Here is a 274838-nt window from a genome sequence, read left to right on the forward strand (position 1 = left end):
TCAAGTCTGGTGGCATAAGGTATTCTGCAATGAGTAGAGGAGCGGAGAACTCTTCTTGTGAAATATTTCTGGACTTTTTCAATTGTGTTAATATCAGATACATGATATGGGTTCCAGACTGATGAGCTGTATTCAAGTATAGGTCTAGCAAATGTTTTGTATGCTCTAGTTAGTAGTGTGATATTACCAGAGAAGAAGCTACCTGGGATTAGATTAACAACTCTTAATGCCTTTTTGGCTATGTAATTACAGTGGGCTCTAGCATTTAGATCATTTGAGATGAGTACTCCAAGGTCCTTGACAAAGTACGGATCCTCAACAAGGTCTTGACTATTTAGCTTGTATTTTATTTTCTGATTTTTTCTGCCAATATGTAAGACAGAGCATTTATTTGTTGAGATTTGAAGTTGCCATTTGATTGACCATTCTGATACATAGTCAAGGTCTTTTTAAAGGGTAGCAATATTGTCTGTGGTATTGAACAGCTTTACATCATCAGTGAAGAGAACACATTTGGTCTTAAAATGATCACAGAGGTCATTTATGTAGAGTATGAAGAGAGTTTACAAAATTGTAGAAAGCACAGGTGGAATTTGTGCGTAGAAGGTTTTCTTCGTGTTTAATGTGATAATTAATGCATTCAGTTTTTATCTGGTGGCATAGATTTTTGTATTGGCTTTTGAAGTTGGCAACGTAACCAGATTTGCTTTTTCACCAAAGTGATCTCTTTTTGGATTGAAGCTTTCTTATTGTTATGGGTAATCTGTTTTTCCTGGTTTGGGGAGTTGTTATTGGTACATATAGTTTGATGGCTCTTTTGATTTCTAGTAAGAATATGTTGTAATGGTCTTCAACAGTATTGCATCCAGTGAATAGAGATTGCCAATCAAGGGAAGAGAGATCGTTGTCTATAAAATCATAGTTGCCTTTTTTGAAGTTAGAATTGGCGATTTTGTCATTGTGATTATTTTTGTGTGGACTTATGTTGAGACAAAAGTCAATCATGTTGTGGTCACTGTTGGAAAGAGGTTCTTTAATTTGTATTCCATAAATTGAATTCAAACTACTGCAGATGATGAGATCGAGGCAGTTGTTAAGCCTGGTATTGTTGGTTACTAGTTGTTCCTGTCCCAGATTTGTTACAGCATTGTAGAAGGTTGCATGTGTGGGTTCAGTTGTACATTCGTTTAGGGTCCAGTTAATATGAGGTAGATTGAAGTCACCAAGAAAGATAAAAGTGTGGACAGGATTCTGCCCATGTTAGTAGTGTATTTAGGTTGTTTACATGTTCGATGTCGTAACCAGGTGCTCTGTAACATAGTAAGAACCTAAATGTGATATTTAAGGTCAGTTCACAGATAATGGTCTCAGGAAGAGCGAGCTCTTGGGTAACTTGGATGTTTTTTGTAAGGACTTTTTATAGAAGATAGCAACACCACCTCCTCTACGGATTACACGATCGGATCAGTAAACATGATAGTCTCTTTCTGGAGTCAGGGAGAGATGCGTTGAGCCATGTTTCACAGACAAATATGATGTTGAATTTAGCCGTATTTGTAAGAGAGAAATTCAGGTATTTTATTTACAAGGCTTCTTGCATTGAGTAGCTTGCATTTAAGGCCAGTTGTAGTTTGAATTGAGGTAGTTGGGGGCCTGTATGCCTAGTCTTGGGTGATGGTGGATTGGTTGAAGAAGATTTGGATGCTGAGTTGTGGGTTGTGTGACTTTCTTTTGATACAGTCTGCATGGTAATCAATGTACAGATCCTTCTCTCCATTGTCTAGATGATTTTTGACTTCTGTGCGTAGTATATGGGAGGGGGCACATTGCTGTCAGGATGAGATCGGAGGTTTTTATGGTTGGTGTTGTTTTTGGCGAGTGACCACATGACCACAGAAATGTCTTTGGACAGTGCTGGCTCTATGGCCTTGAAATGGAGATGAGCACCACCCCCTAAAGTTGGCAATGACTAGCAGAATAAAATCCATAGGGACTCCTTTATCTTTTTCCTCTTATAGAAAAAAAATGGACATAGAATTAATGCTATTTCATAGTTTGTAATTTCTCAGATGTTCTCTTCCACCTGAGAGAGAGACTTTTATTTATCTTGCCTTATTCTTAGGAAATTCTGACTCAAATTCAAGGTTAACTCTTTCTCTTGCTTTTTCTTTGTGAATCAGATTTATGTGTCGGATTGATTGTGTAGCTCCTGTGTCAACTATATTGCTTTACCTGCATTCGTAATGTTTTATTCTAAAATATATAATGGAGAAGAACCTCTCCAGATGTACTGGCAAGAAGTCAATCACTTTCAGTTGATTATCCTAATATGGCATCTGCTGCAATGTTAGAGGAAACGTCCATCATTCACCAATAAGACTTTCCAGCAAATGCTGTCAACTTTTATTATATGTCAGCAAGCTGTGAGAACTTTTGCCAGTTTTGGTTAGGATTTAGTTTCCTTGGAAGAAAAACACTAGAGGCATATGATGTTCCTGCGGTACATGATTTATTGAAACACAAGCTACAACCTAAACATAATGCCCAAACCAAATTTTATTCTGTGACAGGTTCCCGAAGCAAAATTCACAACTTTCATAAGATTTTTTTTATTGAATGCCAAATAGGCTGGAAATGAAATGAAGTATCTGAGATGCATTTGAAAATCTGCTCCCATCAAGCTGATGTGGAAACAAACTGAGCACAGCAATAAATAAAATGAATGTAAGCTGTTTGATCTGTGGTTCTCTTCAGGGAAACAAGATATTCAGAGAATGAACGTGTAGAAAAACTGGAAGAATACAGGCTAGCCCAGGGTGAAACTCTACCTGTAGAATTGCATACAAATAGTCCCACATTTAAGTCCAAAGTTTTCGCTGGCAAGCGATACAGTTATTAAGAGACTTAAGTTCCATTTGATCAGGGGTGTCAAACTCCATTGAGGGCTGCATCAGGGTTGTGTTTGATCTTGGAGGGCGAGGGGTATAGCCATGGTGGGTGTGACAAAGGTCTCGTGTTGGGGGCACCTGTGGTGGCCAAGTGCAAAGGCAGGACTTCCCTGAGATCCCATCTCACTCTCATAATCTGCCTGCCTGCCTGCCTGAATGAATGCCTGACTGCCTTTCTTCCTTCCTTCCTTCCCTCTTCGTTCTCCTTTCTTCTTCCTTGCCCTCTTTCCTTCTTTTTCTTTGTCTTTCCTTTTCTCCTTTCCTGTCCCTTCTTGGAGGCTCAAATGCAAAAGGGGAAAAATTTCTCCTTTTGTTTTGTTTTTAGTTTGTTTTGGTAGCCCTCTGCCAGGGAAAACAGAGCTTGGGGGGCTGTGTATGCATCCCCACACCCCATTTTTGGCCTCCTGCAGCCCTCTGCCACAGTGGTTGGATTAAAAAAAAATACTACCAGTTCTGTGGGTGTGGCTTGGTGGGCGTGGCTTGGTGGGCGTGGCTTGGTGGGCATGGCAGGGGAAGGATGCTGCAAAATCCCCATGCCCTCCCCACCCCGCTAACCTGATTTCCAGCTCCCTTCTCCTGTGCAGGGCAACCAAAGAAGACCCAGCACATCAGCTGGGACTCAGGAGGCAGAGAATAATGGGGACAGGACCAGTCAGAGGTGGGATTTGCTGGTTCTCCCAACTACTCAAAATTTTCGTTACCAGTTCTCCAGAACTGGTCAGAATCTGCTGAATATACCACCTCTGTTCTGCCAGCAAAAACAGCTCAGGGAGGGCTTTACGTGGTCCTCCCGGGCTCCATTTTCACTGACAGAGGCACCGTGAGCTGGTCCTTTGCTGTTTCCAGGCTGGCCCTGCAAGCCAGATCTTAGCACCCCACAGCAGGATGCGGCTCAGAGTCCTTGAGTTTGACATCCCTGCATTTGATAATCTTCCTTGGCACCTTTGCTAAGTGAACCATTGCAATTGTAAAGCTAGTAAGATGGTTGTTAAGTGGATCTGGCTTTCTCATTGACTTTGCTTTTCAGAAGGTCACCAAAGGTGATTGCATGACCCCAGAACACTGCCACCATCATCAATGCAGGCCAGTTGCCAAGGGTTTGAATTTTGCAACACGGGGATGTTGCAACACATGCGTGAAAAACAGTCCTAAGTCACTTTGTTCAGTGCTATTGTAACTTTGAATGAATGGCTGAAAGTTGAGGGCTACCTTTATAGCAGTGGATGTAAAATCTGTCTCTCCCAAGTTCAGTAAAACCCACATGAGTGCAGAGCAAAGCTGGGTGTCACCTTTCCATTAATGTTTGGTATTTGCCTCCAATAAGTGGAAGCACTTGTGAAGCTCGGCTGCTCTCAGAAAGTATCTGATCTGGTTAGTGTCTACCATGCAAAGAGATCACTCAGATTCTAGGCTGGGCTGGAAATGTTTTTTTTTTTAAATAGAAATAAGATTAAAGCATCCTTATTTACATGCTGGAGGTTCTGTTATTGTTGATTTGTAATGCACATTTTTGAGTGGATGAATGTTTTAAATTTCCTTGGTTGCTCCAAGGTCCTCCCTGTGTGTTGCAATTTGAAAATGTGGTTACAAAGCTGGAAAAATGTCACCATCCAAAGGTAACCACTGTAATCAATAAATCAATGCAAGGAATAACATAAGGAAGGGGTGGAGAAGACCATTCTGGCTCATTTAATCTTAAATGTACCAGGCTTAGTTCTTGTTCTTCTTCTCCTTTGCCCCCATCCACATCTTGATACACATGTTGTTAAGTTGTGGGAAAGACAACTCGAGACAAGTTAGACTTCAGCTCTTTTTATTAGTCTCTCAGTACTGAACTGCCGCGGAGCTGCGGCAGCCTCTTTTATAGCGGCTGCTGGCAGCTTGCGGCCAATGACGGCTCTTTGAATTTCCCACCGTCGGACAGACCAATCAAAATGGATTGTTCAAATATTCAAATATATAACACCCCTCCCCAAGTGGTCCAGTCCAACCAATCAGGCTTCCCTGGGTTACGTAGTCACGTAAGTAAGCGGGGCTCTTATGGTTTCTACTGGACCTGCGCAATTCAGTTGCGGTGCTGTCTTCGGGCTGCTCGCACGGGTTCGCTGTTTCTCCCGTCCTTCTCCGTGGAACCTCCTGGAGGGTAGAGTCAGCCCTGCTGCTCCTGTCTGGTCTATCCAGGCTGGTAGAGCCGGCTCGGCTGCTCCCGCCAGGCTTTGTGATGACTTTCCGCTGCCTGCTCCATTGTTCTGAAGTCATTTTCAGGTATGTAATTGCGATTTCTTAGCAGCGCTACTGGTGGTGTTGGTTGGTGGGTTGTTGTTAGTGTTTGTTTCATTATTTCTCGTGTTTGTGGAGGGTCTCCCCCTCCCCTCTCATTTGTGTTTGAGGGGTCTCCCCCCTCTCTGGTTTGGTTATTCTTCTGGTTTAATGTTTGAGGTGGTTCATGTGTGTGTGTTCTTCTCCTTCGTCCCTTGGATTGTTTGTATTTCTCAATAGTGTTCTTGATCTAAGTTGGTCTATGTGTCTCCTCCAGTTTTTCCCACCCTCTGTCTCTACCCTGTGTCACCGGGGTCCTGTTATCTGGGTTATTTTAGCTAGTATCCATAGTGGGTCCCCCATGAGGTTTTTTGCATAGACCAGGTCCCCTGTTCCAAATGTACGGTACTTACTGGAGGAGTCTATTGGCTTTTCAGGGCTGTATGTGGGGTGTAGTCTAAGTGAGACCTTAATTTTCTGCCCATTAATAGTTCTGCTGGGCTTTTATTAGTTGTGGTGTTTGGTGTGATGTGCTGTATAGTTAGTAGTTTATAGATTTTTTCTTGGATGTCTCCCGTTCCTAATTTTTGTAGCATTTCCTTCGTATACTGAACTATGCGTTCCGCCCATCTGTTTGTAGCCAGCCAACCCGGTGCTGTTAGGGCATGCCTTATTCCTTGTTCGACAAGGAACCTCTCAAATGTCAGTGCCATGAATTGTGGCCCATTGTCCGATACTAGTAGATCCAGTAACCCATGTGTTGTGAAAAGTTTCCTTAGTTGTTTGATTACGGCTTCTGTTGTTGTTGAGTGCATGACGCTTACCTCCAGCCAATTGGAGTAAGCGTCTACCACTATCAAAAATGTGTGTCCTTTTGTTGGCCCTGCAAAATCAATGTGTATCCTCGACCATGGGCCCCTAGGTTTTTCCCAGTCGAGTACAGGTGCAGAAGGGGATGTAAGTCTAGACTCTAGGCACTGTTTGCATGTTGCCACCCATTTCCCAATATCCTTATTCATCCCTGGCCATCATACGTATCTCTTGGCCAGAGACTTCATCCTTACAATACCTGGATGTCCTTCATGCAATAAGTCAAGTATTTGTTCCCTCAGTATGTCCGGTATGATTACCCTATCCCCCCATAGTATACACCCTTTTAGGATCGAGAGTTCTGTTTGTCTGTTCCGAAATGGTTTGATAGTCCTGTCACTTTCGATCTCTGGCCACCCTTTACCTACCCAATTTAAAATCTGTGCCAGGTTTCTGTCTCTCGTGGTTTACTTCGCAATGTCTGTTGCTGTTATGGGTAGGTTTGCCAACGTCTTGATTTGCAGGGTTGATGTTGTTGGTGCAGGATCATCTTCTAACTCAGGTAGGGGGGAATGGCTCAGGGCATCAGTGTGTGATATGTTCTTCCCTGGCTGGTGGATTAAGTTGTAGCTGTATGCAGCGAGGAACTCAGACCATCTCGTCATTCACTGTGACAGTATGTTGGGTGTAGCTTTGTTTCCTGTGAGTTTTCCTAAGAGAGGTTTATGGTCTGTAATCAGTGAAAAAGTTCTGCCATAGATGTATTTGTGAAACTGTTTGACTCCTGTTACTGCGGCTAGCACTTCTCTGTCCAATTGGCTGTAGTTTCTCTCTGCTTTTGATAGGGTTTTTGAGTAGAACGCAATCAATGCTTCTCTTCCATTGGGTAGTATGTGGCTGAGTATGGCCCCGATGCTGAACGGTGATCCATTGCAAGTTAATGTTAGTGGCAGGGTTTCGCTGTATTGGATTAGCATAGAGTCTGATGTGAGTAAGTCTTTGATTCCATGGAACGTGGTTTCTTCTCATCACCCCCAGGTCCAGGTAGCTTTCTTATCCAGCAGCCTGTGTAACGGTTCCGCTGTCGTTGCCTTCTGTGGCAAAAAAACATTGTAAAAGTTAATAAGTCCCAAAAAGGCTTGTAACTCTGTTTTATTTTGGGGTCTGGGAGCTTCTTTGATTGCTCTGATTTTCTTTTCAGTGGGGTGGATCCCTTCTTTATCTATGAGGTATCCCAGGAATTCAACCTTATCGGTGGCTAATTGGCACTTTTCTTTTTTCAATTTGAGTCCCACCTCTTTAAATTTTTGTAAGACTTCCCTCAGGCAGCCTTCCAGTTGTTTTTTGTCCCTGGCTGATACCAATACATTGTCAAAATATGGTACCACTCCCTTGATTCCTTGCAGTAGGTGCTCCATCAAGCTTTGGAATATCCCTGGGGCCACAGTAACTCCAAATTGTAGTCTTTTGCATTTGAATGGCCCCCCAGTGAGTCACAATTTTTTGTGCTTCTGCTGTTTCTGGGTCGACTGGCAATTGTTGGTACGCTTGCGCAAGGTCGAGTTTCGCGAAAGTTTTCCTCCCCCCAACAAGTGTAATAGGTGTTGTACCACCGGAACAGGGTATGCCATTTGTTGTAGCGCATGGTTGAGGGTGGCCTTATAGTCTCCGCAGATTTGTACAGACCCATCTGGTTTAATAGGGGTCACAATTGGGGTTTTCCACCTGGTGTGGTCAATTGATTCTAATACCCCCTGTGCGATGAGTTTATCTAATTGTTCATTGATTTTTGGTTTTAATGCGAAAGGGACTCATCTCGCCTTTAGCCTAATTGGGGCTATCTTAGGATTCAAATTAAATGAGATAGGGGACCCTCAGTACTTGCCCAGTTCTCCATTGAAGACGTCCTGGAATTCTCTCATCAGGTTCTCTTCCCAGTCCGTTTCAGTGACGTGTATCCCGGTTACTCCGATTCCTAGAGGGGCAAACCATTTGAGTCCCAGTAGGCTGGGGCGATCCTGGTTGACTATAGTCAATGGAAGGACTTTTGTGTATTTTTTAAATTTGATCTGGAAATGTCCGGTTCCGACTACGGGAATTCTGTTTTCCTGGTAGTCTTTAAGTGTGAGTTTTTGTTTTTCTAGTTCCTTTCTTTTCATGTCAGGTATCAGGCTCTTTAGGGTGTTCCACGATATCATGGATAGATACAACCCAGAATCCACCTCCATCTCACATGGCTGACCCTCTATTGTGACTTGTACCTTCACCTTTCTCGTATTGGTTGTGCTCGAGTGTCTAATAATTATTGTCTGGTGTGTTTCTTCCTTTCTATTAGCTTTGTTGAACCACTTGTTTCTGCTTTCTCGGCTCCAATGGCTCCCTGTCTGCCTCTCTCTCGCTCTGGGTGTATGTGTGTGTGTGCTTCCTCTCCGTCTAGGGCTATGGTTATTTCTGTTCTGGCAGACCCTAGCTATGTGTCCCCGCCTTTCACAATACCTGCAAATGGCATTGAGGAAATGGCACTCGGAACGTGGGTGGTCCCCTCTGCACCCAGCACAACAGAATCCTGACTTCCTTTCTCTTCGCTCTCATCTACTTTTTTCCGACTGAAGTCTATTTATCTCTTCTTCTTCCTCATCGGTCTTGGACAAGGATTCAATGTCCTCATGGTGTGTTGTGGCGGTGGGCTTTTGAGTTCCCTCTAGCTTCTTGTCTGGAGCTTGGCTAGGGTCTCTCGTAGTTTCCTGTGTTACCTTATTCATTTGTCGCATGGTGGCTGCTGATTTCTGTGTTGCTTCAGCTGCGGTTGCTTCTGCGATAGCCTCGGTTACAGTTATGTTGGGTCTGGTCAGTAGTCAGCTCTATAGAGTGAGGTCTCTCAGTCCGAGGACCACGCGGTCCCTCATGGCCTCGTCCATGTTTAGGAATTTGCACACTCCACCAATGTCTCTTAGAGCTGCAACGAAATCCCCTATGCTCTCACCTTCCTTTTGGTCTCGCTTGTAAAACTCGTGTCTCTTGATGAGGCTTGAGACAGCTGGCGCATAATGGGCTCGCAGTAATTTGTCTAAATCTGACCATGCCATTTGCTTCACATCTTGGGGTTTTGCCAATGCCTTTGCCATCTTGAACACTGTGGGCCCACAGTGGGTTAGGAAAATGGCTCTCTCCCTGTGTTCGGAGATTCCTTGTAGTTCGTTCCCTTCTAGGAACATGAGGAACCAGTCAATGTAAGAATCCTAGTCTTCCGTTGCTGGGTTGAATGGTGCGGGTGGTGAGTTGCTTCCAGCCATTTTGTCTAGCTTGATTCTCTTGCCATGTGCTCAACTGGTCTCCTTTGTCTCAGAATCCCACCTTTGTCTCCAGTGTTAAGTTGTGGGAAAGACGACTCGAGACCAGTTAGACTTCAGCTCTTTTTATTAGTCTCTCAGTACTGAACTGTTGCGGAGCCGCGGCAGCCTCTTTTATAGCAGCTGCTCATGGCTTGCAGCCAATGACGGCTCTTTGAATTTCCCACCGTCGGACGGACCAATCAAAATGGATTGTTCAAATATTCAAATATACAACACATGTAAACAAGATGATAAAAGTATGCTGTGGTCTAATGCTGTTAGGACCAAGGTGTTCCTTTTCCCTTTCCCTTCCCCTTTCCCTCTTTCTTTCTTTCTTTCTTTCTTTCTTTCTTTCTTTCTTTCTTTCTTTCTTTCTTTCTCTTTCTTTCTCTCTCTCTTTCTTCCTTTCCTTTCCTTCCTTTCCTTTCCTTTAGTTCCCTCTTTCATCTGCCTGTCTATATCTAGCTAGCTAGCCACACACACACACACACACACACACACACACATTTCCAAAATTTCTTTTGAATAAGGTAGAATTAGCATTCCTGTAGGCTGAAAAAAATCTGACATTATGTGGTCTGTGAATCTCTTCCCCTATTTTTGACAGTATTGGCAATTGTAGTGGATATTTGGGTTGTTTTGAATTCAGAGCACCACTTCTCCTTCCACAGATCCTCCTGTTTTCTTCTCTCTATTTTCATATACAGGTGAAACTCAAAAAATTAGAATATCGTGCAAAAATTCATTTATTTCAGTAATGCAACTTAAAAGGTGAAAGTAATATATGAGATTGATCATTACATGCAAAGCAAGATAGTTCAAGCCATGATTTGCCATAATTGAGATAATTATGGCTTACAGCTCATGAAAACCCCAAATCCACAATCTCAGAAAATTAGAATATTGTGAAAAGGTTCAATATTCTAGGCTCAAAGTGTCCCACTCTAATTAGCTAATTAAGCCATAACACCTGCAAAGGGTTCCTGAGCCTTTAAATGGTCTCTCAGTCTGGTTCAGTAGCACAATCATGGGAAAGAATGCTGACCTGACAGTTGTGCAGAAAACCATCATTGACACCTCCATAAGGAGGGAAAGCCTCAAAAGGTAATTGCAAAAGAAGTTGGATGTTCCCAAAGTGCTGTATCAAATCACATTAATAGTTATGTGGAAGGGAAAAGTGTGGAAGAAAAAGATGCACAAGCATCAGGGATGACTGCAGCCTGGAGAGGATTGTCAGGAAAAGGCCATTCAAAAGTGTTGGGGACTTTCACAAGGAGTGGACTGTGGCTGGAGTCAGTGCATCAAGAGCCACCACACACAGATGGATCCTGGACATGGGCTTCAAATGTCATATTCCTCTTGTCAAGCCACTCCTGAACAGCAAACATGTCAGAAGCGTCTTACCTGGGCTAAAGAAAAACAGAACTGGTCTGTTGCTCATGGTCCAAAGTCCTCTTTTCTGATGAGAGCAACTTTTGCATCTCATTTGGAAACCAAGGACCCAGAGTCTGGAGGAAGAATGGAGAGGCACACACTGCAAGATGCTTGAGGTCCAATGTAAATGAACTTTTGCACAATATTCTAATTTTTTGACTTTTACCTGTAGTCATGTAGAAATCCAAAAGTTGATTAATTAATACATTCATTCAGGAACTGAACTGATAAAGGGTACTGCGCAGGTAAGATTTCTATGACCATAACAGGACAAATGTCTGCATTATGGGACACTTAGCAACTTCTGTTCTTTTAACATGGCCCTTTAGGGGGCTGGCAGTGAAAACATACAAACAATTGGGTATGTCTATTCTAGTGAAAAATAGGACTGGGGTGATATAATGGTGTTCCAATATTTGAGGGGCTGCCAGAAAGGAGGAGGAGGCTCAACCTATTTTCCAAAGCATGTGAAGGTAGGACAAGAAGCAATGGATGAAAACTAATCAGGGAGAGAACCAACCCAGAACTAAGGAACAATTAATCAGTGGAATGGCTTGTCTCCAGAATTACTGGAGGCTTTTAAAGAGAGATTGGACAACCATTTGTCTGAAATGTACAGATTAACAGAGTTGGAAGGGACCTTGTAGGTCATCTAGTCCAACCCCCCCCCCCAAGCAGAGATCCTACACTATTTCTGACAAATGGCAGTCCAATCTCTTCTTGAAAGTCTCAAGGAAGGAAGCTCTCACAACTTCTGAGGCAACTTCTGTTCCATTGGTTGATTGTTCTCACTGTCAGAAAGTTTCTCCAAGTTAAATCTCTCCTTGTTCAGTTTCCATCCATTATTCCTTGTCTGGCCTACAGGTGCTTTAGAAAATAGCTTGACCCCCTCTTCTCTGTGGCAGCCCCTCAAATATTGGAAGACTGTTATCATGTCTCCCCTGGTCCTTCTCTTCACTAGACTAGCCAAACCCAGTTCCTGCAACCGTTCTTCGTATGTTTTAGCCTCCAGTCCTCTAATCATCCTGATTGCTCTTCTCTACTTTTTCTAGATCTCAACATCTTTTTTATAGTGTGGTGACCAAAACTGGATGCAATACTCTAATTGTGGTCTTACTAAGGCTTTACAGAATGGTATTAGTACTTTACTTGATTTGATTGTATCCTTCTGTTAATGCAATTTAGGATTGTGTTGGCTTTTTTTTGCTGCCGCTGCACACTACTAGTTCATATTTAGCTGGTTGTCCATAAAGACTCCAAGATCCCTCTCACAGTTACTGCTATTAAGCCTAGTTTCAACCAGTCTTTATGTCTTTTGGGTTTTCTTGCCAAAGTGTAGGACTTTTCTCTACATTTTGTTAGATAGGGCCCAGTGTTCAAATCTGTCAAGATCCATCTGGATCTTGAGCCTAACTTCTAGGGTTTTAGCTATTCCTGCCAGCTTAGTATCATCTGAAAATTTGGTAAGTTCCCCTTCTATTCTCTCATCTAAGTTGTTTAATGACATAGTGTCTCCTGGGAGTTGGAGTAGAAGACCTTCAAGGTCCATTCCAACTCTTATTGAATACTGAATAAGATGAATATTGCATTCAGTTTTGGTTGCCACAATGTAAAAAAGATGTTGAGACTCTAGAAAGAGTGCAGAGAAGACCAACGAAGATGATTTGGGGAGTGGAGGCTAAAATATATGAACAACAGTTGCAGGAACTGGCTATGTCTAGACTATTGAAAAGAAGGACTAGGGGAGACATAGCAGTGTTCCAATATCTCAGGGGCAGCCACAAAGAAGAGGGAGTCAAGCTATTCTCCAAGCACCTGAGGGTAAGACAAGAAACAATGGGTGGAATAATCAAGGAGAGAAGCAACTTAGAACTAAGGAGAAATTTCCTGACAGTTAGAACAATTAATCAGTGGAAAAACTTGCCTCCAGAAGTTGTAAATGCTCCAACACTGGAAGCTTTTAAAAAGATGTTGGATAACTATTTGTCTGAAGTGTTTTAGGGTTTCCTGCCAAGGCAGGGGGTTGGATTAAAAGACCTCCAAGATCCCTTCCAACTCTGTTATTCTATTTTATTATTCTGTTATTCATCCTATCTAGAAAATAAATGTCCAAGTAGCTTTACTCTGTAAGTTTAAGCACAATTTATTTCTAATAGAGAGATTGTTTTTATGTTCCTAAACATACGTAACCATGTTTATTTACTCTCTCTTCCAGATGAGACCAACACAGAGACTGATGGATTTGGCTCCCTCCACAGATTGATTTCTCAGCAGAATGCGTTCTGACGGATCATAGGATTTCAAGGTACCAAGTTTATTTTGCTTCTTTCATGACTGGCTATTTGTTTGTAGATTAGATGTTTCTTCTATGTTTTGATTGAAACCTTGAAAATGGTTTATGTGATTAATGAAATGCAATATGTGTATTAAGAACTGTATGCTGGTCATAAAACAAAACAAATCTAGCAGGAGCAGAGACTGATTTTAGAGATTACTGTTTTTTCTCTGCCAATTTTCTTTTCTTTATCCTGGATTCTTTGTCATTGGGAAAATGGAATTAGATAGTCATGTATTGAAAGAAGGAAGACAGCTGCACCAATCATCTGTGTGTACATTGTGGTTGGGTAAATTATTTTAGATTTTGTATTGTGGTGCTCTCTGAGCTTGCTTGTTTTCTTGCAGACATTTCATTAACAAACTAGGTAATATCATCAGTGTCAGTAGGTAGTAGGATTTGTTCTTATACTAGTTTTCAGTGGTTCCGTCAATGTTGGTGGGAGTGTTATGGTGGTTCCTTGATTAGGCTGTAGTTTATGGTTTGATTGTTTGTCTGATTTTATAGCTCCTGGATTGGGGTTATTGTTTACTTCTTGATAGTTGGTCTAGTTTTAATTAATCTCAATTTATCTGGGTGTCGATGTCTGGTGAGGAAACAGCTGATTGGTTTTGTTTCTTTTTTTTTGTTTTTGGCTTTTTAATTGTCTCTTTTGAATGGTATGTATATGTTGTTTTGCACTGTAAATGTCAGCCTCTGAGTTGGGGTGGCAAGGTGCCTTAGATTTATTCCAAGGGATTAAAATTTAGCCTAAGCATCAGTGAGGAAGATTAAGCAATAGTGTGCCATAGGCAGAATTTCAAGGCCCCCAATGTTTGTTTTGTTGTGGTTGAACTATAATTAAGTATGAACTTAACTATAATTACATATAAGCTCTTATTTAAATTGAGCATTTGTATTTTCCTCCATGCTTTTTGGCTCAATAATGATTTTTGTGGCCCACATCTGTTGCTATCTGAATGTGAACTGGGTCTTTATTTCCCCAATCTGCAAAACATATGTTTACACTTGGAACTCTCTGCTGGTTCAGGGAAAAAAAAGGAGTTGGCTATTTTTCCAGGCCTAATTTAACATCAGAGAGTGTGTGTTTAATGCTCCAAATTTAACAACTGGAAAATGAGGGAAGAAGATAAATAAAAACACCAGTGACAGTTGTGAGGTTCATGTATGCTATTTCTGGAAAAGACATGCTAATTATGGACTGATAAGATGTCCTGGTTAAAATGCTTTTTTATAAGAGCCAGGACTTTATAGGGCACAGCATTTAGAAAGATCGATTTTTAAAATCTTATTTAAAGGTCTGTTTAGAGGATGTGTTGCTCTGGAGAAAGCAGGCACAGAGCATGTTTCTAGACTTTGCTGTCAAAGATGATGTTCTAGTTTGGGTTTTACTATTTTACTATTTCTTTGAGACTGTTCATCCCCAGTCAGCAAAGCAAAGTTCTCAAAATGGGTCACAACTGATCTCAAATAGTGTAAGGTAGGCCAAGCATAAAAAAGAGGATCAAATACACTGCTCAAAAAAAATAAAGGGAACACTTAAACAACACAATGTAACTCTAAGTCAATCACACTTATGTGAAATCAAACTGTCCACTTAGGTAGCAATACTGATTGACAATCAATTTCACATGCTGTTGTGCAAATGGAATAGACAACAGGTGGAAAGCATAGGCAGTTAGCAAGACATCCCCAATAAAGGAGTGGTTCTGCAGGTGGTGACCACAGACCACTTCTCAGTTCCTATGCTTTCTGGCTGATGGTTTGGTCACTTTTGAATGCTGGCGGTGCTTTCACTCTAGTGGTAGCATGAGACGGAGTCTACAACCCACACAAGTGGCTCAGGTAGTGCAGCTCACCCAGGATGGCACATCAATGTGAGCTGTGGCAAGAAGTTTTGCTGTGTCTGTCAGCGTAGTGTCCAGAGCATGGAGGCGCTACCAGGAGACAGGCTAGTACATCAGGAGATGTGGAGGAGGCCGTAGGAGGGCAACAACCCAGCATCAGGACCGCTATCTCCACCTTTGTGCAAGGAGGGACAGAAGGAACATGCAAGAGCCCTGCAAAATGATGTCCAGTGGGCCACAAATGTACATGTGGCTGCTCAAACGGTCAAAAACAGACTCCATGAGGGTGGTATGAGGGACCGACGTCCACAGATGGGGGTTGTGCTTACAGCCCAACACCATGCAGGATGTTTGGCATTTGCCAAAGAACACCAAGATTGGCAAATTCTCCACTGGCGCCCTGTGCTCTTCACAGATGAAAGCAGGTTCACACTGAGCACATGTGACAGATGTGACAGGGTCTGGAGATGCCATGGAGAACATTCTGCTGCCTGCAACATCCTCCAGCATGACCGGTTTGGCAGTGGGTCAGTAATGGTATGGGGTAGCATTTCTTTAGGGGGCCGCACAGCCTTCCATGTGCTCGCCAGAGGTAGCCTGACTGCCATTAGGTACTGACATGAGATCCTCAGACCTCTTGTGAGACCATATGCTGGTGCAGTTGGTCCTGGGTTCCTCCTAATGCAAGACAATGCTAGACCTCATATGGCTGGAGTGTGTCAGCAGTTCCTGCAAGATGAAGGCATTGATGCTATGGACTGGCCCACCCATTCCCCAGACCTGAATCCAATTGAGCACATCTGGGACATCATGTCTCACTCCATCCACCAACGCCAGGTTGTACCACAGACTGTCCAGAAGTTGGGGGATGCTTTAGTCCAGGTGTGGGAGGAGATCCCTCAGGAGACCATCGGCCACCTCATTAGGAGCATGTCCAGGCATTGTAGGCAGGTCATACAGGCACGTGGAGGCCACACACACTACTGAGCCTCATTTTGACTTGTTTTAAGGACATTACATCAAAGTTGGATCAGCCTGTAGTGTTTGTTTTTTTCACTTTAATTTTGAGTGTAACTCCAAATCCAGACCTCCATGGGTTGCTAAATTTGATTTCCATTGATAATTTTTGTGTGATTTTGTTGTCAGCACATTCAGCTATGTAATGAATAAAGTATCTTATAAGAATATTTCATTCATTCAGATCTAGGATGTCTTATTTTGTGTTCCCTTTATTTTTCTTGAGCAGTGTATATATATCCCAGCCTTTTTTCTTCCTTCTGGGTAATGAACCTTGGTCTCACCATACAGCACCCTTCACAGAAAATATCCCATGAACTAGATATGGCCACCAAAGGTCTGGTCAGCTGTGGATGAATCATTCAGGATTGCTTTAATCCAAATCTGAATGTCAGAAATATCAAGTTATTTTATTTTTATTTATAAGAAAATCTGGGAATATAATTTGTGCAAAATAAAACAAATAAAAGCATTGTCATGGTGAATAGTGTTGATCATTCCTGCTATCCAGGATGCTTCTGCCTGGTGTAACTATTTTTGCACTTCTTAAATACCTTATGCTACTCTCAACAGACTCCAGGAGTGTACATTAATTGCACATTATTGTGAAAGGAAACCTAAAGTCATCCAGTGAGAGTTGTGGCTAAATTGAAATTCAAGCTTCCTGGTGCAAATCTAGCATAAACCCCAAATTGTGTATCATAAATTGATTGATTTGATTTGATCTGAGGCTCTCTTGCTTCCAGAAAGACTCTGAGTCACTTGCAGTAGGTATACTGCATATAAGTTAAAATGTTAAGCCATGAGTTTGTTGTACATGTGTTATATTTGATCTTGGCTCCACAAAATGAGTTTACACGGACATTGTGATTTATACCTCTTGGGTTATGGCTCAATATGCAAATTGTATAAATTTACCTAATTGTGGTACCAGTCAAGGCACCATGGTCATTGAATAAATCAAGATTTAATGTGATGGGTGAATAGTCATTGGTTTGAAACTCTGGCATATGGCTTGGTTGGAATATCTAAATGAAGCCAGTTGCAGCTTTAGAGCAAACATTTTGGTTAAATTATCCATAGCTTAACACAAAAAAATACACCAGGGCAGCATCTGTTAATATTTAAGCTACTATAGAAAATTCCATCTCCCATTATATTAATCACAAATCTTCCTGGATTTTAAACCAGATATAAATGTCAGTATAACCATAGATATCTCCTAGCTTGCCAATTTGAATTTTTTTAAAAAAATATTTTCACTGTTTTAACAATGGGAAACCAACTTGCTGCTAAGAACACTAAACCCACATACAAAAGAAGTCTGGACATTGATATACAGTGCAATTCAGTGGTGGGATTCAAATTTTTTTACTACCGGTTCTGTGGGCATGGCTTATTTGGTGGGCGTGGCTCACATGACTGGGTGGGCATGGCTTGGTGGCCATGTGACTGGGTGGGTGTGGCCAACTCAATGTCACTCACGTCAAGGGGTGCCTCGCCTGGCCCCTCCCCTCCCAGCCATTCCTTGTCACACCCAGCCTCAACATATCTATAGTTCTGTAAAAATGTTGTTCACCTTTTTTTGACATTATTATCTACGTACTATAGATGTACTTTCATGGACCACTGGAAGGAGGAAATGGCTCACATGCTTTGCCCAAGAGGGTGATAGGCAACAGGCTTTTACGGAGCTGCCAGAAAGAAAGGGGGGCAATATATTTTCCAAAGCACCAGAAGGCAAACAATGTATTTTCCAAAACACCAGAAGGATGGAAACTGAACAGAAAGAGAAGCAATCTAAAAGTAAGGAGAAACTTCCTGACAATGAGAACAATTAACCAGTGGAATTGCTTGCCACCAGAAGTTCTGGGTGCTCCAACACAGGAAGTTTTTAACAAAAGACTGGACAGCCATTTCTCTGAAATGGTATAGAGTTGCCCCAGGGGTCCCTTCTATGTGTTATTCTGTTATTCTGACACCTTTCCAAGGACCTCTTGTCAGAATTCCTCCTCCAGTCATATTAGCTCAGGAATTCTGGGAGTTGAAGGCCACAAGTCTTAAACTTGCCAAGTTTGACTAGAACATTACCTCCGAGATCCCTTCCAGCCTTAGATTGCTGTGCTGTTTCAAAGAGTCTTCTGAAGCCAGGGTTTGGGTCCTTCGTTCCTCTCCTTTTTCTCTCTCTCCCTCCCTCCCTCCCTCCCTCCATGTATCTATCCATCCACTCATCCATATATCTTTCATTTTCTCCTCCCTCCCTCTTTCTCTCCCTTCCTTCCATCCCATTTTTCTTTGTCTATCCCTTTTCTTCCTTTCTCTCTCTTTTTCTTTCTTTTCTTTCTTTCTTTCTTTCTTTCTTTCTTTCTTTCTTTCTTTCTTTCTTTCTTTCTTTCTTTCTTTCTTTCTTTCTTTCTTTCTTTTTCTTTCTTTCTTTCTTTCCCTTTCTCTTTCTTTTCTTTCTTCTCTCTTCTCTCTTTCTCTTTCTCCCTCCCTCTTTCTCTCTTTTCCGTCCCTCTCTCTTTCCCTCTGTCTTTCTCTTTCCCTATCTCTTTCTCTCTTTCTCTCTCCTTTCCCTCTAGGAAAGGAGACCCATCTGGAACACACACAGCAGAATCTCTCATTACAACGGTTCATCCCAGCCAGTCTCCTGTCCTGCATTGCCCGAAAAAGCCTTCCTCCCCTCCCGCTTTTGGGGCTGGGAAATTCAAGTGAGACATGTGCTGCAGCCTCGCCTGCCCCTCCCCCACCAGCAGCTCTGGGTTAGGCAGCTTTCTTGACTGCCTGAAACCTTACTTTCCTTCCTTCCACACTGAAAAAAACACGCAGTGGCTATAGGCTTCTTCAAGAGGCTTTGCTGCGCTTCTCCAACCCACCGCTGCCGCCGCTGCATCCTAGCCATCGGCCACGCAGGTCTACCCCATTGAGCCTGCTGGTGCAGCACTCCAAAAGAGGTGGCTGGAAATAACTTTTTACAGACCCAGCCACCCCTTTTTCAGTGCAACCAGATGGACGGATGCTCCCTTCCTTCTCTGACCATTTGTTCTATATGGCTGAGGAGGAAGAGAGTAGTTGGCTGGTTGGGAGAGGCTTCTGGTGCTGCAAAAGGGATGGCTGGACATGTGGCCACCTACTGGCTAGCTGGGCCAGGCCAGGCCGGGCTGGAGGAGGCGCGTCCACCAGGAGAAGCGTGCTCTGGGCAGATAGGCAGGTGGACAGATGTCCCAGGGCCGCTGCATATGCGCACTGCATATGTAGTGGCTGCACTCACAGTGCGCATGTGCAGCAGCTGCGGGACATCTGCCCAAGCTGCGCCTAGCCACCCTGTGGTAGGGAAAGCTAGGAGAGCAACCGGGGCAATTGAGTGACCAGGCAACTGGGTTGGGGGTGTGGCCAGCCAGGGGTCGCCACCGGTTCAGAGACCCACACCAAATCACTGCTACTGGTTCCCCCAAGCCGGTGCAAACCAGTTGAATACCACCTCTGGTACAATTCCAGAAGAGGACCAGTTCAAAGAGAGCAGCATACTATTCATATTGTACAAATGTACATGTTCAATAGGAATTGATGTTCCAGAAAAGGTCTAAGCCAGTGCACCAAACTTTAAAAGCAGTCTAAAGAAGAGTAGAGACGTGAGGATGGATGCACCATGAAGCAAGAGAGAGACCTATCTCTGATAGTTCATCACATAGCTCGACTTCCATTGTGGTTGCCAGGCAGAAGTAATCCAGCTAAATTTAGATTTAGATCCTTTCTAGATCACCACTAAGTTTAGAGATTTGGTAGATATGGATGGAAAACAAATATTGAAGAAACAATGGACTCTTGCTGTTTCAGTGCCATTATCATTGCTGGATTGATGGCAGACTCCACCCCCACCTTGCATTCTGCTCTCCACCAGTCCATCTTTTTGTCTTCATATCGATGTATTCTCATTGTTTTCTTTTTCATTGTTTGTTTTATTGTTCTGTTCTCTTACTTCAGTTTTCACTTTTTTCATTTCTTCCTTTTTATCGTAAACCACCTAGAGTGGTCCCATGATGAGATAGGTGGAAAATAAATTTAACAAACCAATAAATCAATAAAATTTGGTCATTGTCCAGGAACCAGTGAAGAAGAGATCTGTCTCTTCCGACTTCAAGGAGTTTTGTGAATTCAACCCCCAATGCAATGTTGCTGAGATACACTGTATCCACAGCAGAGGTGGTATTTAGCAGGTTCTGACCAGTTCTAGAGAACCAGTAGAGGAAATTTTGAGTAGTTCGGAGAACCAGCAAATACCAACTCTGACTGGAGATTTTACACTATCCTTCCCCTGCCACACCTACCAAGCCACACCCACAGAACCGATAGTAAAAAACAAAGTGAATCCCACCACTGATCCACAGCATAATTCTGTTAAGCTAAGGGTTAAATACAATTTTAAAATAAGAACCAACAGCTAAAGTGACACTGGCACAGGACGAATCAGAAGAAAGCAACAGAATTACTTTTGGAAGTGATATGAGGAAGTGATTTAAGAAATAAAGAAAGCAATGGACTCTAAGTTTGTGGTGGAAATCCTTCTTGGCAGGTGAAAGAGGAATAGATAAGACTAATGATCTTCTTGCAGAAGAGATTTGTTTAAATAACGGACAACAACTGAAGGTTGTGTCCTACAAGCTTAGATTTTTTCAGTTCCTTCTTTTGCCCATAGAGAAGCATCCTAGAAAAAAAAAAGAGCAAGTTATGGGCACATATTTGTGAAAGGCATCATAGTGTACCATAGCCAAGGTCATGGTTTATTTGGAGTCGGGTAATCTCAGTGGTAAAAAAGAAAATCTCAGAAAAACATATATAGAGCAAAACCCAAGGCAATTTTATCCTTAATCATGAGCAAATCCTGCTATGAGGAAAATAATGAAACGGATCTGGAATTTTAGGACTTGTTCTTTATTTCTTTAAGTCTTTTCCCAGCTTTCTCTAAAAGTCCCTGTTTGAAAATACATTTTAAAAAAACAAATGCTGGGATTTGATTTTTAAAGCCTCTCGCGTTCATTCTTCAGTGAATGTAATGCAACTGAAGATGAAGAAAGCATAATGTTACATCAAATATTCTGGGGGTGGGTGGGTGGGTGGTAGGAGCGAGAAGATTTTTGGGAACAGAATTTGCTTTTAAAGGGAAAGGCACCTTTTCAGATGCAGATTCTTTCTTGTCTCTCTTATAATCTTTCTAATGTTGATCATTTCTTCTGGTTGATTCTCCCAAAGGGAATTCTTTTTGTGAGCAATTGTTTTTGAATTGGTTGATTGAGAAACTCAACAGTCTTACAGTATGAGGCTGTGATTGTCTTGACCCACTCAAGGTTGACTCATCCTTCCAAGATCAATAAAATGAGGACCCAGATTGTTGGGGGCAAGATGCTTACTCTGTAAACTGCTTAGAGAGGATGGGGTGGCTTTTTTTAGATAGATAGATAGATAGATAGATAGATAGATATAGATAGATAGATAGATAGATAGATAGATAGATAGATAGATGATAGATAGATAGATAGATAGATAGATAGATAGATAGATAGATAGATAGATAGATAGATAGATAGATGATAGATAGACAGATAGACAGACAAACAGATATTGAGAGAGAGAGAGAGAAATTCATAGGGAGAGTAAAGGAGGGAGAGAGCTAGGTAGATAGCAGGCATGGGCTTCAGAAATTTTAGCAACGGGTTCTCTGCCCAGCTGCTGGGTGGGCATTGCCATGATAGCGTGGCCTAATCGGCCACCTGCACCATGGTGAGGGGGGCATTTTTGCCCTCCCCAGGCTCTGGAGGCTTTCTTCGAGCCTCCGGGAAGGCAAAAACAGCCTTCTTGGGCTCTGGAGGCTCTCTAGAAGCCAGAAATGGGCCCATTTCCAGCCTTCCCGAACTTCCAGGAGGCCCATTTTTTGTTCTTCCTGAGCCTCCACATGTGCCCTGCACTTACCTGCATCCAAAATGGGCCATCCAAAGCGGGGCCAGCCAGGAGTGGGATTTGGGGGTTCTCCTAACTGTGCAGAATCTTAGCTAGGGCCTCTCCCAAGCCCCTGCAAACCCCCAGCAGCCCACCCCTGGTAGATAGATAGATGATAGGTAGCCAGGTGGATAGATAGAACTCAATAGATAGATAGATAGATAGATAGATAGATAGATAGATAGATAGATAGATAGATAGATAGATAGATAGATAGATACTAAGATAGATAGATGCCAGATCCCTGCTGTAAAATATAGTAAGTTGGTGAATTGGAAAAGAACTACACACAATATCCTCTCAGTCAATGAAAAGACTGAAATTCATGCAAATGCAGTCAGGCTCTTCTGCTTCCTCCTTAGGAAAGTGACAGGGTGACACCATCAGCAGCAAGCCCCTGCATGAAGCCAGGGAGATTTTGCACACGCCTGTGAGTCAGTCAGTGCCTTTCTTGGCACTCCTGTTGCTTCCCTCTCCTCCAATGGCTCTGTTTATATATTTATTGGTCACTGATCTTGTTATGTCCTGAGGACTCAAGGAGTTCTCACTCAGGTCCACTCACTTTACGTGGGCGTTATTCCCCCATTCCCATTGGTTGGCTCTTCCCAGCAGCCAGCTATAAAAGCAGGCTGCGGGGTCCAACCGGCTGCTGATTGCTGCGAGCCAGTTCCAGGCTTGGCAAGCACGGTCAGCCCTTTATTGTAAAATAAAGTATTGTTGCACTCATGCTCTGGTTCAGCCTCTCATTGCTCAAACAAAACACTGGCGACGAGGATGGGATGGCTACCAGAAGCACCTTGCAACCGCTGAGTCACTAGCACCCGATCCGCAGCCCAGAGAGAGCGATCGGCTGGCGACAAGGGAAACGCTGATCCGCAGCCAGAGAGAGCGATCAGCCAACAATACGAGCGATCAAAAAAGAGCAAACGCTGATCCGCAGCCAGAGAAAGCGGTCTGATTCAAAGTTAGAAGCGCCTGTAGCCGCTTGTTAGCCCCGCTGCAGGGAAAGTGAAGCGCTGCAGCCGCAGCCGCTCTGTATTTGGCGCGAAATTCAAACGGTGTCATTTGAATTTCGAGCCAGTAGGAGACACAGCACAGCGCTGTAGGAAGTCACTAGCGCCCACTTTTGCGAATCAAGACACCTCCAATGGCTAGCAGCCAACGTGGTAACCCAGAGAGAGAAAGAGAGGGTAGCAAAAACCTCTCCAGAGCTGATATCACTCACGAGCGCCCGTAGTCCCAGAGAGATTTTTTCCGCAGGTAGCCCAGCCGTTCCAGCACCATGAGTTCCAACCCAGTATTCCCGGCGTTTAAACCAGACGAAGAGAAGTGGGAGTCGTATAAGAACCGCTTCAATCATTACATCGATGCGGTCGGCTTGGCGGATGCGGGAGAGCATCGAAAAATCCTATTTCCTAATCTACTGCGGAGCCACCGTTTACGATACCGCCGCAGCACTCGTAGCGCCGAGAGAATTGAAAACGCCCGTGGTCCGAGTTGCTTGAGATCCTCACTAACCACTACGCCCCCAGGCCTTCACAAATCGCCAGGAGGTTCACGTTCCGTATGAGGAAGCAATCAAGTAAGGAGACCATCAATCAATATATGGCCGCCTCAGAACAGCAGCCCTGCACTGCGGGTTTGGAACATACTTGGAAGACATGCTCCTCGATCAATTAGTTTGTGGGGTCAAGGATCTCAACCTACAGAGGCGCCTGCTAGCAAAAAAGACCTCAACCTCGCACAAGCGGTCGAGGAGGCCCTAGCAGCCGAGCTAGCAACGAACTCAGCCACCGAAATTCAGGGCCCAAGTGCCAAGCTAGCATCGTTCCCAGTCCATTCCGAAGAGGTGGAAGCGGAGGAAACCCACAACGATGAAAACGACGCCCACCGCCGCCAACGACAGACGGTCGCAGGTAGGGGCCAAACAAGAATACACCGGTCCTCCCAAGCACATCACATTGTGCCTAGCCTGTGGGGATCTCATCAAAGGGCCACCTGCAAGTTTAAAGGAGCCACTTGCAACAACTGCCATAAGAGGGGGCACATTGCGAGAGTCTGCCAAGCCCCCAAAGCGCTGCACACAGACCCCCATCCTCGCACGCGGACCACAGAGGCAAGTATTAAACTGTCGCACGCACCGCCTTGCCAGGCGTACTTGCCACGCTGTTAGTAAAATTTCTCTCTCCGTTTCCCTAGAAGGTAAACCGTGCCACATGGAGGTTGACACAGGGTCAGCGCTCTCAATAATCTCGTGGAACACCCTCAAGAGACTCCACCCCAGCCTATCTACTACCCGGCTTCAGAGATGCCAGTTCGGTCTGAAGGACTACCAGGGGAAGGCCATTCCCGTGATCGGCAGAGGCAAGTTCTTTGTCAGTTTTAGAGCTTTTAAAGGCCACCTACCTCTAGTGGTAGTTAACGGCAATCTACCCACCTTATTGGGGCTCGATTGGTTTCCCCACCTCGGCCTAGGGTTAACAGGAGTCCATGCTGTCTCAACCTCAGACACTGACTCCTTATTCGCTGACTACGCAGATGTGTTCAGCGAGGAGCTGGGGTGTTATAATGGAACCCCCATCTCGCTCACCGTTGACCCCCAGGCAGTCCCAATCAGATTAAAACCACGTAGAGTTCCATTTGCTATTCGACCAAAACTAGACGCTGAATTGGATAAACTACTAAAACAAGGGGTCATTGAGCCAACAGATTTCGCCAAGTGGGAGACGCCCATCGTCACACCCCTTAAAAAGATGGTAGCCTGAGAATTTGCTCGGACTACAAGACAACAATCAATAAATATTTACAAGTTAGCGCCTACCCTGTGCCCGTCATTCAGCACTTATTGCACACATTCGAGCCGGGCAGTATTTTTGCTAAATTGGACATGTCTCAAGCATATCAGCAGTTCCCTGTTGATAACCAAACAGCGGAACTTCAGACCATCGTCACTCACAGGGGTGCCTTCCGATGCAAGCGCCTCCAATTTGCGTAAGTGTTGCCCGGGTATTTTTCAATCCCTCATGGAGCGGATTTTACAGGGCCTCCTGGTGTAGTACCCTACTGACGACATCTTGGTCTCGGCCAGGACAGACCCCAACTCTTCCAGAGAGTGCGAGCAGTGTTAGAGAGGTTCAGACAGCATGGCCTCAAGTTAAAAAAGAAAAATGCGCCATTGCCACTAGACAGGTGGACTTTCTGGGTTATAAAATTGACGCCTCTGGCATTCACCCCCTGGAGTCCAAGGTTAGAGCAATCCACGAAGCTCCCACACCAACCTCCAAAACGGAGCTACAAGCTTTCTTAGGGCTGCTGAACTTTTATGCATCCTTCTTGCCCCATAAAGCCTCAGTAGCCGAACCCCTACACAGATTACTAGACAAAAAGTCACCGTGGCACTGGGGGCACAAAGAAGACCAGGCGTTTAACGCCGTCAAATCACTACTTACGTCAGAGGCAGTGCTCATCCACCGACCCCAACCTTCCTTTAGTACTGGCAGCAGACGCATCCCCTTTTGGAATTGGGGCGGTCCTTAGTCACAGACTCCCCAATGGCGCCGAGGCCCCCATCGCCTTCTTCTCTCCAGGACGCTCTCGGCCACGGAGCGAAATTACAGCCAAATAGACAAGGAAGCCCTAGCAGTTGTTGCGTGCGAAAAAGTTTCACGAATTCCTTTGGCCATTTCTTCGAACTGGTCACCTACCATAAGCCCCTCCTGGGCCTGCTGGCCGGCGACAAACAGACACCTCAAGTCCTTTCCCCTAGAATGACAAGGTGGACACTTTTCCTAGCGGCCTACTCATACAAACTTATTCACCGCCCGGGCAAAACTCTATCCCACGCCGACGCCCTCAGTCGCTGCCCTTACCCGCTCCGGCTGAAGACCCAGCTCCTGTCAACGCCATTTTTGAAATCACCCAGTTGGACCTGCCCATCACCGCCTTGACATCGCCGCTAAAACCAAGGCAGACCAAACGCCGCCCAGGTGCTCGACTGGGTGAGGAGGGGTGGCCGGGAGGCAACGTTGATAACAAATTCGCACCCTTTAAGACTCGCATGCAGGAGCTGTCCAGTTTGCAGGGTTGTCTACTGTGGGGCACTCGAGTGGTCATTCCGACCTCTGCACACCGACTCCTGGAGGCGCGCACGAGGGACACCCGGCATTGTGAGAATGAAGGCATTAGCACGCAGCTACGTGTGGTGGCCGGGTCTAGACGAGGACATTGTCAATTGGGTAAGTTCCTGCAGCATTTGCCAGGAATCCCGTCCCTGCTCCCCCATCGCCACCCCTACCAGATGGGAGAGCGCCAACGCCCCTGGTCTAGAATCCATATCGATCTGGCAGGCCCCGTGCATGGAAAGATGTTCCTAGTGGTTGTGGACGCTTATTCCAAATGGATAGACGTGGCACAGCTATCCACGACCACCACACTAGCAATCACCAACGTTTTAACGCGCCTGTTCGTTACACATGGACTACCCGACTCCATTGTCTCCGATAATGGCCCACAGTTCGCATCAGTAGAATTCAGCTGTTTTGTTGCCAACCTGGGCATTCGCCACATTTTCACAGCCCCATTTCACCCTGCCAGTAATGGGTTGGCTGAAAGGGCCGCCAGGACCACCAAAGAGGCCCTCGCTAGGTTTGGCAGGGATGACTGGCACCACAAACTCGCACGGTTCCTGATGAGCCAGCACTCAACCCCCTGTGCAGTCACCAATAAGTCCCCAGCGGAACTTCTGATGGGCCGGCGCCTGAGGACTGTATTGGACAGATTGCACCCACAATACTGCCCTGACTCTCCCCTCGCTTCTACGTCAGGGGTTAGACATTTTTGTTACAGGAACCGATATTCGCAAGGAATTTCGCCGGGACCCACTTTGGATTCCAGGCGAGGTCATTGCCATCACCGGGCCGAGATCGTATAGAGTCAGGCTGGAGGATGGTCGCGCCTGGAGGAGACATATAGACCAGCTTAGAAGGCGCCTCAGCACCCTTGCCAACAAGAATCCAGAGTCTCCAGTCGAAGGGGAACCGCCTCATCCGCCGCCCAGCCACATCGCACCCAGCGACCAGTCTGCACCAGCGGTCGCTTACGGTCAGCCCAAACTCGGACAACAGCGCCCAGAGAGTTGACCAGCCTGACCCAACCCATGAGAGCTTGACCCCAGTAACCAACCCGGTGGTTCCCGAGGATGCCCAGTCCAGAGAGAGTGTTAGCGACACTATGCCGGCTCAACCATCACAGACTGGTACCGAACTGACAGACAATGTTCCCGAGTTGCGCCTGCTCCGGGCGCCAACACAAACCCCCCGTCTACCTCAAGGACTATGCATGTTCGCATCTGGGGGAAGGGTGTTATGTCCTGAGGACTCAAGGAGTTCTCACTCAGGTCCACTCACTTTACGTGGGCGTTATTCCCCATTCCCATTGGTTGGCTTTTCCCAGCAGCCAGCTATAAAAGCAGGCTGCGGGTCCAACCGGCTGCTGATTGCTGCGAGCCAGTTCCAGGCTTGGCAAGCACGGTCAGCCCTTTATTGTAAAATAAAGTATTGTTGCACTCATGCTCTGGTTCAGCCTCTCATTGCTCAAACAAAACAGATCTAAACTGTTTTTGCTGCAGGTGGTGGCAGGGGGAAGCGACTGGGAGGTGGGGAGACAACAAACAGTCTTGATCCAATTCCATAAAATAGTTGTTGCCAAACTCTGGGAGAGTAACTTGTTCAGCTGAATGGAACCATCTCTTTGATATCAGCTGAACTTTACTCAACAATTCATCAATCCAAAAGCCGAAAAAGAAATTAACCCTCAACTGGCTTTATTTAAAGAAAGATCCGGGTGTCTGAAAAAGGAGCAAAAAAGACAAAGCAACATTTTCTTCCTGGACGTGCTCTCTTCTTAAATGGGGTTGTCTCAGTAATTGCTTAGGAAGCTAATTGGAGTTTTAAGTGCTAGCTTAAATGCACTTCTCAGTTCCTTCTCTGGAGGGCATTAATTTTGAGTTTCTCATCCTTGCCTGGTCCTTTTAGGGGGTGTCAAAGGTATTGGTTGTTCTCAAAAAAAAAAGGTGCAGAGCAAAGAGAAGTGAGAGGGAAAGAGCAGGTTATCCTTTTACAACATTATTATTTTTTAAATAAAGTTTTATTGAATTTTAATAAAACAAATAAAACATCTTATTTGAGTACAGCATGGTTCCGGGTTATCACATTTCCATACAGACACAATTTCATATGCATATTCATCTTATATATTCAACTTCATATCTTATTACTCTTTTTCCAACTTCTCACTATTTGTCCCTTCTCTTAATTTTCTTTTATGGTTATCTCATTTTCTTCTTATTCAATTGTATTTCTTTTACCTAAATTTCTATATCTTTTTATTCATTGTACTTATATTTTTGCCTGTCTTGTTTACAATTTCATATGTTCTCTTCCAACATTCTTAAAAAGCAAAATTCCCCCTATGATTGCCAATCGAAGTGCAACACCTTTAAATCTTATTGTTATAATCATATGAAATCTCATTAAACACTGAATTTGTGCATTCTAAAATTATAACATTCAAATTTCTAATATCTATTTTATATCATGTAAATCTTATCATTCAGACTCTGCTTGGTACTTCCCCTTGAAAATGTAAAAAGAAAAATTCGAAAAACATAGCAAAAACACTATATATATATATATATATATATATATATATATATATATATATATATATATATATATATATATATATATATATATATATATTCTGAGGTTCTCACGGGTATTTGTATGTGGATCTTTGGTTATTCGGGTTTTCTCCCACGTAAGATTGGTAGTATCTAGGCGACGTTTCGATGAAGTCTCATTCATCATCTTCAGGCTTCTGTCTTCAGCTCTGTGCTTCTCAGAGTGATGTGAGCTTGCAGCTGCTTCTTCCTTTTAACTGCTAGTGGGGGTGTGACTTGCTTGGGTGGGGGCTTGGCTGTGTCCTGATTGGGTGGGGGGTGTTCTCATTGGTAGGGGGTTTGGCTGTGTTCTGATTGACTGGAGGCGTGTTCTGTTCAGGTGGGGGCTTGGTTGTGCTCAGGTTAGTCTTAGTTGCTGGGGGATTTGAGTTGGTGAGCTGTGATCTTGCTGTTTGGCTTCGAGTTCGTGGTCATGCTGCATCTTCATAGTGGGTGTCGGTTTGCTTCATGTATGGATCGGAGGGGTTTGAAGTGGGTAGTGGTGCAGCTGCAGTGCAGCTTCTGGTCCGTGGTCATGTCTCATCTTCTGAGTGGGTGTGAGTCTGTTTTCTACATGGAAGTGTGGTGGTGGCATCTTGTGTGGCTCTCATGGGTGTGGGTCTGGTGTCATTCTTCATGTTAGGTACTCGTCTGTTCATGAGGGCGGATTTCCAAATGGCTGGTAGGCGGGAGGTGTCATCTCGTTTATTCATGCTGTGTGGGCGTTTTTCTATCTCTATGGCTTCTCTGATTATTCTGCTGTTGAAGTGTTCGGTTTTGGCGATAGTTTTTTTTAAAGTCAATCTCATGTCTTGTGGCTTTGAGGTGTTGGAACAGGGAAGAGGTCAGTTTTTCTTTTTTGATTGAGTTCTTGTGTTCTTCAATGCGTGCACTTATTCTTCTGTTGGTTTGTTCGATGTATGTGGTGGGGCAGGCTGTTTATGGGATTTCATATACTCCTTGGTTTTCTAACTTGATTCTGTCTTTAGGGTTTCTTACGATGGTGGATATTTTTCTGTTTGTGCAGAATACTGTCTTAATGTTGTGTTTTTGGAGGATCTTGCTGATTTTGTCTGTTGTGCCTTTTATATATGGGAGGAGGGCTTTGCCATTCTCTTGTTCTGTCTTGGATTTTGGTTGGGGTTTTTTTTTTTGGATTAGGTGGGTAATTTTCTTTCTTTGGAATCCATTGGCTGTTAGTACGTTAGTGAGAGTGTGTAGTTCAGTTTTTAGGTGTTGTTCGTCAGCTAAGTATTTTATTCTGTCTCAGCTACGGAATTGATCTATGCTGGGTGGTGGTGTGAGAATGCATGTAGATAGCGGTTTGTATGTGTTTTCTTCTGGTAGATGGTATGTCCTAGGGAGCCATTGGATTTTTTGTATACTAAGACATCTAGGAAGGGAAGTTGATTGTTAGCTTCTGTTTCCATGGTGAATTGTATTTTGGGGTGTAGGCTGTTGAGATGTGTGAGGAAATGGTTCAGTTTTTCTTTCCCGTGTGGCCAGATTATGAAGGTGTCATCTACGTATCTGAGCCAGAGTTTGGGTTTGTGATCGTGTTTTTCTAGAGCTTGTGTTTCAAAGTGTTCCGTGTAGAGGTTTGCAATGACAGGTGAGAGGGGTGATCCCATGGGTGCTCCTTCTATTTGTTTGTATTTTTGTCCGTTGTAGGTGAAGTATATATTGGATAGGCAGTGGTTGGCCAGATCTAGGATGTGCTGGGGGGGGGGAGTTGTATTTGTTTTGGATGGCTGTCAAGGCTTCTTTTATTGGCACTTGGGTGAAGAGGGATATGACATCGAAGCTCACTAGTAGGTCGCTGGGCTGTAAGTTTTGTTTCTTTATGATCTCAATGAACTGGAATGAGTTTCTTACGTGTGAGTTGATGGATTCTGCATAGGGCTGTAGTTGTTTGGCAAGAAATTTGGCTAGGTTTTGTAGAGGTGAGCCTATGGAGCTGACTATTGGTCTAAGTGGGGTTAGGGTTAGGGTTAGGGTTTTTATTTATCTTATAAATTATTTACTATTAAGAAGCAAAATATTTATTCAGAATCATTCTAGTAACTGGTATAAATTTCCTTATAAATCTTTCAGATTTCTTTTCAATATTTTATCAATCTTTAGAAACAATTGCAATGTTTCCCTCTCTTCTTTATTATTGCATAAATTATAAATAAACATACTATTACATAACAATACAGTTTTATCTCATAGATTATTTACTTATTTCATTTCTAACTCATTACAGTATTCTACTGTCACAACATTATCTTTTGTACCTTTGCAGAATCCTCACTTTTAACTTAATTTAACCATTGTCTCTGTGTTTTCTGGCTGAGCAAATACCTTTAATCCTGGTACGTTTCCCCTTTTTCTTTATTTCCTGCTTTTCTCCCTGATAAGTTCTTTCCCTTTCTATCTTTCCCCCCCTTTTCTCATCCCCTTTTTCATACCCTTCTCTCTCTAATTTTCCCTTCTGTAGTTTTCTTTTCTCCTTCTCCTTGCTGTTATACTTCTTTTTCAGACTATTTTTGTTATGTCTTTGGAACTGGTTGGAGTCCCCAACCAGGTCCGCTGTTTGAGCGGGAGCACCAGCCGCTCCCATTGGCTGGCACCGTTTGACAGCCGGCTATAAAAGGTGGCTGTCGAGCAGTGCCAGCTCCGTTGCCGCCTGCTAGCCTGCCTAGTGAGAAGGCAGATGCGGCAACCCTTTATTCATTGTAATAAAGCCTTTTTTACGTTGCACTCTGGTTCAGCCTCATTCCTCCACCGCTCTATAACATTGGTGACGAAGGTGGGATGAGAGGCTACCAGTAGTGCGATTCTGAATAGCTGAAGCCACTGATGCTCACAAAGAGCGCGTAATTCAAAAGCCTCGGGTTTTGAGCTGTAGTCACTAGAGCGAAGTCACGGGCGCTGAAGCCGCAGCCGCCGACGCTCACAAAGGGCGCAAAATTCAAAAGAGCCTCCGTAGCCGGAGAGACAGACACCGCCAGATAAGCGCAGCCGCAAGCGCTCTTCTAAGAGCGCGAACTTTGAATCAAGACTGAAGGGACGAGCCTGCCGTTTCCAAAATGAATGCCAATCCAGCATTCCCGCCATTCAAGCCAGTCGAGGAAACGTGGGACTCATATAAAAATCGTTTCAGCTACTTCCTCGATGCCATCGGTTTAGCAGATGCTGCTGAGCACAAGAAAAAATCCTACTTCCTCAGCTACTGTGGGGCTGCGGTTTTTGACACCGCTACAGCACTAGTCGCCCCTCGCGCTATCAGGAGCGTCCCGTGGGATGAACTCCAAGAGATCCTCTCCAACCACTACTCACCTAAGCCATCCCAGATAGCCAGGAGATATGTTTTCCGAACCAGAAAACAGGCTGAGGGAGAGTCAATTAATGAGTATGTGGCAGCTCTGAGGACAGCTGCCTTACAGTGTGGTTTCAGAGACTACCCAGAAGACATGTTACTAGACCAGATCGTCTGTGGGGTTAGAGACCTTAGGCTTCAAAGACGTTTGCTAGCAAAAAAGGACTTAAACCTAGCCTTAGCCGTGGAGGAAGCCCAAGCTGCTGAGCTCTCTGCCCAATCAGCAGCTGAAATTCAAGGAACTCCTGTAAAACCCAGCAGTTCCACCATCCATTCAGAGGAAGTTTCCATTGAAGAAGACCCCATAGACTCAACAGACGTTAACCGCCTTAAGCAACAAAAGCCTTCACAGGTAGGAGCAGGGCAGAGAAACAACTTCACCCCCAAGCAACCTCCCATTTGCCTAGCTTGCAGGGGCTCCCACTCTAGGGCATCCTGCAGGTTTAAGAACGCCATCTGCCTGAATTGTCAAAAGAAAGGCCACCTTGCTAGAGTCTGCCAAGCAGGGCGTACCTTGCCTCAGAGACCTCCACCACCTTCTAACTCCCAAAAGCAAGTGGAGGACTGCTATACCTGCTACCACGCTAACCAAACTTCCCAGACTCCTAATAAAATCACTATTTCTGTTTCTTTAGAAGGTAAGCCCTGCAGGATGGAAGTAGACACGGGGTCTGCACTTTCAATCATCTCCTGGGAAACCCTAAAGAAGATCCATCCCAGATTTGCGAAGAAGAAGCTGCAGAGATGCCACCTGACACTGCGGGACTACCAGGGCAAGAACATCCCTGTCCTCGGGAAAGGCAAGTTTTTAGTTCAATTCCAAGCCTTTAAAGGCCATTTGCCTTTGGTGGCTGTTAATGGTGCCCTCCCCAGTCTGTTGGGGCTAGATTGGTTCCCCTCCCTCGGCCTTAGTGTAACTGGGATCCATGCTGTCTCAACTTCTGACGTAGACGCCCTATTCTCAGATTACTCTGATGTTTTTAGCAGCGAGCTGGGTTGTTATTCTGGCACCCCCATCTCCTTCTCTGTGGACCCCCAGGCAATCCCTCTTCGCCTTAAGCCACGCAGGGTGCCTTTCGCCATCCATCCAAAGTTAGACTTAGAATTAGATAAGTTACTAAAGCAAGGGGTGTTAGAACCAACTGACTTTGCCAAGTGGGAGACCCCCATAGTCACCCCACTCAAGAAAGATGGCAGTTTAAGAATCTGCGCAGACTATAAGACCACCCTCAATTGTTATCTATAGGTCAGCGCCTATCCTGTCCCCGTTATTCAACACCAGTTACACACCTTCGAACCCGGCACCATCTTTGCCAAATTAGATATGTCCCAGGCATACCAACAGTTCCCTGTGGGTGATCAGACAGCTGAGTTACAAACCATAGTCACACATAGAGGGGCATTCAAGTGCAAACGCCTCCAATTCGGCGTAAGTGTAGCCCCGGGCATATTCCAATCCCTCATGGAAAGGATCCTCCAAGGTCTCCCAGGGGTTGTCCCTTACTTCGATGACATTTTAGTCTCAGCAATTGACAGACCCCAGCTCATACAGAGAGTCAGAGCAGTCCTAGAGAAGTTTAGGCAGCATGGCCTCAAACTTAAAAGGGAGAAGTGCGCCATCGCCACTAGACAAGTGGACTTTTTGGGATATAGGATAGATGCCTCTGGCATTCACCCAGTCGAATCCAAAGTAAAGGCTATCCACGAGACGCCTACACCAACTAACAAGACGGAACTCCAAGCCTTTCTGGGGCTACTAAACTTTTACACCTCATTTCTCCCACACAAAGCGTCTATTGCTGAACCCTTACACAGACTTTTAGACAAAGAATCCCCCTGGCATTGGGGACCCAAGGAAGCCCATGCCTTCAAGTCAGTCAAATCCTTACTCACATCTGATGCAGTTTTAATCCAATTTGATCAAAGATTTCCCCTGGTCCTAGCTACTGATGCATCCCCCTTTGGGATTGGGGCTGTTCTGAGCCACAGGCTTCCCAACGGTTCGGAGGCACCAATCACTTTCTTCTCTAGGACCTTCTCTACTGCAGAAAGGAACTACAGCCAAATTGATAAGGAGGCCTTGGCTGCAGTAGCTGCAGTAAAAAAGTTTCATGAATTTTTGTTTGGACACCATTTTGAACTTATAACTGACCACAAACCACTCCTGGGGCTGTTATCAGGGGATAAGCAAACCCCACAGGTACTATCACCTAGAATGACCAGGTGGACTTTGTTCCTGGCCGCTTACTCATTCAAGTTGGTGCATCGCCCTGGAAAAAACTTGAGTCACGCCGATGCCCTTAGTCGCTGCCCCCTACCAGTCAAAGTCGAAGACCCAGCACCTGTTCATGCCATTTTTGAAGTTAACGAACTTAAATTGCCGGTTACAGCTGAGGACATTGCTGCGCACTCAAAAAAAGACAGAATAATTGCCCAAGTTATGGACTGGGTGAGAAGGGGATGGCCGGAAACTCAATACACCGCTGACTTTGCTCCTTTCAAAACCCGTAAGCAGGAATTGTCGAAACTACAAGGATGTCTGTTGTGGGGGACAAGGGTAGTCATTCCAGCCACTCTTCGTGTACCCATCCTGAAGGTGCTTCACGAGGGCCACCCGGGCATCGTAAGGATGAAGGCTCTGGCCCGCAGCTACGTTTGGTGGCCCGGCATAGATGCCCAAATCTCCAACTCGGTAAGCTCATGCCAACCTTACCAAGAAACCAGGGCTGCCCCACCAGCAGCCACGCCTACCAAGTGGGAGAGTGCTAGTGGTCCTTGGTCTCGCCTGCACATCGACCTGGCTGGACCAGTACATGGCAGGACCTTCTTGGTTGTAATAGACTCTTATTCCAAGTGGATAGACTTGGCCCTACTACTCTCGACAACCACTCAAGCAATTGTTAAGGCTCTGACCCGCTTCTTCGTTACCCATGGGCTCCCTGACACACTGGTGTCTGACAATGGCCCCCAGTTCACGTCATGTGAGTTTAGCATGTACGTTGCCAACTTGGGCATCAGACACATCCTTACAGCCCCCTTTCACCCCGCTAGCAATGGGATGGCTGAGAGGGCAGTCAGGTCAGCAAAAGAGGCACTTGCCAGGTTTGGCCAGGAAAACTGGCATTCCAAACTGTCACGTTACCTCCTGAGCCAACATACGATGCCATGTACCGCTACAAATAAATCCCCTGCCGAACTCTTGATGGGGAGACGCCTGAGGACCACCCTGGACAGGTTGCACCCCCACTATTGCCCAGACACCCCTTTGGGATCTGACAGTTTGGTCAGGGACTTTGCCTTGCATGACCTGGTGTACGCCAGGAATTATGCAGGGGATCCTCTGTGGGTACCAGGTCAAGTTGTGTCAGTCACAGGTCCTAGATCCTACAGGGTCCTCCTGGAAGATGGACGCCTGTGGCGTAGACACATGGACCAGCTCTGAAGGCGATGGAGAAGCACAACTGATACCAACCCAACCCGACCTCCTATCACCGAGGACTCCCTGCCGGTACCAGCCTACCCAGTCAGGAGCCCCCTGCAGGATCCTAGCTACCCCATCGACCAGGAGACTTTGCTGGAGGGTCTGAGCTGTCAACAAGGGACACCGAGCCAACAGCCAAGCGAACCAGCCTGCCAGCCAGACCAAGCGACTCGCCAAGGTCAGCCCGAAAATGTGGACTTACCTAATTCACAGAGCACCACACCTGACCGAACCCACTTCCCGACAACCTCCGAGATGATGCCTGGGGGCAAGGACTTGACGTCAGCCAACAGCTTGCCCGGGTTGCGATGTTCCGGCCGCCAGCGCAGACAACCAACTTACCTGAAGGACTACGCATGCTCCCAGCTGGGGGAAAGGAGTGTTATGTCTTTGGAACTGGTTGGAGTCCCCAACCAGGTCCGCTGTTTGAGCGGGAGCACCAGCCGCTCCCATTGGCTGGCACCGTTTGACAGCCGGCTATAAAAGGCGGCTGTCGAGCAGTGCCAGCCCCGTTGCCGCCTGCTAGCCTGCCTAGTGAGAAGGCAGATGCGGCAACCCTTTATTCATTGTAATAAAGCCTTTTTTACGTTGCACTCTGGTTCAGCCTCGTTCCTCCGCCGCTCTATAACCATTTTTCTTTTTGGCTGTTCCCTTGGAGCTCAAACTTTTAGGAGTTAAAAGCCTTTTACAACATTATTGTGGTTGATTATATTTGTACTCAGCCTTCCATCCTTCAGAAGTTGGTAAAAGGAGGATCCAGATTGTTGGGGACAATAGGATGACTCTGTAAACTGCTCAAAGAGTGCCAGGAGCACTGTGAAGCGGTATATAGGTCTTAGAGCTAGTGCTAGTATTGTGGCAAGCAGCATATCTGATTATATAAAAAGGGGATGTGAAGTTTTAGAAGAACTCTAGTGCAAAAGCTATACCATTTGATTTGGTTCCCTGAGTTGTATCCAGGGGCGCAATGGGTCAGTGGCTAAAGATGTTGAGATTGTTCAGCTGGAGATCTGACAGCTTAGGTTCGAAACCAAAGCTCTGTGCAACGGGGTGAGCTTCCGTAACTTGCCTTAGCTCCTGCCCCCCTAGTAGTTCAAAAGCACGCAAATGCAAGTAGATTATTAGGCACCACTTCAGTGGGAATGTAACAGCATTCTGCATGCCTTGGCATATAGCCAAGGAAATTGTTTTCAGACAACAGTGGCTCCCTCGGCCAATAAACGGAGATGAGCATCCTGCCCTGGAGTTGGACACAACTCACAGGGAAACCTTTATCTTTTTGCTCTATTATCACAGTTCCTGTAGCTGATATCTGACTTCATTCTTTCTATTGCTAGAATGAAATCACTTTCTATTGCTAGAAAGTGACTTCATTCTAGCAATAGTGGAATCATCTCTGTTTTATGTGAAACATCCACAGTTCAAGCTTCATTAGGACAATGTTGTAAAAAACTGAAACCAGAGAAGTCACAGAAAGAGCAGACAGTTCTGAATTAGACCAGTGGTGCTTACTCAATGGAGCTTCCTATGCTTCCTATACTTAATCAGGCTCAGTATTAAATGTAATTAATGCAAGTCTCTTAAGTAATTAAGAAATATCTTTTTGCAAATGATGAGATCTACACCTGCTGCTAAAAAACAAACAAAATAATTGGGTATTCCTTCCTCTAGAAATAGCAATTCTCCATAAGGAGTTTTTGCCAAATTAATCAATGTATTCATCAAAGTTCATATTACAGCTCAAACATGATTAATTGATTCATATTGCCTTAATCAAATTGTAATTCCTAATGATATACAACATATAAGGATGGCTTGCATTACATAAAACAGATTGAATACTTTTAAGAGTAGAGGGCTGTGATCTGTGTGTGTTTCCTTGTTCCTTTACACATTTGAGTAAATCCCATATGGCAGGAGGATAATTTTATTGTACTATAAATTTCTAGATCTGGTTTTCTGCTGTTGGAAACTACAAACTATATCACCACAATAAGTTTAGAAATGTTGATGTAGATATAATTTCAAGGCCCTTTTTACAAAAAAACTTATTAAATAGATTCATGCAGGCCCAGAGTAGAGCCAAGTGTTTTGTGCATGGGAGGTATGAATATATATTAAAGTGACATCAGAGGTGGTATTCAGCAGGTTCTGACCAGTTCTGGAGAATCAGTAGCAGAAATTTTGAGTAGTTTGGAGAATCACCTTTGACTGGAGATTTTACAGTATCCTCCCCTTGCCATACCCACTAAGTCACACCCACAGAATCGATAATAAAAGAAAATTGAATCCCATCACTGAGTGACATAGACTGGAAAATAGACTGTGGTTTGCCCTTTGCACATTTATTTAATAGGAAAATGCAAGCTTGCTAGATTCTCGGTCTTTTATCAAGTCTTGCTCAACTGTAAGAGATGCATGCTTCAAAACATTCAAGAGAAGAACACTCATGATGAAATAGGCCAGTAGAACTGCAACCTGTTTGTTCAGCCTGAACATATCACCAGAAAGCTGGCTTCTATTGCAACTTCCTGGATAACTCACTGTAATTGGAAGAGTGCCCCGTGTGATTTACAGCTCAAAGCAATCACAAGCCCAAAGGTGTTTTGTCTATGATACAATTACCAGCATAAGTCATTGGCACTTTTTTATTTTTTCTCCTTTCTGTCATACACAAAGCAAATACTTCATCCATCACTTCATCGGTTGCAACTTATCACAGCAGGCTGTTTCCCTCTCTGATTTAAAATATGAATTCATAGCATTGACCTAGGTTTTGTAAGCCATCAGTGCCATTGTAACTTTGCACAGTCACTAAATGAACTGTTGTAAGTCAATGACTACCTGTACTTGACTGTAAGGGAGAAAAGGCTAAGGGCAGAGGCTAAGGGATCATGGAGACAAATCTAGTCTAGCAAAGGGAAGGACCAGGGGAGACATGATAGCAGTCTTCCAATATTTGAGGGGCTGCCACAGAGAGGAAGGGGTCAAGCTATTTTCCAAGGCACCTGAAGGCCAGACAAGGAATAATGGATGGAAACTGAACAAGGAGAGATTCAACCTGGAAATAAGGAGAAACTTTCTGACAGTGAGAACAATCAACCAATGGAACAGACCTTGCCTTCGGAAGTTGTTGGAGCTTCATCACTGGAGGCTTTCAAGAAGAGATTGGACTCTCCTCTGTCAGAAATGGTGTAGGGTCTCCTGCTTAGGTTGGGGACTCTGTTAATCTCATCTAATAATATGTGCTGAAATGCTCCAGGCAAATTCCATATCCCATCCATGCTCCTTAATCTTGTATTTTTTTTTCTTTTCTTGAGATGCTTATGGCAAACACTTATCAGAAACAGGAAGCTTTTAGAACAAGTGACCCAAGGCAAGAGCTGAGTCTCATATTTCAAGATTTCAGGGTTTTTTAATGCTTATATATGCAAACAATGACAAACCTGTTACGTCAATGATAAGATTTTGGAAATGTTGCACTGAAAGCTGCTTTTTAAATACTCCAAGCAAACCTCTCTCTGGGAAGAGGAAAAACAATCCTGTCTTGATATTGTTTTTCTTCAAATTGATCTCACCTAATCAGGGATCGATCACAGAGGTAGGTTCTGTGTTGATCTCATGTGTTTGTGCAGACTACTAGCAAGCCCCATTGGATGGCGGTCAGTCTTAAAATGTTTTTTTTTAATTCAGTGATTGATGGATACTGTGCAATATACAAGGATTTCCTTTGTTCTAATTCATTATTTTTCATGTGTCTTTTCTGCCCTTTCTCTCCTCACTCTGACTTATGAGGTAACTGGAACTGTTCTGTCTTAAAGCACGATGAATAATATAAGTTGTCTTAGGGGGATTTCTAATGTTAATTCAAGAGGGAATGGCGGTGAAGACGGAGGGTATCAGCCCCAGCTTTCTGTGTCTTTGATCATTTGAATTTTCACTGATGCGTAGATGTGCTTTGATGGAACAGTGCAGGCTTCTTCCCATAAAGATCCTTTTGCTCAGTTCTTTGCTGATGCACACGCAGTGTGTCATGAGCACTGCTGAAATGCCACACAAAAAGAATCTTGAGGAAATCATACATAACATTGCATTAATAGAGATTTTTGGACAGGGGTGGGTTTTTTTCCCCAGAGTAGGTTTTTTTCTCTTTATAGAGGAAAACAAGAAATCGTCTGCCACAAAGAAGAGGGAGTCAACCTATTCTCCAAAGCACCTGAAGGCAGGGCAAGGGTTTCTGTCTGAGCAGGAGATTGGACTAGAAGACCTCCAAGGTTCCTTCCAACTCTGTTATTCTGTTTTTCTGTTATCTAGACCCTTGTCATATATTATATGCATAAGGATGGAAATCATGCTAAGTTATCATATAACATCTGTATCCATTGGGGGTTGGACTAGATGACCTATAGGGTCCCTTCTAACTCTGATTATCTGTTGTCTGAGCCAACAGTGTGTGACAGCAGCCTAAAAGCCAATGCAATTCTAAGCTGCATTAACAGAAGGATACCATCAAGATCAAATAAGGTCTGAGAGCTTAAGACAAGCTGGACTCATTGTATCAATTCAGAGAATTTCTAGATAGCAGCTCTTGCTCACTGAATGCTAGGACCCAGATGTAAATGTCCATGAACTCAATTCCTGGGTTTGAACCTCTTGGAATAACATCAGGCTACCTGTGTCTGAAGAGTCCCAATAAAGGATGAAATGGGCCATATAATGCCACCTGATGATCTGGTCTGCGTGATAAATCTGACTTTAATCTTTAAGAGGCATCAGAGCAACTCATAAGAGCCTATTCAGATATGTTCTATCCTTTAAGAGTGGCATGCCAGCATAGAAGCAGGAAAGGCCACCACACACTGTGAGAAGAGCTGAATATAAATTTGATAAATAAATAGGTGCATTAGAGAGGTATCTTATCGACTCTTATGCCTTCTATGGACTGTGATAGCGTTAGCAGCCATGGTGCCATCTTTGGCACTGGTACTCTTATTTAAATGTCTACCAAATAATTCTTAGCTTCTTCCAGTGTAGTCAGAACAAAGGAAATACCAGAAATGAAGACCTCCTTAGTAATCACTAATGATCTGGAATGTAATTCAGCATGTCTCCTTGAGTGTGTCTTTAAGACCAGAGGGACATGGAAGGCAGCCATACACTGAAATTATAAAGGACTGAAAAGTGAGTTATTTTGGAATGAGATTTTTTTCCCAAGGGGGAGGAATCTAGACATTTGAATTGGCCACTTGACACATGCTTTCATGATCACTGATGTAGTTTGTTCCAGCTATGATATGAAAATAAGGATGGGGAATAAATCTTGATAATTCCCAGTTTCCCTAATCAGATTAGTTTATCACTTTAATAAGATTGGACAGGCAGAAGGTGGAATATCTACTCAGTTCCATTCAGAAGAGCTGACATTGAGGGGACATGAACGTTTTCACTGGCTTACTGCTGTAGGATCAAATCATCCTTTCTGGTCTTCGGGGTAAGGTGAGCACGAATGGGAAAAAATAGGAACACTTCTGAAAATACCAGTGATTTTATGTTACTATTAGTAAATATGAAGGCCCCTTATTCGATGCTTGACTTTTGCTGAGGTCATGTTTTTTTCCTGGAAAACAATATGGAAGTAGTTGACTGTGGCCTTCTTTCTGATTTTTTTTTTAAATTGTCAATATAGGTCACTTCCTGCTTAGTTTGTTTTTAGATTAGCCAAGTTCAGCTGGATGTACCATCTGCTGTGTTAATATTTTTTTCCCTACCATTCAATCATGTCCAGGACTCGGAGACTGCTTGGATAAGTCCCTTCAGTTTATTTAGAAAGGTTTTTCAAAAGTGGTTTGCCATTGCTTCCTTCCTAGGGCTGAGAGAGGGGGTTTGGTCTATCCTCCTGGTTTTGTGTCCAGGGTGAGACCAAAACTCACAGTTTCTCAATTGCCAACCATCCTAATCACTTCACCAAATTGGCTCTGCATTAATATTAGTGAGGGACAAATAACCTTTCAAAATTCTCCATGAAATTATTGGGTAGGGCACATTATTCATGATAGTCTTTATCAAAATACTCTCTGTCATCAGAAATGTAAAGGAAACATGGAAAATCAGAGACAGTGCAGGCTGAACATTTATACCTATCTTTGGACATGAAGATAATTTCCTTTGCATTAAAAAAAAAAACCCAGTTCTTGTTCAGTTTGGGAAAAGATAAGTTGCTGTTAAAATGTTCTACCAAAGAACAGAGAATATCAGTGAAAAGTTTCTGGGTGAAGATCTTGCATTAATTTGATGACAAGGTGACCAAACGTACACTATGATTTTTCCACCTTTCATCATAGAATTTCCAGTACTCTGATGCTTTGTTAGCTTCCTTCTGTCCCTAAGCAAGACATCAATAGGGCATTTTTCTTTAAAGCTCTATTAATTTGGGAAATGTTAGCAGCCAGTGTGCCATTAGAGGGATAAAGAAATACTGTAAGCTAGAAAAACCATCAATAGAATATAGAACATGGAATAAAAGGGTTGGAAGGGTCCATTGGAGATCTTCTGCTCAAACAGGAGACCTTAATACAATTCCAGGCAAATGGCTGTCCACACTTTTTGTGAAAACTTGCAGTAATGGAGCAGCCACAATAGAAGGCAAGCTGTTCCACTGATTAATTGTTCTTGCTGCCAGGAAATTTCTCCTTAATTCTGGTTTGGATCTCACTTTGATAAACTTCCATCTGTTTTTTCTTGTCCTACCCTCAGGTGTTTTGGAGAATAGCTTGACTCCCTCTTCTCTGTGTCAGTGCCTCAAGTCCTGGAAGACTGCTCTCCTTTCACCCCACAATTCTTCTCTTCGTTACACTGCACATATCTAATTCTCTCAATCGTTCACCCTATATTTTAGCCTCCAGATTCTTTAACATCTTTGTTGCACTTAAAACTCTCAGCCACCTTCAACAGTATTGTATAAACTGCCAACAATAAGAAGGGAATCATTTGGTGGCTTTCTGAGGATACAGTAGAAAAACAGTGCTCTGTTTTTTAAGCTCTAATCCAACCGTGGTTGTCAAAACAGAGTTGTTTGGTATTTGGTTTGCTTCATTTTGGATCAGCTTACCTGAAGAATGTCACAAAGAGACAATGAACATAGAAGCCACCTTGGCTGCTGAAATTTAAGCATTCCATTTATTCAGTCCAGAGAGGTGGTAGAGAACATTGTACAAGCTTGGGAGCTTATTATGGAAACAAACAAACAAGCAAAAAGTAAAAAAAGAAAGATAAAAAGGGAAAGAGAAGATGGAACAATAGTTATCCGCAGATGTGGAGATGGAGCAAACAGTTGGGACAAAATAGAAATTGCAATGCAAGCCTGACCATGTGAAGGATCTAAGAAGAGGGTTGGAAGAAAGAGGGGTGTCAAGGTCTCCCAGTCTCTCAGAACTTCCATTTCCTTCTCCTTTGATCATAACAAACAGGCAACAGATTGGAAACATAATTTAGGGGGAAATACAAATGAGTCAAAGCATTTACAAAACAGTGAACGGAAGGGAGAGATTTGTTCCTCTGGAGAATAGGAGTAGCATTTGCTGGCTGCAAACATGCCACCCTCTGAACCCAATTCTTATCTGAACTCACATTCTTGGCTTGCAAATAATTGTAAGTAAATTAGTTCAGACTTAGATAGGAGAGAGAGGAAGACAACAGTAAGATGTGTCCATGGTAAAAAGAGATAGTTTTATTTTTATAGGAAGCCTTTCTTCAGAAGTTTTTCAATATCATTTGATCAGAGATTTTGGTCTTAAATGACTTCTAAGCTTGCTTTTTATCTGTGAAGCTAGTCTTGTCTGTATTGTATTTCATGATTAAACTGAAAGTCCATCATCTCTTTACTATTTCTGATTTCAATTTCTAGATTAAGCATAATAAGAATTGACTTTTTAAAATTTAGTTGTATTTATTTACTCAGTAAATTTATTTGCCACCCATCTTGCTTCAAAATGACTCTGGATGACTTAAACATTAAAAAAACCCATTAGAATAATCAATAAATATTATTGTAAGGTCCCAGAAGTTTCTCCGAGCCATGGAGATGCCAAAGAGTGAGACTCAAGATGAGGCTTGCAAAAACAACAGCTTTTTTTATTCTTTGGCCAAAGCAAAAAGTCTGACTGAATACTATGTCCAAAACATACAGACAAAATGCATGTAAGGGAAAGCCACACCCTGCGAGAGTGGCTCAGAGTATTATATACATTTTACGCTGATAGAAGCAAAGTTTATCCAATCAGAGACAAAGGTTCGTTATCAATGTGGGCAATGTCTTACCCATGCCCTCCCCTTCCTTATCCATGGAGCATTCTTTGTTCGCGCTCTGTCCATGCTTTGTTATTTTACACAGTGTCCCTTGTCCTTGTGTGTTTATGCTCCTCGGCAGCCCCCACTTATCTATGGACCAGGATGTTCCTGGGAATTGTTTCCAAGGATGTGTCTAGCTCTGAAGCAAATTGCAGAGGCAAGAAACCAGATAGAAAAGGATGCAATTCTCTTACAGAATGAATTCCTAATAAATGATTTCCATCCTTAGCAAAATAGTACAAGCAACTTCTTTAACAGATGCAAAGAGCAAAGGTTAGATTGATACATGTCAATATGTCTTTTCATTATTTACCATAAAAATATTAACCATTGCTTTCTATATTTCTCCTCCTCTCACTTTCTGCTTGACTACAAATAGTCCTCAAATTATAACCATAATTGAACCTGGCAATTACAGTCATAAGCCATGAGAATTGTAAAATTATTAATTCCTATTTCTTGTATTTAAACTTATGTTTGTTCTTGTTTCTGTTATATTGTAAGCTCTTGACAAAATAAATAAATAAATAAAATGGGTCATCATGTGACAGGACCCACTTTTATGGCCTTTTTCATGGCAGCCATTAAGCAAACTCATTGTTTGCCAGAAATCAGAAGTAAATGATGTTTTCTATGGAAACCATAATAAATTGTCATGTGACCTTGGGGCACTGCAAGCAGCCACGAATGTGGTCTGGTTGCCAAGCACCTGAGATAGTCATGTGACTGTGGGGGCAGGGCATGTCAGAAATTCAAAACCAGGTCTTTTGAGGGGGGTCTGTCATAACTCTGAACAGTTGCAAATTGAGGATTACCTGTACTATATAGAGGTAGTCTTTGACATGTTCATAATTGAGCTCCATTTTTTGTGTTTAAATAAGTGGTTAAGTGCATTTTGGCCCATTTTACAACTTTTTTTTTACCACAGTTAAACAAATCACTGTGGTTATTAAGTGAATCACATGTTGTTAAGCAAATCTGACTTCCTCCCTTGACTTAGCTTGTCAGAAACATGCTGGGAAATCACCAATCACATGACCCCGGGACAGCACAACTGTCATAAATACATTCCAGTTGCCAAGTGACTGAATTTTTGATCACGTGACTGTGGGACACTGGAGTGGTCATTAGTGCGAAAAGCAGTCATAAGTCATCCCAAAGGAGCTTTTTTTCCAAGAGGCAACTAGACTTTCTTGCTTTTCTTTGAAGACGTTTCGCTTCTCATGCAAGAAGCTTCTTCGGCTCTGACTTTTCTTTGAAGATGTTTTACTTCTCATCCAAGAAGCTTCTTCAGCTCTGACTTTTCTTTGAAGACGTTTCACTTTTCATCCAAGAAGCTTCTTCAGCTCTGAAGAAGCTTCTTGGATGAGAAGCGAAATGTTTTCAAAGAAAAACAAGTCCAGTTGCCTCTTGAAAAAAGCACTTTTGGGACAACCATGACCTGGATGGACTGAGAATCCCTATAGACAATCATAAGTCGCTTTTTTAGTGACATTATGTAACTTCAAACAATCACTAAACAAATGGTTGTAAGTTGAGGACTACCTCTATATATCTCTTTTTTAAAAAAAAACATTTTATTAGGTTAAAAAGCAAGATACAAAATTCAAAAGTAAATAGGAAGACAACAGTGGGAGGAAAGAAGAGAAAGAGAAGTGCGGGAGGGCTGGCAAAAAGGGGGCAAAAGCATTGACTTCCAGCTACCTTTTTTGCAGTAAAATAAAGCATTAACATCAAATCACAATTTTTTGCTTTTCCATAGTCATATAAACTAGCCATTTCTATAAGCATCTATCAATCTAATTGGTAAAACCCACAATTGTTTTTTCATTTCAAAGTTTCATTTTTTTTCCACCTGAAGCACAAAGTTCAGAAGCAATCTCCATGTAGAAACAAAAGTACTTATATTCTTTTCTTTAAACCAAACGGTCAATTTAGCCAACTCCATCAGCCATTTGTCCATGGTGGGAATCAAAGTATCCTTCCATTTTTGTGTCAGTACAGAACTCTTGCTGCTGTCGTACCTGTATATCTCTTTTAATCTCTTTATTTCCTTCACTGATTTGTTCTACCTCCTCACTGAGGAATATAACTGGTCTGCACCATTAACATAACTGCAGAAAAGCATTTGTGGTAGAATTAGATGTATAGCAAATACTGAGGTTCTTTTATTTTTACTGGGTGTTTTCCCCATGCACAGTAGAACATGGTTTTTATTAATGTGGCAATACATTGAAAAAGAAGGGAACAAATTAAGGCAATCATCCATACAATCTATTTGAGATTGCTGGGGGAAGGGAATATTTTATTAATACATGCACAACAGATTTTCAATCATGCTAAAATATAATGATAGGGTGATAAAATTTATATTTGAAACAAGCATATGGTCTCCAAAGGTTTTTGTTTTTCAGGTCGGAATATATAGGCTTTAGTGATGCTGCTAATCTTTTTTCTTAAATTTGAATTGTGAAATTGGAAAAATGACAACAACTATATTGTCCCAATTGCTTGTTTATGCTCCAGTAACTTTCTTCATTGTCAAGACGGAACCCAATTATTCTTTGTGCTTATATTACTCGGTAAACCAATGTGGATGCAGATAGCACTATATAAACAAATAAATAACAATGCCATTTTAATAGCAACTTCCAAATTCATGATTCAGACCTTTCTGTATTGGTCTGCTTTGCAATTTAAAATCTTGATCAAATTCCTAAAGTTAAATGAGCTTGTGCCTTGATTTAATGATACTCTTAATGGCACATTTGATTTATGATATATAGCAGCATGCTGTGAAAATAAGTAAATGAAACATCACCCGTTTTCTTTCTTTTTCTTTTTCTTTAAAGAGTCCTCTAGATATCATGAGAAGGCTAAAAAAAAAAAAATCCACAGTATGATTTCTCCAAATTGTTTATCGGCTTGCAGAAACATATGTTTAAATATGTATTAGTACGTGTTTACCTTTGGGTTGGAGGTTCAGTGTTGCCTCTTAATCACCTTCTGCTTGTCTGAAATGATTCTTCTTTTGGGTTGAAGACATTTCATTACCATCTTGTTTTGGTTTACTCAAGTTAACTGATTTCTTTGCCTCCTAAATTGGGATCCCCAAACTCTTTAGTAATTTTTGCAAATGTATATACCTCCATCTCCTAGATAGATAGATGATAGATAGATAGATAGATAGATAGATAGATAGATAGATAGATAGATAGATAGATAGAATGATAGATAGATTATATGTATGGCTCTGCAGATAGTGAATCCTTGGGAGGAAAGCTATGACAACTCTAGACAGCATATTAAAAGCAGAGACATCTGTATTGTGGGCACACTGAAGCTATCTAGTGACCCTGAAAGTCAAAGAGGCAGATAACAAAAACCTGAGAACAGTGAAGGATATTCTTTATGTTAGAAGGTGCTTGTATCACTTGTTGACTCTTCTCAACCCCATGGACCATAGCCCAACAGGCTCACGTGTCCTTCACTGTCTCTCAGAGTTTGCCCAAATTCATGCTTATTAGTCATTGACATTATTTAACCATATCATCATCTTCTGCTGTCCCCTTCTCATTTTGCTTTCCATATTTCCCAACATCAGAGTCTTTTCCAAGGTGTTCTCTCTTCTCATTTGGTGGCCAAAGTATTTAATCTTCAGCTTCAGTATCTGTCCTTCCAAAGAACAGTCTGGGTTGATTTCCTTTTGAATTGATTGATTTGATCTCCTTGCAGTCCAGGGGACTCTCAAGAGTTTTCTCCAACCCCATAATTCAAAAGCATTAATTCTTTGGTCCTCAGCCTTCCTTATGGTCCGACTCTCACAGCCATACATTACTACTGGGAAAATCATAGCTTTGATTATATGGACCTTTGTTGGTAAGATGATGACCCAAAGACCATTTTCAATGAACAAGGCTGTCGCTATTCATCTGAACTAGAATTGAACATTTTTGTGTATGTTTTCTTTTCATACTATCTGCCCAAATTGACTGCTTGTAGCTCATGAGATGTTTTTAAGAGAATGATAACAAAGGAAATTCAAAGCATCATTTCCAGTTTATTTTGCTTAAAATCCTGCAAGAGTCTAAAATGGAAACAAATGTAAATGAAAACACAAATGGGCAGCCAAACAGGTGTGGGAGATCAAAGCAAATACTTCAAAGGGTCCTTTTGATTCTTTAGGTCCAGCAAATATTTGGAAACCAATTTTGAAGATGGATGCTAAAGTTAAATGTATTTAGTAACAAGCCTAACTTTGTAACAGTACAACTTGTTCAGTGTGATGGCCGATGTGTACATTTTCCCCAGTGTATAAGTTCTTTTGTTGTTATTCTTCAAAATTGGTTTGTTTCATCATTTCCCCGCCCCCCTGTAAGAACAAAATTCATTTTGATGAAAAATTCATCCACTCTTCTGTTGTTTTAAGATTTGCTATCCACTAAGTCAATCTGATATTTTGGGGGCATTTCTTACCCATATGAGGCATTAGAACTGCTAAAAGTCAGAGAAGAATGAAGCGGGAAGAATTCCTAAATAAAAGAAATCTTTCTGAAAAATGGACTTTGTACTTTTCTTTTTAAATGGATTTCCAATCACTTGGAAACCTGACAGGGGGAAGGTGCCCTATTCAATAGGCAGTTACATAGCCCAAGAAAAATGTGTAGATGTTAGTGTCAACTAGATGACCAAAGTTTCTGCTGCACAAAATTCTAACTGGAGAGCATGATTGATTATTCTTGGCTATGGATGTGTCCCATTGGAGAATATGAATTATGATACACCCAGGGGTGGGGGAAAACCAGGGTTAAGGGTGACAATGAATTATGTATCCCATAGTCGGCTACACCCAGGCAGTGCCGGACATGTTAACTCCCAATAAATCCTTTTGAAGTTTTGGAAGTTAATTGGGGTAACTCCTGGAATCCTGACAGCTAGCTTGTAAAGTAATTAGTGAGAAAGCAATTAAACCTTATCACTTATCAATTCAGTCATAAATGAATTGGTCAATTGGTAGTTGTCACTCAATTTGATTCTGCAGTTTGAATCATCAGAATGATTTTTTTTGACAATCTGCATGACAGCACACACATGTGCTTGAAAGCGTCCACCCACATGCACAGATCTATCCCATCTTTGGCTCAATCTGTTGGCATCCAGTTTTGATTGAATCCAACAAATCTGTTTGAGGATGCAATTTGAAGATTTGGATGCAGAGGCATGCTTCAGTTAAATCCCTTCAGAATTGAAGCTTCAGAGTTCCATATAAATCTAAATGAAAGTTTCCCCACAGGCATTCTTAGAAAGATAAAATGATGGGTAGCTGCAGCTTGATGCTTTGCTGGAAGTTTGTTCAGAAAAGAACAGAAAGGTAATCTATGCCTTTGGTGCCATGTAAATAATAATAATAATAATAATAATAATAATAATAATAATAATAATAATAATAATAATAATTGCCAGCAGAGTCAAAGGTGAAAAATACCAAAAGTAGTGCTGCATTTCAGCAGGTCATAGTTATTGTGGGTTTGAAAGCTAAGCAGTTGGATAGTTGACCCCAGTTCTAGACTAGTGTTAAGGAATTGAGATTTAAGAGCTGACCAGCTATTGTAAGGCTGCTGTAAGGCTGATGCAATGAGGATGAAATCATTGTTATTGCTGCTTTGAGGATGGGCCCTGTTCTGGACTAGCAGGCTCATAGCCTGCAAATCTGATTGGCCCGCTGAAAGCCGATCGTGATTGGTCGCCATAGACTGATGCGATTGGCCAGTAAACGGGCTCAAATCGCCTTCATTGGCTGCCTAGCCACAGCCAGCCCTATATAAGGGGCTGCTGCGGCTGGGATTAGTTGCTCAGATCTGAAGTCACAAATAAAGAGCTGTTGTTGCTATCTGAGTCTTGCCTCCGTTCTTGAACCGTCCTCCCAGATCTAACACTGGCGATGAGGATGGGATGCGGAGGCAACAGAAGCTATTGAATTGAGCTAGCCGAAGGAGCACGTGGCTGACAGAGCGCAACAACGGCGACATGGCCAGCAGCGCTATACCACCCGCACCATTCGATCCAGCTAGCGAAGATTGGGACTCATACATGGACAGATTTCAAATGTTCCTGGAGTCCAACAACCTCAAAGATGCCATGCCCAGCAAGAAATGAGCCGTTTTTCTAACCCATTGTGGACCAGCCATTTTTAAGATGGCTAAAGCCTTAGCCAAGCCAGCTGAAGTTAAAACCATGGATTGGGACACCCTTGCTCCCATCCTGCGCAACCATTACGCCCCCGCCATGCCAACTCTCATTCGCAGGCATGAGTTCTACCAGAGGGACCAATGTGAAGGTGAGAGCGTTGGGGATTTTGTGGCAGACCTGAGGAACCTGGGTGGTTTGTGTGGCTTCGCCAACCTTGAAGAAGCCATGAGAGATCGCATCGTCCTTGGCCTCAGAGTCCCAACCGTCCAGAGCAAGATTATGGCCAAGGGAGACATCTCGCTCGCAGATGCCATAGCAGACACCACAGCAGCCGAAGCCACTCATAAATCGGCAGCACGAATGCGTCGAACCAGTGGGACCAACCGCCAACCCACCAACGATGCTGGGAAACCTTCAGACAAGTACACATCAACCACCCATCACGAAGACATCGAGTCATCCTCAGACAGCGAGAAAGAAGAAGTCCACAGGCTCCGGTCAGAACGTGAGCAACAGGACCAGCGGGGTCGCAAATCCAACTACCAATGCGCCGGATGCAGGGGAAACCATCCCTGATCTGAATGCAGATTCTTAGACGTCATATGCCATTTTTGCGAGAAACAGGGACACATCGCGAAGGTATGCAGAAACAAGAGAAATTCCAGCCCCAGACGGAGAGGGAGCAGCCCAATGAGAAATGATGGCAACGCCACCATGCAGAGGGACTGCCCTAGCAACCAGTGGAACCGGTACAGCAGACCCCAAAGGTTTAACGACACCCCCAGACGAGAGGAAGCTCATCAAACCATCACCATTGGCCACGCTTCATCACTTGACGCTAAAAAGATCCGAGTAGAGGTTACGATTGAAAACAAACCTTGCAACATGGAAGTCGACTCTGGGTCATCACTATCCATGGTATCCTGGAGAACACTCAAACAGCTAATCCCCAACATCCAACGCCAAGACCTCAGCAGTCAGAGACTCATACTGAAAGACTATCAAGGCAACCGGATTCCAGTCGCAGGCACCCGCCATGTGCAGGTCTCGTTCAAGGGACATAAGGCAATTCTACCACTCACCGTCGTAGACCGAGACCGGCCAAGTCTATTGGGCCTTCAGTGGTTCGCGCCATTAGGAATCGGAATGGCTGGCATCCATCATACTGAAGACAATGACTGGGAGGCGGCTCTTGTCCACGATTTCTGAGAAGTGTTCAACGAAAGCCTAGGCAAGTACAAGGGGTCCCCTATTTCAATTAATCTTCGCCCCGACATAGCACCCATTTGCCTAAAGCCACGCCGAGTTCCCTTTGCTCTTAAATCCAAAATTGACGAGCAACTGGACAAATTAATTGCGCAAGGCATGTTAGAACCTATTGACCACGCCTGATGGGAGACACCAATTGTCACCCCCATAAAGCCTGATGGGTCCATAAGAATCTGCGGTGACTACAAGGCCACCCTCAATCACACGCTACAGCAGAGCGCCTACCCAGTACCAGTTGTTCAACATCTCCTGCATTCACTTGGGGGTGGCAAAATATTTGCAAAATTAGATCTGGCCCAAGCGTATCAACAGCTACCAGTTGATCCCGAGACTGCAGAAGCCCAAACTATAGTCATACATCGTGGTGCATTCAAATGCAACAGGCTCCAGTTTGGTGTAAGCGTAGCCCCAGGCATCTTTCAAAGCCTGATGGAGAGACTATTACAAGGGATAAAAGGGGTCGTGCCCTATTTTGATGACGTATTAATAGCAGCACCCACAAAAAACCAATTAGAAAAACGCCTCAGAACAGTCCTACAGAGGTTCAAAAACGCTGGCCTCAAGGTTAAGAAGGAAAAGTGCCAGCTTTGCACAGAAAGGGTGGAGTTTCTTGGCTACCTCCTTGACAAGCAAGGAATCCACCCCACAGAAAAAAAATTGGCAGCTATCAAAAACGCCCCAAGACCCAAAAATAAAACCGACCTCCAAGCCTTCCTGGGACTTATTAACTTTTATAACATCTTCCTACCCCAGAAGGCGACTGTTGCTGAGCCCCTTCATAGACTACTTGATAAAAGGGCATCCTGGAATTGGGGACGTCGGGAGGAACACGCCTTCCAGCAAGTAAAAGACCTCCTTACCTCAAAGGCAGTACTAATTCAGTATAACGAGACACTACCTTTGACTGTCACGTGTGACGCCTCACCATTTGGGGTAGGGGCCATCCTGAGCCACGTCCTACCAAATGGCTCAGAAGCACCAATTGCATTTTTTTCACGAACTCTATCAAAAACAGAAAGAAACTATAGCCAATTAGATAAGGAAGCCCTTGCAATTGTCTCTGCAATAAAATGATTTCATGAATATGTTTATGGGAGACCGTTTTCTATTATAATGGATCATAAGCCACTACTTGGGATCCTGGCGGGCGACAAACCTACTCCACACATTCTCTCCCCCAGAATGACGCGATGGTCAGAATTTCTCGCTGCCTACGACTCTCAATTAAAGTATCGCCCGGGGAAATCTATTCCCTACACAGATGCATTGAGCTGCTCACCGCTACCCGAGCCACAGGAAGACCCAGCTCCCACACTCCCGGTACTGCAAATAGAGACAATGCCATCGCCTCCACTAACGGCTCAAGACATCGCCTTTGAAACCAAAAGAGACTCTTGTTTGGCATGAGTTCTTGGATGGGTGGAGAGGGGATGGCCAGATTACGACACTAAGGAAATGTTTAAGCCGTTTAAAAACAGACAAACTGAACTTTTTTCACAAAAGGGGTGCGTTTTGTGGGGAGACCGAGTTGTTGTACCAACTAAGTTACAAAAAAGGGTCTTGCAAATGCTACACAATGGACACCCGGGCATCGTGCGTATGAAAGCGCTGGCAAGAAGTTATGCCTGGTGGCCAGGTATGGACAAACAAATCGAAACCTGGGTCGCCTCTTGTAACAAATGCCAGGAAAACCACTCAGCTCCACCTAAAGCCCCACCAGCAGAATGGGAAACACCCAGGGGTCCTTGGTATCACATTCATATTGACTTTGCGGGACCTACGAGAGGCCACACCTTCTTAATAACTGTAGATGCCTACTCAAACTGGCTTGAGGTCAACAAAATGAAAGCAACCACTACTGAGGCGGTCATTAAAAAACTGAACAGACTCTTCGCCACACACGGGTTACCAGATGTCCTGGTCTCTGACAATGGGCCCCAATTTACTGCCTTAGCCTTTGAACAGTATTTAGCGGAACGGGGTATCCGACATGCACTCACATTGCCAGCTCATCCTGCGGCGAATGGCCAGGCTGAACGAATGGTTCAGTTTACAATGAAAACCCTGCAGAAAATGGATCAAGGCAACATCCACGACAAAGTCACTAGAATGCTACTCCTACAACACATCACACCAAACAGCATGACCAACAAGAGCCCAGCTGAACTCCTGATGGCCAGGAAACTCAGATCGCCTCTAGATCGTTTGCACCCTGCCTACACCCCGGAAAAGCCCCTGGGTTCCAGCAGCAAGCACCGTGTTTTCAAGGTAGGAGACCTTGTTTTCGCAAAAAAATTTTCTGGGGATCCCCTTTGGATTCCTGCCCAGGTAACTCAAGTTATGGGCCCCCACTCCTACTGTCTACTCACCACTGATGGCAGACCATGGAAACGCCATATTGACCAACTGCGCTCCAGACTAACCACATCCTCCAACCCTGACCCTAACTTTGACACTAGGGGGGGAGGGGAAGCAGTGAACTCAGAATTAGAACCAACACCTGTTTATTCCGAGCTAACACCGAGATCACCGCACCATGGTTGGCAACACTCATCAGCTGCAGCTGAGACTGGACAGTCGAACGCTTCACCAAGAAGCAGCAACCAGGCAGGTTCAGCGAGCCCCGGGAGCCATGGTAGTAACAGCGAGGCTGAGGACTCCATCACCCCGGGGGCACCAGAGGAGAGCCCTAACCATGACACCGGTTCACCGTTCCTGTTTGATCCAGCAAGCAGTCCATCTGAATCCGGGATTGAACAGGGTCAAGCAGAACTGCATAAGTCAGGCAGACAGGTGCAAAGACCTGCCTACCTGCGAGACTATATTACTCCACCCCTTAAGCGGAACCGAGAGGGGAGGGGTGTTCTGGACTAGCAGGCTCGTAGCCTGCAAATCTGATTGGCCCGCTGAAAGCCGATCATGATTGGTCGCCATAGACTGATGCGATTGGCCAGTAAATGGGCTGCCGCGATTGGCCCTGCCAAGAGCGGCAAACTCAAATCGCCTTCATTGGCTGCCTAGCCGCAGCCAGCCCTATATAAGGGGCTGCTGCGGCTGGGTTTAGTTGCTCAGATCTGAAGTCACAAATAAAGAGCTGTTGTTGCTATCTGAGTCTTGCCTCCGTTCTTGAACCGTCCTCCCAGATCTAACAGGCCCCACAAGGTTTTAACACTTTAAGAAGCTGTGTGTGTGTGTGTGTGTGTGTGTGTGTGTGTGTGTGTGTGTCTCCCCATGACAGGGCGCATCTATCTCTCCTTATGTTCTGTCTCCATTGTGGTTCTCCGTGCAGAGTAAAGAAGATTGATTGCTTGCCAGTATTTGCCTACCACGTATGTGTACAGCTGTCTTGTATATAAACCACTGTTAAAAGACAAAGCCTCTGTGTGTGCTGTGTTTTGCTCCTGGGTTGTCTCACAATAGTAGTCATGCTGCAAACACTCTGACAACTAGGCAGCATTTCACTGATGACATTACCTAGTTTGGTAGTAAAATATCTGCAAGAAAACCACTAAGCTTAGATAGCACCAAGGACCAAACAGCTCAATTCTGGCTACACATAACCTCTCTTGGTACAAGTTACAGGTGCCTACTTATGGTGACTTCAAGTTTACAGAACTTCCTTTCAACTCAACAACCTTTTCAGCATCCTTCTGTTTGATTAGCCCCTTCACTTCCTCACTTCTTCCCCAATTGATTATGTGCCACCCAGACTTCTTTCATTTTCGATTCTCATCCCTAATCTATTCTTTCATATCTCCCAATGTCCCAAAGGTGCTTTTTTTGAAAGACAACTGGACTTTCCTGGTTTCTTCCTTTCAAAATGTTTTGCTTCTTGGATGAGAAGCAATGTTTCAAAGGAAAACAAATCAAGAAATCCCCATTACTTTTTTGGAAAAGCACCTTTGAGATAACCATGACCTGGATGATTGAGAATCTCCATCGATATCTCCCAAAGGTGCGCTGATTTTCTCTGTAACCACATTTTTCCACCTAGCTGCTGGTCATCCTCTTCTTCCTTTACTTTCTGCTTACTCCCAGCATTAGAACCTTTTTCAGAGAATTGAGTCTTCACATAATGTATCTGAAATAGGATAATTTGAGCCTGGCCTCAAGTAATAATTCTTATTTGAACTATTCTATAATGTATTGTTTTGTTTTCTTGGTTGTCCACAATATTCTCAGGAGTCTTCTCCAAGACCAAAGTTCAAAAGCATCAACATTCTTTCTATCCTGCTTCTTTAAAGTCAAACTTTTGTCACAGGAAATATTTTGCTCTGAATAATTCTGAAATTTTGAAGTATAGAAATATCACAACCTTTGAATGTCTTTCCCAGAGCCTTCATGGCTGCTCTACTGAGTGCTAGTCTGCAGTGCATTAGCTGACTGCTTTTTCCTTTATTATTGATGGTTGATCCTAAAAGACAGAAGCTATCCACCACTATGTTATCTTCTTGTCAATTTTAAGACTGCTTCTTCTACCTGTTATCATTAATTGGATGATCAGTGATGAAGGGAAATGGAGCAGCAAAAAAAACCCCATGGTGGTTAGACACCATCAAAGCTGACACCATAAAACAATGGAAAGAATTCATACAAGATTGGGAAATGGGAAAAGAGCTGGTCCAAAGAATTGCTGAGAATTAGTCATGATTTAATGGATAGTATCATGTTTAATTTTGGTCTCATTTTTTTCATGGTGGTTTTAGCAGGTCCTTTGCATTTTTGACTACCTGGGTAGTGTCATCAATATAGGGCAAGGGACTGTTATTTTTCCTCCAATTTTAAAACCAATCCTGTCATCTTCCAATCCCATTTTCCTGAATACATATTCTGAATAAATTAAATATGTAAGGGGAAAATATACAGACTTGTCTCACTCCCTTGGCAGCCCACAACCAGTCTTTTCACCATGACTCTGGCTTCCAAATGTATATAGTATATAGACTTCTCATGAAGATAATGAGATGCGTGGTTCCCATTTTTCTGAAAACATTCCACAGCTTGACATGATCAACACAATCAAGGGCTTTTCTTTAATTGATGAAGCTCACATCAGCAGCTCAATAGATTAATGTATGCAGTGAGATTTCCCCCAGAAACATCTATCTAGGCAGTTTTAATTGTCAATGAATGGGCTGGGACCATTCTCTCTTGCTTGCTTTGATTTTTCCATATTTGTTGGCATAATCTCCTTCTGAGTCCCTCAATTTAGTGTTTTATTTTAAAACTCCCATAAGCTGCTAGGGACACACTGAACCATGAATTAATCCTATTTATAAAAGAGGCAACCACAGAGATGTCCTCTTCTTTTCCTCCTCCTATGAATAGAAAATGTACGGCACATCTTTAATGAAAGAGCAAATCAGACCTCTTTGCTTTCAAAACATATGCTGAGTCTCTGAAACAAACCTTGTTACCTGTGCTTGGTTCCTGGGAAGAGCAGGATTTACAAATTATAAGCCATAAAAGGCTTTTCTGCTGCATCAAGAAAAAAAATGGACTAGTTTTGTTGCAAGGATGATCCTTGAACAGAGATATATACCATAGATAGATAGATAGATAGATAGAGAGAGAGAGAGATAGACCACAACCCAATCCACAAAAAAACATAAATCAGACAAATAATGATATCCCAATCAGAGAAGCTGTTGAGTGTGAACGGAAACATCCCAACACCATCTTATTTGGTCTAGAGGACATCAATGACAATGATGACATCATAACTGTCCGAAACCTCATCAGTGATTATCAAGCATCAACCATCTCCCCTGATGAAATACTTGACATTTCCTGCATTGGCCGAGAGCTCAAAAACAAAGATGGCTCTGTGGCCCCACACTTCTGCAGGGTCATTTGCAAAAATGAATCAAGCAAACATAAATTCATTTATACTATAAATTCACTTGCCAAAAGCAACACCAACCATAAGAACTTCTATTCTCACCCTGACCTCACCATACAGCAACATGCCCGCTCCTGTGTACTCCGCACTGAACTCAAAAAATGTCTAGACAATGGAAAGAAGGATCTGTACATTGACTACCATGCTGACTGTATCAAAAGTAAGTCACACAACCCACAACTCTACCTCAACCAATCCACCATCACCCAAGACTAGGAACACATGCCCCTAACTACCTCAATTCCAACTACTGCTGGCCTTAAATGCAAGCTACTCAATGCAAGAAGCCTTGTGAATAACATACCTGAATTTCTCCTCTTACTAAATATGGCTAAATTTGACATCATATTTGTCTGTGAAACATGGCTCAACGCATCTCTCCCTGACTCCATTACCACAGTAAGAGACTATCATGTTTACCGATCAGATCATGAAATTCATAGAGGTGGTGTTGCTATCTTCTATAAAAAGTCCTTACATCTAAAAAACATCCAAGTTATCCAGGAGCTTGCTCTTCCTGATAACATCATCTGTGAACTGTCCTTAAATATCACATTTAGGTTCTTACTATGTTACAGAGCCCCTGATTATGACATCGAACATGCAAACAAACTAAATACACTACTAACATGGACAACATCCTACCCACAAGCTTTTATCTTTCTTGGTGACTTCAATTTACCTCATATTGACTGGACCCTAAACGAATGTATGACTGAACCCATACACACAACCTTCTACAGTGCTGTTACAAATCTGGGACTGGAACAACTAGTAACCAACAATACTAGACTAAACAACTGCCTTGATCTCATCTTCTGCAATAGTTTGAATTTAATTTATGGAATACAAACTAAAGAACCCTTTTCCAACAGTGACCACAATATGATTGACTTTTGTCTCAAACATATGCCCACACAAAAATAATCACAAAGACGTAATCCCCAATTATAATTTCAAAAAAGCCAACTATGATCTTATAGACAACGACCTCTCATCCCTTGATTGGCAATCTCTATTCACTGGATGCAATACTGTTGAAGACCATTACAACATATTTTTACTTGAAGTCAAAAGAGTCATCAAACTATATGTACCAACAACAATTCCCCCCACGCCCCCAAAAATAAATTACCCATAATAATAAGGAAACTTCAATCCAAAAAGAGATCACTCTGGCAGAAAAACAAATCTGGTCATGTTGCCAATTTCAAAAGCCGATACAAAAATTTATGCCACCAGATAAAGACTCAATGCACCAATTATCACATTAAATAAGAGGAAAACCTTCTATGCACCAATTCCACCTGCACTTTTTACAATTTTGTGAATGACAAACTAAAAGACTCAAGGTCCATCCCACCCCTGATAGGACCTAATGGTAAAGACAGCAACGACGACACCATTAGAGCCAACATCTTTAATGCATTCTTTGGCTCAGTATTTGTAAATAGCCATGGATCATGCCCAGTATTTCCTAGTCGAACCACAGAAAACTACAATGATCTAATACATATCGATTTTACAGAAGACAATGTTGAAAAAGCACTATGCAACCTGAAACCATCTCTATCTATTGGACTGGATGGAATATGTGCACAGAGCAACAGAGTGGTCAATGTCTGGAATACTCTACTTGACTCTGTGGTTTCTTCCCCAAACCCCCAAAACTTTAACCTTAAACTGTGCACTATTGACCTCACCTCTTTCCTAAAAGGTCTGTAGGGGGTGTGCATAAGTGCACCAATGTGCCTACCATTCCTGTCCTATTGTTTCTTTTATTTTTCTTATATGTACCCATTTCATGTATTCATAACTATGTAAATACTTATACCTATTATCTTGTAAGTGATTGACAAATCAAATAAATAAAATAAATATAGAAAGACATAATAAATGATATTTGAAGCTGAAATTCAGGCTGGTACTTGCTCCAAATGTCTGGGGGTGGGCGCACCCAAAGAACTGGTTTTATTTTCTTGCACCACTTTTGCATTTAACCAGAAATATTAGAAAGTTCATCAATCACATGGCCCAATCAAGGCAGCCTCCGCTGGTCTGGTAGAGTTTTGCTTGCAATGGACCTGTTACTTGGAACCCTAATGTCATCATCTTTTAATAACCCCATAATCCCTTATGGGGTGGAGTCTGGGCAACTGAATAGAGCTGAGTATTTACTGGCTGGATGCTGTTCCTGTCACCAATGCGGAGGTTTTTTTTTCCAGCAGATATATTCTCATTGTGTCCAGAGAGATAAATATCTGCCTCTACCTAGGTTCAAACTCACAGCCTCCTGATTTGGAGATGAGAGCTCCACCAGGCTGAATATTCTAAATGTTCTATTCTAAATATTCTAAAGCTACTGCTGAGTATAAAGAGAGATCCAGCCTAGAAATAAGGAGAAATTTCCTGACAGTGAGAATAATTAACCAGTGGAATGGCTAACCTCCAAAGGTTATGGATACTTCATCCCTGGAGGTCTGCAAAAATAGACTGGACAACCATTTGATCAGGATGGTATACAGTCTTCTGCCTTGAGTAGCAAGTTGGACAAGAAAGACCTCCGAGGCTCCTTCCAGCCCTATTATTTTATGTTCTCAAAAACATTTGAGGATTTACTTTCAATTTCTTTTCAGGGTGTTTTTGAGCATTTCTTGTCATTCTCAGGTGAATACAGGTTTGTTTTCTCTATTGTTTTCCATCATGGCTATTAGAACTGTACCTGTTTGTAGAAAACAGAAAGGGAACAATAAAGAAACTCTGGAAATCTGGGCTTGGGATAGCATTTCTGGCGGACCAGATTTAGTTTCAGAAAAAGGAAAATATTGTGGGGTGAAACTTGAGTTGACCTGAGATGGGGAAATTCTATTATCCTTAATACCAGTTTGTAAGAATCAATTTAAAAAAACTATGCCACACATACTTCAATGCTATCACAGTGAATTTCTCAGTAAATTTCCTTTTAAAAATGCTATTTGTATTTACAATTGCTAGCCTGTCGCTTGGGAACCTTTTCTCCGTAATGTATATATTTTCCAGGCTACCTAATACAAGTTTTGTTGTGCAGTTCTTTTTCTAATCAATACTTTATTTAGATAGAACTTTTAAAAATCTCAGTATTCATCGTGGTTTCCATGTGCTCTTCCAGAATGTATGCTGATTTTTGCAAGTTTGCATGTTAAGGGTGGCAAGTGTCATTGAATAGTTCTTAATTGTATCACTTAGGCCAGGGGTGTCAAACCCAAGGCCTGGCGGCTGGATCTGGCCCATGGGGTGCTTAGATCCAGCCCACCGGCCCACCCTGGAAACAACAAAGTGTCTCTGCCATGGAAATGGAGCTTGGGAGTGGTGAGTGTGACCTCCTGGGCTCCATTTTCACTGGCAAAGGGTTGCAGGAGGCCGTTGCAGCTGAAACGGAGCTCTGGAGCCTGTTTTCACTGGCAGAGCACTCGGGCCCCAATAGGCGCCCCTGATATGAGTGATGTCAAACTGGCCACACCCACCCTGGCCCTGGCCCCCACAAGGTCAAACACAATCCTGGTGTGGCCCTCAATGAAACCAAGTTTGATAGCTTTGACTTAGGCTATGGTAGAATCCAGTTTGGTAAACCATTGCATTTCACGGGGAAGCATGCTTGATGAGTTTATCTAATCTATGGATGTTCTCTGTTTGTGCTTGTTTTGTCTACATTTCCATAATTGTTCAACTATTCCCTAACACAGAGTTAATTCCCACACAAAACAGTTAGTTGGTTGCCAGATGTATTAAGAGCTACCCAGAATTGCACTTGGGATAGCAAATGGAAAAATGCCCTATTCCTTTCAATTTGCCTTCTATTCATATGTTATGGTCTTCATATTCACCACTTAAGCAAGACCCAAGGTTTTTAAGCATAGTAAGGGTGGATGAAAGGAGAGGTTGCCTCCCATGACAAGAGAATGTTGCATGATTCATATGGTATCTCTAGGAAAATAAGAGTTTGCTTCTGTAGGAGACCTTTTTGTATTGTGGAAAAAGCCAAGAGTCTAGATCACATTGTATGCTTTCAAAAGGGAAGTGGACACAACATGCTTGAACTGGATTTCTGTCTATTGTTCATCCTGCCATGGATTTGATGGGAGAAGAAAGCATTATATCAACACTTAGTGAGACCCTTAGAAAGAATGAGAGGGGTCTTCTCAGAACAGCAAGTGCAGAGAAATTCATTTCTATATGAAGCTCCGTCTACCAAAGGTACCCATTGGCCCTCTGAAAGCTCTAGAGATATGATGAATGTTTTCTCAACAGCTATGAAAAGACTTCCCCCTTGGAAATAAAAGAAGCATGTGGCTGAAGGAGTAGAATAAAACTTGAGGCAGCAGGTCTGTGAGATGGTGAATGAAGAGGCACATAAAGAAGGCATATTTTTATTTTATTTATTTTTTATTTTATTTATTTGTCAATTGTTTACGAGATAAGTAAAAGTGTATACATAATTATGAATACATGAAATGAGTACATATAAGAAAAATAAAAGAAAAATAAAAGAAACAATAGGACAGGGACGGTAGGCACGTTGGTGCGCTTATGCACGCCCCCTACAGACCTCTTAGGAAAGGGGTGAGGTCAATAGTAGACAGTCTAAGGTTAAAGTTTTTGGGGTTTGGGGAAGAAACTACAGAGTCAGGTAGAGTATTCCAGACATTGACCACTCTGTTGCTAAAGTCGTATTTCCTGCAGTCAAGCTTGGTGCGGTTAACCTTGAGTTTGTATCTCGTTGTGTGTTCTTGTGTTGTTATGGTTGAAGCTGAAGTATTCATTGACAGGTAGGACATTGCAATGTATGATTTTATATACCATGCTTAAATCAGACCGAAGACGGCGTAATTCAAGGTTTTCTAGTTCTAGAATTTCAAGTCTGGTGGCATAAGGTATTCTACAACGAGTAGAGGAGTGGAGAACTCTTCTTGTGAAATATTTCTGGACTTTCTCAATTGTGCTAATATCAGATACGTAATGTGGGTTCCAGACTGATGAGCTGTATTCGAGTATTGGTCTAGCAAATGTTTTGTATGCTCTAGTTAGTAGTGTGATATTACCAGAGAAAAGCTACGTAAGATTAGGTTAACAACTCTTAATGCCTTTTTGGCTATGTAGTTGCAGTGGGCACTAGCACTTAGATCATTAGAGGTGAGTATTCCAAGGTCCTTTACAGAGCTTGGATCATCAACAAGATCTTGACTATTCAGCTTGTATTTTATTTTCGGATTTTTTTGCCAATATGTAAGACAGAGCATTTATTTGTTGAGATTTGAAGTTGCCATTTGTTTGACCATTCTGATACATAGTCAAGATCTTTTTGAAGGGTAGCAGTATTGTCTGTGGTATTGAACAGCTTTACATCATCAGCGAAAAGAACGCAGTTGCTCTTAATATGATCACAGAGGTCATTTATGTAGAGTATGAAGAGTTGGTCCTAGAACACTGCCTTGGGGGACACCACTATTGACAGGTACAGAATTTGATAGGACACTCCCAATTTTGACCATTTGTTGTCTGTTTGACAGGAATGCTTCTATCCAGTTATGCAGTTGTCCAGAGATACCATAGGATTTTATTTTTAGTAGTAGTTTGTCATGTACCACTGAATCAAAGGCTTTACAGAAGTCTATGTAGATTGCATCTATTGTTTTGCCCTGATCAAGTTGTGTAGTCCATATGTTTTTGCAGTGTAAGAGTTGCAGATTACAGGATAGCTTTTTCTGAAACCAAATTGTTTATTGGAGAGTAGGTTGTTTGTCTCTAAGTGGAGGATGATGGATTGGTTAATAATTGATTCCATGACTTTACAGGTGACTTAGCATAAGGAGATTGGTCTGTAATTTTCAACTAGGCAAGGGTCTCCCTTTTGAAGATGGGGATGACTGTGGCTTGTGACCATAGGTTAGGCAAGGAACTGGTCCTGAAAGATTTTCAAAGATTATGCTTAGAGGTTCGGCTATGGCAGTGGATAACTTTTTAAGAGATAGGCACATATTCCATCCGGTCCAATAGATAGGGATGGTTTTAGATTGCGTAGTGCTTTTTCAACATTGTCTTCTGTAAAATCGATATGTATTAGATCACTGTAGTTATCTGTGGTTCGGCTAGGAAATGCTGGGCATGATCCATTGCTGTTTACAAATACTGAGCCAAAAATGTGTTAAAGATGTTGGCTTTAATGGTGTCGTCATTGCAGTCTTTACCATTAGGTCCTATCAGGGTGGGATGGACCTTGAATCTTTTAGTTTGTTGTTTACAAAATTGTAAAAGCATTGGTGGAATTGGTGCTTAGAAGGTTTTCCTCTTGTTTAATATGATAATTGGTGCATTCGGTCTTTATTTGGTGGCATAAATTTTTGTATCGGCTTTTTGAAATTGGCAACGTGACCAGATTTGTTTTTCCGCCAGAGTGATCTCTTTTTGGATTGAAGTTTCCTTATTGTTATGGGCAATCTGTTTTTGTTTTGTTTTGGGAGTAGTTGTTGGTACATATAGTTTGATGACTCTTTTGACTTCAAGTAAAAATATGTTGTAATGGTCTTCAACAGTATTGCATCCATTGAATAGAGATTGCCAATCAAGGGATGAGAGATCGTTGTTTATAAGATCATAGTTGCCTTTTTGAAATTATAATTGGGGATCACATCATTGTGGTGTTTTTTGTGTGGACGTATGTTTAGACAAAAGTCAATCATATTGTGGTCACTGCTGGAAAAGGGTTCTTTAGTTTGTATTCCATAAATTAAATTCAAACTATTGCAGAAGATGAGATCGAGGCAGTTGTTTAGTCTAGTGTTGTTGGATACTAGCTGTTCCAGTCCCAGATTTGTAACAGCATTGTAAAGGTTGCATGTATGGTTTCAGTTGTACATTCATTTAGGGTCCAGTCAATATGAGGCAGATTGAAATCACCAAGAAAGATAAAGGGTATGGGCAGGATGCTGCCCATGTTAGTAGTGTATTTAGCTTGTTTACATGTTCAATGTCATAATCAGGTGCTCTGTAACATAGTAAGAATCGAATTGTGATATTTAAGGACAGTTCACAGATAATGGTCTCAGGAAGAGCAAGCTCCTGGGTAACTTGGATATTTTTTAGATGTAAGGACTTTTTGTAGAAGATAGCAACACCACCTCCTCTACGAATTTCACGATCTGATCGGTAAACATGATAGTCTCTTACTGTGGTAATGGAGTCGGGAGAGATGCATTGAGCCATGTTTCACAGACAAATATAATGTCGAATTTAGCCATATTTAGTAGGAGGAAAAATTCAGGTATTTTATTTACAAGGCTTCTTGCATTGAGTAGCTTGCATTTAAGGCCAGCAGTAGTTGGAGTTGAGGTAGTTAGGGCGTGCATGCCTAGTCTTGGGTGATGGTGGATTGGTTGAGGTAGGGTTGTGGTTGAAGGTTAAAGCTGAGTTGTGGGATGTGTGACTTACTTTTGATACAGTCAGCATGGTAGTCAATGTACAGGTCCTTCTCCCCATTGTCGAGACGTTTTTGAGTTCAGTGCGGAGTACACGGGAGCGGCACGTTGCTGTATGGTTAGGTCAGGCGACAACGGAGGTTCTTATGGTTGGTGTTGGTTTTGGCGAGTGAATTTATAGTGTAAATGAATTTGCGTTTGCTTGATTCATTTTTGCAAATGACCCTGCAGAAGCGTGGGGTCACAGAGCCGTCACTGTTTTTGAGCTCTCGGCCAATGCGGGAAATGTCAGAAGTATTTCATCAGGGAGATGGTTGATGCTTGATAATCACTGATGATGTTTCGACAGTTGTGATGTCATCATTTTCATTGATGCCCTCTAGACCAAATAAGATGGCGTTTGGACGCTTCCGTCACGCTCAACAGCCTCTCTGATGAGGATTGGGATATCAATATTTGTCTGGGTTATGTTTTTTGTGGATTGGGTTGTGGTTGTTGAGTAGAGATGTGGTTTGTAGCTATTGGGTGTTCAGGTTTTTGCATTGTGTCTTTTTTTTTTGAGGTTGGATAATCTTTCTATTAAGGCGTCCAGGGATGCTACTTTGGTGTCAAGGGATGTTAATCGTGTTTCAATGGTATCGACTCTTTCCAACAGATCCAGTATGGGTCTGCATGAATTGCAGAGAAATGGAAACTCATTGGATGATTTTAGGTATTGAATCAATTGCTTGGGTAATCCCAAGCAGTCATGATGAGCGTATTTGTTACACAGAGAACATTTGATGGAGTTTTCATTATCCTTTAGAGTTTTGTAGCATTTAAGGCATGTGCAGGAGTCTTGTGGTTCATTGTTGGGGATTAAATTCTCTTTAGGTTGTGGTTTGGCATTGGATTTTTTTCTTGGCATGGTAGGTTTGTTAAGATAGTACGTTGATTGAATTAATTAATGGAACAATTTTGGGTAATCAATATAGCCAATATCACACCAATCAATCAATTGCAGTAATCTCTCTAGTCAGATAATTTCCTAAGCAACAATCAACCTAATCAATTAATTACACTAACTACTAATTAATTACACTAACTACTATATAAGTGGCTTCTGCCCTTTACAGTGCTCATACATTTATTTTTGGTAGGAACTTGTTAATTAAGACAGATGACAGGCAAACTAGCTTTACTAAAGTTCAGAAGAGCAAAGAGGAGGAAGGCATTAATACATTCATTATCAGAAACAGGTTTCTAAGCAACTGACAATCCCTGCTACAAATTAACCCTCCCTGGGAATGATCAGTCAAAAGATTTCTCTTCAGATGGAATTGCATTTCTTGTTTTTCTAAGGGCTGGGAAAGCATTTCTGGGATAAAAGTGCAAGCTGTCCCATTGGCCCTTTGAAGGAAGGATGTGGCTCAGCAGGTAAAGTTGTTTGTTGGATTCCAAAAAATATTATTTATTATTTATAAAACAGAATAAAGTGGAATGCCCCAAACTCATTACATGTACCTACCTATTCTGGATGGCCGAAAGGTGCTTTTTTTTTTTTCCAGAAGGCAACAGGACTTTCCAGCCCAGTCCAGTCCAATTGGACTTTCCAAGAAAGTCTAGTTCCCTTTTGGAAAAAGCACCATTAGGACAACTATGACATGTATCATTGAGAATCTCCATAGACATACCAAGTCTAGAGATTCCTTGTGATGAAAGAATATGATACTTGTTCTGCAACAGGTAGCCTCTTCTGATTACAGATAAATACACTGCTAAGAATGAAGGAACGATATAGATCTGATATCTCTGCGTAGCATCCTCAGGGTGAAGTAAGGCTTCAGAATTTCAGCAGGCTTACTTTTGGCACTGCCATAAACCTTTCGTTTTTATTTTTAAATGGAGTGACACATATAATAGGCTCAGACATATGATGCAGACATGTGATAATATTTCGGACATGTGATGTGACACCCAGAAAAATATGGCATACTTCACTTAATCCTCCAAGGAAAGATGGAAGGCAAATGAAGTCCAGGCAGAAGAAGAACATCATGGCTTCAAACACTAAGGGACCGGTTTGGACAAAACTCAGCAACCCTTTTTCATGCAGCTGTTGATAAAAATAGAATCGCCGACATGATTACCAATATCCGATGGTGGATATGGCACAAGAAGAAGATGATATAATAGTTCTAGTTCCAAGAACTGTCAGGCTTCACCCAGGCAGTAAATCTCCCCTAGATAAATGTGTTTATAACAAACAAGCATGAAGCCATATACACGTGGGTTTCTATTTACTGTAATCAAAACTCACACACTACAGTATCCAATCTGAGTCAGTCACTGGGACTAGAGGTTTAGTCTTCTGAGCTTTTGGCCTTGTGCTGGAGCCTATCCTCAGGGAACTTCTCTCTAACCCACAGTCTGCTAGGAGAGAAGTTCCCTGAGGATGGGCTCCAGCATGAGTCCGAAAATTTGGAAAACTAAACCTCTGACTGATCCCTGGTGACTGACTCAGATAGGACCCTTCATCATTATCCTGTGACATGTATATTCATTCATGAAAACTCATATATGTATGTGTCAACATTCCAGTGTTGAGAAGCTAACATGTTCCTCTTGTTCTCTTCATACCCTTGAGAATGGGAAGATCCTAAGTATTTAAATAGGGCACTGAAAACTGTTCCATTTCTTCCAACTATATAGAGATAATTTAACCTTTGCGTTTGTGCTCAACTTTCTATGAAAAACAGGAAGCCGTAGGCTACTTATACCTGGGGGTTTCATCTGGGGAAAAAGACTGCCTGAAGTCATTTTGATCTTCCCACTGATGTTCAGAATGATATCATATATGAAAGATGCCACAGGAAGATAAATGGTATTACATTTCTACCTCTGCTCTCACTAGTCCTCTGCCAGAGGTTGCAATAAACACATCTGAATTATTCACTGTGTGCTGTGGAGATGTTTTAACAACATCTATGATAAAGGGATGAAAATGAAGGATGTCTCAGTTTCACACAGATGAGCTCAATGTACTGTGACATGGAGGATTACCTGGCCCATTTGTAATTACTCATGATAAAGACCTTCATTCAACAGCAGAAATGTACTGGCAGAGGAGAATCAGGGAGAGACCACAATCTCCACCTTTAAATAAATAAAAAAAAAAACTCACTGATTCTTTGGGGGAGGCATTGCAAGGAAAACACAAGTCCATAAATGCAGGCATCTCTTTGACTAGTTTTCCCCCGACTCCCCTTCTTTTTCATTCAGAGCATTCAGTTAATGAATTAGAAAGATTTGGGATACAGCAGGTAAGCAAAGTTGTCCAGCTAAGGTGTTGGACTTGGGCTATGATAGTTGATTTTTTTTTAATTCTGGAGGGTTTTATTTATCCTAATCACCTATTGATTTTGGAAGCTTATCAAGGAGAGGTCCAACCTGGATCTACAAAGACATTCCCTGACAGTGAGAACAATCAATCAGTTGATTGGCTTGCATCCAGAAGTGATCCATCACTGGAGGTTTGTAGGAAGAGATTGGATACCCATTTGTTTGGAATGGTGTGAGGACTCCTGTTTGATTAGGGGGTTGGAGTAGAAGACCTCCAAGCTCCCACCCAACACTGTATCATTCTGTTATTATTCTGCTATATTCAGTGATTTCTTTACTTGTGATATACACCATTCAACTTCTCCAAAGCAATTACACTGCTGATTTAACTCACTGCCATTCTTCTTTTTATTCTATTTTTTATTCTTCTAAATATTTAGTTATATTCTTCTTTCTCAATTTAGGACTGTGGGCATATTTGGAATTATGAATGTCTGTTATAGGTGCTGTCAGAAAATGGTTTTCTGGATGAGCATGGATATAAAATCAATCAAATTAGACACTTGCACAAAATAATAGGAGGGACGCAGTAGCTCAGTGGCTAAGACACTGAGCTTGTCAATCAGAAAGGTTGGCAGTTCAACAGTTGGAATCCCTAGTTCCGCATAATGAGCGATCTCCCATTACTTGTCCCAGTTTCTGCCAATTTAGCAGTTCGAAATCATGTACAAATGCAAGTAGAAAAATAGGGACCACTTTGGTGGGAAGATAACAGTGTTCTGTGCACCTTCAGCATTTAGTCATGCCAGCCACATGACCATGGAGATGTCTTTGGATAGCGCTGACTCTTTGACTTTGTAGCAGAGATGAGCACTGGCCCCTAGAGCCGGAAATGCAAGTATGTGCGAGGGGAACCTTTACCTTTACCTTTACAAAAGAATAAACAAACATTAAGTATTATTATGGATTTTGGAATTGGTGTCCAGAATAATCAGCTCAGGCTTTGACTATTTAAAGCTATAGTGAAGACATGATTTGATATAAAACAACTAATATTCAGGTAGTTAAATTAATTTCCCCCAAACCTTATTTTCTTTCTCTCAATGATGATTCTACTAATTGAGGCAATCAGAGACTTCATCCCTAAATTCTTACTGGGTAACAATTTTGACCTTTTAAAAAAAAGACATCGTCACTAAAGTAGAAGAGGCTTCAGACTATACATTTGCAGTTCCTTTTATCGTTGCCAATGAAACCGGCACCTGGGTTTTTTTTTAAAACTTCTGAAATCTGGCAGATTAATGATTAGTAGAATGCCTGAAAACATCATGCTTATTATATGGAAAACAGGATTGCTACAGCTGGGGGAAGGCGGGGCATCAAGAATTCCTGCTGAAAACTTTGGAAATGTATTTTGTGCAATGTAAAAAATGAAACGAATGTGGATTTGAGAACAAAAAGGGTTCTCTTTTTGAAAAGTGTTCTTTCTCATACCCCATTGATGACTGATTTATTGTATCCCATCAAGTCATTCTTGACTCTAGCAACCATTAAGATATATTTCCCCCTCATGGCAATCTATCTCTAACATTTTCTTTCAGATCTTCCAACTATGAATCCATTACCATTGTAACCAAGTTCACCTAACTTGCTACCTCTACTTCTACAGTGGTACCTTGATATTCATCGTTAATTGGTTCCCAGAGGGTGGGATGAGTACCAAAAATGATGAGTACCAAGCACATTTTACACATAAGGAATAATGTAGTAAGTCACAAAGCAGCCGACACCAAAAAACTTTTGTGTTGAGTACCAAACAAACAGTGATTACCGGGACAAAATGTTCACATCAAAAATGTATTGAGTAGGGGCAGAGCTGGCATCACGACGATACAGCATGCGATCTTGGAGGTCTGAGATCGCTGCCGATATCTTTGCTCCTGGACGGTCCAATTGGATCTAAACTGTCCCAAAGAGATGGTGAATGTAAAGAGCTGTTGATCCCAGGGATACCGCAAAGTCCCTGGTAGATCCAGGAGAAGCTCCTTTTGCCAGCGGCAAAGAGGCAGCTATTAAAGCTGCTGAAGTTGGGACAGCTCTGAAACGAAAGAAAACGGAAAGAGAGAGTGTGCCGGTTTGGTGAGAACTTTTTCTTTATTCTAAGATTTGAAAGGACACCCTAAGGAAAAGAAAGAATCTGTAAAAGTTTTGACAGAAGTGATTAAGCGGAGATTTTAAACAGGAATGTCAAAGTAATATTTTTTTTTCTCATTGCTGGATTTTCTACACATGATCTTATATTTTGAAACTGGACTGATTTTTTTCTCTTCTTTCATCTATTCTTTTTCTCCCTTTTGACTTTATAATATTCTAGGCTAGAGACTCCCTTTTAGTTATTTTTTTTAAAATATCTTTTTCTTTTTTTAAATTAATTTTTATTATATTTTGCTTGGAAAAGGAGGGGGAAAGTGAAAGCAAAAGAAACTTTGTAACACTGCCAACTAGAGGCTTGGAAATATTCTATTTCTCTTTTGACCAGACAAAGCTGAGAAAGAACTGAGACTTTTTTTCAAGGACATTGCTGTTTGATAAGATAGAGGGAAGAGCATGGGAGAGTATTAGTGCAGGTGCTCTTCTGGGTTTCTATCAACAGCTGGAGTCTGGTATGGAAGCTTATAGGAAAAGAAAAGTGATAAGTCTCTGGAGAAGAGAGTTATAATAAGAGCCTTGGATAATTAAACAAAGTGCAGTGTGCTCTTTTAATTTTTTTCTAAGCTGCACTACCCCTCCTCATCAGTTTACTTTTTGTAATAGCTATTTGGATTTTTGGCTCTTTGGAACTTGTCTTTGTTTGTTTTTCTTGTCTTTGGAAGTTAAATTTCTACACTTGCTTTTTATTTTAAATTAATGATTCCTTTCCTTTTCTTTGTAAGGGAGTAGCCCTTTTTTTCTCTCTCCCTCCCTGGTATTTTTGTCTTTCCATCTACCTTCCATATTGGTTTTTTTGTTGTTGTTGTTTATCTTTCTGGCCTTTTTTTTCTTATGCATCCTTTTATATTTGAGACTTCTTAATTGGATTAAGGTATTGAAGAACCTGGAGAATTTTTCCTTTCTTTTTTTTTAGCTTTTTATTCTTCACTTTTCCGCCTTTTTTAGGATTTTACAACTTTTTCTTTTTTGTGTGTGTTTATGATCTTTTCCTTCATTTTTGAATTTTTACTGTTATCTAACCAATCGATTGGATTAAAAAAACTGAAGATTTTTTTTTTCTTTTTTTATAATTATTACTATTTGGCTTCTTTTTTCCTACTATTTTTATTTGGAACTGCAATTGATTATTTCACAATTGGATTAAGGTCTAGAAGAATCTGAAGATTTTGAATTGCTCGAAATGAATAGGAAATTAACAGCTCCTGGTTCCTCAACTTCTACTTCTTCCTCTCCACCATCTGGAGGACAACATTCAATACAGACAATGTTAAGGCAAGAAAAAGAACAGGAAAAGGTGACCCTGCAGATGATTATGCAAGGAATTCAAAATATTCAAACAAGATCAGAGAATATTGAAAAGAGAATAGAGAACATCAAACAAAGAACAGGAAAAACTGATGAAAAAGTGGAGAACATCCAACAAATGATGATGAAGTATGATGAGAGACTCCAAAAAATTGTAGAAGAAGAAGATAAACAGAGACAAGAAGATTGGAGACATCGATAACAGATTAACTGTGGTTGAACAAAAGTGGTATGCTGAGATGGGAGATGGACAGATCAGAATTTTATCTTAGATTCCAAAACATAGAAGAAGAAAAAGGACAAAATCTAGCTGAGATAATGATAGAAATATTGGCTGAAGCTTTGGAAATAACTGAAGAGAAGATGATGGATGGAATAGATGAGGTCTATCGAGTCTTCACAAGATATGCAATGAGAAATAGCTAACCAAGAGAAGTTCACATCAGATTTACAAAGAAAGCCATTAAAACGCAAATATTGCAAGTGGCAAGAGAGAAAACAGTGAAATATAAAGACAAGGAGATTGTGGTCTTGAAACAAGTACCCAGAAGAGTGAGAGAGATGAGAAGAGAATATTGATTCAGAGGGAATATTGATTCAGAGGGACTGCCAAATGACTACTGAAAAAGAAGAAGGTGCAGTAGGTGGAAAGGAGGAAGCCAAAGAACAACGTGAACCAAGATCCACGAGAGCTGTCAAACCTAACTACAAAATATAACCATGGAAGAGAAAAAATTGATTACAATTAATATAATTGGACTTAATTCAGCCGTTAAAAGAAGGAAAACCTTCCATAAATTAGAGAAATTAAAATTTGATATAATCTGCCTACAAGAAGTACATATTAAAAAGCAATATGAACAATTGTTGATACAGCCAAAATTAGGGAAAATATTTACTTCCTTGAAACAATGCAAGAAAAGAGGAGTGGTTTTATATATTAAAGAAACCATCCCAGTGAAATTGATTTATACTGATGATGATAATTATAAAAATTATATTTATACAATCAAAATTATAAAATGACAATGTCAACAGCATATAAAGAAAATTTGTATAAGAAGTTTTACAGGTGGCATTTCCCCGCAACAAGAATAGCAAGAATGTTCAAGAATAAATCTGAAAAATGTTGGAAATGTCATCAGACACCTGGCTCATATTACCAAACGTGGTGGACTTGTGCGGATGCTAAAAAATATTGGACTAAAATCCACACGTGGTTGGAAAAAAATGACAAAAAAACATACAGATTTGAAACCAGAGATATTTTTATTGGGAATTTTACCTGAAATATATAGTAAAGACTTGAAATACCTGATTGTAAATGTATTAACAGCGGCTAGGATTGTATTTGCTAAACAGTGGAAAAATGAGAACACACCATCACAGGAGGAAATCATTAAGAAAATATTAGAATGTGCTGAAATGAGTAGATTGACATTTGAAATTAGAGAACAAGAAGATAAACAATTTTATAAAATTTGGGATCTATTCTATCAATAGTTAGACAATAAAATATAGTAATGAAATATGTAGACTTTTAGAAAATAATAAATATATAAAGATGTATTCTTTTCTTATTATATCTACAAAATGATTCTAGGATAGATTTGGGATGATAATATGAACTGTCATAAAACAAATTAAGTAAAATATGATTATTTCATAAAACATGAATGAATAAAAGTATAGTCAAATGATTGATTAATAATGATATTAATGTATTTAATATTTGATTGAAAATACGAGATTATATACAATGTAATTGTAATTGAAGACTACGAAATGGAAGCACAAAACAATTTGTAAACCAACTGGCACACTGTATGTATATATATGGAAGATGCTTGATTCTTTTATGTTTTGTTTGTTTATGTTTGTTTTAAAAACCAATAAAAATTAAAAATAAATGTATTCAGTACCAAATTTGATGAGTTTCAAAGCAGTTGGAATACCAAGGTATTACTATATTTCTTTCCAACATTAAGTTTTTGCATAAAGTGTCTGAAATTTGGGCTTAGTCATTTGTACCTCAAGTGAGAATGCTAGTGTCAGATCCATGTATCTATCATTTTTTTCAGTGGAAGAAGCAAAGGGGAGGGGGAGACTGATAGAGAAATCCTTTCTTGATGTAACTTGGATACATTCAATCTTGTATTGAATTTGTATCACCCACACATGATACAATGGAGAGAGGAATCCCAGATGGCCAGAACCTAACACCTCTGAGCAGCACAGCCAGGAGATGAGAAGGCCATAAAGCGCCAATGCAGGAGAGCGAAGGAACCAGGAAATGAGAGAATGTGAGCTGCCACTCAGATTCAGCTGAGAATGATTGGGCAGTGGGACAAGCTGAAGAACCAGCAGCCGTACCAGGTACCAACCCCTAAATGCCCCAGAACAGGGGATTAACCCTGGCCAACCCAGAGACACACAACTGCAGAGGAAGATCCCACCCCTGGGAGTAAAATTCGATAGGGACCCCCAGAAACTGGGATTTTTCCTGGTGCAAGTCCTCACCTACATGCAAGAATATGGGCAGAATTTTCAAACCTAGGGATCATGAGTATGAGCTGAACCCATTAACATCCCCAATGAGTACCAGGCTCTGGCCCAAGCATTTAGTGAGGAAGCTTGTGATGAACTCCCACCCCATCAAGTCACAGACTGTGCTATTGAAATCCTACCAGGAGCTAAACTCCCAAAACCACAAATTTACTGCATGTCTCCCAGTGAACTGAAAGAACACAGAGCATTTATTGACAAAAATTTAAAAAGGGGTTTCATCGAACCCACCCAACCAAAAATAGCTGCCCCAATGTTATTCCATGAAAAGAAATATGCCTCAGTATGTTTGTATGTTAATTACAAAAAAAACCACAATTTGCATAGAGAATATGTATCCACTCCCCGTCATGAAGGATATGTTAGCCTACCTCTTGAAAGGATTTTTTTTTTCAAATTTAGACCTACAAGAGGCATAAGAATAAAGGAAGGGGATGAGTGGAAGACAGCTTTTAACACACCATTGGGATGCTACCAATTTAAAGTGCTCCCCTTTGGACTGCAAGGAGCGCCTGCCGTATTTATGCAATTGATCAATGAAACCCTTCATGAATTTTTATATAAAGGGGTTCTAGTGTATCTTGATGATATTTTAATCTACATGGAAATGATGGAAGAACACATCAAGCTCCTCCATGCATTCCTCACAAAACTCTGACACTAAACTGTTCTGTCTCACCTGTAGCCACAAGGTGAGAGTCCAAATGTCCCAAAGGAATAAACACGAACAGACAATATCAGGAACAACAGAGTTAACTTTCCTCTGGCTGAAGTCATCATTGGCAGCTTTCCCAGAAGCTGTCTTCAAACCCAGATAACGAGCCGCACGATAAATCAGAGCCGAAAGGCAAACAGAAGGCTTCTTCCAAACTGCGAAAGTAATTAACGAAGTTTGACTCGAACAAGGATTGTTAACTAACACGCCTCCTTATATTCCTTGAAGGGGCATGTCAGTCTTTCTAATTAGTCTCTGATTTGACGTTTCTTTTCAATTTGTGCTTGACATCGCAGCCTACATCTAGTCCTTGCATCAACCCAACATTCGTCAGTTTGATCATCACTCAAAGACTCTGGCACATTCTGTGGATCAGCTGCTGACACCTGAGGCATAATTGATGTGGAAGGTTCTGAAGAGGATGATGATTCCGACACTTCCTCATCCTCCTGGCTCACGTTTGCACCTCCCATTAAAGCAGGCTCAAATTCCAATGCCAAACCCTCCTCATCACTCGAACCTGTGTCTTCTGACACATCAGACTCAAAGCTCACAGCAGGCTCAAGCCTCCCAGTCACAACACTAAACTATATGCAAAACTCTCTAAATGCAAATTCCACAAAGAAAAAAATGACTATTTGGGGTATAGAATATCCCATGAGGGAATAGAGATGGACCCACAGAAAGTAAAAGCTGTATTGGACTGGGACCCACAGCATACCCACAAACAACTGCAAAACTTCCTAGGGTTTGCAAACTTTTATTGCCAATTCATTCCAGCTTTTGCAAACATTGCCCTCCCTATCACGAATTTGCTAAAAATAAAGGGGTGGGGGAGAGAAACCCAAACCAAGGCAACCCCTTAGCCCTGATTGAAGACACAATGATGTCAATATTTAAGGAGGCACTACTTAAGGACAACTGGCTCCAGGCTAACAAAAACGCTTGTTTACTCAAAGATGGCCTGGCTTGGGTAGAAAACAAACTTTATGTCCCTGCAAGCCAGAAAATGGACCTCATGAAATGCTGTCACAACTCCAAAATAGTGGGACACTTTGGGTTTGTAAAAACCCTGCACAAGACAATTTTGGTGGCCCGTCCCTCAAAAAGGACATTGAAAACTATGTTGCAAGCTGCCCCACCTGTGCGGCTGCAAAGAGAAGACAAGGAAAATATCTTGGACTTTTACAAAAAGTAGCAGACCCTTCTGCACCCTGGAAAGAGATCTCTATGGACTTTATATGGAGCTTCCTGAAAGTGCTGGAAATACTGTCATTTGGGTTGTAACTGATCTTTTTTCCAAACAGGTTCATTTTATTCCATGCCAAAAGATCCCACCTGCCAAGGCATTGGCACGGGGTTCACCCCATTCCAAGTAGATACAGGCCAAGAATTCTACCCACCAAAGAACCTGAAATTCCCTCCCTTAAGGAGTGGATGGATAATTTACAAGCCATGTGGCCAGTGGTAAGATTATCTTTACAAGAAGCTAGAGCAGTCATCAAAGCTCAAGCAGACAAAAAATGTTGCGACCCTAAACCTTTCAAGATTGGGGACTGGGTGTATTTCTCCACAAAATTCTTAAAATCATTACAATCCTCTAAGATATTAGGACCAAAATTCATTGGCCCATTTCCAATCTCCAGAATTATTAACCCTGTGATGGTAGAGCTTCGACTTCCAGAAACACTTAGGCAGATTCATCCAGTATTTCACTGTAGCTTGCTCAAACCTCAGACCCCCCTTTCCCAGACCTCCAACCCCCACCATGGTACATGGGGAACAACATTTTGAAATTAAAGATATCCTTGATTCACACACTCACCGTGGATCCACACAATATTTAGTAGCTTGGAAACACCATCCTTCCTCAGAAAATGAGTGGGTAGCCAAATGACACGTAAAAGCACCCCACATTACTATGTAAGTTCCACCTAAAATACCCTGATAAACCATCCTGAATTGCTAATGTAATGCATGATTTTTGTTTTTTCCAGGTAGACCTATCTGTTTTTTAAGGAGGGCAGGATGTCATATCCTTGTCTCTGTCATTTCTTCAGTAGAAGAAGAAAAGGGGGGGGGGGGTGAGACTGATAAAGAAATCCTTTCTTGATGTAACTTGAATACCTTCAATCTTATATCGAATTTGTATAACCCACACATGATACAATGGAGAGAGGAATCCCAGATGGCCAGAACCTAACACCTCTGAGCGGCACAGCCAGGAGATGAGAAGACCATAAAAATTCCAGTGAGATGTATGCTTGGGAAACTGTGAAAAAGATTGTTCCTTCAGAAGGGGTGGGGGTGGAATAAACATACTGGCTTTTGTTTCACAAAATACACATTGAGAGAAGGGGAGGGGTTCTAAACTCCCTTATTTATCCCGGTATGCCTGTGAGACATTAGAAGCTGCTTTTAACCCCTACGTGAATTGTCTCATCTCAATAAAGGATTCCTTTTTGATATATTTTAATACATTTCCAGAAGTTCATTCTAGTGAATGAAGTTCATTCATTCTAATGGGAAAAGTTCTGTAGCCTGACAGCTAGGTCAATTTGTTCAATTGTTCATTGGTTTGTTTTTTTGGCTGTCCACAATATTCTCAGGAATCTTCTCCAACTCCAAAGTTCAAACCTGACAATAATCTTCCTATCCTGCTTCTTCAAACTTGCAACTTTCACCTCCATATTTCATAAGGAATAACATGGGTTTCACAGTTCTGATCTTACCATTGATGATAGTCACCTACTCTAAGATGCATGTGCTTTAATTAAGAGAACTTTGCCATTATGATATCTGAACTCTTCTACAACCTTGGATCCAAGCTTGACAACTGAACTATTTTCTAAGGACAACAGAAAATAGCATGGTGAAGATGTTTGTGAGTCTATGTATGAGACAGAGTTAATTTATTTTGTGTCTTGTCAAACGATTTGTAGTTTTGAGATCTGAATGTCTATGGAGATTCTCAGTCATCCAGGTTATGGTTGTCCCAAAGGTGCTTTTTCTAGAGTTGACTGGACTTTCTGTTTTTTCTTTGAAAACATTTCACTTTCATCCAAGAAGCTTCTTCAGCTCTGACTGGATGGTGGGGAACTTGAGATATTGGGATATTGAGATCTGATTTTTTCCCCCTATACTTCTAAAACCTCAGCCTTTCCTCTTCTCACTTGGTGTTAAGATGATGGCAGTGGTATTTTTGTTGGTAGACCATCTTTTTCTTTGTGGTGCCTAGAATTCTAACATGACACCATTCTAGGTGAGAGGGACCACAAAAGACCTTGTTTCAGGATACCTAAATCCTTAGCATAGGGATAGACTCATTGACAGTTACTCTCAATGCAGCAAGCAGAGAAGCAGTATATAGAATTTGTTTTCTGAGGTTCTCGCGGGTATTTGTATGTGGATCTTTGGTTATTTGGGTTTTCTCCTGTGTAAAATTGGAAGTATCTAGGCAACGTTTCAAGGAAGTCTCATTCATCATCTTCAGGCTTGTGTCTTCAGCTTTGTGCTTCTCAGAGTAATGTGAACTTGTAGCTGCTTCTTCCTTTTAACTGCTAATGGGGGTGTGACTTGATTGGGTGGGGGCTTGGCTGTGTTCTGATTGGGTGGGGGGTGTTCTCATTGGTTGGGGGTTTGGCTGTGTTCTGATTGGCTGGGGGTGTGTTCTGTTCAGGTGGGGGCTTGATTGTGCTCAGGTTAGTCTTAGTGCTGGGGGATTTGAGCTGGTGAGCTGTGATCCTGCTGTTTGGCTTCGCATTCATGGTCATGCTGCATCTTCATGGTGGGCGTCAGTTCGCTTCATGTATGGGTCGGAGGGGTTTGAAGCAGGTAGTGATGCAACTGCGGTGCGGCTTCTGGTCCATGGTCATGTCTCATCTTCTGTGTAGGTGTGAGTTTGCTTTTTACGTGGAAGTGTGGTGGTAGCATCTTGTGTGGCTCTCGTGGGTGTGGGTCTGGTGTCATTCTTCATGTTAGGTACTCGTCTGTTCATGAGGGCGGGTTTCCAAATGGCTGGTAGGCAGGAGGTGTCATCTCGTTTATTCATACTGTGTGGGCGTTTTTCTATCTCTATGGCTTCTCTGATTATTCTGTTTTTGAAGTGTTCAGTTTTGGCAATAGTTCTGGTATTTTTAAAGTCAATCTCATGTCCTGTGGCTTTGAGGTGTTGGAACAGGGAAGAGGTCAGTTCTTCTTTTTTAATTGAGTTCTTATGTTCTTCAATGCGTGCACTTATTCTTCTGTTAGTTTGTCCAATGTATGTGGTGGTGCAGGCAGTGCAAGGGATTTCGTATACTCCTTGGTTTTCTAACTCGATTTTGTCTTTGGGGTTTCTTAGGATGGTGGATATTTTTCTGTTTGTGCAGAATGCTGTTTTAATGTGTTTTTGGAGGATCTTGCTGATTTTGTCTGTAGTGCCTTTTATATATGGGAGGAGGGCTTTGCCGTTCTCTTGTTCTCTGTCTTGGATTTTGGTTGGGGTTTCTTTTTGGATTAGGTGGGTAATTTTCTTTCTTTGGAATCCATTGGCTGTTAGTACATTGGTGAGAGTGTGTAGTTCGGTTTTTAGTTGTTGTTCATTGGCTAAGCATTTTGTTCTAGAGATGAGTGTCTCGGATACAGAATTGGTCTGTGCTGGGTGGTGGTATAAGAGTGCGTGTAGATAGCAGTTAGTATGTGTTTTCTTCTGGTAGATGGTGTGTCCTAGGGAGCCATTGGATTTTTTGTATACTAAGACATCTAGGAAGGGAAGTTGATTGTTAGCTTCTGTTTCCATCGTGAATTGTATTTTGGGGTGTAGGCTGTTGAGGTGTGTGAGGAAGTTGTTCAATTTTTCTTTCCCATGTGGCCAGATTATGAAGGTGTCATCTACGTATCTGAGCCAGAGTTTGGGTTTGTGATCATATTTTTCTAGAGCTTGTGTTTCAAAGTGTTCCATGTAGAGGTTTGCGATGACAGGTGAGAGGGGTGATCCCATGGGTGCACCTTCTATTTGTTTGTATTTTTGTCCATTGATAGGCAGTAGTTGGTCAAATCTAGGATGTGCTTGGGGTGTGTGTGTTTGTTTTGGATGGCTGTCAAGGCTACTTTTATTGGCACTTGGGTGAAGAGGGATATGACATCGAAGCTCACTAGTAGGTCGCTGGGTTGTAAGTTTTGTTTCTTTATGATTTCGATGAACTGGAATGAGTTTCTTGTGAGTTGATGGATTCTGCATAGGGCTGTAGTTGTTTGGTGAGAAATTTGGCTAGGTTTTGTAGAGGTGAGCCTATGGAGCTGACTATTGGTCTAAGTGAGGTTCCTTCTTTGTGTATCTTGGGGAGACCATAAAGCTTAGGGCATCTGGATGATTTCTCTCTGGGTATGATTCTTTGCTGGATTTCTTCGCTGATGGGAGAGGCTTTTATTTTGGATCTGGTGTTTTTTTCTAGGTAGGTTGTGGGGTCTATGTTTACGGGTTTGTATGTGGGGTCTTGGAGTAGGTTGGTTAACTTGGTTTGGTAGTCAGATGTGTTCATAACCACTGTCGCATTGCCCTTGTCTGCTGGTAGGATTATTATGCTGGTGTCTTCTTTCAGGTTGAGTAGTGCAATTTGTTCGTCTTTGGATAAGTTGCTTTTGGGTGGTTTGCTAGTGCAGACTTCATCAAAACGTCATCTAGATACTTCCAAATTTATGTGGGAGAAAACTCGAATAACCAAAGATTGATTTATGTGTGTGTGTGTGTGTGTGTGTGTGTGTGTGTGTTTGTGTGTGTGTAATTATGGATTTCAGAGGCACAATTCCTTAAAACTGATGAAAGCTAGTCCAGAGTAGGAAAGAGAGCATGACTTCCTTGTGGTTGAAGATATAAGCAAAGAAATCCTGATTATGAGAGTGCAGCTGCTAAGCTTATGAATCCTGTGTAAATTGCACGGCCATCAATAATTTTTCACACAAGTTAATCCTATTTGTGCACTGGTATCTTTATCCTACCAGCCAAATACTTTCAATAATTGAGCTTGCTTTCAACATTTATCCAATGCCCTTCCCCCTCTCCTTCATCTTGTTTTTAAAGAACTACTTTGAAAAGGGAAAGGATTAAAATCATAGAATTTGACATTAATGTAATATACTGGAATTTGAAATACAGATTTTCTTATTAAACTGTATTATTAATTATGACAAAATAGCAAAGTCAAGTGCATTTGAAATCTCTTTACAATGGTTGGCAGTCATGTTTTGTGACTGCCGGCCTGACTGAAAAGATCTTTAGGGAGGCAGTGTCTTTGTACTGAGTGTTGGATCACTTTGAGCTTCCTTGAAAAACTCCTGAAGATAGTCTCAGGCCACCACTGAACTGGACAGTAAATCTGCACAAACCAAAAGATTTTTCAAGTTTCCAGATGGTATGATTTTGGGGATGTTATTGGGAACAATACAGTCTGAGGATATCCTATTCTAAGTTGCTTCTGAGAAGGAAGAAGATTTCATGACACATTTAGCTCAGAGGTGGTATTCAGGAGGTTCTGACCAGTTCTGGAGAACCAGTAGTGGAAATTTGAGTAGTTCAGAGAACCGGCAAACATCAATTCTGACTGGCCCATCTATTCTCTGCCTCCCGAGTCCCAGCTGATCAGCTGGGTCTTCTTTTGTTGCCCTGCACAGGAGAATGGAGCTGGAAAGCAGGTTAGTGGGGTGTGGAGGGAATGGGGATTTTGAAGTAACCTTCCCCTGCTACACCCCAAGCCATGCCCACCAAGCTACACCATGCCCACAGAACCGGTAGTAAAAAATTTTGAATCCCACCACTGATTTAGCTCCCATGGTGAACCTGAAGAAATTCCACTGGGATAACATTGACCAGAGGAGATACATTATATTCTTCTTCCTAACCAGTGTAGTAGAAAAATCCAATCAAAGAAACAAAAGACAGCAATACAAACCAATAATTCTTACTTTGTGATTTAGAGGTTTATTTCACTAATAATTTGAATCATAAACAACCATCGTAATACAACTTATATCAATAACCCATTTTGATGAGGTCCACTGACATAGCTTGGTCTAGTAAAGACAGCTATGGGTCAGTGGCCCCAATCTCATGCCAAGACATACTTCCTTGTTCTTTTTTGCTGACAGTTTCCACATACACCTGTGTACATCTCAAACCTCTATCCATCAGCTACTTTCAGTTCCTTATTTCTCACGGTTTCGTCCTTTTATGTCCAAATATGTTTCAAAACTACATACTTTGCATAATTATATTTCACAGCAACGGCTCAGCAGGATTACAAATAGTTCTGATACACTTTGAAATCTTTCTATCTAAAACTTTGGTTCATGTAGCTTTTTAGGGCCTATTTTTTCCACTTAGGCCTTATTGATTCTAATAGATCAATTGGCTATATTATCATTTCCCACACTAGGTTTTCTAATGGCTCCTCAATTTCATCTGATTCACTTTCTTCAGCTATGGTTCTCCAAAGTAAGGGGGAAATGAATTCTGAGTTACTCTATAAATTGGATCCATCGTGAAGTAAACTGGAATCATGTTATATTTAAGTCAGAGTTCTTTTTAAGTGTGTGTGTGTGTTTGTGTGTGTGTGTGTGTGTGTGTGTGTGTGGTGCTTTCACTCTTTTAGTGTTTTAGTGTTATGACAGCATTATTTTAAAGTCAAGAAAAAAAAAAGCTGGGTCCCTCCTGTTTTTTAATTTGAATATTTAGCATCTTCCTCAAAACTCAATAGGAAGAATTGAAACAACGAGCAAACCCCACATTCACTCACACTGATGATGTTACTTAATCGGGTATTGCAAGCAAACAGCCAAACTCGGACAGCACCAGGGACTCCAGCCCTGAGCTACATATAGACTCTTTTATTGGAGTTACTTTTTGTGTGCTAAAAGGATCAGATAACCAGCTGTCTGCATGCTTTCTATGTTCTACACTCAGCTTCTTCTAGAATTTCAGTCAGGATTAGTTTCAAAAGCCTGATGAAATTGATTGTTTTGCTGTGTTTTCTTGGCCACATCATCCCCAAACAAGCTAAATAAATGAAGCTAAATGAATGAAAAGTAACCTGGAAAAAAGATTGGAAGTAATGTGCACATTTCCAGCTTTTTAATTGCAAATGGCCGATATTACCTGGAGTTGGCAGGTTTCCAAGTCATACCCTAGCCATCACACAGTAGGGCAGACTCTGACAAATTGGAACAAAAAAAAACAACATCTATTGGTTAATGGATTGTTGCACCATTAGTCATAATTCACATGATACTGTGGAAGGAGAGAGCTTCCGTTTAGAGATGTCCTTTTTAAGGAGAGGAGCTCAGTGGCTAAGATGCTGAGCTTGTCGATCACAAGGTCAGCAGTTCAGCAGTTCAAATCCCTAGCACCGCACAATGGAGTGACTTCACATTACTTGTCTCAGCTTCTGCAAACCTAGCAGTTTAAATGCATGTTAAAAAATGCAAGTAGAAAAATAGGCACCACTTTGGTGGGAAGGTAACAGTACTCTGTGCACCTTTGGCATTTAGTCATGTTGGCCACATGATCACGGAGTTGTCTTTGGACAGTGCTGGCTTTTTGGCTTACAAATGGAGATGAACACCGCCCTCTAGCCAGAAATGACTAGCATGCATGTGCGGGGGAAACTTTAGGTTTCCCCTTTACTTTTAACCGATGTATTAGATACATTAAAAAACATCTTTGAGGTTAGATGGATTGTATTTTAGGGCACAGGCAATAATAGAAGCTCCTAGAAGTAATGTCATATAAGGCTGGAGGAAAGCAAATGTCACTCCTTTTTTCAAAAAGAGAAAGGAATGTGGAAGAGTAGACTGTTTGTCAAAATTGTAGGCATCCTCTCCTCCCCTCTCTTCCCCTTTATACCTTTTCACTTCTTTCTTTATTGTTTTCTTTCAAAAATTGTATTGCTTTTATTCTCTTAAAATTTATTTAATAAAAATTATGAGAATACAAGAAAAAGAAATTGTGTGAAGCTAATGCTATCTCTTTAAAAAATTCCCTTCCCATGGCCCTGAACACCTGGGCTCAGTCCCTCTTCTCACAATCTGCTATTTCCTCTGTCACCAGCTAGTTCCCAGAGTCTTTACAACATCATCATTCAAAAGAGACAATGATAAATTGGAACTAGTTCAGGAGAAGGCTGTTAAGATGGAGACAGGCTTGGAAACAAGTCTGTTAGGAGAGGTGAAAAAAATCTAGGGAAGTCTAGCCTTTGCAACAGATGACTGAAGATAGATACGATAGCAAATTCAAAACTTTGATAGGTCACCAAATAGAAAGTTGCATATGACTTACATAGAAAGTTGAGTGAAAAAAAAATCCTACATTGAAGTTCTATTGTTCCAGAGGGAAGAATCTGAACCAGCTAAAAAGAAGTAGGTTTGGGTTAAACATTAGGAGGAGCGTCCTGATTATACAACTAATTATGCAAGATATCAGCCAATAGAACAGATGCTACACAAAATAGTGGGTTCTCATTCAATGAAGGTCTTGAGATAGAATGTGTGGTCATCTGTCACAGATACTCTAGTGGCTTAGCTGATCTCACAGCTCACATGATAAGCATTTGAATAAAAATCCAAAATTGATACGCTGGAGTGAGAACTTGAAGAAGCACCATAGAAGAAATGGGACGCATCATCTACCTTATGGCCAAGAATAGTCTATGGCAGTGGCTCTCAACCTGTGGTCCATGGAGGGGTGTGATGTCATCACAGCGATCCACTAAGGCTTGAAGATACATTATGATTTAAATCTTTTTTTAAAAAAAAATTATTTAGTTTTTCACATTAAAAACAAAAATCTCTTTTTAGTGGACAACATATTTCCGGGTCATCACCTTTACATACAAATATGACAGCAATTATATATTCATATATGCATACTTAATTCTATTATTACCTTTTCCATTCCAAATTATCAGTAAGGAGAGAAACAAACACATTAATTCTAGCCTCTTTCATTAATCTCAATCGAAACATCTTTTTGTTTCATTTCAATTATTTCAAATATAATCCTTTAATATTTATTTTAAAAATAAAGATAAACAATATGTGTTTGCCGAATAATAATAATAATGATAATGATAATAATAAAAAAGTTACCAATGTCTCTCCTTGCTTTTAATAGTCTATATTAACTTATTAATTTAGTTGGTTCTTTGGTCTGTCAAATTCCCTTTCCATTACACATTCTTTTTATAAATTCTAGATTAATACAAATTTTAACACTAAAACAAAAAACAAGTATAGGTTTCCCCCCTTTTACTGTTTTGAGTGTGACACCTCAACAATTAAAATATACCTTTATTCCCTCATCTTGATTCCCAATAAACCATTATTTTTAAGAAGTTACAATAATAATCATTACATCTTTTCATTTGGATTCTGCAGCATATGTTCCCCACTTGATTTTTAATAAGAGTTATCACTATCTATATTACCCTATTTTCTAAATATTTTTAATTGCAGAAATATTCTTATTACCCCTTGTCACCCTGCAGAATCCCCTTTTTAATTCATCAACCATTATCTCTAAAAAAACAATTTTTCAACATTTTACTATTTCCGTATTTCTTTATTTCATACATCTGTTTCTTACTGCTTCTCCTCCCCCTCTTTTCCCCATATCTTTTCTCATTCCAGTGTATATCCCTCTTTCTTAATATCTTCTTTCCCCTTTTCTGCTAGGTCTTTCTGCCTTTCCTGACTTCACAATTATTCCCTTTGATTGCCTTCTTAAATCTCAATGTTTTAACCTTCCTTCTTTCCCCACTTCTTTGTAGTGTTCTTTGTATTAACTGTCTATTTAAAATGTCTTCTCCTTGAATCGACTCCTCCTCCTCTGAAGCTCTTTCTTCTTGTTCTTCAATTGCCATTGCCATTTTTTCTAACACAGAGCAAAGTGATTCACCTCTTTCCTGTAGTAATTCTCTCATATTTTTAAGTTCCATATTTAATTCCTGAAGAGAATTACACACTCTTATATTTTATGATCATTAAAGTCCACAAAAAACACTTTTAATTTCCTTCTTTCTTCTTTCAATTTTCTAAACTTCTCAGTTATTCCAGCTGAGGGCCTATACTGAAAACATTGATCAATCCCACAGTCAGTCTTTCCTTGCTTTTTTCTTTATTCTGGTTCTGCTTTCATTTTCTAAGATTCTTACTTTGTTTCAATATTTCTTTAATGTTATATCCACACAAGTTCATTCAGAAACAGGATGCTTTCCCTTTTGTTTGAGCTCAAGTTTTTGTCAAAAGATGGCACTCTCCATTATACAAAGTCTTCACCTTTTCCCCCTATTTTTTTATTTAGGGTTTTTCGAACCTCAATATTCCAGCACAGTCCAGTCTCCAATTTGTAAACTTTATTATTATTATTTTTTGACAATCATAAGTCCAGCTTTATTTTATGCCTTTTTAGTCCCAAAATATTTTAGTCCAATTTAGTTAAATCTTTAGTTCCAGCTTCTTCCTTTCCCAGTTCGAAGACCCGCTTAGCTGTCAAAAATATTTTCTTTTTTTCCCCTGTCCCTTAGTAATTTCGCCGCTCACTTTTCTTTTCTTAAAAATTCCATGTTACCTTAATCCCAGGGTACTTTTGTTTAGCTGTATTGTCCAGTTGTCCCGGTTGAGATGTTATCCATGTCTTTCTTCCCTCCTGCACAAATCTTAATCCAGCTGAGTCCTCCTCTTCAGGGTGGCCATTTTAAACCGCCATTGCAGTCGTCTTTGGGGGGAAAAAGACCAAGCCCAGGGAGGGAGATGCAGCTCCCCTCAACCTGGCTTGTGGCTTCCCCTTACTCTGCCACCCCTACAAGGCAGCTTCAGCCCCTAATTGTAATAATCGAGGCTCTCCAATGAAAGAGCATGGACCATAGCTGCAGAGAGTCGCGATCTACTGTCCATCAGTGAGGAGGCTCCACCTTCTTCCATTATGATTTAAATCTTGAGTTCAGTCTTGGTGGTCCATAGCCATGGTCCTTGGCCCCCAAAGGTATTTAAAGGGGGTCTGTGCTAAAGAAAAGGTTGAGGGCCACTGCTCTATAAAGATGTCCATGAAGTCATTATAGGTTGAGCTTGTCTTGAGGGAGATTTAATCTTACTTTATGCATGAAGGATTTCTGAGAACAATTAGATATGCACATGTCAAGAGAAACTCAACATAATCATCATATTGAGAAGTTTCACCTATAGAACAGGGTAAAATAAATTCTCCACAGCTTTCAGCGAGCGTTAATTGTGTCAATTGACAGAATGAATTTGACTGCAGCACATGTAGAGAGCGGGCAATGGACTGTACTGTAATGTGCTTTAAAAACTATGCTTTGAAAAAGATTATTCCTCCCATGGGTATATATTTTAGAAAGTTGTGTGCAAAAAGAACATCTATGTTGAAGTTTTTGCATTATTTAAAAGACAGGCATCAAGCAGAGTTATGCTGATATGATGAATTTGCAAGGTTTCACTATTAATTGAACTACTTAGCCCTTTGATTTCTAAATGGCTGTGTTTATCTACATTCACCTTAAAGGTTCCCTTATCCATTTTTTTTAACTGATGCAGTAAAAGAAATGTTTGTTAAAAAAAATGTGATAGATAATGATAGATTGATGCTTGGTTCATTTTTAAAATGTTGATTACAGATACCCCTTGACTTCCAACCACAATGGTCCATGCCAATAGTCTTAGAGAAACTGCTAAGTTTTGTCACATTTTATTACCTTTCTTGCCACAGTTGTTAGGTGAACTGCTGCAGTTGTTAAGTTAGTAACACAACTGTTAAGTGAATCTGTCTTCCCCGTTGCCTTTGCTTGTCAGAAGTTTGCAAAAGGGGATCAGATGATCCCGGGAGACTACAAACATCAAAATCTGAATTTCAATCACATGTTCAAATTGCAGGGGATGCTGCAACAGTCATAAGGGTGAAAAACAGTCATATGTCAGTTTTTTCAGCACCATTGTAACTTTGAATGGTCACTAAACAAATGGTTGTAAGTTGAGGATTTACTTATATTTTATTATAGCAAAATTTACAAAATTGAGCTTAAATGGGAGGTGGGAATAGAAGGAATAGCTGGAATATATCCACAATCAGATCGGCTCTAGCACTGAATGGTCAAACAGATGAATTGACAGCAACTTGAAAAAGCAATTCCATGCTACAGATGGAGTGTCAAAAGCAGCTATTTATGCAAAAATATGTTATTAATCAGCAATGAAGGCAAATGAAATACAAAAGCTTTTGTGACAGTTTAATCAGTTTTTACTCCATCTAATAAGTCTTCCCAGGTTTTAGGCATCCTGTTAAAGAACGTTCAGAGAAAGAGAAAGAAAGAGAGACAGGAAAAAAAAAACCCAAAGGTTCTTTTTTCATTTTAAAGCAGAGGTTAAATAGATTAAGCAAACCTTGGGTGAAATTTATTATATATTATACAGATTTCCTCTCCATGTTTTTAAGTTTACTGGAGACTTAAGAGTTATTATGGAGTCTTCTGTCATGCTTGTGAGGGTTAGTGTGTGTGTGTGTGTGTGTGTGTGTGTGTGTGTGTGTGTGTGTGTTAAGCAAAGAGATGGGGCTTGTAAATTACAAAATGCAATATTAAAAACCTGATCAAATCAATACTGATCATTTTTAGTCCAAGACATCTTGGAGATTTCATAAACAATGTCTTATCTCAAGAAAACAAATGTTACGTTAGGATGAGGCTAATACAAGAATTAGCCTCTTGTCTTGGGTAAGACAAGAATTCCATTTACCAATCTTTCATGGATTTAATAAATAATTGTATTAAACCAAGTAGCCCATTTGCTGGATATGATATCAACGTGAAGAATTCATCTCTGGTATGACTTGGCCCATCTAATTCCATATTTATTAAATATCTTCAGTAAGTAGATTTAAAAAGCTATTTTTTCCATAATGTGCATATAGACAATTCAATTAAACATTAGGAATATATGGGTATTATTATGACAAATGAAAAAAGAATGCTTAGGCTGATTTATTTAAAAAAAAGGTTTGTAGGGTTATTCAAGGCAAATATTAAAAAATATAGAGCTATTACTATGGTGATTTCTCTGTCTATTTTTTTTTATTTGATTTGTCAATTGCTTACAAGATAATAGGTATAAGTGTTGTGGCCCTGACTCCCGAGCCTGTGCTGTCAGAGGAAGAGGACCTGGAAGATGAGGGGGAGAAACTGGCAATGCCTTCCTCCCCAGGACCTTCCTCCCTGCCAATGCCTTCCACCCTGGTAATGCCTCAGGTTCCATCAGACAACCGAGAGGAACAGCCTGAGATGAATCAGGAGGAAGGCATGTCAGAGCAGCCCATGAAAGGGAGTGCAGAGGAGGTGTCTTGGCTCGGTCCCAAGCAGCGTCGTAGGGAGAAACGTGAGCAGCAACGTAGGAAGCATGGGAGGGTCAAAGAGTGAGCTGAGTCACTGAGACACACCCCATAGGGGATAAAAGTGGGTGTGTTTTCTCCTGAAACTTTGTACGGGAAAAATTTAACTTACTTTAGACTTTATTCATGACTATGTTGGAAGAACGAATGTTTTGTGGATTGCCTTGTGCTTTGTGAAGTAAAAGACCCATTCCCCTCTGTGTGAGTAAGACATTGATTTACAATTGCTGCCAGCTCGGACTTGGCAGGCAGAACGTAGTGGGATGCCAAGAATGTTATTAGTTACAGAGGATTTGCTCTGCGAAGTTTGAGCCAGTTTGCCTGTCAGTGTTTGTGTGTGTGTGTATAATCCCTTACCTTTTGGGGGACAGAACATATAAGTATAAATATAGTTATGAATACATGAAATGAGTACATATAAGAAAAATAAAAGAAACAATAGGACAGGGACAGTAGGCACGTTGGTGCGCTTATGCATGCCCCCTATAGACCTCTTAGGAAAGGGGTGAGGTCGATAGTAGGCAGTCTAAGGTTAAAGTTTTTGGGGTTTGGGGAAGAAACCACAGAGTCAGGTAGAGTATTCCAGACATTGACCACTCTGTTGCTGAAGTCGTATTTCCTGCAATCAAGTTTAGTGCAATTAACCTTGAGTTTTTATCTATTGTTTGCCCTTGTGTTGTTATGGTTGAAGCTGAAGTATTCATTGACAGGTAGGACATTGCAATGTATGATTTTATATACTATACTTAGATCGGACCGAAGGCAACATAGTTCTAGGTTTTCTAGGTCTAGAATTTTGAGTCTGATGGCATAAGGTATTCTGCAACGAGTAGAGGAGTGGAGAACCCTTCTTGTGAAATATTTCTGGACTTTCTCAACTGTATTAATATCAGATATGTAATGTGGGTTCCAGACTGATGAGCTGTACTCAAGTATTAGTCTAGCAAAAAAAAATTTATAAAAGTTTTTATTTTTTAAGACAAACATATACAAACAAAACATAAAAACATAAAAACATCTTCCATTTTATATACATACAGTGTGTCAGTTGGTTACAAATCTTTTGTGCTATCCTTTCGTAGTCATTACTCACAGTTTATATAATTTTTCACATTGTCAAAGTAACATATGCTTATATATTTATCAGTTATTAATAATCCATGATTAAACTATTTATTCCATCATTTTATGCAAGATATTCCAAACTTTATTTTAAAATTTATATTGTACTTTTAGCCAATGGTTATATATGTCTATATTATATTTTATATTAATCTATTGAACTTCTATTACAAAATTATCTAATCTATTACATTACCATGTCTCTTTGTCCAACCATTGATAAAATAAATCCCATATCATACAAAATTGCTTATCTTCTTGCTCTCTAATTTCAAATGTCAATTTACTCATTTCAGCACAATCCATAATTTTCTTAATAACGTCCTCCTGCATAGGTATTTTTTCATTCTTCCAATTCTTAGCAAATACAATTCTAGCCACTGTTAAAACATTTACAATCAAATATTTCAGCTCTTTATTGCATATTTCTGGTATAATTCCCAATAAAAAGATCTCTGGTTTAAAGTCTATGTGTTGTTTTATCTTTTTTTCCCCAACCATTTGTGGATGTTAGTCCAATATCTTTTTGCATCTGAGCATGTCCACCATATATGGTAAAATGAACCAGGTATCTGATGACATTTCCAACATTTATCCGATTTGTTCTTAAACATTCTCACAATTCTCATCTGGGGTAGGTACCACCTGTAAAACATCTTATACAAATTGTCTCTATACGGAGTTGACACTGTCATTTTATAATTTTGAGACCACAATTTTTGCCATTTCTCTAAATCAATCCCATATCCAAAATTTTATCCCCAAGCAATCATCATTTCTTTGACTCATTCTTCCTCCAACTTAAATTCTAATAAATGTCCATAAAGTTTTTAATTACCTTTTCATCAGTACTCATCAGAATTTTGTCTAAATCAGTCAACTTATCATAAATACCTTCTGTTTTAAAATCTTTCTCAAATCTAGATTGTATTTGGAAATATGAAAACCAATTCATTTTCACACCTTGTTCTTCCAATGCTTGCATAGATTTAAGTTCACCCTTTTCATTCAATATCTCACCATATCTAACTGTTTGTTCCTTTTTATATATTATTCGATAAGAAAAAGCTTCAATAGTAGATATCCATTGTTAGATTGCGGGAAAGAGACTCAAGACCAGTGTGACTTTCAGCTCTTTATTCTTTATTTAGATCTGTGCTAGACCTCAGAGCCACAGCAACCCTTCTTATAGGGATTGCTCGCGGCTCGCAGCCAGTGACAGCTCTTTGAATCTCCCGTGATCGGCCGGGCCAATTGCGGGTGATTCTTAGTGAGCCAATCCCAGCAGATTATTTGAACCAATCACTGTGCAGCATCTCTGGGCCAATCAGAAGAGGGTATTTCAAGTATGTTAATATGGAACACCCCTCCCTTCTTGGTTCAGTCCAACCTATGTAACATAATCCCGTAAGTAGGCGGGGCTCTTAGTGTGTCTATTTGACCTGCGCAGCTCAGTTGTGTCATTGCCTTCGGCTGGTTCGGACGGGATCGTTGTTTCTCCTATCCTTCTCGATGGAACCTCCTGGAAGGGTGAGCCAGGCCTATTGCTGTCGCTCCCATCCGGTCTACCTGGGTTGGTCGAGTCGGCGGCTCCGCTGCTCCCACCTGGTCTTTCTGGGCTGGTTGAGTTGGCTTGGCTATTTCTTCCAGGAGAGACTTCATGTTGGTAATCTGCTGCCAGTTCCCTTCTGCTGAAGTCGTCTGCCGGTAAGTAGTGTTGGTTTATTTTGGGGCCTGTTGGTGTTGGTTGGGGGTGTTCGGTTTGTTGTTGTGTTCTCGGAGGGTTTTCCCCTCCCTTTTGGTTAATGTTTGGAGACTCTCCCCTCTCCCGTCTGGTCTCTTTATTATCATTTATTTGGTGTGGTTTTTGTGTGGGTGGTTTATCTATGTTCCCTATGTTGTCGGTGTTATACCTGGTTGTTCTTGACCTTAGTTGGTCTATGTGCCTTTTCCAGCTTCTTCCATCTTCCGTCTCCAGCCGGTATGACCGGGGCCCCGTTACTTGTGTTATTTTTGCTGGTATCCAGAGTGGGTCCCCTGTAAAGTTTTTTGCGTATACTAAATCTCCTGGTGTAAATGTGTGGTATTTACTGGAAGAGTCCGGTGGTTTATTGGGGTTGTATGTTGGGTGCAATCTGTCTAATTGTGATCGTAGCTTCCTGCCCATCAGGAGTTCTGCTGGGCTTTTGTTTGTTGCTGAGCTGGGTGTTATGTGTTGTATCGTCAGCATTTTATTTATTTTATCCTGTATGTCCCTGTGTCCATTTTTTCTAGTGCGTCTTTAGTGTACCAAACCATGCGTTCCACCCGTCTGTTTGCCGGCGGGTGAGAGAGAGCTGTTAAGCGGGCGGTGTATGCCTAGTGAGTGGGTGCTGTATGCCTAATTCAGTGAGGAATTTTTCCAATGACAATGCCGTGAATTGTGGCCCATTGTCTGAAACTAGTAAGTCCGGTAATCCATGGGTTGCAAATAGTTTTGTTAGTTTTTTTATGACAGCCTCTGTTGTAGTGGATTGCATGATGCTAACCTCCAGCCAACTGGAGTAAGCATCAACAGTTATTAAAAATATATGTCCCTTTGTAGGTCCCGCAAAATCTATATGGACCCTTGACCAGGGACCCCTAGGTATCTCCCACTCGAGGGTAGGTGCGGGAGGAGGGTTTGGTCTGGATTTCTGGCATTTTCCGCATGTTCCCACCCATGCCTCAATGTCTTTGTCCATTCCTGGCCACCAGACATAACTCCTGGCCAGGGATTTCATTTTGACGATACCTGGGTGCCCTTCATGTAGCATGCCCAGTACCTTTGTATTTTTTCAGGAATGACCACTCTGTTCCCCCACAGTATGTATCCCTTTAAAATTGACAGTTTGGTTTGTTGGTTTCGGAACGGTTTGAACGCCTCGCCGCCCTCGGTTTCCAGCCACCCTTTTCCTACCCAATTTAAAACTCGCACTAGTTGTCTGTCCTTTGCAATCTCTTTTGCAAAGTCCGCCGCAGTCACAGGTAAGTTGGGTAATGTCTCTATTTGTAGTACGGAGGTGGTGGGTGCCGGGTCATCATCCAGGTCAGGTAGGGGGGAGCGGTTGAGGGCGTCAGCGTGCAATATGCTTTTCCCTGGCTGGTGGATTAATTGGTAGTTGTATGTGGCAAGGAACTCAGACCACCTTGTCATCCGTGGTGACAATATGTTTGGGGTGGCCTTGTTCCCTGCTAGTATTCCCAGGAGTGGCTTGTGATCGGTGATGAAGAAGAACGTTCTACCATACAGGTATTCATGGAAACTTTTTACTCCGGTGATTGCTGCTAGTGCCTCCCTGTCCAGCTGGCTGTAGTTCCGCTCTGCCCTGGACAATGTCTTTGAGTAGAACGCGATTGGCGCTTCTCTCCCATCCGGTAGTGTGTGGCTTAGGATGGCTCCGACGCTGAATGGTGATGCGTCGCAGGTCATGGTCAATGGTAGGGTTTCGTTGTATTGTATGAGAACCGATTCGGATGTCAGCAGGCCTTTTATTCTTTGGAACACCTGTTCTTCCTGCTTGCCCCAGGACCAGGTGGCTGCCTTGTCTAACAGTCTACGTAGAGGCTTTGATTTGTCTCTTTGGCAGAAATTCATTTTGATCAGCATGGATAAAGTTATTTAAATATCTTTTCAGTCTTTCTGCCAAGATTGAAGTCAAGATTTTGTAATCTGAATTTAGTAGGGATATAGGTCTATAATTTTTAACTTGCTGCAGGTCTGTATCCTCCTTCAGTATAAATGTAATATATGCTTCTGACCATGTTTTGAGTATTCTCTTCTTTGACATAACTTTGTTCATGACTTCTAATAGGTGAAGATTCAATGTTTCCTGAAAAGTCTTATAAAATTCTGCTGGCAATCCATCTGGACCAGGTGCTTTTCCAACATTCTGTTTTTTTAAAGCTTCTGTTAATTCCATCATCATTATGTTCCCTTCTAGCATTGTTTCAATATCTTTGGGTATCTGGGGTAAATTCGCTTTCTGTAAATATTGCTTAACTTTTTCTTCTTGAATATTCTCTTGATAATACAATTTTCCATAGTAATCTTGTATATTTTTTTTTCTTTTCTTCATTTCCATAGCAAACCTGTCCTTCTTATTTATTAATTGACTAATCCTTCTTGATTCTCTTTCTTTTCTCAACTTATAGGCTAACCATCTGTCTGGTTTGTTTGCATCTTCAAAGTAATTCTGTTTAGCATTTTTAATTTTCTGTGCTAATTCCTCTTTTTCCATTAGTCCCATTTTATGTTTAGTTATATCCATTTTAATTTTAATGTCGTTTTTTTTTTTGCGGGGACTTCTGTAATTCTTTTGCCAGTCTTTTATAGTCATCTTCCAATGTTTTGAAAGTCTTTTTCTGTTTTCTGTTTCTTTTCCTTGTATAGTCTATTATCAAGCCTCTTGTGTAGGCCTTCATCATGTCCCAGAGATTCTGTAAAGATGTATCCTCTTTTCTATTTTGTTTAAAAAAAAAACCAATTCTTTCTCTATTTTCTGTTTGAAGTCTTTTTCCTTTAATATCATATTATTTAAAGTCCATCTTTTGTCCTTTCCAAATGACTGTCATTGGGTTGTGGTCTGCCCAAGTGCTTGTTTCTATTTCAGTTTCTTGTATGTTAGCAAGTAATTCTGCTGACATCCATATCATATCTATTCTAGACCATGATGCATGTCTGTTTGAGTAAAAAGTATATTGCTTGTTTTCCACATTTTTCTCTCTCCATGCATCTTTTAAGTTTGCTTCTTCTATCATTTGAAATAAAGATTTTGGTAGTATATTTCTAGTTTTCTTTGTTGGGGCTTTTCCTGGATCGACCAGGGATTTTGCAATGTCCCTGGAATCAGCAGGATGTGCCCTTATCAATCACCATCTCTATGGGACGGTTTAGGTCTGGTGGGACCATCCAAAAGCGGAGATATTGACAGCGATCTTGGAGGATCGAGATCGTGTGTCATTGCCGTGATGCCAGCAAATGTTTTGTATGCTCTAGTTAGTAGTGTGATATTACCAGAGAAAAAGCTATGTAGGATTAGGTTAACAACTCTTAATGCCTTTTTGGCTATGTAGTTACAGTGGGCTCTAGCACTTAGATCATTAGAGATGAGCATTCCAAGGTCCTTGACGGAGTTTGGATCATCAACAAGGTGTTGATTATTCAGCTTGTATTTTATTTTTTTGATTATTATTTTTTTGCCAATATGTAAGACAGAACATTTATTTGTTGAGATTTGAAGTTGCCATTTGTTTGACCATTCTGATACATAGTCGAGGTCTTTTTGAAGGGTAGCAGTATTGTTGGTGGTGTTGAATAGCTTTACATCATCAGCAAGGAGAACGCAGTTTGTTTATTTATGCAATTGTCATGGCTCTTTGGTGGTTCAGGGTTTTTTTTTTTGAATGAGGGAGATGTGGGTTTTAATTTAGTACTTTTGGGTAGGGCTCATAAAAATCCTGCCTTCAATTCTGGACATCTGCAGCCAATCCAAATTGGCCATACTAGTAACAGAATAACAGGGTTGAAAGGAATCTAGGAGGATTTCTAGCCCAGCCCCCTGTTCAAGAAAGAGACCTTATACCATTTCAGATAAATAGTTGTCCCATCTCTTCTAAAATCCTTCAGTGATGGAGCATCGCAACTTCTGAAGGCAAGCCCTTCTGTCAGAAAATTTCTCCTTAGTTCTAGGTTGTCCAAGGGTGCTTTTTCAAAAGTCAACTGGACTTTGTCTTTTATTGAAGAAATTCTGCTTCTCATTGAAGAAACTTCTTCAGCTCTTGGATGAGAAGTGGAAAGTCTTCAAAGAAGAAAAAGAAGTCCAGTTGCTTTTTGAAAAGGTTGCACCTTGAGGCAACCATGACCTGGATGACTGAGAATCTCCAGAGATTTAGTTCTAGGTGGGTTCTCTTCTTGATTTGTTTCCATCTGTTGCTTCTGGTTCTGCCTTCAGTTACTTTGGATAATAAGTTGTCCCTCTCTTCCTGATGACAACCCTTTAGATATTGGAACACTGCCATCATATCACTCCTGGCCCTTCTCTTCATTAGAGTAGACATATCCAATTCCTGCAATCATTCTTCATTTACTTTAGCTTCCAGTCCCCTAATCATCTTTGTTGCTCTTCTCTACATGCTTTAGAATCTCGACATCTTTTTTTATATTGTGGCAATGAAAACTGGACACAATATTCCAAGTATGGTCTTATCAAATGTGGTTAGAAGCACAAATGTTCTGCTTCTTTATATAAGAGCTTCTTTCTATCTATCTTCTGGTTAAGGGCTATTGCTTTGCATGCAAGTTCAATCCTTGCTGTTACTAGGCAAAATTGGGAAAGCCACCAGTCTGAGTCCTCCAGCCCATGTTGGTAATACAAAGCTAGAAGGACCAATCATCTGAATTATTAGACAGTAGCTTCAATTTTTTCCATTTCCAAACTGCTTGATCTGGAGAGTCACTGCTACTCCATGTATAAATCAGCTAGCTCTATACCCATGCTTCGCTACGAAACTATGTGATCAGGCTTAGCTTTGGGGAGGAAAATAAGGGAAAAAATTGTGCCTCTGCCTACCAGCATCCATTGGTATTCATCTGGCTAGTGTCCTGTCAGTGTGTGAGAGAGTTGAGAGCTGTTTGGATACTGAAACAGTATTTGCTGTGTGAGCAAGAAGGAAACAACAAGGAGCGTAGGCGTGGCTTAACTCAACTGTTCTGTACTAAAGCCAGTTGCTGCTGTGAAACTAAAACTGAAACTGAAACTCCTCTCCTCTGCTTGTGTTTTGCATTTGGAACAGATTTCTTTTCAGGTGGGGAGGGGGAGTAGAACTCCTTAGCATCAGAGCATGTTAATAATAATATACAAAATTCTAATGCCCTGGTGGTCATTTTAAAAAATCCTTTCTTAGTGAGCACCTAGAAGCCAAGAGGAACATACATGCCAAATTTCAAGTTTGTAGGCTTAATGGTTCTGGAGGTTTTGTGATGATGCATGAGTGATTTTTTGCTTTTATATGTACAAATTATCTGAAATAGTAGCCAGTAGATCCATATGCTCCAATAGCTCAGTAGTTCTAGAATTGGTCAGTAGTTGCATTGAGATCACATGGGAATCTTATATGTAATGCCTTCTATGGAGGAAGTGCACTGAAAAGAATCTGATGGCTTAGATCTTTGAGGTAAACTGAGAATACCAGCCATTCACACAGTAGAGGAATTTACCTCAAAATTCTGAGTATAAGCTTCCTTGTGTTTTAATTTGGCATGGTGTCATAACCGAAGTAAGGAATTTAGATTGTTTATTCTGGAAATTTGCATGGTTGTTTGGTTGGCCAACTGAAATCATGAACTTCTATTTTTATCTACAGATCCCTCTTTTAAATAATGATAAAACAAGAATTATTAATTGTAAAATCAACTTTACTCATTTTAATTATCAGGATCTATAGAAGAGTGTTATATATTTTAAACAAGCAAAAGGCATACTGTTGTAACTTTCAGACTTCATTACTCTCTCTCTTCTTTGTAGGGTAGCCCTTGAAAATTATTCAGCCTCTTTCTATTCAATATCCAAGACACAAACAAACAAAACAGACAAAAGATAAGGCGGCAATAACAATGGCGATGAGAATTGTTTAATCTTTAAACAAACATATTAAAAGATCATAACATGTATTCCAAATCTCTTTTAGCAAAGGGAATAAAAAAAGAATAAAGTATATTTTATGCAACATGAAATTATTGATTGACTCAAATTATATATTGCATCCACATAAAAAGACTTATGATAACTTACATTACACTATTATTATTAGCCGTGTATTGTGTGGTACATTAGGCTTGCAACTGGTGGTTTGATTTATGAAGTAATCATTTTAATTTGCCAGTGCTGAAGGGGAAAAATGTGTCCAGGTTGTGCAGGTATCAGGTATTTGTTTCAAGAATGCATTGATCAATGAATGCAATTATTTATAGGTTGTCCTTGACAAACGCCTTGATTAACACTACAACTGAGCGAAAATTTCTGTTGCTAAGTGAAACATCTCTTAAGTGAGGTTTGCCCCATTTTAGGTCCTCTCTTACTACAGTGGTTAAGTGAATCCCTGCAGTTGTTAAATGAGCAACCCGGTTGTTAAGTGAATCTGGCTTCCCCATCAACGTTGCTTGTCAGAAAATCTCAAAAGGGGATCACATAACCGCAAGTTATTGCAACCATGATAAATATGAATCAGCTGCCAAGCATCTGAATTTTGGTCATGTAACCATGGGGATATTGCAATGGTCATAAATGTGGGAAATCGTTTCAAGTCATTTTTTCATTGGTGTTGTAACTTCAAATGGTCACTAAATGAACTGTTGTAAGTCAAAGTCTACCTGTACTGTCAAGACCTTTCCATGGGTACTACTTTCTACTGCTTCCTTGCAGTAGAAACACACACATCAGAGAAGCATCAGTCTCAAAACTCAGATTTCAGTTAGATTTCAGTTCTCTCTCATCATCAAGAAGTAAAATCCAGAAAACCTTTGGATCAAAAGCCCCTTTGAAACCTTTCAATAAATGTACTGAGTGTGGGAAGTCTAGGAGAGGCTTATGGGTATAAAATGGAATGGGTGGATTATGTCAAGACTCCAAGGAAGAAGTCAAGAATGTCATATTCTGATTCCATAATAAGTTTGTCCTTGACTTATAACAATAAGTTTAACCATGTTACATAGGACATCGGGCAGCTAGATCCAGGTCTTCCCACAAGTAGCCTGATTCTAGGCAGACTAGTAAACAGGAATCTCACTAACAGTTTCATTGCAACACAGAGCATCATTAATTTTAGTCAAAGATGTCTTGCAATCTAGCACAGGTAGTTACAAATTAATTGTTGGCAACAAGCTTCAGCAGCAGCTGTGTGAATTTTTGTTGCCTTAATATTTTGTTAAGAAATTATCAAAACTGGCAATTTTCTTCAGAAGCAGGAAGCAAAGATCGGGAGAGATATCATAACCTATTAGAAAAATGTCATGTCTCCTGGGTCAGTGACTTAGCAGGATTTGACAATTCAGTGTTGAATAAACTATGAGGTGTCCACTTATACTTCTAACTAATCTTATATGCAGTTAATTAGATGGTATCTCTAAGGATGACTTTTTTTCATATTTTTTCATCTTTTATTGAATAGCAATTTCAGAACCTAAGAAAAACAGCTAGGACCTTTTAAGCCCCAACATTCCACAAAATTGGAAATGCTACAACAACAGACCATCTTAAGGCAAGAGCAACAGTCCCCTGCTGAGCTTATTAGTTTATTGAGGAAAACTTTTAGGATGCTGTCTAAGGTGCTGAAGATTCATGGAATTGTGTAGTCCTTGCTGCTCTTCAAGTTTGGTTGGTTGCTTGCAGATATTTCACTACTCAACTAGATAACATCATGATGAGTAATGTTACCTAGTTGGATAATGAAATGTTTGCAAGAAAACAGCCATGCTCAGAGAGCACAAAATGGCTGTAGAGTTCAACCCCAAACTACAAATATTCCCTTTATTGTTTCCTTGAGTTGTTGAGAACCAGGTCTTCCTTGATTCTGAATCACTACACTAGTTAAGGTGCTGAACTAGAATTAGGACAGCAAAGATTGCAATAACTCCTATAACTTCCAGTGTTCTTAAAGCAAATGCTATTGTGCTTGGATAGATAAAATACTGTATTTCAGCAATCACAGATGCAATGAAGAACAGGGAATAAAAATCTGGTTATTTATATATGTTTATATATAGTCAGTCAGTCTTAACTCCTGAAGATTTCCTGGACAAGTGCTTGCAGTTTTCTTGGCAAGGTTTTTCAGAAGTGATTTGCCATTGCCTTCTTCCTAGGGCTGAGAGAGAGTAACTGTCTGAAGGTCATCCAGCTTACTTCATACCTAAGTCAAGGATTAGAACTCATGGTTTCTATCCTGATGCCTTAATTACCATGTTAAGCTATCTCTCTCATCCATGCATGACCCATGTTTAAATCCTGAATTTCTTTATCCTGCTTTTTTTTTTTTTTTGGTAATGAGTAGCTTTGAGTCTGTTTCTCATATTGACAAGCTGTCATCTGATGAAGATTTACTAAATTGTATTGTTTAGTTTGTTTCCTAGCTTGCTAGCTCCATCACAAAAGAAACCTGTGTTCAAGTCCACCTACAGCCCCAAAACTTTCCTTTCGTGACTGTGACCTCTGTTTGAGACCGACTTCCATCACAAGTTTGCTATTGTGTGGTAAAATAAAAAGGGTCTATAGAGACTCTTAGTCATCCAGGTCACGGTTGTCCCAAAGGTGCTTTTTCAAGAAGGCAACTAGACTTCCTTGTTTTTTCTTTGAAAGCATTTCGCTTCTCATCCAAGAAGTTTCTTCAGCTCTGACTGAATATTGGGGAATGGAAGGATTTATATTCCTTGAGGACACAGACAAATCTCCAAGTGGCCTCAATGACTCTTTAAAAGAATGCAAATGACAAACTCTTTGCAAGGAATATAAATCCTTCCATTCCCCACCATCCAATCAGAGCTGAAGAAACTTCCTGGATGAGAAGCAAAATGTCTTCAAAGAAAAATCAAAGTCCAGTTGCCTCTTGAAAAAGCACCTTTGGGATAAAAAAAGAAATATGTTATTTATGTACTGTAGAAGATGGTTTTGATGGAAATGTGCAAGAATAATCACCTAGGCAAAAGGGGCTGAAGTATTGTTTAAAGTCTAGAACATTCAGAAATGGCTCAAGCAGATGCTTCCTTGATTTGATGGAATATTTGAAGGAAGTACAGGTAGTCCTTGATTTATGACTGCAACTGAGCCCAAATTTCTGTTGCTAGGTGAAACTTTTGTTAAGTGAGTTTTGCCCCATTTTACAAACTTTCTTGCTGCAATAGTTAGGGAATGATAGCAGTTGTTAAGTTTGTAACATGGTTGTTAAGTGAATCTGGCTTCCCCATTGACTTTGCTTGACAGAAGGTCGCAAACAGGGATCACATGACCCCCGGACTCTGCAACCATCATAAATATGAGGCAGTTGCCAAGTGTCTGAATTTTGATCACATGACCATGGGATGCTGCAACAGTTGAATGAAAAATGGTCATGTGACTTTTTTCAGTGCAGTTGTAACTTTGGTCACTAAATGAATTGTAAGTTGAGGACTTATCTGGACAGCCAGACAGGACTTGCAACATTTTGTTATCTTGGTCAATCTCAGTAAAGAGATTTTTTAAAGCCTTCCTTCCTTTTAGTCTTGTGTGGTTGATTTTTGGGTCTGGTCTACCTAGCAGCACAGACAAAACTTCAGCTCCTGAGAAAAGGCAGGGTATAAACCTAAAAATATTTAAAAACAATACTAGTATAATAATAGTGTAACAATATCTTTCTCACAGAAGCAGAAGTGACAGAATATTACAAATAGTACAAACTATGGAGAAATACATAATGTGAAACACATAATCAGAAAAATGAAATTTATTTATGGAAGTTTGTAAAAAAAAAGGTTTCTCAAGATGACAAAAAGTAAATCAGAATATTAAAAGAAAGTAATTTGAAGTTTTATGAATGCCTAGGAAAAGAACTTACATGCATGATATTAAAGGGAAAAAAACAGAATAAAGTCTAATCTGTTCGTCTAATCTGATGGTGTCTGGAATCCCTTAAAAAGAAATTAAGGCAACAATCATGCAGCTCAAGAGCAAACACATACCATCCTGGCCGAAACTGATCTTATTTCTGACAATGCCAAATGATGGTTTTGTAAAAGTTAAGGATGAAATTGTATATCATCTCATTAGTCACTATAGTAAAATCATTCACACAGAGTATAAACAATAACCTGATAGAGTTGCCAAAGCTGCCCATTGGAATTTATGTAGAAAATCTGGCATTACTGTTTGCAAAACAGCCTTGGGACCATGTGTGCAAGGGTTTTGCAAAATGAGATTAAAATTCAGCCCAATAGCCACTTGAATATGATAGGTAGGTAGGTAGGTAGGTAGGTAGGTAGGTAGGTAGGTAAGTAGATAGAAAGATGATAGAGATGGATGGATGGGTGGATGGATGGATGGATGGATGGACGGATGTGTGGGTAAATAGATGATAGAGATGGAAAGATGGAAAGATGGGTGGGTGGGTGGGTGGGTAGATGGATAGGTGGGTAGATGGAAAGATGATAGAAGGATGATAAATAGAAATGATAGATAGACAGACAGAAAGACAGACAGATGGGACAGATGGGACAGATGGGATAGACAGGCTTTCATGCAACATCCCATGCCACTTCTGCAAAAACACACACACAGACACACAAACAGGGCAGGACTGGAGGGAAAGGGAACAAAGACAGAGACCAGCTAGAGCTCAAATATAATACAAATAAGCCTACAATTTACTATTTAACCACTATCATTTCAAAACAGATTAGTTAAAGAGATTTCCCAGCAGCTACAGCCTGTTCCTCAGAAGAGATAATAATCTTAATTGAAATCAGAAAAACCTTCAAGTATCTTTGTTCATCCTGTAATAGCCCCGTGTTTAGAAATCTCAGTAGGTTTAATAATTGGGAGCCGTGTCCCATCATTTCCCCCCTGCCTTGTTTAGAAGAGATAGGACCTCAGAGTGAAGACAGGAACTCTCTGCTCTACACTGGCTATGAGAAAAAGCCACAGAGCTGGTCATCTTTGGGGTACCATTGCTTGCTTCTTGGGCAGACAGGCAAATGAGGGTGGGAGGGAATGATTCCTATTCTGAAATGGAAGAAATGATCAAAAGAAAAGTATTCCTCTTTTCCTGCCTGATGGGATTGAAGCTATTTAACATTCTGCCACTCCGCAGGGGTGGCGATGGGAGAGCATAAAAGAGACAGCTCTGCTGCATTTCAGTTCACACCATCCTTTGCAGAAACAATTATAAAATGCAATTCACACGAATATATATTTTAATGGGACAAGTCTATCTGTGGCTTCCTTCTTATTCTTTTATCAAGCATCTGTTTTATGTTGGGGTTTTTTTGTTTTGCCTTTTGCATTTGTCAAACATCATCCTGTTTGGTCTAGCGGTTGAGGCACCAGGCGAGAAACCAGGAAGATTGTGCGTTCAAGTCTCGTCTTAGTCATGAAAAATGAGTTGGGTGACTTTGAGCCAGTTCCTCTCTCTCTCTCAGCCCAAATCACGTCCCAAGGTTGTTGTTGTGTGGAAAATAGAAGGAGGAAAGGGGTATTAAACATGTTTGCCACCTTGAGTTATTTAAAAAATAATATTAGTAGAATTTTTTTAAAAAAATCTGTTTAAGGGGAAAGCCACCTTGCTCTCCTCCACTTAATGCAGATTTTTTCATTGAAGGTGTCAAGTGTATGATGTGGAACATGACTCAATGGAGAGTTCCATCTCATTCAAATATATTGAGTGGTGAACTTCCAAGTTAATAACTATCTCATTCTCAGTGGTAGTATTCAATTTTTTTTTACTACCAGTTCTGTGGGCATAGCTTGGTGTAGCTTGGTGGGTGTGGCGTGGCTTGGTGGGCATGACTTGGTTGATGTGGCAGGGGAAGGATATACTGCAAAATCCCATTCCCTCCCCACCCCGCTAACCTGATTTCCAGCTCCCTTCTCCTGTGCAGGGCAACAAAAGAAGACCCAGCCGATCAGCTGGGACTCCGGAGGCAGCGAATAGATGGGGGTGGGGCCAACCAGAGGTGGTATTTACCGGTTCTTCAAACTACTCAAAATTTCTGCTAGTGGTTCTCTGGAACCTGTCAGAACTGGCTGAATATCACCTCTGATTCAGATGTTGGTTGATTCCCATATTGCACTTAGGCAAGTAAAAAATCTTAGATTTCAGCTGGTGGCAACCCTCCCAGGAAACTAGGCAGGCAACATACTAGAGAAGAGATGGGGAACCATTGCCCTTTTATGACTTGTGGACTTCCACTCCCAGAATTCCTGAGCCAGCCAATTCTGGGAGTTGAATTTTGCAAGTCATAAAAGAGGCCATGGTTCCCCATCCCTGCACTAAAGGAATATGTTTTACTTCATCGTAAGGCTACATTAGAGGGACACGGTGGGTCAGTGGCTAAGACACTGAGCTCATCGATCAGAAAGGTGAGCAATTGGGCAGTATGAATCCCTAGCATTGCATAACAGAGTGAGTTCATGTTACTTGTCCCAGCTTCTGCCAACCTAGCAGTTTGAAAGCATGTAAAAAATGCAAGTAGAAAAATAGGGACCACTTTGTTGGGAAGATAACAGTGATCCTTCGCCATTTAGTCATCCCGGCCACATGACCACGGAGACTTTTTTGGATAGCACTGGTTCTCTGACTTTGTAATGGAGATGAGCACCACCTCCTAGAGCTGGAAACAGCTAGCGCATATGTGCAAGGGGAACCTTTACTTTTTTTTACCTTTAAGGCTACATTAACAGAATATTGCAAGTTTGATGGCACAAACTTCCAGCCGCCAATTGCTTGATCCATTATGGTGAGTCCTTCCTAAGTTTCTCTGCCAGTTAAACCACTGAGGGCTCCTTTTTTCTTTTTCTCTGATTGTTTCCTATAGATAGCATCTTTTCATTTTCCAAGGTCATTCCATACATTCACATTCCATTACATTTGGTCAATCCTGATCACAGGTCTGTTTACAACTGTTCACAGTTGACATCCTGCATAGCCAGTGAATTGAGGAAAGAAATTAGTTGGACTGCTATGAGATTTTTATTGTCACTGATGAAATAAAGTGTACAAGAAAGTGAAAATGACTCTTCCCACAGGCTGCACCTGCTAACTTTCTTTGTAGTATTTAGGAAGGATATAAGAAGGTGGTCAGATTATTCTTTGGGAAATCCTGGAAATCTACTTTGATTCACACAATGGATGATGGAATGAACAGAGATGGCTAAATTGATCGTTTTAATTAAATAAAAAAATACAAGTAACTTTGTTTTTGCTTGGAAACCACTTCTGAACTTTGTGTTTGAGGTGAATAAATGAGACTTTTACTTTTTGCTGATTAAATAGGTTTCATGTTATAGAAATGGCTAGTACATATTACTATGTAAAAGTAAAAAGTTGAGGTTGTATACTATTGCCTTGTTCTTCTGCACTGAAAAAGAGTCAGAAGTCAATGCTTTCCTTCTTTCCCTTTTATGCTAACCTTTTCCTTTCCTTTTTCTCCTCTACTTTTCCATTGTTTATATATTGATAAATGAGTAAGATTTGTAACACAAAAAAGATCACTGATTAGGAAATCCATGATTGTTGAGTAACCAGGATATATGTGTACACTCTCTCACTGCTTCAGATCTCTTTATCTGAAATATGATTGGTATAGTAGAGTAGAATGGGATGGGATGGGATGGATAAGATCTTGGAGGTCTTCTAATCCAGCCCTGTCCTCAAGCAGGATAGCCTATACCGTATGAGTAGAGTCGACTCGACTTGACTCAACTTGACTCAACTAGAATTCTTTATTGGCCAAATGTAACTCATAAGGAATTTGTCTCTGATGCATAAGCTCACAGTGTACATATAAATAGCAAATAATAGATCATAGGTCTCAATCATAGTTACAATCATTAATCATATGTGTGTTTAATAAAAACAAAACTGTTACACCAAGTATACCAGATGTTGTTGAACATCATCAACCTAGAATGCCAACAACTCTGCTAGCTGTCGTTAATGAAGAGAAATTCTCAAAATAATCTGGGAACCCAAAGACTTCAAATTCTGTTTCTATAAGGCTGTTGTACCTAGCTCATGCATGGCCAGTACAATCCGGCCTTTGGGAGCCTTCATGGTTGAAAACAGCCGAGAAGCAGATTTCAGCTAAATGCTTACTCCGTATAATCTGTAGTTCTGTTCCCCCAACTCACTTAATTATTAAGTGATCATTAAGCATGGAACTAGTAAACTGCAGGAACAACAGAAAATGGCTAATTGAGGGTTAGATTTAGCTCCTAACTGAAGCAATCAAATGCAGGTTTAAATTGATTCAATCCAGAAAACTAAGGCAAATCACTTCTTTAGCATCATTTGCCTTTCTAGACCTCCAAGGAAAAGAGCTGGTGAGAAAGAGTGGTTTTCTTTTCTTTTTCTTTTTCTTTTTAAAGCAAGACTCTGACTTAACTCTCTGTCAAACGCTGGCAGAGCACAACTCAACTGTTTTGTTCGGAGTTCTGAGATGGATGACTGTATATGTTCAAATAAACAAACACATTTTTAAAAAGTTTTTTTTTTAGTGACTAGGAAGGCCAAATAAGACTGATTGCTAATGTCCTGGGATGATATAATGGAGACTTATGGAATAGCGGGCACTTTCCAGAAAGAGCAGAGAACCTGAGATTCTTAAAACAGCTACTTTTGCTGCAGTTAGTTAGAGTGATTGGGCTCTGTCAGAGAACATTGACTGAGTTTCTAATATTTTACCGGTTTGAAGCTTTATGCATTCAGTCATTTTTGTGGCACTGATTTAACATTGTTATTTTTCTCTCCTAATAAGCTCTTAATCCCTCATCGTTTCCTGGAAGCAGATGTCCATGTCTCAACATATGTCCATGTCTCAAGAATAGCAGCATCTCTTGAATTTGACTGACGTTGAGTAGTGCATAATTTGCTTGAGTTGATATACTTAGCAAGATATGCCCCTAAATGGGGGAGGGGAGAAGCAGTATTAAAAATGGGGATATTGAAAAACTGGTCAGACCCTCCATTTAGAAGGGGGCACTTGCTTTCTGTCTCCCCCCCTCCCCCCAAAAAACAAGGGTCCTCTTTCGTACTTATGATTTTGTCCACTAGATGTCAGTGATGGTGAACATTCTGCAGCTCGGCTGATATTCTGATTTTGTCTCTTTCCTTCACAAGTTGGATTTTGTGTGTAAATTCAATGCTGGATTTTTCCCCCCCATTTTTAATATTTTTTCCTCACAATTTTTTCTTGCTATCTTCAGCAGTATCTCTGAAAACAGATCATTCAAAATTAAGATCACCCTTCCCCTCCCCCTTCCAGCCCCCCCCCTCGCCTTAGTCTTGGATTGTCTTTATTTTGCAAGTTCATGAAAAATAAAATTTAAATGTAATTCTGTTTTTATTAGGATATTTTATCTCAAAGTGCTGCGTTCAGTTCTTTCCCACTCTCCTTGGAACAATCAGTTTGATACGTCTCTATTTAATTCCAATGACAGGTCCAGTGGTGTGAAACCAGAGGTAAAGCTGAACTTTAAGAACAACACTTTTATTTATTTATTTTTTTGATCAGCAGAATAATATTGCAAGAGAAGTTTTGTTTTTATTATTTTATTTTAATTGTCTCTTTGGCTGAATATGATGCAATGCTGTATCTTGTAAGTGGTTATAATGCAAAGCAGAGTGATGGAAAAACAGAAAAGGAAGCGTCTGTATTTTACAAAAAAAAAAAAAGATGGAATTCAGCATTATAAGAGAAACATGGTCACTGTTTACAAATTGAGAAGGAAGATGGGTTGGATAGAAGCAGTGTCGGCTGATACAGGTGAAACTTTCAGCAGTTTTCTTGGCAATAATTTTGGATTAGAGGGTGACGTGATAGCAGTCTTCAAATATTTGACGGGTTGTCACAGAAAACAGGGGGTTGTAGTATTCTCCAATGCAACTGAGGGCAGGACAAAAAACAACAGCTGAACAAAGAGAGATCCAATCTAGAATTAAGGAGAAATTTCCTGACACTGAGAACAATTAACCAGCGGAACAGCTTTGCCTCCAGAAATTGTGGGTGCTCCATCACTGGAGGCTTTTAAGAAGAGATTGGACAACCACTTGTCTGAGTTCATATAGGTTCTCCTGCTTGAGCAGGGGGCTGGACTAGAAGACCTCCAAGGTCCCTTCCAGCTCTGGTTTTCTGTTATTTAAATCAATACTTTTTGCTCCGGTCAATAGAATAATCCTTTTTTGTGGGGAATGAGGGAGTGACACTTTTATTATGCAATAGTGCATTCTTGCTTCTTTCTTCTATTCTGCCAGTTTACCAAAGATTCCTGCCAGCTCCAAGCATTTCTAGCCTGACAGCTCCATTCCTTCAACGAGTCATATGGAGCCAGTTGATGTTCCTGATTTGAGTTTTCATCAAGTCTTAATCTTTTGGCTGAACTCACTTTGTTCAGGGTGAATATACAAAAGGACAAGCAAATTGCAGGCAGCCAGTAGTCAGCAGAAGTAACCTGCAGTACTGCACTCTTAACTATTTCGCCACTGTGGCTCATAACTTGGTGTTAGAAGTTAAAACAGGAAGAGATGACACTAATACTTCATATACATTCACATGAACTGTAAGATTTTGAGATCAAAGAGCAGAAAAGCATTCCATAATTTTTTTAAAAAACACCACAAATGTTTAATTTGGAATTTTCCTTTTTTTTTCTCCAGAGGAACACATGGATCTCTTGGATCTTATACTGGGTTGAAGAATTTTGTTTGGCATCATGTGATTGAATGCTAAATAAAGATTTGTACCATTGCAGCCTACATGCTTTAAATTAATTTTGCACAAGTAATATGCAATGTATATAGAGACCCAAATTGTCTTGCTTTGGCTAATCAATAGATTCAATTATATTTTCCAAAGATACCCCTGATGTCCTCAAACATGTATATATAACTCAGGGAAGTATTATTAGAATCCATTATTTTAAGCACCGTATGCTAGAGGGCCTTTATGAGTATACTAAGTAGAACCATCAATAATTGAAAGTAAATGACACTTGTTAAAATAAATGAAGAACAAAGTGCATTTTGTAGTTCAGTATCTGGGTTTGTGATAATTGTATTTGATTGCTTCCTTACTACAGAAGGGAAATGCTGATGGAGTTAGTCTTCTAGAAAAACTGATGGGGTAGGTTGGATTTTCATGTCTCTTGCAAAAATTCCATACTGTTAGGAAGTTGATTTTAAAAAAAACATTGCAAAACCAGTACTAAATTTGTCCATCCATCCATCCATCAATCCATCACTGGTTTACAAAAAAATACTGTTCTTATTCTCAAATACAGAACCTCACAAATTGTTACCAAGTTTATTTCTTCCATAATAAGTTAATCTGAAATAGTTTCAGAAAGATGATAAACTTTTTTAGGAGGCTTCACTGACCATCAATGGCAGTATGCATAAATATGATTCAGTAAATAATTGCAATACCATTTGACCGAGCCTACAAATTATTTTTCCAAGTTGATATATTTGAATGATGTGCATTTTTTAAAAAAATGAAACATTGAGAGAACCCAGTTTTCCAATTCAGTTTGGATAGTCCAATCAGATTGAATCAACCATCTGAATGAAACTGACCATTCAGAGTTCACTGGAACCAATTTACAACTCTTAATCACTGGGCTTAACCAAGCAGAGGATGGAAAGCTGTTTGTCAAAAGTGTTTTAATTTGGATTTCTGCACTGAGCCAGGAGTTGACTTAGATGGCCTTATCAATCCATTGAAAAATTCATCAGATATCAGAGGTAAAATGATCTTAAACATTCCGTTACCATGATTAACTTAGGTTGATTGTGACATCAGAGGAAAATGGCATGCACAGCATGAAACACAAACTTTATTGATTTAGTCATTGGCCATATCAAAAACTAACACAAACAGACACAAAGAAAACAGTAAGGTATCATCTCTACAGTTAATGCCAATCTGATCTAAACATTTTGTCCCCTTTGATATGGTCTTTGAAATTAAAGAGTGTGGTTTTACTAGTGATTGAAAGGTTTGGTCCTTGCAGAAAGTAAGACAGTTTTCTATGAGCCCAAAGTCTTTTTGGTTTTTAAATAAGGTCTGAAATAAGCAGCTCTTTCTGAGGAGTACAGTTTGCAGTCAACAGACATGTGTTCAAGATCTTTAACAGCTGGTGCTGCACAAATGCACAATATTTCTTCAAATGGAACTCCATAAAACCTCCAATGTCTTCCCATGGAATCTAGTTGTTTGAAACCAGCTCTAGAAAAAGCTCCTTCTGGTATGTAGAGGCATATCACTTGTTAAATAGTTTTCTAACTGGGGGAGGTGATTTGCATTGAGACAGCTGCTTCAAAGGCTTAACAAAATGACTGATTATGTAAAAAGAGAGGGTGAATGTGGAAGAGGAAAATCTGTGAATGGGAGGGCTGAAGACAAGACAGAGCAAGAGGAGGAGGAGGTGAAGGAGGAGGAGGAGGAGGAGGTGAAGGAGGAGGAGGAGGAGGTGGAGGAGGAGGAGGAGGAGGAGGAGGAGGAGGAGGAGGAGGAGGAGGAGGAGGAGGAGGAGGAGGAGGAGGAAAGATAAATGCAGTATGACCAATAGAAGATGTATAGGATTGATCTCCTTTCCTTCACAGCCTCTGCAGCAGCAAAGAGTCTTGTCAGGCTACAGAACTTTTCCCATTCACTCAGCTAGAATGAACTTCTGAAAACGTATCAAAACATGTCAAAAAGGAATCCTTTATTGAGATGAGACAATTCATGTAGGAGTTCAAAGCAGCATCTGAGGTCCCTCAGGCATATAGGGATACATAAGTGAGTTTAGAACCCCTCCCCTTATCTCCGTGTGCATTTAGTGAAACAAAAGCCAGTATGTTAATTCCTGCCCACCCCTTTTGTAAGGAACAATCTTTTTCACAGTTTCCCAGGGCATACCCAATTTCCCCCCCACCCACTTTTTAGAATGAACTTTTCCAGAGACTCCCAGGACACATCTCACTGTGGAATTTTTATGATCTTCTCATCTCCTGGCTGTGCCTCTCAGACGTGATAGTTCTGGCCATCTGGCTTTTCTCCCTCCATTGTATCATGTGTGGGTTATACAAATTCAATATAAGATTAAATATATTCAGGTTACATCAAGAAAGGATTTCTTTATCAGTCCCTCCCCCCCTTTTCTTCTTCCACTGAAGAAATGACAGATACATGGATCTGACAAGTCTCTAGCTTGCTTGTTTGCCTTGGATTTAGTGTGTTGCACTAATCATTGCAGTTTGGAAACATGGATTAAAGTTGTCTGGGTTGTCTGAATGCAGCTAATTGTGATTTATTTAGCAACCCATGGCTTATTGTAGTGGGTCTGAAATGCCAGTGACATCACCATAGTCATTTTGTATTCCCCACCATTCCCCACCCATCCATCAATCCATCTGGCTAATTTTTTTAATATATAAAAAAACAAAACCCTAATTAACTGGAAATAACAGGAAATGATTAATCATGTTAATTAACAATAATTTTCTTTCCCAATTCTTGAAAGGTCAGATCCTCAGCTGTATGGAAAATTGTGTCTTTGTGCAATTGCATTTGATTTCCTGCGCAAAGCCTAATTAGTTAAAATTTGTGTTAAAAGAGACAGCATTATATAATGCCAATACTTCAGATAATTTTCCATCATCTTATTAACTCAGATGGTATGAGGCTTGTACATCATGGGATAGGTGAGGTTGGCTGCATTTTTTATTTATAAATAAATATTCCTCAGTCTTGGGTCCTCTTGGGAGAGTCTATGGAGATTCTCAGTCATCCAGGTCATGCTTGTCCCAAAGGTACTTTTTCAAGAGGCAACTGGGCTTTCTGGTTTTTCTTTGAAGGCATTTTGCTTCTCATCCAAGAAACTTCTTCAGCTCTGACTGGATGGTGGGGAATGGAAAGATTTATAATCCTTGCAGACATCTGGTCATTTGCATTCTTTTAGCAGGTCACCTGGAGGTGTCATCAAGGTCTCCTGAGTGGTGCAAATCAGTGGTGGGATTTAAAAAATTTTATTACCAGTTTTGTGGGTGTGGCTTGGTAGGCGTGGCTTGGCCTGGTGGGCATGGCTTAGTGGGCATGGCAGAGGGAGAATACTGTAAAATCTCCATTCTCTCTCCACTCCACTAACCTGCTTTCCAGCTCCGTTCTCCTGTGCAGGGCAACAAAAGAAGATCCAACCAGTCAGCTGGGACTCATGAGGCATGAAAAAGATGGGGGCAGGGCCATCAGAGGTGGTATTCTGAACTATTCAAAATTTTTGCTACCAGTTCTCCAGAACTGGTCAGAACCTGCTGAATACCACCTCTGGTGCAAATTGTGTGGAGCTTTCTTGGAACTGTTGAAAGGACTGTGTTGTAGATTGGAGGTAGATGATGTCTTTGGGACATAGGTCTGGGAGTTTGAGGGTCCTGAACAATATCTTAGCTGTTCCTAGCATTGCACTCTTGTAGATGGAAAGCTCTCATATTGTTCCATTTTGACATTACTGATATTGTTGGAGCCACCTTCCTAACTTAGGAGTCACAGCCCTGAGTGCTCCTACCACCACCGGGACCACTTCAGCCTTTACTTTCCATATCCTCTTCAGTTCCTTATTCAGGCCCTCTCCTTCTTCTACTCCTTCCTGATGTTGCTGTCACTTGGCACTATATCTATTAACACCATTGTCTTCTGCTTCAACCATCACCAACATTCAATTTCCTCTTATCTGCAGACATAGTTACAAAGCCGTGGTGGTGCAGTGGTTAGAATGTGGTATTGCAGGCTAACTCTGCCGACTGCCAGCAGTTCGATCCTGACTGGCTCAAGGTTGTGTCAGCCCATCCATCCTTCTGAAGTCAGTAAAATAAGGATCCAAATTGTTGGGGGCCATATGCTGCCTCTGTAAATCGCTTACAGAGGGCTACAAAGCACTGTGAAGCAGTATACAAGTCAAAAGTGCTATTGCTATTACTATCATTACCAGAGTTGGGTGTGATGTATTGGTAAACATGCTAAGTCATTGGTTCCTTAATCATGTTTTACAGAGTAGGCCATATGGGTTTTGGCAACCTCCTGGTCTAAACTTAAGTTTATATATTATATTATATTGTGTTTACTTCCCTTACCAAGAGCAAAGTTTCCTTTAAATATGTGCTTCTCGTAATTTCGTGGACATATTCACATACTTTTCTGTAGTGATGCTACAGAAGCAAATTCCTCTTGCCTCTTTCTGGAATTTTGTTTTTCTTTTCTAATGTAGCCTAGAACTCTGTTATTTTCTGATTCTCTCCCATTCAAGTGCTAACTTGGTATGGTCCTGTTTAGCTTCGAAGCCCAGTCTAAATCATACAAATATAGCAATAGTTTCTTAAGAATAAGTTGCAGTGAAACAAGTCCAATAAATCAAGCTATTTTCTTTTTTTCCCCTCAAGTGTCCTTGGATGTATGAATTTGGATTTAAGAAACAATGAGGTAGGTTTATTAACAAACAGCAATAAATAAATATATGCTGTAAAATGAGGATTTCAGTCCAGCTCATTCAGTGGCAGTCCAGTGAGAAACCATTTAGTGGAGTAACAGAGGCAAAGATTAAAATGCTTTTTTGTTGAATATAAAGGTCAGTGAGGCAGCAAACCCCTTAAAGAAGAAGACCATGCTTTTCACATGAGAAGACAGAAGTGATGTGACATGTCTTTCAGGAGAGCTAAGGTTTGAAGGAATCACTGAAGCCAAGATGGAAAGGTAAATTGGCATGGTTAGATGGTGGATCAACCAGCATTTTCAAAACTGGGTTATTTTAAACAGGTGTAAGTCATGACAGGTAGCAGGGGTTGAACATCTCAAGCCTTGTCTTCCTTGGGATGAAGAATAAAGGAAAAATTGTCTGAGTCTTGTTATCTTTTCCCATCCAAGGATGCTATTTGGGCATGGTGCGGTTTGTAGCCCATCCTATTCCTTCAGTTGCTCTTTATCTTTCTCCTAAAAAGAAGTGGAAGGAGGACACTCATAACATACTGTAAAATGTTCGTTCTCTCTCTCTCCCTCTCCCCACTCCCTCTTTCCCCCATGTAACTATCTAATAGATAATTTTTATGCAATTGTCCTTATATGTTTCTTCACACAGTAAATTGTCATATAAAACAGACTAAAAAAAACCCATAATGATTGTTCTTGAACAATCAAAAATAAATCTAAAACAATTGTTAAACTGGAACTCTTGGCTAAATAAGAGTGGGTGAAACACAATTCGATGCAAGACCTGTAATGAAACAAAAAGAATCCCTAATGAAATTAAAACTGGCCTTGAATGAAATAAATGAAGTTAAAGGTTTTTAAAACCAATTCATCAATTTTCCACAGATAAAAGGAGGAAGGAAGTTGATTCCAGAACATTAGAACCAGATTTCTAAAGGTCCAAAAGTTGAGCATCCTGCAGTAAGGACTTGCTCAAAGGAATATAAGGACCTCCAGTAACTGACCAGGAAAAGGGAGGAGTCTGGTAGATATTTTCAGACTATTAAAAAGCACATGCTTTTGTGAACTAGTAGGCACTACTAGGCTTCTGATTTCTGTCTATGAATGGCCATGCCATTCTTCTTAGAATGACCAGAATGCTTTATCTAGTCTTATTTGGATGGATTATGACAGGGGTGCCCAAACTTGGCAACTTTAAGACTTGTGGACTTCAACTCCCAGAATTCTGGGAGTTGAAGTCCACAAGTCTTAAAGTTGCCAAGTTTGGAGACCACTGGATTATGATAAGGAGAACTGGGACTTTCTTCCCTTAAACTAATATTTGCAGACATAACAGAATATTAGAGTTGGGAGGGACCTTGGAGGTCTTCTAGTCCAACCCTCTGCTCAAGCAGGAGACCCTATATCATTTCAGACAAAAGGTTGTCCAATCTCTTCTTTAAAGCCTCAGTGATTATTGCCAGCATAACAGTTCAAAGTATTGTTCCTACCCTTAATAGATTCTGGCATAGGCTATTGGCTAGTTCTATGGCTTTCCTCCTTTTTGTTCATGGTTCAAGGGATGATAGATAAATTTCATCTCCCCGTGCTTCTTAGTTGATATTGCCTTAATCCTTTTGATTCTCGACAGCTGAAGAGCTATCCATCTTTGTTGTGAGGTTTCTTCATAATGGAGGATATACTTACTATCAACAAATTGAATTTTGTTATTTCACACGATGGCCAACAAAATTCTCATGGGAATGTCATTGCTTTGATAAAAGTTTGATTTCCTTTTGAGTTGCACTGAAATGTTTCAGTCTGAAGGAACCCTTTCCAGAGATTGTTTTGAATACTATGGTGGCTGAAATGCACCAAAAAACTGAGGGATACCTCGAAACATTTTTTGAGAAATGTTAGACTTATTGGAGGGTATTTGGTTTCTCTAAAGGAAAAATACAGGTAGTCCTTGACTTATGACCACAATAGAGCCCAATATCTTTGCTGATGAGACATTTGTTAAGTGAGTTTTGTCCCATTTTATGACCTTTCTTGCCACAGTTGTTAAGTGAATCACTGCACTTGTTGAGTGAATCTGGCTTCTCCATTGACTCTGCTGATCATATGGTCACAAAAGGGGATCACATGACCCAAGGACACTGCAACCCATCATAAATATGAGTCGCTTGCCTAGCATCCGATTTTTTTAAAATACATTTTTTATTATTTATATATATGCATATTGAACACAGTGCAAACATTCTGGCGTTTCCTCCGCCATACATATTAAAATAGAAACACACAAATAATATACATATTATTTATGCATTACTAATTTTGTTGCCATTGTTTTGATCACAATACACCTTTTAGTTTATCAATAGCGTTATGTCTCACCTGTACCAACAGGGTGAGAAATCCAAACTTCCAACTGGATACAAGCAAGCAAGCAAGTCCAGTAATTACAGGGTTAAATTCCTTGAGCCGATAAAGTTCTTGGCAGTCTCACACAAGCTGTCTGCCAAGTCCAACAAGAAAGCAGGAATATAAATCACAAGCGTACACAGGATATTCCGAAGCTTCTCTCACTAAGTAACACGTTGTCCCGAACAAGTTCCCAGAGCGAACACACCCACTTTTATTCCCTGTGGGGAGTGTCAGTCCCTCATCTCAGTCTCTGATTCATCCTTTCTTTCTGCATTGCAGCTCACACTTTTGCCTGCACCGTTGCCTCGCATCAAGCCAGCATTCCTCAGCTTGATCCTCAGTTAGAGGCTCTGATATGCTCTCCTGGTTATCTGCCGACACCTGAGGCACAATCAGGGAGGAAGGTCTTGCTGAAGAGGAAAGTCCTGGGGAGGAAGGCAACTCCAAATCCTCTAACAAAGCAGGCTCAAACCTCAGAGCCAAATCCTCCTCTCCCTCATTGTCCAAGTCTTTGTCCTCTAACAAAGCAGGCGCAAACCTCCGAGCCACAACAAATAGTGTCACATTTTGGGTCTAATTATCTTAGCTCTTTAATGTTCCGACTTCCACCTCTCGCTTCCAACATCTGTAAAGTCTATAATGTATCATCATAAATATGATTCACTTGCCTAGCATCTGAATTTTGATCACATGACCATGGGAATGCTGCAATGGTCATAAGTGTGAAAAATGGTCATTTGTCCCTTTTTTTCAGTGCCGTTTTAACTCTGAATGATCATTAAATGAACTGTCAAAAACTACCTGTATTTAGATTCACCTGAATTTTCATTTTGGAAAAATGTCAATGGAGGATTTCATTTCCCAAGTCAAAACAAATGCCACTGGAAAATAATAGTGTTCAGCATCTTAGTATTAATTGCATCGTTTGACTATTTCAGTTCTCCAGGGAAGGTTGAATAATCCAGAAACCCATTTGTTACTTTTACTTTGTCACTGAGAATCACCCTTTGGTTTGTTTGAGCTTTGGGCTTCATAGTTTATAAGATCCAGCTTTTGGATCTTGTCAGGTATGATTTATGTCTCACCATGCTGTGCAAATCCAACCGGTTGTAGTTTATTCAACAAGCCATTAAGCCAAAGAAGACTTAGTAGAATGTGCGAATGATAGCTGTTTGTTGGCATAGTTAAAATGTTCTGCTGAAAGAGCGGGACTTCCTGAAGTTAAATGTTTGTGTTTGTTTCCACTAAAAGCCAAATTATATTTTCAATATTTATGGGTAAATGGCTGGTTTGTTCCTAAGTGCAGGCTCGGCTAAGACAAATGACTTTAACTTAACATGAATAAAACCTTATAAGCGTCCAATTGCCGTTCTAGTCTATTTTTGGGACTGGGTGTCGGTTGGCCTGCTGTTTGCATCATCTTGTCATTCTGCTTTAGGGTTACAAACACAGACTGTTGTAGAGTCATGGGGGACTCTTGAAATACAGATTTTCCCTGAAAAAAATCAGCAAACTCCACAAGTTCCCAGGGAAAATATCAATCCAAGCATTATTTTCCAGCAATAAATTTTCTGGAGTCACTTCCATGTAGCACTGCCTATTTATTCCTGTTCAGTTTCCCCAAATGTAGTAAATTTTCCCCACTTATGCTACATTGGTAGAAGTATGGAGGAATGCCAGGATGGGCAAAGCCCTTTGCTTTAAGAATATTTCTTAAAAGCATTCATATCTTGCATTTTGATCTCCAAATCTCTCAGAATGGCACAAACACAATTATTGAAAAAAAACTGATTAAATATAATAACTATAGCTATAGCACTTCCACTTATATACCGCTTTACAATGCTCTACAGGCCTCTCTAAGCAGTTTACAAAGTCAGCATATTGCCCCTAACAATTTGGGTCTTCATTTTACCCACCTTGGAAGGATGGAAGACTGAGTCAACTTTGAGCCTGGAGGGATTCGAACTGCCAAATTGTTGGCAATTGGCAGTCAGCAGAAATAGCCTGCATACTGCACTCTAACCATTGCACCATGGTGGCTCATAATCAGGATATACTGTACAAGGAAAAGGAAATGTGGAGGGATGAAGAAAACTGCAGCATCCAAGATCAATTACCAAAGTTTAATAATCAGCTGTATACAATCCAGGAACAGGAGAAATCTGATAGAGCTCCTGTCTCAACAAGGCACAAAAGTGGCTGTTTCCTTTTTGTCTTCCTCTGATGAATTCTAATGAAATGTCCTTTAAATGTCTCTTCAGCATGCTAAAAAAAAGTGTCTTTCAACATCATCAGCATTCTAGGCTTGTAAGTATGATGTGAACCATGGATTATCTTGTGCAGTAGAAGAAATTAGCAATAGAAGTTAGCAATGTTAGACGTATATACCTCTTCATAGTGGTGCCCTCACAGCCCCTTCTAAGCGATTTACAGATACCATTGTCCCCAATAATCTGGGTTCTCATTTTACTGATGTTAGGAATAACAAGGTTACCTAACATAGTTTGGGTAAAATAATATATATATAAACTATGATAGTAAGTTTAAGTGTGTATCACTTTAAACTGCAAAGCATGTAATTTTGGGTGCTATTGTGAAACCGCCATAAGAGGGAGCAAGAGAACCTGCTGGATTGCTGACGATTGCTGGTTTTGATGGATTGATGGTTTGCTAACTGCGTGTTCCCTACTACTGAGTTTTGAATGTCGAAGGAAGAAAGGAGGTTTGACTTCTTCATATCTCTACTGCGAGGAGATATATTACTGGACTGATATTTGCAAGTTTACTGACCTCTCTTTTTCGACACTGGACTTTGCAACTGAATAATCCCTGGACGGACTGAACTAGTGAATGATATATGGACTGTTTGACTATGCTATAACTATTTAACTAGCACAGTGTATCTGTTTTACTGAGTGTAAGCTACAAAAACGTTTATCTCACATATTTTGCCTGCCTGCCTGCCTGACTGCCGTGCAGATTCTGCTAGGGTGTATCCCTAACACCTGACCTCGGAAGGATGGAAGGCTAAGTCAACCTTGAGCTGGTCAGGATCAAACTGCTGGCAATGAGCAGAGTTAGTCTGCAATACAACATTCTAATCACTGCACCACCAGAGCTCTAGTTAAAATGTAGTTTAGCAATAAATATATCTTTTGTGTTAGAAAAACACTTGGATGAAACTTCTGCTCTCCACAAAGAGGCCTGGGAAAACACTGCATTTGAGAGTCTAGGTTGAGGTCCCTGTGCATGAGGCCAGTGCACCGTGCTAAATGCTAGGATATCTGAATGTAGCTTTTCTTAATCATCCGCTCCATTGCTGTTTGCACAGGAGTCCCATCCAACTGCCATCCGTACTGCCTCTGAGAGCTCCATAAAACCCAGACATTGAAATATTGGTGGAGGCTTTTCCCAACGGAGAGCTGATTACACTCTTCTTAAAACATACACCCAGGCAGCTCGTTGGAAACACATTAAGAAGACAAAGCCAAATGCATCTTGTGAGGTAGATGGCAATTTGGGAGAAGGACTCTTGAATTTTTCATTCTGCTTTTTCTCTGCTGACAGGTTCAGCAAACGGTCTTCCTTTATTAGCCATCTGAAAAGGAAGTCATCAGGAAAAAAAAGCTACTTTGGCTCTCTCAAATTTAACAACTCCTTTGTTTTACAGTCCATCTTCAAATAAGGTCTTCCTTCTCTTTCTCCAACCCTCCAGAACAATGCCTATTTTTGTTGTTGTTGTCCACCACCACTACTACTACTTTTGTATTGCAGGCCTGTATAGTTAGTCATCAACACCACACATATAAATTGTGGGACTTTATGCATTAAGCTCAGAACGGAAACATTAACATTTTAAGAGACATAATACCCTTGTTGGAAGTTGTGATCCCCCTCTCTTCTAGGAAAACATTAGAAGGGGAAGGATATTCCCCCACAAAAAAGGAAGGCTCCTCCATCAGCCCCCACCCTTTGTCAAGTAGGGCTATTAAAATAGCTGGAGCCAGCTTACTTTTCACAACAAAGGAAAGAGAAAATTTACAGGCATGGGATACAGAGAAAAAACCCTACAAACTAGCTAAGATCCTTTCCCATAGAAATCAAATAGATGGAAAGTCATAAAAACTTGTGAAAAGCAAACCAAAAGGCATGGCAGAAAGGAAACATGATAGCAAACAAGCAACTACAAAGGATCAGGATCATAAAACCAAGATCCCAGGAAGAGATCCCAATCTCAAGAGACAGGAACTCATCACACACACACAAATCAAAGGCTTCAAGGGTTCATACTTACAAAATCAAAGGCTCTGAAGGGTATAAGAAAGGGTTTCTCTACTCACAAGATTAGATAAATCCTAGGAACGCTGTCAGATTTCTTCTTACCCACCTTCCTATTAATAAACTGATTCTGACTTTCAATGCAGCTGACCAAATCATTTTGCATTTCTCCCAGCTGGGAAATTTGAATCCACAAAAGGAAAGAACTTTGCCTATTCCTTAAAGGGCAAGATTTCTTTTGGCCTTTCCTCACCCTCTTTGACTTCTGAGAATGCTTTTCTAGAAATGGCAATTAAACACAGCATTCTGTCCTACTCCAGTTCGGAAACAAGTTTTTTGCGAACAGTTTATCACCTTGCTGCTTCTGCTTTGTTTGTTTGTTTTTAATAGTCCCTTCTGCTCATTTGGGAAACACTGCATCTTTAAGAATAAAAGTCTTAACAAGGGAATCTGCTGCTGATTTCATTTGGATTTTTGCAACAAACCGGAAGAACTCATGAGCATAGATTCTATGACCATAATGCATGGAGCTTGCCAAAATGCATTATCTTTGGCTCAAAAATTGCATGCACGATGATGTATTGTGGGGGAGAAAAGTTAATTTTGTCAATACCGATGGTGTTCCTGTGTTGCTCTAAATGTTTTGGGGTTGCATCTATTACTATTGGTACTACCTTTGCTTTTTCCCCCCCATCAGTCATTCTTCTATTTGCAGGTTCTTTGCATTTTGTTATTTTCTCCAGATCCTTCTCTTCTATTCTGTCTCTGGTTACTAGAACATTCATTATCTAGATTATTATTGTTATTTATTAAGTTTAATTCATATGGTCACTCATCTCATCTAAACAACTCTGGGAGGCTCACAGCAGGAAAACCAATAAAACAGAAGTTAAAAGTCGATATTGCAAGCATACAAAAATTACCCATGATCAATTTAGGAAATAAAATCATGATCAGCAGCAGAATCCATTCTACATCAGCTCAGTAGAGCCATTGTAAGAGCTCCCAACCATTGTTGGGCTTTCAGGCTTGATGAAAGAGCTATGTCTTCAGGATCTTTCTAAAATACAAGAGGGTCAGGGCCAATCTGAGTGTAAGGGAATATTGTTCCACAGGGGACATGCCACAGCAGAGAAGATTCTTTTCCTGGGTATTTGATAGATGTGACCATAACTTGCCTTTCCTGCCAATCCTGATGGGACAGGTAGATGTAACTGGGATGAAACTGAAATAATACAGTCCCATGCGTTATATTTTTTGAGATCAGCATGTAAAGGTTCCAAAATCTGCTTGAAGCCAGCCAGTATCAGCAACACAGAACCTGGAGGCTTATTTTGTTCCATTAATGTGACTTGCTTTTTGCATGTATATTTTCTGAATTGGCAGGCAGATCTCTATGGGTAAAATCCCAGTCTCTTATTTCTTTAAGACTTTACAAGCAAGCTTGCATGACCCAGCCTACCAAGACAGCTCTAATACAAACCTGTTTTACAATACTAAATATTCTTCTTTGAATGCAAATCTCTCCAATTATATGCCTTTACATCTCTACGATTAAGGCTCTGCTCTATGCTTAATAATAAATATTCCCCATAATTGCAAAGGAAGAAAGGTTTCATAAACTAGAAAAAACTTACACCCCTTTCTTAAGTCAAGAGTGTATTGCTCATGAATGGCATAGGTGAGAACTGAAAACCAGCAAAAGAATAAGTGAGCTTTAGCTATTTTGAAAATTGCTTTGCAACAATTTGATTTATTTTGCTTGTTATAATCAGATTCTCAAGCTCTCCTCTGGTTTTCCTAGTTTGTATTAGTTTTCTATTATACAGATCAGCCTACATAATTGATATTAATTAGATGTTCTAACCATAATCTATAGGAATTCCAATTGGAATTAGATGAATAAAGTTGGCAGTAAAGCACAGTGTCCTATTTAATAGCAACAATCTGAAGCCATAATAGTTAGTAAACTTAAACTCTATTTCTCAGAACACAGTACCCAAATAAACAGGCACAGCACCAAGAAAAGACAGGTTGTTTGGCCAGAAAATACAGAAAATCTCACCTCTATTCCTTTCTACCAAGAAAATTATTTCCAAGAATGTATGGAACTTCTATTAGCCTGTAACTATCCAATCTACCAGTGGTTCAAACTCCTGCTAAGAGTTGCCTGTAGTAACTTTTGCTGACAACCCAATGGTTATTTATTTGTCTGAGGAATAGAAGAAACATATCTTCTTTGAGCTACCAAAAAGTTTGGCAGCTGAACTTGGTATAGCATGCATGGGTGGATTATGTATTTTCTCTGTGTGTTCAAAACAATCCACAAACTTCAGAAGCACTCCAAATTAAAAACTATCCAAAGTTTTCCTCCTGACCCCAAAAAGTTTATCCATTCCTTGGTTCAGTGAATCTGATTTTCCACTGCAATCAGAATTTTCTTCCAATATTTTAAAGAACCCCACCATCACTACCATCTCTACCACTGAAGATCTCCAGCCAACACTAATAGTAAATAACTGAAGGCCAGAGAAGGAACAATGGGTGGAAACTGATCAAGGAGAGATTCAACCTAGAAATAAGGAGAAATTTTCTGACAGTGAGAACAATCAACCCATTGAACAGAAGTTGCCTTCAGAAGTTGTGGGAGCTTCATCACTGGAATCTTTGAAGAAGAGATTGGACTGCCATTTGTCAGAAATGGTCTAGACAGGGTCTCCTGCTTGGGTGAGTGGGAAGTTGGACTGGATGACCTCCAAGGTCCTTTCCAACTGTTAATCTGTAACTGTATCTAAATCAGTAAATCAGCACTAAATCACCCTTTGATTATCTTTCCTGGATGGTGTGGAAAGAACTTCTTTTTAATAAGATCCCGATGTAGACAATAAAGGAAAATCGGGGGGAAAAACCTTTTACAAAAGGAATTGGGGAGGAGGAAAATGGAAGGAACTGGAGACCGAATGCATTTGGCACCACCCAGGCATATCAGCCGACCTTCGTTCCAACATATCTTGGCTTCTTGAAAAATATTTAATGCAGTTTTTATTTGGTGATGTAAAATATTTGTTCGTTCAGCTTATCCCTGCCCCCCAAATCTCATAATTAGCTGATTCCTTCTCCTTTTACCCTCATACACTTCATGCCATTTGTTCTCAAGTATCCATTAACCTCCTGCCATGAAGTCCATTTCATCTAGCACCAGGGAAGAGCCAGTGAGGTTGGAGGACTTCGAGATGGCATGTAATAATGGGTCATAAAAATCCATGCAAAGTTTTAATTCAAAAGGTCCGCAGGCAGCATCTCTTGAAATCCAGAGTAATGGTTAATGCAAAGCAGGTTTCGCAGCATAAAGCAGTATGCAGACCAGAGGTGGCATTCAGCAGGTTCTAATCAGTTCTGGAGAACCAGCAGTGGAAATTATGAGTAGTTCAGAGAACCGGCAAATACCACCTCTGACTGGCCCCTCCCACATCTATTATCTACCTCCCATGTCCCAGCTGGGTCTTCTTTTGTTGCCCTGCACAGAAAAATGGAGCTGGAAAGCAGGTTAGTGGGTGGGGAGAGAATGGGGCTTTTATAGTATCCTTCCCCTGGAGTGGGGTGGGAATGGACATTTTACAATATCCTTCCCCTGCCACACACCCCAAGCCATGCCCACAGAACCAGTAGTAAAATAATTTGAATCCCACCACTGATGCAGATGTGTGTGTGTGTCTATGTATGTGCATGATCTCTATATTCCTGTTCGTTATTTGAAATGTTCCAAAAGATGAAATTGGTTCCAGTTCTTCTCATTGGGCTCCAACCACCGTAGTTTCATCTAAGATCTTTTGAATGCAAAACTTAACTAGAACCATGGTGGCACAGTGGTTACAATGTAGTATTGCAGGTTAAATCTGCCAACTGCCAACAGTTCTATTGTGACCAGCTCAAGATTGCCTCAGCCTTCCATCCTTCCGAGTTTGATAAAATGAGGACCCAGATTGTTGGGACCAATATGCTGACTCTGTAAACTGCTTAGAGAGGGCTGTAAAGCACTGTGAAGTGGTATATAAGTCTAAGTGCTATTGCTATTTTATTATAGGTACTTATAAAAACTGAAAATGGCAAACAGAATGCAAACGGAGTCACCTCTCTGTGCTTCTTCCATATTCAGGAATGAAATGGCTCTTCTAAGCCATAGGAAATACAGGTAGTCCTTGACTTACAACAGCTCTTTTAGTTACCGTTTAAAATTACAGCGGTACTGAATAAAGTGACTTAGGGCCGTTTTTCACACTTAAAACCATTGCAGCATTCTCGTGGTCATGTGATCAAAATTCAGACATGTTAGGAATGTAAGTGTCAGCCTTCAAGATCTTCTACATTTGCTTTGCAGCTTTCGGCTGCCATAAGTAACGGGGGGAGGAGGGGGGAAAATTATGGGAAGCGAGCTGGAGGTGGTACAAACTAGTATTGTATAAACTGAGGAGGGGGGAGAGTACATTCTTGCTTAGGTTTCTATTTCTTGCTTAGGTTTCTTTTCTCTGCGCAGCTGCAAACCTTTATCAAAGTATGCCAAGGTCAACGGACAGAGGCTTCATCACCACCTGAGGATGTCCACATGATGATATTCACAACTTTTAATTGGAGGAACCATTTGAACTATTGGGGGTGGGAGCATTTCCATCACTTGTATATGTGATTTATGTGCCTATTTTCTCAGTTTCAGAATTCTCTTGTTGCAACCACTTCATTTCCAGTAAAAGATATCTTTTCTCTAATTAAAAGAGTCTAAGTATTTCTTTCTTGGATTTTGAATGGAGCACCAGCTGACAGTAAGTCACCTAATAGTTGGGTTGGAAATATATAAACCAGGATAGACATTTTAATATTGTCTCTTTAAGGCAATGCTAAAAATTGTAATTGGGTGTGGTTCCTCAAACAGCCATAAAATAGAGCCCGAAACCTGGTTTCCCAGAGAGTGTTGCTAGTTGGTCGATGTTCTGATGTTCGCTGTTTTTGGTTTCTGCATTTTCCCTATTGACTGTTGCTGATTGTTGATATTCTTGGATTGCTGTAAGACTATTTACTGAACTGTTTATGATACTGGAATTTGATTTTTGGATTATCTCTGGACTGAATACTGACTGCTTTAACCGTGTATGACTTGGACTGTTTGTTGGACTTTGCTTAACCGTTTACTGGAAGTAAAACCTACATTTTAATATTCAGTGTATCTGTTGGTCGTGTGTTATTCAACATCGCTCTCACTATGTCTCCTTGTGTGCACTCATTCTCCTAACAGGCAATTACCTTAACAAGACGCTTGGCAACTGACTCATATTTACGATGGTTGCTATGTCCCAGGGTCATGTGATCCCCTTTTGAGACCTTCTAACAAGCAAAGTCAATGGGGAAGCCAGATTCACTTAACAACCATGCGATTAACTAACCTGCAACAATTCATTTAACAACTGTGGCAAGAAAAGTCATAAAATAGGCCAAAGTTCCCTTCACAAGTGTTTCACTTAGCAACAGAAAGTTAGGTTCAATTGTTGTTATAAGTCGAGGATTACCTGTTGTTTTTGTCTTTATGCACAGGCAAGTTTTAAGGCATTTTACTCAAAAACAAACCCAGTAAAAGCCACAAACACTGACAGTTCACATTTCCAAAATAAACAGAAGAGACAATACTATCTATCTAAAAATATCAACAAAAATCCTGAGGTTCCCCTGGGTAGAATGTTTTTGAATGCAAGGATGTTCTTGATTGCCAAATACAGAGGTCTCTTTTTCATTGTTGTTTCCTTCTCTACATTCATTCAGGCTGTCATTTTATTTTTATTTTTTATCTTTTTGCTTTATCTCTCTCTCTTCTTAGTCCCAATCGGGAAAGCTGTATTGAGTTGCGAACAGCCATCAGCTTTCAACAATCAGCAAGTTCTCAGAAGCATAAATACTGTTGAGTATTTCTAACATTCACATGTACACACCATACACGGGGAGAGAGAGGGGGAGGGGGGAGTGAGTGAGAGAGACATCTGTTAAATGGAACATTTGTAATTGTTATATTTTGAATTAGTGTCCTTCCTTCCTTCCTCCCTCCCTCTCCTTGCTTCCTCCCTCTCCCTCTCCTCCCTCCCTCTCCTTCCTCCCTCCCTCTCCTTCCTTCCTTCCTCCCTCCCTCCCTCCCTCCCTCCCTCCCTCTCTCCATCTCCTTCCTTCCTCCCTCCCTCCCTTCCCCTGAGTTCATTTGAAAAATGAAATTAAACTTGTTCCTTAACAAACTGGACTTTACAGTACCCTGAAGGGCATCTCCTTGAAAGATTGTAACTGACAGTTTCCCAGCTTTGTGTTCATCACCCAGGTCCAGCTTTATTTGACAGCAAGTCATGTCTCCAATGGCCATTGGATAAAAGAATGTTCTGTCAAATAAGGTGTAGAATTTCAAATTGAAAGTGTGGTTGGGAAAGGATTTGTAAAGCCCAGGATTTCTTGATTTTCTTCTGAACTCAAGGAGGAGAAACTCTTTTAAAATCTGGGAATAGGTCTTTTGCTATGACACATTGTGGCCACCATCCTCTTAATATGAATTATGTAGGTCAGGGGTGTCGAACCTTGGCAACTTTAAAACTTGTGGATTTCAAGTCTATGGAAATTCTCAGACATCCAGGTCATGGTTGTCCCATCCAGATCATGGAACAATCATGACCTGGATGACTGATAGACTTTTAGCCATGCACTTTGGGATGAACACCCTTTAAATTTGTGGGAGTATGAATAGATTTCCAGGGTAAAACATTGCACACTACAGGAACCATTTGCACAACTCAGGTGATCCTGAGAACACAGATAAAGGTCCATGTGCCTCAATGACTCGCTGAAAGAATGCAAATGACCAGCTGTCTGCAAGGAATATAAATCCTTTCATTCCCTACCATCCAGTCAGAGCTGTAGGAGCTTTTAGGATGAGAAGCAAAATGTCTTCAAAGGAAAAACAAGAAAGTCCAGTTGCCTCCTGAAAAAGCACTTTTGTGGACTTTAACTCCCAGAATTCCCCAACCAGCCATGCTGGGGATGGCTGGGGAATTCTGGAAGTTAAGTCCACAGGTCTTAAAGTTGCCAAGGTTGGAAACCCCTGAGGTAGATGCTGATCTAATTTGCCATTGAACTAAACCAGGAGAGTTCTATCTCCACTCAATGGAAACTGAAATAACTCTAGGTCCTTCGAAGGCATTACAGGTTGTAATTCTTTTCTGTGCCACAAGAGAAAGACTACTCAATAAATTATAAATTAAGTAAACTGATCAAAATTTTGGTGATTTCACTGAGAGGTCTGTATACTTTCTTGGCAAATATAAAGGATTTTAAAGCTGATCTCAGGGAAGGCAGAGCAGAGCAATTTAGGGATAACCGATTACACAGTCCAAAGATGGAAGTGTCAGAAAGAAACTCAAAGTAACCCTAGCTTGATTTTATTTAGTAAAAGATGGGACATTTCCTATCCAATAATGTGCCCTACAAAAATAAAGTAGCATTCCTAAAATCTCTATAGGCTCTCTTTTTTTTAATCTGATGTGCCTTGAAGGGCTTATGTCAGTTTTAAATGCCTGCCCAACCTCAGGCACCTGAAGGTAAGATAGAACAACAGAAGCTTCCTTCAGATATGCAGAAGAGTTCTGAGACATTATAAGGCAGATTTAGAATAGAATAAAATAAAAGAGTTGGAAGGAACCTTGGAGGTCTTCTAGTCCAACCCCCTGGTTAGGCAGGAAACCCTATAGCATTTCAGATAAATGGTTATCCAATCTCTTCTTAAAAACTTCCAGTGCTGGAGCATTCACAACTTCTGGAGGCAAACTCTTCCACTGGTTAATTGTTCTCACTGTCAGGAAATTCCTCCTTAGTTCTAGCTTGCTTCTCTCTTTGATTAGTCTCCATCCATTGCTTCTTGTCTTCTGGTGCTTTGGAGAATAGCTTGACTCCCTCTTCTTTGTGGCAGCCCCTGAGATATTGGAACACTGCAATCATGCCACCCCTAGTTTTATTTTTTCATCAAACTAAACATATCCAGTTCCAGCAACCATTCTTTATATGTTTTAGCTTCCAGTCCCCTAACCATCTTTGTTGCTCTTCTCTGCACTCTTTCCAGAATCTCAACATCTTTTTTACATTGTGGCAACCAAAAATGGATGCAGTATTCCAAATGTGGCCTTACCAAGGCATGATAAAATGTTATTATCACTTCACAATTTGGGCACACATTTGGACATAACACTGGTGAAATCTACAGAGCAAATCCTTATGTGAACCTGGCAGCCCTATTTTTCTCAGCAGCAGGGTACAAAGGCTGCTACCTGAAAGTTTACTTGGAAAAGGAAGGTCTTCTTTGTTGTCAAAGTGTCAGACTATTCATTTACTGGCAGAGACATAATTAGTGTCAGAGTCAGTGAGTAGGCATGGCAACAGACCAGCCAATGGGAGCTGACCTGGAAAGTGAAACTAGAAGTTCTCTCTGTGTCTTGCTTTTGCTGCTGAAGTTGAGTTTCTGCTCTGCACTTGCATCATGTTTGCTTCTGTTTGTGTTTGCTCCATGTTGGAGAAGTCTACAACTGGTATTGTAAAATTTATTTAATATGTTTATAAAGACATTAAATGAAGCATCAGCGATGTGTGTTTATTTTTCTGGCACTGAATTTATGCTGCAAAACTCTGAACACAAAGGATGTGTCTGAAATTATCTCATATTCTTCACAAGTAACACCAAGCCTATCCAGAGGTTGTCATTCCCTAACCATTGAATTTCAAGTTAAGCACAAGAAAGCCTGGCATTAACAATATAAAGATAAACACATGATTATCTTCACACATTAAGCTTCAGCGCAGATTCCACAGTAATTATTTCTCTTTAAAAAAGATAACTTAAAAAAAAACTAGAAACTAAATTACCGAGAAATCGTCAGGCATAGGTAATGACTATACTTAAGAAGGAGGTAATTTCCTTCAAAAGCCTTGTGCGCCATAGTTAATGCTCACTAAGACACTTTATAAAATCCCTCTTTAGACCTCAAGGTGATGTGGCAAGGCATTTCCAGGCCAATTTTTGTCAACAACTAACACAACTGTGCAGCTGAATGCCAGGAACCATGAAGGTGTAGTCTATTTACTGCCTTTCAACTTGTTTTATTCACCTATGCCCCTGTTTTCATAAAAGGATAGGCTAGACTTCAAAAAGGGGTGGGCTTCAAAAATTTTAGCAACAAGTTCTCTGCCCGGTTGCTGGGTGGGCATGGCCTAGTTGGCCTTCTGCACCACAGTGGGGGGTTGCCTTCCCCAGGCTCCAGAGGCTTTCCTTGAGGGCAAAAATGGCCTCCCCAGGCTCCAGAGGCTCTCTGGAAGCCAGAAACAGGCCCATTTCCAGCCTCCCTGAACTTCTGGGAGGCCCGTTTTTCACCCTCCCTGAGCCTCTGTGCTCACCCTGCACTTACCTGCATCCAAAATGGGCCACATGGGGACTCCTGTGAGGGGAGCGGCAAGGTAGGCGGGGCCAGCCAGTAGTGAGATTTGGGGGTTCTCTGAACTGCACAGGATCTTAGCTAGGGGCTCCCCTGAACCCCTGCAAACTCCCAGCAGCCCACCCCCTGCTTGTGTGATGATTAAAATGAGAGAAAATTTCGAATTTAACTGAAAAAATGGGAAAGGACACAGGCTGTAGATTTCTGAATGGGGAATTGAATCATAAAAGACCGGGCATTCACACAGGATACAAATCAATAAATATGCTATAGTCCGATTCACAATGCCCCATCCCTTCCCCATCTAAATTTCATTCAGTTTCTCTTCTACTCTAAAAGCATTTCAAAGGAGGGGGGGAAAAGCATGGGCAAGTATCCTATAACTCTTAGCCACATGTGTTGTTGGTTTGCCCTTAAGTTGGTTGAGAACCCTACAACTCTCAGGGAACGAGTAAATTTTGAGAGAAGCAAGATATTTAGCTTCAAGATGGGCAGTAATGTGAATCTGTTAAAGGGAGTGTAAGAATGGGGAGAAAGCAGCAGGAATGGATGGATTTATTTGTCCAGCCGAAGACTGACAGCAGCTATACAACTATGCTTGACTGCTGCATGTCTAAAGAAACGCTTTTCTCCCTCATGTTTAAAAGTTCCTCATTTCATAAATACGGTACATTAATATTCATTAAACTGAACGTATTATCATTTTGGAAGGTGATTACTGAGAATTCGCTATTTTCTCTTCATCACATTTTCCAATTAGGAGGGCTTCTTTTGCAAATAAAAAGCTCTCTCCTCCTTCTCCTCCCCCCCTTTGACAACTTACCAGAGGCTTTCAGTAAAGTTTCTAGCCAGGGTCTAGAGTCTTAGTCTTCATTTAAGATGCAAGTGAGCAATGAAAGAAAAAGTTTAGTTTTAATAATACGTCAAATAACAAGACTTGGGTGGGACTCACCTGGAAACAGCCCAGCCCAATGACTGCCAGAGAATGACAATGATTTGAGTAAACTTTGTGTTAGTTTGAAAGTATCTGTGCTAATGACAGTGATAAAGAATCTACCATGAACCAGCAAAAGTCTATTTGTTCTTCATTTTTGCAAATCGAGTTCTAGCAGATTTTTAAGTACAGGTAATCCTCGACTTACATCAGTGGTTGCCTTTTGCAACCTTTTTTAAAAATTAATTTTCCATTAAATACATTTCTTAGTGCTTAATAAACATTGTATTGTCTGGGCATTTAATTTGCTTAAGAATAGAAATTTATATTCTTAATCTCCACCCCTTTTCCCCAACCATTGGTAAAATAGATTCCATGTTTGGTAATATTCTACACCTTCTTTCTGTTTAATTTTCAATGTCAACCTATCCATTTCTGTACAATCAAGTATCTTCCTAACTATCTCTTCATCTTACAACCTTCTGACAAGCAATGTCAATGGGGAAGCCAGATATATTTAGCAACTGTATCACTAACTCAATAACTGCAGTGATTCACTCAATAAATGTGGCAAGATTAGTCGTACAAAGGGGCAAAATTCATTTAACAAATGTCTCCTTTAGCAACAGAAATTTTGGGCTCAGATGAGGTTGTAAGTCTAGGACTACCTGTAGGTCCTATCTGCTTACCCGTGGTAAGTAAGAATTATCTTTAGGTGAGCCTATGAAAAGGATGGGCTTTGCAAAAGCCAGTTATAGCTGTTGTGGTTCCAACTGATCCAAGATTTAGAGGTGTGCTCTTACAAAAATCTGTAAGAGTTGTGAGATCTCTTTAATTCCTGACACCCATTTGGTTTAGTCTAGCTAGGGGTGAATCCTTTTTCAATTTCCTTCCCATTGATACTTCTCATATTTTAAAAGGTAAAGGTCCCCTTTGCACATATGTGCTAGTCATTTCCAGCTCCAGGGGACAGTGCTCATTGAGCCAGCGCTGTCCGAAGACGTCTCCGTGATAATGTGGCTGGCATGACTAAATGCCGAAGGCGCACAGAACGCTGTTTTCTTCCCACCAAAGTGGTCCCTATTTTTCTACTTGCATTTTTTACAAGCTTTTGAACTGCTAAGTTGGCAGAAGCTGGACAAGTAATGGGAGCTCACTCTGTTATGCGGCACTAGGGATTCGAACCACCGAACTGCCGATCTTTCTCATTGACAAGCTCATCATCTTAGCCACTGAGGCACCGCATCCCATCTCATCTTTAGGTGCTATTAAAAAAAAGAGCTAAAAATGGAAATGAAATCTACATTTGTTCTGAACCTTTTGGTGAGCATAGTCATTCCCACTGTGCCTGAACACACGCTTGTAAAACAGACTCCTAAGTTGCTGTTATTGTAGGTTGGAAATGGAACATTTAACGTTTAATGGTTGTTTTTCAGGTCAGAGCTGTTACTTTTCATTGCTTGTTAGACTCGCTTCATATTTTATTTTATTGTGGGTTTTGGGGACACTTCAGTGCCTTGCATTCCACTGTAGCCTTGCTTGAAATTGTGTTTGGGGTCAAAGCAATCTTCTCCCATGTTCTGCTTCTTCTTTCAAGCAGTTTTTTTTTTTAAAAAAATCCTGCTAAATGACATATTATAGAATAGTTTTTGTTTCTTCCCTGCTTGCCTCTACAGTATTTCATCACTGGGAGCCTGAAGTTGATCTGGAGAATTTCAATCTTCGTTTATGGGTCCTTTAATAAAATAGAGTCCTTTGCAAAGGAAAAACTGTATACCAATATGTGACAGAAATCTATGATAAACTATAAAACACAGACTTCAGAGGATAATTAGGACTGCAGAAAAAAAATTACTACCAACCTGCCTTCAATCAAGGACCTGAATCCTGCACAAGTCAAAAAGAGGGCTATGAAAATATTTACAGACCCCTCACATCCCGGACATAAACTGTTTCAACTCCTTCCCTCAAAACGACGCTACAGAGCACTGCACACCAGAACAACTAGACACAAGGACAGTTTTCCCCCAAACATCATCACTCTGCTAAACAAATAATTCCCTCAACACTGTCCAACTATTACAAAGTCTATGCTACTATACTGTTAATCTTCTCTTCACTCCTTATTACCCATCCCCTCCACTTGTGACTGTATGACAGTAACTTTATTGCTTGTATCCTTATGATTTATATTGACTGTTTCCTAGTATGATTTGATTGCTTATTGTACCCTATGATTATCATTTAAGTGTTGTATCTGATGATTCTTGACTCTTGATTAATGTATCTTTTCTTTTATGTACACTGAAAGCATTTGCGCCAAGACAAATTCCTTGTGTGTCCAATCACACTTGGCCAATAAAGAATTCTATTCTGTTCTATTTTATCTAAAAGTTTAGAAGTGCCACATTTAAAAAAAAATCTGTATGTAGTAGGTAAGATGGGACAGCATCTATTTGAGCAACCATCAGTAACTTAGTCTGTTCATAATGTATAGGTAGTCCTTGACTTATGACCACAACTGAGCCCAAAATTGCTAAGTGAGACAGTGGTTAAGTGAGTTTTGCCCCATTTTATGACCTTTCTTGCCACCATTGTTAAGTGAATCACTGCAGTTGTTGAGGTACTAGCACCATTGTTAAGTGAATCTGGAATCAGTGGCTTCACTATTGACTCTTCTTGTCAGAAGGTTGTGACACTGCAACCATCATAAATATGAACCAGTTGACAAGTGTCTGAATTTTGATAACCTGACAATGGGGATGATGCAACTTGTTGGGCATCACTTTTTTCAGTGTCATTGTAACTTTGGTCACTAAAGAAAAGATTGTAAGTCAAGGACTACCTGTCCTAATTCTTGAATGATTTATTCAAGTATTTATTGCATCCTGGCGCCTGATGGCTTAGTGAGGCCACCATATTATCTTCTCACTGTATCCCTGATAAAACATGGCTTCGAGTGAATTACGAGCATCAAAATGGTATCGTTGACAAATTTAAATGGAAACTAATTCCTCCCTTCCCCCTTTTGCTTGGTTTCTCTTCTGCATTTTGACTAAGACTGGTACTCAAGGTTGACAGGCAAGATTTAAACTATGACGTACTGGATAAAATGCTTACAAGCATAAATTGAAACAGGATATTAAAATTAAGTCATAATTAAAGGCTTGTCAATAGACTTGTGTTTTTACAGATTTTGTAAATGCTAGCAGTCCTGGGCCAAATGCAGGCTCTTGGGAAATTTATGACAGAATTGCTGTTTGTCCTGTTTTTGCAGTTCCGAGCATAGCTACTGCTTCTTTTTTTTTTTTTTTACCAAAAAAGGAGAATATTTGTAACTCAGGGTTAAGATTGAGGGATCTTTGGTGCTCTCTGAACTTGGTTGTTTTCTTGAACACCTTTCTAGCCCTGATGGTGTTATCTAGTTTGTGTAATGCAGGGGTGTCAAACTCGTGGTGTCACAGCAGTGTCACATGATGTATAGGAACTTTTTTCACCTTTGCTAAACTGCGTGGGGGCAGGGCCAGCACATGACACATTCAGCCCGCAGGCTGCAAATTTGACACCCCTGGTGTAATGAAACATCTGCAAGAAAACAACCAAGCTCAGAGAGCACCAAGGATCCCATAGTCCTTCTCCTCTCTTCACACCCTACTCTCTTCTAGCACTGATGGTGTTACCTAGTTTGGGTAATGAAATATCTGCAGGAAAACAACCAAATACAGAGATCACCCAAAGATCCTTCACTACTGATTTTTGTAACCTAGCTACAGCCCCCTTCTTCTTCGGCTTTCACTTTTGCACCACATCACAATTACCTGGTACCTTTCAAAAGTAGCCCAAATGGAGAGCCCATTGTAAACATCAAATTGAAACACAGCTAAGGTATCAATAACCATTGCCAGACTTGGCTTGCTGAAGGAACTATTGCAGCAGGTGCCTTGGCCATCACTGTGCATAATTTCACCCATAGCATCGTTTCCAATAATAGTTGAGGGTCAAAGAGGCTGCCAGTCCTAGTTCAGCTCTTTCAGAGTGAACGCAACCATATCTAAAACAGTGGTGGGAATCAAACATTATTACTACCAGTTTTCTGTGTGTGGCTTGATGGGCATGGCATGGCTTGGTGGGCATGGTGTAGCATGGCTTGGTCAGTATGGTGTGGCTTGGTGGGTGTGGCAAGGGAAGGAAACTGCAAAATCTCCATTCCCTCCCCACTCCTGGGGGAAGGTTACTGCAAAATCCCCATTCCCTCCCCACCCCACTAACCTGCTTTCCAGCTCCGTTCTCCTGTGCAGGGCAACAAAAGAAGACCCAGCTGATCAGCTGAGACTCGGGAGGCAGAGAAGAGATGGGGGTGGGGCCAGTCAGAGGAGGTATTTGCCAGTTCTCTGAACTACTCAAAATTTCCGCTACCGGTTCTCCAGAACTGGTCAGAACCTGCTGAATACCACCTCTGATCTAAAATAGCCTGAGTTGTTACTAGTGCATGCAAAGTACAAACACAAAGTAAAATGGAGGATCTTCTCCTCTAAAGTGCAATACAGCAGAATGAAGTCACCAGGCTCAAGCTAAACCAAACGGGGGAGTAGGTTCGACAGAAGGGTTGAACAAGTCTATTTGAATGGTGCAGAAAATTTAAATGGGGATCCTGGCTGGAGGAAGGATTTGTACTTCCTTCAGAAAACAATTTGTTTTAAAACAGCTTTAGAATGGGACTACTCAATGAAAACATCTAATCAAGAGCCATAGAGCTGCAGAGGGAGAGGTTTTAAAGACTGAGCAGGTTCTGGATTCCCTGAATAGATTTGTTGTTCCTGGGATGAAATTTAAGCTTCTCTGTTTACTCCAAGAGGATGCAAGAACGTTGAATTTTCTTATCTGTTCTATCATTTCTCCAAGGAACTTAATGTAAAGGGCAGAGCATATTCCCCCCAGTGTTATCTTCACAAACAACCTTGAGAGGTGAGTTAAGTTGACAGAGAATTCACACCAGGGAAGTTTATGAGTTAATGGAAATTTGAACTACTAGAAATTTGAAACATCTAGCTACTCCACCAGAGGATATTCACAGAGCATGTTTGAGGATGTGGAAGGGAGAACTTCCACTTTCTTTCAGAGGTATGCTGAATAGGGCACTACAAAAAGGGATAGGACAGAACAGGCTTGATGGGGAATTCAAATTTAATTAAAATTAATTGAATGAAAATGAAATCGATATACAATGGTGTATACAATTTAATAAGAGAAGATAAAATTGCCTCCTGGTTACTTTGTGTCCAAATGTTTGGGGAATATGGGTTTTCCGTTGTCTTTTTTCAGGAAGTTATTTTGACTTGCAAGTGCCTGCTAGCCTCTCATCCAAATATTAGACAACTCTATGGTCTAATCCATGGGTGTCACGTGATGTTTCGAAATGTTTTTTCCCTTGCAGAACTGGGGTGGGCATGGCCTGTGCATGACATATCCGGCCTATGGGCTGCCAGTTTGACACCCTTGGACTTGTTGGAAGTTGTGATTCTCCTCTCTTCTAGGAAAACAGCCCCCACCCTTTGTCAAGTAGGACTATTAAAATAGCTGGAGCCACCTTACTTTTCACAGCAAAGGAAGGAGAAAATTTACAGGAATGGGATACAGAGAAAAAACCCTACAAACTAGCTAAGATCCTTTCCCATAGAAATCAAATAGAAGGCAAGTTATAAAAACTTGTGAAAAGCAAACCAAAAGGCATGGCAGGAAGGAAACATGATAGCAAACAAGCAACTACAAAGGATCAGGACCATGAACCCAAGATCCCAGGAAAAGATCCTAATCTCGAAAGAGACAGGAATTCAACACACACAGATCAAAGACTTCACTTACAAATCAAAGAACCTGAAGTGTATAAAAGAGAGATTTTCCTAGTCACGTATTAGATTAATCCTAAGAACGCTGTGAGATTTCTTACCTGCCTTCCTATTAATAACCTGATTCTGACTTTCAACGCAGCTGACCAAATCATTTTGCATTTCTCCCAGCTGGGAAATTTGAATCCACAAAAGGAAAGGACTTTGCCTATTTCTTAAAGGGCAAGGCTTCTTTTTTCCTTTCCTCAGAGTCTAACCCATTTGGGAAAGACAGCTAGATAGATTAAAATGCATGCATATAGTATCTGAGAGGGACGGGTGAATGGATGTCTATTTCTTGCATGCATTACTATTATGTTGTCTGTTTGTGTTTCTTCCATCTCATTACATTTCTGTGTTAATGTCTCTCAGGAGAGGGAGGGAGGGAGGGAGAGTGTATGTGTGTGAGAGAGAGAGAATGAATGAAGCATATGATCAACATTGAATAAAACCAGTTTGAATAAATGGTTTGATTTGATCTGGAATCTATTTGAGAGAGATATTTTTAAAAAGCCATCCAGTTCAAGTCAACAATTCACTTTGACGGAACAATCTGAATTGTTACTCTGCTTTGGAAATTTAATTTGAATATATATATATATGTTATGTCCCACCTTCCAAAATAAACAGATAAGGCTGAAAGCAGCAGTCCTCGCAAATAAAGGCAGCAAACAGGAATCTTCACAGATAACAGCTGTAGATAGCCTCCACAAGATAGTCCAAGTTAATAGTTCCAACGAAATAAATCCAAGTCCCAACAAGATATTTCAGGTTTAAATCCTCCAAGCCAAAATCTTCGGTTCTCCTTGCAAACAAACACTTTGTTCCGGACAAAAGTGCAAAGTCATCTCTCTCCCTTTATAGAGCAGCAGCTAATTAGTCTAATTACTGATCTGCCCTCCTCCTGTGCTCCCGTTGGTTTCTTCTCGTAAGGAGAAGCCTGCTTCTGACATCCACCCAGCAATCATCTAAATTATTATCTTCACCTGAAGTCTCCATAAGTTCCTCATTGTCAGCCGTTCCCGGCTGATAACCTGATTGAAAAGCAGAGGAGGTTGAAGGTTCAGGCCGATCCTGCAAATCAAATGTGTCCTCATTCAAAATATTTATTATCACTGCTGACAGGAACCGTTAGGACTCCTCTTCGAAATTCAAACAGACAGAGCTCTTTGCAGTAACGTCTTCATTCAAAACTGCAGGCAAAACTGTTAGGACTCCCCTTTGAAATTCAAACAGACAGAGCTCTTTGCAGTAACGTGCTAATTAACTGGCTTGCCCATCAGATTAACGTTTCCTGGTTCTGACGTCAATCCGCGATCTAACAGTCATCAGATTCAAAGTTCCTAACAGGATTAGTCCTTCCAATCACAACATATATATATATTGGTTCAAATTAAATTTCCAAAGCAGAGTAACAATTCAGATTGTTCCGTCAAAGTATATATATGGCATTCAGCTTTGTTCGGGTATTTTCCCATGTCATTGTAGTTGTGCTTTTAAAGTTGTAGGTGTTCTGTATTAGCATTCTTGTAGACTCACATTCCGATTGGTCCACCCGGACCGCAACCTGATTGGCTTACTGAACTCTTGTGATTGGAGCGCTAAGAATCTACCACGATTGGCCGAGCCGATCGCAGGAGATTCAAAGCGCTGCCATTGGCTGCCGAGTCGCCGGCCGGCTGTATAAAGCCAAGCGGCTCACAAGCCTTTGCTGTCCTTGTTCTGAAGCTATAATAAAGAGCTGACTGTTCACTATCGCGTCTCGCCTCTTATGTGACCCGATCCACCAATCTAACACTGGCGACGAAGGTGGGATCGTGAGGCGAGGACCCAACCAGCACGTGGCAACGGCACGCAACGACCCACAAGATGGCCAGCAGCACCCCGCCACCCGCTCCGTTCGACCCAGCCACCGAGGACTGGGAATCGTACACCGATCGCTTCCAGATATTCCTGGAATGCAGCAATCTCAAGGACGCCAACGGGCAGAGGAAACGGGCAGTGTTCCTAACGCACTGTGGCCCCGTGGTATTCAAGATGGCCAAGGCGCTGGCCAAGCCCGCCGACGTAAAAGAAATGGACTGGGCTGACCTCGAGCCCATCTTGCACCGCCATTATGCCCCTGCCGTGCCCATACTCATCCGTAGGCACGATTTCTACTGGCGAGATCAGCGCGAGAGCGAAACCATAGGTGACTTCGTGGCCCAGCTACGGAACCTAGGAGGTCTATACGGTTTCGCCGACCTGGACGAGGCGCTACGTGACTGAGTCGTCCTCGGACTCAGAGACCCCGTGCTGCAGAGCCGGCTGATGGCCAAGGGCAACATCTCCCTCGCCGATGCCCTCGCCGAGGCAACTGCCGCCGACGCCACCCACCAATCAGCAGCCTGGATGCAGCAAGCGAACACAACCGAACAGCCGCCAAACAACGAAGCGACCCCGGCACCAGCAAAGCCCGGAGAAGCCAGCCGCCGAGAAACAACCACACATCATGGCGACATCGACCCCCAATTCGACACCAAGGATGAAGAAGAGGAGATCCATCGGCTGCAGGCCGAGCGCGACCGCCGGGACCGAAGGGGACGTAAGTCGGGATTCCATTGCGCCGGCTGCGGTGGCGATCACCCCCATTCCGAATGCCGTTTCCTCGACGCCATCTGCCGGCATTGCGAGAAGCGGGGGCACATCGCCAAGGTGTGCCGGAACAAGAAAAACTACAGCCCGCAACGACAAGGAAATAGCCCCTGACGACGAGACAGCAACCCCCCCCAGGCACCGAGACCGCCACACCGAGAGCCGGTGGAGCCACGACAGCCGCAGCAGACGACTCAGTGAAGCACAGCGGCGTGAAGAAACCCACCAGACGGTCGTCATCGGCCACTCATCGACCATGGATGACCAAAAGGTACACGTGGAGGTCAGCATCGAGGACCAGCCCTGCGAGATGGAAGTGGACTCCGGGTCCTACCTCTCCATGGTCTCTTGGCGCACAATCAAGCGCCTAGTACCAACCATCTGCCGCAATGAACTAGACGACCAGAAACTAATCCTGAAGGACTACCACGGAAACCGCATCCCTGTGGCCGGCATCGGACATTTCAAAGTCACCTTCAAAAACCACACCGAGGTATTGCCACTCATAGTCATGGACAAAGACTGTCCCAGCTTGCTCAGCCTGCAATGGTTCTCCCCACTGGGAATAGAGGTGACGGGCATCCACCACACAGACGAGGCCGACTGGGAAGCGACGCTCGTGAAGGAATTCCAGGAGGTCTTCAACGACTCTCTAGGCAAGTACCGAGGGCCCCCTATCTCCTTCAACCTTAACCCTAACGTTGCCCCAATCCGCCTCAAGCCATGGCGAGTGCCATTCGCGCTCAAGCCGAAAATCGACAAGCAACTAGACAAGCTCGTCGCTCAAGGGGTTTTAGAGCCAATCGACCATGCCCGCTGGGAAATGCCCATAGTCACCCCCATCAAACCCGATGGCTCCATAAGAATCTGCAGTGACTATAAGGCCACCCTCAATCATGCGCTACAGCAAAGCGTCTACCCCGTCCCAGTAGTACAGCACCTTCTGCATTCACTGGGGGGTGGCCGGGTCTTCGCAAAACTCGACCTGGCACAAGCCTATCAGCAACTGCTGGTCGATGCTGAGACAGCCGAAGCGCAAACGATTGTCACACACCGGGGGGCCTTCCGATGCAACCGACTCCAATTCGGAGTCAGCGTCGCCCCAGGAGTTTTCCAAAGCCTCATGGAAAGACTCCTCCAGGGAATAAAAGGAGTGGTCCCCTACTTTGATGACGTGCTGGTCGCAGCCGCCAACAAGAAACAATTGGAAACCCGTTTAAGGGCGGTGCTTAACAAATTCAAAGACGCCGGCCTTAAAGTCAAAAGAAAAAAATCCCAACTCTACACCGAGAGGGTCGAATTCCTGGGGTACCTCCTGGACCGGCACAGAATACACCCAACCGGAAAGAAACTCAGAGCCATCAAAGAAGCCCCCACACCAACAAACAAGGTGGAACTACAGGCATTCTTGGGACTGCTTAACTTTTACAATGTTTTCCTACCCCAGAAGGCGACTGTGGCGGAACCCCTGCACCGGCTACTCGATAAAGCAGCCACCTGGACCTGGGGGAAGCGGGAGGAGACTGCATTCCAACAGACAAAAAACCTGCTAACATCAGACGCAGTCCTAATCCAGTATAGCGAGACCCTGCCGCTTACGGTAACATGCGACGCATCGCCCTTCGGCATCGGAGCAGTCCTCAGCCACACCCTACCCAACGGGAAGGAAGCACCCATCGCCTTCTTCTCCAGAACGCTGGCCAGACCGGAAAGAAATTACAGCCAGCTGGACAAAGAAGCCCTCGCCATCGTCGCCGGAGTGAAAAGGTTCCACGAGTACCTTTACGGTAGGACCTTTTCGATCATTACGGACCACAAACCCCTACTTGGAATACTCGCAGGGAACAAAGCCACCCCAAACATCCTGTCACCCCAGATGACGCGGTGGTCCGAGTTCCTTGCCGCTTACTCGTATGAACTGTCACACTGGCCTGGCAAGAATATTCCGCATGCAGACGCATTAAGCCGGTCACCACTACCAGACCTAGACGACGACCCAGCGCCCACAACAATGACCCTGCAAATAGAGACTCTACCCAGCCCGCTCCTAACCACGCCAGACATTGCCCGTGAAACAAATAAAGACAAACGGCTGGCGCGGGTATTGAGTTGGGTAGAGCGGGGGTGGCCGGAAAATGAGGGCAGTGAACAGTTCAAAGCTTTCCGAAACCGCCAAACCGAGCTGTACACACAAAGGGGGTGCATACTCTGGGGAGACCGGGTAGTTATACCAGAGACACTACAGGGTAGAGTGCTGGCAATGCTACACGAGGGGCACCCAGGGGTTGTCAAGATAAAAGCCCTGGCCAGAAGTTACGCTTGGTGGCCAGGGATGGACAAGCAAATCGAGACATGGGTCGCCGGGTGCAGCAGGTGCCAAGAGACGAGATCCACCCCCCGCTGCTCCAGTCCTGGAATGGGAAACCCCCAGAGGACCGTGGTCACGAATACACATAGACTTCGCCGGGCCAACCAAGGGGCATACATTCCTCATCACCATGGATGCCTACTCCAACTGGTTGGAGGTAAGCACCATGAGGGCAACTACAACAGAAGCGGTCATCGATAAGCTCAACAGACTCTTTGCGACACATGGGCTACCAGATGTCTTAGTGTCGGACAATGGCCCGCAGTTCACGGCACTGACATTTGAAAGATACCTGGCCGAACGGGGCATCAGACACGCCCTAACCTCGATGGCTCATCCGGCGGCGAATGGTCGAGCGGAACGGATGATCCAATACACAAAGAAAACCATCCAGAAAATTGAAACCGGCGACATTCAAGAAAAGATTAACAGAATGCTCTTCATACAGCACATCACACCCAGCACGACCACAAACAAAAGCCCAGCAGAGTTACTGATGGGCAGAAAACTGAGGTCTCCGCTGGACCGGCTACACCCCACCTACAACCCGGAGAAACCCCCGGATTCCTCCAGCCGGCACCGGGCATTCAACACCGGGGACACAGTCTACGTGAAGAACTTCACGGGAGACCCACTCTGGGTACCTGCACAAATAACACAGGTAACCGGCCCCCGGTCATACAGACTCCAAACAACGGATGGAAGAAGCTGGAAGCGGCACATCAACCAGCTACGGTCCAGGCTAGCCGTCAACACCCCCAACGCCTCGACAACAACCACAGAAAGCAGAGAGGGAGGGAGAGTCTCAACAACCAAGCAGGGGAACGACAAAAGGCCAGAATCACCAGCGGCACACCCCCCAACGCAAGCCGAACACCCCCCACCAAAAGATAGCAACATTCAAATAAACCAACCATACTCACCAGTAGACCTCGAACTGTCGCAGATGGGAGCTTCACCTGGAAGGTACAGCCAAGCCAGCTCAACCAGCCTGGAAAGACCAAGCGGGAGCAGCAGGAACTGCAACTCGACCGACCCAAGTAGTCCGGGCGGGAGCTGCAGCAACAGGCCTGGCTCGCCCTTCCAGGCGGTTCCATCGACAGGGTTGAGAACGACGCGGAGTCCGTCCGAACCGGCCGACGATCGCACACAGACTGAACCACGCAGGTCAACTAGGCAGGTACGGAGCCCCACCTACCTGCGCGACTACGTCACGACGCTGCGTCGGACGAAACCATGAGGGGAGGGGTGTTCTGTATTAGCATTCTTGTAGACTCGCATTCCAATTAGTCCACCCGGACCGCAACCTGATTGGCTTACTGAACTCTTGTGATTGGAGCGCTAAGAATCTACCGCAATTGGCCGAGCCAATCGCGGGAGATTCAAAGCGCTGCCATTGGCCGCCGAGCCACCGGCCGGCTGTATAAAGCCAAGCGGCTCGCAAGCCTTTGCTGTCCTTGTTCTGAAGCTATAATAAAGAGCTGACTGTTCACTATCGCATCTCGCCTCCTATGTGACCCAATCCACCGATCTAACAGTAGCAACGTTTCGGCAGAATCTCATCTGCCATCATCAGGCTTCTGTATAGTGTTCATCTGTGAGTCAGACTTTTACAGTGGTTTCAGATTTAAATTTGGGGCAGCCTATTGCTGTGCCAGAATGGTTTTTTCTTCACCCTGATTGATTGGGAGTCTTGGTCTGTGTTTATTGGTCTTGGAGTTTGCTGTGTTCTGCTTGATTGGTGCTTCTAATATCTTCTGTCTGTTTTTTGGCTCTTTTTGTATCTTGATTGGCTGGCAACATTGCGTTACTTTATTGGAGGCCTTTAGTGCAGCTTGGCTCTGGGTAAATGGACGGCTATCATTAGTTAGGAAGCTAGGTTTCATCTGGGTGCCTGTTTGGGGTGTGTTTGTGCTGGAGGTATCAGGGGGGATCTGTCTGTGCCCAGGTGTTTGCCTGGCTTGTGGTGTGGAGATTTTTTTGTTTGAGAGTGCAGGCTTCCAAATGATTGACAGTCTGGTTGAATCATCTCTTCTATTCATGCTTTCAGGTCTTTTTTCAATGTCTATGGTATCTCTGATGATTCTGTGGCTGGGGTTTTCTATAGTGGTTAGGGTTTTGGTGCCATTGAAGTTGATGCTATGACCTGTGGCTTCCATGTGTTGGACTAGTGAGGAAGTGTGTTCCAGCTTTTTGACTGCATTTTTGTGTTCGTCCAGGTGGGTACTTATTCTTCTATTGGTCTGTCCACTGTATTTGGCCAGGCATGATGCACAGGGGACTTCATATATGCCTTGGTTTTCCAAGTCAATTTTATCCTTGGGGTTTCTAAGGATGGGTGCTATTTTTCTGTCTGTTTTGAAGGCAGTCTTGATGTGATGTCTGTGTAGTATCTTACTAATTTTGTCTGTAGTACCTCTTAGGTAGGGCAGGACAGCTGTTCCATAGGTCTGTTCATCTTCTGGGTGTCTATTATGTCTCAGTGTGTTTTTGTGGATCAAGCCGGTGATTTTGCTTTTGTGGAAGCCATTGGCTGTCAGTACTTTAGTCAGGGTGCATAGTTCAGTCTTAATTGGAAATCTTGGGGAAATTGGACCTGACTCCCCATGGACTTTGGAAGAGGGCTTATTACAACATCGGGGCCAGTTGTACGTGCCCACGAGGACACTTAGAGCCCTCATCATGACAACCCTGCTGCCGGCCATTTTGGATTTTTTAAGACCCTTCATCTGGTCACACAGACTTTTTGGTGGCCTCAAGTCCGGCATGATGTCCTTGCCCACGTTGCATCCTGTGTACCGTGCCAGCAAGCGAAAGCCGCGACAGGTGCGCCTCCTGGTCTCCTTCAACCACTGCCGACTCCGGACAGACCATGGAGGCCAATTTCCATGGACTTCTTAACACATTTGCCCTCTTCGTCGGGATATACAATGGTGCTCGTGGTGGTTGACATGTTAACCAAGATGGCCCACTTTATCCCCTGTCGGAAGTTACCATCGGCTCATACTACTGCCCAGTTATTTTTGCAGCATGTGTTCCGTCTACATGGTCTGCCGGATAGGGTAGTTTCGGATCGCGGTGTCCATTTTACTGCTCAATTCTGGAAGAGCCTAATGACCACGTTATAGGTGCAGGTGTGCTTGTCATCGGTGCACCATCCGGAGACTGATGGTGGGATGGAGAAGGTGATTGGCATCCTCACCCAATATTTAAGGTGTTTTGTCAACCACTGACAGAATGATTGGGTGACTTATCTCCCTTTGGTGGAGTTTGCCTTCAACAATTCCCAGCACACCTCCACTCACATGACACCTTTTTACGCGAATGTGGGTTTCCATCTGAGGTTTTTCCCATTGTCGATCTTGGATTCCCTGGTTCCCGAGACACGGGACTTTTTTTTTTTTTTTATAAATTTTTATTATTTTTTTAAACATAAAAAACACAACAACAAAACATAAAAGTATCAGCTCCCCCATATTTTTGTACACACAGTAAGTCGGTTGGTCCATCGGTTTTGTGCATTCACCTCATAGTCACAATTACAGTTACTTTATATAATACTCTTATCAATACAAATTTATAAATCCTAGTATCGCTATTAAAGAAAAAAAAAATTTGACTAAACTTTTATTCGGTCATGCCTTTATGAGATAACTATATTTTAAATATTTTATTCTAAAACAAATCTTATAATCATACCAATTCTATCCCAAATATGAAAAAGAAAGAAACAAAGAAAACTATTATATAGATATAGTATCAAAAACCAATAAAAGGAAAGGGAAAATAAAGTCATTATTATTCCTTATTATCTAACTTTTATATTTTAATATTTCATCATTCAACCATTGATAGAAAAGATCCCAAACTAAATAAAATTGTTTATCTTCTTGCTCTCTAATTTCAAAAGTCAATCTACTCATCTCAGCACATTCCAAAATTTTCTTTACAACTTCTTCTTGCAATGGAATTTTCTCATTTTTCCAATTTTTTGCAAATACAATCCTAGCAGCAGTCAATACATTTACAATCAAATATTTCAACTCTTTACTATAAGTATCTGGTAGTATTCCCAATAGAAAAAACTCCGGTTTCAAGTCTATATGCTTCTTTGTCATTTTTCCAGCCACATGTGGATTTTAGTCCAATATTTTCTAGCATCCTCACAAGTCCACCACATGTGATAGTATGAACCAGGTTTCTGATGACATTTCCAGCATTTTTCGGATTTGTTCTTGAACATTCTTGCTATCCTTGTCGGGGGGAAATGCCACCTGTAAAACATCTTATACAAGTTTTCTTTATAGGCTGTAGACATTGTCATTTTATAATTTTGCGACCATAATTTCTGCCATTTCTCTAAATCAATCCCATATCCAAAATTCCTCCCCCACGCTATCATAGTTTCTTTAACTTGTTCTTCCTCAAGCTTAATTTGCAATAAATAACCATACAATTTTTAATCACCTTTTCATCAGTACCCATCAAAATCTTATCCAAGTCAGTTTGCTTATCATAAAATCCCTCTGCTTTGGAATCCTCATAGTACTTTGAATGTATTTGCAAATATGAAAACCAATTCATCTGTATACCTTGTTCTTCCAATTTTTGCATCGATTTAAGTTCACCCTTTTCATCTAATAATTCCCCATAGTTAACTGTTTGTTCCTTTTTATAAATTATAGGATAAGAAAACGCTTCTATCGTCGATAACCAAACTGGAATTTTCAAATAACACTGTTTTTTTATCTTCTCCCAATTCAACCACAGAGACTCCCGTATATAATGTCTTCTAAAATACCCTGTGTTTTAGTTCCCTTGTACCATAAAAAAGCATGCCAGCCCAACAACAAATCATGACCTTCTAATGTCAACAATCTGGTTTTCCTTAATGTTATCCATTCTTTAACCCACGTCAAGTTTGCAGCTTGGTAGTACAACTCCCAATTAGGCAGACCAAACCCTCCTCTAAATCTAGCATCCTGTAAAAGCTTTAACTTTATTCTTGCTTTCTTGCCTTGCCATATATACTTCAAAACAATTTTATTTAAATCCTCAAAATATTCTTTTCCAAGCCTAATTGGTATTGTTTGAAACAAAAATAAGACTCTGGGTAAAATGTTCATCTTGATTGTTGAAATCCTTCCTATTAATGACAATTGTAAGTTCTCCCATTTTTTCAAATCTTGAGCTATCTGTTGTTTAAGTTTAATATAATTATTCTCCTTCAATGTACTACATCTTGATGTCAAATATATCCCCAGATACTTAACCTTGTTTGTAACTTGAATTTTTAACAGTTCTGCCAACTCTTCCCTTTGTTTCAGCAACATATTCTTTGACAAAATCTTTGTTTTATCTCTATTTATTTTCAAACCAGCCACCTCCCCATAGACCTCTATCTTTTCCAACAGTTTTGAGGCTGTTTCTATAGGGTCTTCCAAGATAAAGACTAGGTCATCTGCAAAGGCTTGTAGTTTAAATTCTTCCTTTTTAATTTTCATTCCTTTTATAGTTTTATCTTCTCTGATATTTCTATTCAACACTTCCAAAGTCAATACAAATATCAAGGGAGAAAGAGGACATCCTTGTCTTGTGCCTTTTCTTATATTAATAGGATCTGTAAATTCTCCCTCCATCATTACCTTAGCTGTTTGTTCATTATAAATTGCTTCTATTGCCTGAATAAATCTTCTAGCAAAGCCCATCTGTTCCATTAAAAGTAACATAAATCTCCAATTCACGTTATCAAATGCCTTTTGAGCATCTAAAAATATCAAAGCCATTTGCTTTTCAGGATGCGCCTCATAGTATTCCAGGGTGTCCAGAATTACTCTCATATTGTCTCTGATTTGTCGCTTTGGCAAAAACCCATTTTGGTCTGGGTGGATAAAGTTATTCAAGTACTTTTTAAGTCTTTCTGCTAATATTGAAGCAAAAATTTTATAATCTGCATTTAGTAAAGAAATCGGTCTATAATTCTTGATTTGCAGTAGGTCCGCCTCCTCTTTTGGAATAAGTGTAATGTAAGCCTCTGACCATGTTTTAGGTATCATCTTTTTTAACATAACTTCATTCATAACTTCTAACAGTGGAATACACAGTGATTCTTGAAAGATTTTATAAAATTCTACAGGAAACCCGTCTGGACCTGGTGCCTTTCCATTATTTTGTTTCTTAAGTGCTTGACTTAACTCCATCATTGTTATATTACTTTCTAGCATTTCTTCAATCTCTTTAGGTATCTTAGGTAGATTTGCATTCTGCAGGTATTGTTTAACTTTCTCCTCATCAATGTCTTCTTTCTTATACAAATGCTTATAAAAATCATAAATAATCTCTTTTTTTCTTTGCTGCCATAACAAATTTTACCTTGGTCGAGTCTATTAACTGCGGTATTTTCCTCGACTCTTTCTCCTTTCTCAATTTGTATGCTTGCCATCTACCTGGCTTATTTGCATCCTCAAAATAATTCTGTTTAGCATTCCTAATTTTCTGTGCCAGTTCTTCTTTCTCTATTAAGTCCATTTTATGTTTAGTTATATCCAGTTTCATTTTAACATCTTTTCTGTGTGGCATTTTCTGTAATTCTTTTCAAGTCCCTTATATTCATCATCCAAGGCTTTAAGAGTTCGCCTTTTCCTGTTGTTCTTTTTCTTGTATAGTCTATTATCAAGCCTCTAACATAGGCCTTCATTGTGTCCCAAACATTCTGTATTGAGGTGTCTTCTTTTCTGTTCTCTTTAAAGAAGAAGGCCAATTCTTTCTCCATCCATTGTATAAATTCCTTATCCTTTAAAATAGAATTATTTAATGTCCATCTCGATCTTTTCCTTTGTCCCTTCCATTCAATTGTCAATGGGTTATGGTCAGCCCAAGTACTTGTTTCAATATTTACTTCTTGAATACTAGACATTAAATCTGTTGAGATCCAAATCATATCCAGTCTGGACCATGATAGATGCCTATTTGAATAGAACGTAAATTGCTTAGATTTATCATTTCTTTCTCTCCATATGTCTTTTAAAGTTAATTCATCTATCATTTTAAAAAGGATTTAGGAAGAGTTTTCCTGTTATGCTTTACTGTTGTTGCAATATAGTCAAGTCTATTATCCACAATTCCATTAAAGTCTCCCATCATAATTACATTAGCATAGTCAAGTTCGGCAGTCTTAGTATGTAATTTTCTATAGAATTCTTCCTGTTTATCATTTGGTGCATAAATTGCAATCAAAAGTATCTTTCTATTATTGTCCATTATTTCTACCATTAATATTCTCCCATCATCATCTGTATAAATCATTTTGCTGGAATGGCCTCCTTTAATATATAAAACCACCCCTCTTTTCTTGGATTGTGTCAAAGAGGTAAACAATTTCCCTAATTTTGGTTGTAATAACAATTGTTCATGTTGCTTTTTAATATGAACTTCTTGTAAACAAATTATGTCGAACCTTAATTTCATTAATTTATGGAAAATCTTCCTTCTCTTAGCAGCTGAATTCAGTCCATTTATATTCATTGTAATCAATTTTTTTCTTCCATAATTATGTTTTATATTTAGATTTAACCACTCTCGTGGGTCTTGCCTCACGTTGATCTTTAATATCCACTTGTCCACCTACTGCACCTTCTTCTTTTCCAACCTCCATTTGTTCCTCTTGGGATTCAATTGATGGGACCTCCTTTCCTGCTCCTCCTTCTCTGCCTCCAAAAACCTCTGCACAAAACAGTTCTGCTTTCTCAATTGAATCAATTCTATGTCTCTGTTCCTGCCACGTAAACATCAATCCTTCTGGAATCAACCACCTGTAAGACACCTCTTTTTCCAATAACCTTTTAGTCAGGAATCGGTATTCTCTTCTCATCTCTCTCACTCTTCTAGGTATTTGTTTTAAAACCAAAATTTCTTTACTTTTGTATTTCAGTGGCTTCTCTCTTGCTACTTGCAATATTTGTGTCTTCAAAGATTTTTTAATAAATCTAATATGAACTTCTCTGGGTAGGTTATTTCTCATCGCATATCTTGTAAAAACTCGATATATCTCATCAATTCCATCCATCATCTTCTCTTCTGTTATCTCGAGCGCCTCCGCCAGAATTCCTACCATTATCGCAACCAAGTCTTGTCCTTTTTCTTCTTCTATATTTTGGAATCTAAGATAAAATTCTGATCTATCCAACTCCCACTTCAACATCTCACTTTTTTCTTGTTCAATCGCTGTTAATCTATTGTCGATATTTCCAATTTTCTCCTCTCTTTGTTTGCCTCCCTCTTCAACATTTTGGAGTCTCTCTTCATATTTTTCCATCATCTGTTCCATCCTACCTGTTCTTTGTTCAATAGTATCCATTTTTACCTTAAGATCTTGAATTCCTTGCATAATCATCTGGAAGGATACTTTTCTTGTTCTTTTTCTTTCTCTTTATCTTGCTTTAACAATGTCTGAATTGAGCGCTGTCCAGATGGTGGGGAGGCAGAAGCAGACATAGAGGCACCAAGATATAAATTTCTTACTCATTTTAAGTGGTTCCAACTCTTCAAGTTTTTAATCCACAAAAAAAGAGAAAAAATATGAAATTATAATCCAAGGTAAAAAGGCCAACAATAAAAAAGCCAAAAGTGAGAGAAAAAAAAAAAAAAAGAAAAAAATTCTTCAAATTCTTCCTGACCTTAGTCCAATAAAAAAAAAAAAAAAACCATAAAAAAAGTAACAGTAAAAATAAAAACCCAATAATAATAATAAACAAGACAAAGCCAAAAAGGAAGAAGGGAAGAAGAAAAAGAAAAAACAAAAACAAAACAAAAACCAAGAAAAATAAGTTTCTTCAGATTCCACACCTTAGTCCAGCCAGAAAAAAAAAAAAAAAGAAAAAACCTCAATTGAAAAAGGAAAAAGAAATAGTCCGCTGATGTACATTTAAAAAAAAAAAGGAAAAAGAGAAAACAGGATCCAAATAGGCAAAAGAAAAATAAAATCAGTTAAATCAAAATAAAATATAAGTAGAAAAAAGAAATTCAGAGGCTTCCCTTTGCAAATAAATCAAGCTTAAAAGTAAGGACCTTGATGTTAGTGAAGGGGTTGGCAGAACTCAAAAAAAAAACAACAACACTGCACTCTATTTAATTATCCAAGGCTCTAATTATAACTCCCTTCTCTTCCCACAAGCTTCAAAGCTGAGCCATGTATATCCAGAAAGACACCTGTAATAATATTCCACAAAGTGCTTTCCTCTATCTTATCAGGGGATGTCCTTGAGAAGAAGAGTCTGTTTTTTATTATTATTTTTTTAAATATTTCCGAGCCTCTAGGTGGCAGTGTTACAAAGTATCATAGTTCTCACTTTCCCCCCTCCTCTCTTAAGGGAAAGCCGGCTTACAATACACAAAACAGAAACCGAAAGATCAAACAAAATCAAGAGAAGCCTCTAGCCCAGAAAAAAAAAAAAAAGTCCAGAAGAAGAATAAAACATATAAATATATAGAAAAAAGAAAACAGTCCAGTTATCCAATAAGTAACAATAGAGTCCGGAAGCAAAGAAAAGAAAAAAAATGGATTCTCTCTTTGACGTTTCCCTAAAAAAAACGCCGCTAAATCAATTTTGTCAAAAAACAAAACAAAAATCACACAGGTTTCTTCAGATAATTAGAGTAAACTTTCAAAATTCAAAAAATTAAATAAAAAAAAGAAGTTCTCACCCAACCGACAAACTCTTTCTCAAACTCTTTCCGTCTGGAGTCGCCCTGGCCTCAGCAGCATGGGGGCTGCCTCTCCGCCGCTGGCAAGAAGAGCTTCACCTGGGCTCTCCAGGGATTTTGCGGTATCCCCGGAATCCTCAGGATATGCTCTTCACGATGGCTGTCCCTACGGGACAGCGTAGGTCCGTTGGACCGGCCAGTGGCGGAGATATCGGCTGCAATCGAGGAGCTCGATTGCAGACCGTATCGCCACGGCGCAAGCTCCTCCCATCTCCAGACACGGGACTTTTTGTCGGAACTGCATTCAATTCACCAATTGATTTCATGGCAATTAGAACGGGCTAAGGAAGAGTATAAAAGGTTCGCAGATTGTTCGCGCTGAGCAACGCCCCCACTGGCCGTGTGAGACAGGGCGTGGTTATCCACAAAGCATCTACGGGTCGATCGTCCGATTAAGAAGTTGGACTATCGTTTCATCGGTCCCTTCCCTATTGAGGTGGTCATCAATCCCGTTACTTATCAGCTCACCCTACTGCGCTCCATGCCCATTCATCCTGTCTTCCACCATTCCCTTCTGGTTCCTGACGCCCCATCCAGTGCTCTCCGTTCTCCTGCTGCTACGGTTCCTCCATCTGTACCCGGCGATGATCCCGCTGCTGACGACACGGTGGTCAGCATTCAAGATTCTCACTGGCTGAAAGGACGGTTTCAATACTTTGTTGAGAGGCTAGGAGATGGACCGGAGGTTCTTTCCTGGGTGGATGCTTCCACGGTCCATGCCCCGGACCTTATCCGGAGATTCCATGAACAGTTTCCATTGAAACCGCGTCCGGATTGTCAAACTCAGGGGAAGGGCCCTGCGGTGAGGGATAGTGTTGTGGCTTGGAGGTTTGAGCCTGCTTTGTCAGAGGTCGAGGACTTGGTAAATGAGGAAGAGGAGGATTTGGCTCTGAGGTTTGAGCCTGCTTTGCTAGAGGACACAGACTTGGACGGTGCAGAAGGGAAGGATTTGGCTCTGAGGTTTGAGCCTGCTTTGTTAGAGGATTTGGAATTGCTTTCCTCCCCAGGACTTTCCTCCTCGGCAGGATCTTCCCCCCTGATTGTGCCTCAGGTGTTGGCAGATATTCAGGAGGACGTATCAGAGCCTCTGACTGAGGATCAAGCCAAGGAATGCTGGCTTGATGTGAGGCAAGGGCGCAGGCAAAAGTGTAAGTTGCAACATAAAAGGAAAGGACAAATTAGAGACTGAGATGAGGGTCTGACACACCCCACAGAGAATAAAAGTGGGTGTGTCTCAGTCTGTGCCCCATTCAAAATCCAAGAAAGAAATACTCAGACTCCAATGATTAGAGCAAAGGTTTTTCTTTTACTGAAATTCAAAGTGGAGGCTACAGGTAGAATTCTGAATCCAAAGAATTTGGCGCGCAGATCACATGTACAAAGGGATGGAATTGTTCCCACCCCCCAAAGTCCAAAAGGCTCTTCCAATTAAAAGTTCTGAATATGATCATGTGGGCATCTTCAGGTGGTGATGCAGCCTCTGTCCGTTGACCTTGACATATTTTGATAAAACTTCACAGCTGGGCAAAGGAAAGGAAAAGCTAGGAAATAGAAACTTAAGAACAGGAATTTATACTCCCCCTCCTCCTTCTCATTTACAGCACAGGAATGTAACACCTCCAGTTTTCTTCCCCTCCAATTCCCCCCACCCGCCGTTACTAATGACAGCTGAAAGATGGAGAGCAGTGAGAAAGATGCATAGCAATAGGAAAGATGTAGAAGAGATCTTGAAGGCTGACCATGTGTTAGTTCTGGATTCTTGTTCGGGACAACGTGTTAATTTGTGAGAGCAGCTCCAACGGATTCTGTGTGTGTGGCGATAGCCTGTGATTTATGTTCTTGCTTTATTATTGGACTTGGCAGACAGCTTGTGTGAGACTGCCAAGGACTTGCCTAGCCAAAGGAATTTAACCCTGTCATTACTGGTCTTGTCTGCTTGTGTATATTCCTTTGGAAACTTGGACTTCTCACTTCATTGGCACAGGTGAGACATAACATATATAGGTTGTAATATTTAGATAACTCTAAATATATATTTTTTGACATTTGAGTTCTGAAATACATTTTACACGTATGTTTTTGTTATTTCTCTTGAGATGAGATCATAGGGACAGATTAGGTAACTAAAATCTTTCATTTACCGTTTAACCTGGGACCTACAGATTAAATCAATTCCTTTGGTAGTTTACAGAGATTGGATTCCTTAAGTTTTCTACTTTTAGAGATGTATAGCTTTGTTTCCAACATTAATGCTCTTTTAATTATTTTAGAGGGAGGTAAAAAACCCATCTCTCATTTAATACTTCATTTAGAAATCAGCCTGGAAATAGCTGTTCTTCTACTTGCTCTTTTGCAACATTTACCATTATTCACTGACCTCTAGGCACTTGAATGGAAGGCAGCGGCTGCTGGTTACATGTTTGTTGCCTTGTTTGGAGCATTTCTAATTAATTATTTGTAATTGCAGAGGCAAACCTTTCTCCCCCGTGTGCTCATTTTTATTTCTTACTTCTTTTCCAGCCTCGGTAACAAGATGTTTGATCTCTGAAGCCTGTTAAGGCTTAGAAAGAGGAACGGAAATATCTGGGAAGAGAGTCAGGCAACCTGGTTCCCAATTAATAAATAATTAAGTTCCAAAGCTATGGTGCTGTGCTTAAGTCACACCGTTGACATCATTGGGATGTGGTCTCCATGGTGACTTGGCACACATGAATTGAAGTGATCTCTTTGGGAGGTGGAATAGGAAAAGCGAGAGGATAGGAATGAAAAAAGAAACCCAGGGAAAGGGGTTGAAATGCAGATTAACATATTCTTCCTTATCATCTATTCATGAGCTTTGATTTACAATGGTATCAAGAGCTATAAAAGCCAATCACACCTCTCTAGCCTTGACAGGATTCTGTGTGATGATGATGGCCTGAAAATTTCCCCCTTTTTTAATTAGTGCATTTGTTGCATCAAAGCTTAAAACATGTGTCTTCGCATGTTTGCACTTTGGAGCAAACAAGGGATCCCTTAGCTTTTCAGAGTCGCTACCCTGATTTAATGCAAGCAAATGTCTGTGATGGCTATTAGTTAGACTGTTAGGATTTTATTTCTTACAGTCAATTAGAGTTGCACTTCATACTGTCAAGAGCAGGGGTCTTCAAACTTGTCAGCTTTAAGACTTGTGGACTTCAACTCCCAGAATTCCTCCTCCAGTCATGTTAGCTCAGGAATCCTGGGAGATGAAGTCCACAAGTCTTAAACTTGTCAAGTTTGAAGACCCTTGGTCAAAAAGGTGAAGGCTGTTGTGGGAGGGGCATTATTATAAGAAAGAATATCGATAGAAGGGAACATTTGTAGCTCAGGGTTAATTGTGGGGTCCTTGGTGCTCTCTGAGCTTGGTTGTTTTCTTGCAGATATTTCTTTACCTAACTAGGTAACATCATATTTACCAACAAAGAAATAAAGGGAGACTAGTATAGATCTATATCAACCTATTTAGCTCTCATCAGCTAGCCATACCCTTCTGGGATTCAAACCCTATCTGCATATTAGGCAGAAAGAATAAAACAGAAGCAGTATGCTCTGTCCCATAATTGACAGGTTGCCCAGACAAAAAATACATGTTTGTTTTTTGCTTGTGTTTCCAGGAGTGTGGCTTGTTCTCGGGGTGTGTATCTGTGTGTGTGTGTGTATGTGTGTTGGTGTGTATACACAAACATGTACACACACATACACATATATACACTTGGGCATGTACACACAAAACAACTTTCTACCAAAATTGACTGGGCAAGCCACTTATATATAAAGAGAACAAACCCCACTAATTCTAGCACTGATGATAGCAATAGCAATAGCACTTAGACTTATATACCACTTCACAGTGCTTTCCAGCCCTCTCTAAGCAGTTTGCAGAGTCAGCATATTAGGATGGAAGGATGAGTCCACTTTGTGCCTGGTGAGATTTGATCTGCCAAATTGCAGGCAGTCGGCAGTCAGCAGAATTAGCCTGCACTACTGCACTCTAACCACTGCGCCACCAAGGCTCTCCGATATTATCTAGTTGGGTAATGAATTGTCTGCAAGAAAAAGAAAAAAAAAAACTCAGAGAGCACCAAGGATTCCACAAGAATGAATAGATTGACATGCATTTCAACCAGGACTTGTGGTGTGCCTAACAGCAATCAAGTGCATTGACTTTCTTTCTGGTATTCATCTGCATATGGTTATTGGACTCTTGGTTATTATCACATGAGATGATAGGGATGCTTTTAGGATTTGGATAGAATAACCTCCCACCAATGTTGAAACCTTGTCTCCTGAAACATTTCCAGATGCAATCTAATCAGAGGTGGCATTCAGCAGGTTCTGACCAGTTCTGGAGAACCGGTAGTGGAAATGTTGAATAGTTCACAGAACTGGCAAATACAACCTCTGACTGGCCCCGCCCTCATCTGTTCCCTGCCTCCCAAGTCCCAGCTGAACGGCTGGGTCTTCTTTGGTTGCCCTGCACAGGAGAACGGAGCTAGAAAGCAGGTTAGTGGGGGGGGGGAGGGAATGGGGATTTTGCAGTAACCTTTCTCCAGGAGTGGGGTGGGAATGGAGATTTTGCATATCCTTCCCCTGCCATGCCCACCAAGCCATGCCCACAGAACCGGTAGTAAACATTTTTGAATCCCACCACTGAATCTAATGTGCTGGTTTTCACCCAAAAGTCTCTAAGCCCTTTTGGGCTCAGAATCGTTACCTTTATTTGGGTGAGAAATCACACTTCAAAACATGGCTCACAAAATACTTTACATTGGTATATTTAAATTATTGGGATTTATCCCCCTGAATTTTTTTTCTTGTCTGTTCCATTAAGAATAGCAATCTGGGGAAGTTGATCAATTTCCCTTTGCAGGAGCATGTAGAAGCAAGAGAAAATGGGATTTATGTACCAGGAGATAGGTGTCGCTATGCAAGCTACCTTTTGCAGAAGCAAACTGTTCCATTTATATCACCCTTTTTCTGATGCCTCCCAAATGGGCTGCCACTCTTAGCTTATTTTGAAGATGAAGCCAATCAGGCATCTTTAAGTTGGTCATTCTGATTTGAGGGTAGCAGGCAGAGATTAAATGCGTCATTTCTTTGGTATGTTGGTTTGTGATTGTAGAACTAGAAAAGCCATAAGGAAGTAGAACATCAACCCAGTGGTGGGATTCATTTTTTTTTTTACTACCAGTTCTGTGGGTGTGGCTTGGTGGACATGGCAGGGAAGGAAGATACTGTAAAATCTCCAGTCAGAGGTGGTATTTAGTATTTATTTTTTAGTATTTATTTATTTGTCAATCACTTACAAGATACAGGTATAAGAATAAATATAGTTTTGAATACATGAGATAGATACTTATAAGAAGAAAAAAAAATAGGACAGGGACAGTAGGCACGATTGGTGCATTTATGCACGTCCCCTAAAGGCCTCTTAGGAAGGGGGAGAGGTCAATAGTAGACAGTCTAAGGTTAAAGTTTTGGGGGTTTGGGGAAGAAACCACAGAGTCAGGTAGAGTATTCCAAACATTGACCACTCTGTTGCTGAAGTCGTATTTCCTGCAATCAAGTTTAGTGCGATTAACCTTGAGTTTGTATCTATTGTTTGCTCTTGTGTTGTTATGATTAAAGCTGAAGTATTCATTTGCAGGCAGAACATTGCAATGTATGATTTTATATACTATACTGAGATTGGACCGGAGGCGGCGTAGTTCTAGATTTTCTAGGTCTAGAGTTTCAAGTCTGGTGGCATAAGGTATTCTGCAATGAGTAGAGGAGCAGAGAACTCTTCTTGTGAAATATTTCTGGACTTTTTCAATTGTGTTAATATCAGATACATGATATGGGTTCCAGACTGATGAGCTGTATTGAAGTATTGGTCTAGCAAATGTTTTGTATGCTCTAGTTAGTAGTGTGATGTTACCAGAGAAGAAGCTACGTAGGATTAGATTAACAACTCTTAATGCCTTTTTGGCTATGTAGTTACAGTGGGCTCTAGCACTTAGATCATTTGAGATGAGTACTCCAAGGCCCTTGACAAAGTTTGGATCCTCAATAAGGTCTTGACTATTTAGCTTGTATTTTATTTTCTGATTCTTTCTACCAATATGTAAGACAGAGCATTTATTTGTTGAGATTTGAAGTTGCCATTTGATTGACCATTATGATACATAGTCAAGGTCTTTTTGGAGGGTAGTAGCATTGTCTGTGGTGTTGAATAGCTTTACATCATCAGTGAAGAGAAGTGGTGTTTGCTGGTTTTCCGAATTACTCAAAATTTCTGCTACCGGTTCTCCAGAACTGGTCAGAACCTACTGAATACCACCTCTGCATCAACTCCACTAAAAATCTAAGAAGAATCTAAACAGCAATCCTAACTTTACTTCTGTTTTTTTTACCCCAGCGCCCTAATAAAAAGAAAGGTGTTTCTTGTGTGAGAGGCGGGGGAGGGAGGGGGGGAGAGATTCTTTTTTCCCCACAAAGGTCAACTGGACTTCCTTAGTTTTTTTGTTTTGAAAACATTTTGTTTCTCATCCAAGAAGCTTCTTCAGTTCTTGAACTGAAGAAAAATTAATCAACTGAAGAAGCTTCTTGGATGAAAACTTTTTCAAAGGAAAGAAACAAAGTCCAGTTGCCTTGGGGGGGGGGGGAGAAAAGCACCTTTGGGACAACCTCAGCCTGGATGATTGAGAGAGTGAGTGAATGTGTGTTTCTCTATGTATGTGTGTGTGAGCGAGCGAGCGAGCTATGTCCACTGTTGTTACATGCACTCTTTTTGGTCTCAGGGTTTCTTATAGTAAGTGGGAATGACCTTGATAGACAGGGGGAAGAGCCACAGTCTGAACAAAGCTCAGGTAAAGGCAGCTAAGCTCACAGAAATAATGGATGCATGGTAGATGTCTCAAAAGGAACTATCTCTAGTTTCTTGGGTTGTATAGATAATGGGAGAAATGGACCTTTAGACTTACAAGACTCGAACTTTGCAATGAAGTAGAACTAGTTTTTCTGGGTGTGTTTCTTGTCTGGACTATCTTGAAAGACTGACATGCTTTCTGTGTTTGATCTTGGTCCTTCTAGCCCTTGCATCAACACACTTGGAAAGTTTTTAATTAGAAAACCTTGTATGAAAAGATCTCTTTCACTGATGAAGACAAGATCCATTCAGAATTCAGTGTGGAGCCCAGTAAGCAGTTGTCCCCAACTGGGCCTCTTCTAAATTGAATTCAGAGCTTCACCTTGTAGGTCTGTTGTTGGTTACCAACACCTGCAACACCTGTTCTCCTTCTGAACTGATTAAGAATCCCTCCACTGTTTTTATTTCATTAATCTTGTTATCCTCATGTTTTCCCTAATGTAATAATCCACTCGGAGAAAGGCAGCTATTATGAGGATTGCACCTGCCGATGAATACATTGATTAAAAATAAATAATAAATTACCCATTGGTGCTCCTTGAGAAGAAGAATAGAGAGGATTCAAAATTCCAGCACTGGGAGCAAATACGGGCAGAGGGATATGGGGATTTATTATGGGAGTAAATATTGTACTTTTGTTGGTGTATAGAGTAATGTTGTCAGTTCGGAATTTTCAAAACATCTCTGAATATTGAGCAATATTTGTGTTGAAAAGGAATCCTTTTCAGCTGTAATAGTTCCCAAGGCACAAGAGAAGCCAAGGATATAGTGTATGTAAAATTCTGATGACACAGAAATCTTCACAATGTAATTAATTTCCCCACTTTCTCTCCCTTTCTGTATGTCTGTGTATATATACCTTGAGTCTGCCATTCTCTTTCAGTCTGAAGAAAAGAAGGGCAAAATCATATCTATCTATCTATCTATCTATCTATCTATCTATCTATCTATCTATCTATCTATCTATCTATCCATCCATCCATCCATCCATCCACCCATCTCTATCATATAACTATCTATCTGTCTGTCTGTTTATCTACCTACACACACACACACACACACATACAGACAATGAATACAAACATGTATACATACATACTACATACATACATACTTACATACATACATAGAGTTTGATGTAGTGATGCAGACTATAGTATATAAATTGGGTGATCTTGGGCCTGTCATTCTCTCTTAGTCTAAAGAAGACAAGGACAAACCACTTCTGAAAGTCTTGCCAAGAAAATACCATGCACTATACTATATTGAATCCAGATTTAGCATTTGAAATATATTTCTACCACAAAATCTAGAAGTTTCAAATTACTTCCCAAGTGAATTAATTTGCCATCTATGCCAAAATGCTTAATTTCATATTTGAATGTTTCCTAAACTTTGGAGACCTGAAGCAGATTGATAATTTATTTGCTTGCTAACTCTATTTATCTAGCCATAACATCGCAGAAATTCCTGGTTTTCTCAATAAGAATAAGGTAGAGAAACAATAAAATCAATTATAGCAAACTTTTAAATCAGAAATTTAAACCAAAATGTTAGACCAAAGTTATTTTTTAAATGCAAGTTAAATAAAAATGTCCATAACTGAAAGTCGGTGCCATAAACTAACAAAGTTTTTTTTTGCTAGAAGTCATGTTTTAATTTCTTCCCTTATAAGTAAGTTTTGGAACTACCATACTCAAGTAAGATGAAGAAACTTTTAGAGTTTCTGGAAGGAAAGATTAACTCACCTCAAAAGGTCTGCCTGCTGACTTTCTCCATGAATCAATCCATAGAGATGGATGGACAAATAGATGGATGGAGTTTTCATGGTGTAGTCCCACTTTAGCATAAGTAATTAGTAAGCCTGAGAAGAATTGCTGTAGGCCCATAGCTGTTGCGTCCCTGACCTTTCATTATACACTGCTCAAAAAATAAAGGGAACACTTAAACAACACAGTGTAACTCCAAGTCAATCACACTTATGTGAAATCAAACTGTCCACTTAGGTAGCAACACTGATTGACAATCAATTTCACATGCTGTTGTGCAAATGGAATAGACAACAGGTGGAAAGCATAGGCAGTTGGCAAGACATCCCCAATAAAGGAATGGTTCTGCAGGTGGTGACCACAGACCACTTCTCAGTTCCTATGCTTTCTGGCTGATGGTTTGGTCACTTTTGAATGCTGGTGGTGCTTTCACTCTAGTGGTAGCATGAGACGGAGTCTACAACCCACACAAGTGGCTCAGGTAGTGCAGCTCATCCAGGATGGCACATCAATGCGAGCTGTGGCAAGAAGGTTTGCTGTGTCTGTCAGCATAGTGTCCAGAGCATGGAGGTGCTACCAGGAGACAGGCCAGTACATCAGGAGACATGGAGGAGGCTGTAGGAGGGCAACAACCCAGCATCAGGACCGCTACCTCCACCTTTGTGCAAGGAGGGACAGAAGGAGCACTGCCAGAGCCCTGCAAAAGAACCTCCAGCGGGCCACAAATGTGCATGTGGCTGCTCAAACCATCAGAAACAGACTCCATGAGGGTGGTATGAGAGCCCGACGTCCACAGGTGGGGGTTGTGTTTACAGCCCAACACCGTGCAGGACGTTTGGCATTTGCCAGAATACCCTAAGATTGACAAATTTGCCACTGCTGCCCTGTGCTCTTCACAGATGAAAGCAGGTTCACACTGAGCACATGTGACAGATGTGACAGGGTCTGGAGATGCCATGGAGAACATTCTGCTGCCTGCAACATCCTCCAGCATGACCGGTTTGGCAGTGGGTCAGTAATGGTGTGGGGTGGCATTTCTTTAGGGGGCTGCACAGCCCTCCATGTGCTCACCAGAGGTAGCCTGACTGCCATTAGGTACCGAGATGAGATCCTCAGACCCCTTGTGAGACCATATGCTGGTGCAGTTGACCCTGGGTTCCTCCTAATGCAAGACAATACTAGACCTCATGTGGCTGGAGTGTGTCAGCAGTTCCTGCAAAATGAAGGTATTGATGCTATGGACTGGCCTGCCCATTCCCCAGGCCTGAATCCAATTGAGCACATCTGGGACATCATGTCTAGCTCCATCCACCAGTGTCACATTGCACCACAGACTGTCCGGGAGTTGGGGGATGCTTTAGTCCAGGTGTGGGAGAAGATCCCACAGGAGACCATCCACCACCTCATCAGGAGAATGGCCAGGCATTGTAGGGAGGTCATACAGGCATGTGGAGGCCACACACACTACTGAGCCTCATTTTGACTTGTTTTAAGGACATTACATCAAAGTTGGATCAGCCTGTAGTGGTTTTTTCCACTTTAATTTTGAGTGTAACTCCAAATTCAGACCTCCATGGGTTGCTAAATTTGATTTCCATTGATAATTTTTGTGTGATTTTGTTGTCAGCACATTCAACTATGAAATGAACAAAGTATTTAATAGGAATATTTCATTCATTCAGATCTAGGATGTCTTATTTTTGTTTTCCCTTTATTATTTTTTTGAGCAGTATATTTATGCCACTCTGTATGCCTTAGTTATTGAATTGCCTTGTCCTTTGTGAGTCATGCATTTTGGGGAATGCTCTTCTCAACAAGCCTTCATGGAAATCTCCCTTATCCCAAAAGCTAGACTACCAAGCATAGCAGTCCCTTCCCTCTTAATTTATATTTGAGTAATTTTTAAAAGAGAGCAATTGCCTCATAGACAATATTTTATCTAGGAAATGCTACCAGTCCCAGAGGGAACAGGTGGCCTCTCCAGTTTAGTCACCTTCGAGTTGCCATCTTTTAAAATGCATTCTTTGTCTTCCTGTGACCAAGGGCTTTAATATTGAAATATTCATAAGTACCAGTTTTAATAAAATGAGGGCTTGGGGAAATGGCTTGGAATAGGCGAATATTATCCAAGCATTTAAGGAAGGGGAAAAAGATGCTAATTAATGAACTTCAAAAGCCCATGGGGGTTCTCTGACTGCACAAAGATTCCAGAATGAAGCAGAAATTGTAGTTTTTTGAAGAAGCAATGCGCACAAAGAGATATGGGTCATGCAATACTTCTCTAAGTAACAGAATAACACAGATGGAAGGGACCTTGGAGGTCTTCTAGTCCAGCCTAGTCCCAATCAGGCAGAAACCCTCTACCATTTCAGACAAATGGTTGTCCAATCTTTTCTTTAAAACCTCCAATGTTGGAGCACCCACAACTTCTGGAAGCAAGTTGTTCCACTAATTAATTGTGGAACAACTTGACTTTGGAGATTCTCAGTCATTCAGGTCATGGATGTCCCAAAGGTGCTTTTTCCAGTTTTCAAGAGTCCAGTTGCCTCTTGAAAAAGCGCCTTGTGGAATAACTTGCTTTCAGAAGTTGTGGGGAGCTCTCAGGTTCTGATGTATAGGCTTAAATAGTTGTTTACTAACTAGCTTAATTATTTCAGCTCCCCAGGAGCCATACACAATTGCCGAACATTCATTCTGAACATTCTCCATTCAAGGCCATCCTCTAGCATTAGAAGATTGCTTCAAGACAGCAGATTCTGAAGGTCAAGGAAGAAATGTCAATTCTTACTTATTAGTTAATGTTTTCTTCTGAATGTGGGGAGAGAATTCTTGTAGATTTTTCTTTCTTTAAAGCCTCTGGGACCAAAATGGTTTGACTGACCTCATGATGTATGCACCATGACTTGAGTGATGTGAGTAGGACACCATCTGTTCTTCTGCTTCAGGCACCGAAATGTCATTGAAATAACCCTACTCAGTTAAAGTAGACTGTGGGTTGATAGTATTTAAAAAGGCTATCTGCCCTATTCTATGGCAATATATTAAAATAATGACATATTATGTGAAGGAAATGGAGAGTCAACTCACCTTTCAGAGGATTTAAAAAAGTGATGTGATAAAGAGGTGGAAAAGGTGGTACCTTTCCTCCAAAGAGATCAAGATGATGGATTAGTTTACCCTAGTTTGGTTTACACAACACTGATGGGCAAGGTAGGCTTTAAAAAAAAAGTAATTGTGTTGTAGAGAGTTCCATGGACAAGTCCAACTTATACATAGAACTCATTATTCTCAGTGCAGACATCAATCCCTACTACTGAGCTTTTCAGTGAGGCTCAGTGGCACTATGTTGAAACAATAAGATGACCTCCTGTATCTATCTTTCTCTCACTCCCTTTCTCTGCTCATCTTCATTTTTTAGCCCAAGGCAATATCTGAATTTAATCCTTTTGCAAGCTAACAAAATAGGTTATAGTTCTATGTACACAAAGGCAGGCATCACACCTGGAAAACAATTCCTTGCATTTGATAATGTTAGCTTGAACCACTGAGGCAAGGTTGTATGGTGAGGTTTTCATGCAAAAAAAAAAAAAAAAAAGCTGCCAAACTATGGCAAAACTCAACAGCAGCAACAGAAAAAGTTTTTTTTTTAAGCAGTAATTTCACTGAAGGAGAATAAATTGAAAATTGCACTGATTAATGGGACCACATTCAAAATTCTCACCTGCCCCGGGAAGATGACAGCACCAGAAATGGAACTGAATTAATTAATACTGAATAAAAAATAATCTCCTTTTTAACCAATTCTCATTCAGTTTAATAAAAGGAATTTTGTACCTAAGATTTCTTCAAGATAGAACAGAGTTTCAGTGCAATTTCTGATACATGGAACACAATCTTTTTATACTTGTTCAGTTACTTTAGAGTGGAACTATATGTTTGAATGTTACACTTTATAGGACAGTCATTATTTTGTAGTCTGTAACCACTTTAGCTTTCCATAGTACCATTCAATCCCAGAAGCATATCTCAAGAAGGACTATATTCCAGAGAGGATTTTGAGTGGTAGAAATGGAACTATCATTACTAATAGAATGAACTATTAATAGAATCTACTAATAGAAACCTGCCCTGAAGAAACTGATGGAGATTGTCTTCTTTGTTCAGCAAAAATTGAAGAATTCATTCACATCTATTTATTGTTATTTTTTACATGCAGAATTTCAGTTTCAGTTGCATCAAGATCTACTTTTAATCATCAGGGCAAGCCCCAAAGGTGTTTTTCAACAGGCAACAGGACTTTCTTAGAAGTCTTGCTTGAGCAGGAGGTTGAAAACCTCCAAGGTCCCTTCCAACTGTTATTCTGTCTTTCTTAAACCCTTTTTCAGACTTTAAAACTCCCTTAAATCCTACTGTTAGAACTTTAGTTGTCTTTTGAAAAGCATCTTTGGGACAGCAATAACCAGGATGATTGAGAATTGCCATAGCCATCAGGGCAAGCAAATTGTTCCATTCAGACTTTGTCCATTGTTCATTTCCAGGCCCTGTTACTATTGTTCTGGAACCTCTTCCAGACAATTCCAGTCAGATATCTGGCTTGGGGTCCAATTTGTATGCAAGTCAATAAGAAGTTCTGTTCATGCAAATGTCTACTTTTTTAATGCTCCGTGAAACGAGCAGGAAGCGAAGCAAAAGTAATTACAGCTGTAATGCCTATTGAATAGACATGCAGACTCTAGTAGTAATTGGCTTCTGCGGTGACAAAAAAAGCCCTGTGAATGGCATGGAGCAGATAGGTGTGTGTGCGTGCATGTGTCTTTCTGTGTGTATGCATTTGTAGCTGTGCGCTTGTGTTTGTGTTTGTGCTCAGGCAAGAGAGCACAGAGGGAATAGATTAAGCAGTGTAATTAGTTTTCTTTTTATTCAATTTGTTGTTGATAGTATTATCATCGCCAACATCATCATCATGACAAAGTCATTAGAACAAGAAGCAACAAAACAAAACGAGAGCAAAAATAAATAAATAGATGACAAAGAATAGATTTAAAAAAAAAACAATGAATCACATGTTTGGACAAAGTTGTAGGTTTTTCTTTTCTTTGAAGGAAAACCTTAACGAATATCAAACAATACATGTTCCAAGCACTTTGACAGATAAGCCCAATGAAGGCTAGCTCGCATTGCTAACATTCAAGGAATCTGAGAGTTACCTGTCTGTGTTCCCTCCCTGCACTGGCTGAAATACAGGTTATCCTCAACTTACAACAGTTCATTTAATGACCAAATTACAACAGGGACTTATCACCGTTTTTCACACTGACAACCATTGAAGCATCCTCACGATCAGGTGATCTAAATTCAGATGTTTGGCAATTGGTTCCTATTTATGAGGGTTGGAGTCTCTCGGGATCATGTGATCCCTATTTGGGATCTTCTGACAAGCCAGGTATCAGGATTCTGGCAGTTACCCCAATTGAATCATGAGCCTCGAGCCAAACTTCCAAAACTTCAAAAGGATTTATTGGGAGTTAAAATGTCCAGCACTGCCTGGGTGTAGCCGACTCTGAGACACATCATTCATTGTCACCCCTGACCCTGGTTTTCCCCCACTCCCTGGGTATATCATAATTCTCCAATGGGACACATCCATAGCCAGCAGTCATCAATCATGCTCTTCAGTTAGATATTTGTGTGGCGGAAACTTCAGTCACCTAGTTACTATCTTTGAAAAACTATTTATGGAATACACTTTCAATTTCCAAGTTGCTGCACTGCTCTTTCAAACCACTTTCCCCCCTCTAAAAAGACCACAGAAATATTTTAAGAGTTGACACCAACTCAATGTGGAAGCCCAATTCACTTAACAACCTGGGTACTAAATGAACAACTGCAGTGGTTCACTTAACAGTTGTGGCAAGAAAGGTTGTAAAATGGAGCAAAACTCAGTAAATGTCTTGCTTAACAACACAAATTTTGGACTCAGTTGTACTCGCAGGTCAAGGATTACCTGTAGGCTGGTAACATCAGAAAAAGTCTAAAATGAATAAAGCTGAGAAGACTCTTCCAATTGGAACTTGGACTTTTTATAAAAAAGAATGCTATTTTTAAGAACACTCCACTGGAGTTAAGTGGTCAATAAATTTAAAATAACCGCAATAGCAGCTGCAACAGCAACAATTTGCATCATGCACCATTCAATGTCTGTATAAATATACAAAATACAGCTCCCTAGAATTTTGATAGCCCTCCCAGAAGACTTTCCTCAGCTACTGAAGGATGACTTAACCATTCCACTCACTTCAGTATTATTTTCAATCAATGTGCTGTTAACAGCATGATAATATTTCTTTTGAGAGTTTAGTTGCTGAACGCAGTTGTGTCCTACAATATGTTTCTTTGGAGGGCTGCACCAAGCACATTAGATACCACTGCCAACACCACTTCTATTCTCAACATCACCATTATTATTATTATTATTATTATTATTATTATTATTATTATTATTATTATTATTATTATTATTATCTTGTGGAAAGGGAATTTCACGAAGGCAGTAGTGTCACAAAAAAACAGGAAAAGCCCAAGGGGAACATCAGGTCAGCCAGAAAACAAACTTACATAGGAAAAGGAATCAAATAAAAAGTATTAAAGAATCCCTATAGACAAAAGCCTAAGTAATTAAGAAAACTAGACAAATAGGAAAAGGAAACAAAAGATAATTTAGAAAACCCTTTCAAACACAGGACATACCAAATAAGCAAAACAAACAGACAAAAGACACAAAATATAAATTACAAAAGGGTCAGACAGGAGATTGCCACAGAACAAATATGAAAAACTGTCTTAAACTGAAAGAGATTACAGAAAACCAATGATACAATCTGGCCACCCCATGGAGTTTGCCCTCCGGCGGAAATAAAGACAAACTCAAACAGGATTTGAAACATTAGGCACAAATACAAACACTCACACAAAATCAATTTACAAAGGGAGAAAAGGGTATAAAAAACCAGGGACTTACCATAAGAAGCTAGCTAGCCCAGGAACGCAAACTTCTCACTGTTCTCTGCCTTCCTGAAAAATAAAAAGATCCAGCTTTCAAGCAGTTGTCTATATCCTTGCGCCGGAGCTCTCCCAGTGGGAAAATTGAATCCTCAAAAGAAAGGCATTTTGACACCTTTCAACAATCTTTAGTGAGATTCATAGCCTTTGGGGCTGGTTGGTAGCTCAACAGCTCGAGCCTTAACCAAGGACCTAGGAACTGTTAAGGTAGCGTCAGAGGATATAAGCTGTTCCAAGTAGGGTGGGTTTTTTTGTAGAATCAGGGTATTCAAGTCTGATAAATTCATAATTTCCAAATAGCGAGGTAGCCCTTTAGGTATTGCTCCAAGGGCTCCAATTACAATTGGGATAACACATGATTTCTTTTTCCAAAGTTGCTCAACTTCAATTTATAAGTCCCTGTACTTTGTGATTTTTTCTTGCTGCGTGTCTTCAATTCATGCATCACCAGGTATTGCAATGTCAATGAACCAAACCTTTTTCTTTTCAACTATTGTTATGTCAGGTGTGTTGTGGGCCAAATGCTTGTCTGTCTGAATTCTGAAGTCCCACAAGATCTTGACTTTTTCATTCATCATAACATTATCATCATCATTATTACTATTACTATTAATCTCTTTTATTCATTAAACATGAAACTCAGTCAATGAACATTTCAAAATGTATCACAAATACCAGTGACTGGTGCTAATGGCTAATACGAGTTGCAACCTGTGTCCTAGATATCAACCTCAGACAACAGCAACAGCAACAACAACAACAACAACAACAACAACAATAATAATAATAATAATAATAATAATAATAATAATAATATCTGGACTGCTGCAAGAAAAAACAAAAATGTACTGTAGGCAAGCTGATTCATTTTTTCTTGCAGCAGTCCAGATAACATCAATTGAACAAACAAATCAGCTTGCCTACCATACAGCAGTCATAGTAACAGAAGAACTGGGGATTCAACAGCCACAGCCCCCTAAAAAATCAACTGGAAAACCACAGTGGAAAATCAGGTTGGAGTTGAAAATCAAGAGCCTGCAAGCAGATGCAAGCAACTTGAAGCATTTGCAGGAGAAAAAGCTGAAAAACAGCAAAATCAAGAAACATCTGATAAAAAAATATGGGCTCAGCACAAGAAAAATTGACAAAGCATTGGAAATTGTGAAGTAGCAGATAACAGCAACAGCAAGAAAAATGGAAAGATACGAAGCCAGAGTCATCCAGTACAAACAAAATCAATTGTTTTAATCACACCAAAGATGGTTCTAACAGAGTCTGAATCAGACAGGGGATACGAAAATTGAAAAAACCTGAAAAAATGGCAGTTTTGGAAAGACCTATCGGAGACAGAATTGTTACAACAAAAATGCTGGGTGGATCAAAGACTTTGTGATGAAATTCTCCAAGAACAAAATGGACCAACTGGAAATAACTACTGAAATGATAAGCAACAGGGTGAAAAAAGTCAAGAACTGGACATTGCCTGGCAATGAACAACTGCGTGGCTTTTGGCTCAAATACCTGACCAGCCTGCACGGAAAAATGGCTGAACAATTCAATGAGATGCTGCAGACAGGAAACATCAGTGAATGGTTAACAGCTGGGAAAACCTACTTGATACAGAAGAATCCAGCAAAAGGGGCAACACCTGCAAATTACAGGCCAATAACATGTCTGCCAACCATGTTCAAGCTGCTGACCAGCATCATAGCTGACAGGATCCAAGACTACCTAGAAGCAAATAACATCTTGCCAGTAGAGCAGAAAGGACACAAATGAGGAAGCAAAGGCACAAAAGATCAGCTTCTGATCGACAAAATGATTTTAGAGAACTGCAAAAGCTGAAAAACAAATCTGCATACAACTTGGATTGACTACAAGAAAGCATTTGATTCACTACCGCACAGCTGGATCATCAAGTGCCTGGATGTCATCGGAATATGCAAGTTCATTGGTACTTTCACTGCAAATGTGATGAAGCACTGGAAAACAGAACTGTTTATTGGAAGTGAAAGCTACGGACTGGTCAACATCAAAAGAGGAATTTTCCAGGGTGATTCTTTATTACCTCTGCTGTTCATCATCGCCATGACCCCCTTGTCAACAATTTTACAGAAAAATAACCTGGGTTATCAAACTGCTAAAAATTCACAGAAAATCTCTCACCTGCTGTACATGGATGATCTGAAGTTATACAGAAAATCAGAAATTGAAATCCAGTCACTGACCAATACAGTTTGAATTTTCAGCACTGACATCAGCATGGAGTTTGGCCTGGACAAATGCGCCACAGTGGCACTGAAAAAAGGGAAGATTGTAGAAAGTGATAGAATTGAAATGCCCAATGGACAAACCATCAAGTGCCACCAACCCAAAGCTTACAAATGCCTGGGCATACTGCAGCTGGATAATATCAAGCACGGGCAAGTCAAAAATGTGGTCAGCAAAGAATACACACAAAGGGTCTAAAAATTCTAAAAATCAAACTGAATGGTGGTAACACTATCAAGGCTATAAATACCTGGGCCATACCATCATCAGATATACAGCTGGGATCATAAACTGGACACAGGCAGAGCTGGACAGCTTGGATAGGAAAACAAGAAAACTGATGACCATACACTATGCACTGCACCCGCGTAGTGATGTTGACAGCTTATATTTGCCGAGAAAAGCAGGCGGCAGAGGACTTTTGCAATTGAAGCAGACAGTCGAAGAACAGAAGCACGCTCTGGCAGATTATGTGAAAGACAGTGTTGAACCAGCTTTGATGGAGGCCAACAAGAGGAAGCTGTTCAAAGTACAGCAAACCAAGAATCAATATAGAAAAACAGCGATGCAAACTTGGGCTGACAGCTGGTGTAACAAAGCACTGCATGGACAGTTCCTTGAAAAGATCCAAGGAAAAGTAGAAAAGGAAAAGACCTGGTTATGGCTGACCAACAAAACACTGAAGAAAGAAACAGAAGGCCTGATTCTTGCAGCCCAAGAACAAGCCATCAGAATGAATGTAATCAAAGCCAGAATAGAAAAATCTGCTGATGACCCCAAACGCAGACTCTGCAAAGAAGTGGATGAAACCATTGATCACATACTGAGCTGTTGCAAGACAATAGCTCAGACTGACTATAAACAACATCCCAACATAGTCGCTCAGATGGTCCACTGGCACTTGTGTCACAACTACCATCTGCCTGTAGCAAAGAACTGGTGAGATCATAAGCCTGAAAAAGTGGTCAAAAATGAGCATGCAAAACTACTGTGGGACTTCCAAATACAGACTGACAAATTCTGGAACACAATGCCCCAGATATCATGATTGTGGAGAAGAAAAAAGTGTGGATCACTGACACTGCTATACCTGGTAATAGCAGAATTGACGAGAAACAACTTGAAAAAGTCATCAGATATCAGGACTTGAGAATCAACTGCAGAGACTCTGGCATAAACCAGTACAGGTATTTCCAGTGGATACTTGGCACACTGGGTGCCGTGCCTAAAGACCTAGGCAAGCACATAAAAACAATTGGCGCTGACAAGATCACCATTGGTCAGCTGCAGAAGGCCACCTTACTGGGATCTGCTTGTATAATCCTTCGATACATCACACAGTCCTAAACACTTGGGAAGTGTTTGACTAGTGATTTGTGATACGAAACCCAGCATGGTTATCTCGTCTGCTGTGTATACTGTCATAATAATAATAATAAGCCAAGATATTAACCAGTAACAGAATAAACTGGAATATACAATGTAATATATACATTTAGACTTAAATGTCTTGGCTTAATAATAACCAGTAACAGAATAAATATGCAATATACCATGGAATATACAATGTAATGTATACATTTAGACTGAAGATGTTGTTTTTGAAGATCGCTTCATTTTATAGTATATAAGATTCTACCTCAGATACCTTGAAACCATAATTCTTTTTGTAATTATTGTTTTGTAAAATACATTGTTTTACTGCCCATTCCATCTAATGCCTCCATACAGGTAGTCCTTGACTTATGGACACAATTGAGTCCAACATTTTTATTAAGCAAGACGTTTGTGAAATGAATTTTGCCCCATATTTTACAATCTTTCTTGCCACATTTGTTAAGTGAATCATTGCAGTTGTTAAGTTAGTCATCCAGTTGTTAAGTGAATCTGGCTTCCCCATTGACTTTGCTCCTCAGAAGGTCACAAAAGTGGATCACTTGACCCCGAGACACTGAGACTGTCATAACTATGAACCAGTTGCCAAGCACCTGAATTTTGATCACGTGACCATGGAGATGGTGCAACAGTCCTAAGTGTGAAAAAAAAATAGAATAACAGAATAACAGAATTGGAAGGGACCTTGGAGTTCATCTAGTTCAACAGTCAGCAATCACTTTTTTCAGTGCTGTTATAATTTTGAACAGTCACTAAACAAAATGATGGAAGTAGAGGACTATCTGTACTAGTATTCCAGTTCATTGTGACAGGCCCAAGGGAAACAAAGGTGCTAAGGGTGTTTTCAAATCTAGGTTTAATAAATTATGGATTTTTTTTCTTCACCGATCCTTTTGAAAGTATAGAATAATTCCAGTGCTTAAAGATTTTATAAATAAATGTGTCTCCCTGTTTCATAACACATGCCCTTTCCCTAGGCAATAATAAAGAAGAAATATATGTCAGAACATCAGTAAGTTCTGAGGGATGAAACTAAGTAAGTAGATCAAAGGTATTAGGTTTTTGCTAGTGCTGTGTAAAACATGCTATGCCACAAAGATTTTGGGAGCACTTTGCTGGATATAAATTTATTGGTCATATGTGACCTAATTTATGCATATTATTTTATTCAGTTGGGTTTGTAAATCCTCCCTGGAGTCATTCCAAATGTGAAATGAAAGATATTTTTCCTGCAAAATATATGTAATCCACATTAATTGCTTTTGATGGGAATGAGCTGAATGGACTAATAGCGAAATAGTTTAATTCTTTAATCATGTCACCACAGCAGCAAAGCAATCTCAGAACAGCTCCAGTGTGGACAGATATTGAATCTGGGGAGGGGAATCCTAAGAGCTCATGGGAATGAGCTAACAAAGCAAGGTTAATCTCAGGAGGGAGAAAAGCAACCATGTGGATGAATATTCCTTCTCAGTTGCAGTTACTTCATTTTCTTCCATTTCCAAAATAATATTTGGGGCAAAAAGGGTTTAAAATATTAGGTATGTTTTCTCTGGCCTAATTTTTCAACTCCAATGTCTTTTTTTTTTTCAAAGTTATTATTATGATTAAGGCTTGGGCCAGTGGTGGGATTCAATTTTTTTTTTAAAAAAAAACAATTCTATTGGTTTTTAAAGACAAACAAAAACAAACAAAACATAAAAACATCCAGCTTTCTTTCATAAACGTACAAGCAGTATGTCGGTTGGTTTACAAATTTTTTGTGCATCCATTTCATAGTCTCAATTACTGTTACATTGCATAATAACTCATATTAACAATCAAAAATTGAATACCCTAGTATCACTATTAATCAATCATTTGACTATAATTTTGTTCATTCATACTTTGCAAGATAACTATAATTTACTTAGTTTATTTTATAACAATTCATATAATCCTCTCAAATCTATCCTAAAAACATTTTATAGATATGCTAACAAAAAAAAGAAAAACATCTTTATATATTCATTATTTTCTAAAGTTCTAAGTATTCTATTATTGTATTTTATTATCTAACCATTGATAGAAAAGGTCCCAAATTTTATCAAATTGTTTATCCTCTTGTTCTCTAATTTCAAATGTCAATCTACTCATTTCAGCACATTCCAATATTTTCTTAATGATTTCCTCCTGCAATGGTATTTTCTCATTTTTCCAATTTTTAGCAAATACAATCATAGCCGCTGTTAATACATTTACAATCAGGTATTTCAAATCTTTACTATATGTATCAGGTAAAATTCCCAATTAAAAAATCTCTGGTTTCAAGTCTATGTGTTTCTTTATCATTTTTCCAACCACATGTGCATTTTACTCCAGTATTTTTTAGCATCTGCACAAGTCCACCACATATGGTAATATGAGCCAGATGTCTGATGACATTTCCAACATTTTTCGGATTTATTCTTGAACATTCTTGCTATTCTTGTCGGGGGGAAATGCCACCTGTAAAACATCTTATACAAATTTTCTTTATATGCTGTTGACGTTGTCATTTTATAATTTTGAGACCAGAATTTTTGCCATTTCTCTAAATCAATTCCATATCCAAAATTCTTCCCCCAAGCAATCAGTTTCTTTAACTTGTTCTTCCTCTAGTTTAATTTCCAATAAATAACCATATAGTTTTTTAATCACCTTTTCATTAGTACCTGTCAAAATCTTATCTAAATCAGTCAATTTATCATAGAAACCTTCTGTTTTAAAATCTTCATCATATCTTGAATGTATTTGCGCATATGAAAACCAGTTCATCTTTATACCTTGTTCCTCTAAATTTTGCATCGATTTGAGTTCACCCTTTTCATCCAATATTTCCCCATATCTAACTGTTTATTCCTTCTTGTATATTATAGGATAGGAAAATGCTTCAATAGTCGATAACCAAACTGGAATTTTCAAATAACATTGTCTTTTAATCTTCTCCCAGTTTAACCACAAAGACTCCCATATATGATGTCTTCTAAAATAGCCCTGTGTTTTAGTTCCCTTATACCATAAAAAAGCATGCCAACCCAACAACAAATCATGTCCTTCTAGTGTCAACAATCTAGTCTTTCTTAATGTTATCCATTCCTTAGCCCACATCAAATTTGCAGCTTGATAGTACAACTCCCAATTAGGCAAACCTAATCCTCCTCTAATTCTAGCATCTTGTAAAAGTTTTAACTTTATTCTAGCTTTCTTACCTTGCCATATATACTTCAACACAATTTTATTTAAATCTTCAAAATAGTCTTTTCCAAGCCTAATTGGTATTGTTTGAAACAAGTATAAGATTCTGGGTAGGATATTCATCTTGATTGTGAAATTCTCCCTATTAATGACAATTGTAGATTTTCCCATTTCATCAAATCTAACATTATCTGTTGTTTAAGTTTAATGTAATTGTTCTCTTTTAACGTACTATATCTTGATGTCAAATGTATCCCCAAATACTTAACCTTATTCGTGACTTGAATTTTCAATAGGTCTGCCAGTTCTTCTCTTTGTCTTAGTAGCATATTCTTTGTCAAAATCTTTGTTTTATCTTTGTTTATTTTCAAACCGGTCACCTCACCATATGTCTCTATCTTTTTCAATAATTTTGTTTTCTAAAGGGTCTTCCAAAATAAAGGCCAAATCATCCGCAAAGGCTTGCAATTTAAATTCTTCCTTTTTAATTTTCATTCCTTTTATACTTTTGTCATCTCTGATATTTCTATTCAACACTTCCAAAGTTAAAACAAATAGCAAAGGTGATAGTGGGCATCCTTGTCTTGAACCTTTTCTTATATAGATAGAATCTGTGAATTCTCCCTCTATCTTTACCTTTGCCGTTTGCTTATAGTATATGGCTTCTATTGCTTGAATAAATTTTCTGGCGAAACCCATCTGTTCCAATAATAATAACATAAATCTCCAATTCACATTATCAAATGCCTTTTGCGCATCTAAGAATATCAAAGCCATTTTCTTTTCGGGATGTGCCTCATAATATTTCAAAGTGTCCAGGATTACTCTCATATTGTCTTTGATGTGTCTCTTTGGCAGAAATCCATTTTGATCTGGATGGATAAAGTTATTTAAGTATTTTTTAAGCCTTTCTGCCAAAAATAAAGCAAAGATTTTATAGTCTGCATTTAGTAAAGAAATAGGTCTATAATTCTTAATTTGCAATGGATCAGCCTCTTCTCTTGGAATAAGTGTAATATAGGCTTCTGACCATGTTTTAGGTATCATCTTCTTTAACATAACTTCATTCATGACTTCTAGCAATGGAAGGCTCAGCGATTCTTGTAGTGTTTTATAAAATTCTGCCAGAAGCCCATCTGGACCTGGTGCTTTTCCATTATTTTGCTTCTTAAGCGCGTCAGTTAATTCCATCATTGTTATAGTACTTTCTAACATTTTTTCAGTCTCTTTAGGTATCTTAGGTAGATTAGCCTTCTGTAGGTACTGTTTGACTGTTACCTCATCAATATTCTCTTGCTTATATAGTTGCCCATAGAAGTCTCGAATAATTTCCTTTTTCTCTTTATTGCCATAGCAAACTTGGCCTTGATCATCTATTAATTGCGATATTTTCCTTGATTCTTTCTCCTTTCTCAATTTGTATGCTAACCATCTACCTGGTTTATTTGCATCTTCAAAGTAGTTCTGTTCAGCACTTCTAATTTTCTGTGCCAATTCTTCTTTCTCTATTTGACCCATTTTATGTTTAATTATATCCAATTTTAGTTTAATGTCTTTTTTCTGTGGCGTTTTCTGTAGTTCTTTTTCAAATCTTTTGTGCTCATCTTCTGAAACTTTAAGTAGCTTGCCTTTTCCTAATATTCCTTTTCTTTATATAATCTATTATCAAGCCTCTAGCATATGCCTTCATTGTATCCCAGACATTCTGAATTGAAGTATCTTCTTTTTTATTTTCTCTAAAGAAAAAGGCCAATTCTTTCTCCATCCATTGTGTAAAATCTTTTTCCTTTAAAATAGTATTATTTAGCATCCATCTTGATCTTTTTTGTCCTTTCCATTTAATTGTCATTGGATTGTGGTCTGCCCAAGTACTTGTTTCAATGTTTGTTTCTTGAATGTTAGATATTAATTCTGTTGAGGTCCAAATCATATCTATTCTGGACCATGATAAGTGTCTATTTGAATAGAAGGTGTATTGTTTAGTTTTAGCATTTCTTTCTCTCCATGTATCTTTTAAGTTTATTTCATCTACCATTTTAAAAAAAGATTTAGGGAGAGTCTTTCTGTTTTGCTTTATTGTTTTCTGTGCTGTATAGTCCAATTTATTGTCTACAATTCCATTAAAATCTCCCATCATGACTATATTAGCATAGACCAGTCCAATTATTTTCATGTGTAATTTTTTGTAAAACTCTTCTTGTTTATCATTCGGAGCATAAATTGCAATCAGGAGTGTTTTCATATTATTGTCCATTATTTCCACCATTAATACTCTTCCACCATCATCGGTATAAATCAATTTTGCTGGGATATTCTCTTTAATGTATAAGACCACTCCTCTTTTCTTACATTGAGTCAAAGAAGTGAATATTTTCCCTAATTTTGGCTGTACCAACAATTGTTCATATTGTTTTTTAATGTGTACTTCTTGTAAACAAATTATATCAAATTTTAATTTCTCTAATTTATGAAAAAATTTCCTTCTTTTAACAGCTGAGTTAAGTCCATTTATATTCATTGTAATCAGTTTTTTCTCTTCCATGATTATACTTTGTAATTGGGTTTGGCAGCTCTCATAGATCTTGGTTCACGTTGTTCTTTGATCTCCACCTGTCCACCTAGTGCGCCTTCTTTTTCAGTCCCCATTTGGTTCTCTTGGAATTCAATTAGTGAGATCTCTTTCTCTGCCTCTTTCTCTCTCCTTTCAAAAAATTCTGCGTAGAATAATTCTGCTTTCTCAACTGAATCAATTGTATGTCTCTGTTCTTGCCATGTAAACATTAGTCCTTCTGGAATCAGCCATCTATAATTCACCTCTTTTTTCAATTACATTTTAGTCAGGAATCGGTATTCTCTTCTCATCTCTCTCACTCTTCTAGGTATTTCTTTTAAAACCACAATCTCCCTGCCTTTGTATTTCAACGTTTTCTCTCTTGCCACTTGTAATATTTGTGTTTTAATGGCTTTTTTTGTAAATCTGATGTGAACTCTTGGTAGGTTGTTCCTCATCGCATATCTTGTAAAAACTCTGTATACCTCATTTACTCCATCCATCATCTTCTCCTCTGTTATTTCCAAAGCTTCAGCCAGTATTTCTATCATTATCGTGGCTAGATTTTGTCCTTTTTCTTCCTCTATATTTTGAAATCTGAGATAAAATTCTGATCTGTCCATCTCCCACTTCAGCATCCCACTTTTATCTTGTTCAACCACTGTTAATCTACTGTCAATATTTTCAATCTTCTTGTCTCTTTGTTTAACTTCTTCAATTTTTTGGAATCTCTCATCATACTTCGCCATCATTTGTTGAATATTTTCAATTTTTTCATCAGTCTTCCCTGTTCTTTGTTCAATGTTCTCTGTTCTTTGTTCAATGTTCTCTGTTCTTTGTTCAGTGTTCTCTATTCTCTTTTCAATGGTGTCTGATTTTATTTTAAGGTCTTGGATTCCTTGCATAATCATCTGTAGGGTCACTTTTTCTTGTTCTTTATCTTGTTTTGATATTGTCTGAATTAAACATTGTCCTCCAGATGGTGGGGAGGCAGAAGTAGGTGCCAGAGGGTATGAATTTCCTGCTCATTTTGAATGATTCAAAATCTTCAAATTAATCCAATTAGTGAAGTAGCCAATTATAATCCAAGGTGAGAAATAAAAGTGGTAGAGAGTAAAAGGCCCAATGGTTAGAAAAAGGGTGGGGGGGATTCTTCAGGTTCTTCTGAACCTTAATCCAATTATGAAATAATCAATTGTAACCCCAGATGAAAGATAAAAATAATAATAAGAAAAAAGCCCAATAATAATAAAAAAAAGGATGAGGGAAAAATTTCTTCAGGTTCTTTACACATTAATCCAATTAAGAAATCTCAAAAATTAAAATTAAAATTAAAAAAAACCATAAAAATAAACCAAAAATATGGATGGAAAAAGCAAAAATCCCAATGGAAAAATTAAAAGAATTTTTTTTGAGGCTTTCCCTTTAAAATAAAAAAGCAAAAGTAAGAATATTACAAAAATAAAGGATTTTTTTTTTTAAAAAAAGGAGTACAGTAGAGCTGGTAAGGAGGGGTAACACAACTTAAAAAAATAAAAAGAACACACTGCACTTTATTTAATTATCCAAGGGTCTTGTTATAACTCTCATCTCCACAAGCTTCAAAACCAAACTTCAATTGTTGATAGAAATCCAGAAGAACACCTGTAATAACACTCTCCCATGTTCTTCCCTCTATCTTATCAAGTTGCAATGTCCTTGAAAGGGAGTCTTTCACAGTTCTCTCAACTTCAGCTAAAATATTTTCAAGCCTCTAGTTGACAGTGTTACAAAGTTTCTTTGTTCTCACTTTCCCCCTCCTTTCCCAGACAAAACGTAATAGAAGTTTTTAAAAAGGAGAGAGTATATATATATAAAAAGAAAAATAACTAAAGGGAGCCTCTAATCTAAAAAGTTGAAAAATCAAAAAAGAGAAGAAAAAATAAATATGTATAAGAGAAAAACTAGTCCAGTTAACAAATGCTAAGTCATGATAGAAGTCCGGTAATAAAGAAAGTAAAAAAGTAAAAAAGTAAAAAGCCAAGCCTCACTTTGACGTTTCCATTTAAAAACTGCCACTTATTCAGTTCTGTCAAAACTTACAGATTTTTTCTTTTTCTTAGGGTGTCCTTTTAAACCTCAAAATAATAGTAAAAAAAAAAAAAGTTCTCACCAAGCCAACACACTTTCTCTTTCAGTCTCTTCCATTCTGGAGCTGTCCCAACTTCAGCAGCTTAATGGCTGCCTCTCCGCCGCTGGCAAAAAGGGCTTCTCCTGAATCTACCAGGAACTTTGCGATATCCCTGGGATCCACAGGAGAAGCCCTTCACTATCACCGTCTCTACTGGATGGTTTAGGTCCATTTGGACCGACCAGGGGCAAAGATATCGGCTGCAATCTCAGAGCCCCGAGATTGAAAGGCGTATCATCACGATGTCAGCTCCACCCTCGGGATTCAATTTTTTTTTTTTTTTACTCCTGGTTCTGTGGGAATGGCTTGGTGAGCGTGGCAAGGGAAGGTTACTGCAAAATCCCCATTCCCTCCCCATCCCACTAACCTGCTTTCCAGCTCCATTCTCCTGTTCAGGCAGCAAAAGAAGACCCAGCCGATCAGCTGGGACTTGGGAGGCAGGAAATAGATGGGTGTGGGGCCAGTCAGAGGTGGTATTTGCCGGTTCTCTAAACTACTCAAAATTTCCATTACTGGTTCTCCAAAACTGGTCAGGACCTGCTGAATACCACCTCTGGCTTGGGCTCTGTCCCTCTTTCCACCACTCTAGCTCTAAGCCTAAAGGTAGGTAGGAAGAAATGAAGTGGAATTTGGTTAGTGTAGAGCAGAATTTCAGGGTTATTTTCATAATAAAAAAATTGAGAGGAATGTTGGAGATCTTCTAGTCCAACCCCTCCCTCAAGCAGCAGACGTTATTCCATTTCAGACCAATGACTGTCCAATCTATTCTTAAATATGTCCAGTGATGGAGCACCCATAACTTCTGAGTGCAAGTTGTTCTACTCATTAATGGTTCTCACTGTCAGGAAAGTCCTCCTTAATTCTACGTTGCTTCTCTTCTTGATTAGTTTCCATCCATTGCTTATTGTCCTGCCTTCAAGTGCTTTGAAGAATAAGTAGACGCTCTCTTCTTCATTTGTTTTATCCTCCAGTCCCCTAATCATCTTTTTGTTCTTCTCTGAACTCTTTTGAGACACAGAATTTCCAAAGAGCAAAACCTATCCGAAGCATTTGTAAAAACCTGGGGTGTCATAGGCTTCATTCATTGTACATATCTTATAGCTTCAGGGTTGCCAGAAAGTATCGGGCACAAGCAACAAGAGTCATTCTCAATAGGCCTGGTAGATATTTTATTAAAGTAAAGGTAAAAATTCCCCTTGCACATATGTGCTAGTCATTTCCAGCTCTAGGGGGCAATGCTCATCTCCATTATAAAGCCGAAGAGTCAGCATTGTCCGGAGACATCTCCGTGGTCATGTGACCAGCATGACTAAACACCAAAGGTGTATGGAACGCTGTTACCTTCCCACCCAAGTGGTCCCTATTTTTCTACTTGCATTTTTACATGCTTTCGAACTGCTAGGTTGGCAGAAGCTGGGACAAGTAATGGGTGCTCACTCCATTACGCAGCACTAGGGATTCCAACTGCCGAACTGCCGACCTTTCTGATCGACAAGCTCAGCATCTTAGCCACTGTTGTGACTCCGAGACTTGAACCTGGTCAGTCAGCAGATGTAGGCTCGAGTGATGAAGAAGATCTGGCATTGAGATTTGAGCCTGCATTATTAAGCAACTTAGAGGGGAGTCAGGAAGAGGGGGAGGAGTTGGCTCTGAGAGATGAGCCTGCTTTACTGGAGGTTTTGGAGTCCTCTCCCTCCCCTGAATCTCCCTCCCTGATTACACCTCAGCTGTTAACAGATAATCAGGAGAACGTGCCAGAGGTTTCGAGCGATGACGACACTGACGGATGTTGGCTTGATGCTAGGACTAGAAGAAGATTGAAACGTCAATCACAATTTGAAAAGAAGCGTCAAGCCAGTGATTAATTAGTGAGATTGACACGCCCCTTCAGGGGATATAAGGAAGCGTACTAGCTCGTAATCCTTGTTGGAAGCAAAGTGTATTTTGGTGTGAAAGAATTGCGTATGACTCTTTTGGCCGTGGCGTCGTGATTTATGGACAGTTCAGACTTGCCAGACAGATTCTAGGAAGACTGCCAAGGACTGTAAAAACAGAAGCAGTTAACTCTTTTGGGGTCTGGTTTTGTTTGCTTGAATATTTGAACTTTGGAACTTTGGATTCTCACCTGTGGATACAGGTGAGACAGAACAGCCACTGAGCCACCACATCCCTTTTAGATATTTTATTATTGTTCACCTTATATTACAAGAATCTTGGCAGGCCATATGCCTTCCCCTGAGAAATGGCAGATATCAACTTAAGGGTTTTACCTCAGACATTTCCTCCTTCGAACAAACTCTATGCCGGGATGTCTCTTTACTCCCCTTAGCATGGCTTCCTTCCCTTTAGGCTGTGGTTTCACTGGAGAAAGGCTGCTTTTGTTCAGCAGGATTTGATGAGCTGCTGAGCAAGATTGGTGAATTTTGTGAAGGAGAATTTCTATCAGGAATGACGATATCTTTAAGAATAGGAGCAGTAACAAGGGTGCACTCTTTAATTTACTACATGATGGAACAAATATTTTTATCCAAAGGTGAGATCATTCACCCTAGTATTTTTTTTTGGGGGGTCATACCTGATTTTGAACAATCTGAATGGCATCTTTGCTCATAATCATCACTGGATTTAAACATAAATTGCAGGAAAGAAAAATTCTTGAATATCAAGTCTGCTATTTCCTTCTAATCCTTGATATTTCATCCATGGAATTAAATTTCCAGGTTGGTAGATGAGAAAAAGCTAAGAGAACATTGTGTTAAGATTCCTCTTTCAATTATGCCTTTGTTTTAATGTGATTGGAAGGCGTTTGCTCACCCTTTAGGATGAGGTTTCAGGGCATTGCTGTGCAGAATCTACACAGCAATAGCACTTATTGTGCTATTATACCTTATATACTTATGTACTGCTTCACAGTGCCTTTACAGCCCTCTCTAAGTGGTTTACAGAGTCAGCATATTGTCCCCAATAATTTGGGTCCTCATTTTACTCACTTCAGAAGGATGGAAGGCTGAGTCAACTTTGAGCCAGTGAGATTCGAACTACCAAATTTTTGGGCAGCCGACAGACAACAAAAGTAGCCTGCAGTACTGCATTCTAACCACTGCACCACCACTGTCATATGTTTGCCCATGGGGAAGAAAATGGAAGTGAAACACAGTTCCCTGTTTTTAATAGAACAGAATAACAGAGTTGGAAGGGATCTTGGAGGTTTCTAGTCCAACCCTTTGCTCAAGCAGAAAACCCTATACCATTTCAGACAAATGGTTGTCCAATCTCTTGTTTAAAACCTTCAGTGTTGGAGCACCCACAATTTCTGGAGGCAAGGACTTCTGTGAAACCCAAGAACTGTTCCCTAAGAATCAAAGTTTGGCTTAGCAGGTCACTTGTTCAAACTAACTTGTTCAGTTGGAAGTCCTTGACTGATCCCTGGAATCTCTTTGTCTTCCTGTTTTCCCCCTCTTGCTTCTCACCTATAGGACAAATAGAAATCAGAATCTCCAACTCTATGGAGGTGGCTTAAGCTGTTAAACCCTCTCTATTTATATTTGACAAATACACAGCAACTGCCTATGATTATTATGTGCATATGTAAATACTCATTACGATATTTCCTTTCAAGGTAAGCAATGTGATGCAGACTGTGGAAAAGAAATGATAATTCAAATAAATTAGACACCTGAGATAAGAAAAAGAAAAAGGGAACACAGCTAAAACAAGCTTACATCAACAACATTCACCATATATCTCTTTCAAAATCATCCTTTGTTCTTCTTCTACATCCATACGATGCTCCAGACACCGCCTTTTGTTCTTTATCTACATTGATTAAAAATTCAAGGATACTTACTCATGTGCACTCAATTTATTGCTCTTTTAAAAATGGCTTTTCCAAAAGCTTTTCTTTAATATCTATGGAGATTCTCAGTCACCTCGGTCATGGTGGTCCCAAAGGTGACTTTTCAAAAGGCAACTGGGCTTTGTTTTTACTTTGAAGATGCTTCACTTTTCATCCAAGAAGCTTCTTCAGTTCTGACTGAATGGTGGTGGATGGAAGAATTTATTACTGTCTCTCTTCAATGGAACAAACTCCACATTCTGGGCAGAGGACTGATGGTTTGAAAGAGAGGTCAAAGAGGCCATCTACATTAAGATTGAACAGTCCTCTCTCAGCAGAAGAGGAGGGATACAATGCCACCTATCTCCTGTTTACAACACAGTCCTTTTAGCAATTCCAAGAAGTGTCCACAACCATTCACACTGTTCAGGTGACTCTGAGGGCACAGATAAGCCTCCAAGTGGCCCCAACGACCCTCAGAAAGAATGCTAATGACCAGATGACTGCAAGGAATATAAATATTTCCATTCTCCACTATTTAATCAGAACTGAAAAAGCTGCTTGGATAAGAAGCAAAATATCTTTGAGGAAAAACAAAGAAAGCTCAGTTGCCTTTTGAAAAAGCACCTCTGGGACAGTTTTTCATTGACGTCCTTTGACAAAAGTCAGATACTCCATGTGTTTATGGTTAGTGGTGCTGTTTAGATTGGACCATTCTGCACCACAGAACCATCTTTTATTTGCCTTCATTGATCTATGTCAGTGATGGCTAACCTTTTCAACACCGAGTGCCCAAAGTGGGTGTGTGCACTCGCATCCCCAAAATGCAATATGTGTGCATGCCCCGCGCATGCACCCTGTGCCCTGCACATCCCCACGCATCCCACTGCATGCGCCCTGTCTCTTGCATGTGCCCCGCCCCCACACATGCATGGCAGAGACCTGAAAACCAGCTGGCGGGTGGGAGGTGTGTGTGCGCATGTGCAGCAAAGCTGAGCTGGAACAACAGCTCACGTACCACTTCTGGCATGCATTCCATAGTTCACCATCATGGATCTATGTTCTCCTACCTATAGTTAATTACTCCTATAGTAAGGCTTACTGTATCTTGAGCTTTCTCCTTTGGGAAAAACAGCAGGTCCAAATTTTGCTGGAAGTAAAGAGAGATAGATTGATTCCTGAGCATTTGTATACATGGAAGATATCTTCAAGTCTCCTTAGATCTTGCAGGCCAATCTAAAACAAGGCAAGCAGGGTGTCTCCATCACAGTGTGCCAATGATTTCTTTTTAAAGTCAAGAAGCTGAAGATTCTCAATGGAAACATTTTCTGATATCCCCATTGTTGAATCTGATTAATTTCAAATGGATTAAATTGATTTTGATTATCTACAATTTTGGGGGGAATATCTTTATTCCACTGAAGCAAATAGTTGTCCCAAAGGCTTAATGAAAACTTGGGCAAACTTTAATAACAAACCAAACTCTAAAGGAATAAATTGAGGACCCTGAGAAAGGAAGCAAAATGAAACAACACAACACAGCCCAGTGATGAATAATATCAGATATTTTATTTAACTTCAAACACATTTGTAAAGAACAATAATTGTTTTAAATAGAAAGCTGTTGAATTATAATTGGGAGTAATTGAAACTCGCCACAATATTGAATAAAAGATTAGATATTTTTAAACAGTGTTATCGTTACAATTATCTTTGGGGATAATTGGAGTGAAGCCCATGAACTGTTGTATGCAGAGAGAGTCACCCAGGGCCCATTGTCTTCCTAAATTGTTGCTGTCGAGAATTTAATGGGGAACTATTTATAAGTGATGGAGTTGATTCATTTGTCTTTGATGCAGGGGTTCACAAGTAAATGCTAGTCCTACTAAGTGAAATAGACAAATGGCAGAGGGGGCCATTTTATTTCCCACGCATCTGCTTTTTAATTTAAGAAAAAAAAGGAATCTTGTGAGGAAAGAAAATCAAGGATGTCCTACTTGGAATGCTAATTTCAACAAATGTGATGTGCCTTTGATTCCTCCTTCCTCTCCCCATCCCAATTCATAGCTGTGTCGTTGTTGGTCATGATGACAACTGGGGACATTTTAAATCAGCCGATGTTATATGGTGTTTTGGGGAGTCACTTTGCCTTTACATGACCAAGAACTGTATTTTTCATACATTGTATTTATGTCATTGAAAGTCAGCTTGATGTAGAGATTAAAGCACCAGGCTTGAAACTGGGAGATCATGAATTCTAGTCTCATCTTAGGCACAAAGCCAGATGGGTGACCTAAGGCCAGTCACTCTCTCCACAACCCTAGGAAAGAGACAATGGCAAACGAGTTCTGAAATTATCTGTCTATCTATCTATCTATCTATCTATCTATCTATCTATCTATCCACTATCTATCTATCTATCTACCCACCCACCCACCCACCCACCCATCCATCCATCCATCCATCCATCCATCCATCCATCCATCCATCTATCTATCTATCTATCTATCTATCTATCTATCTATCTATCTATCTATCATATTTCTTAACCACCCATTTCCCTCCCTTCATCTTTCCAATAAAATGGCAGGGACTTGTTCAGGCAAGTTGCCAGGAATCAACAAAGACATAAATCAATTAAAAATAATTTTATAGCAATAACATTGTCTTAGACTTATATACTGCTTCACAGTGCTTTATAGCACTTTTTAAGCAGTTTGCAGAGTCAGCATATAGTCCCCAAATAATCTGGGTCCTCAGAAGGATGACCCAGATCTTGGAAGGATGGAAGTGTCAGCTGGTGCTCCATTCAAAATCCAAGAAAGAAATACTTAGACTCTTGTAATTAAAGAAAAGATATCTTTTATGGAAATCAAGGGGTAGCAACAAGAGAATTCTGAATCTGAGGAAATAGGCACATACATCACATATATCAAGGGATTGAAATGTTCCCACCCCCAATAGTTCAAACGGTTCTTCCAATTAAAAGTTGTGAACCTCATCATGTGGACATCTTCAGGTGGTTATGATTAGTTGACCTTGGCTTACTCAGATAAAGGTTTGCAGTTGCACAGAGAAGAGAAAGATAAGCAAGAAATAGAAACCCTCCTCAGTTTATACAATATTAGTTAGTAACACCTCCAGCTCACTTCCCATACTTTTCCCCCTTCCACCCCCCGTTACTCATGACAGCCAGAAAGAAGCAAGCAAAGGAAGAATATCTTGAAGGCTGACAGGAAGGCTGAATCTTCTGGTTTGCCAGGCTTCAGCAGCAGCAGGGATTCGTGACACCGCACGATCCCTGCTGCGCTTGCTGCCGAGGTGCCTCCGATCCGTTTGGATTTGGAGGATATAGCTGCCCTGTAGAGGCAGCTGAAGATAGGGGGGACCTGGACAGGGGTTTGGAGGTGTCGCAGACCCCCTCCCCAGCCAGCAAAACCCCCTTTTCCCAAGGTGGAGGAGCGGCAGTCAGCAATGGCCACCACAAAGAAGCCTGCAGCTGGACAAGATTGTGCAGGAGGAAGAAAGTGGGAAGAGTCGCGAGCAAGTGAAAGTGGTTTTTGCTGACCAGGATAAAGTAAGAGAAAGTACCCTGGAACTTGAAATTTGCCAAAGATAAATTGTTTCCAGAGAGATTTACAAGTGGCAAATGGAATTTTAAAAGGAAAAGTTTTTTTTTTTCTTTTCACTCTCCTTGCTAACGTGACAGCGGATGGAACCATAAGAGAAATCAGAAAACCTGCATTGGAGGTAACTAAATGCTGAAGGGATAAGGATTTCTGAACATTTAAAAAAACAAAACCTTTTTTGCTGTGAGTGGGAAGGGAGAGGAAAAAAAATTGGAGCAGAATTTGAAAATAAGGAGAAGATTGCCTAGAATTTTAAAGAGTTACTAAACATTAATAAGACTTCTAAAAGATATATTTTAAATGGAACTTTGTGACTAAACAGTAACCCCAGAAAGAGAAAGTGAAGAAAGGAGAAAGTATTAAAAGAAACAGCTTATTTGGATTGTTTGGTGATCTTGGAATTTCTGAGAACTATCTTTGATTAAAAGCACTTGGGTGGTTGTTTGGAAAAACTTTTTCTCTCTACAATGGCATCACTTGTGGATGAATTGAAATTTGAATACCAAAAATACGAAAAAGAAGAACAAGAAGGGAAGGATTCTCTTGGCACTCTCTTTCAATTTTTAGAAATGGTGGTTTGTACTTATGAAAAGCTGACTGCGCAACAGGATGATTGGGATGAAGAAGAAGCCATTTTTGATGAACAAGTGACTTTATTTGGGGAAGGAAAGGAGAAAGAGGAAAAGGAAAAGGGGACTTTAAGACTTGGAAAAACAACCAAAAAAGAGAAAAATAAGGTGAAAAGTGGATACTATGTTAGAAAACAACAGAAAGGAGGAAAGCAGAAGAAGAAAAGGGAGGTGGAGAGACAAGGGGGTAAAAAGGGCAAGGAGAAGGATAAGCAAGGGAGAAAGGAAGGGATGTGAAGCCTCAATGGTGGGGAGCAAGATGCAAAGAAACAAAATTCTTTTAGAGATAATGGGTAAACTTTATTGAAAAAGGGATTCTGGAAAGGTACATAAGATTGTATTTTTATATTTGTATTTAGAAATAATCTTAGAAAATTAGAAACAATATGTAATTTAAAATGTGACAAAACATTTAGTGTAATTTAGTGAAATTTTTGTGAAGAAAAAGAAAGCAATGAAATAAATGAGAGAATTGGAGTAGGAGAAGGGGGAACACATTAATGAAATAATGATTTTAAATATGTGATGTGGTGGGGAAATAACTATGGAAAGCATAAGTGTTCCCATAAAGGTATGATATTTAATGGAAAAATAATGTGTAAAGTGTTTAAGATATAAATGAATATCAATATTAATGATTAGATTGTGTAACTTTAGTGAATTTTTTTGTGAAGAAAAAGAAGGCAATGAAATAAATGATAGATTTGAAGTAGGAAAAAGGGGAACATTTTAATGAAATAATGATTTAAAATATGTGATATGGGGGAGAAATAATTATGGAAAATAGAAGTGTTCCCATAAAAGTTTGATATTCAACTGAAAAGTAATGTGTAAAGTGTTTAAGATATAAATGAATACTAATATTAATGATTAGATTTGTATTGGCATTGATAATAAAAAATATTGTATAATTTTAGAATGTACCAAACAGAATCCCGACTTTTAAATCATTTTTTGAAGTCGCTGAAAGCCACACAAAAGACTTTTGGAGCAGGGGGAATATATTGGTTCTAAGAACATCAGCTTGGGCATGGGTTGTGGCCCATGAGCCAAAGTTGAACCCAATGGGGCAGTCTTCTGAGAAGACATGCAGAACATTTCACAGTAAAGAATGAGTGATCAAGAAAAGAAAAAAAAAGAAGTCCTTTTCTACAATTACTGTCAGGGTTCCAAGTAATGAAATCCATCTTAAAAGAAAAATAACAAAGTCCATCTTCAAAAATATTTCTTTTATTTAGGAAAACATCAAATTGGCAAAGTCCATGGTAATTCCAGATCTGACCCAACCTGGAATTACCCCACAATATTAGAAGTTAGAAACACCCCCATAAGTCACATTCTCCAATAAAAGTATTACAACGTTGCTTGATGTCATAAATCTCCACCTCCAGGGCTCCAAACCCGGACAGCTCATTTCCCACGAGAAAGAAGATCACCTAGCCGTAACACTCTCTTATTTCCACTCCTCCCACCTTAGGATTGTGTCAAGCCCGCAACTTTCCACCCCCATGACTACCACAGGGAAAATAAGAAAAAGAATATATACGAAAACAAACAAAAATAGCTACACTTATGACAATTTCAGGCTTGACAATTGCTGTCTGCTTGCAAAGTAGTGTTCATGAGTTGTTGTAGATGAGGAATAGCATGTAAATATCATATTAAGTTATTTGTGAAGCCATATAAAGCTAGTTTCTTTTTAAAGGCATAGAATTTGCCATCAGGTGTCCGTATGTGTCTGTTTGTTTAATGACTGGACTGGCTTTTATTCTTGGTGGTGCTAATTTTAACTTGCTGATTTCATAAAACTGGAATTTTAACAGATTTTATGTGTTTTTGTAATGGGTTTTGCTTTATTTTGTTTGACAGTTTTTAGGTTAACTTTTTAAAGCAATGTATTAGATAGCTACATTTACCATCTTGATACACTGGACTTTTCCGTTTATATGAAATGCCTGTGAAATTGAAGCAGAAGTTATTTCAGAGGTTGACCTTTTAAAAACAGATTTAGGTTGCCAGGTATTTTATTTTATTTATGATTTTGATATATATTCTAGTGCTGTACTTGTTGTCAGCCTTTTATTCAAGTAACTTTCATTTTCCTAAGAGAAAGCTCGTATAAGAGATTTCCCCATACTAAAAACACTGGAATAAAATTTCTATCATGCCCAACCGGTTTGTCTAATCGAGCGAAACTGATTTAATAAGGCACAGTTTTCTCCTGTGTGGGACTTTTTTTGGAGATAAGCAAGAACCTGCAGCTGGTATAATATATGGCAGCTGATGATACAACCCCATCTACACTAAACACATGTTCCTCGGCCCAATTTAAATTGGTGATTGTTGAGGTCACATCCCTACATAGCACAGTTCTGCAATACACCAGGAACTCAATCTGCTGGAATTGAATCCAACTATGTGATCTGTTGAGATCCATCCTCCTTTCTTGTAAGTTACATGGGACATGGACAAGACAACAGGCCTTCTCCATGCTCATCACTGGGACTTTTTTAAAATTGAAGATATCTTCCTTGCATTTCACACATCAATGAAATGGGCTGCTTTCCTTATCAGAGGTGGTATTCAGCCAGTTCTGACAGGTTCTGGAGAACCGGTAGTGGAAATTTTGAGTAGTTCAGAGAACAAACAAATACCACCTCTGACTGGCCCTGCCCCCATCTCTTCTCTGCCTCCCGAGTCCCAGTTGATCAGCTTGGTCTTCTTTGGTTGCCCTGCACAGGAGAACGGAGCTGGAAAGCAGATTAGTGGGGTGGGGAGGGAATGGGGATTTTACAGTATCCTTCCCCTGGAGTGGGGTGGAAACGGGGATTTTACAGTATCCTTCTCCTGATACACCCACCAAGCCACACCATGCCCACCAAGCCACACCCACAGAACCGGTAGTAAAAAAAATTGAATTCCAGCACTGCTTCCCATGAAAGTGACGGTATTAAATTTATTCCCACATATTTTGTTTCAGTACATTTCATTTTTGTTTGCTTCCCAGAGTCCATTGGATACATGTAAGAGCCCTGATGGTGCCATGGTTAGAATGCAGTGTTACAGGCTGACTCTGCCCACTGCCAGGAGTTCAATCCTAACCAGCTGAGGGTTGACTCAGCCTTCCATCCTTCCAAGGTCAGTAAATGAGGACCCAGATTGTTGGGGGCAATATATGTTGACTCTGTAAACCACTTAGAGAGCACTATGAGGCAGTATATAAGTCTAAGTGCTATTGCTATTGTTGTTGTATATCAGAAGTAAGTCTCACTGTTTGGTGAACCTCATTGTCAAGGATCTTTGTGTAATATTTCAATTAACACTGAAAGCTAGATTCAGTGCCAGTTGTAATTGGGCAGGGAAGAATTTCATAACTGGAATACCTGTATTGAAAGTATCCTTTGAGGAGTGTGCTAAAATAGTGAATGACTGACAATTGTGAATCATCAAGAGGGCATCTCAATTCAGTCTTAATTGCTGACATATATAAAAGTTAAGGCAAGCACCAATTAATTATCACATTCACTGCTGTTTAATTTAACAAAAAGATATCTTTCCCAGAGTGTTTAAGAGCCAAATCTTCAACTGGGCTATGGAATCCATTTTGCTTAGATGCCAAAGAAATGGTAGATAGTTATTTTTGTTTCTTTATAGAAAATCTTCTCTCCAAAATTCTACTAAGAAAAGAAGAAAGAAGGAAAGAAGGAAAAGAAGAACAATCTAATAGAGAAAAATCTAGGAAATGGATAAGATCTTAGAATTTAAATTTAAGATAACATAGTATTTAATTCCTCCACCAAAATTGTTGGAGGTATTTCAGACTTAGAAAAGTGATAAATCAATTATGAAACCAAAACCTCAATTACAGCACTGTCTGCTTAATTATTTGACAAGTTAATTAATCTAAGCAACTGCTATTGCATTGCCATTGCTGCAGTAAAATGAGCAAAATATAGCTATGTCAAGTCCTGGATATCTTGGCAGTACAGAATTTAATAAGACACCTGGAAAATGCCTGATAATAGGTGCTAAGTGAGGTCAATCTACCTGGGTAGGCATAGGAAGAACAGTTCCAACTTCTTTCCTGAAGGTGTTTTCTGTTGCTGATTATTTAGTTATAACTAATTACAACATGTATTCATCGGCACAAGTTTTTTCCCCTACCTTACACATATTTTTTTCAGGAGGAGATGTTTTGCCTCTTTTCCATATCAAATGGTGTCACATCTAAGAATAGTACCTCTTGACTTGTTAGAACAATGATGGTGTCACTCTTTTGCTTGCTTGGAGACAACACAATTACAGCTGCCACTATAATTGATGCCGACGGATTTTAGGAGAGAAATGGACACAGATTATTAGCTCGTCAATCTTGTTCCTTGTGGTACCATTTCCTCTGGGTTACTTTCTCATTGTTGTTGCTGTTTCCTTTGTAGCCTATAAATTGACTTAAACAATCTGAAGAAGAAAAAACCCACCTCCTGGACTACTAGCAGATAGCTGGAGAACAGAAGAAAGGAAAATAAGATTGCTCCTTTGGTCTAGATCACAGTATAGGATCAGTGCAGGATAACAAATTATTTTGCTCAAGAGGCTGAAGGGTGAGGTCCATGCTAAGAGTTTGCTGAAAAATAAAAATGGCATTCTAAAAGAAAAAAATATATATAAAACTGTAGTGACAGATTGAGAAGCCTTAATTCTTCCTCTCATATAACATCAGATCCAGTGTTTTATTATTCATCTTACTCATTATCAGTGACATAAATTGGCAATGGCTTCTCCTGGTTTATGAATGGAATTCTTCTTAGCATCAGATCTTCTATCACCACAGAAGATAACAATGGTGGAAGTTTCCTTATCAATGGGTCAGACTCTTAGTTTATTTAGTCCAGGATTGTCAACACAGCTTTCCAGAAATTTCCCCAGCTCTTCCAAAAGATACTGGGTATTGAATCCACAACCTTCTTGAGAATAGAATGGAATGGAATGGAATGGGCTATAGACTAGACTAGACCAAATCTGACCTGACCTGACCTGACCTTGGAGATTTTTAAGTCCAACCCCCAGCTCAGGCAGGAAACCCTATACCATGTTAAAATTTAAATATGGTGTACTAGTGATCCATGCTATCTCTTGAGTAGACCCTAACACAACCTTAGAGGTTCGTTCATATATCTGATCTAACTAAGCAACAGTGGCACAGGGGTTAGAGTGCAGTACTGCAGGTTTCTTCAGCAGACTGACTTCACTTTGGCAGATTGAATCTCGGCAGGCTCAAGGTTGACTCAGACTTCCATCCTTCTGAGGTGGGTAAAAATGAGGACCCAGATTGTTGGGGGCAAGAGGCTGACTCTGTAAACCACTTAGAGAGCACTGGAAAGTTGTATATAAGTCTAAGTCAGAGGTGTTATTCAGCGGGATCTGACCAGTTCTGTAGAAATGGTAGCGGAAATTTTGAATACTTCGGAGAACCAGTGGTAACCTTCCCCCAGGAGTGGGGAGGGAATGGAGATTTTACAGTATCCTTCTCCTGCCACACCCACCAAGCCACACCACACCCACCAAGCCACGCCCACAGAACCATTAGTAAAAAAAATTAAATACCACCACTGGTCTAAGTGCTATTGCTAAGGTATCAGAATGAAAAACTGCAATTAGGTTTGTCCAATATCTTTCTCTTGCAATTTTTTTTCCCACAAGATGTGTTTTTAAATGTAATCTCTTAAAGTGTATTTAATATCCTTAAACAATGAATCCAACTTACAGCAAGTCAGTTCAGGTTCTATTAGATTAGATCAATTTCCAAGGGTACATAGGAGATCCCTGTGAATCAGAGGTGGTATTCACCAGGTTCTGACAAGTTCTGGAGAACCAGTAGCAGAAATTTTGAGTAGTTTGAAGAGCCAGCAAGTACCACATCTGACTGGAGATTTTACAGTATCCTTCCCTGCCACACCCACCAAGCCACACCCACAGAACCAGTAGTAAAAAAAAATGAATCCCATCACTGCTGTGAATAGATGAGAAAGTTGTGAAAATCAGAGGCATTCTAACTCTTTCTGATACTTTTTAAAACCTATAATAACTCTTAATGTGGAAGTTCTATCTCCTTCTCTTATAAAACCTCTGAGCAATAATTGCTTTTCTCATCGCAGGCCAAAGGACAATCCAAACAACTGTGTCATTTCTCATTCTGTTTCCATTATGTAGCATCAGGTTACATAGGAGGACACACATATAAATTAGGCTCTCTCAGTACAAAAACATCCAGTGTGGCTGAAATCCCACTGCCTTGGATAATGAATAAATCTGACAAGAAATTGTTGTGGGTGCATCTACCTTGCTGTGCAGTGAATAAAGTTCACTCGATGGAAAATGCTATATGACAGTACAAATGTATTACTTGGGAATTAATATGTATTTTATTCACAGCCAAATGCTCAAATGGAGAGAGTTTTTACATAGATTTGAATGGCAAGTGATGGAAAGGAAATGTTTGGGCAGAGTTAAATGGAATGCAAAAAAATGGCAGGTTGCCTTCTCCAAATGAAGGGATACACCAATGAAATTGGTCATGCGGGAACTTTCTATCTCAAATCTTGATGGAAATGTTGAAGTACTTTGACTCATTTTATAACAGTTTTGTTTCTGCCTTGAACCCCAATATCATTTTACCCTTTTTTCCTGTTCAAATTGGAGAAATATCCAGTGAAATAATCGCACTGAAGATTACCCAGATCGCTTGAAGTTATTTAAAAAGGAACAACTCATTCCAGATGCCTCTAGGAAACCAAATTGCAGTTGCCACCATGCCTGCCTTTCTGTAGATGAGCTTACTCAAGTATAAAATGGTAGCACCACTGGTTTATTAGTCTACAACTACTTGGCTCTTGCACACATCTCACAATTTTGAAAGATACACATGCTAGGTATCTGCTTTCAAAGAGGCGTCTTAAGCAGATGCTTGCAATAGCTGTGGTCTTTATCTCACCTGGGAAATGAGTGACATTAACAAACTTCATTTCCCCTATTGATGTGAATAAAGACCCTTCCCCACATTTTATCTTCTTGGGTCTCCAATGTCTGTATAAGTGAGATAGATGCCTCCCCTTTCACAGGACTGGCTTTCTAAGCAAATATGTTTTCATTAGGAGAAAATATAATAATATAATCCCCTTCCTTAACTTCTGATAGGATTAAATAAAGGTAAAAGTTTCCCTGTCACTCATGTCTGACTTTAGGACATGGTGCTCTTCTCTGCTTGTTGGCTGAGGAAGAGAGAGTTAACAACCATCCCTGAAGTCAATTATAATGTAATCAATATGTTATCAAGAATGTTCCATGGTTTGGGTCAAGGTTTAGAAATAAGGTTTAACCTAATGGCGATTTCATTTTAGATAATTTTTAATTCCATCTAAAGATTCATGGACTTGGGAAAATATGTGCATAAATTACCCCTCTTTTTTGATGGGTGGTCGATCATTAGAGGTTTTTAAGAAGAGACTGGACAGCCGTTTATCTGGCTTGGTATAGGATCTCTTGCTTGAGCAGGGAGTTGGACCAAAAGACCTCCAAGGACCCTTCCATCACTGTTATTCTGTTATTCTATATTCTATGTTGGTCTATGATAGTACTTAAAATTAAAAAATTTTTTTAAAAATACTCCACACTTATGGCTCTCCCATGGCAGCTTATATTCACTCTCTCCTGTGCTTTAGTTTTTGAAATATTTCAATTATGTGTAAAACTCGTAAAGCATTCCTGACTTGCTCTCAAGTTGTCATAAGAAGGAGTGGGGAGATCTGATGGAGCAGTTTGTTGCTATGATCAGAAGCACATTCCACACATACCTTTCTCCAAATTGTGTCTCAAGTTACCAAGCCCAGGCAGAGAGGCCCAGTGAAAGTGCTTCATTGGAGAATGTGATTTATGACACACCCTGGGAGGAGGGGGGAAACAGGGTCATAGATGAGCATTAAATTACATAGGGTAAAGTTGACTGCACTTGGGAAAATGGCGACATGTTGCTCCTAACAAATAATTGGATTTCTTTTGAAACTTGGCCCAAGGCTCAAGAATTAATGAGGGCATCCATTGGAACCCTGACATATAATTATTTTTATATTTTTAATAAGGACATTTTATATATATTCATTGTTTCACCTCATTGTTGTATGCCTCCCAGAGTAATTTTTTTGCAAGATAATTAGCCATATAAACTTGGTGTATAAGTAAATAAATAAATCATTCCCTGCTGCCACCATCACTCCCTTTTATTTTATTATATTACTTTATTTGCTGAATAATCAAAGGCATGATATTGACTGTACAGTTCATAGAGAATTACTCATCAAAAGGAAAAGAGAACAGGCTTTTACCCTGACCTTGACGGGTGACAAAGTGTGTATAAACTTCAATGAACAATGAATATATAACATCAATTCAACACTTCTTATCCAGACGGTCTCCTAGATTATGCAAGAATAAATATATATGGAAATGTTTGGAACTTTTAGGGTAGAAAGGAAGAGGAAAAAGAAAGCAATTTATTACATTTTTCAAAAGGCAGGATCTTACTGGTCTTGGATACCGTGCTGATTCATAGCCCAGTTTTATCTGAATATATATTTTGTGTGAAAGATTTAAAAACAGAAAATCGCCATTCGGGATTATATTTAGGACTCATTTACCGATTCATTCATTCATTAAAGAAATACACAGAGCTTTAGATTTAAAAAGAAAGCAGGAGAAAACAAAGCTGTTGAATTTTCTATGGAGGGGACCTTGAAAGCTTAGTTCTTAAAATGTCTGTGTATGGATTCCTGCATAGGCCATGTTGTATTAGATGATTAAATTCTTTTTCAGAAATAGAGAGATACAAAGATTTGATTTTACCTCTTTTTATTGGCTCCTCATAGATGTTCAAATGATGTTTGTGATTCTGGCTTTTTGTCAAATAAAACAACTTATTGTGACTAAAAAAGTAGAAAGGTCCTGTGAGATACCTAATAAAGCTTAAGGATAGATGACTGATGATGTGCCCATCATCTGCAGAGTGCTTATATATTCTACACCCGCATTTTATATATTTTAGGTATTGGCATTTAAGTTGCTACCCAGGGACTGTAGTAAAAGCTGCTTACTTATTCCTTCCCGTGGGATAATATTATTGCTGACATGTTCAATACTACTCAGAATCTGGCTCCTACAAATGGCCAATGAAATGTTATTTGTGAATCTGTAGAAAGGGGATAGTAGCAATGCTATTTCTTCTGGTGCTTTGGAAACTACATTGAAGGGGGGGTCAACCTATTTTCCAAATCACCAGAAAGCAAGACAAAAAACAATGGATGGAAACTAATCAAGGAGAGGAACAACCTAGAACTAAGAAGAAATGTCCTGATTGTGAGAAAAATCAACCGGTGGGACAGCATACCTTTGTAAATTGTAAGTATTCCTTCATGAGACAATTGGACAGAAATTGGACAGCCATTTGTCTTGAAATGGTATGGGATCTCTTGCTTGAATTAGTGTGATGACCCAGGGTGGGATACAAAACAAACACAGTCACAGAAAACAGGTGAAGCCCCTTTTATTCCTTCACTTTGCTTCCAAGCTCCAAATATCTTTGACAGAAGACAAAAAAAACCTCCCACGCAAACAGTTACATGAAGAAGGAAAAAAGCAACACAAACTAGGCAAGATAAGGGCTGGAGGATGTCCACAGATAACACACACTGGGAAGGACGCCAAACTCAGAGAGGTACTATAAACTGGAAATATTTATATGCTTTTTTTCCAGCATTCTCCAGTATGCAGTCCAAACTCTAATTCAGTTGTCACAGCTGCAGCGCATGAAGAGGATCAAGACCCTCTCCTCCTGAGTAGACCATGTCTCTCCCTTATCCTCTCCTCCCTGCATGGCCTCTGCCCTTCCCTAGCCTCCTCCACCCTTTCGGGTGTTCCTCCTCTCCCTCAGAGTCAGTCTCCACCAGGGGCATGACAGACAACTAGACAACCCCCAAGACCCCTTCCAACTCTGTTATTCTGTCATGGATTTTATATTTATAAAGGATCTTTGAAAACTTTACAAACTTCAATACAAAAGAATATTTGTACCTCAGGGTCTAAGTGAGAGGTCCTTGGTTGGTATCCAAACTTGGTTGTTTTCTTGCAAATATTTCATTACATTTCACCAACAATGCATTGATGATGTTCCCTAGTTTGGGTAATGAAACATCTGCAAGGAAACAACCAAGCTCCAGGCCCACCAAGGACCCCATTACAAATTTTGGAGATATATTTCCATTTTTTCCTGCTAACTACCCCTTGTTTCTAGAGTCCAAATTACATGACTCAATTGAAAGGCTATTGTATATTATTTGCTAATTATTTATCCTTCATGCATTCTGTTATGCGACTGAACCATTTCTACAGGCACAGGCAAAGCTTTGTTGTGTTTTGTTGCAGTGTTTCAGTACTCGATGCTTCTGACAGAATAATTTCTTCTTCCCCGCCCCCCTGCTCCAAGAATTTCAAGATACTATCATCAAGGGTATTATAAAACAAGGAGAGATTTCCTTTAATATTGTATGTTCCACTGCTGAATAAGTGAAGTGTGTGTATATGATTTTCTTTATTGATTTTCTACTTTGGAAGGAAAGCATTACATTAGCTAGAGAGCTGAGAACAGGAGAATACTAAATACGTCCCAGGTGTAATTCATACCAAATTAATTATGTTATACTTGGAAGGGATGTTGCTCAGATGTTTTTAACTGGGGAAGTGTAGAGATTTGAGAGGGACTGGAAATCCTTATAGTTATTTTAGGGGCCAATGGACAATGGATTAAGATAATGGTAGAAGCAAACAGGAGAACCTCTGCATGGTTGTCATTGTGTTTTCTTGAATTATCTAGAAGAGAATGAAATACATCACACATCTTGCTGTGTTCATTCAGCTTAGTGAATGATTCCAGTAGTCAATTTCCTATAATATGTAAGAAAGATGCAGAGAGAAGCTACAATGCATTTACATCATTATCTGTAGGGAATTTTCAATGAAGTGGTCTTCTGACTTAGATATGCATAAGGGAAAAAATCATTTTTGACTTAGTGACTCAAAATGTATACAGTTAATTGATTACCTTTCTATCTAGTTAAAATTATTTCCTGAATATTCTCTTGATTCTACATAATGTGGCCTCTACTATTGTAGATATGACAAATGACACAGAGATGACCTGTAATTCAAATTTTCAGTTACTAAGATTGTTGGCTGAGCAGGGATAAAAAATAGCCAGGGAAATGATTGAAGCCTGGGAAAAGGGCCTTTGGTCAGTTAACAGAAGTGTTCATTTACAACCAGCTTATCAGGTACTTAGGAACTAAAGGTTTGGCAGCACAAGGAAACTATAGCCAATGACACAATAGCTGGCCATCAATACCCCAATCAACAACTAAAAAGCACACAACCAGGCCCAAATAAATACTACTCATAGAATAACTCAAAGCATACATCCCACTAAAGAGAAATTCCCTGAGGACGGGTTCCAGTGCGAGTCCAAAAGCTCAGAAGACTAAACCACTGGTTCTGGTGACTGACCCAAATTGGACCCTGCATGACATTATCCTAGGCAAAATAAATGTTTTTTGCCTTGCTTCAATGAAATGCTCTCTCTCTATAGTTTTATCTCTCTATATAAAAGTGAAATACCACTCACGCATCATCACAAAATCTCCAGAACCGTAAAGCCTACAGACTTGACATTTGGCACGTATGTTGCTCTTGGCTTCTAGGTGCTCGTTAAGAAAGGATTTCCAAAATACAAGCAAAGGAGAGCAGTTTCAGTTTCAGTTTTAGTTTCACAGCACCAAGCAACTTTAGTACAGAACAGATGAACTAAGCCATGCCCAGGTTCCTTGCTGTCTCCTTCTTGCTCACACAGCAAATGCTGTTTCAGTTTCTAAACAGCCCTCAACTCTCTCACACACTGACAGGATGCTAGCCAGATGAATACCAATGGAAGCTGGTAGGCAGAGACACAATTTCCCTCCCCTTATTTTCCTCTCCAAAAACTAAGCTCAACCACATAGTTTCATAGTGAAGCATGGGTATCCAGCTAGTATGCAATATTTATATAATAAATATCCACATAACCCTGGTTGTTACCTGATCATTTAATCAACATTTGTAATTACTCCTTGTAGTCATTCCTTTTGCACATCGCCTTATCTCTCCATGTATCCTTTCATGTGTCCGTTCATCCACCAATCCATCCATCTCATCAAAGATCTGCAGAGGTGGCTGAAAGACCTACATTCACATCTCTAATTATCCATTATGTTCATTCATTTGGACAAGTAATAAGAATAAAATGAGGGAGGAACAGCAGAGTTCCTCCAAGAACTTGCCTAGTCCAGGAGGAGTTTGTAGATTACTCAGGGAATATTACTAATGGGCCCACCAGAACCCATAAAGTTAATTCTTGATGACATCCTCACATCTTCCTTAAAGTCATCCTCAAACTAAATAAAATAGGAAATCCCTTTGGAATGCTATACCTATGCTATACCTAGTGGCTTTTTCAATCCATCCATCTCATCAAAGTTCTGCAAAAGCAGCTGAAAGACCTACATTCATGTCTTCAGTTATCCATTATGTTCATTCATTTGGATCAATAATAAGAATAAAATAAGCGGAGGAGCAGCAAAATTCCTCCAAGAACTTGCCTGGTGGTCCAGGAGGATGTCTCATGGAATACCACCGATGGGCCCAGCAGAACCCATAAAGTTAGTTCTTGATGACATCCTCACATCCTCATTAAAGTTGTCCCCAAACTAAATAAAGTAGCAAATAGTCTATGTCCTTTTGGAATGCTATACCTATGCCGTACCTAGTGGCTTTTTCCAGAATGTGATTGTTTCAACAAGCACATAGCTGTTTTTCAAACTTTCAGGATCTAATGAAAGTTTCTGCAATAGAGTAAACTACTCTTGCAGATTCTAAAACCCTACGCTCTCTCTTTTTTTAAAATATTTTTTTTATTAATTTTCAATAAACAAACATACACAAACAAAACAGAAAACATAGAAACATAAAACTTCTTTTTGGAAAGCGGCTTAGTCCCGGGTTACATCTTTTTATACAGACATAAATCAAATTCATGCTCACATTATATACCATTTCATATCTTATTTATCATTCTACATTTTCTATATAGCTTCTCCCCTCTTTTTACTCTCTTAATTCTATCTTATTTATTTCATCTCAATTTATTTTTTTTATATTTTTTTTAAATATAGTTTATTAATTTTTACAATTAAACCCAGTCACAATACATACACAAATAAGCAAAAGAAAGAAAGAAAGAAAAGAAAGAAAAGAGAAGAGGAAGAGAGGGAAAGAATTTTAAGAAAAGAAAGAAAGAAAGAGGTTACAGGATTAAAAGTATTCTTATTTTAACAGTTTGCAAGATCTTCTTTTGTTTTCATCACCTTAACTTGTGTCATATAACCACACCTGTTTTTAACTTATATCGCTACCTCGTTATTATGTATTGATACTTTTCTTTTATGCCTTATAATATATTATTTATCTTTGGTCAATCCAATTATACCAACAATTCCAGCTGTCATAGTATAGTGAAGTGTCTTTGTTTTTTAGCGCCAAAGTCAATTTATCCATTTCTGCGCATTTTAAGATTTTTTCAATAATCGAATACAAACCAGAGTCCTTCCTACTAGGGATTTTTGATAAGCAAATTTCCAAAAAAACCAAATACATAACAATACACATTTTAACAGCGGCCAGATTAGCCTTCGCTCAACATTGGAAACAACACCAAATTCCATCAGAAGAAATGATTATTTCATCTCAATTTAAATCATTATGCTTGTATCATTTGTCTGTTCTATTTCAATTATCTATTATCTTTTCTCATTAACACAAAATTTCTCCTGTAATCACTGATTGAAGTATTATATCTTTCCCCTAAACTTAACACTTAAAATAATATATAGTTTCCATTCTGATTCTGCTTAGTACATTCTAAAGCTACATACCATATTTTAAAATAGGAAAATGATAATTTTATAATATAATTAAAACAATAATCCATAGCAAATTAAACTCTTATCATTAAATCTTAAGCATTTTACACATTCCTTTTAATATTTTATCCCATTTTATAATCATATAATGTTCCAGTTTTCTAACATTATTTCAAATACAAATACAACAATACAGTCTTATGTACTTTTGCAGAATCTCTTTTAAAATTATATTTTTACCCATTATCTCTGAATAAATCCTGTTTCTTTACATCTTGTTTCAAACCTTTGTAACTTCTCTTCCTTTTTTCCTCTCCTTTCTTCTCCAGTCTAGCCTTTTTACCCCCCCCCCATCTCTTGATCTCCACCCTCTTAATCTCCACCCTCTTCTGTATTCCTCTTTTCTGTTGCTTTCTGACATTGTATTGATTTTTCACCTTTTTCCCCCCTTTTTTGGTTGTTTTTTTAAGTCTAAAATTCTCCATTCTCTTTCCCCTCTTTCCCTTTTCTTCCCCAACTAAAGTTGTTTGTTCATTAAAGATGGCTTCTTCTTCATCATCCCAGCCTTCTTATTCTTGTAATTGCTGATAGGTAGAAATCGCCATTTCTAAAAAATGAAAAACAGATCAGAAGAGCCCTTCCCTTCTTGTTCCTCTTCTTTTAGCTTTTTGAATTCCATTTTCAGTTCATCAACAAGTAATGCCATAGTGAAAAAGTTTTTAAAACAATCCAAAAGTTTTTAGTCTTTCAAATAATAATTTCCAAAGGTCCCAAAGTCACCAAGCAGTCCAAATACACACAGTCTGTTTCATTTAGCACTTTCTTTTTTTTATACTTTCTCTTCCTGGGGTACAGTTCAATTGTAAAGTTCCAAAATGTATCTTTTAGAAGTCTTGTTACAATTTAACTCTAGTCTTATAAGTTCCAAGCAGCCTCCTCCAGCAAAAATCTTAATGTTAATTCTTTTCCTCTCCCTTCCCACTTATAGCAAAGAGTTAAAAAAAAGTTCCCTTTTCAATGTTCAGAAATCTTTAATGTCCCCTTGGCTTTAACTTTCAAATTTAATTACCTACTGGTGCCAGAATGGGTTTTTCCTATTTCCATCTGCTATCACCGTAAGGAAGGAGAGTGAAAGAAAACAAACTTTCCCTTTTAACTTTCATCCACCGCTTTTCCCAATCTTCTTTGGGAACGATGTATATTTGACAAAATTAAAATTCCAGGGTATTTAAATGCTACTTATTATCCCGGTCAGCCAGAACTTTCACTTTTTCAGCTTCCTCCTGCACATTCTTATCCGGATGCAAGCTTCTTTGTTTGCTGACCACCATTCCACCGCCTTCGGAAAAGGGAGTTAAGCCAGCTGAGGAGGGGGGTTGCGATTCCCCCGGACCCCTGCTGGTTCTCCCCTATCTTCAGTTACCTCTACGGGGTAACTATTAGCCCCCAAATCCAGCTGGATCAGGGGGCACTCCAGCGGCGAGCACAGCAGAAACCACGCACGATCACGGATTTCTCCCGCTGCCGAAGCCTTACAAACTGGAAGCCTAAGTCAACCCTACACTGTCTCTTAATGAGGCACATTCAATCTCCATGATCCAGTCAGTTACATTCCTCCATCTGATTTAATCAGCCTCAAGGGACAAGGGTCAAGTACACATACAATAGCCCTCACCTCACCAAGAATCCTCTTCTTATCTCCAGACACCACACAGTGACTGGATTCAGAGAAACAAAACAGTGAAACAAATTTAGGATCAAACTGGCAAGGAAAGACTTTAAGCCTAAATGGATCCAAACCATTTTCTTTGCCAAATGCCTGGCTTACAGTCTGCTGAGGGAACAGAAATTGATGTAATGCATACATTATAGGCAGAAAGTCCCAGGTAGAAATTTAAAAGAAATGCATGGCAGATATATTTTATGGGAAAGTGCCACGATCTGCCCAAAGGCAGAAAAGCTAACCACAGCCACTGCAAATAGTTGATATTCCTAGTCCCTCATTAGGGGAGACTATAAGGCTTAGCATATTTGAGGGGGGGGGGAGTTTTGTGGAGAGAAAGAAATTGTGTATCTTCTAAAGAAAAGAAAATATGCTGCTATAAATTGGAGCATCTCTCATAGAAAGTTACTTTGATCAAGTGTATTGATTAAACTAGATTGCCTAAGGCACCAAAAGTTGTATGTTTATAAAAGCATAGCCTAAAAGGTGGGTTGTGTACTCTGCATTAAAAATATGAACAATTTTTTGAAAGATATATTGAAAATAAGACACACACAAGAGCTGCAGATTTTTTTTTTAAATTTTAAAGGAGTCCTTTTATGTTGGAGGAGTTCTTTGTTTCTCTGAGACTTTGAGCAAAGCAGCTCTTCAAAGCTGGTTTGTAAGACAACACATCCCACTTTTAAAAGCAAAGCCCTCATAGCTGCTTTTCTTAATGGTTGCTTAGTGGCTTCATCCCTTTGATGGAAGAGGATTCTGCGTATATGCCAAAATGTCTTCTAGCTTGAATGAAGGCAAATATATGTGTCCCAGGATAATGTTGCAGGATCTAATCTGGGTCAAGCACCAGGATTTAGTCTTTCAAGCTTTCAGACTCATGCTGGAGCCCATCCCCAGGGAACTTCTCTCTCCCAGGATGTGTGCTGTGAACTATTCTATGTATTATATATACTGTATTTATGTGGTGCATGGCTGGGTGTGTCTTGATTGATCTGTTGATGGTTGCCTACTGGGTATTGTTTCCTTGTTTCCTTCTTTAATGTCCCTTAATTCAATTCACATATTCTGATTAGATAAGGAAAAGTACTGGCCCTGCTAAGGATATAACTTCTGTGATAAATTGTCTTACCTCTTCTTTCTTCTCTCCTACCTCCTTTCTTTTCCCCATGAAATATGTCTCCCTGCTCATGGCTGAAGTTGCTATAAATGAACATTCTGTCACCAATGTTATTAAAATCTTGTTTCTAGAAGCTTTCTCATTCTGAGGAAGAAATGCCTGGAGCCATGCTTTCTAGTTTATCAAGAGGTTTTCCTCTATTTTATGAGCTAGGATTTCCAGACTAATAATGATCTTTCAAGAACTGATGAAGTATTAGAATGATGGACTTTGAAATTTCATATGGATTGATAGAGGCATCCAACCCCTTAAAAGCATGTGGAGATTTTTGTGTAGATCATTTGATATCAACAAACTGTTTCCCACCAAACCAGTCAGATATTTTTATTTATTTTATTTATTTATTTGTCAAGTAAGTATTAGATAACAGGTATAAGTATAAACATGGTTATGAATACTTGATTGCAGGAAATACGACTTCAGCAACAGAGTGGTCAATGTCTGGAATACTCTACCTGACTCTGTGGTTTCTTCCCCAAACCCCAAAAACTTTAACCTTAGACTGTCTACCATTGACCTCACCCCCTTCCTAAGAGGCCTGTGGGGGGGTGCATAAGCGCACCAATGTGCCTACCGTCCCTGTCCTATTGTTTCTTTTTTATTCATATCTCAGGAAAAGCTAACAGGTGGAATACAAAGTCCTTATCACACTTTCACTATTGTCTCTGACTATCAATAATCATATAGCCTTCCAATGTATAGATTGGAGAAAAGAAGAAAAGAGAAATTGCCATTACTCTGAGGGAACTTTATGAAGTTTTCCATGGACCAGATTTGGTCTGCACAATTTTTTCAGACCTTATCAGTTCAGTGCTGTCAGTGAAGGAAGAAATAACTTCACAATCAACTTATATTTGCTGCAAAGGAAATAGAAAGCTTCTTTCTGTTTCTTTTTATCTTTTTCCTTTTGCACGTTTATCTTCTCTTTTCTCTCTCTTTGTTTCCTTTATTCTGTATTAGTTTTTAAGCACTCTTTAAAACTTTATATGTACTAACGTATTTTTAAAATTCCCTTCTCACCCCTATGGGAGGTATCTGTCTTCCTTAATCTCATGTCCTCTTCCAGACATCTGGGCTTTTGAGGGTTCTGCATAGGATCTTAGCTGTTCCTAGCACTGTACTCTTCTGGATGGAGAGAGCTCTGGTGTTGTTCCTGGGATCTGTTGGAGCCCATCTGCCACCTTAAGAGTCATAGATACATTAGATCTGCCGTTGTAGCAGTGTTCCATCAATTACAGATCCTCCTGACTCCTCCATGAATAGTTTGTCCCAGTAGCCTACTTATCGTCAGATTGTCCTGGTTTCTCAACATCTGACACAAACCTTGTTAATCAAGGCAATGTCCAAGCCAGCATGATTCTCTTAGATCCATGATGGTGAACCTATGGCACATGTGCCAGAGGTGGCACGCAGAGCCCTCTCTGTGGGAATGTGCACCATCTCCAGTTGCTCTTCTGGTTTCCGGTGTGAACATGTGGAACGGCCAGCTGGTCTTCACATGCACTTGAGCACCAGAAACCTGAAGAACAGCTGGCCGGTGTGCATGCATGCACTGCCCAGCTGGTCTTTGGGTTTCCGGTGCTCTGGTGTACATGAAGACCAGCTAGCCAGCATGTGCATGTGCACCAGACAGCTGTTCTTCAGTTTCTGGCTCTCCGGTGTGCTCACGTTCCAGTTTGGGCACTCAATGCCAAAAAGGTTTGCCCTCACTGTCTTAGATCATGTAACTCTCATATTTTCAGGTAGACAGATGAAAGGTCCCCTACTGGTAAGGTAGGTACCAATCAGGATTTGAACACCTGTCTCTCACACCAAAGGGTGTGTTCTAACCACTATACTAGCCAACCTCTATCTTTCCCTCCCTCTCTATGTATGACTGTGTGTTTCTGTGTATTTATAAAGCTGTAATTTATTTTAATAAATCTTAGATTTGACAAGGTTCTTTGCTCATCATTACTAGTTTCAAATTGGTAGCAGAGAACAGGATTTTCTGGCTAGTGATTCTGCAAGTATAAAATTTGCAGTCCAAAGGTAGTTTTACATTCTTCCTCCTACTTTACAACTACAAACAGATTTGTTTTGGCAAAGCTATTAATGAGTAGTTTTCTCGTAATTTTTACCTCCGGCTGCACTATATTAGTTTATCTATCTAGCAACACAAGTATATAGGTATATATATAAATATAAAGTTCCTTTAAATTCTAACTTTATTGGTGCTTTGGCATTCGCTTATAGAGATATATTTTTATGTGCAAAGAATCCTTAATGTGTGTATCACTTTTCCATTTCTGAACACCTCGTGAAAATTGACTTTCACATGGGTTGACTGCCAGTTTGTCAGATGCCCAGGCATGATGGCTGAGATTTTATCTTTCCACAAAATAAATAAAGGGAGTGGTGTAATAGCTGTGTGTGTGTGTGTGTGTGTGTGTGTGTGTATTTAAGTATATGTATACTGCATGTATTATATGTATATGTGTATAAAAGGTAAAGGTGTTCCTCCGCTTGTTGCCAACTTCAGGGGGTGGTGCTCATCTCCATTTCAAGTCCTTTGAGCCAGCGCTGTCCAAAGATATTTCTGTGGTCATGTGACCAGCATGATGACATGGAACACTGTTGCCTTCCCACTGAAGTGGTACCTATTTATCTACTCACATTTGCATGCTTTTGAGCTGCTCGGTTGGCAGGAGCTGAGGAAAGTGATGGACCTCACCCTGTCGCATGGCGTTTGGGTCTCGAACCTGGGTTGCTGGCTTTCCAGCTGATAAGCCCAGCATCTCAACTACTGAGCCACTACACCACCCCATATGTATGTGAGTGTATGTATGTATATGTGTGCATGCACACACAAACGCACACACATATGTACATGTATGTATATACATGCGTATGTATACCCTTTTAAAAGTTAGGATAATGTGATTTAAAAATACTCTTAAGGAAAGAAAGAAATGTTGAAGAAAGAAATGCTTCTTCATAAGTAGTCATTGAATAGAAAGTGAGTGAGACAAGGGAGATTAAAAAAAAAACAGGAGAGAGGATAGGATCGCAAATGTCTGGACTGCTTGGAGTCTCTCTTCCATCTAGGTAGCCTGCAAATACACCAAGTGTGATGTCCTGCCTCTTCATGACATCCCTGCTGGTAAATTGTCCCCACCCCCACACTCTCTTCTTACTTAATCATGGGCATTTTAAAGAAGATTTGAAGAGCTCTATACAGATATAATAAGCAAGCTGCAATCACCCTGGTGGGCCTGCTGAGAAAACGACAGCTCTTGAAAACTCCAGAGGAAAAAGACAAGAAGATGGCGATTCATAGCTAGAAGCACCAGAGGAAAGACTTGTATAGCACAGCATGTTGGAATCTCAGAAGAACTTGTCCAAGCTGCAGGGAGTGAATAGTTTTATTTTAAGGCTATATTAAAGGCCACAGGAGGGGTGTGCATGGCAATATATTCCTTGGGCTTTGCACAATAATACATTTGCTAGATTGTGCACAGAAAGGCTGCAATCCTGCTTTTTTGCAATCATTAAGTGCAAGTAAAGCCAAGAAGAGTCAACCACAGCCTCTTTTTCCACCTTTGTGTTTCCTAGAACATTAGCTGAGTTCAAAAGAACAACTGTTGGGTGCATCATTATTGGATGATCAAAGGGTAAAAGAGGAAAAACATTTATGTTCTCCTATCCAGTGAAATATCATGTTGAGAAAAAATAACAACAATCTAAAAACTAGCCTCCCAAATTGTCAGATCATTTTTAAAGGGAAGAAGTTGCACTGTATAGCTATATACTACATACTAACTGCTCATATATACTAGTGAATGGAATTGATGGAACAACAGAGAGCATCCAGGTAAAGCTAAGTGGAGGAATGATGTCTACATTGGCAACAGATTCCAAAAACTCTTTTAAAGTTGCATGAGGGAAAGCTTTGATTATTTTAGCGACTGTTGGGAGACAAACACTGCCAGGCACAGTCCTTCCTGGAAACTCCAGATTTGTTTTGCTATCCTTTTGCTTCAGAAGTGGAAGAAGGCATAAGAAGATTCTTGACTAAGATTTATATGAGGAAGTAGAAGTAGTAGAAACACTGGAGGAAAATGGGCATGTAATGCTAGAATTACTGGTCTTAAGAGAAAATGAAGTTGAATGTGGTTGGACATGTATGCCATATTTTTTTAGATGTAGCACTTTATGGAAAAGCAATTTAAGATGAATGAGGAGTATTTTTAGCTGTGTTTTAAAAAAGAATCTCTTGTCCTTTTGGAATTTCTGTGTTTTAGAGATTCCCAAAGGACAATTGCAAACAATTCCAATGATAAAAAATATGGGGAACAGGAGATGAACTCAATGTGGCTACCCAACATACATAAATAATTCTTGGAGGCTGCCTGGACAAGTCTCTGAAGTTTTATGGGCAAGATTTTCTAAAAGGATTGCCACTGCCATCTTTCTAGGGTTGTGTCAGGCTACAGAACTTTTCCCATTCACTCAACTAGAATAAACTTCTGAAAATGTATCAAAATGTATCAAAAAGGAATCCTTTATTGAGATGAGACAATTCATGTAGGAGTTCAAAGCAGCGTCTGAGGTCTCTCAGGCATACAGGGATACATAAGGCAGTTTAGAACCCCTCCCCTTATCTCCATGTGTATTTAGTGAAACAAAAGCCAGTATGTTAATTCCTCCCCACCCTTTTGTAAGGAACGGATCTTTTTCACAGTTTCCCAGGGCATAGCTAATTTCCCCCCACCCCCTTTTTAGAAAGAACTTTTCCAGAGATTCCCAGGACACATCTCACTGTGGAATTTTTAGGATCTTCTCATCTCCTGGCTGTGCCTCTCAGGGGGGATAGTTCTGGCCATCTGGCTTTTCTCCCTCCATTGTATCATGCGTGGGTTATACAAATTCGATATAAGATTAAATACATTCAGGTTACCCCAAGAAAGGATTCCTTTATCAGCCTCCCCCCCCCCCACTTTTCTTTTTCCACTGAAAAAACGACAGATACACGGATCTGATATGGTTGAGAGACAGTAACTGACCCAAAGTCATCCAACTGGCTTTGTGCCCAAGGCAACAGTAGAACTCACAGTCTCCTGGTTTCTAGTCACCCAAACTGATATGCATTTCTCTCTTCTTTTCTCTCTCTCCCTCTCCTTCTCCCTCCCTCCTTCCCTCCACCTCTCTTCCCCCGTTTGTGCTTGCACTTAAAAAAAATGAAGATAGTATCATTAAAAGGAACATCAAGCCAATAGATATTCATATTTTATTGTTCTGTGTTATAGATAACCATTTAAACTGTCAACTAAGATAATCAAGAACAAATGAATCCGGCATCAAATGCCAGTGAATCTTAATGTAGAAAAACTGGCTACATTAAATATTTTTAAGTTAATGAACAAAAACATTAACTGATTATCCAGGAAAAAGTTAGGTGAATTACAAGGATATTTGTGAAAACCATAATATATAAACCAGTAATTTAATTGTTCTTGCTTGCTAGAACAACTGTGTCTTGTTCTGATAGCTTGTCAGGAATACAAGTCAGCTGTGTGATGTGGCAGCAAAAAAGGAAGTATTTTTCTCATATGTGATGTCACACTTAATTTAATGACCATCTGGACAGCTCCATTCTCTTGTTCTCATTATTCAAGTTCCTCTGAGCATTGCAATACTTAAATGGTTTCTCTGCCTTGTGTAGAAGAACAAAAGAAGATAAAGAGCAACTAAAGGTCAGAAGTATGTAGAGTAATAGAAGGCAAGCAGGAGGTTTAATTCCTAAAGGATCTTTAATAGCAAGGAAGGTTAATTTTTCCGGAACTGGAGTGGCCCTCGGTGCCAGATATAGGTGGCAATTTTCATAAACCCAGTTCAGTTTACAAGCTTTAAAGAACAGGATTACTTTGGGTGTTTAGAAGAAGAATTTATTGGCATCACCAAGGTTCTGCATATACAAGATTCTCAATCCTTTCCCTGTCATCCTCTGAAAAGAATAGAATAGAATAACAGAGTTGGAAGGAACCTTGGAGGTCTTCTAGTCCAACCCTCTGCTTAGGCAGAAAACACTATACTATTTCAGACAAATGGTTGTCCAATCTCTTCTTAAAAACTTCCAGTGTTGGACAATTCACAACTTCTGGAGGCAAGTTGTTCCACTGGTTAATTGTTCTAACCATCAGGAAATTTCTCTTTACTTCTAGGTTGCTTCTCTCCTTGATTAGTTTCCATCCATTGCTTCTTGTCCTAACCTCAAGTGCTTTGGAAAACAGCTTGACTCCCTCTTCTTTGGGGCAACCCCTGAGATATTGGAACACTGTTGTCATGTCACCCCTAGTCCTTCTTTTCATTAATTACACAGTTCAATTAAAAGCTGAAACTGACCAAAGTAGGTAACATAAAATGCTAGTGGTAGAATCTGGGTTCAAGACCTTCTCTTCCCAATTGCTTAGTGTGCTGTTTATAGCTCTCCCCCTGGTCCAGCACTGATGCTTTCTAATAAATCTTTGACCTTGATTGAGTTTTTGCAGAGATGTTTTGCTTGGCACACACCTATAGCTACAGATTGTACCTTGGAAGCTTCCTGTTTGGTGAAGAACCTCTCCTTGAAAAGTTCCTAATCATTTTGAGCTAGTTTATCCCAGGCTCTGTCCATAAGCATCCCTAGTAATGCCAAAGGTGAATTTAACTTCCATTTATCTCTCCTACACATCAATCATCATCATCATCATCATCATCATCATCATCATCATCATCATCATCATCATCATGCACCTCGGAGGAAATCTTCCTGCCTTATAAGCCATCTCATTCTATTTTCCACTGGGCTGATTTGCCATGGAATGAAAACTTTGTGTCCTGCCATTTAAAATATACTCTGACAATTGTTACAAAACATCCCTGGGGGAGAGTGGAGGCAAGGCCATGCAGGCAGCCACTAAAAAGATTAGTCTATTGCCACCTGGCAGGCTACAGATCTGGCTTCAGATGGATGAAGACAAATATTTTTCAAATGCCTAGGCAGTGTTCTTTTGCAGTAAACACTGATACACATTATTTCCACGCTCCCACTGCTTTTTTCCCCCTTGTCTGCAAAGAAATGTTCTGAAATGAATTTTAAAGTAGGTGGAGTTTTATTATCTACTGACGAACCCATCACCAACTGCCATATTTCATCTTGCTTTTTTTTTTTTTTAATGTGTTTGTGTTTGCAATTCCGGTCAGTGACCTTAAGAAAAATGTTCATTCATTCCTTCCTCGCCAAATGGGGGAGGAGGGAAAAATTCAGTGGGCTGTAAAACTGGATATAGTCCTTCCTGGAAAATTCTACTATATAAGCTAGGATTCCATTTGTAGATACATTGAGAGATTCAAAGGACTTTTGGAAGCAGCCCTGTCTGATTTTGATATTTCTATCAGGAGGGACACCAGAGAAATTGAGTGACATCATCTCGTTGGTGTAGCATTAAAAAGTCTCAAAAATCTATCTTTTTTCATCCAAAATGGAACATCATTATTTTGAAAATCAATGCTTTAACCTTTATGAGGAAATGAAGTCTGAGCAATGCCATAGAATTGCACCCCTTTAAAATGTTTTTAAAAGTGCCTATGACTTTTTAGTTTGAGTCCCACTGTGATGAAATATACCATAATAATAGTTCTATGATGGGGAACACCAATGAATAACAGAGGAGATGATTTTTAAGCAATTGCGATCATGCGGTTCCTTATAATCTGAATGCAGTGCAAGGCTTATTGAAGGCTAAGGTAATATTAGGACATTAAGGTCACTGATTTTTCCACAAACCAGTCCATTATCTGTCTTGATAGGAATACAATATAGATGCACAACCATTCAAGTGAGAGACTGGAAGACAAGCAGGTAGGATGAAAGGTAAGAAAGGTATAAGATAGGAGTGTTCCAATATCTAAGGGGCTTTCCACAAAGAACAGAGAGTCAACCTATTCTCCCAAGCACTGAAGACAGGACAAGAAGCAATGGATGGAAATTAATCAAGGAAAGAACCAACCAAGAACTAAGGAGAAAGGTCTTGACAGTTGAAACAATTAATCAGTGGAGCAGCTTGCCTCTAGAAGTTGTGACTGCTTCAATATTGGAAGTTTTTAAGAAGAGATTGGACAACTGTTTTTCTGAAATGGTATAGGGTCTCCTGCTTAAGCAAGGGATTGGATTAGAAAACCTCCAGGGTTCCTTTCAATGCTGTTGTTTTATTGAAACTAAAATGCTTCTCAATGTCTAAGATCTCTCCATCATCACCTCAAAATGCTATTAGTGGGACAAAAAACAGATCAATGGAATGATAAAAGACAAACTTGAAAAGATGACCAAAGCTGACAAAATATCAAGCCTTTAGCAAATTTATTCATAAAGTTGTTTTACAAGCCCACTCCTGCATTCAACAATTTATCAATTTTTAATAAACACATTATCCTGCATAACAAAATCCAGAATCTTAAGGTGATTAATTCCTCATCTCAGTTGATTAAATAGAAGAAATTGGGATTTTTTGACTGTCAAATTACTACTGCAAATGATCGTTTTTTTTTTCAACTTTATGAGTAAATATCTGTTTGTATTGATTTGTACTACAAGTGCTGTTGTATTTCTCAGTATTATTTTAAGTTTCCAATTTCTTTTAGGAGAAGCCCTTGGCAAATAAATCTACATGCCTACATGTTGATATGAAGTAATTAAAAGGATCGAATGTGTTTTTGTAATTGTCCAGAAAGAGCAGTTATCATTTTTATGCAATGAGTGAGCATCCCCTTCTGTTTGCATTGTATACCAAAGTAGAGAAAAGACTCCATGCAATACAGTAAATTGATCAATAATTGCTATTATTATTCTACTGTGAGAGCTAATGTAAGTTATGCTGTAAGCCTGTAAGTAGCCAAAACTGATTTGAACATAATTCACTTTTTGAAATGACAGTGGGAAATTTGATATGAATTTGACCCTCTGAAAAGTCATAAGATTGTTCATTAGTTTCTGCTATTTCAGAGAGCATTTATATTTCATTCTTCTTGGAGTGATCCCAGATAATTAGATATAATGTAATGGACATGATATCAAAACTGATGGTATCAGAACCCAGTGAGGCCAATTGGGAGTATTTGATGAAGTCAAACAGAAGAAGCAGTTCATTTAGAGCAGGCTGCAAGAAAAATGAAATTGATAATCTGATTGGCAATGTTGTGTATGGAATGAGAAGGTTGTTATATCAATTTCATTTTGCTGGAATGTATTTGTTTCTGTGATTGATTGATATGGCTACCCATCTCACTGTAGAGACTCTGCGTGGCTAACATCAGATTTAAAAAATACATAATGCAATAATAACTAAAAGAATACTTTGATGGGGCCAATTGAAAATGTTTATTCTTTTCTATTATGGAACTGTGTATAATGTTAGTTTTGCTAAAGGTTCCTGCAGTCATAAAGAGAGGCTCTGCCAAGATATATCCAAAGCCCCTTCCATTATGGAACTCAGACATTTCTAAGCACAAATTTATAGGTAAATTTTTGTAAGATCTTTCATAGGCCAGACGATTTCCTTTGGATTCTTCTACCTCACCTACTAAGAAATGTAAAATTGACAATATTGCTTACAGAAAGAGCTATGGCAGTACTTACTAAAAGCTTAGGCTATTTTTAACCTCACAGTTTAAGCCAAAAAGGGAAGGTTAAGTAAGAAATCAAAATTTACTTTTAAGTGTCTTCAGTCTTTTTGGCATATACCAAACATTGTAAATGGTTCTTTACCAAGAATGATTCTCACAAAGTTTCTTTAGCAAAATATCTTCAGAAGAAAGGGATGGATCACAATGATGAACTATTTCCTTAAAAAGAAACCAATCAACTATTATGATTCAGAAAGAGATGAAATATAAAATAGGGGAATTATTTGGGGCGATCAAAAAGGGAAAAAGTTATAAAGTGCAAAGATGGAAAAGTTAAAAAGTCACCAGAAAGAAGAAAATTAACTCAGGACTTTCTTCAGTAAAGAAACAAATGTAAAGTAACTTCTTACTCTAATTTGAAACAAAAAGGCAGAAACATCTTGTGCAAAATATGCATTTTAAGCAATCAAATTATATAACAAGATAACCTCTTACTCTGAGTTTAAACATAAACATAAAAGGATGTATAGGTTACATGTCTAATGATAACAGTAAAAATACACAAAGATTTCTATAATAACAGCTCTAATCATCAAATTGTAAAAATCAAAACTTTGTGTTTATGTTTCTGGAGCAAGGAGTCCAAAAACAGTTTCCAAGTAGAAACAAACCTAGACAGGCTTTTGACTTTCATCCAAGGGGTCAATTTTGCCATCTTTGCCAATTCCATTAATACCACAATCCACTCTTTTAATTGTGGGAATTTCTCCACCTTTCCACCTGTGTCTATTTAAATGCCTCGCTTTTGTTTTATATATATATATATATATATATATATATATATATATATATATATATATATATATATATATATATATATATATATATACACACACATACACATACATATACATATACATATACATACATACATACATACATACATACATACATATATATATACATACACACACACACACACATACACACACCCACACACACACAGACCTATAGAAACAAAATCTCATGGCATTTTTGTTTTCCAATCTACTTATCCATATCAGCTTAAAAAAGTTTCTGGTTACAATTTTACCTCCATTTTTAACCTTTTCTGAATCAAATCACAGCAGCTGAACTATTCCCTCTATCTTGAAGAACACTAGACCAAAGATAGCTTTATTTTTGTTTTAACTGTCTCCCTGTGAACCAATGAACTTTTCACTGTTACCAACAAGCTTGCAAGTTTCCTTTCTTTTTTACAACTATCTCTCAATAGTAGTTGATTATCTGTCTGTGTTGTGGTTTGCTGGCAGCCTGCAGAGCTGGCAGCAGAGTCAAACAGTGGGGAGGACCATGGGCCAGTCCTGGAGTCTGTGGAGGACTCAAATGAGGGATCTGTGTCTGACACAGAGATGGGGCCAGGGCCATCTGAGAGTTATGGAGCCTCCAGAATCTGACATCAGTGAAGCAGAGGAAGAGAGGGATCCTGTTTCCAGTGCATGCTTGCACAGAGCTGCCAGAAGGCAAGAACAGTTAAGACTCAAGAGTAAGGCTTGGAGATGATTGGCCCCTCCCATAAGTCATAAAGGAGGAGCAAAGGGACATGAGCCTTTGCAGGAAGCAACTTTGTTCGTTCTGGTCAGTTTAAACTCTGAAGCTCCATGTTGACTTTGTGCTCCATTTGGCCTTATACAACTAATTGGCAATTTAGTCATTGTCAGCATTTCAAGAGAGATAAAGGTGGGTGCTTATCAGCCTTATCCCGAAAGATTGTGGCAGACTTCTATTGGACTATTCATAAACTGTGAGGGATTCATTACAGCCTGTGAAAGCATATAATTCATAGCCATTGAAATAAAAACAAGGTTTTGGGGAACAGCTTGTGATTGTTACTGTCTTAGGAAGCCTTGATCAGAACAGTCTGGGAAGCAACCATTACATATGGGTTTATGTGTATGTGTGCAGACAGGCATGTCTTAATTTTTTTCCTTATCCAATATTATATTCGACTTGTTCTGGCAATCGACATTTTGGGATGGTGCAGTGGCAAATGGGTCACAGGTGAACTCCCATCAAGAAGCATAATGTCCCCAAAACAAATAAAAAATAAATTTGCTTTCCTAATACACATGTTGTATTTGCTTTGTTCCAGGGCTGTCTCCTATAACTTGCCTTTTACCTTACTAAATTACAGCATCTTATTTATTTTGATACCCTGTTCTTTCACATTCGCTTTGTTATTGTCACTTGACTTAGTTTTTTTTTATTTCTCATCCATTCTTTTCTGTATAGTTTATATTACAGTGCTGTGAATGATTCTTATGATTCTATACTTTGTTTGACATTCTGGGTGTTTTTTTTAAAAACCACCACTTTTTCATCTAGCATCCATTAACTATGTATTTATTCCTCGGTTATGTTTACTGATTTATTTTGCATTGTGCTCTTTTCTCTACAAAGTCCCTTGCCAACTGCTTCCAGCCACTGGATTGGTTTCTTCTCTGCTGCTTTTCCTTGCAAATGCAGGGCATTGGGGATCTGCTGTTGCTGTTGCTATTCTTGCCATTAATTCTTGCCATCCCTGTGAACCAATGCCATTAATTAAGGGATTGTCTTCAGTCTTGATTCTTTGAGACTTCCTGGAGAAGTCCTTGCAGCTTTCTGGGCAACATTTCAGAATTGTCTTCCCATTGCCTTCTTGTTAGTTCTGAGAGTTGGACTAAGGTTTCTCAGCTGGTTTTGGGTTTAAGTCAAGGCTTGAACTCATATCCTCCCAGTTCTATCTAGCTTGGTGCCTACACTTGGTACCAAGCACTACACCTTGCCATTAGCTTCTCGTGATCTCTTGTTGGGGCTTCCCATTGTCCCATCAATATGTTTGTTTTTTCTCCTTTTTAATGACAGGGCTTTTGCCATACCACCATTCTCCCCTTCATACCTTTGAAGGCATCCGTGAGCTGTTCCTAACTGCTGCTGTGTCCTGGTGACTGTCCAACCCTCAATGGTCAATTGTCAGTGTTTGTGGGCCTTCTTCAGTTGTTTCTTGCTTTCTCTTTTGAGTCCCTCTTGAGTTCAGTTTTCCTTCTGCTTGGTAATTGCAACAACCTCTGACCAGTTCTGTAAACAGGGGAGAAAAGAAAAGGCTACCTCACTTTCTTCCAGCCTTCTTCCTTTCCCAGGTCAAGCTGCTTGAGATTTTCAAGGCTACTCTTTTGTATTTTGTTCCTGCTGCTCTTTGGCTCCTATCACATTCATTCATGCTATCTTCTCCACTGGAGCCTTTGAGCTTTTTGATGTAGTTTGCCATCACTTTCAAGCAGCTATCCTGAGTTCTGTTTTTAGATCAGTCTTAGATCTTATTGTAGGTTTTTCTTACCCCTCTTTTCATAAAAACAGGTATTTGGAAATTCTTGTCTTTATTTCTATTCTCCTTTCTATAACTGTTTCATTTAGGATAAGCACCATTCTTCCAGCATGCCCCTTCCTTTCCCAAAACTAATAGTGCTCATCCACATCGGTAGAAATGTTATTGATTTGGTTTTTAGTCAGACTTTCTCACTAATCAAAACACCAGCTCTTACTATGTTTTTTCCTTGTTCATGTTTATTGTATTTTATGTATAATTCCAATTCCCCTGATTTATTAGTATTTTTAGTTTAATTTCCCTGAAGGACATTCTAAGCATGCTTTGGTTGTTCATTGATAAACAAACTTCTGTTTTTTTAATAGAATGCCTGTGGACTTTGGAGTTATCAGATTCTCTTAAAATGCCAACGGTTCAATGTCACACGATCTTGCACATTTGTTTAATTTTAAAAGATATACAGTAACGTTCATGGATCTATGCAAATAAGCAAGTCTTGTTAGGTTTTCTTCTGCCTATGGGCATTGCTCCTAAACTTGCAGGTAAGGCTAAATCAGTCCATTGAAAGGTGCAAAAGTCAGCATCATTCATATGTCAGAACCTGGCATTAAGTTTGCTCCCAATGATTACCTCTTGGAGGGAGCCATATTTAGTTTGACCTCTTAACCAATATGCAGTGATGTGGCATTACTATATCTAAAATAGGGTTAGCCATGCCAATTACTGAATGGCTGGAAGATTCCCAACCACAACCACTCAAAGGTCAAAATAAAGATATGGGAAATGGTAAGTGTTTATGGAAGCGATTGGAGGCTGTGGACCTCAAACCTTTCTTGCCAGGTGTGTAGCCCATACTGAGAAATAATCCTGATATGGGAATTACAGTTATATAGCAGGTTATCTGTGCTCTTTATCAACATTCTTTTGGAACTTCTCCCAAGTTCTTAGATGTTTCCACCTTGAACTTCCCTCCTGGTGAAATTACTCTTATTTTTAAGGAGCCTCTGTGGTGCAGTGGTTAGGGTGCAGTACCGCAAACTACTTCTGCCTACAATTTGGCAGTTCAAATCCCACCAGGCTTAAGGGTAATTCAGCCTTCCATCCTTCTGAGGTCAGTAAAATGAGGACCCAAATTGTTGGGGGCAATATGCTGACTCTGTAAACCACTTAGAGAGGGCTGTAAAACACTATAAAGCGGTATATAAGTAAGTCCTATTGCTACTTAAGGATTTGAAATGGTCTCTATCTGTATGCAAACTTCAAAATAAAACATTTTAGATCCTCAAGGAATCCTCAGATATGTAATTAATATTACTTTAAGTCACTCAGTTGCTACTCTAGGTCCTAATAATGATGATTTCAACTGTGTTCTCAATCAAAGATTCACTACATAATTTGGGCCATTCAGTCTTCCTTGGCTCATCCCAAGGTAAGGGAGGAGTCTCATGCTGATAATATGGCTAGTAACTGTTATGTGAACATAACTGAGGTGTAGACTGACCCAGTTTCTCAGAAGGGATTAGTATCCTTCCTGTTGCACCAAAATCTTGTTAAAAAGAAAGCAAGTGTCTTTCAACTATCCATTTTGCACATTTAGAAACAGTTATCCAGAATTCCTTTCAGACTTCTTGATTCCTTACTTCAGTCTAGTACATTTTATTTTTAAGAACTCAGAGATATTTGAGTATTTTGGCTATTTTTGCATTCCTGATTATTTCTATGAAGATTTGGCATCTTCCCATCCTAGTATTCACAGGACAAAAATAACAATTCAGAGTTAAACTCCACACAGGACATTTACTGAAGCAAAAAGCATGGTTGAACCCAGTGTACAGTTTAAGTCCACAAGGGCTAATGCCATGTTCAGGGAGTGGAATAGGAAAGCATGAAAAAGGTTTAGCAGAGGTCAAAGAATGTGCATATTCCTAGCAAACATAGTTTTAAAGCCCAGAGCACTCAAAATTAGACTGTCACAGATGTTGCTCCATCATTAAAGCTCTCTCCAGCACCAGTTTATATACTAGAAATTTCTGGCCTTATGAGCAGCAGCTTATTATCTAGATTATTACCATAATAAATCCATCTGGAAACCAAGCCGTATGAAAAACAGTTAGCCTACAGAAGTGATGACTAAAGGGAGGTGAAGCAATAGTCTTAAAACATCTGAAGGTTTATGACACAGAAGAGGGAGTGCACTAATCCTCCTATTTCCCCATGGAGCAGGGCCAGAGCCAACGGGTCAAAACTGCAAGCAGGTTTAGGCTAGACCCCAGGGAGAACTTCCTGACTGCATGAACAGCCAGCCACTGGAACAAGCTGTAATATGAAATGATGAGTTCTCAGCAGAGATCTTTGAGAGGAGGCTGAACAGTTATTTGTCAGAGATGCTGTAATGGAGACTACAATGAGCAGGGGATTTGACTAACTACCTGAAAAGTCCCTTCCAATGATCTTGTGGCTGTAAATACAACCCAAGTTTAGAGCACAAGTGTAAAAAACTTCCCAAAAGGACAATGTCCAAAAAAATAAATGAATTGAGAAGTCAGAAAGCAACACAGACACTAGGGACAGTGGTTTTTTTAAAGCTAAACTTCTAATTAAACTGGGAGACACAAGAGATCTTCCTCATTTTTTTCAGCAGAGTGTCAGGCTTGGTTTCCTTCATCAAGTAGCCTTCCCTAAACACTCCTACTTAGTATCTTGCATACTGCTGTGCCTCCTTCACTTGATTTTTGAGGCGGTAATGTACTCAAGTTCTGGATGGAGAAGACACTTAATATGGAATGTGCTGGGTCCAGGGCAAAGCCTGTTACTGGCTCACCATAGCTACTAGAGCTTAGAAGTACAAGGTCTGGGATCCTGAGCTGAACTTCTCAGATGAGGAGGAGGACTTTTGATACAAGACCCTGATATGACATTTCCCCCTATGGCTGTATTGTTTCTGAGCTGAGAAAAAAATATATGAAATGCTCTACTTAAATCAAAATATCAAAGTTGTCAAACTAAACTCATCTGGTTGCTTTGATGCAGTGGGGTTTGGTTTCTGTGCATGTGCCACACTCTTCGAAGCACCCTCTTTTAGCCTTCCAGATAGAAGCAAAGTGGCCAGTTCAGAGAGGACCACTTCAATTCCACACTTAGCTTCAAAAGGGCACTTGGGTCAAATCTTTGTCAAATTGAAGCTCCCTGGAGAAATCTTGCTGAGTCATTATACAATTGCAGCTATTGTTCAGGAAGCAATTTCATCCACAAACAACTCTGAAAGGTGTACGAGGTTGAGGCTGACTGTCCAAAACTAATTGTCATGTCCCTGTCAGAATCTGAATCTGAGGAAGAAGATGAACAGCTGACAGGGAGTGGGAGTGTGGCTCTGTTGGCTGTGGAGGAAGTTGGGGAAGGGGCAAAGTCCGGCTGGACAGAGCAGGGAAGAGGTAGAACAAGGGAGATGGAGTTCAGAGGAAGGCCCAAGCCCACCCCCTCTTCATCCTAGGGCATGCAGGGAGGAATGGAGAAGAGAGCAACATGGGTTATGTGGACTACAGGGGAGAAAAGGGCCCTGATTCCCTTCATTAGCCACAGCTGGGAAGAGAGTTTAAAAGAAATGCATGCTGAGTATAGCAGCTGCTGGGAGCAAATGTGAGTTTATCTTGTGTTGACTTTAGTTATCTGTGTTCCTGGCGTCTTCCCAACCATGTTGAGTTATTGCCATGCCTTCACGTCTGGAATTGTTGCTCCTGCCCTGACAGATTAATTACCTCATTTTGCCTTGTTTGGACTTATAGTTACAGTTTTTGTTGACCACATTTTGGACTTGATTCTCTGCAGCCAAAGGCTGTTTCTGGGAGAGTTTTTCTCCAGCCAGAAGGTAACCAGGACTTTGAGGGCAAAGTTAGAGCTAATAAAGGGACTCCTACTGATTATCTAACTGTGTTGCCTTTGTGCTACACCCCGGGCACTAACCTTTATGGTCAATTGGGCACTTGTGCTTGGTCTTTCTGCCCTAGTCCAACACCTTAACTACTCCACCAGCTCTGCTACTCCTCTTAGCTAGATGTGTATTATCATTTTTGAAGACAAAAACCATAGAACCTATTTCGGAAAATTCAGCATAATATCTGTCAGTTTTCAGAGTACTACTATACTTTTTTTTTCTTTCCAAGTAATGTTTCTGCTACATTTTATGCAAACTTCTCCAATTTGTAATGCAAATGAGACAAGTTTCTTTAAACAAATCTTGATGGATGGGTGATGAATGAATTGTTCTTCCACTTTTAGAAAAGAATTTTTCTCCTGCTATGTTACTGATGAGAATAAGTATCTAGACTTTGGTGGGTATCTTCCTCCAGTGATGAAATGATGCATTCTTTTTTCTTTATTTTTTCCCCTAAAATATAATTCTGTCTTTATCCCTATCACAGAACATAACAGTAGAAAAGCTTACTTGGAGACAGTCTATTAGCAACCACTGTTACTTCTCCACATTTTTCCCCACATACTTTCAGAATTATACTAGACCATTAACTCATGTGATGTTCAGGAATGAAATAAGGCTCTTTACAATGATATTGTGTCTATGTTCATGCACACACACCAATATGTAGGTATCTCTGAGTTGGTGACTACATCTATGCAGTTTTCTTTGCAGTGATACAACAGAGCAGGGCTGTCAAACTTGTGGCCCATGAGCCATATGCGTCATGCACTGGCCATGCCCATGCCCTGTTTAGTGAAGCGGGGGGGGGAAAGTCCCAATAGTCATGTGATCCTGTCATGATGATACAAGTTTGACACCCCTGCTATAGAGGCTGTCCCCACCTTTTTTCAGTTATTGTCGTATAACTTCACAGTTTTCCCATAGTCTTGGATCTTTTATCCATGAACTATTCAAAGTTAATCATGTACAGCTTCTGGTTTCTCCCACTCAATGAAGACATGCAAGCATTATTAAAAGGAGTGTTAAGAAGGAACACAAGAAATTGTGTTCCTTCCAGCTGACAAGGTTGTAGAGATCCCCAGAAAGTCATTCACGTTCTGCACTATTGCTGTTGCTGGGCTGTGAGTGTGTAGGGTTTCTATCATCATGTTTACAAGGACTCCTGGGCTATTGAAAACTTGGTCTCAGCAGTATATATAACAAAACATCTTTTCAGAGCTTTAATTAACTCCTCCATAAGGGGCAACACCTAGCCCTTTTTCATGTAGAAGCTAATACATGATAGTAGGATAAACATCAGTTTGGATGGCTTTCTAGACATAGAAAATAAGTAGTTTAAGTCTGAGGGTAAAATACTTTCAAGAAATTCCAAGGTGCAGGCTGAACTGGGAAGATCAAAATATATCCCACAAGAAGGGGATGGGAGGCCATTTCTGTACTGTAGCCAAGAACAAAATATTTTCATTAAGAATTGAGCATCTCTTTGTATCTTGTACATCTTGATATATTCTACTTTTCTATATCTATTCTGGGCAGTTTGTTCATTTTGAGATGCTGCTCCATGAACATAAAGAAGCTGCATAAATTTTATCATCAGTGCTATTGCTATCTATTTAGTTACAAGGTGACCAAGAGGCCACAGAGAATGTCCCCTTCCTTTGGACTGGGAATTATGGGAAGCCACAAAAGCTTTAGGATGATAGCAAAATGTTCAACAGAATACAATACTATATGACAGGGGTCTTCAAACTTGACAGCTTTAACACTTGTTGACTTCAACTCCCAGAATTTCTCCTCTAGTCATGTTAGCTCAGCAATTCTGGGTGTTTGAAGACCCTTGCTATATGAATTAGTTCACCCTCCACCAATTACACCAAGAAAAGATGTTCCAAAAACTTATTCAAAATTATTTGGCTTAGTTCCAATTTCTCTCTGGCTAATTTTATGTGAGAGAGATACTATTTATATCTATTTCTATTGTTCTTTTCCCTGAGTCATCACCTATTTAATTTTTGGACAGAGTGGATTTGTCTAATCTTGCTTCTTCCTCACGACATTCTTTCCTCCCTTCAAGCAATATTGTTTAATTTTCATCTTTGCAGCCTCAAGCAAACATCTGCTTGTCTTGATGTTCGGAACAGTTATCAGATTAGTTCCCAGGGCTCCATTGTGCTGGAAGAATTACCCTTTAATGTCATAAAAAGATATATGGGGTGGGATGCAGGATAACTAACCATTGATCTAAGTTACCCACAATCCCAAAATAAGGAGAATAAGTTGTACCCCCAGAAGATAAGGCTTTGGCAAATACCTTTCTGATTTCATAGGGGGACTTGACTTCGGAACATTTCCATTCTTTCTTCTTTTGTGATATGGATACTATATTATATGACAGGTTTCTGTTATTTGTAGTGGTGGCTGGATCTTTGACACAGATTGACTCAGCTGCTTGGCATTATAAGAGGTAAGAAGTGAAATTTGTTTGCTTACAGAATATAGAATAATAAAGTTGGGAGGAATCTTGGAGGTCTTCTAGTCCACTCCCTGCTCCAGCAGGAAACCCTATACCGGTGATGGCTAACCTTTTTGGCACAAAGTGCTCAAAGCGTGCATGCGTGCATCCCCAAAACGCAATGCATGTGCATCTCCTGTGCATGCTTCCTGTGCATGCACTCCCCCACATGTGCCCTGCCCTCTGCATATGCACAGCAGAGGCCACTGGCTGGTGGGAGGGGCATGCACAAGCACAGCGGAGCTGAGCTGGGGCAACGGCTCACGTGCCCACAGAGAGGGCTCTGCACGCCACCTATGGCATGCATGCCATAGGTTCACCATCACGTCCCTATACCATTCCAGACAAATAGCTATCCAATCTCTTCTTAAAAAATTCCAGTGTTGGAGCACCCACAACTTCTAGAGGGATCTCATTCTAGTTCTTCGTTGTTCTTACTGTCAGGATATTTCTCCTTAGTTCTGAATTGGATCTCTCTTTGATAAGTTTCTATTCATTGCTTCTTGTTTTGCCTTCCAGTGCTCTGGAGAATAGGTTGCTACTCTCTTCTCTGTGACAGTGTCTCAGATATTGGGCTTGTTTGTTTTCAGGATCTATATGGCTGCCTATCTCATATAACAACACTAGGTGGCTCACAACAATTCACAAAAACATGGTTAAAAACAAAAATGCTGTTGCTTCCTCAAACATCAGCCAAACAACCTCCTAGATGAACCTGCATCCTAGCCAAATGCTTGCATGTGTGTGTGTGTGTGGGGGGGACAGGTCTTCATGGCCCTCCAGAAGATTAAAAGCAGAGGTGGTATTCAGCAGGTTCTGAACCAGTTCTTGGGAACTGGTAGTGGAAATTTTTAGCAGTTCGGAGAACCGGCAAACACCACCTCTGATTGGAGATTTTACAGTATCCTTCCTTTGCCACACCCACCAAGCCACAGAACCAGTAGTAAAAAAAATTTAATCCCACCACTGCCTAAAAGGATAGGTATCTCTGAGATCTCAGGTAGGAGGCTATTCCAAAGAGATGGGACAACCATCAGCAATGTGTCTGAGGTCTCATCAGGTGGCAACATTTAAGGAGAGACTTGTTATGTAGAAGGACAGGCAGCTTACATTTTTTGAAAAGTCAGGCATTCATATCCCAAAGGTGAATTTTCAGGAGGTAACTGGACAAGAAAGTCCAGTTGCCTCCTGAAAAAACACCTTTGGGACAACCATGATGGTTGACTAAGTATCTCCATAGACTTTCAGGCATTCACGGATTCTAGACTTCATGGATTCATAGACCCTGTCTATATTTGTGTTCCTCATAGAAGCACTTTAGGTATGCTTTTCTACTGAGGTTATCAGAGGAACTTTTTTTTATAGTGCCACAAGTGTCTTGGGGAGGCCAAGGGTGAGGCAAATGATGAAACACTGTGGACATAGTTCAAACTACATGAAATACATGCTTGTTTCCAATAATGAGACTGTGTATATAAGGCCAGAGTTTACATCACAGTGTTGCAATCCACTTTTTAAAATGTCACACAATATTGCACAAAAGAAACAAAAATCCAGTGTACAATCATCCCTAAAATCTTATTTTGCTTATGAGTTGTATGATGAAGGCTGAATTTGTATATTTTGGTCCATTTTTTTGCTTTGCCTGCTTCCAAAGCATTAATTTGCTTCATCCTCTTTCCATATTGATGCAGAAACTATTTTTAAAATCCTATGCAAGCATTTACATTTACTTTTGCCTATATATTATGCACATTTAAATAATAAATATTTTCTAATAGCTGTCTGTATGTGTAGATACAAATTTCTCTACTGCATGTATTTTTATGTGTATCCTCCTTTAAAAAAAAATATCTAACCCATGAAATTCAGGTGTGGAAAATCATCTGGGACAGAACTTGTAAAATCTGAAATGGAATATACACTGGTCAAAAAAATAAAGGGAATACAAAAATAAGATATCCTAGATCTGAATGAATGAAATATTCTTATGAAATACTTTGTTCATTACATAGTTGAATGTGCTGACAACAAAATAACACAAAAATTATCAATGGAAATCAAATTTAGCAACCCATGGAGGACTTGGAGTTACACTCAAAATTAAAGTGGAAAAAAACACTACAGGCTGATCCAACTTTGATGTAATGTCCTTAAAACAAGTCAAAATGACACTCAGTAGTGTGTGTGGCCTCCACGTGCCTGTATGACCTCCCTACAATGCCTGGGCATGCTCCTGATGAGGTGGCAGACGGTCTCCTGAGGGATCTCCTCCCACACCTGGACTAAAGCATCCCCCAACTCCTGGACAGTCTGTGGTGCAACGTGGCATTGATGGATGTAGCGAGACATGATGTCCCAGATGTGCTCAATTGGATTCAGGTCTGGAGAATGGGTGAGACAGTCCATAGCATCAATGCCTTCATCTTGCAGGAACTGCTGACACACTCCAGCCACATGAGGTCTAGTACTTTCTTGCATTAGGAGACACCCAGGGCCAAGCGCACCAGCATATGGTCCCACAAGGGGTCTGAGGATCTCATCTTGGTACCTAAGGGCAGTCAGGCTACCTCTGGTGAGCACATGGAGGGCTGTGCGGCCTCCTAAAGAAATGCCACCCCACACCATTACTGACCCACTGCCAAACTGGTCATGCTGGAGGATGTTGCAGGCAGCAGAATGTTCTCCACGGCATCTCCAGACCCTGTCACATCTGTCACATGTGCTCAGTGTGAACTTGCTTTCATCTGTGAAGAGCACAGGGTACCAGTGGCGAATCTGCCAATCTTGGTGTTCTCTGGCAAATGCCAAACATCCTGCACGGTGTTGGGCTGCAAGCACAACCCCCACCTGTGTATGTCGGGCCCTCATACCACCCTCATGGAGTCTGACCATTTGAGCAACCACATGCACATTTGTGGCCTGCTGGAGGTCATTTTGCAGGGCTCTGGCAGTGCTCCTCCTTGCACAAAGGTGGAGGTAGCGGTGCTGATTCTGGGTTGTTGCCCTCCTACGGCATCCTCCATGTCTTCTGATGTACTGGCCTGTCTCCTGGTAGTGCCTCCATGCTCTGGACACTACGCTGATGGACACAGCAAACCTTCTTGCCACAGCTCGCAACCATCAGCCAGAAAGCATAGGACCTGAGAAGTGGTCTGTGGTCACCACCTACAGAACCACTCCTTTATTGGAGATGTCTTGCTAACTGCCTCTGCTTTCCACCTGTTGTCTATTCCATTTGCACAACAGCATGTGAAATTGATTGTCAATCAGTGTTGCTACCTAAGTGGACAGTTTGATTTCACAGAAGTGTGATTGACTTGGAGTTAAATTGTGTTGTTTAAGTGTTCCCTTTATTTGTTTGAGCAGTGTATTTAGATTTGGGGAAGAAGCATTTCAGAGTTATTTCAGAAAGAAATGAACTGATTTTATTCCAAAAGTACTTTAGCATTTTCTGTTTTCTGTCAAGTGATTTCTTATTGTTTTACAAATTATTTATTTTTTTAAAAAATGTGGTAAAATTAAGTATATTAACAGATACTATTTTGCAAATGAGGATTTTTGATACTGCTCAAAAGAAAGCTTTAACTAATTCTTATTTTTTAAGAATTTCATGGATACTTAATAACAAATGAATATACTTTGACAAAGAGTAGCAGCTCCTTGAGAGTGGGTTTTTAATCTCATTTTATTTTATTGCTAATCTTATTGAAAAATAATTGCCTCCCTTTTCTTATTGATACCATGGTGAGATATTCTGTAAAACTATTTTGATCAAGATAAAACTAGGTATATGTCATTAATAAGATGAATAAAGGGATTTGCATACTTTCCATTGGGGGAATCTGTTCTTTGGAAATGGCTTGGATCCTAATAGTTTTCCCACTGGCTTCAAGGGACACTTAAACCCTATCACTGTCACTAGCTCTTTTAAAGCTGCAACTGCTTCAAATCAAATCTGTCTGACCAATAAACATAGATGGATCAAATTGCCTGAACAGCTAGATTTGGGGGGACTTCCATTTTTATACCCTTTTACTAATAGTAGAAAATAGAGAATGAGGCATGGTGGCACAGTGGTTAAAATGAAGTAGTGCAGGCTAACTCTTCCGACTGCCAGCAGTTCAATCCTCACCAGCTCAGGTTGACTCAGCCTTCCATCCATCTGAAGTTGGTAAAATGAGGACCCAGACTGTTGGGGGCAATAGGCTGACTCTGTAAACCTCTTACAAAGGTCTATAAAGCACTATGAAGTATATATAAGTCTAAGTGCTATTGCTATTTGTAGCTCAGGGTTCAACTATGGAGTCCTTGGCGCTCTCTGAATTTGGTGGTTTTCTTGTAGACACTACCAAACTAGGTAGCATTATCATATACAGTGAAACATCAGAGGGAGCACCAAGAGTTATACCATTCTGTGCATTCATCACACGGCAAACAACTGCTTCAAGGAGGATAAAATATACAGCAATTCAGTCACTCTTGGTATCAGTCCCAGTCCAGATGTTAAACCAGGGGTCTCCAAACTTGGCATCTCTAAGACTTGTGGACTTCAATTCCCAGAATTCCCCAGATAGCATGGCTGGCTGAGGAATTCTGGAAGTTGAAGTCCACAAGTCTAAAGTTGCCATATTTGGAGATCCCTGTGTTAAGTCAATAAGAGCGAGAATCATTAGCTAAGAGTTCTCACATCTGGTCCAAAGCTAAATATTCCAGAGAGGCTGCCCTAGGCTTGAAGTCAACAAGCAAGATCAGATTGTTCTAGTGTGTGAATAAGCTCCACACAAAGATCAGCAAAACTCCTGTTCTCTGCCCATCTATAGGCACTGGTGATCAAACTGAAGTGTAGTTGTTAGATGATTTGGAAGGAACAACCCAAGTGATTCCAGAGCAATTGCAACAAAGTTTGTGTAAAAGGTCATCAAAGAAAGATGTTTCTGACAAGAGCTCAATGGTAGATCCCAGATTTGACATAGTCTTTTTTTAAAACCTAGCTTCTGTTCTTCTCCTCCTTCTTGGAAGAGATCCTAGGCCAGTAGACCATTTGGGGGTTGATCCCAAAACTGTCTCCTTATCTCAAAATGGTGAGGGGCTCACTTTTCAAATTTCAACACACATTTCGGGGCTAAAAAGAGGGAGTTCAATGGTATCAGCATTACAGCATATGAAACATGGCTTCATAATGCAGACAGTGCCATGATGTAGAAACATACTGTATGAAGGTACTTAATTCCACTTGCATGCTAGTATAGTGATATATGTGGCTTTCATTTAACCCTTTGAGCCTTGTTCAGAGGCTTCTAGTTGATAATCTCTGATTAGATTTCCATGAATGCCTTTTTCATCTCTCTCTATCCCCCTCTCTCTCTTTCTGCCTACCCTAGCTCCAAAGAACCTGGAAAAATCTCACATCTCTCTTCAGACAAGCACCAGTTAGATTATTAAGGATGCAAGTGGAATTTCTTTTTTAAGTCTACTCTTACTCCTGCTGGCTTGAGAGAATCACTTTTGGTAAGTGTATTCATTTTACAGTTCTCTAACTTATTATCCTTAGTGTGTGTGTGTGCGTGTGTGTGTGTGTGTGTGTGCATGTGTGTGTGTGTGTGTTGTCCCTGTTAGTTAATTAAGGGGAGGTGTTGTGAAGAGAGATGAAATGAGGAAGGTTTTTTTAATGACCCAGGTTAAATAATAATTGCAAGGAATTGTTTTGATATTATGTTAATGCACACTAATGCATTATCCCCAATTTAAAGTTAATCACTAAAATTATCCTTGTGGTTCTGGAGGAAGAGAGCCATCCTGTAATGAAATAAGATTTGCTGAGGTGTGGCTAATATGGAAATTGAAGTCCCTAAGTGTTTGAGTTAACTCTCAGCTTGCTATCTGGGTTTTCATTACAGTTGTAACTAACTTTACATTTCAGAATCAGAATTCCCCCCTCTGCTGTGATTTAGGGATATACAAAAAATAAATCTGGATTTTTTTTCCATATTTCAACATGTGATTCATTCATGCAAGAACTGTTGTGGCACAAAGAGCAGCTGATAGGGATCTGCTGCCGTCTACTGCACTTGGTGGAAAAGTTAATTAAAAGCATACATTTGAGAAAAGAAGTTATATAAAACCAGTGGAAAAAGTTGACATGAAAATATTTGAACTAAGCAGCTAGCTAACCTTAACTGAAGGTTGTCTGAAGTTCTCTGAAGGTTGAATCATTGCAATTGGGCTAATTGAATTTGAGAGATGCTTTGCTACCCATCCAGGCAGCTTCCTCAAAATTAGTCCAGTTACAATGATTTAACCTTCACATAACTTCAGACAACCCTACCTGGATGATTGACAATCTTCATCGACATATAGCTAGCCTTAACTGATCTTAAAGGGATGAGAGACCATCAGAAATATCCGGACTGTAGAATTGATTTGGAAAATGGGAATTGGGGGCAGGGGAGCATGCTGGAAGAAAGCAATGGTTAGTCCTGTCCAAACTGATGCACAAAAACAACAAATGATAGATAGATATCAATAGCAATAGAACTTAGACTTATAAATGGCTTTACAACCCTCTCTAAGTGGTTTACAGAGTCAACCCCTCGCCCCCAACAATCTAGGTCCTCATTTTAGCAACCTCAGAAGGATGGAAGGCTGAGTCAACCTTGAGCTGGTCAGGATCGAACTCCTAGAATGAGCAGTGAGTTAACCTGCTATGCTGCTTTCTAACCATTGTGCCACCACGACTCATAGATATTCTAGATAGATAGATGGATGGATGGACAGACAGTCAGTCATACAGAAAGACAAATAGATTATAAAGATTATCTGGGATTGGGGCTCTACAAACCACAGATCTTCCATTTTGCCACTTCTGACTTATTCTTTGCTTCAATTCAGCCATGGTCTTCCATTTGAGGAAGAGGTAAGTCCAGTCATTGCTTGACTTAATGGTTAAATGTTTTAACAGTTAGATAGATAGATGATAGATAAATAGATAGATAGGAGAGAGAGAGAGAGAGAGAGAGAGAGAGAGAGAGAGAGAGAGAGAGAGAGAGTGTCAGCCTTCAAGATATCTTCTACATCTTTTCTAAGGCTATGCATCTTTCTCACAGCTCTCGGTCTTTCGGCTATCATTAGTAACGGGGGGAGGGGGGAATTGGAGGGGAAGAAAGCTGGAGGTGTTACATTCTTGTGCTGTAAAGGAGAAGGAGGAGGGGGAGTATAAATTCCTGTTCTTAAGTTTCTATTTCCTTGCCTAGCTTTTTCTTTCCTTTGCGCAGCTGTGAGGTTTTATCAAAATATGTCAAGGTCAACGGACAGAGGCCTCATCACCACCTGAAGATGCCCATATGATCATATTCCGAACTTCTAATTGGAAGAGTCTTTTGGACTTTGAGGGGTGGGAACAATTCCATCCCTTTGTATATGTGAGCTGCGCGCCAAATTCTTTAGATTCAGAATTTTACCTGTTGCTTCCACTTTGAATTTCAGTAAAAGTAAAAACTTTGCTCTAATCATTGGAGTCTGAGTATTTCTTTCTTGGATTTTGAATGGAGCACAGTCTGACATTATTCTAAATCTGACCATCAGCCCACCCGGAGAAAATATCAACTTTTCTTCTGAGGGGGATTCACATCATGTCATCCTCTCTGGCAGGAGAGGAGCTGGGACCTCCGACCTTCCTTGAAGAGAGTGAAACTGACTCAGAAGACGACGTCCCAGTAAGTCCTAACAAGGGCCCCATGACCATCCCAATAAAATTAGGGGTGCTCACTTCAGGGACTGAAGGAGAGATGTTAGCCTTACTAGACTCTGGGTTCACGAGGTGTGTAATCAGCATGAAAGTAGTTAAGGAGATGGCCATCAGACTGAGAACTTTACAAATGCCCATATCTTTTTGCCAACTGGATGGATCAGTGTCAGGAGGTTGCCCTGCATGTTTTATAACAGAACCTCTAGAGATGACCATGGGAAACCATAGAGAGTTTCTGTGCTTTATTGTGGCCCCTAGGATGGAGCATCCACTAATATTAGGACTGCCCTGGTTCCGCAAGTGGAACCCCCATGTAAATTGGAGGAAAGGACGGTTATGGATTCGTACCAATCAGTGGCTGGAAGGGGAGGAGTGATCCCATCTGAAGTTTCAGAACCTGGTTGAGTCAGCCTCCACGGGTGCTGAGAGCGTGGAGTGGGAGGAGAAAATCCCAAAAGCATATTGGGACTTAAGAGAGGTGTTTAGCGAAAAGGCCTCTGATGAGCTCCCCCCCTCATCGGTCAACCAATTGTAGCATTGAAATTCTACCTGGGGTGACACTCCCGAAACCAAAACTATATTCAATGATGCCACGGGAATTGGAGGAGTTGAGATTGTTTATCGATAAAAATTTGAAACGTGGTTTCATCCAACCCGCTAGACCTCGGGTGGCAGCCCCAGTGTTGTTCCGTGAAAAGAAAGATAGCTCCAAATGCTTGGTAGTCGACTATTGAAATTTAAACACGATTTCCATGGAAAACGTGTACCCCTTCCCCCTGATGAAGGACACGTTAGCTCACCTGGTCAAAGGGAAGATTTTCACAAAGTTGGACCTGAGGGAGGTGTATTACCGAATCCTAATTAAAGAAGGAGACGAGTGGAAAACTGCGTTTAACTGCCCGGTGGGTTGTTTCCAGTTCAATGTTCTCCCTTTTGGCCTATAGGGGGCTCCAGCCGTATTCATGCAAATGATCAACCAGGTGCTCCATGAACAAATATAAATATACAAATATACAAGGGTTTTTTGGTTTACCTTGATGATATCCTTATCTACACAGAGACTAGAGATGAACATGTGAAACTGGTACGCTCAGTGCTACACAAACTGCCAGCTGCCAAATTGTATGCTAAACTGTCCAAATGTGAATTCTGTCAAGAGAAAATTGACTATCTAGGATATCGCATTTCGCACGAGGGCATCGAAATGGACCCAGAGAAGGTGTGAGCTGTATTGGACTGGGCCCCGCTGAGGACCTGAAAGCAGCTTCAAAGCTTCCTAGGGTTTGCCAACTTTTACCAGCAATTCATCCCGTCCTTCGCTAAAATAGCAATGCCTACCACCAATCTCTTAAAGACAAAGGGGGGGACAAAACCAAAGCCCAGCCAACCATTGGAGTGGTCCATGGAATGTCAAGCTGCCTTTGAAAAGCTAAAGCGACTGTTCACTGCAGAACCAGTACTGAAACACCTGGACCTGGATGCCCCTTTCGTGATCCAAGCCGATGCAAGTGATGTGGCTGTTGGGGCGCTCTTACTTCAACTAAATGAGAAGGGAACACTACAACCTTGCGCATACACCTCCCGTAAGTTGACTGAGACTGAGAGGAGGTGGGCCATCTGGGAAAGGAAGCTTTTGCAGTTCGTTGGGCTCTACTAACCTGGAGACATTTTTTGGAAGGAGCGAAACACCCATTTGAGGTATGGACTGACCATAAGAACTTGGAGGCCTTAAAGACACCTCAAAGATTATCTCCCAAGCAAGTTAGGTGGGCCCAGTATTTCAAACGATTCAATTTCTCCTTGAAGTACATCCTGGGAGGAAAAAATTTTATGGCAGATGCTTTGTCTAGAATGCCTCAATATAACAGTGTTCATCAAGAAGTGATAAGGCCAATCATATCGACCACACAGCTGGCTGCCCCGGTGGTCACCAGAGCGCAAAAGAAGAAGCAAGAAGCAGAGCTGTCCCATGAATTGACGGAGCGATTTAAGGAAGCGTTGAAGACAGATGAGTGGTTCCTGGTAAATGCGAATAACTGCACCGTTAGAGATGGCTTGGCCTGGATGGGAGCGAAATTGTACATACCAGAGACATTGAGAAGCCAAGTGTTGCAACAGACCTATGATTCCAAGGTGGCTGGTCACTTTGGTTTCATGAAGACCTTACACCTGGTTAAGTGACAATTCTGGTGGCCTTCATTGAAAAAGGACATTGAGACTTATGTAGCTAGCTGTTCAGTTTGTGCCCCAGCCAAAAGACCTCCTGGTAAGCCACCAGGTCTGTTACAGAATGTAGCTAGGCCAACTTCTCCTTGGAAGGAAATCTCCATGGATTTTATAGTAGACCTACCCAAGAGCACTGGACACACAGTTATCTGGGTGGTAACCGATTTGTTCTCCAAGCAAGCACATTTCATACCTTGCTCCAAGATTCCCCCAGTGAAATCGTTGGCTAAACTCTTCATCATGCATATCTATAGACTGCATGGCGTCCCTGAGCATATAGTCTCTGATTGAGGGGTCCAATTCACCTCGAACTTTTGGAGGGAATTTTTGAAATTGATAGGCTCCACCCAGGGCTTAAGCTCCACCCACCATCCCCAAACTAATGGGGCCTGTGAGAGGACCTCAGGTATTACATAAACTATCAGCAGGACAACTGGGCTGATCTGCTGCCTTTTGCAGAAGTGGCATACAACCATTCTGTCCACAGTAGTACTGGCTTTACCCCGTTCAAAGTGGCCACGGGGCAAGATTTTGTACCCATGCCTGAGCTTCCTCGCAAAAGACCCAACGTCCAGTCGTTGGACGAATGGATATCTCAACTTCAACTCAATTGGCCAGTCGCCCGTAAAGCATTGGATGATGCACATCAGTCTCATAAGAAATTTGCAGATAGAAAGAGAACTCTACAGAAGTCTTATCAAGTGGGCGACAAAGTTTTTCTCTCGACCAAATATTTACAGACCACCCAAAAGTTGAAGAAATTGGGCCCTAAGTATGTGGGTCCCTTCCCAATTGAACGGATTGTGAACACTGTGACAGTTCAATTGACACTGCCAAAAACTCTTCATCGAATTCATCCGGTTTTCCATGTTAGCTTGTTGAAACCCAAGCATACCTCTACACTGAGACCGACCCAGACTGATCTCCCCATACCATTGCTGATTGAGGGTGAACAACATTTCGAAATTAAAGAGATTTTAGACTCGAAAATGGAGAGGTTGTCTCCAATATCTCGTAGCTTGGAAACATTTTCCTTCATCCCAAGCTGAGTGGGTAAATGAGAAAGATATTAGGGCTCCTGAACTGGTCAAAGACTTTCATATGAAGTATCCTGATAAACCATAGAAATGTATGCAATTGTTAACATGTATTTTATATTATTCTCTCTTACAGGGACAAATGTCCTTTTTCTAGGGGGTCTGAATGTCAGCCTTCAAGATATCTTCTACATCTTTTCTATGGCTATGCATCTTTCTCACTGCTCTCCATCTTCCGGCTGTCATTAGTAATGGGGGAAGGGGGGAATTGGAGGGGAAGAAAGCTGGAGGTGTTACATTCCTGCGCTGTAAAGGAGAAGGAGGAGGGGGAGTATAAATTCCTGTTCTTAAATTTCTATTTCCTTGCCTAGCTTTTTCTTTCCTTTACGCAGCTGCGAAGTTTTATCAAAATATGTCAAGGTCAATGGACAGAGGCCTCATCACCACCTGAAGATGCCCACATGATCATATTCAGAACTTTTAATTGGAAGAGTCTTTTGGACTTTGGGGGGTGGGAACAATTCCATCCCTTTGTATATGTGAGCTGCGCACCAAATTCTTTAAATTCAGAATTTTACCTGTTGCTTCCACTTTGAATTTCAGTAAAAGTAAAAACTTTGCTCTAATCATTGGAGTCTGAGTATTTCTTTCTTGGATTTTGAATGGAGCACAGACTGACACAGAGAGAGAGAGACCGACTGACAGACCGACAGACCGACAGACCGACAGACTGACAGACCGACAGACAGACAGACAGATTATTTATTTAAAAAATTATATGGCTGCCTACTCACTCTCAGTGACTCTGTTGGGGAAAAAGACGGGGAAAAAGAAGACTGCAGAATTGCAGTAGAAGAGAGTAAAGGTTTGAGGTTCTGAAATATTATTCCTTTCCAGGTTTTTCAAGCTTTTTGAAATGTAGTTACAATGATGAGTGGTATAAAACCTTTTTGAAAGGACACTCAGTTGGAATTTCATTACTTGGATTATACTCACCCCCACCCCCTATTAGATCCTTTTGCAAACTTGAAGGTCATCAATGATGATGAAATTTTGATGTGTCTTTATGTAAAAAAGCAGAATAAACAAAGATTTCTTCAAGTTATGAGATTGCTGGGAGATGCAGGACATATCCTTGTCATTTCCTTGGCAGTACAGTGGAAATAGTTTGCTTTTGCTTTTGCTTTCTTTAGGGATGTTTTCCCAGCTTTTTTTGCCCTCTGAAGCTTTTCCATCCAAATATTAACCAAGTTCAATCCTACTGACCTTTTGAGCTTGGAAAGATTTCTCTGTGTGCTTCCATTTTCTCTGCCTGCCCTGCTCCATCTCCTTGTGACCAATATGACACCTCTAGCAGATCCAATAATACTGTTTATCCCCAGGTTTCAGGTGGCTAAATCCTGGAGACTGGCTCACTTGCAAATCAGTGGTGGGATTCAAATTTTTTTACTACCAGTTCTGTGAGCGTGTCTTGGTAGGCATGGCATGGCTTGGTTGGCGTGGCTTGGTGGGCCTGGCAGGGGAAGGATACTGCAAAATCCCCATTCCCTCCCCATACCACTAACCTGCTTTCCAGCTCCATTCTCCTGTGCAGGGCAACAAAAGAAGACCCAGCCAATTAGCTGGGACTCGGGAAGCAGAGAATAGATGGGGGTGGAGCCAGTCAGAGGTGGTATTTTCAGGTTCTCCGAACGACTCAAAATTTCCATTACCAGTTCTCCAGAACTGGTCAGAACCTGCTGAATACCACCTCTGTTGCAAATGTAGGATAAAAATGAGGGTAAAACTGAGATATAGCTTTCCGAGACCATAAATTTGACTAAACCGGCCAGTTGTATTTTATGGCAATTTGTTCCAGGACATCTTTAATTCAAAATACAGTTATCTTTTTTCTTGGTTACACAGCAAAGTGCTGCAGATGCTTGTTCTTGACTATTTCATATGCAAAAGAGCCTGCTGGCATTTACTTATAGCTTACTGACTAGGTGTGTGCAAACAGATATGCCCTCATTGTTCCTCACTTTGCTCATTTGCACAGTAACTGCAATCAGCTCTGTGTGTGGAACACTGTCGTTTTCCAACATAAAGTTGAGCCTGAAGTAAACATAAACCACGGCTTTTCCATGTTAAAGCTTTTAGATAGCAGTAGCACCTAGACTTATATACTGCTTAACGGTACTTTCCAGCCCTCTCTAAGTGGTTTACAGAGTCAGCCTCTTGCCCCCAACAATCTGGGTCCTCATTTTAGCAACTTTGGAAGGATGGAAGCCTTGAGCCAGTCAGGATCAAACCACTGGCAGTCAGCAGAATTAGCATACAATACTGCATTCTAACTATTGGGAAGGAAGGCAGGAAGGCAGGCAGGCAGAAAGAAAGAGCACTTATGCTTTACAGCCCTGTTTAAGTGGTCTACAGAGTCAACATATTGCCTCCAATAATCTGGTTCCTCATTTTACTGATCTTGGAACGATGGAAAGCTAAATCAACCTGGAACCAGTTAGGATCGAACTCCTGGCAGTCAGCAGAATTATCCTACAGTACTGTACTTTAACCACTGGGAAAGAAGGCAGGCATGCAGGCAGGCAGGACAAAAGAAAGAAAGAAAGAGCACTTAGATTTATATACCACTTCACAGAGCTTTTACAGCCCTCTCTAAGCAGTTTACAGAGCCAGCATATTGCCCCCAACAATTTGGCTGCTCATTTTACCCACCTCAGAAGGATGGAAGGCTGAGTCAACCTTGAGCCTGGTGAGATTCAAACTGTCAAATTGCAGTACTGCGTTCTAACCACTGCACCACCATGGCTTAGATACCTATAGAAGCAGTCATGTCCAAAGATTTGAAGGCTGCTTATGGCCCCAGAACCTTTGGTAAGCAGCACCTAGGACAATCTTTCTAGACTTAAAAGCTAAGAAGAGTTGTTCCTGTTTAATATTGAGCATTGTTATATATGAAAGGCAGTTTTCCCAAACAACTGCAATTCCCTTGTCTTGGAGGCAGAAATCTGGGCATATGACCAGAATTACAGTCCTATCTTCCAATTTCTTTTGTCCCTGTTGCCATACCACTCGGAGCATTTGAAATTGCAACCAAAGAGAAATGTCAAAATGTTTTTCGCCTTCCTTTTTTTAAAATGATTTTTTTTATTATGCACTGAAGCTCTATGGGCAGCAAGGGAAATCAGCAATCACGGTTCACAGACTTAAGAAAAATTGCTCCAGATTCCATATATATCATGCATGGTAATAACAACAGCTGTGTACTAAAACAAAACAGAGTAATTATGTATCTCTGATTTTTCCCCTTGTTTGAGAGAGAGAGGGGGGGGGGGGGAGAAAGGGAGAAAGGGAGAGAGAGAGAGAGACCTTTGGTATGCTAGCTTGAGATCAAGTTTTGGCTAAAATTCTATTGAGAGATAATACTTTGAACAGTTGGAGGTGCAAGGCAGAGTTTGTCATATATTGTTTGAAGTCTTCAGGTGGAGACATAATGAAGATTTTCCTTGGTGATGGGTTAATTATGCTCATAATTATTCATCTTATGCTCATGTAAAGAGCACTCAAGAGACCATAGGAGTACCAGAGGTTCAGAAAGCTTTCCTCTGTCCTTCACCCAGGGGGCAGAACGTCTTTTTAAAAAAGAAATTATTGAGCATACTTGGATAATTAAGAGAAGATGGTAATGTGTCTTTGGTAATGTGCCCTTAATTCATCTGTAAATATATGCACACCTAATCCATTGATCAATAGCATGCAGACTAGAGCCAAGCGCACATGGTCTATTCTCCTTTAGATAGAAAAATTGGCTAGAACATTTCTCCAGGAAAAGAAATTCTTAATTTCTTGAGGAAGGTAATACACATTATTGTGTAAAAGTTAAAAGTTGAGACTGTAATGTTATTATCTTCTATTGTGCTAAAAATAGTTGGAACCAACACTTTTTTCCCTTTTTCCCTCTCTACCCCATATTTTCTCCTCTCCTCTTTTCTCCTCCCTTGAGTTTCCCATTAATTTTATTTTCCTTTGTATTTTATTCTCTTATAAACTAATACAATTTTGATGGATAAATTTCTTCAGGACAAGACCTCTTATCAGTGTGGGAAGCAGCACTCCCAAGAAAGACCTACAGTAGAATGTCCTTCATTGAACAATGTTATTTTGAGATTGGACAGAAGTAGAGGAACTCAATAAGTATACCCACTCCAACACACACACACCCACACACAAAATGCCATGCTTCACCCTGGAGAATCTCCCAGAATCTCTGAAAATCTCTTCTCTTCTGAAAAAACTTTGAAAAATCAATTCTCTTTCATCGCAACAAATGAGAACTGGCAGAAAAGAAATATGTACTAGTTCAGGGAGTAAAAAAATTTTTTTTACTGACAATCAGCTGTTGAGGGTTAATCCTTTGCTAAAGTTAATATGAGTTAATCCTTTGCTAAAGCTGTTGGGAAATGGACTCTTACCATTCTGTTCCTTCGCTTGAAGGCAGGGAAGTTTATGCAATCAATACAATTAATACACAATTAATTTAATTTTTGCTTTCATTTTGCCTTGCATCTTTAGCCAGGAAGACTCTCAGAGCAAATTCCAGAATATGTTAAAGGCAATACTGCCTCGTTTTTTTAGGCTTAGAAGGTGTAGCACACAAGGAAAAGAGGTGAGTGGGCATAGAAAAAGAATAAGATGAAAAATAATCAGGAGATACTTTACCAAATTTTTCATGGGCCATAGCTGTAGCATACAGCAGCTTTTTTTGGTCTTGTTTCATTTTCCTTTCTTGGCAACCTTGATTAGTGTTTTGCCTCTTTCATACAACCACCACTAAGAGCTGTGGTAGCACAATGGTTAGAATGCAGTATTGCAGGCTAACTCTGCTCACTGCCAAAAGTTCGATTCCTTCAATCCTGATCAACTCAAGACTGACTCAGCCTTCCATCCATGAATAAAATGAGAACCCAGATTGTTGGGGGAAATAGGCTGACTCTGTAAACTGCTTAGATAGGGCTGTAAATCACTATGAAGCAGTATATGAGTCTAAGGGCTATTGTTATAACTATTTTGTAGTATCTGGGTTGGATCTGGATGTGCATGGTGGTCATTAGAACAAAGAAGATGATTCCATAAGAAATGGCAACTAACTGATTCTTCTTCTTCCGTGTTTAGATCAAAATTTAGATTGCCAGAATGAAACCACCTTCTATAAAGTCATTGACCAAAAATAAGTCATTATTGGTACAAGTTTCTGGTAGTAGTTGACATACCAGCAGATGGGCTGGGCTCTGAATCTCTCCACATTCACACAGCGTGTTGTTATTATTAACAGCATCCACTTGAGCATATTGGTTTTACACTTAAGCACTCCAAACCCTCAATCTACTCAGAGTTCTCCAAAAAGGAGTTAAAACTAGTTGATCCAAAAAGAACACATTGAAAGTTGTTCCAGTAATCTGTGAATTGACTGAATTTAACAGTAGTGTCAACAAATGCACTAGTAAAACTAGTAGCAAAATAATATTACTAGATGTATCCTATCTTTGCAACATGGATTACATTCATATCCTCTCGTTCTTCTTCTTTGGCTGCCTTTTGTTTGCTTTGCACGGCTGATGTAAATGGCTGAGATTCAATTCACACAAGGTGCTCTAATTAGACAATTTCTTTGTACTATAATGTAAGAGTCAAGATGACCTCAAAGGCCATTTCTCTATTGCTGGAACATATTGGATCTGTTCCTCAGCAACTGTGGAGGAGCATTTGTTATTTAATGGACCTTTATAAATTACCACAACCATCCAAGAAGCTTCCTGTTATTCTGGGAGTTTTTCTTTATCTTTTTATTTTATGGGGAGTGGGTGGATGAAGATGTGGTTCTTTCAAGTTGCCAAGAAAGGTTACTTTAAGGAACATTCTTCACCCAATGATGACAGCAGACTGGGAGCATAACTGTCACCACTTATATTTTAGGGTTAGAATCAAACTCTGTTTATTTTCTTCTCTCTGGAGATGACAAATATTGTCTTCCCATTATTCTCAGAACAATTGTTTCCCTGGAGACACAAAAATGCAAGTAGAACCTATGATTTCCCTTGACTTTAGTAGCTCAGCTTTTTGTAGAGATCTTAAGTTTGCAGTAAATCTTTATTCTTATTTGACTTGCCTGAATCTCCTGACTTTCCCAGTGATTGACAAGGATGACTAATTTGTCTATGAACATGCAGAAATTGTTCAGTTAATATATTAATCTCAGTCTTTTAAGGTAGTCTGGACAGGATACACACTCAGATGATCTAATGCTCATTCTATTGTAATGATAAATTAACAGAATCATGTAAGTTTGAAAGTACATTTCTCCCCTGTTGCTTTTAAGAGCCCAACAAACTAGGGAGGGTCCTTTTGGAAACTTTGACACATCCACAATCTTCTTATCTGAGTATTCCCATGGGTGCAAGTTTCTCCCCCCATCCCCAGCCCACACTCCAGCTCATTCAGACATAATAACTGATCCCAGCCAGAATTCATGAATTTAAGAACAGCTTCAAAGTAATGAGAAAATGTCAGTAATGAGAAAATGTCGGTGGCGGTGTGATTTTTGCTTCAGACTTCAATACCTTTACAACATCTCCCCATCTCTATTTATTCATCCCCCCCCCCCATTTCTTTGGAAATAAGAAAGAGCATGATTTAAACACTTGGGATAATCCATAAAATGGTTTGGTCAGCAATGGTAACCACAGATGGGAAATTGAACAGAAGGAGGTGACAAGTTTGTGGAAATTGTGAACCACCCAGAATTGCTTAACATGGGTGGCCATGTAACTATTTTTAAATATTTAAATTTGAATGAAAGAATCCAAGGTAAATGCCTGAAACCGTATTTTTCATGAGTTAGAAAAGCAAATTTCACTGGAAAACAAAGATTTCAGAAAAGCAACTAAATACACATGCTGTACAAATCTTGGCTCTTCAGCAAAGTTTCAGAATGTTGCAATTCTGAAACAGATGAAATTCCATTCTGATTATTAAAGGAAAGTACCAAATATAATGTCTATTAGCTCAGTGGGATAGATTAGAATGTATTAAATCTCAGCAGTTAATAACCCGACTCTCTTCATCTTGCTATTTTCATTTCAAAGACTTATAATGATTACAAATGACAACCTAGATATATCAGCAACTGCTTTCTTGATGAACAATATGTTAGTAAGGCTAGTCCATGCCTTCACACCTCACTTAATGGAGGCTTAATAAAATTATGAATCATGTGGAATGGGCGGGGGGAGATATATTTTTCTCATCCACATCATTAACAATAAAACTAGGCAGCCTGAAAAGTTTAATAAAGAGCAGGCACATAAAGAAAAACAAACAAATTATATCTGCAATTGTTTTTTTTTTCCTTGCTGGATATATTTGGGAGAGTGGGTATGCTTCAGTTTCCCTAAATTATACATTGTCATCTTGTAGGACTAAGGGAAGGGGCCTTCTCTGTCACTACCCCATCCTCTGGAACAGCTATATGTATGTGACAAGCACAGGAAATCAGGAATCTAGGCAGTTCAAATGAATGTAGGTTTATTGTATGCTAGTGTTCTCTACAAGAATCCGAACTACAAAAGTTTAAAGCAAATTGGTGGTAGATCAACAGAATTCAAGTGGGGCTGGACTAAAATCTCTTGGGCATGAAGGGACTGGAGACTGATGATGTGATTGACCCCTTCCTCAGCCTGGCCATTTCTTACAATAAGAATGGTGACCATTCTTGTGGCATTCTGGAAAGTTCTTAAGACCTGAATCACTTCCCAGGCCTAGTTTGTTTATGGAGCCCTTCATGTATTTGCAAGTTATAGCTATTTTAGTTAGTCAGGGTTACATTCAATTTCATGTTTTAAATTGTTTTAGTTGTTTATTTGGATATTGGAAGCCACCAACCAGCCAATCTATTGAATGCTGTTTGCGGCAGCAAATGTGACTTTATCCTGTGTTGTCATTGCTTATCTGTGTTCCTGGCATTTTTCTAAGCGTGTTGAGTTTTGCCATGCCTTCATGTCTGGAATTCTTGCTCCTGCCCTGCCAAACTAATTACCTCAGTTTGGCTTGATTGGACTTAAAGTTACAGTTTGTGTTGACCATGTTTTGGACTTGATTCTCTGCAGTCAAAGGCTGTTCCTGGGAGAGATTTTCTCCGGCCAGAAGGTAACCAGGACATTGAGGGAAAAGTTGGAGATATTAAAGGGACTCTTATTGATTATCCGATTGTGTTGCCTTTGTGTCATGCCTCAGGTCATCATAGTAGCCTTCCAGATGTTCTGAATTAAAAAATTTAAGATCCCCCAATGCCAGTGACCATATGGGCTGGTCGTAGTATTCAGTTACACTTGGAGAACCATAGATTATCCCCCACACCATGATAACAAAAGTCCAAAAATTAGTCTCATAATATTCATGATCTACACTGATTGATTAATTGATTGTGTGCCATCAATTCATTTTCAGTTCGTAGCAACCCACATAGATTTTCTCCATGGTGATCTATCCTTAACCTGGTCTTTCAAGTCTTCTAATAGTGCACTCATCAAAGTGGTGGGCTGCAACTGGTTAACAACTGGTTCTGTCAGCACACACACATGTGCACGCAGCATTCAAAAACCGTCCATTTTAAGCTTAAAAACGTACCTTCTATGTCAGCGCTGGTAAGTAAAATAGCTGAGGTGCAGCAATCTGCTGTGCCACGCAAATTAGCTGAGCTAAAAAGCAGGGAAATATAGGACAGGAGCCCAACACTGACTTTAACTGAGTCTATCCATCTCTTGCTGAACATCTATTTCTCATTCCTTCCACCTTTCCTAGCTTTAGAGCCTTCTTGGGAGAGCTAGAACTTTGCATAATGTGCATAATTTAAATCTGGTCATCTGTGCTTCGAGTGAGAATTCTGGGTTGATTTGTTCACTGATCCTTTGGTAGTTTTCTTGCCTGTCCATGTCATTCTCGGGAGTCTTCTCCAATGCAGTCACCAGAAATCAAGACTGCCTTGAAGGCACATGGTCTACACATGTAGCTAAAACTTCAAAGGAACATTTTTCATCAGTTTCTGGTTAAAAGTGGATATAGAAGCACATGGGAGTCAATTAAGTCAGGAAATACAAGTTTTGCTAGCTACCACTGAACAAGCACTGTGATATAACAGTATTTCATCTGAGTTGGGGTTTTAGGCAGTTCTTTGTTTTGCCTGTATAGTGCATTCTGGGACAAAAGACTTTTGATATAATGATTTAAGAAAAGGTCTTTAATATATTTCAAACACTGAATAAGCTATCAGAAATATACTCTTCCCAAGAAAACTAGGAAAACAGAGTATCACAGCTCTGATTCAGCCCTTGAAGTGTAGAATTGAAGCCACTATGGCTACATTCAACAATTGAAAGCCTTAACTGCAGGCTGAATAAATTGGTGCCTAACTCTGTTTGTTCATATGAGTCATGAGAAATACATAATAAAAATAATTAAATAAATGATGGGGACATTTACATGAACAGATTTCTTTTTGAATTTCACTGAAATGAAGTTTAATCAAAGGGTGGTTTTCTCTTGTTCTCTTTTCTTTTCTTGTTTATACCAGTTTCCACTTGAAAAAAAAAGTTTTGCATTCTGATTGAATCACTTGCATTTTTTTTTCTTCAATACTCTGCCAAATCCTGAACAAACTGGAAACTTCAATATAACTATTCTACCTGCTTTCACTACAAATGAAACTGGCCTACAGTACAGTAACCAAAACTGAGAATGAGTAGGAGCATAATTGTAAGGAAGAAATAATATTTAGAAAAAGCATACAGTCAATAGGTTGGAATTGAGCCTTGCAGCAAGATTGGTTTTTATTGGTTAGGATTCCCTTCCATACTTTCATATTCTTTTGTGGTTACAGGAATTGGGCATGTCTAGTTTAATGGGGTGGGGGGGGAGATTAGGGTTGACATGATAGCAATGTTCCAATATTTGAAAGGCTTCTACAAAGAAGAGGGTGGTCAACCTATTCTCCAAAGCAACTGAAGGGAAAATAAGAAACAATGGATGGGAACTAATCAAGGAGAGAAGCAACCTAGAACTAAGGAAAAATTTCCTGAGAGTTATAATAATCAATCAATGGAACGAGTTGCCTCCAGATGTTGTGGGTGCTCCAACACTGGAATTTATAAAAAAGAAATTGGACAACCATTTGCCTGAAATAGTATAGAGTTTCCGGCTTGAGAGGACATTGGGCTAGAAGACTTCCAAGGTCCCTTCCAACTCTGTTATTCTATTATATTTTTCTCCAGCACGAATGTCTGCATTCCTCTATAATTCTATTGCTGTGCACAGGAAGACAAATTAACTCCAGTTTCCATAGGAAGTAGAGTTAACAAGGGTTGCCTAAGATGAAATTTTAAAAAAATGCTTTGCAACATAGATTTAAAAATGTGTTTGTGATGGAATGTAGTAATCTGTAGTCCCAGAAGGGAGGAGGTGTATTTCAGAAGAATAAGGAGAGCTCAGTTCACATAATTTGTGTGAGAGAAAGAATATGAAGACAGTCCCTCCCTAATAGTTCCCAGAGTATATGCTTGATGCAGATAGTAGAGTGCTTCCGTTTAGCAAGATTCTGTCCATAGGTGTGAAATCATAAAGAACTCTCCTTGGAAGAATCACCACATGTCTTTCTTGGTTCCTGGACCTGACAATGTCACATCTGGTTTTCTTTTGTTTCTTAGTTTTCTAAGCTTCTTCATTTTGCCCAAGTTGTGCATCCATTTGAATGTTTTTGAAGAAGGGATGGTTACATATTTGTTTGAACTTCTTATGCTATTCTCCTAAGTTGCACCTGATTTTGTGTGTACATTTTCTGCATAATTTTTCTTAGCATTATTTATCTTCTATATAGATACATATTTTGGCAGTCCTGGCTTTTCTTTACAAACTGCGCTCCAAAATTCAGAAAGGTACCAACATCAGGTTATGGGTTAAATGAGTTTGGCTTAAAAATATTCTCTCTTTTAAGAAACAAAATTATTACATTTCTGTGAATCAGTTTACAAAAGTATGGAACTTGGCATCCATTCTCTTTGCTTGCCCAGTCATTGGCATATTTGAGTTTAGTGTGATATAAAATGATAATATAAATGCAAAAAGATATAGTTGTAAGTCGCATGGATTTCCACTTAAAGAAATTTATATGTTTGATTAACTCACATTAAAATTAATGGAACTTTAAAATGTTTAGCTTTCTCTCTTTCCCACTGTTTCCAAAGAAGAGTCTTGAGAAAGGGAGGGGTACTTTGAAAGAAGTACAATTTAAAGTTAATATTCATTAGCAAAGCTGCTAGTTCTGGGTAATTGATTCTCAGCTCCAGATGTTCCCATTTTAACTAGATGCTATAGAGAAATGTTTAATTTATTGGTATCTTGATCATTTAAAAAATGTTTTGTCCTATAATAATAAAATCCAAAACAGGCAAGTGGAAAGGATTTTCTCTTATTTCCATGCTAACTTTATTTTATTGCTCTTTTCAAAATAAATTTTAAAGAAATATACATTCAGCAAAGTGGCATACATGGGAAACATTAATTCTCAAATGTCGCTTTTTCGCTAGATGTAGGTGATATTTAAACAATGTTACAGTCATTGGCTAAAGTACATGCTACTACTTCTTGGGCACATTTAAAGGTATACTTCAAATGATGCAGCTGCTTAGAGAATGCTCTTTGGAAAGATGGATCTATATACCAGAAGGATACAGGCAGGGGTGGGATTCTACCAGTTTGCACCTATTCGCTAGAACCGGTTGTTAACATTCTAAGCATTTCGGAGAACCAGTTGTTAGAAGAAATTACTGGGCTAATCCTGTAAGGAAGGCAGGAAGGAAACATTCTGGTGTTGCTTACAGAAACTGCCTCTCTGTTAACCCTTATTACATTCTTGGCAGGACTAGACTTCCTGTCTCAGGAACTTCTCTGGAGTTTTTTTCCCCTCCCATGCTGGTACTTTGCTTGTGTGGAGTGACCATTTAAAGTTACAATGGCACTGAAAAAAGTGACTTATGACCATTTTTCACACTTACGAGTGTTGCAGCATCCTCACAGTCATGAGATGCATGCCTCGATGTGAGTGATATTGAGTTGGCCACACCCAGCCAATAACATGACCACCAAGCCACACCCACCACCTAAGCCACGTCCACAGAACCGGTTGTTAAAAATTTTGAATCCCACCCCTGGATACAGGAAGCAACTTAGAACAGACTGAAATTCAACAAGTGCCTTACTGAATATGTGTAGCATCATTGTCTCCTCACCATTTTCTAGCCAGTTCTTGGAATATTTCAACTAAGGTCTGCATTTCTCATCAATTTTTACCATTAAAAAAAAAATGAAATTAAGTTGTAGTCTAGCTAAAATTAGGATTTTTAGAGAATTGCACTGTAGATCCTTCGGAAAAACAAACTTAGATATGTGCGATTTGATCCATGGTAGGAGTGAATGATAGCCAAGACTAAGGTCAGCTGTTGTTTATGGGGAGATATTTGTGCTGGGGACAAAGGAAGATTGCCACCACATTGTAAAAAATTGTGAGAAAGCCAACTGATTTATTTTATCTCTTTTAGATGTTAATAGAAGCATGCTGGGTTTTTAAAAAGTGTAGGATTTCCCCCACAACATTTCTTGGAATGGCTGAGTGTGCTTGTATAGTCACATAACTATTCCAGGAAGTATGAAGAAAAAAACTCTATAATCTTTTAAAAGCCCCAAAGTGGTGTAAGCTTGCCAAACTTCTTTCGAAAAATTAAAGGTTTATAGCAAATCTTCCTTCCTTCCTTCCTTCCTTCCTTCCTTCCTTCCTTCCTTCCTTCCTTCCTTCCTTCCTTCCTTCCTTCCTTCCTTCCTTCCTTCCTTCCACACACCCTACAACAGGTTTATCATTCATAATTGGGAAAATCAAAGAGGTCTTCACTTAATCCTGGAAGACTAAGGTGTATAAACATGTTTTTCCTCTAGGAAAAACATTCCTCAACTGGGGGAAGGCTACCACTGATCAAGCCCTTTCCTTATCAGATCTCCATGGCCTTCTTTTGGAGACACACATGGAAAGGGTACTTAGATGAAGCTTTTAAGATATGGAAAACATAAATGCAGGAAAAGAAATTTCTCCATGAAAGAAGAGCCCCAAGTTATTTTAAAGGTTAATGTTGCTGTGAAATAATGAATGCTGAAAGATAAATCATAGCATGTAATCATACTAGTTAATACCTGAAAATTGTGCAGCTGTCTTATTTGCAATCACCCCAATATATTTTGGGGGCTTAAGCTGTTATAATCCTGCTTCAGACTCTGTCATAAAGCAAGGCTAAAGAAAAGCTCAGCTTTGCAGGGAACAACAGTGTTCTGCTCTGATAAGCATTGACTGTAGAGAGGTAGAAGCTCCCTCCAGTGCATATTCTTCATAGGTTCCAGACAGTCCAAGAAGCATCATCTGCCAGCATATGTTCCAAGAATAACTAATTGTTCAATGTAACAGCAGGTTCCTTATTACAGAAATTGATTTCACAGTTTGGTTACGGTGCTGTGCGTGTGCGTATGCCCTCCACCAACATCCATGGAGATGTTTCATCTTTGTTTAACCAAACAGAAGCCTATTTAGTTTGCCTTGTCAAATGCTGGAACATAAGCTTGGAGGAGGGAGGCTTGCCTGTGGCAAAACATTTTATTGTTCTGCAAATATATACAGGAGGAGCCATTCCCGCTAGTCCTTGAAGAAATGTTGAATTTGACATGCAGATTTCTAATTTCTTGGTTCAGAAGGAAATCACAGGTAGCCATATAAGGGAGGGTTTTTTTTTAATTTGATCTCCATTTTTAAGTGAAGGGGCTTAATTTCAACTTCCTGGAATAATACGTATATTGAAGAAGAATTCATCTTTTGAATGCTTTTTCTCCCTCCATAACTTTGTGATGTAGCTGACAAAAATTGCATATAAAGTATTCTTTTTGCATACAGAAATAATATAATAGAAGAGACTCTGTACAAAATATGTCTTGGGGGATGCAAAAGTATTTGTGCGGACCTTGTAAAAAAATGCAGATTGATATGGAAATTGCTTATGTCTCTTTATGTGAATATGAATACAGACCAAAAGGACAAGATGCCCTAGAAAGAAATTGATTCATTTATCCTTTATTTTTGCTTTCTCCAATCTCCCACAAGATCTCCACATATTGGGCCAATTGACCACCCCTACATACTTGGGATCACTTGTGATCATACTACACTTGTGCTAAATTTCCCCCCAATTTAATTGTATGCATTTTGCTTTTTTCAACTTGTTTTTCTCACACAGGGAATGTTAACTCTGGACTCCTCTTGAGCCAGCTAATCAAGGCCTGACCCAATGAAAGGGAGTTAACCAAGACACCCCACAATTGTAGTTTAGAACAAAAAAGTTGGGAAAACATCCTAGAATGCAGCCTTCAGTCAATTTTATCTGGATGGTTGAGAATTTTCAACAACATATTGCAACACACTTTGTGAAAGAAACCCTTGAGGTTGGTTTGGGAGGGGTTGGTAAATTCCAATGGCTTGCTCTAACTGATGTAGCTGCTTGGTTGAGCAGCAAATGTTTTAAACTCACAAGACAATAAGTCTAGTGACCATGACTCAACTTTCAGACAACTTCACTTAGTTGATTGAGAATCTTCATCTACATTGCCCCGAGTGCAGTGACCTACCACATTCATATTGTTCCTAGGAAAACACCATAGATAAATATGGCCACCTTGGAGTGGCCCTGACCACCAAAGAGGCAAGCTGTCAGCATTCCAGGAAACCTCAACTCAACTGGTGATTGGGGCATGGGATGCAATGAGGGGTGCAGGGGTGGATTTGTAATATTTTACTTATTGAAGGGAAACCTGGAACTTTCAGATTCAGGATAATGTCAGCATTCCAGAAAAGCTCAACTCCAACCAATAACTCTGAGACAGACATCTTCTCAAAGGTTCCTTTTATTAGAGTAGTAAACTGGCACATCTGGGAAATCCCGAATCTGAAAGATCCGGGTTTCCCTTCAATAAGTAAAAAATTACAAATCCACCCCCTGCACCCCTCATGGCATCACATGCCCCAATCACCATCTGTCCCAACTTGAGACATCTCCTCAACCACAACTCAGCCAGGTGCAGAAATAACATGACCTTGACTTAGAAGAAGAATGCTATTATATCTAACCACATACGGTCCAAGACATTCCCCCCTCCCATCTTCCCAGGCTCAAGAATGTGGTAGTGTGGAAGCATCTGGCGCTAATATGGCTTCCAAAGCTGACACAAGCTTTCCCCAAGACAAGCATTGTTTCCATCTTGCCAAAGTACCCACAAGGGTTAACTCTCCCTGTAATACAAGATTTGATGAATCAGAACAGAGATGCCCAAATAACAGCAAGGAACAGTGTGATTTCCCTGCCAAGAAAAGAAGCAAAACCAAAATCCGAGCTGAAATGTCACACTTTCAGAATATGAACAAGGTCTCTGTGGTGCCTTGTGCAAACCAAGTGGCTTTTTCCTCTTTCTGTTATGGCTGGTTTGTTTGTATTTATTGAGCAGTATTTTAATGAGAAGACAACAATCTGAGCAAGATGCTGATAGCTTTTTTTCCTCCCCCCCCCCCACCCTTCTTTCCTCCCCTCCTTTCCCTTGAAAGAGAAGCAGGTCTTGCTTTGCAGAACACAGCTTGACATTATTTACATCATTGTGGAGGCAGATTAAATTTCATCTCCTTTGCAATTTTTTTTTAAAGATGCAGATGGTGAAAACTTTTAGATTATCATTGAAGTGGCCATTAATTATGGTGAGATAGTCCATCGTCTGCCTCTATTAAGCCTAATGGGATCTGAATCAAGTTGAAGACATGGTGCACTGCCATAGCATATGAGATGCCAAAAGCCACACATCTATGCACAGGGAGGGATATGTGTGTGTGTTCATGAAAAAGAAAAATGCATAAACTTTCTCTACTTCCAGGCTCCAGTTTTTCAATGCTTTTGCTCTGCCGTTAGGTGGAAGTTTGGGGGAGGTGAATGATGTGTGTTTTGGCAACAACAGAAGAGGGCTGAGCCAAATGATTTTGCAGTGACATCTTGTTTTTCTTCTTCTTTTTATTTTAATTCAGAAAATGCATCAAGTGGCCTTCTACTCTATGATATCATCTTTGTAGAATAGTTGCATTCATTATAAGTAGGAATGGTATTTGTCAGCTGACTATCTTGGGGTCTGTAAATTGAAGATTTTGTGGAGTGAGTATGCAACCATCTACTCTAAAACTGAACGAGAGTGCCTTTACAAAGTTGGTAGCTGGGCATTGTAACTGTGTCACTCCAGAAGACCATAGGACTTCTTGATACTGAATCATTTTTTTAGAACAGGGGTCACCAAACTTTTGGGCCTCAAGGACCACCAAACTCATAATTTTAAATCCTGCAGACTAGAGACCCTGGGAAAATCCACCCAAAAGTCTGTAGGAAAATTCCCCACCCCATTTTCCTATGATCAATCATTTTTTATTTGGGATCGCAGGATACCATCTCCAGCTCCATTCTCAGGTGAGGGGAAAGAGAGGGAGAGAGACTGACTGACTTTTGGCTTCATGCAAGGAAAGCAGCAGAAGCAGCAGAAGTCTTTCTTTCTCTCCCCCAAACTCCATCAGAAATGAGTCTTTGCCAGCAGCCTCTTGGAGCAGGAGGCCTTGCAGGGTTCCAAAGACTCATTTCTGGCAGAGTTTGGGGAAGAGAAAGGAAGACTTCTGCTGCTTCTGCTGCTTTCCTTCTTTTAACAACCCCATAATCCCTTGCAGGGTGGAGTCTGGGCAATTGAATGGAGCTAGCAGAGTGTTTTTAATGGCCGGATGCTCTTCCTGTCACCAATGCGGAGGTTTGTTCAGCAGATATATTTTCATTGTGCCCAAAGAGAGAAACATCTGCCTCTACCTCAGATCGAACTCACAGCCACCTGATTGTGAGGCAAGAACTCCACCTCTAGGCCACCACACCACTCCTACACCACTCTGTATTATAATTAATACTATGTACAAAATAAAGTATGACAGATTTACAAAGAAATCCCACCAGGCTGATGTTGCTGAATTCTAAGGTGGAACATTATCCACATAAATCAAGAGTTTTGATTGATTGATTGATTGATTGATTGATTGATGATGTACTTGATAGAGGAAGCTACACCCTGTTTCTCTCTCCTACCACGTTCCAGAATTGGTAGTTTGAGAATGAACAACCATAGTACCATTATTTCATAGTTTATGTCCCCCATGTGCTCATTAGGTCATGCAACTATTTATTTCCAGCAAAAAGACGTAATATTGAGAAATGAACACACATTAATCTTATAGGATGTAGACAATAGTGTACAGGAACTCTCTTTTTAATGCTTGGAAAGACACCATTATTACAGGTAGTTTAATGGCAAAAAATGCCCTTTTGGGGGAGCAGATTTGTAGTTATGACCATGTGATTCATTTAACAACTGTCATAAAAATGGTCAAAAAGGTTGGGTTTGGTCATGTGGTGCTTCGATCTATGTGGTGCTTTGACTTATGACCACAATGATTCATGAATAGAATTCTGGACCCAACTATTGTTGTAAGTTGAAGACTACCTGTAATGCCAATAGCTTACCTGAGCTGCTATCTTGCCTTTAAGTTAGAACACAGAGAGAGAATGCTTTCAAAAAGAAGGATGATGAAGTTTGCTCTTCCCCGCAGAGCTCAGCTTGTCCTCAAGATGAAATGCTTTGCAAGATGTACCAAACATAAATTGAATTGTTACTGAATCATCCACCTTGTGGAAAGAAATACCCTACTTTACTGGGATTTATTTTGTAAGTTTTATTTAAACTGGAGGAAGTTCTCTTCCTCCATTATCATCACACTTTATTTCCATGAAAGCCATGGATTGATAAAGATAGGGACAAAGAAAAAAGGGACAAAGACTCCATAATACAGATTTTTATAGTCTGTCCTACGGACAAACACTTCCTATTCCCAAGAAAAGGTTAAAGTATTTTCCTTCCCTTTGAAGAAAATATCTCTATTTAAAAACAACAACAACATAGAATTATTGCACGAGTTGTGTGTATGACACGTATTACCATTTATTTGTTATAGTTGTTCTCAGCTGTTTTCCATTGCATTTTACCATGATATCAGTTACACTTGAACATCATGCAAGATGTAAGACATTGATGAAATAAACAAGGAGCAACATTCTTATTACTCAAGTTGTTACTGCTGTTTAACATAGGGAGAAGAATGCTGTGCACTTCCACCAATCCGAGACTGTGAAAATATTATTTTGGGAATGGGGCTCTACAAACTATATATCTTCCAATTTGCCAATCTTGATTCGTTCTTTGCTTCTTTTCATCCATGGTCTTTCATTCGAGGAAAAGGTCATTGTTTGACTCAATGGTTAAATGTTTTAACAGATAGATAGATAGATAGATAGATAGATAGATAGATAGATAGATAGATAGATAGATAGATATTTCTATTATTAGAGTCATGTCTAGCTAGATCTCTGTATTAAATTGTTCCTTATTGAAAATATTGATCAACCCTCAGTTCGACCAGCTGATGGGAAATGGTGATTACACAGTGCTAATAGGTTTTTAGCCCTAACATCTCACTTGCTAAAAGAAAAAGTCATATTTAGTAAAAACGGCAGTTTGGAGCCAAATCAATGGCTCATATTCCCTCTGGCTTCAAACAGAAACATTTTAAAAGAGAATGAGAGAAACTCATTCTCTGATAATTTATGACGGTGACTTGAGAATGTAGCTCTTTATCTAACGTTCATCCACAGTTGAAGAAATGAATTCTTCTGTGCTTGAAGGACGTTCCTTGTTGTAATGAAAATGGTTCAGGAAGTCCCCAATACTCTATGACCATGTTATGGATAAGCTTTATTGGTTGAAAATCGCATTTCGTAAAGGGGTCATTTTATCCATCACTGCCCCCTGCCACAGGAAATGGTCTTTGTGACCAAAATAAAAGCACCAAGGCCATTCTAATTTGGGTGACAGCTGTCCCAAATTTAACTGTAACTATGATTCAATGCCCCAAATTAAAATATTGTGACATTTGGATCACTGATTAGAGTCCTGATTTGGTGTTTCTCTAAGGGCAAGAATGGGTAGATCCCATCAAAGGAAGAAGGGTTGAATGAGAAAAATAGGGATGTAGAAGACAGCTAGAAGTCCTCCTCACCGTTTCAATCCAAGAACAGAACATAATAACAGTATTTTAAAGGACCTTAGAGGTCTTCTAGTCAAGCCCTCTACTCAGGCACGAAGCCCTATACCAGAAGTTGTGAATGTTCCAACACGGCAAGTTCTTAAGAAGAGATTGGTCAATCATTTGTCTGAAATGGTATAGGGTTTCCTGTCTGAGAAGGGGGCTGGACTAGAAGATCTCCAAGGTCCCTTCCAGTTCTCTTATTCTGTTCTGTTATTCACAACTTCTGGATGAAAGTTATTCCATTGGTTAATTGTTCTCATTGTCAGGAAATTTCTCCTTAATTCTAAGTTGCTTCTCTCCTTGATTAATTTCTACCCGTTGCTTCTTGTGCTACCTTCAGGTGCTTTGTGGCAACCCCTTAGCCCATAGAAATTAGGAAAAGTCTCTTCTGAGATGTTTACCATGCCCCCATTCTTTCTGTGAGCTCAGCTGTCTCTTATCTGACTGTTGCCTGGTCTGTGGCTCTTTCTCTGAAAGTCATTCCCACATACCATTACAAAATGCTTGTAGATATTAGCAGATCAATGCTATATGCTATTTAAGCAGTATGCCAGCGCACCGATATATACACCTGGAGAGTGCTACAAAAGAGGAATCCATGTGTCTCTGTGTGTTTGTATTAGGTTCTCTTTTCTATTTATTCGATCAGTCTCCATCCATTTTCTTTGATAACATCTTTTATTATGAGGCTTATTCTTCGAGTCTGACGGGGAAAAACACACGTCTTTGAAGATTGTGAACTTCCACTCGATACTTCTAATCCAATTTCTTACAGTTCTGTGCTGCTCTTGAAGATGTTTTCTTATTGCTGAAATGGTATAATATTTTCCCCTGCTTTATAGGAAGCTGAACTGTGGATGAATTGAAAATGTGTCCATAATGACACTATGCTGATCCCAGACCTACCTAGGCCTTGAACAAAATGCAAGTTTTCACTCTAGATTATAATGTACTCGCAAAAACCACTTAAGATTTGAAATAAGGCTTTTTATATTATTATGTTACATAAGGATTGTTCTGTTCCTCTTTGTTCCTTTGTGTTTGTTTCTATTTTAGCAGACTTTGTGTACAATCTGCATATATATATGTATGTATGTATGTTTTCTTAAGTTTTCACGGGTACTTACATGTATGGTATTCAGCTTTGTTCGGGTATTTTCCATGTCATTGTAGTTGTGCTTTTAAAGCTGTAGCAACGTTTCGGCAGAATCTCATCTGCCATCATCAGGCTTCTGTATTGTGTCCGACTACAATGACGTGGGAAAATACCCGAACAAAGCTGAATATCATATATGTATGTATGTATGTGTATGTGTATGTATATGTGTATGTATATGTGTATGTATATGTGTATGTGTATGTATATATATATATATATATATATATATATATATATATATATATATATATATATATATATATAAGTTTTGCTGGGTATTTTCCCATCATGTAGCTGTGCTTTAAATTGTAGGTATTTTCCCACATCATAGTAGATGAGATTCTGCTGAAACGTCGCTACAACTTTAAAAGCACAGCTACTATGACGTGGGAAAATACCCGAGCAAAGCCGAATGCCATACATACATACATACATACATACATACATACATACATACATATGTTGTAACTCCAAGACTTGAACCTGATCAGTCAGCAGATGTGGGTTCAAGCGAGGAAGACGATCTGGCACTGAGATTCGAGCCTGCATTATTAAGTGACTTAGAGGGGAGTCAAGTAGAGGGAGAGGAGTTGGATTTGAGATATGAGCCTGATTTATTGGAGGATTCAGAGTCCACTGAATCTACTTCCCTAATTACACCTCAGGTGTTAACTGTTAATCAGGAAAGTGTATCAGAGGATTCAAAGCTGTGATGAAACTGCCAGATGCTGGCTGGATGCCAGAACTAGGAGAAGATCGAGAAGTCAATCTCAGTTAGAAAAGAGACATCCAGCAAAGGATTAATTAATGAGACTGACACGCCCTTTCTTAGAGGATATAAGGGAGCGCACGACTTTGAAATCTTTGCTGGAAACAAAGTGAAGAAGAACTATATTGCACAAATACAACCATAAAACTGTGGACTTAGGAGAGACCATAAGGATAATCTATCATGGTGCTCATCAATTAAAAAAGATAATTACAATAAATTAACAATCCAAATATTTAAAGACTTAGATAATTGGGCCAAATTATAAATATCTCTATTAGGCCGTATTGCAATAGTAAAATGAATATTTTGCCAAAATTGTTGTTCTTATTTCAGATGGTGCCAATCAAGTTGGGAAAAAAGCTTTTTTGAAGAACTACATAAACATATGTCCAAATTTATATGGCAAGGGAAAAAACCCAGAATAAAATATAAATTATTGCAGGATGATAGAAAGAAAGGAGGCTTTGGTCTTCCAGATTTTGAAACATACTACTATGCTGCGATAGCAACCTGGCTTAAAGACTGGGTTAATTTGATAAATAAAAGAATCTTAACATTAGAAGGCTTTGATCTCCAACTTGGATGGCACGCATTTATGTGAGATGGAAAGAGTAAAAATCACTTGTACTTTCAAAGGCATTATATAAGGAATGTGTTACTAAATATTTGGGAAAAGATTTTTAAAAAGTACATTACTGAAAGGTCCCACTGTGGTCATCCACAATGGAGGCAGTTACATATCCAAATGTTTTAGATTTTGACCATATTGTAAGATATAAAGATCTATTACATCAAACCGGAGAGTTAAAGGGTAGGAATCAAATACAAATTCAAGGAAAAGAGATAGCATGGTGGCCCTATGCGCAGAAACAATTGCATTACAAAAAAGATGAAGAACAATTTGGTTTTAACATGACCTACCAAGAATTAGATAAAATTTGGCATGGAGAGGAAAGGAAGCTGATTAATAAAATATATTAATATCTATTGGATTATAAATTAATTAATTATGTCAGCCTTGTACAAAGAGAATCTCTATAAAATGGTGTATTGTTGGCACTTGCCACCCACGAGACTGGCTAAGATGTTCACGAATCTCCCCCAAACTGCTGGAAGTGTAACTGCCCCCAGGGAACATACTTCCATATGTGATGGACATGTCCATATGTGCAGAAGTTTTGGAAAAATATCAAAAATTGGATTCTAAATATAACTAAACAAGAAGTAAAACTTGAACCCAAAACCTTCTTGTTGGGTATGATAGACTCAAAAATAGAAAAAAAAAATCAATATTTAATCTTGCACATTATAATGGCAGCCAGAATAAGTTATGCTCAAAATTGGAAACTGTCTATTGTCCCTTCAGAGGAGATGCTCATTAAAAAAATTCACGAGTGTGCAGAGATGGACAGCCTAACCAAATTACTAAAAAACAACAAAGATAGTGAATACTACAAAGTTTGGAACTGTTGGTATGAATGGTTAAAGAAAAAGCAACATTTGATAACTGAATAAGGTATGAAATTATGAAGGACGTGCTTTTAATTATAAAGTATTCTGTGAAATTAAAACATTAAAAGAATGAGGAAGGTATTGAAACAAGGTAGATGACATCAATGTTCTGGGGTAAAGGAAAAAAAGAAAAAAAAATGTAACCAATGCTCAATACCTGCCGCAAAATGTATATATGTATATATGTAGGTGTGTATACATCTTTTTAAATGTTTTAAATATATGAAACTTAAATAAACTTTTTTAAATTTAAATAAAGGATCATCTATCACAACCCTTTGCAAGGCACACAAAAGCTAGTTCAGCTATTCATGAAAGTTGGCTATATAGGCTCTTCTTCAAAATCTCCAGAGATGGAAAACCTACATCCTCTATCATCAGACTATTTCACTTCATTCATGTCTTACCATGAGAAACTTTTTCTTAATATTTAAATGAAATCTATGGAGCTGCAACTTATCCCCATTATGTCATCATTCCAATGAAACTCCCCATACTCATTCAGCACCCAGAAACAAAGTTCATCCAAGCAAGAATTTATTAGAGAAGTCATATTGGCACATCTGGGAAAACCCAAATCCGAGAGTTCCGGGTTTTCCCTTCCCCAAGAGAAATTCAAAGATCCATCCCCTGCACCCATCAGTCTGTCACGTGGCCCAATCAAATGTCATCCCAACTGGAGCCATTCCTTCAGACATGCCTCTCCAGGTGCAGGGTAACTTGTCCTTGACTTTATGAGAAGAATGTTGTTGAGTCTAATCTTCTAACTCACTATGAAGTCCCTCCTCTCAAATTCCCAGGCACTAAATGTGGCAGCCTCGAAGCTTCTAAATAAAATATGGCTTTCAAGGTTGACACATTATTTCTGATCCTAGTTTTTGTAAAAAAACAAACAAACAGCTGAGCACCAACCTGTACAAGACATTTTTAGGAAAGAATTCTGTAAAGTTTTCACTTTTTCCCCTTCTTTCTTCATAGGAAACCAGGCCAAATTTGCTATATAAACTTACCAGCTGCCTTCCATGTGGAAGATAACACTTAATAAATGAAATTTACTCACTTTTTTATATAAGCTTGTTCTAAGAAAAGACATTGTGCTAAAAGCTTGTCCAAAATGCAATAAATGGCACTGAAATTATTTTACATTAAAAAAAAGATAAACAAATCTTGAACTGGGCCAAGGAATGGATATTTAATATCTTAAATTGCTGAACCATTACATATAGCTTCAACAAGTTTAGTTCCCACAATGGAAGCTGGTAATGGGTTCACTTGATTTATATGTCTTTTGCGTTTGTTTGTTTTTTACAAATCACAATATTCTCTGCATTTTGTTACAGAGCAAGGAGTGAGACGATAATATAAACTTTAATATGTTGGCTTTCTGTATATGGATTTTTTTAAAATACAAAACTACAAAAATTATTGTGGAAGACTGTTCTAAATGGTCATTCGTCTTCTGCAGAAATTAATTGAGATGAGCTTTCATGGTGGATCTTATTAGCAGCTCTAGGAATAAAACAGCCCGATCTACAGTAAATGAAACAGTTCATTTAATTCTCTTTTCCATCCTCATTTGATATCATAGAAACCCTAGAAGATAGAATCAGCAAGTCCCATATCCTATTGTCTTCTGTATTTTCGATACATCAGAGAATATCTTAAAGATAGTTCATTTCTATTCTCTGCATTATTTTCAGGAAGAGAAGATAGGCTCTGTTTGCATCAGTATTGTCCAAGCTGAATTCCTCAAGCATCCATGGGTTTTTTTTTCTATTTTTTAAAAAAGAAGAATGAAGACAGCTGGGAAGGATTTCACGAGGAATCTCAAATACTGTGATAGAAATAACATAAAGGCTCCACTGATAGCTTTTTTAAAATCCATGTGGATCAGGGCTAACTGGAGGTCATTGCTCAATTAATTTTGCCCTTTAGAAAGCAACAATCTCTGCTCTCTAAATCAGACTTAGAGAACTCAATTTCTAGCTTCTGCAGAAGCTCTGTGGGGACAAAACCAATGGGGAGTGGTTCCCCCATCTCCTTCTGTAGGCTTGCTAGGATTGTAAAATATTTCTACCCTACAATTGTTCCCCCCCCAAAAAAAAACATATTCAGCATCTTCCAGGCTGCATCTCCCTTGGCACCATTACAGCTGCTGGTGCAGTGGATTGTTTCTTGTAATCTCACATCTTTTTCACATAGTAAACTTGTTCCTGATGTAATTACCATGATAAAACTCTATGACATGACAGATCTTCCTGAACCGTGCTGTTGCCATGAATGGGGGGCAAGAGGATATTTCATCCGATGCCTCTCTGGGAGGCAACAATAAACAAAATTTGAGGACAGGGGAAGAATGAAGGAATTCTCCTTTTGTACCCTCTTTGACTTGCAAAAGCCAATCCTATGCTTGTTGATCAACCCATCTTTTCCTAGACAAACATTCTTTTGAGCATCCAAGGATTGATAATCCAGAACTGGTTTATGGCAGTGATAATCTACTTTATAGCAAAGAATGGCTTTGTTCCAGTCAGGGACGCATTGAAATGAGGACCATGCTCATGGTTGTGTGAGAGCAGGACATCAAAAGCAGAGAAGGAGAGAGGAAGATAAGCATTGATTTTGTTCTTGACTTTATGAATTTTATGTGAGGGGGTTCAATGTTGACTCCTGGTGATTGCCTAGGCAAGTCCCTGCAGCTTTCTTGGTAATATTTCAGAACTGGTTTTCCATTGCCTCCTTCCTAGGGATGAGTGAGAAGAACTGGTCCAAAGTCACCCAACTGGCTTCATGCCTAAAGTGAGACTAGATCCCACAGTCTCCTGGTTTCTAGACTGGTGTCAGGTGTGAAGAATCAGGATCATTAAATTTCAGTTAAGATGATTTATTTGTCATGCCTATTCACAAGAATCTAGTCAACTAACAGTCAACACTAAATCACAATGTATATAGCTGAGCAGTGGTGGTGCAATGGTTAGAGTGCAGTACTGCAGGCTACTTCTGCTGACTGCTGGCTGCCTGCAATTTGGCAGTTTGAATCTCACCAGACTCAAGGCTGACTCAACCTTCATCCTTCTGAGGGCCCAAAATTGTTGGGGGCAATATGCTGACTCTGTAAACTACTTAGAGAGGGCTGTAAAGCACTGTAAAGTGGTATATAAGTCTAAGTACTATTGCTATTGCTATATGATAATGTGGTGATAGTTTAAGGAGGGGCTGTAAGGACTCCCCTTCCTGGTATAAAGCCCTGCAATTGTAAGTTATGCCCCTTTTCTTTCACTAAATAATGTGTATTTCAGAAGCAATTTTGAATGTCAACGAGTGATTAAAATCTAAATCCAGATTGGTTCAATCCCTCTTACTCTTTCATTCTTTCCTTATGCACTTCCATTTCTCCAATAAAATCTAAGAGTCAAATAAATACAACCATAATATTTGGTAGAAGTATGTCCAAGGCTTTATCTGAATTCTAGGTCCAAAGTTCCCATTTAAAATAATGAATGTTTTATCTTGAAAAAAGAAAAGAAAGAGTTTTGCTAGGGCTAGTTGCATTTCTCTAATTCAGAGGTCAGTTGCTGACTTGCTTTGTTGATTCATCCAAAACTACTTGTTACCTCCCCAAATCAGATTCCTGATTTGATTAGTGTAGTACATGGGCTGACTGCTTATTCTGCAGGATTTTGTGTAAGAAACAGGGGCTAGTCAAGGCACAAATACAAAGCAGCCTCTTTCCCTACTAATGGTTTGACACTCTGTGGACTCTGGCTGGTAATTTCCCAAGCGGCTATACTTTTTCAAGGGTTTTGCCATTTTTTATCTCCAGCTGAGTCTTCTTGGCAGAGAGCAGGAAGAACCTGGGGAGGAGAAGAAGAATGGATGCATTGAACAAAACATTTCTGCATAATGATAACAAAGTTTGCATACTGACTAGCTGGCATTAGGGAGAATACTAATGTGTTTTGGGTGACTCTAATGAATCTGATGTTTGAATCAGTGGTAGCTTCTGAGTCAGTGGTGGGATTCAAAAAATTTTACTACCAGTTCTGTGGGCATGGCTTGGTGGACGTGGCAGGGGAAGTGTCAGGCTACAGAACTTTTCCCATTCACTCAACTAGAATGAACTTCTGAAAATGTATCCAAACGTATCACAAAGGAATTCTTTATTGAGATGAGACAATTCATGTAGGAGTTCAAAGCAGTGTCTGAGGTCTCTCAGGCAAAAAGGGATACATAAGGGAGTTTAGAACCCCCTCCCCTTATCTCAATGTGTATTTAGTGAAACAAAAGCCAGTATGTTAATTCCTCCCCACCCCTCTTGTTAGAACAAACTATTCAAGAGATTCCCAAAGTATAATCTCATTGTGGAATTTTTATGACCTTCTCATCTCCTGGTTGTTCCTCTGGCCATCTGGCTTTTTTCCCTCCATTGTATCATGTGTGGGTTATACAAATTCGATATAAGATTAAATATATTCAGGTTACATCAAGAAAGGATTTCTTTATCAGCCTCCCCTCCCCCTTTTCTTCTTCCACTGAAGAAATGACAGATACACGGATCTGACATCCTACCCTCCTTAAAAAACAGATAGGTCTACCTGGAAAAAAACAAAAATCATGCATTACATTTGCAATTCAGGATGGTTTATCAGGGTATTTTTGGTGGAACTCGCGTAGTAATGTGGGTGCTTTTACATGTTGTTTGGCTACCCACTCATTTTCTGAAGAAGGAAGGTGTTTCCAAGCTACTAAATATTGTGTGGATCCATGATGTGTGAGTGAATCAAGGATGTCTTTAATTTCAAAATGTTGTTCCCCATGTACCATGGTGGGGGTTGGAGGTGTGGGAAGGGGGTGGGGGGTCTGTGGTTTGAAGTGATCTCTGGTTTGATCAAGCTACAGTGAAAAACTGGATGAATCTGCCTAAGTGTTTTTGGAAGTTGAAGCTCTACCGTCACGGGGTTAATAATTCTGGAGATGGGGAAAGGGCCAATGAATTTTGGTCCTAATTTCTTAGAGGGTTGTAATGATTTTAAGAATTTTGTGGACAAGTATACACGGTCCCCAATCTTGAAAGGTTTAGGTTTGCAACGTTTTTTGTCTGCATGAGTTTTGTAATCTGCTCTAGCTTCCTGTAAAGATAATCTTACCACTGGCCACATGGCTTGTAAGTTATCCATCCACTCCTTAAGGGAGGGGATTTCAGGATCTTTAGTAGGTAGTTCCGGAATGGGGTTGAATTCTTGGCCCGTGGCTACCTGGAATGGGGTGAGCCCCGTGCTACTATGGACTGAGTTATTGTATGCTATCTCTGCAAATGGAAGAAGGTGAATCCAATTATCCTGTTGGTGACTAATAAAACATCTTAAATATTGTTCTAATACGCTGTTTATTCTCTCCGTTGATCCGTTCGTTTGGGGATGATTTCCTGACAACAACCCCTAGGTAGAGCCTAATAGGTTTAAAAATGCCCGCCAAAATTTGGATGTGAACTGAACACCCCTATCTGAGATAATCTGTTGGGGAGCTCCATGGAGGCGATAGATGTGTATTAGAAACATCTTTGCCAATGCCTTGGCAGTTGGGATCTTTTGGCATGGGATAAAGTGAACCTGTTTGGAAAAAAGATCAGTTACAACCCAAATGACAGTATTTCCAGCACTTTCGGGAAGCTCCACTATAAAGTCCATAGAGATCTCTTTCCAGGGAGCAGAAGGGTCTGCTACTATTTGTAAAAGTCCAGGATATTTTCCTTGTCTTCTCTTTGCAGCAGCACAGGTGGGGCAGCTCTCAACATAGCTTTTAATGTCCTTTTTGAGGGATGGCCACCAAAATTGTCTTTTGATGAGGTGCAGAGTTTTTACAAACCCAAAGCGTCCTGCTATTTTGGAGTCATGGCAGCATTTCATGAGGTCCATTCTCTGGCTTGCAGGGACATAAAGTTTGTTCTCTACCCAAGCCAGTCCATTTTTGAGTAAACAAGTGTTTTTGTTAGCCTGGAGCCAGCCACTCCTTAAGTAATGCCTCCTTAAATATTGACATTGTTGTGTCTTCAGTCAGGGATGATTTTTTTCTCTCTTGTGCTCGGGTGATTACTTTGGCTGCTAGTTGGGTCGGTTGGATCATCGGCTTTATAACCTCAATCTTTTTACTGTTGTATTGGGGTTTTCTGGACAGTGCATCTACTAAGAAGTTCTTTCTCCCAGGAAAATATTTGAGAGTGAAATTAAAACATTTAAAGTATTGAGCCCACCTTCCTTGTTTTTCGGAGAGTTTCCGTGGATTTTTCAGGGCTTCCAGATTTTTGTGATCAGTCCATACTTCAAAGGGGATTTGGTTTCCTTCCAGGAAATGTCTCCATGTGAGCATTGCCCACCGCACAACACATGCCTCTTTCTCTCATATGGCCCATCTTTGCTCAGTTTCTTGGATGTATAAGCACATGGTTGTAATTGTCCACTTCCATTCTTTTGGAGGAGGACTACTCCAACTGCAACATCACTAGCGTCTGCTTGGATGACAAAAGGTTGTTCAGGATCTGGGTGCTTAAGGACCAGTTCTGCTGAGAATAGACATTTGAGTTTCTCGAATGCCGCTTGGCATTCCATTGTCCAGATAAGGGGTTGCCTTGGTTTGGGTTTCTTCCCCCCCCCCTTTCATTTTTAGCAAGTTCGTGATAGGGAGGGCGATGTTTGCAAAAGCTGGAATGAATTGGCGATAAAAGTTCACAAACCCCGGGAAACTTTGCAGTTGTTTGGGGGTGTGCGGTGGGTCTCAGTCCAGTACAGCTTTTACTTTCTGTGGGTCCATCTCTATTCCCTCGTGGGATATTCTATATCCCAAATAGTCAATTTTTTCTTGGTGGAATTCACATTTAGAGAGTTTTGCATATACTTTAGCATCTAAGAGTTTTGTGAGGACTGCACCGAGTAGCTTGATGTGTTCTTCCATCGTTTCCATGTAGATTAAAATATCATCAAGATACACTAGAACCCCTTTATATAAAAATTCATGAAGGGTTTCATTGATCAATTGCATAAACACAGCAGGCACTCCTTGCAGTCCAAAGGGGAGCACTTTAAATTGGTAGCATCCCAATGGTGTGTTAAAAGCTGTCTTCCACTCACCCCCTTCCTTTATTCTGATGCGATAATATGCCTCTCGTAGGTCTAACTTTGAACACATTTTTCCTTTCAAGAGGTGGGCTAACATGTCCTTCATGAGAGGGAGTGGATACATATTCTCTATGCAAATTGCGTTCAATTTTTTTGTAATTAACGCACAAGCATGCTGAGCCATCTTTCTTTTCGCAGGAATAACACTGGGGCAGCTATTTTAGGATGGGCGGGTTCAATGAAACCCCTTTTAAAAATTTTATCGATAAATGCTCTGAGTTCTTTCAGTTCTCTGGGGGACATGCAGTAAATTTGTGGTTTTGGGAATTTAGCCCCTGGTAGGATTTTGATGGCACAGTCTGTGGCGCGATGGGGTGGGAGTTCATCACAAGCTTCCTCACTAAATGCTTGGGCCAGATCCTGGTACTCATTTGGGATGTTAATGGTTTCAACCGACTGTCCGGTCATGGCTGATTCTCTGTTCTCTGTTCCTTTCTTTATCCTTTCCTCTAAGCTTTTTGTAAATATTATGTCTCTCTGGAATTGTGCGGTTCCTCTCCCCCAATTTATTTTTGGATTCCATTTGCGCAGCCATGTGAGACCTAGGACTAGCGGCTCTTCCATTCCTGGGGCTACAATGAATGTGAGCATCTCCCTATGGTTCCCTAGTCTTATTTTCAATGGTTCTGTGGTAAACCTGGCTGGCTCCCCCCCCCCCCTATAGTTCCATCTAATTGGTAGAAAGCGATGGGGTTTTTCCATTTCTTTCAGTTGGATCCCCAATTTCTCTGCAAGGGAGGGATTTATTAGGCATTGGGTGCATCCCGAATCCAGCAACGCTACGACTTCCTCCCCCTTCCCTCAGCTGGGGATAAACAGTCTCAGGGGTAGGTTGATTGGTTCAACTGGATTGCTTACCAGCGCGTCGTCTTCCAGATCACTTTCGGACTGGCTCAGGTCCCCTCGGAGCATTGGGGGTTCTTCCTCTGGGTTGGTGGGGCATCAGAGTCTCACATCTATTCGGCCTCTCAGGCCAGTCTCCTTTCCCTGAGGGCTGGATGTTCTGGGTTTCCCCCCTGCTGGGTGGTCTAGCTTTCTGGCAGGGGTCTTCGAATGGCATTCTGCTGTGTGGTGTCCCTCCTTACCACACTTCAAGCAACCAGACGTTCTTGGAGTCATGGTGGATTGGGGTTTGAAGACTTCCCATTTCCCCTGGGGTGGGGATCTTTTCCAAGACTTGCCACTGCGGTACCGGTTTCGAGTCATGTCTATCTCCACCTCATCTGCCATCATGTACCATTCGTGTAACAGGTTCGGAGCCCCACGGGCCAGGCAGGCAGTGTATAGGTCATCATTTAGTCCATCTTTGAATCAACAGACTAGGATATCCTCTGGCCAGTCCACCTGGCCAGCCAGGTCACAAAATTCCTCAGTGTATTCTGCTACTGGGCGATGGCCTTGTTTTACGATTCTAATGCGGTCGCAGGCTTTTCTATCGGTGAGGGGGTCCTCGAAGCGGTGGCGTAAGTCTGTCTGAAGCGATCAAGGTTCCTTAATTCTGGGGAATTGACATTGTGGAGCATCACCATCCATCTAGCTGCTGCACCTTCAAGGGCCAGGGTGACGATTTGTACTCAGGACCCCTGGGTTGGAAGATCCTGCCCATATTCTTGCATGTAGGTGAGCACTTGCACCAGGAAAAATCCCAGTTTCTGGGAGTCTCCATAAAACTTTACCCCCAAGGGTGGGATCTTCCTCTGCAGTTGGATGTCTCTTGGTTGGCCAGGGTTAATCTCCTGATCTGGGGCATTTAGGCGTCGGGTACCTGGTGTGGCTCCTGGTCCTTCAGTTTGTCCCTCTGCCCACTCAATCTCCTCTGGATCTGGGGTGGCGGCTTGGGTTCTCCCATTTTCTGGTTCCTTTGCTCTCCTGCATTGTCATCCTGGTGTATCCCTCACCTTGAGATTCTCCAGGACTTCCCTCACGAGGCGTTTTATGTACCATCTCATTCGGTTATCACCCGGTGGCTCCTTGTCCCATTCTTCCTGATTTGATAGGGCCTCCAGCTCCAATTTCCACCCTGGTTTACGATTGTCCCAGGTGAAGGTTACTCCTCTGGTTCTTCTGTCCCAGCTGTCTCTTTTTCCTACACCTATAGACCACCGGGGCTTGGTGGAGGTTTCGTAAGTAGCCTCTCTGTCTTCGATGGGGTGCACCAAGTCGGTATCTGGGTGGGTATCTGTCGACGTTTCTCGCCAGCATTCGGCTTCCACTTGGTCCTTGCTCTCCTCAGACATTTTCCTTTCTTGCAGGGTCCCCTCAGTAGAGTGAAAGAGTTTTGTTTTTGTTTGTTTTTTTAAGAAAAAAAATTCCTCTCCGGGCTGACCTCTATTGCAGACGCTGCTTTATGTCAGGCTACAGAACTTTTCCCATTCACTCAACTAGAATGAACTTTTGAAAACGTATCCAAACGTATCACAAAGGAATTCTTTATTGAGATGAGACAATTCCTGTAGGAGTTCAAAGCAGCGTCTGAGGTCTCTCAGGCATACAGGGATACATAAGGGAGTTTAGAACCCCTCCCCTTATCTCGATGTGTATTTAGTGAAACAAAAGCCAGTATGTTAATTCCTCCCCACCCCTTTTGTTAGTATGAACTATTCAAGAGATTCCCAAAATACAATCTCACTGTGGAATTTTTATGACCTTCTCATCTCCTGGTTGTGCCTCTCAGAGGTGATAGTTCTGGCCATCTGGCTTTTCTCCCTCCATCGTATCATGTGTGGGTTATACAAATTCGATATAAGATTAAATATATTCAGGTTACATCAAGAAAGGATTTCTTTGTAAGCCTCCCCCCCACCTTCTCTTCTTCCACTGAAGAAATGACAGATACACGGATCTGACAGGAAGGATGCTGCAAAATCTCCAGTCAGAGGTGGTATTTGCCCGTTCTCCAAACTACTCAAAATTTCCACTACCGGTTCTCCAGAACAGGTCAGAACTGGCTGAATGCCACCTCTGTTCTGAGTCCTGTATGAATGAATCAAGGAGAGAAGCAATCTAGAACTAAGGAAATATTTCCTGACAGTTAGAACAATTAATCAGAGGAATTAATTGCTTCCAGAAGTTGTGGGTGTTTCACACAGAAGGTTTTTGAGAAAAAATTGGACAATTGCTCTGAAATGGTATAGGGTTTTTTACCTGAGCACAGGTTGGATTAGACGACCTCTAATATTTCTTCGAACTCTGTTATTCTGTTATTCAATATGATTGAATAGAGATGTGGGCTTGAGTCTATCCAATCACTATTGTACCATGTGGAGTCTTTTTAATATGCCCACAATACATTTTTAGAGCAATTCAGGGAGAAACAGTGGTTGAAAAAGAATCTGGGATGGAAAGATTAATTGTTTCCTTGCTTTGCCCCCACTTCTTATGCTCTTCCCACTGGGGACTTCCCCAAAAGGAGGAAATAAAAATGTTTCACCGGAAATGGCATAGCATTTGACCATTTCAAAAATATTTGCAATTGTCCGTAGAACCCCGTGCTTCTTTCTCCTGCTTCTGAGTTCACTTTTGTCTTGCTCTCTTTGCTGTTTGACCTCTGATGATTGGAAAAGCAGGAGTGGCAGCTGAGAAAGCTTCTCTGAGAAGGTTATATTCTGGAGCAAAATTTCCTATCTGGCAGCTTCGGAGATGCTAGGATTTCTTCTGTGTATTCATTCCAACCTTCTTTACTCAAGTGTCTGATCTCATCAGAGTTTTCAGCCTTCTTCACACCCATTCACTTCTACCCAATTTCTGGAATGCTTGAATGCCAGATTTTTGAAATTCTGCTCAAGTACACATAGGAATGGAATTACCCATTGATGCAGGAGATATGTGTGTGTGCGTGCGGGTGTGTGTATTAAAAATAAATTTTATTAGATATAAACATTAAAAAACAGTGAACGTGGTGTTTTGTCTTTGACATATATTTCTGTCCAATCTTTTAACAATTAGAAATAAAGAAAAAAAACAATACATTTATATGCATATATACATTTTTGTGTATCATTTTTCCAATTATCTTTATATTCCTTTTTAACACTTCCCTGTTTATTTTAAATCTATAAACATCCTTTCAGATCCCTCCATTTATAAAAATTTGTTCCATATTTTATAATATTCTAGTTCATCTCACTCCTTAAATTCAAGTGTAAGTCTATCTAATTTGGCACATTGTAATATTTTCCCAATCAAGGAATCTTCACTTGGAATCTCTCTTCCTTCCAGTTTTGGGCAAATGTTATTCTTGCTCACATAATTATATGTATAATTAAATAAATATCAACTTTGTTTACATTCCCTTCTATTATTTATTATAGAAACATCTCTGGTGTGTACTGAATTTCAAGTCAAGTTTTAGCCATAACCAAATTTTGCGCCAAAAAACCTGTGCTTTTTTTTGCAGGCCATAGTCAATCTAAGAATAGAAGATTCTTAAAGAGTGAAGGCTGTGCTTCTCCTCCCTTTTGTTTTCTGTATCATTTGGTTCCAGCTTGGCTGAGATGGAAGACTAGCCAAAACCTTCTTGATTGCTCTTTCAGAGGAGGAGAGATCTTCTGAATGAAAGGAAAATAATTGGACGTGAGGGCCAGAAGAAGGAATCGTTCTATAAATTCCAAAACAGTAGACAGGAAATTTCAGAAACAAGAGCCACCTTAATGAGAACAGCCTCACTTAATCTTATCTTTCCCAGACAGTTACTGTGTTCCTGATGTAATCATAGTGATAAAACAATGTGACAAAACTACTGGCTTCTATCACGGTATCTGTTGACTTAGTTGACAGGGTAATCATTTTCTAAGAGACCTTTTTATTTTTCTTATCCGCCCACACCCCTTGTGACCCACTACATGTGTTTAAACACAGGGGTATCTCCATGATATATTGCAGAATACACTTCCTTCACCCCTCACATTTTATCAGTCTTAGGTGTGAGCTGCTCTTCAGGTAGGGATTTTCATTACCAGTCTGTGGTGGAAATGACATATTGGGGTTGGGATGCATGGGGAGGGGGGAGAGAAGAAAGACACCCCCCCTTTTTAGGAATATGGTCTTCTCGCTACCAGATCTGTTCAAGAAACCTGGGTATATGTAGCAGCCAGGGAAAAAAATCTGATGTAATTCATAGAATGAACTGCCAGAAGAGATAAGGAAACACTCAGAGCTTGAAATATGAGCATTGTGAAATAAGGTGTAAAGAATTCCTATTGGGGGGAGGTCTTTACATTGTATTGATTTCTGAAATATCTCAAAACACTCCACACTATCTCTCTATCCTATATATTGCCTTGTTCAGAAAGGATGCCTGGCAGTTAACAATATTAACGTAAAAATAAAATAATAAAAAATAAGCACAACAATAAACATAAAACAGAATAACGGAGTTGGAAGGGACCTTGGAGGTCTTCTAGTCCAACCCCCTATTGAAGCAGGAGACCCTGCATCATTTCAGACAAATGGCTGTCCAGTGTTGTTTCAAAAAACCCTCCAGTGATGGAGCACCCACAACTTCTGGAGGCAAGCCTGATTATTTGTTCTCACCATTAGGAAATTTCTCCTTAGTTTTAGGTTGCTCCTCTCCTGGTTTAGTTTCCATCCATTGTTTCTTGTTTTCCCTTCTGGTGCTTTGAAAAATAGCCCTCTCTTCTTTGTGTCAGCCCCTCAGCCCCTCAAATATTGAAACACCGCTATCATGTCTCCCCTAGTCCTTCTTTTCACTAGTCTGGACATACCCAGTTCTTGCAGCTGTTCTTCATGTGGTTTAGTTTTCATTCCCCTAATCATTCTTGTTGCTTTTCTCTGCACTCTTTCCAGAATCTCAACATCGTTTTTATATTGTGGTGACCAAAATGAATTCAATATTCCAAAGATGTCTTAACTAACTGGTGAAAAGCCATCAAGGCAGGAACCAGATTGGTCTCATGAGGGATATTGTTCCATAGGGCAGAAGGCTTTAGCATTTTATAAGCAGCTTACATAGGTCAACCTTAACAATTTGCTGGGCTTAAAACATGTGCAATTTTGCACTTTCCAGCCTTCAGGCTTTTTTTCTGTTGATATTCTGCCTGGCCTGTGTGGTACAGGATCTATGCTCAACGTTTTTGAAAGGTTGGTGATTGTTTGAAAGGCATAGTGGTTAGAATGGAGTATTACAGACTAATTCTGTTGACTGCGATTCTGACTGGCTCAAGATTGACTCAGCCTTCCATCCTTCCGAGGTGGGTAAAATGAGGACCCAGATTGTTGGGGGCAATATGCTGACTCTGTAAACTGTTTAGAGAGGGCTGCAAAGTACATAAGTCTTAGTGCTATTGCAACTGCTTGAGTCTAGATTTTGCTAGAGAATGTCTCTCATGGACACTACCTGGAGGAAGCATGATCGGTGGAGCATTATGGAGAAACAGTGCTTATGTGCCTCTCCTTTCCCCAAGGAACTATCTGCTTTTCCCATGAGGAAAATGGATGGGTCAATTCTATTGGCAAGAGTTGGTTCTTAAGGTACCTGGGCATGAAAGGTTAAAACTAGCACTTTGGACTTCACTCAGAAACCAGCTAGTTTAAAGCTAGTTTGTCTTTAAATTGCTCAAATCCCTTACTGTATTCTAAAGGTATAGCAAGATGGTTTTGATTTCTGGAGCCTATTCAAAGTGCTAACATAAGCCATAAAATTTGGAGAACTATCTTTCCAAATAAAGCTTTCTGGATTCTTTTTTTTCTCTCCAAAGAAATAGCATGGACTACATGGCTGTCTCAGCATCTGACTTGTGATTTATTGTGAGGTGTCAACAATGTCTCCATGCCAGAAATGAAATGAATCATTTTTAAGGACTGCTATTTTTCCACTAACTTAACTTTTGTTTCTCTGCCACTTTCAATTTTGTATTCAGGTGACATCTTGTGACAAGAGAACCTGCTGATATCTTTTTTACTGGTACAATACACTAGAAGCCCTCTGATATAACATCTTAAAATGTATTTAAGAATTCAGGGTCTTCTCCTAACTAGTAAAATACTTATAAATTATCTATTTCCTAGTTGAAGATAGGCAATGTGATATTTCTTTTCTGATAGGGAGGATCTAAGTCTAAATGAAGAAAGCATAATTTCCTACTATCATCCTTTTTTGCAGTTTATGATCTTTTGGGCCATGTCCCTTGTATATGTAAGTTTTAGCTTTGATACTTCTGTTGAATGACAGTTTGGTGTAGTGGTTATGTCCAAAGCCAGCTGGGTAAGCTTGGCCCAGTCACTTTCTCTCAGCCCTGGGAAGGAGGCAATGGCAAACCATTTTTTTAAAACCTTGTCAAGAAAACTGCAGGGTCTTGTCCAGGCAGTTTCTGAGGATCAGACATGATAGATAGATAGATGATAGATAGATAGATAGATGATAGATAGATAGATAGATAGATAGATAGATAGATAGATAGATAGATAGATAGATGAGAGGGAGGGGAGGGAAGGGAAGGGAAGAGAAGAAGGAAAGAAGGAAGGAAGGAAGGAAGGAAGGAAGGAAGGAAGGAAGGAAGGAAGGAAGGAAGGAAGGAAGGAAAGAGAGGGAAGGGGAGGAGGAAGGAGGAAGGAAAAAGAAAGAAAAGAAGAAAAGAAGGAGAGAGAGAGAGAGAGAGATTATAATGATGACTTTTTGAAATGTGGTTAGTTTGAGCACATAGTTTTCATTCTTCAAAGTCCAGTCTCTCCCCAAGGGAAATTTAATGATTCTACAAGGGTGAACAGATGAAATTCAAACAGAGCTCCACATTTGTATCTCACCTTTCCAGAAAATATCTCATTCAACAGAAAATTGCTACTGTCAGTCTCGTATTCTCCAGCATTCACATATTTTATATTTTAAACTATTTCCATCCTATTTGTGAAGAGTTTCTTCACTTTTAACAGATGTTTCAGTTGTTGTTGGGTTAATACATAAACATCCAAAGAAAATGTTTACGTTCCAATACCTTTGTCCTTGAATTGTTCCTGACTGTTTGCGGAGACATGAGGTTGATTTCAAAGCTACATTTTTTTGTCAAAATGTTATTTGCATGCATTGTTTTCTGTTTCCCTCTGCTTGTGTTTCTTTTTGCAATCCAACAAAGTTCTGAGAACTTTATAAAGCATGTGGTTAGTTAGAGATTAGATCTGATAGTTAAAGACAGATCTGACAGATCAGTTAGATCTGTTCTTTAAGTGTGAGAAAAGTATATAATTATCCTTTCTTGTTAGCAGGGTTACAAAATAGATTGGATTTGTCTTTACCAATGCATTGCTGGAACAAGTATTTTACAAGCCATGATGGGCTTGTGAAGAAAAACCTAACAGGCATTTGAGCATATTGGCTTGTGCAATGCAGTGCGGAACGAGGCTTATTAAAATAACCAATCAGCCAAGCATTTCCACCATAGGCTTAAATAGCAAAGCAATTAAGCAAGCTATTAGTTTGTTTTAAATTAATTATACATTCTTCTTATTGCAGTTGATTTTGAATCTTTTCTTGCAGTGTCTTTTTTTTATATCTCTTTGACCCTTTTCTTAAGATCATCCTTTTCTTCTTTCAATTGATGCTCCTGAATCATAAATTTTTCTCTTGCATATATTTTGAATGCTTGTTTGTTTTAAAATGTTGTATCACCTTTCTGTTTAAAAGAGGGGGCAATCATTCTAATGAAACTAAATTAAAACACATCAAAACATTGAATGTTGCTAAATAGGAAACTGCATATATCGCTTACGATAAAGGAGTGAATCCTTTGCAAAAACCAGAAAGAACTAGGTGATATCACAAAAGGAAAATAAATAAAAAAATCAATAGCATGTAAAGACTAAATAAAACAAATCTAAAATGCATGTTCTCAGCTATAACTCTGTTACTTCAAATCATAAAAAGCCCTTGTATGTTTACAATGAAGTTTCATTCTTCATAGGTGCAACTATAATTTAACTCAGCCTGATGTTTTTGCATATCCTGTTTGCACTAGAATTCTCAAAGTCCTGGATTAGCCAACTAAGAATTCTAGAATCAATCTATCTATCTATCTATCTATCTATCTATCTATCTATCTATCTATCTATCTATCTATCTATCTATCTATCTATCTATCTATCTATCATCTATCATCTATCTATCTATCATCTATCTGTCTATCTATCTAGGTATAGGTATAGGTATAGGTATAGGTATAGGTATAGGTATAGGTATAGAGATAGAGATAGAGATAGAGATAGAGATAGAGATAGTTTCTAGAACTCTTAGTTGGCAGATCCAAGACTTTGAGAATTCTAGTCCAAACAGAATTTGTGTGTGTGTGTGTGTGTGTGTGTGTGTGTGTGTGTGTGTGTGTGCGTATGTATGTATGTATGTATGTATGTATGGCATTCAGCTTTGTTCGGGTATTTTCGCACGTCATTATAGTTGTGCTTTTAAAGTTGCAGCAACGTTTCGGCAGAATCCCATCTGCCATTATCAGGCTTCTGTGTAGTGTTCGTTTGTGAGTCAGACTTTCCCAGCCTTTTCTGTTTTAAATTTGGTGCTAGCCTACTGCTGTGCCAGAATGGTTTTTTCTTCAACCTGATTGGTTGGGAGTCTTGGTCTGTGTTTATTGGTCTTGGAGTTTGCTGTGTTCTGCTTGATTGGTGTTTCTAATATCTTCTGTCTGTTTTGTAGCTTTTTTTTGTCTTGATTGACTGGCAACATTGTGTTTCCTGTATTGGAGGCTTTTAGTGTGGCTTGGGTCCGAGTAAAATCTTACACGGGAAAAGACCTAAACACGCCAAGACCTGCATACCTGTACCCATGAAAATCTATGAAAACACACACACACACACACACACACACACATATATAGATATATATATGTATGTTTGGCTTTGTTCGGGTATTTTCCCACGTCATAGTAGTTGTGCTTTTAAAGTTGTAGCATACATGTAAGTACCGTGAAAACTTAAGAATATATATATATATATATATATATATATATATATATATATATATATATATATATATATATATATATATAAATTGAAGTATCTTGGCGATGTTTCGACAAAGTCTCATTTGTCATCTTCAGGCTTATGTCTTCGGTTTTGTGCTTCTCGGAGTAATGTGAGCTTGCAGCTGCTTCTAAAACAGAAACGGCTGTGAAAGTCTGACTCACAGACGAACACAATACAGAAGCCTGATGATGGCAGATGAGATTCTGCTGAAACATTGTTACAACTTTAAAAGCACAACTATAATGACGTGGGAAAATACCCGCACAAAGCTGAATACCATACATATAAATACCTGCAAAAACTTAAGAATAAATATATATCTCCAGTGTCCAGCCACATACATTAGACAAACCAACAGGAGAATAAATGCACACATCACAGAACACAAAAATGCAGTCAGAAGAGAAGAAAATACTTCCTCCCTCTTCCATCACCTTAAAGCCACAGGACATGAAATTAATTTTGAAGGAACCAAATTAATTTCCAACACTGAGCACTCCAGCAAGAGAATAATCAGGGAAGCCATAGAGATAGAGAAACACCCCCATAACATGAATAGACGGGATGATACCTCCCGCCTTCCAGACATCTGGAAGCTAGCCCTCACCAACAAATGAGTTCCAGCCATGAAAACCAACACCAGACCTGAAACAACATGGGACACCACCGCCAATCCCCCTCATCAGACCCAGGCCC

The 274838-nt window shown here is 40.1% G+C and overlaps 1 long non-coding RNA gene and 1 pseudogene across 1 annotated transcript; both read left to right on the forward strand.

Annotated features, from left to right (window-relative positions):
* The first annotated feature begins 5168 nt into the window (after window positions 1-5168).
* LOC148124720 (uncharacterized) lies at window positions 5169-189935 on the forward strand. The gene is made up of 3 exons (XR_015745100.1): window positions 5169-5213; window positions 12999-13088; window positions 189805-189935. It is a non-coding gene; the product is annotated as an uncharacterized LOC148124720 (long non-coding RNA).
* LOC148124721 (uncharacterized) lies at window positions 151824-171751 on the forward strand (annotated as a pseudogene).
* Window positions 189936-274838: the final 84903 nt, after the last annotated feature.

The sequence above is a fragment of the Pseudonaja textilis genome, chromosome 13 (assembly GCF_049901715.1).
Source record: "Pseudonaja textilis isolate UNSWEBS1 chromosome 13, rPseTex1.2, whole genome shotgun sequence".
NCBI classification, from domain to species: Eukaryota; Metazoa; Chordata; class Lepidosauria; order Squamata; family Elapidae; genus Pseudonaja; species Pseudonaja textilis.